Raw genomic sequence first — 221,562 nt, forward strand, 5'->3', positions numbered from 1 at the left:
GAATACAACTTACTTGTGACTGAAGAAATAATTATTTTGTTTGTAAGCAATTTGGCTAGGAAACAAACAAGGGGCAGGAACCATATATAATTCCAATTTGATTTAATTCATACAAGTGAAATGAAATAATTTTACTAATATACTCAAACTTTAATTATCTTTACTCCCAAGATTTGTAAAAATTCAGTTATTTAAATAATTTGACTTAAATTTATGTAAGGGTAAGGAATCTCTGATGTTACAATAAGACAGGAAAAAAACAAAAGCATCTCATGAAAGAGATATAGCCAAATACAAAAACAAGAAATGTAGTCTCTTGATACAGCCAAATTATTGTATTAAAACCATTCAAACTACAGTTCTAGGGGTAGAAATAGGGAAGGCATTTAAAAGCTTCCTTTAAATTCACCATGAGGATCAATTTTGAAAGAACAAAAGTGTTTTATGAATCTATGGACATATCACTAGGGAATAAAAACTAGCAATTAGTTCTAAAAGTTAAATCTAACTAGAAAAAAATCAAACTTGGAAAAAAAATTCTGGTTTCAACTGAGTTATTTTTTTGGTTCATTTTATATGTTATTTATTCTTTCTCCAAATGGGTATTTATTATTTGTACAGATACACAAAAGTAATTCCCATTTTTCTTAAAACATACTAAAAATATATATTAACCACAAAAAGTACTCACTTTGACTGGAAAGATGATTAGCATGGTTATTTTCAAAATAGCAGTAAATCCAAGAACCGAACATATATAAATCATGAAAAATGTACATCTCATTTTTGACAAAAATAAGTTCTATTTATACATTAATGCTTTATTATCAGCTTCTATATGATATCCTCCGACCTTATTTACATTTACTATGAGATTTCTAATATTATGTGTAACTCAAAGGCACTCAATTCGGAGATTATAAAGTCCTGAGCTTAAGTAGGAAATAGGATTCCCAACTGAAATTTGAAAATAAATAATTCAGATCACAGAATATGAAAATGTTTAAAGTATAATATTTGGTACATAAATAATCTGTGACCTAATGATAAAGTTGTACAGAAATCAAAGAAAAGACCATTAAAGGCAAAGGAATATCCTCAGAATCAAACTAATTTTCTTCCCCTATTCAAGATCATTTGAAAGTCTGAAGCTGATTTTTTTCTTGTTAAAATTCTAGGAAAGCAAAATAAAAAAGCATGAAAATGCTTAAGTTAAATAAAAATTCCTCAGCTTAGTCTTCAAAACCATGAAAAAAAATTTAATGATTAATAACATATAAAGATTGGAAGAATATCTGACTAGTAGGAGGAATCATAAAGAGCAGTTGAAAAAAAATTAAGGACAGCTTTAAATACACCAATTGAAAGAGCATTTATAATTGGCCAGGTTATTCCTTCAGCATTCTTTTAGTCAAATAAAAATGAAACTAACAGACGGATTATTGAGGTTCACTAACATTAAGTAGGATCAAAGTTCAAGCTGAAAACTGACTCTATGTATGGTTGCAGAGAAATGTGAAATTTACCTATAGCAATTTTCTACTGATGCTAAATTAAAAAGCATGAGTTGATATCTTTATTAGCAAATGGTTTGACAGATATTCTCTTGGCTTTAAAATGCTTTTCCATATATGCATAGAAATGTAATGAGGATAAGAGTAGTCTTCTGTATTATCTGTACAGTTCGTAAGGCCTTTGTCATTGTTAGTCACCTTAGATGTGAATATCTGCAGGGCCATTAAATTAAAGCTGGCCAAAAAGTTTTCAAAGTGCTACTGTTTCCAACTGGTGAGATCTTCAGTTTTCTGGATTTTCTGGATGATGACTATTTTCAGTTCTTTTTTCTGGCGATATATACAGGAAGTTACAGCAGATATATAAAGGGAAGATCAGAAGCCTGCTGTCCAAGTTCATCACTACTTGTTCCTATAAAACAAATTTGTTACTTTAATGATAATAATAGTATTATAAAAATAAAACAGAGAACCAAACTGTTGAATCGAGTGAACTAAAGGTTAGTATGGTGGTTAAAAGTTTGCATCTGGAATCTGACAGTCACTGTTCAAATCTCAAGACTTCCACCCACTAGCTTTGTGACCTCGGCCAAGTCACTGACTTTATCAACTGCAGCTTCCTCACTGTAAAGGGGGAGAATAACCACTCCATAGGATTATACTAGGATTAAATGAGACAGTGCACATAGAGGGCTCAGCAAAGCCAGCTATATATTAAGTAACCAGTAACGGTAGTTATTTTCATTACTGGAAAATTTCTATCAAGTACCTACATATTTTATGAACAGATACGGCCCAGAAATAGAGACTTCTCATTTGGCTTCTATGTCTGATGGTCTTTATGTACAGCAAATACTTGATATGAGTCATTAATAATGACTTGGGGAGTCATTATTGTCACCAATAAGCATGGCTCCTTCCCACTCTTGTCTGAGATATCCCACCATCTCTAATGCAAACAAGTTATTTGTCTCTTGGAACCTAAAATACATTACCATGTAAAATCAATTCCAAGTTCAGTTACATCAATACACATGAGAGCAACTTGAGATTCCAGAGCCAGGAGTTGATACTACACCTGAGAGCTACAAACGGAACCCTCACTCACTCATGCTACAGATCTCTGGAACCGTTCGTTTACCAGCAGGTTTTCGTGAAAAGAATAAATCCTTAGAGTATAAGCAGTGGCCCTGAAATGGGAACTCCTCTATTTTTTCAATAGTTGGATATATTCTCTGAACTAATATGCATTTGTTTCATCTTTATACATTCTGAAGAATATACTTTTTAAAGAAAGAATTAAAAAAATATTTGACTGTTCTGGGTCTTTGTTTCTGTGTGTGGACTTTCTCTAGTTGTGGTGAGTGGGGGCTACTCCTCATTGTAGTACACAGGCTCTAGGAGAGTGGTCTTTAGTACTTGCAGCGCACGGGCTCAGCAGTTGTGGCTCACACGCTCCAGAGTATGGGCTCAGTAGGTGTGGTGCACGGGCTTAATTATCTGTGGCACGTGGAAGCTTCCCGGACCAGGGATCAAACCCATGTCCCCTGCACTGGCCGGCAGATTCTTATCCACTGTACCACCAGGGAAGTCCCTGAAGAATATACTTTTAAAATACTGTTTAAAAATAAAATAAAATACTGTTTAAATCTAGAATTTTATATTATTTACTGAAGCATGTGTTCCTACAATGAAGAGGGACTAAAACTGGAACATTTGAGTGACAGACAAAGGCTCAACTAGATACAGCTTCTGTGTTGGAGCAGCAAGATAAATTTGGATAAAGAAGGTAGGGAACAGAAATGTTACACACACACACACACACTATAGTCTCCAAAATGGGCAAAATGATATTTTGTTGTTTAAGTGAACAAAATGGATATGACAAGTCAGATGAGGATTCACCTGGGCTGGCGGTGCAAACACAGTTGGCAGAGAGCAAGCATGTCAAAGCACAGTTGACCTTCAGATGCTTAAGTCACCCTGGACTAGTCAACATCTGTAGCAATAACCTGAGTCAAGGCAGATTTACCAAGTCTATTGAGGACAAAGGCTTTGATGATGTGTGTATCTGATGATAAAAGCCAAGATTCTCTACCCACAACTCTTAAGAAAATTAGCATTCTGGTATCTAAATATAGTTAAGGTTGGTGGGGGAAAGTAGGTCAAAGACCCAATTCTGGGGAAAGAGAGCCATGCAGTTACCACTTGGGAGCTGAATGGACATACCAACTTCTGACTATTACACTGTACTAATCCCCATTTCCCATCCATTAGACACCTAACTCTTGCTTTGTTAAAACCTTTAACGCTGCCCAATGGCTCAGTTTATACCCATATGTGCACCTTTATCTTTAGAAAAGCTCCATTTTCCTTCTTCCACTGTGGCATGGAAGCAGTGAAGTCCACACATCACAGCATCAGACATAGTGGTGGTATCTTCCTAGTTTTCATCTGTTTCCAGACTCTTTTTTTCTATCTTTTCTGCTTCTCTGAGGCTCATGTTACTTATTTCTACTATAGCTCTATTATTTCTAAGTTCCAGAATCCTTCAGTCCAACTCCTTACTAGAAATCTTCACTTAGACATAAAGCAACTCAAGTTTAAACCATCAGCTACTGAATACTACCTACTGTTTCCATTCTTTTTGGGCCATCAGTACTGTCATGCTTGCAACTGGTTTTGATTCCCGATCCTAGTTCTTAAATACCTCACACCAGGTTACTTTTTTTGCCCACACCTTAAATACCAATGTTCCTTAGGTTTCTATCCTGTCATATTGTCAACATAATTTCCTGTAGGTTGTCTGATCTAATCATTATTCCTAGCCCAGGCACTGCTGATAAACTCTAGACCCACTTATCCACCAGTGTACCAATTTTTACCTCAGTGCCCTCAAATCAAATATGCTTTAAATGGAATTCATCATCTCTTTACCCCCAAGTCATGTTCATTTTCCTTCCTATAATTCAAATATAAGGGAAAAAACTTGCCCAGGTCAGAAAGCCAGGTACTGACTGCTGTCTTCCTCACCCTCACACACACTTAAGCATCAAATTCTACCAAGTGCATGCCTTAATTTTAAGAACCCATCAACATCTCCTCACCCCATTACTATCCTCCTTAAGTTTAGGTTCTCGTTTCTGATCTGGGTTACAGCAAGAGCATCTTTTTTTTTTTTTTTTCGAAATTGGATATTGGTTTCTTTATTTTTTAAAAGGGTCTTTACTGAGGTATAAACATACAAGTTACATAAAATATACAGTAAGTTCTACTATATGTATATACACTTGAGAAACCAGCATACTCAAGATAATAGACATATCCATCACCCTCAAAGTGTCCTTAGGTTCCTGATGCTTCCTCCCCCCTCTGGAAACCAACTGCCTGCTTCTGTTCCATAGTCTGCCTTTTCTAGAGTTTTAAATAAAAAGAATCATATGGAATGTGCTCTTTTTTGTCTCACTTCTTGCATTTAGCCTATTATTTCATCCATGTTATTGTGTGTACCAATAATTCATGCCTTTTTTACTGCTGATAATTTGCATTATAGCAATAGTTTGTAACCTGTCTTCCTGCCATTATCATGCCTCTAAGCTCAAAATGGATTATAAAGACATAATATAAGATCAGAAACCATAAAACTTAGAGGAAAACACTGGCAGAACATTGTATAAAACATAAAATCACAGCAAAGTCCTCTATGACCCACTTCCCAGAGTAATGGAAATAAAAACAAGTGAGACCTAATTAAACTTAAAAGTTTTTGCATGGCAAAGGAAACTACATAAACAAACCGGGAAGACAATCTTCAGAATGGAAGAAAATAATAGCAAATGAAACAACTGACAAAGGATTAATTTCCAAAATATACAAGGAGCTCATAAAACTGAACACCAGAAAAACAACCCAATCAAAAAGTGGGCAAAAGACCTACTAAACAGACATTTCTCCAGAGAAGACATACAGATGGCTAATAAACACATGAAAAGATGCTCAACATCACTCATTGCTGCTGCTGCTGCTAAGTCACTTCAGTCATGTCCGACTCTGTGTGATCCCATAGATGGCAGCCCACCAGGCTGCCCCGTCCCTGGGATTCTCCAGGCAAAAACACTGGAGTTGGTTGCCATTTCCTTCTCCAATGTGCGAAAGTGAAAAGTGAAAGTGAAGTCGCTCAGTCATGTCCGACTCTTAGCGACCCCATGGACCGCAGCCTACCAGGCTTCTCCATCCATGGGATTTTCCAGGCAAGAGTACTGGAGTGGGGTGCCACTGCCTTCTCCGACATCACTCATTAGAGAAATGCAAATCAAAACTACAATTAGTTATCACCTCACACTGGTTAGAATGGCCAACATCAAACAATAAATACTACAGAGGGTGTGGAGAAAAGGGAACCCTTTCGCACTGTTGGTGGGAATGTAAACTGATACAGCCACAGTGGAAGACGGTATGGAGATTCCTCAAAAAACTAGGAGTAGAACTATCATATGAACCAGCAATCCCAGTACTTGGCATATATCCTGAGGAAATGAAAACTGAAAAACGCACATATACCTCAATGTTACTGAAGCACTATATATGATAGCTAGGACATGAAAGCAACCTAGATGTCCATCATCAGATGAATGGATAAAGAAACCGTGGTACATACATACAATGGAATATTACTCAGTCATAAAAGGAATGCATTTGAGTCAGTTCTAAAATGAGGTGGATGAACCTTGAGCCTATTATACAGAGTGGAGGAAGTCAGAAAGAGAAATATTATGTATTACCCCATATATATGGAGAAAGATGGTACTGAGGAACCTATTTACAGGGCAACAGTGGAGATGCAGACTTACGGACACGGGTAGCAGGGAGGGAAGGAGAGGGTGGGACAGATGGAGAGACTAACATGGAAGCATATCCACTACCATGTGTAAAACAGCCAGCCAATGGAAATTAGCTGTGTGACTCAGGGAACTCCAAGCAGGACTCTGTAAGAACCTAGAGGGATGGGAGGCGGGGGGAGGTCAGAGAGGGAGGAGACACACGCATACCTATGGCTGACTCATCCTGATGTATGGCAGAGGCCAACACAGTATTGTGAAGCAATTTTCCTTCAATTAAAAATAAGTTAAAAAAAAAAAACTATAGGACAAAAAAAAATGATGTTGCACATATACATTTATTGACAAGAAAAGCTACCTACAATAAAGTGGAAAAAAAGCAGGTTACAAAGTAGTTTAACTGTAAGATAAAATTCTGGAAAAAGAAAAAAAAATTCTGGAAAAAGAATATAGGAGATGAAAAAAGTGTCCTCTCTCAGCGAATCATGTATGATTTTTTTCCTGTTTATTTTTATTTTCTATAACAAACCTCCATAAGCTACATAAAATACATATATGCAACTCCCATAGCTCTCTACAGATCTCAGGAAAAAGTCCAAACTCAATCCATAGCCCATATGCCCTGCTCTACTCCTGATCTCATCCTCTTTCAAACCTCTCAGTGCCTTGAAGGACCCATATGCTCCCTGGGCTCCATCTGAGGACTGGTTCAGGTATCCATCCACTTTTCAACTTGCCCAGAAGAGGCTTTCCTGAGCTGTCCCTCACCACTCCCCAACACCAGAGTAAAGGTTAGAGATATCTCCCTCAATGTCACACTCTTTGAGCCCACCTCTCTTGTGCTACTCAGCTTTATAACACAAGCTTCTCTTAATTTCCTTCACTCCTAGCATAAAACCTAGCATGTAACAGGGACACAAATGTTTGTTGAATGAACAAATCAAGGAACACTAGGAATACAACTATCTTGGCCTAGTGATTTTTAATTAAGTCTCTGGCTGCTTTGGGCCATGACAGTGTTTTTTTACGGAAGTTCTAAGTTGAAGGTAAAGACAGACAATGTTCATGCAGCTCCAGAGGGTGAGAGAGAGACCAGTAGAGAAATTCAGTGGAGGCAGATTTGAACTTATTATGTATCTACCTTGTGATTTACTACCTCACATGACAGAATCAGTTTTTCATCCTTAAGAGTTCCAAAAGTGGTTGAAGACCCTCCATAAGAATGCTGTTAAAGAAGTTCTCATACAAGGCAGGGAGGTCAGAACTATCACTTCCAAGGCTGCTCCATGCAGTGCTAAATTCTGATATTCTATGATAGGCTCTTCAGTCTGATGAAAACTGCTAACTTCTTTGTATGTGTGTTTTGCTTTTTATTTTCTATTTTTTTCTTTCAAAACTGCTAACTTCTAGTAATTTATGTAAACTATAGGCTCCAAACCCTTTATAAACACAGTATATCCTTTGAAATGATGGTTAGCTTTACTAGAAACAAACTTCCTTGATTTTTAACAGCACTCATTTTATTTTTTGAAACTGGTTTACTTTTGCATCATGACGTTTTGAAACTTATACATGGATGTGATTGATGAAGAAACAAATGGTCTTAGAGATAATTTTAGGAACACTGTAAATGTCTGTCATTTTAGAAACCCACTGTGCTAGCAGATTAGGTTCTCTTACTATCCAGGATCTATGGAAACTTAGCAGATTGTTTTTAAGGTATCTGTTATTAATGTATAAATAAATGCAATAATGAACACAATGGAGGAAACAATTAAGAGTCATAACTTTTTGAAGATCATGTTCAAGATGAATAATTATTTCCGTACTGTCAACTTTTCCCTGCTCCTCAAATCAAATTGTTTCCTTTTTTGTCTTAGTTACACTTCTGCTAGAATGGAGTAAATCTGAATGAGTGAACATGGCACTTCCATCTTTACTTTCAAAAAACTCTCAAACCAATCTTTAAATCAAATATTAAAATCTTCTTAAGAATTTTCAAAAAGGAGTCAAAAGACAAATATTACAATAAAAAATTAACAGAAAAATAATCAGACATACCTGGTCCTTTTCAAGTGTAAGTATCTGATAGCCAGTTGTTCTACTGCATATTAGTTTTCCACTGCTATCAAAAGAGGCCAAACGTAATCTAGAATAAAAACACACGAACAAAAAAAAAAAAATGATTTTTTAAAGTGCAGATTAAATAAGCCCTACTTTACTTTAATTTCTACTTTTTTCTTCCATATTCTTTTACTTTATTTTTAAATTTTTATTTACTTACTCTCTAGAAGTCTTTTATTTGGTAATACTTTGCAAAGTCTTTTCAAACTATAAACTGATTCCGTTTATATTTTTAAGCTTGTGCTATTATATATATCTGGGATATAAATATAAATTTATGTTATGCCTTTTTGTGATAAAATATACATAAAACTTACCATTTTAACCAAGTTTAAGTGTATAGTTCTTAACACCGAACACATTTCACACTGTTCCGTTGTAGTCAATACCACCATCCATCCAGAACCTTTACTTCTTCCCCAAATGAAACTCTGTACACAGTTACATGAATTCCCCATTTCTACCTCAGCCCCTGACAATCACCATCCTATTTTCTGTCTCTATAAACTCGTCTACTCTATGTACCTCATGTAAGTGGAATCATACAGTGTATGAACTTTTGTAACTGGCTTATATCACTTAGCATAGTGTCTTCAAGGTTCATGTTACAGCACATGTCAAAATCTCCCTCCACTGTAAGGCTGAATAATATTCTGTTTTAGGTATATACTATGTTTTTATCTGTCCATCTGTTGACACTTGGGTTGCATCCACCTTTTGACTATCGTGAATAATGTTGCTATGTATACAAGTATGTTTGAGTCCTTGGTTTCAATTCTCTAGGGGTAAATAACCAGAAGAGAAATCGCTGGGTGATATGGTAATTCTATGTTTAATTTTTTGAGGAAATGCCGTACCATTTTCCACAGAGTTTGCACCATTTTAACATTCCTAAATTTCTCCACATCTTCACCAACACTTTTGTTTTTGATATTAGCCATCCTAACGGGTGTGAGGTGATGTCTCACTATGGTTTTGATCTGCATTTTCCTAATGATTAGTGATGCTGAGCATCTTTTCATGTGCTTATTGGTCATTTGTACATTTTCTTTGGAGAAGCATTTATTTAAGTTCTTTGCCCATTTTTGAATCAGTTTTTGTTGTTGTTGTGGAATTTAGATGTTCTCTATGTATTCTGGATATTAACTCATCAGATATATGGTTAGCAAATATTTTTTTCCTATTCCACGGGTTACCTTTTCACTTTGTTAAGTGTCCTTTGGCACATGATTTAATTTTGATAAGTTCAACATTTTTTTTTGGTTATTGTTGCCTGTGTTTTGGTATCATATTGAAGAAATCACTGTCAAATTTAGTATCAAAAAGCTTCCTTCCTGTTTTCTTCCAAGAGTTATTTTATTGTTTTGGCTTGTATGTTTAGGTCTTTGATTCATTTTGAGTTAATTTTTGTGTATGGTGTAACATAAATATGACTTCCCAGGTGGCACAGTGGTAAAGACTCTGCCTGCCAATGCAGGAGATAAGAGTTTGATCCTTGATACGGGAAGATCGCCTAGAGAAGAAAATGGCAACCCACTCCAGTATTCTTGCCTGGAAAATTCCACAGACAGAGGAGACTTGCCAGCTACAATCTGTGGGGCCACAAAGAGTCGGACATGTCTGAGCATACACACACACAAGGTAAATATGAATCCAGGACTTTTAAATAATCTATTCAATAAGCTATTTTCCAATTTGTCAGCATCCTCTCCAGAAAAATATTGCCAGCTCAACTATTAGGCAAAGTTGGACATCTGAAATCCTATAGAAAGTTAAGGATAATATGAGACATGTTTTCCTATAAAAGTACCTTGTTGTATTTCCAGTTTGGATCTTTTAGGATTAGCAGCAAGGAAATAACTTTAAGCCCAGTATCAAGCCTATACTATTTATATTTTAGCACATTCTTTCTTCCTGATATATTAGATCTAGGTTTTATACTTTAGATTATTAATATACTTTATAGGAATGGAGCTTTATCATTTCCTTCCCGTTTCATTGTATATTGTATCTTACCAAAGTTCTACCACTGTTGGTATAAATTATGGTTTTATTTCATTTTTATAGTTCTTCTGGAGTGAGGAAGAGTGGGGTGGGAAAACTTCATCCTACCTAAATGCTATGCTCCTTCGAGGCTGTAAACTGACAGATCCACTACATGGCTGATTCAGTGTATTGCGTTTGAAAATGATGTATCGATTGGTGTAAGTTACAAGCAGGTCAAAGCCGAAGTTAAAACCTGTCCACCGCCAGCAGTACTGAAATACAAGGAGAAAGATTAACTTCAGTTTATCATACTAGCAAGTCAGAAACTAAAAGATCAAAACGTCTTTTCTAAATTCATTTCAAATATTCCTCTATCATGGTTTCCTAATTTTGTCAGTGCTTAAGACTTACCACACAGAATATATCTGTGAGACATATGAAAGGTTTACTACACAGACATGGTATATATCAAAGCCAGCAAAAGCAGCCTTTATAATCATTATTCCTTAAGGTACTTTCTTACTATTGTCTCTTTATGATTTATTTCATCAATCCACACTGTAATTTTATCATAACTAATATGGCTTTTTACTACAATTCAAAGGAGGTATATAGTTTAGGAAACTAGGAGTCTAGATAAAGGTAGTAAGAATCCATTAAAATTTCTCCTGCTTTAAAAATACTCTGAAATACCTTAAGTGATACCTTGTGTGATCTCTCTTACATGTAAAATCTAAAAAAAAAAAAGTATTAAAAAACTCCTAAGCTCACAATTACAGAGAACAGCTTGGTAGTTGCCAGAGTTTAAGGGGTAGGGAGTAGGAGAAATGAATGAATACTGCTTTTTAAAAAAAAAAAAAAAAAGGTTTAAATTAAATTATAAAAATACTCTAAACTAACCAACAGAATCACCAACTGAGATATTTTAAATACCATCAGGAGGGACTTCCCTAGTGGCTCAGTGGTAAAGAATCTGCCTGCCAATGCAGGAGGCACAGGTTTAGATCCCTGACCCAGGAAGATCCCACGTGCTGTGGAGCAACTAAGCTAGTGCGCCACAACTATTAAGCCTGTGCTCTAGAACCCGGGAACTGTAACCACCCTGTCCACACGCCCTTAGAGCCTGTGCTCCGCAACAAGACAAGCCACCGCAATGAGAAGCCCATGCACCACAACTAGAGAAAAAGCCCACAGAGCAACCAAGATCCCAGTGTAGCCAAAAAATAAATAACTAAAACCATCATGAGGCTCACAAGTGTGTTTATTCTATTAACTAATAGTCAACAGACACTATTAAGTAAAGTGGCATGCTACAATGAAGCTGAAGTTAGGGCTTTGAGTGCTTGGTTGACACTATGAATTACAACATTAAATCAACAGTTCATTGATTATTTATTGAGCACATATTTTGTGCCAGGTACTGCTCTAGTCATTGAAGAAATGGCAGTAAATAAGTTTCAGCCCTAGTAAATGTATATTTTAATACATGTATGTTTCTGTGGAGGAGGACAGAATGTAATTCCAGGAGAGCGAGACAGGGCAGAGGATGGGGGCTGGCAGCTGGGGAGCCTACTGGTTCAGGCTGGTCAGGGGACGTCTAAGGAGAGCTACATGACCAGTGCCCTGAGTCAACTAACGAGCGGACCAGGTAGCTATCTGGGAAAAAGTGACTTAGACAAAGGGAACAATGAGTCCAAAGCTCTGGAGGTAAAAACAGCTTGGCATATCTGAAGAACAGCAAAAAGGGCCATGTGGCTAGGGTAATAACTGAGGGGGATAGAAGCTGGAGATGAGTTCAGAGAGCCAGTCAGGGGCCAGAGAATATAAGGCCTAGTGTCCACAGTAGAGAAGAGTTTGGATTTCTTCTAAATGTGATAAAAGTCTAATGGAAAATTTTAGAGAAGGAGGTAACATGGTCTAACTTGCATTTTAAAAAGATGATTTTGGCTGTTGTGTGGAAAACAGAATGTACCACAAGAGTAAAGAGAGGGAGAGCAGTTATGAAGCTACAATATAGTCCAGGCAAGGGGTACTGAAGACTTGGATTTGGGTCACAGTAGAAGAGAGGGCAAGTATATTTTGAAGCTATATATTTAAAGGAACTTCTTACAGACAACAGGTGTGGAATAAAAGAAAGAAGAACCCAAAATTTGGAGCTTATACAATGAATGAACAAAGGAGCTATTTATGGGTTGAAGAATACTTGGGAAGGAGGAGTCTGGCAATGAAAATCAGAGTTTAGCTGGGCCTATTCTATTTGAGATGCTATTAGGATTCTAAGAAAGATGTCACATGAGAAATTGGATACAGGGGTTAGAAACTGGTGTTAAGTCATAGAACTAGGGGAGATCACTTAGGAGCCAGCCAAAGAGCAAAGACAAGGAAGAAGTCCAAGTACTGATCCTCCAGTCATATCAACATTTGTTGAGAAAGAGAAGGATCTAGCAAAGACTTAGAGGAAGCATCCAATTAGGTAGAAAAAAAACCAGCACAGTGTGCTCTCCTGGAAGTCACAGAGAAAATCTCCAAGGAGTGAGTGAGCAGATGGGTCACGCTGCCAAAAACTTTCAGAAGACTAAAAACTACTTGATTTGGTAATGCAGGAATCAGTGGTGATAGTGGCATGGTAGTTTCACTTGAGTTTATTGGAGTAAATGAATTGGAATGAAGACAGGCAACTTTTTTCAATGAGTTTTGCTTAAAAATGGTGCAGGGAAATGGAGTGGGAGCTAGAGTGGAATGTGGGGCAGGGAATGGTTTAAGATGGGTGATGCTATAGCATGTTATATGCTAAATCAGAATGATGCAGAAGAGAAAAACTGACAACGCAGGAGAGGGAGGTGATGACTATATGAACAAACCTTCTGAATATGTGAGAAGGGATGGGGTCGTTACAGAAGGAGGGGATGGATTAGGACAGACACATACAGTTCATCCATTCTGATAAAAGTGCAACACATGGCTACAGATGCAGGTAGACTGGTAGTATTGTTGGTAGAAGATGCACAGATTCTCTTCCTATTGCCTTTATTTTCTGAGTAAAGAAGCAACGCCAATGGATAAGAATAAGGGTGGCAGCACTGCCCTTGAGAAGGTATGAGAGTTACTCCAAGTGTGGGAGGATAAGTTCACTAGGGAGATGCAAGGATCACACAGCATTAAAGACCTGCTTGAAGTTTACAGTTACAAACAAAACCTGCTGGGGTATATTTGGTGTTTTTCCTTAGTTGAATTCATTTGTATGGAAGCAGGCATGGAAAGCAGGGGTTTCCCTGGCAGCTCAGTGGGAAAGAATCCACCACTCCAATATTCTTGCCTGGGAAGTCCCATGGATAAAAGAACTTAGCAGGCTATAGTCCATGGGGTCTCAAATGACTCAGACATGACTTAGCGACCAAACAACAATAATTGGCATGAAGAGCATGGAAAGGGGGGATTTAACAAGAACTGAGGACTAGCCAGGTGAATTTGACAGAGTGAAAAAGGGAAAAGAGAAATTAAGAGTATAAGCCAGGGACCAATTTCAAGACGTAACATAAAATTTAAGTCAAGTAAAGAAAGAAGTAGGGATGTGGTGAGAAGGTAACGGGAAAAAGACAATAAGGACAATGTAATGTACATTCCAGTGGGGTCAGAAAGATGTTGGGAGGTCAAATACTAGAGGGAGAGCACTACAAAGATACACTCTGCAAACGGTGTGCTTAAAATGGAGATTTTGAAGGGGGTGTATGAACCAGGCATACAAAAACGGAGGATATGCTTACAGGAAATGGGTACCTGAGGTAGAGTGGAACACAAGATCATGGAGGGAAGGAAGGTTCAGGAAAAGATACTAAAACCACTGAGACTGCTAAGAAAAGTGGGGAGAAAGCAAGCCAGCGAGCCCAGGGAGTGATGGCCATAGTCAGAGTACTGAGTGGTGAAGAAGTATGCTTGTCAAAGGAGATATCATTCAAGTATGATGAGGGTGGAACAAGGTCTGGGAGCGGCAACTAGGATGACTAAGGAAGATGCTATTTCTCATTCATATTCTCATCATTTATCACAACTGTTAACACAAACATAAAATAATAAATCTTTCAAAACTTAAAAGTTAAAATGAGGAAAAATCTGGGAGACAAATAACCAAATGGTGATCTAAATTAGGCTGGCTATCTGTTTCACATATGATAATATAGATCGCCAGTCCAGGTTTGATGCATGAGACAGGGTACTCAGGGCTGGTGCACTGGGATGACCCTGAGGGATGGGATGGGGAGGGAGGTGGGAGGGGGGTTCAGGATGGGGAACACATAGAAATAAAAAGTTTTAAAAAAAAAATTAGGCTGATTTTTTTTTTAAAGATAAAAATTACAATTAGGGTAGAGTTTAAAAAAAAAATGTAGTTCATGTCTCCTTAATGGCTGTAAAATCAATTTAATGAGTCACACTCAGTTTTTAAAAATAAATTAAGTCGAAACAAAGCTTGGGACACAGAAGCTGTAAGCACTGTTTTGTAACACTTTTGTTTCCCTTATAAGCATTTGTACTGGGTGGTAATGAAAAACAATTCTTAATGTGGATGGCAATCAAATCAAAAAGGTTTGAATGTCTTTGATCTAGGGTTGTAACTGTAAAATAGAATCACTCTTAAGACTATGTAATGGCTCTCATTAAAGATATTAAGATATTAATAGGATAAACTTATTTATCTTAATTTCTGGATTACTGAGGGATCTTCTCATATCTCTTATCCAGTCTTATCTTATCATATCTTATCTCCAGAAGTTCAACAGTCTCATGAAAGGCTGACAAATCAGTCACCACTAAGCATGTAACTCCTTGTCCAGGAGATCATGCTACAGAAACTAAAACACACAAAAATGCTCTTCTGAGTTGTAACATATATCATGACTGTTACTGATTGCATACTTTGCACTAACAGTATAACAATTTGTATAAGACTATACAACTGAGTTACAACCCATACTTACTTCACCATCTTTGGCAAGCTTTCTACCACACCTCATGCTGTTTCCCTCTAGTTCTTCTTTATTAATTTCTTGAGGCCTAGAAATATACATAAAATATGAAATCTCATAGAAAATAAGCAACTATTAATTGAAAAATAATTGTGAGTTCAAATCAATAGGAATAAATTGCTACTACATTCAAAATTTTGTGGTGTAGATAAGATCAAAATGCAGGGATTAAACCTAGCCCATTACCTTTGCTAAATAAAAAAATTTTAAATCTTTAGTGTTTCACTTATTGCCTTGACTTCTAGAACACTTTTACAAGAGCACAGTAAAACCAGAGAAGAGGTGGGGGAAATCTACAAGAAATTCTGCTTACTAAGAAAGAAAAATACTTAAAGTCTAACTATTAAGTAAAATTTATTAAAATCTATTATATAAGATGTGACTTGGTATCATCTATTATTACTGTTTCACACACAACCCATTTTTTAAGAGTAGAAAAACCAAGTTCAGCATTTAACAGAAAACTGCTGTAGAACTGTATCAATTAATCTTTACTTGGCCCTTTAAAAACCATAATCAACTAAGAGAGACAGTGTTATTTCAGTATGAAATAATAAAATGACATTATTACTAGCTTAGAATACCAAATGATAAAAGTAATGTAATATATTCATTCATATATAGCATTTATTAAGTACCAAGATACTGGGGCTATCATCATCTCATAAATATACTGAAACAAATACAACAGATAAAAATTAATTAAATGTAGATAAAATAAAACATGCCCTTGACACCCAAGACCCCAGGGAGATAGACTCAAGTAATAATATAATAATGTGGAGAGAACTAATGTTAAGAGCATGAAGAAGGCACAGGTTTATTGCCTGGGGTTAGAGTGGGATCACCATTGAGGAAGTATTATTTGTGCATGAGAAGGAGTTTCTTGAGGTAGAGGTCAGGGATGACCTCTGCAGAAGGCCATTCCATGCAGAAGCTCAGTAGGTAGAAAAGGACCAGAGCATGAAAGGATACCAAATGTGTGAAGAATGCAGTGCAGGCAGAACCTAAAACGAGCACGAGAGACAAAGCAAAAGGCATTTGGGACAGACTGCTGAAGAGCTGCCCCTGCTACACTAGTATAAGCTTTAAGATGAGAGAGTTCCCACGTATTTTTTGTTACTTTAAAATTTTTTCTTATGAAAAATTTAAAACATGTAAAAGTAAACAGCATAATGAGTCAAGTTTTTTCTTACCATCTAGGTTCAGTAATTTTTAGTTTTACTCTCAACCCACTTCTCCCCACACTCCTCCCAACTATTTCTGAGGCTGATCCTCCAGACACCATATCCTTTAATCTGTAAATAGATTCTTATTCTTAAGAATAAGAACTTTCAAAAAATATTGACACAGATTTATCACACATGAAGCAATAATCCCTAACTAACCTCAAGTGTCCCTGGTCCTATTTAAGCAGGGAAGTGAAATTATATTTATACGTAGGAAGATAATCCTGTTGGCAATGTGGAAAAGAGTTTGGAAGCGGAGAACCCTGGAGGGAGACTTTACTTGATGATAACTCCCTAGAGTCCAGGGAGTACACTGTCTTTCTCATTTTACTGGCCGTGCAGTAGCCAGAAGATGCTCAGCATGTGTGGAATAGAGTGCTTCACTAGGGGCAATACAGTCATATACTTCTGAGGGCAAGAAAACCACTTATTCTAGCTCAGACTCTTTGGTAAGACTCTATATTATAAACTCAAAAAGGGTATACATGAGAAAAATCTTGGGAAAAAAAAAAAGACCATCCATCGTATAAAAACTGAATATACAAAAGAAGTAGGTAGGATGGTTTATAAAATATTTCATACATTACAAAATTCTTCACATCCGAATTCCAATAAATAATTTACTTTCATTGTTTGGAGGGATTTTTCTTATTCCTATTCCAACTATCTTACTATATTTCTGCAAAGTAAGTATGCTGTGAATATATCTGGGAGAAGATGAGATATAAATTATAAGTAAATAGAAACTAAGAACCCTGGACAACAATCTTGTAATCATTATCATGAGTTTACAGAACCCTTTCACATACTCACTGTTTAGATATAAACACACTAGACTATTATTTTAGTAAGTTTTCTGGTATATAAAAATAAAAGAGACTGGGGCAGGAAAAAAATTAAATGTAAAGCCCTTCTATAAACTTATAGGTGGACTGTCTCTTCATACTGCCTATACCAAGGAGCTAGTATAAAGATCAAACAATAAATGTGGAAGTACTTCTGTGAACTGCAGAGCACTACACACTGAAAAAACAGATAATATGTTTCCTCTTAAAATGAAGACAGTACAGAAATATTTTGTAGAGGCGTCATGTGCTTTTGACAAAGACACCTATATCTAAATGAGTTAATTCATCTTAAAGTCTTCAAAAAACCGATCACATTAGTGAAAATTTGACAATATCACCACAAATAAGACAATCAGCTTTACCTATACATATATATGAAGATCATGCTTTATGAAAGCATTATTCCAAGTAACATTTCAATTAAGTTAAAAGAAAACTGTAACACTGAGACAAAGCACATAAATTATTCAATTTTACTAATAAATGACAATGCAAATACCCCATTATACTAATTGACCAGAAAGATAAATATTTATAATATTGACAGTTAAAGAAATATAAGAATAAAAGTTGACTACATGATCTTTTCTCTAACAGCTCTTGATTTTAATACTGTTTTTTTCAACATAATGAGTCCATTTAAAAATTCATAGCAAAATCCATACACCTATCATCAATTAATCTACAATAATGGAGGCAATAATATACGAAGGGGAAAAGATAGTCTCTTCAACAAGTGGTGTTGGGAAAGCTGGACAGTTACATGTAAATCAATGAAATATGAACACTTCCTCACACTATATACCAAAAAGAAAAAACAGTTTATATACCTAAGTATAAAGACATGACAGCATAAAACTCCTAGAAAAGAATAGGGAAAACATTCTCAGATATAACCCAAGCAATATTTTTTTAGATCAGTCTTGCATGGCCAAAGAAATGAAAGCAAAAATGAACAAATGGGACCTAATCAAAGTTAAAAGCTTTTGCACAACAAAGGAAACCATAAACAAAATGAAAAGACAACCGACTGAATAGGAAAAAATACTTTCAAATGATTTGACTTTCAAGGAATGTTAATATCCAATACATACAAACAGCTCATACAACTCAAAAAGAGAATGAACAACCCAATCAAAAGTGGCCAGAAGACCTAAATAGACAATTCTCTAAGGAAGAAATACAGACAGCCAATGGGCACGTGAAAAGATGCTCAATATCACTAATTATTAGAGAAATACAAATCAAAACTACAATAAGGTATACTCTCATACCAGTCAGAATGGCCATCATTAAAAAGTCTATAAATAATAAATCTGGAGAGGGTATGAAGAAAAGGGAATTTTCCTACACTGTTAATTGGAATGCAAATTGGTGCAACTGCCATGAAAAACTGGTGCAGAGGTTCCTTAAAAAACTAGATTAGAGCCACCATATGATCAAGCAATGCCATTCCCAGGCATATTTCCCAAAATGATGAAAACTCTAATTCAAAAGGATACATGCACCCTAGCACTATTTACAGTAGCCAAGACATCTAAGTAACCCAAGGGCCCATCAACAGATGATTGTCTTAGAAAGATATGGTGTACACACACATAAATATATAAAGTTGAATATTACTTAGCCATAAAAAAGAATGAAATAATGCCATCTGCAGCAACATGGATGGATCTAGAGAATATTGTACTATGTGAAGTAAGTCAGACAAATTATCATATGATATCACTTATACATGGAATCTAAAAAACAATAAAAATGAATCTATACAAAAATACCCAACAAACTTGCTTATAAAACAGAATCAGATTCACAGGCATAGAAAACAAACTTATGGTTACTAAAGGGGAAAGGCTTGGGGTGTAGGGATAAATTACGAGTATGAGGTTAACAGATACAAACAACTATACATAAAACAGATAAGCAACAAGGATTTACTGTAGAGCCCAGGGAACTATATTCAACATCTTGTAATAGATTATGATGGAAAATAATCTGAATATAAATATATATATATAACTGGATCTTTTTGATGTACATCTAAAACACAATATTGTAAAATCAACTAAATTCAGTATTAAAAAAAATTTTTTTTTTAAAAAAATAATCCTATGATGTACCATGGGGGCTTCCCTGGTGGCTCAGACAGTAAAGAATCTGCCTGCAATGTGAGTTCCATCTCTGGGTCAGGAAGATCCCCTGGAGAAGGGAATGGCCACCCCACTCCAGTATTCTTGCCTGGAGAATTCCATGGACAGAGGAGCCTGGCAGGCTACAGTTCATAGTGTCACAAGGAGTCAGATATGAGTGTGCATCACACACACACACACACACACACACACACACACACACCTGGCAGGCTACAGTTCATAGTGTCACAAGGAGTCAGATATGAGTGTGCGTCACACACACACACACACACACACACACACACACACACACACACACACACACACACACACACACACACACACACACACACACACACACACGATATACTATACTTACCCCACCTCACTGTCTTGTTCTGCTCGGAGCATAGCCAGCCACTGCTGTTTATACACAGAAGATAGCCATTCTAAAGTGTAAAAACAAATATAATATAATAAGAAATATGGAAAAACAAAGGATTTAAAATTTTAAGATGTTGATAAAATTTTTACCATCTTAAAATTCAAATTTAAAATGGCAATAAGTAAAGCTGGTCATTTGTATTTTACAAATATGCTACAACATATGGCCTTTAAAGTGGTAAACGTTATCTTCCTTTGCCTTAGGACAGACTCTACTTTAAACACATATATTTAAATTTTTAGTTAAAAGTGTATTCTTACATTTAATGGTTTTCTCTTCATAGCTCATACTGATTTTCATGTGAGAAACATACCAAAAGTATTATTTTCAGTGTTTACAAAAGCTTTAATAGAAAATTGAATAATGGAATGTTCCTGTACTGAATTATCTAAAAGCAACTAAATAATGAGAAGTAAACCATTTCTAAATTATTAGATGAATCAAGCACACTCAATAAATAATTCTGACACATTAGGTTTAGATAACTATTATAATTAAAATTACTGTAAATGCAACATAATAGATGTTTTCCTTCAGTAGTAAGCATATTAATTTTTCTATAAAATGAGACTTTGGAAACTGAAATTTTAATTATTTTACATAAAAACATGGACTTACTAAAAACCTAAGTAGAACTGGCTTAGCACCTTATTTATTTTTTTGTTCTTATTTATTCCCAACTAAAAGGACAGTTTTTCTAATTTTTAAGTTAAGTGATTTGTCTATCTCTACCAAAAGGCAGGGGGAAAACCCTAGCGCAATTAAAATCTGGATGTTCATGTCATAATTCTCTACCGAATAAAGGTACCCAGATGATTTGCACTGATTTATTAGTGTCCTTCCTCAATATCCTCCATAAATATACTTTTGAGTGTTTCTTTCCTCAAAATAATATTGTTGCCATTATAAAGAATAACTGCTAAATATCTAGGTGACAAACAATTCATCTTTAGTAGGTAAAGATTAACAGCAAAGTTTATGTGACTCAGTATATCTACAAACATATTCAATCTCACTTGCAATGTATTTGGATTTTTAAGTTTTGTTTTACTGTATTTTATTTTTTTAAAAAACAGCTGACCCTTCCCGTTAAAATGATTTCTCAACTCACTACAGGTTATGCCTATAGTTTGAAATTCACTGATTTAGAGATAGAATATGGCTTTTCATTATTTACTTATAAAAATGTAATGAAAAGGTTATACATTCACATTCACAAATATCATATAAGCTATATTCCATGAAAATGATTTAAAACTTAGTTTCAACAACTTTGAATAATCTCCTTTAAAACTAAAAAACTTTTTTTTTTTTTTGGTTGTGCCATGGAGTTTCCTAAAAACATTTTTAACAAGTTAAAAATGTGTGTAGGTATTTTTGTCCCTCCTTTCTTGCCTTTATCTAAAGGTAAAAAGTCAAATTAGAAATCTTTTCAATCACTGGTAGTTCATCCAATAGCATCAGCCTCAAATAAGTCAACAGAACCACTGGTTCGAAAGCAGTGCTGACAGATGATACATAAGGAGAAATCCCTGAAAAAAACAAGACTGAAAAACATGGGATGAAAAGTGAAACAACTGCCTTTATGTAGAGCTTTTAATATGATTATATGCAGACATATCTCCAAAAGGTAGAGTTTGCCAGAATCCTTTTCGGCAGTTAGTGTTGTAGAAAGATTCTGAAAAAGTGCCTTCAAGAAACTTCCACTTAGTGAAAACAAGTTCAACCACTTATTTTAAACTTTATCGGACCAAAATCCGAAACAAACTCCAAATTGGCACATCAAGGAGGCACTGGATAGCACTATAAATCAGCAGTTGCAGATGTAATGATAATAGTCTTAAATGTAAACACAGTACTTTTCTAATAGAAAAAGGTGAGAATGAATTTATTTAGATAATTTCTCTTGTCTTATACAAAGGATGTGGGGAAGGGGGTCTCCAAGAGCAAACTGTTTGAAAATCTAAATGTCTTAGATTTACAAAACTTTAAAAAACAGAAAGATAAGATACACCCCTAGCTTGCTTAAATGAAAAAGTGTATATTCAGGTATTTCCTGAAAAATCTGTATGCAGGTCAAGAAGCAACAGTTAGCACTGAACATGGAACAATAGACTGGTTCCAAATAGGAAAAGGAGTACATCAAGGCTGTATATTGTCCCCTCTAATTTAACTTATATGCAGAATACATCATGTGAAATGCCAGGCTGGATGAAGCACAAGCTGGAATCAAGATTGCCAGGAATAATATCAATAACCTCAGATATGCAGATGACACCACACTTATGGCAGAAAGCAAAGAAGAACTAAAGAGCCTCTTGATGAAAGTGAAGAAGGAGAGTAAAAAAGATGGCTTAAAGCTCAACATTCAGAAAACTAAGATCATGGCATCCGGTCCCATCACTTCATGGCAAATAGATGGGCTATTTTTGGGCTCCAAAATCACTGTAGATGGTGACTGCAGCCATGAAATTAAAAGACACTTGGTCCTTGGAAGAAAAGCTATGACCAACTTAGACAGCATATTAAAAAGCAGAGACATTACTTTGCCAACAAAGGTCCATCTAGTCAAAGCTATGGTTTTTCCAGTAGTCATGTATGGATGTGAGAGTTGGACTGTAAAGAAAGCTGAGCGCAACCTAGATGCCCATCAGCAGATGAATGGATAAGGAAGCTGTGGTACATATACACCATGGAATATTACTCAGCCGTTAAAAAGAATTCATTTGAACCAGTCCTAATGAGATGGATGAAACTGGAGCCCCTTATACAGAGTGAAGTAAGCCAGAAAGATAAAGAACATTACAGCATACTAACACATATATATGGAATTTAGAAAGATGGTAACGATAACCCTATATGCAAAACAGAAAAAGAGACACAGAAATACAGAACAGACTTTTGAACTCTGTGGGAGAATGTGAGGGTGGGATATTTCAAAAGAACAGCATGTATACTATCTATGGTGAAACAGATCACCAGCCCAGGTGGGATGCATGAGACAAGTGCTCGGGCCTGGTGCACTGGGAAGACCCAGAGGAATCGGGTGGAGAGGGAGGTGGGAGAGGGGATCGGGATGGGGAATACGTGTAAATCTATGGCTGATTCATATCAATGTATGACAAAACCCACTGAAATGTTGTGATGTAATTAGCCTCCAACTAATAAAAAAAAAAAAAAAGCTGAGCGCAGAAGAATTGATGCTTTTGAACTGTGGTGTTGGAGAAGAGAGTTTTGAGACTCTTCAGAGTCCTGTGGACAGCAAGGAGATCCAACCAGTCCATCCTAAAGGAAATCAGTCCTGAATGAATATGGAAGGACTGATGCTGAAGCTGAAATTCTAATACTTGGCCCACCTGAAGCTAAGAATCGACTCATTTGAAAAGACCCTGATGCTGGAAAAGATTGAAGGTGGGAGGAGAAGTGGACGACAGAGGATGAGATAGTTGCATGGCATCACCGACACAATGGACATGAGTTTGAGTAGGCTCTGGGAGTTGGTGATGGACAAGGAAGCCTGGCGTGCTGCAGTCCACGGGGTTACAAAGAGTCAAACACAACTGAGCGATTGAACTGAACTGATATTCAAGTATACACAACATACAAAAATCTATTCACAACCAGTAAAGCTTTATAGCAAAAAACAGCCTATAGGTTGAACTATTATATGAAGCACATTGTCAGAATTAGATCATGAAGGTGTAGGAAAAAGCCTACATAATAAAAATTCCTATCTGGATAAGTAAGAATATCTTGTACAGAGCATCTAGGTATATTAGTATAAAAATGGAGTAGTTCAGCCCAAAGGTCTTCATGTATAATAATCTAAAAATCTAGTTCCAAAAGATGACAATTTAACTTACTGAGTACAGTATTTTTCAATAAAACTACTTATATGAATTTCTATATTGTATCTTTCCATTTTAAGCAACTTATTTTCATAAAATTCATACTTTAACGATTATTATCTCTACCTAACTTACAAAAATATTAAAAGTTCCCCCATTATACCCACAACAGTAATTCCTGACATTAAAAAGTTACAAGGATACCCGTTAAGGGAATAAATCTATTTCACTACTTTGTTATCAAGAGCCAAATCAAACATACTTGAAAGAATGGTGACTCAAAATTACTGCTTAAATTTACACAATTGGATATGCAATTTTAAAGAGATTAAACCTACTGGAATTCTTTTAAGTAACCAGTAAGTTGCAGTTGGGGACTTCCCTATAGCTCAGATGGTAAAGAATCTGCCTGCAACGCAGGAGACCTGGGTTCAATCCCTGGGTCAGGAAGATCTCCTGCAGAAGGAAAGGCAACCCACTCCAGTATTCTTGCCTGCAGAATTCCATGGACAGAAGAGCCTGACAGGTCACAGAGTCCAACACACGCTTACTTAGGCTAAGCGACTAACACACACACAAGATGCAGTTAAAAAAAAAGGGGGGGGGGGTGCTTTAGAACAGGAAAGACTTGGGCTGGCATTTGAGCTCTGCTTCTAACTAGCTGTGTGACAGGATAGTAATACTTCATGTATAATACGGAACAATTACCTTGATAATTTTACAGATTATGTTACTTAATAGACATTAAATGCATAATCTGGCATGTTACTGGGACACTAAAGAATTTACACATTTACTTTTTCTTCTCCCCTTTATAATTCTTAGATTAGGAATTAGAATCTGAACTTATTTGATAGAGTAAATGCAGTGTTGGGCCATATGTAAGTTAGTATGTTTTAGGACACAATTTTAGTTCACACAGAGTGCCTACTACCTACCAAGTACCTAAGAGAAAAAGATGAAAAACATATGGCCCAAGAGAGCCACAGATATATTCTGTACTAGAGTAACCTAGCAAGAGATAATGATGCCTTAACAAGGAAGTGGTAGCAGGTACAAAAAAAAAAAAAAAGGTTTGAGAATTATCTAAGAAAAAAATATACAGGACATGGTGAATGGATGTGGAAGAAAAAAGTCTGAGGAGGAACAGGATGACTTCCAGGATTCTGCCATTTTTGAGAGGCTGGGCAAGTTATTAATGTTGATGATTGATAAGCAAATACAGGAAAAAGAATGCAGGGATTAGGACCGGAGGGGAAAGATTAAGTATTCTTTTGAATAGATGAACTGAAGCAATTTATAGATGGCAAGCTATCAGTTGGATATCTAAGTATGAAACTCAGGGAAGAGGTCAGAACTGTATTCTTTCAATAAATCATAGGAATGAAGGAAATCATTTGGGGACACTATGTAGAATGAAAAGATCAATGGGCCAAGGGCACACTTAGGAGGTTAAGAGGTGGGCAGAGTAAGAGAAGCTTACAAAAGAAAATGAATGGTCAGAGAGACAGGGAAAGAATCAGAAGAGTATAGTATTTCTAAACTAAGTCCTGTACAGAATTGAAAGAAAAAATAATAAACCATGATATAAAATGCTAGGGAAGTTAAAACAGGACTAACATAAAATCACTAGATTTTAAAAACAGGACAGTCCTAACTTTTGCTAGAAAGTTTCAGTAAAATAGTGGGGGCAAAAGACAGATTGTAGTGGGTTGAGAAAAGTCTGAAAGGTAAGAAGATGGAGACAGCAACTATAGACTACTTTGAAGAAGGTGATTCTAAGGCAGAGGAATAGTTACCATGAAGGGGACTCAGGGTCCAGACGGGAGTGGGGGGATTTGGTTCGTTTTTTTAATAAGAGTTTGACCATATTTATAAGCTGAGGGAGAACAGGAGGGGCTGAAGATACAGATTATTAAATGATAGCATAAAATTATAGGATTATGAACACAGTAGGAAGTTGGCCTGAATAGGAAGGAAGCACTTCAACCTCTGGGACAGGACAGGAAGGAGAGGTGAGTAAGACCAGAAATCTGAATAAATCTTTGCCTGATTACCTTGAATTTATATAAAAAACAACAGAGTTCCCATGGGCTTCCCCTTGTAACTCAGTTGGTAAAGAATCTGCCTGCAATGCAGGAGACTCAGGTTCGATTCCTAGTTGGGCAAGATCCCCTGGGGAAGGAAATGGCAACCCCTTCCAGTATTCTTGCCTGGAGAATCCCATGGACAGAGGAGTCTGGCAGGTTATAGCCTACAGGATCGCAAGAGTCGGACATGACTTAGCAACTAAACCACCACCACCCACTGATAGTGAGGTGACTGGAGAGGAAACTTGAACAGAGGGGCAGAGGTTTGATAAACAACTGCTGAAGCAAATTTTAAAAAGTCACCAAGTAAAAGTGATATAAGGAGTCACAAGGTCCAAGCTTAGCAATGAAATATGAGTTTGCAGTGGCACCAATATAAAGTTATAGAATGTTCTGGAGCAGTACTCAGCACAAAGTAGAGGGTATTAAGAACAAAGAAGGTTTAATTTAGTTTTAGAATTTTGTAAAGTAGGACAAAAAGTTGAAGGCAACTGTGAGAGAGAGCAGTTCAGATGATCTAACATGAAATCCAGGTCTGAAAGGAAGAAAAAAGTAGGAGGCTTGAAAGACTGGCAGAAAATGGAGTTCAGAATGGACTGGAAATCAAATAACAGTGTAAGAGGGATGAGACTACGAACCATCTAGAAGGTTATTTATAGCCTGCAAACTACTGGATTTCTGATGCTGAGAAATTCTGGGTTACAGGAAGATTCAAATGTAGCAAGTGCTTAATGATCAGCAGATAAATGTTACAGGAGTTAAGGTCAAATTACTAGGAGGCTAGTAAATCTAATGATAATATGGACACATTACATTACTGAAGAAGGGTGGAGAAGCAGCAAGAAATCAAGTGTCCAGGTCTTAAATGAATGTGAAAGAAAGACTGGGGATCAGAAGAGAAAGAAGAGAGTATGAGCTTGATCACATGCAACAGGGATTTAGAAAGGGCACTCAGGTGGCTGGACCGATGACTATGTGGCCTCTTAACCCTTTATTAGCAGGATGTGTTGAGAGAGAGTCCTCCACAGAGGGAAAATACTCTCTTCTGAGAGAGCTAAATAAAATGGAGGGAATATAGGAGAGGATGTAAAGAGAAAGGTCTGGGAGAGATGGTAACAAGATAGGTCAGAGGTATCAACCGGGAGGGAAGCATGACAATGAGAGTATAGAACAAAACAGACTTAATGACCTCACCTAAGGTAAATCTAATTCGTGAGAGCTGGACCACAAAAAAGGCTGAGCACGAAAGAACTGATATTTTCGAATTGTGGTACTGGAAAAAGACTACTGAGAATCCCTTGGACTGCAAGGAGATCAAACCAGTCAGTCCTAAAGGAAATCAACTCTGAATACTCATTAGAAGGACTGATGCTGAAGCTGAAGCTGCAATACCTTGGCCACCTGATGCAAGGAGTCTACTCACTGGGAGATCCTTATGCTGGGAAAGATTGAAGGCAAAAGAAGGGGGTGGCAGAGGATGAGATGGTTAGATAGCATCACCAACTCAATGGACATGTATTTGAATAAACTCCAGGAGATGGTGAAGGACAGGGAATTCTGGTGTGGGGCAGTCCATGTTGTCACAAAGAGTCAGATACAACTGAACGACTGAACACAACAAATCTAATTCTATGAAATAATGGAGTTCAACTGTGCTTAACACAGTTAAATCCTAAAATACTACAATGTTTCTACACAAAGTCTGGATTTAATTTGGAATTAACATATCTCTATTAAAAGTTTAATTTTTTTCTCTTTTAATTTCCATTTGAATTTAATTCTGACCTAAAGATGATAAAAGATGTATATATTAAAATTCCCCAGATTACTGAATTGTGAATAACATTAACACATTTGGCACTATTTCTGAAAAATGATCAGCGAATTTCAGCTACATAATTGAAACTGTTTTCACTTATTTCAAATCTAGGATACATTCCTATTGAGAGAATATACCAATGTATCTTGAAGGTGTGAGCTACGTGGTCACTTTTTGCCCTCTCACAAACAGCATGGGATTTAATTTCATTTATACCCTGCTTTTGAAATGATAATTTATTCAGATATACAGCAAAAACTATTTGTCCATTTATATTTTAAAATGAAAAAATTTGCCCTCTATTGTAATTTTAAGTCAGAAAAAATCATGGATGAAATCTGGTCAGAAGTTTGGGATCTAAATTCTTGTCAATTTTATATTAAAGCAAAGTCAGACTAGAAATATTTATGCCCATCTTACATTCCAAAAATATAAAGCTTATCCCCTTGCATCATAGACACACCTAAACTACTTTAGAACAGACTTTATTTTTTAAACTCTTTAAAAATTTATTAGAGAGAGCCTTCAAAGAAGTAGGATTAGAGTGGGAGCATGTAACAAGCCCTGGCACCAAACACGGCTAGTGTTTGATGTATAATATATACTAAAGCTATTATAAAGCTGCTATACTAAAGGGGAACATGATCTTCAAATGAAATGGAGACTGAGCAAACAAACAAATCTCAGACTCACAACCCACATAAATATAATACAAATGAATAATACAAAATTAACACAAAAGCACTCTGTCTGTAAACCTGCCTGAGTGATTTTATTACAAAACACATTACTCTAACTACCAGAAATGTTAACTCTCAGTCTGGTTTCCACTGAATACCTTTATAAATAAATGTACAGATTTCAACAACAATTTAAATCTATAAACACAATTATGTTAAAAACTAAGGTGTCAAAAAATTATAATTCTCAGACAAATCTATACAAATTTACAAGTAAATCTTCAAATGCTACTTTCTATTTCTTAAATGTGAATATAGTACTAAACTTAATCCTACACAAGCACTAGACACTTAACTTAGAAAATTAAAACAGTAATTGTTTCACAAGTTTTAAATCATAACTAGTAAAGATATTATATTTGCTTTGACATAAAGTTTAAGACTAGGATACGAAACAGAAAACAGCAAATTTAAGCAGTATTAATAGAAAAAGAAATTGACCTCTAAATAACACTTCGAAAGTCAAAGTCTAGTCCAAAATAGTGTACTGGTTAAGCAAATTAAAGAACACCCACATTATAGAATACTATACAGCCACTTAAATGTTCTGAAGAGTATTTAAAGATACGGGAAGATACTCACAATATATAATGTGAACACAGAAAATTATCTACATGGTAAGATTCTGCGTGGTATAAAAGTCCTTACTGGAATTAAGGATAACGTCTATTTTCTTCATTATTATTTTTCTATGATATATATTACTATTATAATCAGAAAGATTTTACTTACAATCACAAATTTATCATGTTCTTACCTGAAGGTACTAGAGAATCTTGTTCAATAATTCTTGCGGAGGCCAAATCACTGATAATATACTGTAACCTTAAATGTCTGAATACTGACACAAATGGTTTTCCTTGCTCAGTTTCAAGGAAGGTCATACCTTCAAAATCTACAGAACAAATAAAACCAAACAAAAAAGCTTAAACTAAATAGCCATTCTTTTCAAAATCTATTAATTTATCTATTTGAACTTGGGGAGATTTAGAAAAAAGCCCCAGGAAATTAACTTTGGTCCTAATTAGACCCTTGGGCTGGGAATTCAATTGATGCCTTTCTGGGGATTGGAGCTTACAGAACATAGCCCAGCAAGGTGGGAAAGGAAGGCTTAAGAATGGTGGTTGAGGGTAGGATATCTTTCTAGAATCCCTTTTCCCAGGGACTGAACACTTCAGTGGAACTCGAGCCCAAATGCCTCACTCAAGGGTCTTCACAAGACACAAAGGACCTGGAACATTTCTTGGCATCTTTCTAATTTATACTTTAGTTACAAGTGATGAACATTACTTAAAACCTTAATTCTGTACTACAATACAAAATAAGATACAAAGACACTGTAGCTGTGAATCTGCAACACAAGGGTAGTATTTATTGTTAAAATAATTCAAAGTTATGAATTTCTTCTTCAGGGAGAATTTAAGCTTATTTCCAAAAATACTCTCAGCTGCATTCCAATATGCTCTCATGAGTGGGAAGGAAAGGTCTGCTGCTATCAAGCGTGGAGTTGCACATAATCCTTAGCCTGTTTTCTGTTACAAGGTATACCCACAGCAGTGGACTCAGCCTTGTTGCTATTAAGGATAGGAAATAAAAGAAGCAATCCTTAAGTATAACTATGCAGAAAATTTTCTAAATTTCTATTGTTCTCTTGGTCCTGATGCATATATATCTGAAAAGACAAATAATTAAGATAACCTAAGAGAAATATTGGGCTTCCCCTGGGCTTTCCTGCTGGCTCAGACGATAAAGAATTTGCCTGCAATGAGGACCCAGGCTCAATCCCTGGGTCAAGAAGATCCCCTGGAGAAGCAAATGGCAACACACTACAGTCTTCTTGCCTGGAGAATCCCATGGACAGAAGAGCTGGGTGGGCTACAGTACATGGGGTCGCAAAAGAGTCGGACACGACTGAGCGACTAAACAACAACAAAGAGGAATACAGTAAAATGTAGTGGATAAGGGGACTGCAAGTGATCTTTTTGGGCTTATTTTCTGGGTATTTGTCACTTTTATAATTTAAAGACTGTTTGAAATAAACTTTGAAAAACAAGGGCATCAGGCCTTATGCAGTAAATGTTTCCCTGAAAAGTTATCTTAAACTGTATACTTTTATACTATTGAGGCTGAGACAGAGGGCCTAGAGTGGGAAAACCAGAAGGCAGAGGGGACCACAGCTTCCTATTCTAGTTTCTGCCACTCAGGCTACAGAGTAATTCCTCTCTTGATGGACTGTTGCAGTTAATCCAACTGGAGCTCAAATGAGCATAAATTTATGTCAAAATGTACCTAACATCTACTGTTCTATTGAGCCTCTTTGTCTTTTTAGCTTTTCTACCTTATCTTTTCCAGCTTTAACTTCTATTTTTTAACTTAAATTTTCTCCTCTACTTTTTTCCTTTACAATTTCTTAAATCCCTCTTTAACTTCCATAAAGTATAACTTAGGACAGAAATTTAGTGTTTTATTCTTAAAGCAAATCAAGTTAGATTTTATTGCTATGGTCATTTACACATTTTTGGTCATTAGCTTCAAGGAAAAATAATTACCTAGTAAATCTCACTACATAATTCTAGAAAATTTATTTAAATAAGACTAAAAGAGCACACTGAATTTTAATATAAGAGTCTCTATTCACCAATACACCTTTAAAAAAGTTAAAAAACAATCTAAACTGAAAGATAAATGCAACACATATTTGTGACAAAGAATTGGTTATTAAGAATATATAAAGAATGCCCATAAATCAGTAAGAAAAGACAATTACAATATTAAAATAGGAAAAAGACCTGAACAGATGTTTCACAGAAGAAACATATGCTGATAAACACACAAAGAGCTGTTCAATCTCTTTAGTTTTCAAGGAAGTGAAAAGCAATACCACAGTATGAAATAGTTCAATAACAACAAAAACAGGATGATATGTTGTCCAGGAGTAAGTTGAATCTGGCTTGTACTGGCTCACAGGAGCTGATGGCATGCATTTCTTTCCAACTCCACATTCAGTAGTATCATGTTAGCCTGAAATTAGTCATGCTAAGAAAATTTGTTATCATTAAAATTAAAAAAAAAAATGCTATAAATAAGTGATTATTTTTTCAGAAAGCCAGCTTACCAGCACATCACTATGTTATGCATTCATGTTAAGACATGTGTAGAATGCCATAACATTATTTTTTAAAAGCAAGGGAAAAATAAACACAAAATTAAAGACAGTGGTTGGGGAAAGCTGAAGTGACACAACAGGAAAGAAGCCCATGAATAGACTGAATTATTAATGTTCTAGTACTTGATTAGTTCATTGAGGTTCAATACTTTTTTTTTTAAAGAAAAAGGTAGCTATGCATAGGTAAACAATGATAGTGAATTAAGAAAATCATGAACTAAGGACTGTCATTTTTATCCACTTTTTTGCTCCTGATGGCCATTAAATTTTTTTTTTCTGTAATCTCTTTTATCCAACCTAAATTTTTTCAGTATAAATAAGGGACTGAGTTAGATCATTGCCAAGGTCCTCTCCAGCGCTAAAATTCTCTATCAATAAATCAGGGTTCAATTTTAATTAAATTTCAATTTAAAAAAAAAGTTTGAATAACAATTTTAGTCACACCTTTTCTCCTCTTAGAAAACCAGACATCTGTTTCAGTCAAAAGCTGTTTTAAAGATCCATTCCAAGAAGGCACAAGTTGAAGGAACATCCACTAGATTAAAAAAAATAAGAAAAAAAAAAAACCCGTAAAACTTCATCATTTTGAGTTCACATTTTCAAACTGCTCTCTTAAAATATACTATCTAAAACATGTAATTTCCATTTTATAAGCAACTGAAAGAAGTACAACTATTACATGATATGCTCTTGATAAGCCTTAAATTCATCATGGCATTAATTGTGGTCCAAAGATAAAAACTAGATGAGCATATATGGAATAAGCTAATACCTGAAAAATATTTATGGCTTCAAATGCACTATAGTTTTAGCATTGAAAAGGTAAATGTTCTACATGTGTGTGTGTACACACATACATATAAAATATACTATATTATAGAGTGTAGACACAATACACATATATATATACAGTATATAAAATTTACTAATTTATTTTACTCAATTAACAAATTTCACTACATACTATGTGACATTAAAAAAGAAATTAAATATGGGAAAAAGGAGTTTCTCATTGTCTAACTGCTGTTGAGACAGTATGCACAGTAATGAAGAAGATGAATTTTTAAATCCTGGCCCTGTCAATTAATAGAGAGGGAAATTACCTAATTTCTCTGGGCTTTAATTTCTTCATTTGCAAGATGAGCATGATAATATGTCAACCTCACAGGACATTAGAATTAATACGGGTAACATACTTAGAGCAGTGCCTAGCACATAGTAAGCATTCATCAATACTTATGAGAAAGAAAGAGTGCTACCAGTGGCTCAGAGATAGAAATGGGCTGTCTACCGTCCTTTAATGATAGGTGACCACATTACTAAACTTCTTTGAGGAAAAATAGTAATAGACTCTCACCCAGAAGGTGACTCATTCCCAGGTTTCATGACCATATTAATGTAAACTTGGTGCTAAGGACAAAAGGCTAACAGCAAAATCACGCAGTGGGGAAAGCAACAGACTAGAACTCACAGACCTGGGTTCTGTCTAAGTGTTACCATCTATAGAACAAAAGTAATAGCCCATTTGTCTCTTCAGAGTTGTGAAAACAAAATTACACTAAAAATGTTGAAACCTTACAAAAGGATGAAGTGAGACATATGCCTTAAGTACAAAAGACCTTTAAAAGAATCTCAACGTTCTCTAGAAAAATGTGTGAAAAATTCATCATAAAGTTATTAATTCAACTAAAGCTCAATTCTGAAAACATTTCTGAAAACCATATAAAATATTTAACATTTCTGATCATGTAAATAACATGTTAATTATTGAAAAAAAAAAAAAAAACCTTGGAAAAAACAGAAATGTATTCCTAGAAGAGAAAAGTATAAAGAATACAATTAAAATTACTCATGATACCAATTCCCTAAAGCCTAAAGACTTAGCATTCTGGCATATTTCCTTTTCCTTTTCTTGCATGTATAATCACTCTCTTACCACTGGACACTAGCTGTTTTTAGTTTTTCACTATTATAAGCAATGCTGAGTGGCTATCTTTACACACATCACATTATGGAAATACCTTTTTAAGGGCTGTGTATACATCCATCTCCACTTGCATCACAAACAAGTTAGATGAACCAATGAGTTGTTTCATGACATTTATACTAGAAAAGATAAAACAGAAGTAGTGAGCCTCGCTTTATACCAAAGTTAAAGACCCTGGTGGAACTGAAAACTTTTTAAAGTCCTTTTTATCAAAAGAAAACACGGAATTAAAAAACTACATCAGTCTTTTTGCCCAAGACAAAGAATCTTAGACAAAAACAATCTATTTGAATGTAAGGATACTTATAATTCAGACTGTATGCTGCAAAAGGTTTTTTCTTGCACTGCTGAGGAAACAAAGAGCTTGCTCCGCTGATTAATAAAGGTAAAGCAAAGTCCTAATAAGATAAGTTTTAGCATACTCTGATAAAGTGGCAGCCCTCCCTTTCTTTTGCCTTTCCCTTTTATTCAATTAACAAAAATTCTGTCAAAATTCACTGAAGGAGATTTATCTTCAAAGTAACCTTTTACCTCTAGGCTTAAGAGAATTGTTTAGTCATAAAACAAATTTTTATTTTATTAAGGAAGTAATATCAAGAAATAAGTGTTAGTGTAAATTTAGAATGGAAATGATATTACTAGCTCTTTCCTTTTTTCCCTTTCCCCCCACTACCCTAAAAACAAGCCAGAAGAGCATCTGTATTTTTAAGGTGACCACTATGATTTATCTTCCTTTTGAAAAAAGCTCAGTGAGAATTATAGAAGAGAAAAAATGTTTCTAATGACTTTGTTTATGTCTTGACATCATTTAGGTGATGATTTTCTGGTTGAATACAATACTTCTCAAATCTTTCTATCAAAGTACCTCTTAAGGGCAGATGAAAGGAAAGGACCCAGGAATCTAGGAGAAGGCTAGTCATAAAAATAACATTTCTATTAATTTTTGTACTTATAAGCCCAAAGAAACTTGAATTCTCTCTATTCCACGATGTATTTAAACATAAAAATGTTTACTTCTCTCCTACTCCTCCCTACTCTTCTCCCCCCAAAAGTCAGCAAAACTGACAAACCAGTAAGCCACTCAATGTTAAGCCTTTGGTTTTGTACATTTCCATCAGAATGCTATATACTCCCAGGGACATTTGTACCCCTGTTTCAGAAAAGGGTACTGAACCCTGTTCTGCAAGCCTGAAACCCTGAAAGTGTTTATAGAGTCTCTGGTCTTTAAAAGTTCATTCCAACTCTGAATTTCTCAGACCCATAGCAGATATGTTAGCTCCATTATTACAAATAAGTTCAGAGAGAGCAGAGACCATGACATAATTATCTCTGCCTCCAAAGCCCTTAACAGAGCACCTTTACATATAGCAGCCATTCAGAAGCTACTTGAAGGGAGGAAGGAAGAACAAGCAAACCAGATCAGAAGCCCACCTTAATTGTGAATTTAGTTTCATCAGTCTTAGTAACATGTTTAAGACAACTTTCTCAAATGTAATTTCTGGATAATAAGAGATGGTGATTTTTAAAATAAATGTTTAGATTCTCTAAGAGTCCAGCAAAAGTGAGATAACCCTAGAGACTTTCTATAGTTTTACAGCAGCAATGAATTTTTCCATTAAAATTGATCAAAACAGTAGACATAATATGCACTGTATCCAAAAAATGCATTGTATCATTTACAACAAAGGAAAGAAACTTAGATACATTTCATTAAGTTCACTTTTTCATAATATATTTTTGTTTTATACAAAAATGTCTTGCATATTTTAACAAATGAAGAACCGTATTTTGGATAATTATGAAGCTCTTTAAAATTCAAATACCTGAGTTCTTTAAAAAGTTCAACATTCTGGTGAGTCATCAAATTGTTCAGAAGCCATTCAAGGCACCTGAAATTAAAACATGGAATTATTTCATTATACATTATATATTTATGGTTTATTAAGTAGGACATACAGTTAAAGTAAAAACAGAATATTAATCTTGCTAGGACATGCTCAAATATTTTAATTTAACAACTGGAAATTTAGTACTGTTTTTGTCAGCAGTTAGTAAGGGAATATTCCCTTAATATTAATAAGAGTCTTTCTAATTGAGAAAACTTCAAGTTTGTGTTAAATGGTTTATGAAGGGCCTTACATACTTCTGTTACCTTCTTTATAATTTGAAAATGGGTACTGCAATTCTCAAGAGTTAAAAACACTGCCAGTAGTTGCACTGATATACAGTCAGCCCTCGGTATCCGCGGGTTCTCTATCCGTGGATTCAACCAACCGAGAATTGAAAATATTGGAGAAAAAATAATAACTTCAGAATGTTCCAGAAAGCAAAACTTAAATTTGTCGCAAGACAGCAACTATTTACATAGCATTTACACTGGATTTATAACTATTTACATAGCCTTTATACTCGTATTATAAATAATCCAGAGATGATTCACTGTATACAGAAGGATGGTTATTTGAAAATACTACACCATTAAATAAGGGAGGTGAGCAGACGCATATTCTGGTATCCACCCAGGTCCTGGAACTAATCCCCTACGGATAGTGAGGGACGACTGTAATAGCTATTATGCCTACTGCTTTAAAATATTTAATAGAAATGTACTGTAAAGAGGGATCATAGTTTTTATAAGCATGTATAACCCACCCACAGTCACAGAGACCACACTTGAGGAGTTTACTAATTAGTCCAAATATAAAAAGGAACCTTTTATAGCAAATTCTATTCTTTTTCTTTCTTTCTTTTTTTAATAGCTATACATTCTCGTAAGAAACCAAAGCAGTCAAATTCCCAAAAGTGGAATCAGAGGAAAAACAAGTAAGGTAACTCACTTTTTCTTTACAGAGTCTAATCCATAGGTCCCTGCTGATGTGTAATAGCCACACACAGTTTTCACATTAATTGTCTCCTTCATTGTCTCACCACACTGCTGTATTAAACCATCCTGTAAATATAAATAAGCACTGGAAAGGCCCATTTCATGCGGGAAAAATTAGCTCTGAATATGTGCTTTCACATATTAAAAAGAAAAAAAAAAAGGAAGAAAGAAAGAAAAGAAAGAAAACCATTAAGTGCAGCAAGCCTAAGTCTTTTTTGAAAGTCCAGTAAAACTTCCTAAAAAAAAAAAATTCAGCAAGTATTCAACAAAATACTTGAACTGAAAAATGGAAGGGAGAAGGTAAAAGCAGTAAAACAGAGATAAAAATTCCTACTCTCTTTTCTGTTCTCCTCCTCTCTGGACCTTTGCAAACTTAAGCAGCATTCTGTTTTGCCTGTTCTTTTAAAACTAAGACCTTTTTACATAGTCAGATGACTATGTAATGGGCTAGGCAAGTACACAGTATGAGTCAATTTAAACTTACATTGAAATTTTAATCTAAAATGTTTATATAGAAGATTTCATATAGCTAATTTTATTTAATATAGGGAAAGAATTCTGTCATTTTTTACTCAAATTTCTGAGCTATATTCACCATGCAAGAGTATTACTGTTAAATAGCTAAGTCACAAAGATAATGCAGAAAGTGAATTTACTCAAATTTTTGAACTACATCCACCATGCAAGAGTATTATTGTTAAATAGCCAAGTCACACAGATAATGCAGAAAGTGAATTTAGAATAAAATTGAAACAGGATTAAAAGTTTAAAAAGTATAATTACTGAAAATAAGTATTGAAAGGATCAAAACATTAAAAAAGTCAAATTACCTCAGCCAAGGATATTTAACAAGCTATTAACTATTATTTCAAATAAATCAGTATAAAAATGCCACATAAAAAGAAACTTAACTTTTTAAAATGATCGAATAAAATGTTGACTCAAATTGGGATTTTAAACTTTCCGGCAAGCTATTCTAGACTCCGCCCCTTTCCTTTTAACATCCATCTGTGTCATCAGGTCTAGAGCATAATCCCTGCTTAACCTTGCAAGTATCCAGTTTTCCTCTTCATGCTTTTACCCTCAACTAGACCCTCCCGTGGATTACTGCAATAGGATTTATACTCAACTTTCCTTTCAGCTCATCCTTCACATTGATAAAGCATTCTTTCTAAAATACAACTCTGTCTTTCCTCTGAGTAGAACTTTTCAAAAGCACTTATAATATGCAAAGTGTTAACTTTTTAAAAGGTACTGAGGGACTTTCGTGATCTGGCCTCTGCCTCCTTTTCTCCAACCCTTCTTCTGTTCTATGCTAGATCTGTGTTCCTCTCAGATTCTCTAATGCTCCATTATTTTCTCATTTCTATATCTTAGTTTTCTGCATGAAATGCTCTTTCTTTCCCCTCTATTCTTACTTTACAAGATAAACACATATCTAGTTTTTAAGACTCAACCTCAAACACAACTTCCTTCTTTAACACTACCAGGTTTAAGTGACCACTTTGCACATCCACTAAATGCTACAGGAAGTTTATCATCATATCTATAATATTGGGCAGCTCTTACTTTACTCTTTGGGCCTATATATCAACCCTTCCTCCTTGACTCTATACACATTACATTGTGAGCTTCTTGAAGACATAGATATCTTTATTTACCTCAGGATCTCTATGCCTAGCTTGGCACACTGCTCAATATACGTCTGTTGAATGAACAAATCTGTCATTCTACCAATAGATTATATACATTTAGGTGGTTTACACACAATTATTTCCTAAGAAAACATTTACATAGAAAGCACTCAATGTTTTCCAAATCCATGAACTATATGAATTAATAATCAAATCATAAGCCACTTGCTTCATAATAGTCAAGGAAGTCATTAATGAACAGAAGGAAGTGAAAGTCGCTCAGTCATGTCTGACTCTTTGCGGACCCCATGGGCTATATAACCCATGGAATTCTCCAGGCCAGAATACTGGAGTTGGTAGCCGTTCCCTTCACCAGGGGATCTTCCCAACCCAGGGACTGAACAGGTCTCCTGCACTGCAGGTGGATTCTTTACCCGCAGAGCCACAAGGGAAGCCCCATTAATGCATAGAAATCTATAAATGGATTTAGACAAGTATATTTGTTCCACATTATAGTCATTCTAAGATCTCTACATAGAAACAGCCTGCATTCATTTTACACAAGTATCAAGACCCTGCTCATTTGTAGTAAAGTTTTTGGTTAAACATTTTAAATGACTTATCACAAAAGAAGTATTTATATATTTATTTTAAAAATTATAAAAAGCTAGGTTTTATTATTGTTTTTGGAAGGGATACCTTGAAACAAAGACACAAGTGTTACTCTTTTTTGAGTAATACACATACTTACCAATTGCAGCATACAAGCTGCTGCCAAAATGGCAATGACTCGACTTGGCTTTATTAAGACATCATCTCGATACAATGACCCAAATGCCACCTGAAGTGCTGAAATCAAAATACACAGATAGAATGAAATAACAATTTTAGCTGTAAGAATATTACAAGAATAAGGACAGTCTTTATACACTAAGACATATGTCTAAATCTAGTATAAAAGGATAAGATGATTATCACTAATAAAACTACTAGTAATGGTTATGGACTGATGATGCTTTAATAACAATGTTATACATTTCCATCAATTCTATCAAATCATGCTGGATTCTCCTACATCTAACCTTGTTATCAGTTAGTGGTCAGAATTAAGACACCCTTGGAAAGAGTTTTATGACGATATCCCCGAGTAGATCAATCATTAAGTACAACTACACAGACCAAATGACAATCTTAACCCTGGTGTTTCAGTACTTCACTGCGGAGCATGGGATCCTGGTCCTGTGAGTGAGTGCTCAGTTGTGTCCAACTCCTTGTGACACCATGGACTATAACCAGTCAGGTGGTCGTCTGTCCATGGGATTTTCCTGGCAAGAATACTGGAGAGTGTTGCCATTTCCTCCTCCAGGGGATCTTCCTGACCCAGGAACTGAACCTGCATCTCCTGCGTATCCTGCCACCACAGTTGTTTGAACCTGTCCATCCTTCTCTCTACTGCCATTCTCATGTGTGTCCTGCAGGGTTTGCTTTATAAATATTCTTTGCCTATGAGGTCAGTACTGGGTACTTCCACTTCAGTTATCAAAGAGAGAAGCGGGAGCACCAGGATAGGAGTTAGAACTATAGTCTGATCCTACCTCACTAAGCTGCTCTGAGACCTAAAATAAGTCTCTTAAATCCTCCTGGCCTCAGCTTCCTCATCTAAAGGCCATTATAACTCTAAAACAATACTGACTACCTGATACATCTACTTGTTCCCAGAAAAGATCTTTATGTATAGGGAATAATCAACGAATACTGTTTACTGGCTTACTGTTTATTGGTCATACTTCTCCTTTCTTCACTCTGCATCCTCTATATCCCAGGCAGATATATTTTTAAACATGAAGGAAACAGATTGATAAAGCTGACATGACAAAGTAAGATTAGGGATACACAGAACAGAATTGATAAAGTATAGAGTAAATCAATAAAAAATTGTCACTGTGGAGTGTTAAAAGGAGCTTTTTTCCTGGTTAACAAGGTTAGAAGAAAATATTTTCTGCCAAAAGGATAAAAAGGTTATTTTTTTTAATCATTTTTACATAATAGTAATTATGGTGGCAGTTACCTTCTATATCAATATTCTGGTCAGGAATCTCCAGTTCAATGGTATTCATGCTGGATTCTTTCCAAGAACCACTGAACATACTAGAAAAGTAGCCAGACTTAACAAAATGAAAAAGAAATTATGATAAAGACACTATTAGGTTTATCAAAATACTATGTTTTTAATTAAAGAAAACTAAATTCTCATATTACTATCTGAACTGAATTCTTATGTTACTACTTGAACCAACTAAACTTTTCACTAAGTGGAACAATTTCTGAGTATATTACATATATATGTTTTCCTTTCAATAGTACTCTAAATTCAGGCATAGAAATTATATATTTAAGTATCTCATAAACATATGACTGCACACAAGATGGACATAAAATAATACACTAAGGAAGAGAGAAAAGAAACTAAACACTGTTGAGTCCTTATTCTATCCTCTTCCCCTAACTTTTTCCACTTTTGTCAACAGAAGGCACTAAATTAAGTACCTCAGTGGAATGACAAAAACACACTCCTAGGCTGCTCTGACAATGAAAACTCAAAATCCGTTTCCTAGACCAAACTAAGTTTTCACTAACAATATTCACAGTGTATCTCTTACAGAATGAGACTTTCCATCAGACAGGACAAATATTCATGCAAAAGACTACTGTGAAATACAATGAGAAAGAATAAGACTTAAAAGAATTTGAGTTGTTTTAAGCAACTACCTTGGCTACTCAAAGAGAAAAATAAAATACTTACTTGACATAAATATATTTTGTGTAAGCTCCACTCTTCTCCTAGAGCACAAATCTTAATGTCACTGTTTTCACCATTTAAAAATAATGTTTGATAAATATATTTGGATGTACTCTTCAGTTTTTTCCTGTTAAAAGAAATGCAAACATTATATATGTGTAATACTGAGTATTTTACTTATTTTGCATGTAACTCTAAATACTCCTTTTGCTCAATTTCTATTAAATAGAACCAATCTGCCCACGGTGTAAAGATAGAGATATTATACATTCAAATATGCTTATGAATGGAAGGGCACATAAAAAACTAATAATAGTGGTGATCTCTGGAGTACTCTTCCCAAGAGGAGCAACAGTGGATACAGGGGGGTGGAGTGGGAGGGAAACCTTTCACTATACACCTTTTTGCAATTTTTGAATTAAGTCAATTACCTATTCAATAAAGATAAATCAGCATGATGATTTTGCTTATTTCCCTGTCTAGAAATCAGCACTAGGGACAATGTCAATATAGTTGCAATAATACTGCAACTACAAAATGAAGAATAAGACCTACCCAAGTATTTTAAAAGTAAGTTACATTTGCTGTTACTTTAGTACCAAACGACTTTTTTTTAAATGTAATTTACTTTTATTTTTGGTGTGCTTGGTCTTCATTGCTGTGCGGGCTTTTCTTTAGTTGCGGCAAGCAGGGGCTACTTTCCAGTTATGGTGTGCAAGTTTCTTATTGTGGTGTCTTCTCTCATTGTGGTGTCTTCTCTCATTGTGGATAATGGACTCTAGGACATGCAGGCTTCAGTAGATGCAGCTCTGGGGCTCTAGAGCAAAGACTCAGTTGCGGAGGCACATGGGCTTAGCTACTCTGTGGCATGTGGAATCTTTCCAGACCAGGGACCGAACCCATGTCTCCTGCATTGGCAGGCGGATTCTTTATCATTTAGCCACCAGGGAAGCCCCCAAACTATTCTTAAACTCCTAAAAATGTGTTTTTCCCTAAATTAGACAAATGGTTCACAGCCTCAGACCAAAGGTTTTCAAAACTATGCTCAATGGAGCAGTGTCTTCGGCTTTACAAAGGACAGTGAGGAGTGAACTCTGGGTATCCCATCTAACCTCAACCAGAACAGCATCACATATTATTATGCATCTGTAAATATCCTGGATTTGTGCATAAGATTTAATTTAAAGGAAGAATTGTGTAATTTTTGTTTTGACAATCTGTGATCAAGACGGTCCATCCAGTAGGTGAGGAAACCCCTAGGCAGAGGTTGCTCAATATTTTTTATACTCCTGACCAATTCTGACAGCTTTCCTAGTAAAACTTTTAAATGTTAAAAGAAAAAAAAATCATTAATCATTGATTATTAATGAAAATGTAAAATTAATAATTGATTACATTTTTTATTACATGTTAAAAAAAATCAGTAATCATTCTGACGGCATCTTAAATCTGTGTATTGAATACCTCTTCCCAACAGACAATAAAAATTGCACATGCTTTGGTGGTAGACAGACTTGGCTTTGAGTCCCAGCTCTATGACAGCTCAGTTACCTTACATGTGAGAAAAGGGTATAAATATTCACTTCATTGGGTTACTGTAAGAGATAAATGAGACAAGTAGTCTCCAGTTCCTAAAAGCACTCTCTCTAGATTATATGAAGGTTAAAAGTGCAGAAAGGAATAAACCCACAACAGGAATAAGGTGAGGTTGGGCTTATCACGTGATGAGAAAATTCCATGGATCTGGAAGTTAGAAAACAAACTGGAATGGAAAAGAGCAGTGAAAGCCACAGCCCAAAATGTATCAGGATCTAGAATGGAGGGTGAAGCCCTTCAGAACTGTGGGGTGGGGATGGGGCTGGGAGGACGAGATGTCAAGAGAAAAAGAAGGCAGAAGTGAGGAAGAAAATGGGGAAACTTGTTCCCCTAATGACCTCCACCACTATGAACACAGAGCATAGGTAACTCCTGCAAACAGAATCCAAGGTTTTTCTAGAAAGAAACAGAATATATTTATCAGGAAGAATTAAGACTCTGGTGTAGGTGTTGGAGCCTCATCCTGGCATTTGAGCAATCTGTAACGTGTTACTTGCCAACCTATTCACCAGGATTTAATCCTGGTTCCCAAACAGTGTACCAAAGCACCTGGAGCACCACAGCAAACTCAGGGAGGCATGTGAAATATTCCAAACTTAAAGGAAATCACAGCAACATCACTCAGATACTATGTGATCTACACTATTAACTTGTTTGGACCTGACTATTAAATATTTCTTTAGGGCCAGAGGTGCCAAGAAAAATATTACTGAGACACCAAGGGTACTGTGAACCAATAACATTTAGGAATCTCTGTTCTAAAACAGAGCATGCTGCACCCGTATACAACCATATACAACTTAGTAGACAGTCTTCCTACTCAAAGGGGAGGCTCAGTAGTAATAAATCTATTTACTCAACACACACACACACAAGCTACCCATTTTGAGGCAGACAACCAAGGATCTCCCAACATGAGGAAAATTAGGAATATTAAAGACTATTTTTAAAAAGAGAGAATTTGGCATCAGAGGAAATGTATAATTCAGGGGAAAGAGAACTTAAAAAAAAAAATCCCAACACTTTAATTATAACTAGCACACCTACAGAGTTGAGATTTTTTGTTGTTCAGCCGCTCAGTCAAGTCCAACTCTTTGAAACCCAAGGACTGTAGCACGCCAGGCTTCCTTGTCCTTCATCATCTTCCGGAGCTTGCTCAAACTCATGTCCATCACAGTGGTGATGGCATCCAACCATCTCGTCCTCTGTCAACCCCTTCTCCTCCTGCTTTCAATCTTTCCCAGCAACAAGGTCTTTTTCTAATGAGTTGGCTCTTTGCATCAGGTGGCCAAAGTACTGGAGCTTCAGTTTCAGCACCACCAATCGAAAGCATCAATTTCTTTGGTGCTCAGTCTTCTTTATAGCCCAACTCTCACATCCATACATGACTACTGTAAAAACCATGGCTTTGACTAGATGGACCTTTGTCAGCAAGTAATGTCTCTACTTTTTAATACACTGTCTAGGTTTGTCATAGCTTTTCTTCCAAGGAGCAAGTGTCTTTTAATTTCATGGCTGCAGTCATCATCTGCAGTGATTTTGGAGCCCAAGAAAATAAAGTCTGTCACTGTGTCTATTGTTTCCCCATCTGTTTGCTATGAGAGTTGAGATTATTACATTTATAAAATAGGATGCTATGATAAAGGATGACTCAGAAGAAGAGGGAGAAAAGAGCTTTCAGGACCAAAAACATGGTTGCTGAAATTTTAAAAAAAAAGGAAAGACAAAGAAAATTTCCTAGAACATAAAGCAAAAAGGACCTAGAAAGAAAAAAAGAGAAAGAGGTGCAGTCCAAGAGATCCAAAATTCAGTTAAGAGGGGTCCAAGAAAGAAAAAACAAAGATAATAGAAGAAAGGGAATTACAGAAGAAACTTTCCCCAAAGCAGTCTTTAGACTGTAAGGATCCACAAAGCACCAAGGCCATTAAAAGACCTATACTTAAGCACCTTCTAAATTCCAAAATACCAAAGGAAAAATTCCAAAAGCTTCAGAGAGAAAAAAAAAGTCACCTAAAAAGAAAAGAGAATTAGACCAGTATCATATGAATTAATACCATCAAAGATATAAAAAGTTATTTCAGATTAGACTTCTATACCGAGTCAAAAGATGACTAAAGTGAGAGACTAAATTTACAACTAGGTAAGCACAAATTACCTTCTTTAGCAATTTTCTTAGGAAAATATAGGATGTAGTTCCCTCAGAAGAGTTCAGAAAAGACACAGGCTATAGAAAACAGGATCTAATCCTACAGACAGGGTCAATGTCTGTTCCAAGATAAGTGTTGACATAGCAGGCAATGAATCCAGATTGGAACAGGAGGATGCAGGGACCTGGGAGGGAGGTTTGGGTTTAAATAAGACAGACTCCATGCAAGTGTGTTTGGAAAGAGAAAAATCTGAAGACAGGATGAAGGAATATTATTTTTTTGTCAATGGTAGGGGTGGAAGCCAGTCAGAGAAGTCTAGGAAAATAAAAAAGCAACACACAAAAAAAGAGTACTGTTCTAATAAGCTACAAATGAAAACAGGGTCCGAATTTAAACGCTTAATGGAATGTAAAAAAAAGAAAAAAAGAAAAAAGATTCAATTTAATTATGAGGTTAGAAGATTTCTCCCAAGAGAAAAACAAGTGGTTGTGACTTTGGACCCAGGAAGTACGATTTATAATCCTAGCACACTACGTGACTCTGCGGTGAACAACATTTACATAGCTCTAACAACAAATAACTGTTCACTAGATTTTCATTTTGAGACACTCTGTAGATAAGAAACTAAAGATCTGGTTGCAGAACAGCTGAATTTTAAGTCTTGTTAATGTAAAAGTAAAACATGAACTTGACAAAAGGTATTAGGTAGAAAGTGGGCCTGGAGACCAAAGCTTTTCATGGAGTGGTGGCTGAGGTAGAAGTGCACACGAGACAACCTCAGGAAGTGTATCAGCGATAACTCACAAAATTCCTCATCTTAAAATTTTCTTACACCCTTTGTCCATGCTGAGCTGAATAAACTAGGCATCTTATGCTGGGATACTAGTATAACACACTAGATTCTGATATACACTTCCTAATAAAGATTTGCTTTATTAGATTTTCCATTCCACTCTACTCATGTAATCTGGGGGTCGGCAAACTTTTTCTATAAGGGTCTATATGGTAAATATTTTCAGTTTTGTGAGCCAGACAGCCTTCAAGCTAGTTTTGATGGCATGCCAGTGGGTGGTTTCTTGCTAGCCAGTCTCAGCCTTCCACATCTTAGCAAACTTTTCTACCATCTAGAGGGCCACAACTCCTTTAACATTTGAATCTCAGCTTGGAAAAAGTGTCCCTATTCCAAATTTGTTTCTTCCTTGGATAGTCTGTCTCAGCCCTAGAAGTAGTGACTGCTCCCTATGTCCTCTATTCTTGTATTTTTCAGAGATCTCTTTACTTCAATAATGGTTATATTAAATTTTCTCTACTCAAATTACTATGTAATTTCTTTCAAACGGACCCGGACACATATATTTCTATGTGTGTGTGTTAGACGCTTAGTTGTGTCCAGTTCTTTGCAACTCTGTGGACTGTAGCCTGCCAGGCTTCTCTGTCCATGGAATTCTCAGGCAAGAATACTGGAGTGGGTAGCCATTCCCTTCTCCAGGGGATCTTCCTGACCCTGGGATAGAACCCACGTCTCCTGCATCGCAGGCAGATTCTTTACATCTGAGCCATCAGGGAAGTCCCATATATTTTTATAGTGACATTAAATACAGAGGTCTAAATACTAATTGAAAGGCAGAGATTATCGTATTGGATTTTTTCAAAAACAAGACTCAACTAAATGCTGTCTACAAAATACTACTTTAAGACACAGGTTAAAAGGGAATCAAAACAATGTTGTGAAGTAATTAGCCTCCAACTAATAAAAAAATTAAAAAAAAAAAAAAAAGGGAATCAAAACAAAGTGGTACTAGCTATAGTAATACAGATGTAAATATCTTTATATTTTGTAAAGATAAGGGGAGCCGATTCATCAAGGAGACATAATATTTACTGACTGCTTTCATACCAGGCACTGTGCATTGTATTAGCATCTCCATTTTAGTCATGAGGAAATAAGGCTATTAAGTGCAAAATATAGACTAGAACTCAGAACTTGAGCTCCTAAAACTATACTGCACTAATTCTCCAAAAAGGGAACTGAACAGTTTGACAGTCGGGTCCATTTTTGTAAATATAAACATAAAACTGTATGAAAGGATTTAAAAATCAAATTACTTAGAGGTTATTATGATACTCTTATTTTACAATAAACATGTACGTGTAGCATAAAATTTTACACTCTTTTAAAGTTTCCTTTAAAAAATTACATCTATGTGACCCACTGATAGCCTCAAAAAAAGGTAGCAACGAGACTGTTTATGTGAAAATATATTCAACTTAAAAGGACATTTTAGTTCCCAAGTAAACACTCCGTTTTTCAACTCTTCTAAAAAAAAGGTTAAGCAAGCTGCCTTACACTTGCTCAAGGAATCTGAGTGCTAGAGACGCTGAAAAGACTCTGTTGCTATTGAGGAACAAATGTACACACTACTGATAAATTTCACCTTTACAGTTAAAAAGAGCTTCTGTATGTAATCATTTCAATTCCGCTGTGGGACAACAGGGGTGCCCATTTCAGGGCCTGAATGTACGTGTCTCGTACTATTCAAGGCAGCCGGATGCAAAACAACTTAATTCTACTGCCACCCACTCAAGAGAGGACCAAGGTGTATTACGGAAGGCCGGCCGGCTGGCCCTGTCTAAGGTTTAACGAGGCGCAAGCCTTGGCTTGGCGTTTCTCAGTCTCATCTTGGGGCGGTAGCACCACCCTGGCGGCGTCTGCGGTTTACAAGCCAGACCACGGGGCGTCTCCCCAGGTGCACCCCATCCGGCCCGCCTCGGACCGACTCTTAGGTCTACCCAGTCAAGGGCAAGTCCGGCTCTTCACAGGCTGGGGAGCGCCGCAGCCCCCGAAGCCCCCAGGGCTCATCCCCAGGCCGGGCCTCGGAAGCCGCCCAACAGGTGCGAGCGCGGACAGTGCGGGCGTGTTCCCCTCCTCGCCCCGTACCTTCGAGGGGTGTTGAGGAGCCGCTGCTGCTCGTCCCCTTCCTCCTCATCCTCGTCGGTCTCGGAATCGGGGTTACAGTAGCAGAAGGCCCCGCTGTTCCGCTTGCGCTTGTGACTGCCCGGACAGTAACAGAAGCCATGGCCGGGCGCGTCGCCACCAGTCTCCGGCCTCCGGCCGGAGCCCCCAGCCCCAGAAGCCGGCTCCTGCTGGGCTCGGGCTCGCCCTGGGTGGCGCAGCACCCGGCTGCTCAGCGAGCCCATGGGTCACGGCTCCCCGAGACGGCAGGGAGCGCACCTCAGGGAGCCCAACACAGACGGTCTCCCGCCATGGCCCGGCCACCACCGCCAGCCTCCACAGAGCCCGAGTTGCCTACACAGCCACCTTCTCACGCGCGGCCACGACCGTTGCAGTGGACACCACAGCCTCCATCCTCCGCCCCGCCCGCTGCGTCTGGCCGCCACTCGCGCGAACCGCAGGACCTCACCCCCTAGCTTTTGCAACAAAGCGCGGAACGTAGGGCGCATGCGCACGGCGAGCCTCCGGAAGGGGCGGGGGAAAGCGCGCGTACGTCACAGGTGGAGCCTGCGCAGAATGGGTTGAGGGCGGGAACCGGGCAGCGCGTGTACTGTCCCCGGGGTATTTACGCTGAGCTTGGCTGCTCTCTACAACAATCCTGAGTTGGAGGCAGAACTGCCGTTTAGCTTTAGTTTGGACATCACTTTGTGTTAGCAAGACTGACAATTCTAGCTTATTCGTTCTTTCTGCAAAGATTCCCTAAACTCCAGATGTCTTCTAGGCCCTGTGACCGGCACGGGGCAAAAAAGACATTGCTGTTTGGGGGTCTTTTTTGGAGGAGCTCACCATGTGTGAGCTTGGCGTTGCAGAGTCCGACACGACTGAGCGACTGAACACCAACCTTATGCGAGGGTCACGCCCTGCTCAGGCTTTCCAAGAGAGGAGGACCTCGAATGTGGAGCTTTGCTAAGCCCTTGGATTTTTGTGTATGTGTGTTTTATTTTTTAATGTTTTTTTTAATCGAAGGATAATTGGTTTACAGAATTTTGTTGTTTTCTGCCAAATATCAACATGAATCAACTATCGGTATGCATATGTCCCTTTCCAGCCCTTGGATTTGTTAAGGGGCCCCTCTTGCCTGCTCTTAACTGATTACGGCGAGTCATTCCCAGGACTCTTTTCCTTCCCTCCCAGCGGCAGTGGGATGTCTGAATAGGCTTCATACCGGGCCTGTCAAGGTTTAAAGTGCCTTCTGGAGGTTCAAGCAAAACTTACAGGTGCTGAGCAAAAATTAAAGTTGTACACATGGAGTATGCAGCCATTGCTATCAGCTAAAGCTGACTGGGCAGTCAGCTTTCATTCTCTGATTACCTTCTGCTAGTTTTTAAATGAAATATTTATAATGACAGTGAAAGTGAAAGTCGCTCCGTTGTGATTCTTTGAGACCCCCTTGGAATTTTCCAGGCCAGAATACTGGAACGGGTATCCTTTCCCTTCTCCAGTGGATCTTCTCAACCCAGGGATCAAACCCAGGTCTCTAGCATTGCAGGCAAATTCTTTACCGGCTGAGCCACAAGGGAAGCCCTTATAATGACAGTATTTATAATGAAATATAAATGGAATACTTAAAATGAATTACTCTAATATGATAAATACCTACGAACTCACCACAAATATAACTTAAATTTTAGTAAAAACTTCAGTATATTACGCTAGCTTTGATTCATTCAAGTAGAGCAATACAGATAGGCAGAAACTCCCCTCTACACTATCCTCAGAATGGTTAGATCATTATTCCCATGCATGTTTTTATATGTGTACCCATAGCAATATATTTTCTTTTGCGTGTTTAGACATGTAATTAAATGGAATCATTCATACCTATCATTCTGCACCTTTCTTCTCTCAAAATTATACTTTTGAGACTTAATCAGTTGACAAATCTCTAGTTAATTTTCACTACTCATTTTGTGACTAATCCAAAATTTCTTTATCTTTTCCTTCACTGAGGGAGTTAGGTTGTTTCTACTTTAATGTACATAAGAGCAGCAGTGAATACCATATGCAGAGATTCACTAAATAGATCCCCAGAAGTGTTTGCTGGGAACTTTATATAACTTTATTATCTATTGCCAAATTACTCTCTGAAATGATTGCACTAGTTTATACTCCCATCAGTGGTATATGTAACTTAGGGTCCCAGTTACTCACTCAGAAATATGAACTGAGAGAGGCTGGCTGAGGTAGCTTGGAAGGGAAATGGGGAGGGGAGGAGCGGATCCCCTGCTGCACCGCCAGAATACCTTTTGTCAGCACAAAAGGATACACATGGAACAGTTGTGGGTCACTATAAGACAGCAAACATGGGATCATCTTAGATCCTGTCTGAAAGGACTGGGTGGCATGACAGACTTTAGCAAATTCTAGGGGCTGAAAAAGGAGAACTGCATTTGCTTGTGAAAGGAACCAAAGATGAGTAGTTCATTGACGATGGAGTTGTAAAGGAAAGCAGGATTGTCTTTAAGAATTAGCCTTTAAACATCTGATAGCATCACACAACATTGATCATCTACCATCGCAGCACTAGTAGGTAAAAAGTTTCCTGTTCCCCTTTACTCTTCTCCTTCCTGCTAGGTTGGGGAGGGGAGGTTTAGAAGGAAGCCAAGGTGAAAAAAGAAGCCCACTGTCTCCAAATGCCAGCTTCTTGCTGGCAATAAACCAGAGCTGAACAAGGGGAGAAGCCTCAGCTGTAAATGATGTTTGGAATTTTAACTGAAAACATTCATTACTGAAATGACATTTTATGACCTGCACAGTAGGACTTTTTAAAACCTAAGAATGATCAGAAAAGTCACAACCCTATCCTCTATCTAGAATTTTCATCTAAAGACAGGAGAAGAGCTAGACCCAATGAATAAATCCAAATGGATAGTGGGAGAAAAAAACTAAGTTGCTTTCTAAGTATATTACAAAGTTGTGCTTATTCAACTTAACAATCATTCCCTCCAGGGTGGCTTTACCGCCTCTCTAGAAAGCTTCTCATCAACATATACAATTTGTTTTAAAATTCTGGCTAAGTCATATATTGGGTTGGCCAAAAGTCCATTCAGGTATTTCTGTAACATCTTATGGAAATACCTGAATGGACTCTTTTGGTCAACCAATGTAATTTAAACATAAAATCACCAAAAATTTGGAGTGCTTCCAAAGCTAAATAAAGTTGACCTGGAGATTGCATGCTTTTCTAGGTAGGTATTGAAGCAGCAGTACTATTTCCTACAATTAACTGCAATGACTAAATATTCATGTAAATAGCTTTCACCAATAGTCAAGCACTTGCAGTAGGCAAGAAGAAACAAATCCCTATATTTCACCCATCAAAATACAACAAATATTACAGAATGAACAAAGAAGACAAATATTCTTATTTAATATGAATGTTCTACTTATTAGAACTGAGAGCATCACTCATTTCCAGAGATAAATTAAATATACTATTTTCTATCATTAAGTAGAGTTTGGTATATGTGAACATTAATTTTACAGGGTAAATATGTTATTTTCCTTAATGCTGTACTTTCTAATAGAAATTGAATAATATAACTCCTTCAAAAAGATCTTACTTCAGAATCCAGGATGAAAAAACTCACAAGCAGAAAAGTCAGAGAAAGCATATACCTCATTTGAAAGACACCATATTTTATTGGAATTATTTTTCTGTGTTGTATGCAAACTGAACTTTTAAATTAAATCCAAGTACACCTTTACAATAATTCTAGAGTTGAAAGGCACAGTGCAAGTGTAAATCAACAAAATGCAAGTATTCAAATCAACAAAATTAAAAATTATTTTAAAAATTAATTTTAGCACAAAAATTTGTAAATTCAGAGCACTACACCATCACCAGAATATGTAGTTTGACACTTAATTTTTTCACATTCATCTTCAAGCTGGCTTTAAGACCATTATTATTATTATTATATTATTATTATTATTAACCCTAATATTGTGGAATGTTCAGCATTTATGTTTGGTAGTCAGACATATATGATCTGTATAACCACACAGAGTTGAATTTATTCAGACAAGTCAGTGAGTTTGTTATACTTCAACCTGGAGAGTCTAACTGACCTTAATGTAAGATGTGATGGAGGGAGTCTCCAATGCTGAACTGAGTACTAAGATCAACTAGCACTTTAGATGAAAACCTAAACAAAGCAGATGTGTAGATGCTTTCAAACAATGACTGTAAAATAGCAAACTGGATAGATACTCTTACTAACTAGACGCTGACAATTTCAAATCAAGAAATTACTAGCCACTCTAACAATAGAATGAGGGAATAAAAGAGGTTTTAGAACAGTCTTCCGGTCTTCCACTTCAATAGTTTTCACCAAAAAGAAAATATGAAATAACATAATATATCCCAATTTCTGTGAAACAAAAACAGGAAGAGATCTGTTGAAAACATGGAGCACATTCTTATTTCTAATTTGAAATCTCCTTTTAGGTTTTATGAGCTTTGAAATGCAAGTACAGCTTTAAAGCATCATAGTGGGTAATTATAGATGAATAATAATACAGGCTATATCCTAGGAGGCATCTGTAGGCGTTTTAATTGGAAATAAGCATTCTGAGATAATGCTAATAGCAGTGTAGAAAAATTAAGTTAAAAAGAATTCAAAGTGTAGGGAATCTTCCTGTGCTTTCTGGATTTTATTTTAATCATCTCCTCCACAGAGAATGAGCAGCACCTTCCTGTAGTCTCCGGATGTGTCACCCTGGTGGTGGGCGGGGGCAAGAAAAGCAGAGTTCAGTCAGAGAAACGGGCTTCAAAATAGAATATACAGCTCAAAGTCACCTAGGTTAACTTTTCCAATCTTGCCTGGATTTTTCTAGGAGAAGTGTTTTTTGTTTTTTTTTATTTTTAAATGACATTTGTTATTTTTATTACAAAAAGAACACTTGTTCAATGTAGAAAATAAAGACATAAAAGAATATAAAGATCATCCCTAATTCCAACATCTAGAGATTACTATGCCTAACATTTTGGTTTTTGTATATCCTTCCTGACTTTTTTCTATGCATATAGATTCCTACATGATGAGATTGTAGTATTCATCTGTATTCTGCTTTTTTACTTAATATTGCTGATCTCCTATTATTAAATATTCCTCCACAACATCATTCCTTAATGGTTACAGAGTATTCCATTTTACATAGGTAAAATAATTTATTTGATCTCCCCCCATTGGATATTTATGTTGTTTCCAATTTTTCACTATTAAAAACACTGCTGTAATAAACATACATTTTTGTGCATTTTCTTAATGATTTATTCAGAATAAATTTTCATAAAATGGGAATGGCCAGATTAATGATCATGCATTTTCCTTTAATATGGTTTGCAAAATAGCCTTCTAGAAAGAAGAAATAATTTTTCTGTAGAATTTTTCATGGTCTAAATAATAGATCAGTTTTTGTTAGTGCTTCATGGGTGACTAGAAAAGATGGGATTGGATTCAAAGTTTACTGTATATTATTCAAATCAACCTTAATACACCCTTGTTAATACTTTGCCTCATTGATCTGTCAAAAGATAAGGATGTGTTAAACATATCCAGCAAAGTATCCCCATCAACATCTTCTTCTGAAGTCTCAAGTTTCTTATTTGTATATTTGAATGCAATACTGTTTGGCACCTAAAGTTTCATGGTAATTTAATCTTGGTTGTAATGTGTAGCTTTTATCAAAATATAGTGATCCACTTTTTCTCTGTTTAATGCTTTTCCCCCATAAATTCTTTTTTTTTTTTTCTTTCTGGCCATGCTGCACAACACGTGGGATCCCAACTAGGGACTGAACTCATGCCCCTTGCATCGGGAGCCGAGAGTCTTAACCACTGGGCTGCCAGGGAAGTCCTGAATTCTTCTTTTTACTTTTAGTATAACCCCTGCTTTCCTTTTATTTGTCTAATGTTCTTTTCCCTGGCTTTTTCTTTTAAAGCTTCTTACATATCACTGTATTTCAGTTGTTCTTTATAAACAGTATGCAGTAGGATTTTGTATTTTTACCTAAACTGGGAGTTTATATATTATCATAACTTATGTTTTTAACCTCACTTCTATCTTTTTTCTATTATTTACATATTTTCTATTTCTATCCTGCTCCTTTTGGCAATTGTTATTGAATGGGCCATGGAGTCTTTATTTTTAGACTTTCCAGTGTTGTATGATATGAGTGTGTGTAAACACATATATTTGCATATTTATACATATACAAACACATAATGTAAATATATTTGTTGAGCTGTTTCCCCAAGTCAGTATTTTTTACCCCATCATTTTAGGGTCTGTGTAGTATTCCAATGTATAGATTTTCCATAATTTGAGTCATCCCCTATTGGTTAATAAAAATGAAAATAATATGTAATGAACTCTGTAACCACTAAGTAAGAATTTCCTGTTCCCCTCTTTCTCTAGCCCCTTATAACCTCTAGTGTACTTTTGGTCTCTATGAATTTACCTAGTCTAAATATTTCATGTAAGTAGAATCATATACAGTATTTGTCCTTTTGTGTCTGGTTTATTTCACTTAGCGTATTTCCAGAGTTCATCCATGTATCAGAAACTTCATTCATTTTATGTATGTATCTACCACACTGTAAACATTCATCTGTTAATGGACCCTTAGGTTGTTTTCACTTTTTGGTTATTATGAATAATGTTTACATTGGTGTACAACCTCGTTTTCATTTCTTTTGAGTATATACTTGGGAGTGGAATTGCTGGGTCATGTGGTAATTCTATGTTTAATTACTTGAGGAAGTACCAAACTGTTTTCCACAGTGGCTGCACCATTTTACATTCACACCAGCAATACACAAGGTTCCAATTTGTCCACGTTGTCACCAACATTTGTTATTTTCCATTTTTGTTTTAATTTTAGCCATCTTAGTAGGTATGAAGATAGTCAAACCCTCTGTGATTTTTTAATTGGATTGTTTGTCTCTTTGCCACTGAGCTGTAGGAGTTCTTTATACATTCTGGATAGTAAACTCTTACTAGATATGATTTGTAAATATTTTCTCCCACTCTGTGCATTAGTGCACCTTTACCTTATTATTTCCCCTAAAGAAATTCCTAAACACTAACAATAGCTACATAAGAGGTATAGTTTATTTTTTAAACATTTATTGCCAAATCGCCTCCTAGGAAAGTTAGGCTAGTTTACAGTGCTTCTGTAATAGCTGGTGAGTTTTCCCCAAGCCTTTCTCAATGCTGGTTATGAGCTCTTTAAACTTTGTTATGGTATGTAGTGAAAAATGATGATCCATTCTTATTTGTAATCTATTATGTATTAGTGAAATTAAACATTGTCCATATTTAATGTCCATTTTGTGTTTCATCTTTCATTGAGTTCATGTTTTCTTTTTGTTCAGGTTTTTCCTTTTGGATTTTTCCCCCCTTTTTCTTAGTAATTTGTACAAGCTCTTCAGATAGGGATATTAACCCTATATTATATGTTACAAATATTTTCCCATAGCTTCATTTACAGTCATCCTTGAATCTTAAAATTGTTTTACTTACAGCTAGCTATATTTCAGCACTGCAAAATAAAATGACCTCACAGATTGTACAGAAATAGAAACAACTTTCTGAATGCCTTGTAGACATAGTTACAAACTCTGCAGTTCAAATCACCCCGTAGCTACACCTCTCCAAGCTATGAGTAGGATTCAGAATATTTAATTCACAGATCAAATCCTGACTTGACATTTACTGTGCTGGCAACACCAGCTTCTAGGGACATGAGTCTTGGTTTCATATTCCTTGGCTTCATATTTCATGTTCCTTCTGGTTTCCTCAAAGAGCAAAACTGCAGTAATGAGGGGTTTTGAGCAATGTCAATCATTTCTCATTACTCCCCATGCCATGTTAGGACACGATGTCTGGTGCCAGGTAAAGAACAGCAATCCAGGACAACTGTCGTGTTTTCCCTTATTTTCAGCAGACCTCAGCTGGCCCAGGATGGGGTTCTGGATGACTGATTCAATAGCTTACCTTTTATTGTAAGCAGGTAGAAATGGAAATTGTGCTCTTAAAACCATTCATTAAAATATAATCTTTCTCTGTCTGGGATCCACATGAAATAATTACTATATTTAGAAGGCAAATATTTTCAGCTTCTCACCAGGCAGAGGTTTAAACATCCATGTGAAAGGAGACAGACTGGAAATATTTGAGAGTACCACTTTAAAGGGAAGGATATCTGACAAGAAGGAGATGATAGGAAGTGTCTAAATACCTAGGCCAGAACCTGCTCCTTTCATCAGGGTTTTCCCCTGGCTCCCGTGACCCACCTTGATGAAGGAGTATAGAGACTTTCCATAGAGTCTCTTGAAGTTTGCCCGGATGTCCAACATGTCAATCTCCGCTCGAGAAACCATCACTCTGATAAGGGTGTCGTCATCGGTGCCCAAGCCCTAAGGAAGAAACCAGATCCCTGCATAGAGAGCTGAGCTGGTTTTCAGACAGGGCCCTTCGTTAGGCTATCAAGGCAAGACTATGTATCAGTCTTCCATTGACACCCTTTGGACTACAACCTTAGGGGCCTGTGGAATATTGCCCCTCCTCACAGAGCTGAAGGCTTTCTCCAACTTATCTTTTCAACCCTCTGTGTGCTGACCAGAGGAGACCACCCTCTGCCCTTTTAGAGACACACCCTGTGTTCTCCAGCCTGCCTGCCTCACCTACAGTGATCCACCCACCATGTCATCCTTCCCTTCACAGCTTCACCATCCTTCCTACCATGTAAAATCCTCTGATATAAAACTTCCTTTAAGGTTCTGCTTAAATATACCACTTCCTTATAAATTCATTTTTGATCCTCACCCCCAAACAAGCATTTTTAAAAATACCCTTTCCTTTGTGTCCTTATGATATTTGGATCCTCAGTGACTGTCTTACATTTTGTTTTGTTCTTATGGTGTTTTGCACATACCTGCCTTCCTGTCTAGAACTCCTGCCTTCCTGTCAAGGCTAGAAGCTCTCTGAGAGCAAGGACAGATTTTGATCTCTCTTGCCCCTCAGCAAGAGTGCTTGCACAGAGTACCATTCATGGTTAGGAGCTGGGGCTCTGAAGCCCGTCTGCCAGTGTTGGCATTCCTGCTCCATTAGGACCCTGAGCAAACTGCTTAGCCTCTTTATGCCTCAGTTTTCTCAACTATAAAATGGAAGTTGCTAATGGTACCTGCCCCACAGAGCTGTTGTGGGGATAAAATTATACATATAAAGCATTAGGAAGAGTGATCACACATTATAGAAGTACTCAGTACATATTATCTAGCATTATTATTAGCAAGCACTCCGTGAAGTATTTGAAGAATTGAACTGAATAGCTCAAGCTGATTTTGGCTACTTTGTGTGGGGTATGTAAATAAGCATATGAAGGTGGACATATAAGACCCTCAGAGCCATTCAGACACCAACAACAAGGCCATTTACCTTCATGGATTTATAAAGCCTTTCAGCAAAATATGCAGATTTGTTCCTCATGCACTTTACTGTCAAGAGATTAAAAAAAGAAATGAAAAACTTACAGATAAAATCTACGAGAAAAAAGTGACAGTTGTTCCCATTGTTTCTACAAGGTCTGAAATAGTATCTCTTGATTGTTTTGTTGAAAAAATGTAGCCAACAATGTTTCATGAGCATAGGCTATGCTAAATGCATTTTCACAGGTGGAAAGTACCCTCAATTTATTGTCAAGTTCCTGAAGAAATACTTAATAAAGGCCATTAAAGCAAAGGCACCAAAAAATTTCAAACAGATTATTGTTATCTGTACCATATGAAATAGTTATTAGTTCTAACCATTCACAGACTTGCAAGAAGCAGCTAGTATAGGATTAACCTTTCCATGTACTGAGATATAAAGGCACAAAGGATATAAAAATATATAAAGCCACATGGTATAATAACAATGTATATAGTATTTTTCACTTAAAATTCTGGCTCGCACATCATGAGTGCTTTTAAAAAATTTTTATCCCTGAAAAAAAATTTCTACAACCCATGATGACAAATTGAGAACAAGAAGGAAAGCTTGTAAAAGTTTGTTTTTCCACTCCCCACTCCCTACCAGCTTACCTATGGCCAGCAGAGCATCTTCAAAGCTGCCAGATGTTTCAGATTTAATACTCTGTTCAATATCCTTTTGTGCTATCCTTTTGTATTCATCAAACACTACAAACAATAACAAAATGAAATTATAAAAAATAAAAAAAAGAATAGAGGAAACTAAAATGTTTAAGAGAAAGAGCATTTTTAACTAGACTATACTGATCATTCTCTAGCATTTTTCAGGAGGAAACTAGTTAGCAATGTGGGTGAGAACCAGGGTGCCTATGACAAGTGGAATGGGCCAGAGATGTGGAAGGAATGTTGCGAATCTTGGAAGACGTAAGGCAAGTCATTTTCCTTCTGTGGGACTCTGTTTTCTCCGCATAAAGTGGAGATTACCTCTGGAGAGATACACTTTCTTAGCAGAATGTGTCTCTTCTTTAATTTTTGCCTTGATAATCACCTGTATATTCATCTTCCTTTCAGCTCATCAAAACTAGAGCAATTCCTATTTACATCACAATAGTCAAGACATGGAAGCACCTAAATGTTCATCAACAAGTGAATGGATAAAGAAGATGTGATATATATAAATACACACACACAATAGAATATTTCTCAGCTATCAAAAAGAATGAAATAATGCCATTTGCAGCAACATGGATGGACATGGAGATTATCATACTAAGTGAAGTCAGAGAAAAACAAATATTATATGATATCACTTATAAGTGGAATCTAAAAAAATGATACAAATAAACTTATTTATACAACAGATGCTGATTCAAACATATAGAAAACAAACTTATGGTTACTAAAAGGGAAATGTGGGGGAGGGAAAAATTAGGAGTTTTGGATTAGCAGATAAAAACTACTATATATAAAATAGATAAACAACAATATCCTACTGTAGAGCACAGGAAACTATATTTGGTATCTTGTAATAACCTATAAAGGAAAAGAATCTGAAGAAGAATATATATACATGTACACATACACATAACTGAATCACTTCTGTATAGTGGAAAGTAACACAACATTGTCAATCAACTATATTTTTTTTAAAAATTAGAGCAATTCAACCTTTTCTAAACTTAGTCACATTTGATAATATCTGGTTGCATCTTTTAATAGACTTTAACATAACTAAAAATTCTCTCCTTTCTTAACAAATATTTTAAAATGTTAAGGATCTTCGCATGTGTCGCAGTAGTAAAGAATCCAGCTACCAATGCATGAGACATGGGTTCAATCCCTAAGTAGGGAAGATTCCCTGGAGGAGGAAATGGCAACCCACTCCAGTATTCTTGCCAGGAAAATCCCATGGGTGGAGGGGCCTGGTGGACTGCAGTCCATGGGGTTGCAAAAAGCCAGACACAACTGAGCAACGAAGCGCACACACACACTTTAAAAATGTTATGTACATATTTTCCTCTCTTGCTGCCTCCTCCGGAGCCTACTTAGTGTGTGTATCTGTTTTATCTTCTTAACACTGCTTTCTTTGGAATGCTATCCCACAACCCCATCAGTCATTCTCACAGGACTGTCAAACCAGGGACACTCCATTCACTGAACATATATCATAAGCTCTAACAACTGAGTGAGCAGTTCATTCAACTAGGACCAATCAGCCTTACTCTCCTGGATATTTTTTGACTGAGCAGACCATGAGGATGGCTAAAAGCACAGTAATTTTTAACCTCAGAGAATGTAAGCATCACCTGGGAAACCCGTTAAACTACTTGGGTGTCACTCTCAGAAATTCTAAATCAGCCTATCTGAAGTAGAGGCTCAAGAATCAGCATTTTAATTTTATTTTTACTTATTTTTGCCTGTACTGGGTTTTGGTTGCTGCACCTGGGCTTTCTCTAGTTGCAGTGAGGGGGAATTATTCTCTAGTTGCAGGGCTCGGACTTCTCACTGCGGTGGCTTTTCTCCTTGCGGGGAGCACAGGATCTAGGGAGTGCCAGCTTGGCAGTTGTGACACACGGGCTTAGCTGCTCTACGGTATGGGGAATCTTCCCAGACCAGGGATGGAACCCACGTCCCCTGCATTGGCAGGCGGATTCTTGGACCACCAGGGAAATCCAAGAATCAGCATTTTTAATGAAAACCTGATTTTTGAAAACTCTGCCTTAGAAATAAATCCATGACTCCCTTCTACTGAGATTTCCCAGAACTGCCTTGAGAGAGCTGTTCAGCTCTCTTCAGTACAATGGACTGCTAGCATTTTCCATTTCATTTTTATCCCATTCTATATTGTCTCCTCTTTTCCTATGTAATTATGTAATGTGTATCACTTGGAATTAAAAAATCCAATTGACACATTGTCTAAACCTCAGTTTTCTCTACTCTAAAATGGGGAAAAGAAGAGAAGTGAAAGGCAAAGGAGAAAAGGAAAGATATATCCACCTGAATGCAGAGTTGCAAAGAACATCAAGGAGAGATAAGAAAGCCTTCCTCAGTGATCAATGCAAAGAAATAGAGGAAAAGAATAGAATGGGAAAGACTAGAGATCTCTTCAAGAAAATTAGAGATACCAAGGGAACATTTCTTGCAAAGACAGGCGCAATAAAGAACAGAAATGGTATGGACCTAATAGAAGCAGAAGATACTAAGAAGAGGTGGCAAAGAATACACAGAACTATACAAAAAAGATCTTCATGACCCAGATAATCACGATGGTGTGATCAATCACCTAGAGCCAAACATCCTGGAAAGCGAAATCAAGTGGGCCTTAGAAAGCATCACTCTGAACAAAGCTAGTGGACATGATGGAATTCCAGTTGAGCTATTTCAAATCCTAAAAGATGATGCTGTGAAAGTGTTGCACTAAATATGCCAGCAAATTTGGAAAACTCAGCAGTGGCCACAGGACTGGAAAAGGTCAGTTTTCGTTCCAATCCCAAAGAAAGGCAATGCCAACGAATGATCAAACTACTGCACAATTGCACTCATCTCACATGCTAGCTTTCCTTGTGGCTCAGCTGGTAAAGAATCCACCTGCGATGCAGAAGACCTGGGTTCGATCATCCCTGGGTTGGGAAGATCCCCTGGAGAAGGAAAAGGCTACCCACTTCAGTATTCTGGCCTAGACAATTACATGAACTGCATAATCCATGGGGTGGCAAAGAGTCGGACATGACTGAGTGACTTTCACTTTTCTTTCTTTCACATGCTAGCAAAGTAATGCTCAAAATTCTCCAAGCCAGGCTTCAACAGTACATGAACCATGAAATTCCAGATGTTCAAGCTGGATTTAGAAAAGGCAGAGGAACCAGAGATCAAATTGCCAACATCCGTTGGATCATCAAAAAAGCAAGAGAATTCCAGGAAAACATCTATTTCTGCTTTATTGACTATCCCAAAGCCTTTGACTGTGTAGATCACAATAAACTGTGAAAAATTCTTAAAGAGATGGGTATACCAGATCACCTGACCTGCCTCTTGAGAAATCTGTATGCAGGTCAGGAAGCAACAGTTAGAACTGGACATGGAACAACAGATTGGTTCCAAATAGGGAAAGGAGTACATCAAGGCCATATATTGTCACCCTGTTTATTTAACTTATATGCATAGTACATCATGAGAAATGCTGGGGTGCATGAAGCACAAGCTGGAATCAAGATTGCCAGGAGAAATATCAAGAACATCAGATATGCAGATGACACCACCCTTATGGCAGAAAGTGAAGAAGAACTAAAGAGCCTCTTGATGAAAGTGAAAGAGGAGAGTGAAAAAGTCGGCTTAAAGCTCAACATTCAGAAAACTAAGATCATGGCAAATGGGGAAACAGTGTTAACAGTGACAGACTATTTTTTTGGGCTCCAAAATCACTGCAGATGGTGACTGCAACCACGAAATTAAAAGACACTTGCTCCTTGGAAGAAAAGTTATGACCAACCTAGACAGCATATTAAAAAGCAGAGACGTTACTTTGCCAACAAAGGTCTGTCTAGTCAAGGCTATGGTTTTTCCAGTAGTCATGTATGGATGTGAGAGTTGGACTACAAAGAAAGCTGAGCGCCGAAGAATTGATGCTTTTGAACTGTGGTGTTGGAGAATACTCTTGAGAGTCCCCTGGACTGCAAGGAGATCCAACCAGTCCATCCTAAGGGAAATCAGTCCTGAATATTCATTGAAAAAACTGATGCTGAAGCTGAAACTCCAATACTTTGGCCACCTGATGCAAAGAACTGACTCACTGAAAAAGACCCTGATGCTCCCTGAAGGCGGGAGAAGAAGGGGACGATGGATGATGGCATCACTGACTCAGTGGACATGAGTTTGAGTAAATTTCGGGAGTTGTTGATGGACAGGGAGGCCTGGCGTGCTGCAGTCCATGGGGTCGCAAAGAGTTGGAAATGACTGAGCGACTGAACTGAACTGAAAATGGGGAAAATAATGTCTGCTTTCATTGTTATGTTGCAACAAACAATACTTATAATATACTAAGCACTGCACCTGGAAGATAGATTTTAGTTATTATGAATCCTCACTATTGTTGGTTGGTAATTAAACTATGATGTTTGTTCAAATAATGCTTAAAAGATTTTCTTCCAGTGGCTTACAAGCACAAGTTACCCTACTGACTTGTGCCTAGAAGCGAAAATTGTTGAAAATATATTAATATTTCCATTAAATCCACTTCTGAGGACATGCAGTTCCTGAAAAGTATCACCAGGGGGAGATGTGCTTTATTAATAATCAGGCAAGGGAAGGCAAAAAAATAGGGAGCTGAATCAGAAGTTGGTGCATCTGATGATGCTTGCGTGCTCAGTCGTGTCTGACTCTTTGCAACCCCATGGACTGTAGGATGCCTGGCTCCTCTGTCTGTGAAGATTCACCAGGCAAGAATACTGGAGTGGGTTGTCATTCCCTTCTCCAGAGCATCTTCCTGACTCAGGAATTGAACCTGGGTCTCCTACATTGGCGGGTGGATTCTTTCTGAGCCACCTGGGAAGCCCTGGATCTGATGATAGTTCATGACATTTAATAACTGGAATAATCACTTACTGTCAGTGTGGAATACCTGAAATAATTCCAACTTTCAAATATATTGTAATTTTAAATTATTTTTTAAAGTTTTCAATTTAGCAAACTCTTTCGCCTCAAATTTCTCACCAGTTTTGTAAACTGTGAGTGATTATAAGGGCATGATGAGTTTATAAAATTAGGATATAGCATAAAGACCTAGACAGCTTATATAAAACATGAAATATCTTACTAAACCTTTATCACTGTTTACAGGAAGAAAATAAACCAGACAACAAATATTCTACAGCTGTATAGTGCCTTTTCCCCAAAGAACTCAAAAGTACATTACAAAGACTAGCATTATCAGAAGCAAAACAGAAACTTTACACATAGGAAATAAAATTTGAAGTTATCCACTCTTCATCTTATACAACAAACCCACTAAAGTAATCACTTCTATTAGCTTTTACAACTTGGAAGTTAAACAGGAATAAATGTCAACCAATATTTCTATTTTAATACTTGCTGATGTACTAAAGATTTTGTCTTATATAACTAAATTTAAATAGAGCTACTTTAGAAAAAAAGATTGACTATGAAAGTGGGTGAAAGTGAAGTTGCTCAGTCGTGTCCAACTCTCTGTGACCCTGTGGACTGCAGCCTACCAGGCTTCTTGGTCCATGGGATTTTCCAAGCAAGAGTACTGGAGTGGGTTGCCATTTCCTTCTCCAGACTATGGAAGTGAGTTTCCTACAAACAGGAACGCCAAACCTCTATGAACATATCTGCTGCTGCTGCTGCTAAGTCGCTTCAGTCGTGTCCAACTCTGTGCGACCCCAAAGACGGCAGCCCACCAGGCTCGCCCGTCCCTGGGATTCTCCAGGCAGGAATACTGGAGTGGGTTGCCATTTCCTTCTCCAGAACATATCTGCTAATTACTCATAATTAATCTTCCAGCAATTGACTCTCATGCATATCATTGCACTCAACAGTTCTCAACCTAAGACATTTAAGACAGTTCAGTACAATTAGTAAAGTACTTTACACCAAGTAAAGGAAAAAAGGTTATCAGTTATGGGTAATATCATTTTCACTATCTTTCAGATAGTTTCTTTAGAAAAAAAAGCAAGTGCCTTACCATGCAACAGATGATTTCGATTCCGAGAACAGAGAACAGTTAGAAATTTCACCTCATCTGTCCCCCATTTCTTCTCTCCAGCCTCATACAGGTCCTGAAGCCAAACAAAGCACGAGTTTAAAACACAACAGAGAAGGTGCCAGAACATCTGTAAATACTTCCAGAACTTCAAAGAGCGGGAGTTGGCTTAGTTTTATTTTCCTGGTGACGGGGGTAGAAGTGGTGTTGGCAGTGAGTGGAAATGACTCAGGATTTTTCCTTAGGTATAAGACTAATGGAACTCTATGATACCTCCCGGAGAGTCAGAGCAAACATGCAGACTTCGTGGTTTGTCTTAAGAACCAAAAGGAATGCTTGACTTGGGCTGTTCCATATGGTAGCCACTAACTACATGTGGCTATTTGAATTTTAATTAACTACAGAAAATTTAAAATTCAACCCCCCAGCCATACTAGCCACATGTCAAGTGCTCAATGGCCACATGTGGCTTAGTGGTTACCCATACTAGACTCAGAAGGTGTAGAACATTTTCAACATTAAAGAAAGTTCTATTGGACAACACCACTCTAGAATGACCTGTGATTTACTTCTCTCTAGTGGCAAGTGGCTTCTCTCCCCACTGTTCATTTATAACCAGCAGCTGGCTTGTTAAATTTCTCAAAATACCCTTCACTGATACATTTTGTCACTCCTTGGGCTTACCTCCATCTACTTAGCTGTTTGTTCACTTCCCTCTCTACTGCCACATGATTAAAGAGTCAGTTCTCAGGATCATGGAATTTTATCATTTTACAGTTGATTTACAATGTTGTGTTAATTTCAGGTGTTTAGCAAAATGAATCAGTTATACATATACACACTCTTTTCTAGATTCTTTTTCCCATACAGAGGACTGTGGAATTTTATTTTTTTTTATTTATTTATTTTGGACTGCGGAATTTTAAAGCTGGGAGGACACAAAAGGTTTATCTAGTTCAGTGTTTCTCAAATCTGATTCTCAGCAGGCTTGTGAGTGCTTCAATCAATAAAGTACAGTGGCGGCGACACTGATTTCTGAGGCTAGGTCATAAAGCTCAGGCAGCTTTGGTTCTCATGGAATGCTGGCTTTCTAGGTGGTCCCTCTTGAAAGGCAGCTGCCATGCTCTGGGAAGCCCACGCCACCTGAAGAGGCCACAGGTACGAGACCCTTTCGAAGCCTGAGGTGAGCCCCGTGTTCATAGCCCAGACACCAGACACAAGTGATGGAGACTCCTACCCCCAGCCGTTTGAGCCACCTCTAGCAGTTCAAGTTTTCCCAGCTAAGACCTCTGACATAAGCTTGAGGTAGTTCTTACACAGCAATTGTAACTAGAACATGTGGGCAAACAAGGAACTTTCCATCTCTCACAGAATGATACTTTTGTAAAATACCAGAAAAACTAACTTGAAAAGGGTAAAGTTTTAGTTATGGGTAGAAAACGGTATCTTTTTGTGTTAGTTTTTTAAATAACTAGTGAGGTTGGTCATTTTTTGGTGTATTTGCCATTTCTATTTTTCTTTTTTTTTTTTTTTGAGTTGTCTGTTAATGTCCAATGTCTTTTTTTTTTTTTTTTAAAGAAATGGGGCATTCTTATTCAGAACAAATATGAATAAGTTTCAATAACAGTATTGAAACTGTAGTTTACTTATATATTTTCATATTAAGCTTACTATACATAGGGTGAAATTTCTCCCCATTCTGTCATTTGATCTTTAATTTTGTTTGTGGTATTGTTTGGTAAAACAATTCTTTCTTTTTAAAATTTAGCCAAACTACCAATCCTTTTCCTTTATGGTTTCTATCTTAAAAGAAAATGCATACAAAATCCTTTTCTAGTTCCAGATTTAAAAAGAATATTTAACTTTTTTATACTACTTTTATGGCTTACTTTATTTATGCTAAAAATTTCAATCTATCTGGAACTTATTATGCTGTCAGGTAAAAGCTGGGATCTAACTTTATTATTGCTCAAATGGTTAGCCAATTTTTCCAACTCCACTGAGTAACCTGTGCTTTCTTCACTGACTTGAAATGCATATATTCTGTATATATTTCTGTATATTCTCACATAGGCCTTGTTCTGCTCTTAGACTTTCTAATTATTCCGTTGACTTCTCCCTATCTTATACCAGGACCACATGCTTTAATTCATTTGTACATTTATTATACATTTAACTATATATTAGGGCAAGTCTGTCCATACCCTTCTTGTTGAGATTCTAATCTCCACTGTCTTTCCTCTATAGTCCTCATCTTATGTGATTGTTTTGTCTTTTTTTTCCCCCTGAAAATTGGAGGCATTTTCAGCATTGCCTTCGACAACAATGACTGTTTTGTGCAGTGTCATTTCTGATCAGTGCTGCTTCTAATAAACGTTTATTCTGTCTTTCCTTGTTTCTTTTTAGAATATTTATTTATTTTTGGCTGCATCAGGTCTCAGTTGTGACACACGGGCTCTAGAGCACAAGGGTCAATAGTTGCGGTGCTCGGGCTTAGTTGCCCCTCGGCATGAGGGATTTTAGTTTCCCACAGGGACTGAACCCTAGTCCCCTGCATTGGAAGGCAGATTGTTAACCACTGGATCGCCAGGGAAGTCTCCTTTCCTTGTAAGAACACTTCCCCTCCGCTCATCTAGCCTTCTCTTTATCTCTGCTTGCCTTCATGCAGTTCCATTTTCAGCTCCATTATTTTCTCATTGCATCTTTTTTTTTTTAAAGCTCTTGTTTAGGTAATTAAAACCTGTCATTCTCTTGTATGTCAGGATCCAGAGCAATCTGAAATCTGTCTCTTCCTTAAAGTGAGCCCCTGTTTGCCTCCCTTTGAGCCCCAGTTTCTTCACGGGCCACATAGTATTTGAGTTGAGATTAGTGGATGTTCATGATCTTTGATCTTGAAATGATAAACAGACCTGGTTTTCTCCACACAACACGGTGCAATGGATTCTTCTTTGAGCTCCTCACTTTTCATCTGGATGAATTTCAATCAGGAGGACTTGCTGCAGGTCCAGTGGAGGCGCCTGAGACACAGCCCAAGTCTTCCCTGAGGAGTTTCTCCATTTGCAGGAAGCCACTCTATTTCCATCGGGGGCAGTGTGTGTGTGTGTGTGTGTGTGAACTTCTTTTCTGGGGCAGCAATGACTCTCCGGCATCCTTGGCCCAGCTTTGCTGCCCATCTGGCATGGTTTCCAGTTTTGATGCAGATTTTTCTCTATTTTTGTATTTCCTGGTTTGTTTTTCAAAGTGAATCAAATATATGCCAGATTCTAACAAAAGCTCTGAAGGACATTTTCAATGTGCTTTTAATACATTATAAATTTCTTTTTCAAGTAGGAATTCTGAACACTACCTGTTATTTCCTTGGGTGTGGTTTTCATCGCAAGAATAGATAAAATTGGACATTTAGCTTCTCTATATTTTAAATTTTCTACCTTTGATAATAAATTACTACCTAATTTCCCCTGTCCTGATAATTCTTTTCATCACAAACTAATTTACTTGCCTCAAAATCCAGTTCCATAATACCCAAAGTCTGCAAATGGCCCTTTGCTGATGCAGCTTAAAGAACAAAGGCTGACCAGATTTTCCTCTTGTTTTATTTTGGAAGAAGAGTGGAAACCTTGGAGAGTGGTTCTTAAATTCTTTGGTTCTTTGTAAGACTTGGAGGATACAGAAAAATGAGTTCTAGGCCTTCCAGCTTCCCCCAGCCCATATTTGTTGTTAAGCACCTTTTCACCTGGTCACTTACAAGGAGAACTATGCTCCTTGAAGGACTCCCAAATATTTGTTAAATTGCATGGTTTTGTTGTGTTTTTTAAAAATTAGGTATAATTGACATATAACATTATGTTAGTTTCAGGTGCAGAACATAATAATTTGATATTTGTGTACACTGTGAAATGACCCCTCCCACAATGAGTCTACCATTGGTAGACACAATGAGTTTTACCATCTGGCACCACATATAATTACAAAGTATTTTTTCTTATGATAAGGACTCTTAAGATCTATTCTCTTCGGAACTTTCAAGTATGCAATATAGCATTATTGTTTTTTAACACAATTTTATTTATTTACTTTTGGCAGCACTGTGCAGCATGCAGGATCTTAGCTCCCTAACCAGGGATCAAACTTGTGCCTGCTGCAGTGAAAGTAGAGTCTTAACCACTGGGCCGCCAGGGAAGTCCCCAGTATTATTAACTGTAGTTACCATGCTGTACATTACACCCTCATGACTTATTTATAACAGAGTCTGTACTTTTTGACCTCCTTCACCCGTTTTGCCCACCTCCACCCCTGCCTCTGGCAACCACCAGTCTGCTCTCTGTATCTATAAGATTGTTTTTTCCTTGGTTGTTGTTTGTTTGTTTCAATTCCACATGTAAGTGAGATCATATAGTATTTGCCTTTCTCTTTCTGGCTTATTTCAGGTAGCATAAAGCCCTCTAGATCCATCCACATTTTTGCACATTTTAAGATTTCACTGTTTTTATGGCTAGAGAGCATTTTTCTATTCATATATACGACAATTTCTTTCATTCATCTGTTGATGGGTACTTAGGTTGTTTCTATTTCTTGGCTATTGTAAATAATACTTTTGTGACTAAGGCGGTACATATGTCTTTTTGAGTTAGTGTTTTCATTTTTGAGGGGCAGATAGCAGAAGTGAAATTGCTGGATCATGAATTAGTTCTATTTTTATTTTGTTTGAGGAAACTCCATACTGTTTTCCATAGTGACTGCACCAATTTACATTCCCATCAACAGTGAATGAAGATTGCCTATTCTTCACATCCTTGCCAACACTTGCTGTTTATTGTGTTTTTGATGACAGCCATTCTGACAGGAGTGAAGTGATATCTCATTGTGGTTTTGACTTGCATTTCTCTGATTACTAATGATGTTGAGCATCATTTCATGTGTCTGTTGGACATCTGGATGTCTTTGGAAAAAATGTCTATTCAGATCTTCTGCCCATTTTAAAACTGCATTGTTTGGTTACTTCTGTTAAGTTGTACAGGTTCTTTTTATATTTTAGATATGACTTTTTATCAGATATATGATTTGAAAATATTTTCTCTCATTGAATAGGTTGCCTTTTCATTTCGTTGATGCTTGCTTTTGCTGTGCAGAAGCTTTTTAGTTTGATACAGTCCTACTTGTTTATTTTTACTTTTGTTGCTTTAGCTTTCAGTGTCAGATTAAAAAAATCATTGCTAAGACCCATGTAAGGCAGCTTATCACATATGTTTTCTTCTAGGAACTTTATGGTTTCAGGTCTTACTTTGAAGTCATTAATTCATTTTGAGTGAATTGTTATGTATACAGTAAGGTAGTCGGTTCTGGTTCATTCTTTTGCTTAGGGCTATTCAGTTTTCCCAACAAAATTTATTGAAAAGACTATCTTTTGCCCATTGTATATTCTTGGCTCCTTTTTCATAAGTTAATTGACCATATATGTGTAGGTTTATTTCTCAGATTTCTCTTCTATTCCATTGATCTGTATGTCTGTTTTAATGACAATACCAAACTCTTTTGATTACTGTAGCTTTGTAATATGAATTACATGGTTTTAAAAAATCATACAGACCTAGAGTCAAGGAGCCCAATTCCACCAGTTACGTAATCTTATACAAGTTATATAAATCTGAGAATCAGTCTCATAGTCTATAAAACAGAAGTAATATCTACTTCACAGATTTATTATAAGGAAAAAAATGTAAAGTAGTTAGCACAATGCCTAGCACCTGGCAAGCCCACAAAAAAAGTGACAGTGGATATAATGTTTCAGGAATAAATTGCTCACTAACTCTTCATTTAAATTCAGGATTCAGGATAAGAAAGTTGTGGTACATATAGACAATGGAATATTACTCAGCCATTAAAAAGAATGTATTTGAATCAGTTCTAATGAGGTGGATGATACTGGAGCCTATTATACAGAGTAAAGTAAGTCAGAAAGAAAAACACCAATACAGTATACTAACACATATATAAGGAATTCAGAAAGATGGTAATGATGACCCTATATGCGAGACAGAAAAAGAGACACAGATGTAAATAACAATCTTTTGGACTCTGTGGGAGAAGGCGAGGGTGGGATGATTTGAGAGAATAGCATTGAAACATGTATATTATCATATGTGAAACAGATCGCCAGTCCAGGTTTGATGCATGAGACAGGGTGCTCAGGGCTGGTGCACTGGGATGACCCTGAGGGATGGAATGGGGAGGGAGGTGGGAGGAGGGTTCATGATGGGGAACACATGTACACCCATGGCTGATTCCTGTCAATGTATGGCAAAAACCACTACAATATTGTAAAGTAATTAGCCTCCAATTAAATAATAAATTAATTTAAAAAACTAAATTCAGGATTCACCTGGGCTATGGAGGTTCCTTCCAGTGTGCCCCCAAATGTTCTCCTAGAGGTAGCTGAAATGCACATAAGCATCTGAGAGTTTTAATACCTTCTCCTTCCTCGAAACTTCTGGATTGAAGGCAATTTCCTGTATCTCTTTATGGGATGGGCCTCCCTGAGTCTTCAGAACTCTTAGGATTTATATACTTCTTTCACTTCTAGTGAAAGAAAAAGGTTCTTTCCTACACAATCCTGAGTGCTTCATGGTTGTTCAGTCGTTAAATTGTGTCTGACTCTTTGTGACCCCATGAAGTGTAGTATGTCAGGTTCATCTCTTCTCCACTATCTCCTGGAGTTTGCTCAAATTCAGGTCCATTGAGTCAGTGATGTGATCTAACCATCTCATCCTCTGCTCCTAGTCCTGAATGGGACAAATCTCTCTCTAAGGTCACATACTGGTTAACAAAGTCTAGATCCAAATTGCATAGGTTCAAATCCCGGTTCTGTGATTTATTATCTATGGGAACTTGAGCAAGATATTGACTTCTCTGAGCCTCAATTTCCTTGTCCATAACATGGGAATAGCAATACTTAAGTTCATAGGGTTATTATAAGGAATCAATGACATACTTCATATAAAGAGTTTAGAACAGTGTTTGGCCCCTGGTAAGGACAAAACCAGGTCCTTACTAGATTTTATTAGTTATTATTTTTAGCGTTATCTGGTCACAGTGAAAACACGATTAGTTGGTTTCAGGGCAGCCATCAGTGGGCTGGGTACCAGGGAAGCAACTGCCTCTTAGGGTTTGGTATTAGTTTTACCCATTTTACATAGGTTGTATTAAATGTTCTCTTTGGGGAAGTAAAAATGTGAGGTCAACAAAGCATAGGCAGGTCCCTTTATCACCTAGTGATTCAGAAGACACTCTGTGATTCTGTGGGGGCAGCCACACCATGGTCCCAATGTTAGAAAATCTGGAACCCAGGGATGCTTATATACTGATGCCCCAAACCAGCCCCAAGCCCCAGGTATCTCTGCAAGAAACTTCTGCTATTAAAGGCACCTATGGGGATCTTTTTTCATAACAAATCCCAGCCTGACCAATATTCACTGAAATATAAGAAGATGTCCACCAACTCGGCGTGTCTCATTGGCAAAAGAGAGGAAAGAAGCTTCAGTTCTACTCACCTGGGCATCCTGTCTCACGAGAGCATCATCCAGATAATTGCTTTCATCCCTGCCTCCCTGAGGATGAGAAAAACAAACCACAGAGACTGAGAGAGGATCCAAGAAGATCTGGGTGCCCTGATAAGACAGAATGTCTGGGAACCCAAGGACAGGGTAATTAGATGGAAGGGGCATGAGTGCAGTTTAGGGAGAAAGGACAGATGTCCTCAAATGTGTTTGCGTTACGCCCATGGCTCTGATCTGATCAAACAGAGGGCAAGCCTGGTGTGGCTCCCTGATGTTGTGTGGGTGTCTCTGACAGTTGAAGGGGCAGGAGGACAAATATGGCCTGGTGAGTGCTCTTCCCAGGACCACAACCCCCTTTTTCCTCCCCTTCCTCCACTCCCATGTTTTCTCAAGCTAGCTGACGTATGTCTCCCTAACTGGCAACTTTATGCTGATCAACACTGCCACATAGGAGCTGGGGAAAAAGGAGAATCAAGAGACTCTGGGGCCAACTGTGGGGGCCTGAGGAGCACCCCAAAGTGCCCTGTCCCTCACCAACACCAGGAGGGCAGGACTGAAAGGTAGAGGAATGGCCAAGTGTGGCAAAATGGGCTACTTTTCTCTGGTTTGTTACACTATTTTATCGCTAGGCTATTCCAATGTGCTACAATCTAGGCATGGCTCTGCAGTGGTAAATCTGGGAGGAAAAGAAAAAATGGGTAGGAAGTAAGAAATGCAGGCTGGTTGGGACTTCCCTGGTGGTCCAGTGGTTAAGAATCTGCCTTCCAAAGCAGGGGACTCAGGTTCGATCCCTGGTTGGGGAACTAAGATCCCACATGCTGCAAAGCATCTAAGCTCGAGTGCAACAACTACTGAGCCTGTGTGCTCCAGGCCCCGTGCCACACCTAGGAAAGCCCGCACACCGCAGCCAGAGAAGATGGCATGCCGCAACGAAGAGCCCCACACACAAAGAAGACCCGGCACAGCCAAAGCAAAAAAATAAAATAAAATGAAGAGAAAAGCAGGCTGGCATGATTATGTAAACATCAGCGACACAGCAAAGTGGGAGTTGGAGATGCTTTCCAGGCTTCCGCTTTGGTTGTTGGAAAAACAGAAACAATAGTAATAGAACAAGATGAGGGAGGAAAAAGAGTTGGTTTGGAGGCAAAATGAGTTCAAGTTTAGTTTAGGAGGACTGGGCGGACAGAAGGAGGTGATGGCAGAATATCCACAAGGAAACAGGGAAAAGGCAGTGAGAAAAGAGAGCCTCACACTCTGGAAGGAGGTCAGGCCTAAAGATAAAATTGTGAAGTGGTGTGAAATGCTTGTAAATCCATCTTTCTTTTCTGGCATCTCTGCCCCGACACTGGCCCAGACCTGCTTTTTTCATGATATCTGGAATACCAAGGTAACCTCCTGCCTGGGCTCCCCTCCTCCAGTTCAATTCATTGGACACACCGCTATCACATTACTCTTCTAAGACGTTCCAATCACATCACTCTACTGCTCCAAAACCTTCAGAGGCTCCCCACAGCTCTCCAAAAAGAAAAAGCACAAACTCCTCAACATGGGACCCCAGTTCATTTTCCGGCTCAGCCAACTGTTCCCTGAACCCGCTCCGTGTTTCCTGACTCCTTGTCTTGTCCTCACTGTTCTTCCTGCATGGAATGTACCCACACACACCTGTGCCTCTTGAAATTCCAGCAACCCTCCTGGTCCTCTCTCAGCCAGCACCTCTGCCATGAAGCCTTTTCTGTTTCTGCAACCAAAATCTCTCCTTGAACCTTTCTTCTACTCTGTGCCTCTTTTTTGGCACATACTTTCATGCTTTTATTAGAGCAACACATGGGCCTGCTAGATCCACTTCTGACAATATAAATTCTTAAAGCCCAGGACTGCCTTTTAACCACATTCCTAACTTTCAATGAGTAATGATTGTCTGGCATATATTAAGTACTTGTATGTATAAATGAGAAAAAAATGGAGATGCAAGATTAGCTAGAGTCTTTAAAGGAGAGAATATAAAACAACAGAGAGGCTTCAGAAAAACACAGGGAAAAATTCCCATTTGGGAGGTTGAAAGGTTGAGAAAGGCTGGAAGAGCGGGTAGAGAGTGAATGTCTCAGTAAACCACCCCCCCACCCCCATCAAAGGTGGGAGCGACTCACGGCGGACAGAGACACCAGCACGCGCTGGAACATGAATGACGTGTCAGAGCGAATATCATCTTCAAGGCTGCGCCCATATTCTAGCAAGAGAGTCAAATTAGTGACATCAGAGTAAAGATCCCTGCCCAAACCCGGGTCACATCCCAGAGTATTCCATCCTCTCCTGGACCAGCCTGATTACTGAAGCAGCTCATCATGAGGTTCTTCAGCCCATACACAGCTGATGAAAAACTAAAGTCTTGGTAAAATGGTCAAAATAAGTTGATGGTTAGAGCAGAAGATAAATGATTAGAGCAGAAACAAGATGCTCTTGTTGCTTAAATTGGGGGTTGAGAAGGCGGGGCTGTGATCCCCTCTTTTGTGGTTCCTACTGTCTAGGGACCTGTCCTGAATGTGGTTTGCAGTGACACGCAGAACAGGTTAAGCAGCACGAGGAAAGGCAAACCGCGTGGAGGCTCTGAACCTGTGTTTGGGGACAAGCAGCGGGCTGTCCGCAGGGAGAAGACCACAGGGAGTCAGCACTAGAACCAGACTCCCAGGTTTCGAATCTCCCACTCTGAACCTCTACCAAAACACTCTTACTGTTTTGTTTTCTTTCTACTGAACTGTACATTTATTACAGAAAACTTAGGAAAAACAAAATGAGTTAAATGAAGTGGTGGGGGGGGGAGGCAGGGAACAAAACCTCATCTAATCACTCAGAAATAATAATCATTGATAACATTTTGGTGAGTATCCTTCCTCATTTTCCCCACATCACATATTATTTTTGTTTCTTTAAGAAATGGGATCACAACATCTCATTTTATGATATGTCTTTTTCCCTTATCCATATAACATACCACTCATTGTAGTTTAATAATATCCTCCAATATACATTTTGATGATTATGTTGTATGGATGTGCTGTATTTTGTTTAGCCACTCTGTTGGACATTTTAAGCTAATATAGATGACACTGTGGGATCTGAACCTTTGGACATTTTTTATTATATTCTTAGGTCAAAAAGGCATGCCTCTTTTAAAGGCTCCTCATACGTACTGTCCTCTGGAGATTTTTAAGAGGGGAGTATTGCCACTGAGCGACTGAACTGAACTGAACTGACTGCCACTGAAGGTGGTTGCAGGACCTACAGCCTAGTCTGAAGGGAAGAAGTTGAGGAGACTGCTCCTCCAGGTCAGTCCCTGGAATGCTGATTCAGTGGTGCCACCACATTTGAATAAACACCTTTGATTCTCTGCTTGATACTAAAGAGCAGCTTTCCAGCTTTCAGGGTAATAAACACTTCACTGCATAGCCTAAGAAGAGTGGCAGGTACACCTGAGGAGTCTCGAAAAGCCAACAGTCATTTGGATCAACAGGGATCTGCCTGAGAGCGGAACTTGTAGCTGAGGCTCCCTCGTGGTCAGTGTCTCAGTGGGTAACCTCCCACTTCCAGTCTAGTTCTCAGAGGACAGGGCCTCCACCAAGGCCTCTGAGGATGCTACATACGCAGCTGGTAGGTCTGGTTTATGCGCCGGATCTCCTCAGGCGTCCGGGAGGCCAGGATCTCAATCAAGCAGCCCTCATCCGTGCCAGCTCCCTAAATGTAAAAGCCAGAGGAGAGGGCGTTATGAGTCAGGTTACCAAGTTGAATCCCAGACACAGGAGGAATACAACCAGAAATCTGCAGAGAATAAAGACAACTCACCTAGTTCCAGCAATAGGATTTGCTCATTTTTAACTTTCCTATCCAAATTCCAACATGTTTATAAGTCATAACAAACATTTCACGGGCTGTTTTTGGGTGTTGGTTAGGAATAGCTTCCATCCTCTGCAGGTTTTGTCTTGCCTTGGTCTCCCCTGTACTTTTCCTTTGAAGGACAGAATCTTCTTCTGGCAAAGGCTGTTATCTCTGTTTCCCAGTGACTAGCCCAGAACCTTCCATGAGCCTGAGTGTTCACTGACGTGAGGGGGGAGGGCAGTCCTAGCTGAATTTTGTACTTGGTCGCTAAAAATCGGCAGAGCCTGGCATAGGGCATAGTGGCTCCAGCATCTTGGAAGGCTGAGAACTCTTGACAGGTTCTGAGCTTACAGCAGACCAAGAGGCCCTCACAGTGTCAGTCAAAAGTTCCACTTCTCAAAAAAGGAGCTAATATGGCAATAAATTGTCTGGAGTTACACCACAAGCATGAGTATAACCACTCCCCAGTGGGCCACCGGAAAGAAAGAATTTCTTCACTTTTAGGGAAACAACTTTGAAGTTACAGTTGCTAGATTGTAATGTCCTGTTTTCAAGTTGTCTTAAATGAAGGAAAATCCTTCCCCCATGCCCTCCTCCTCCACGCTCTCAGGCCTCGGTCATGGCTTCTTGAGAAAGCGCGGCAGCGGTCCTCCTTTGCACCCCCAGCCCCAAGAGCAGGAGGAGAGGATCACAAACCTTCATCGCCTTTCGCAGCTCCTGCACATCGTACAGCACCGTGGGCGTCATCATCCCCAGGATCACCTGCTCGAAGTTGCCACTCAGCTCCGACTTCAGGTCGTCCAACAGGTCCTGGGACACAAGGAAGTGCTCCGCTTAACTGCTCCAGTAACAGAAACCAGCTGCCCTCGGTGAGGTCCAGGGATGGCTGAGGTCTCCAGGACCCTCTCAGGGGGCTCACGTCCTCGAAACCCTCTTCATAAGAACACTAAGACGTGGGGATCTGACATTACACCCTCATCCCCTCCCAGCTGTCCTGTGGAGCTTGCCAAAGGCTGCGCAGCACATCTACAGATCCACAGTTATGTGAAAAGGCTTTGAAAATACTCCTCCCCTTCCCGACTACCTATCTGTACAAGACCAAGTTTTCTTCCTACTGTAACCAACACCAGGTATCGCAACAAGGTGAATGCAGAAGCACATATGAGAATCTAGCTGTCTTGCATTCAGCAGACATTAGAGAGATTTGAAAATGTAAAACAACACCAATCTTCTCACAACTATTTTTTTGTTTTGGAATATTAAGCTATTTTTCCTGAAATTGTTATTTTTGCTAGCATGTAATGAGTTTTTATTGTTTTTAAAATAAGTTAACAAATACTTAGTTTTAAATATCCTCAGTGTTAATTTCTAATACAGTCAATATTAATAGGTGTAACCAGCAAAAACAAAAAAGTCTTCAATAATTTAAGAATGAAAGGGGCCCCAAGATCAGTGTGTTTGCTCACTTATGAACACACCCTGAATATATTTCCAAGTCAGTATCTACCTACAATATTTTTAACAGCTGCAGAAATTTCTATATGTAGATGTAATATAATTTCTTTTATCAATGCCCTGTTTCTATTTTTTTACTATTCTTCTAAATAGGCATTTAGTTGCAGTCTTGTAATCATTCATGATTAATTCTTAAGGCTCAATTGTTAAAAAGAAATGTAATAATTACTTGGACAAAGGACCAAATTCTAAAGACATTTAGTCACATTTCCTCTTACAGGTCAGAGAGTTTAAGAACCTGCTTAAGATCAACTAACTAGTAAGGAGGCAATTTGCTTTCAAGTTCAGATCGCAGATTCTCACAAACCTGAGTCCAAAACACTGTATTTTAATCTATTGTACCTATTTTTCTGTTAATCCACATATATCAAACAGATGAATGAACAAATAAATTAGCATTCAGTCAATCTGCTAAGGTTGCTCATCTTAACAAACTGCTGTCAGATCAGCTTAGTTCTGAAGCTGAATGAATCAACCCCAAATATGTAGCCACACTTTAGCTCACACACCACAGGCATGTTCATTAAACTTCTTTGGGGATTCAGGAGACTTTAAAATGCCCAGAAGATAGTCCAAGCAACCTGATGGATAGAATCTTGTTTTCTGCTGGTGCCCAGCCAAGGTTGGCATGTAGATGCTCCCTGGAAGAGCTGAGCCAGGCCCGTCCTGCCCAGCAGCTTAATGCCTGTCTTTGGGAAGCAGCCTCATCTGACTAGCTTTTATAAATTATCTAGGAACAGAAATACTTATCATGGAGTTAACAGCACCTGAGACCTGGAGGCACTCACTGATAACGTTTACTCAATAAAAAGATTGTCTAGTCACACAGATAGGCTTTCAGTGATATGAAAAGACCGGGTGAATGACTCTGGTAAGTGAGCTGTTGGAAACGAAACTGAGACAGGGTTCCTCAGGGGTGTGGGATTCAAAGCAGAAGGGGAAACATGGTGAGTGAACCACCTCTGAATGCACAAGCCAGTAAAATGCACACACATATATACTCACACACACAGAACCCCATTCTATAACTGGCAGGGATCAATTGAGGATCATTCAAAGGAATGAATATATGCCACAAATCAGTTTACGTAGAAGAGTCAGAATAGACCCTAAATCCTAGGAGAGCCTATTTAGAACAACAAACTGGATTTAATATTTTAATCGGTTTGGAGGATCTTCGTTCACAGGTGGCCAAAGGAAGCCACCAGGTTGAGGGAAGGAGCATGGGAAGCAGAGCCCTGCCTGGTGCTTCATAGCGGGGTGGGGGCAGTGAGTCCATTCCACAACTAAGTCCCTGCGAAAAATTGTGTGCGAAGAGACTAAACTTAGCCTTGAGCTTTGTGAATCAAGAGCTCCATGAAATCACTTCTGGCTATGGACAGTGGAGGAACTATAGGATGTGTTGAAGCTGTTTGTTTGTTGTCAAGAATATCTTTAAACAAGGCAAGGGATCCATGTTTTAAAAACAAATGGCTGGGCTTCCCTGGTGGCTTGGTGGTAAAGAATCTGCCTGCCAGCGCAGGAGACATGGTTTCTACCCCTGGTCCAGGAAGATCCCACACACTGAGGAGCAACTGAGCCCATGCACCACAACATTCAGCCTGTGTTCTAGAGCCCCAGAACCATAACTACTGAAGCCTGGGTGCTCTAGAGCCTGTGCTCCAAAATAGGAAAAGCCGCTGCAGTGAGAAGCACAACTAGAGAGAAGCCCTCCTTGCCGCAACTACAGAAAAGCCCACACAGCAATGATGACCCAGCACAGCCAAAAATAAAAATATAAAATTATTTTTAAAAAACCCAAAACAAAGGGCCACTACTTCAGGGATCAAGTAGGAAGGGGTCCCTGCTTCCCTGTTGCCTGACAGATCCCTTGTCAAGGCGGAGAGCACAGGCCTACCCTGCCGATGGTGGTCTTGTAGGCTGTCCGGATTTCCTGGCGCTGGGCCGTGCTGCGATAGGCCAGGACGTTGATGATGGCATCTTCATCTGTGCCTGGTGGAGAGGAGACAGGGAGGGAGTGCGATTTGAGCAAGGAATGAGAAACTGGGTTCCTCTGCGGACACTGGCATAACCCTAACACACAGAGAGAGCTTTCTAAGCAAAGAAGTTCTTATTTGGAGTGTTTGTCTATTTTGAAGGGAAACAGACACTAGATTTAGTTATATGTTGTTTTTTAGTTGCAAAGTCATGTCCAACTCTTTCACGACCTTATGGACTGTAGCCCGCCAGGCTTCTCTGTCCAAGGAATTTTCCAGGCAAGAATACTGGAGTGGGTTGCCATTTCCTCCTCCAGGGGATCTTTCTGACCCAGGGATCAATCCCTTGTCTCTTGCATCTCCTGCACTGGTAGGTGGATTCTTTACCACTGAGCCACCAGGGAAGCCCCACTAGTTATTTACCACTAGATAAAAGAGTCAAGGTCTCTGAGCAATAGTTTCCTTATCTACAAACGTGCATGATCATAGTACTTTCCTACTAGGGCTGCTGCAAGTGTTAAATAAAACAAATCAGTGCATTACTTAGCACAATGCCCAGTGCTTGCTAAATAGTCAGTACATGTTGACCAGGATGACCCATTTCCCCTTCTCTGGAAATCTTCTCAGAGTCTTTGGATCACCCATATTTATCATCCATGTTCTTACCTTTTGCGCCTCACTTTGATCTCTTTATTATCTCCTCTGAGTTTTGAAACAGTTCAAATTAATTTTCTTTTTTATTTTTATTTTTTTTAATTTTTTTTTTTTTTCAAATTAATTTTCAAAAGTCACCATTTGGCACTTCATAGGGTTTAAATTGGTGGCTGATAGTATCTACTTCTTTTTAAGATCTGTAACTGTGTTTTTCTTTTCCAAGCTCTCTTTCCTGATCTCTGATTAGAAAACTATTTAACTTTATTAAAAGTTTTCACTTGAGTGACTCTTATGGTAGACTACTTCTTATCTTTTGGAAATGTTCACAATAAATAAAAATAGAATTTTGTGTTATTTCCTAAAAAAAAAAAAAAAGCCATTTGAGCTTTTTGTTGTTGCAAATGTCACAGTGTGTGTGCGTGTGCTCAGTTGTTCAGTCATGTCCGACTCTTTGTGACCCCATGGACTGTAGCCTGTCAGGGTCCTCTGTCCATGGGATTTTCCAGGCAAGAATACTGGAGTGGGTTGCCATTTCCTCCTCCAAGAAATCTTCCCAACCCAGGGATCAAACCCTCGTCTCTTGCATCTCCTGCACTGGCAGGCAAATTCTTTACCACTGAGCCACCTGGGAAGCCCTGTGTAAGTGTTATAGAAACCAACTCATTTTCCTTTTTTTTTTTTACACATATGTACATTTCAAAAATTATTCTTTTCCATTATGGTTTATCACAGGATATTCAATATAGTTCTCTATGTTATACATTAGGGCCTTGCTGTTTATCCATTCTGAATGCAATACTTTTTTGCATCTACCAACCCCAAACTTCCAATCCATCTCTCCCTGCCTCCTCCTTGGCAACCACAAGTCTGTTCTCTATGTCTTCAAGTATGTTTTGTAGATAGGTTCATTTGTGCCTATTTTAGATTCCACATATAACTGATATGTTACTTGTCTTTCTCTTCCTGACTTATTTCACTTAGTTAATTTCCAGTTGCATCCATGTTGCTGCAAATGGCATTATTTTGTTCATTTTATGGCTGAACTGCCATAATATGTACTGCATCTTCTTTATTGATGCAAAACTTTTTACATGAATTCCCATGATGCATTATCTTACCAAACTTTTTCATTATGAATTCAAATTAAAAATATCATAAATTTTGTTTGTTTGTTTGCAGCAGCTTTTACAGAAAGACTTTATTCTGATCCTTCAAATTGGCCCCTCATCTTAGTCACACCTGGATGTTCATATATGTTGGGTGAGTGTTCAATTTTTTATTGTTTATACTATATGGGGAGTTGTGATGAGTTACAGAGGAGAGTCTATTTAAATATTTCAGGGAGAAATGAAAAATACATACATTCTTTGCAAAATTAGAGATCTACAAAAATGTGAGGTGTAGAGAGGAAGCTATAGAATTTTAAGTTTACATACCTTAGGAATCTACTCTCTGTTCTTTTTTTTTTAAACAAAGAGGATAATAGATACAACCTCATATATGCAAATAATACCACCCTTATGGCAGAAAGTGAAGAAGAACTTAAGAGCCTCTTGATGAAAGTGAAAGAGGAGAGTGAAAAAGTTGGCTTAAAACTCAACATTCAGAAAACTAAGATCATGGCATCTGGTCCCATCATTTCATGGGAATGAGGAAACAATGGAAACAATGACAGACTTTATTTTTGGGGGTTCTAAAATCATTGTAGATGGTGGCTGCAGCCATGAAATTAAAAGACGCTTGTTCCTTGGAAGAAAAGCTATGATCAACCTAGATAGCATATTAAAAAGCAAAGACATTACTTTGCCAACAAAGGTCCATCTAGTCAAAGCTCTGGTTTTTCCAGTAGTCATGTATGGATGTGAGAGTTGGACTATAAAGAAACCTGAGAGCTGAAAAATTGATGTTTTTGAATTGTGGTGTGGGGGAAGACTCTTGAGAGTCCCTTGGATTGCAAGGAGATCCAACTAGTCAATCCTCAAGGAAATCAGTCCTGAATATTCATTGGAAGGACTGATGCTGAAGCTGAAACTCCAATACTTTGGCCACCTGATGTGAAGAACTGACTCAATGTAAAAGACTCTGATGCTGGGAAAGATTGAAGGCGGGAGGAGAAGGGGATGACAGAGGATGAGATGGTTGGATGGCATCATTGACTTGATGACATGAGTTTGAGTAAGCTCCGGGAGTTGGTGATGGACAGGGAAGCCTGGTGTGCTGCAGTCCATGGGGTCACAAAGAGTCAGTCACGACTGAACTGAACTGAATAGATACAACGATCCTTTTTCCAGAACTCTCTTTCAGCTGAGGGGGGGAGAAAGTTCATCACCTTTTGCTTTTTTACCCCATTTCTGTGAAAGGCACCACCCTTCTTCTGGTCTGTTAGACTTGAACCCTCAAAATAACTTTGATTATTTAAACTGCTCTCTTCCTTCACATTCAGAGTTCTTGAATATGCAACATCTAGCTCTAAAATCCTTTTTGCATCTGTCCCTTCTTTTTAATTCCTACCATGACCACTCCAGTTTAGGATTTCTTCTTAGATAACTATAAAGTTTACCACTAGTAGTCTTACCTCCTAATTGGTCTTTCCAGAGTCCTGCCAGATTCATTTTCCTAAAAGGAGAAATTCTCACAGTGTCTTTCCTCTGCTTAGGATACATGATGGCTCCCCACCATCTGTTGGATTTAGTACCAGCACTGGAGTCTGGCCTTTGGGACCCTCAATAGCACCCCATTCACTATTGTAAATATCCACATAAAAGGATACAGGCAGCCAAATCCAGAGACTTTGCTCTTGAATTCCTGTACTTGACCCAACTATACTGTACTCTGTTCTCCTAACCTCCTTACTATACCAATCTATGGGTTATTGTCTCCCTAACCCCCTCCATCTGGCATCCTGATTCTGGCATTTGTTGTTTGCTGGACTATGCCTCTGGGTCAGCCTCCATGTCAGCAGTACCCTAGGACCCCTCTATGGCTCCTGCCTTCCCGGAAGTCTTCTAATCAGCCAACACCTATTTTGCCAGTACCTTCCTGCCGCAGACCATGTATTTATCTTGACTCCCGAAGGCCTCAGCTAAAATGCAAAACAGGGCGATGCTCACTTTCATCCCATGCTCTTTGCTCATGCTGCTCCATTCACCTGAAACACATTCTCTCTATTTATTGAATAAACTCATCTCCCAAGGCCCATCTCAATTTCTATATCCTCCAAGAAGTTTTGCCTGATGCCCTTAAATGAAATGTGATCCCTCTGACTCCTAGTGGGATCTTGTGCCGCTCCGTCCTTATCATATTACTAACTGATTGTATTTCCATGAATGCCTTTGCTGCCTAGCATCCCTGGATGACTGGACCACAGGATTAGGTTTATGGTCCTTGTCTCCTCTGACTGTCTTTCTCTCATTGGCCCACACAGCAGGCACTGAAAACGGTTGGTGGTATCGAATGCCTCCTGACTCTGAGAATTCCAAATGCCATGTGGTCTATGTTCCAAATTACAGTGCTCTTGCTATCCACCAAAGAATTAGGATACACCTGAAAAATGAGTAGGCCAAGTACTTTTTCCATTTTATTTATGAAAAAGGGAAAATGAGAAGATAGATTCAAGGCAATGTCCTATTCAGAGGTAGGCAGCAGGATAGTACAGCGGCTTACCCTCCAGTTCTAGAGTCAGAATGCCTGGACTTGCCTAGAATCCTGACTCTAACAAACACATCCTGCCCCAGAGACCTTGGGCAAGTTAGCTGATCTCAGTAAACCTCAACTTTCTCATTAATAAAACAAGCTGCTGTCAAAATTAAAACATAATCTATGCAACACATTGTGCCTGACACAGTAGAACTTAATGGTTATTGTTGCTGCTAGTTGTACTGGGGCTGAGCAAGATGAATTCTTTGTGGATAGAAAAACTGGGAAATAATGCCTCATGGTCAAATGTCTTTATCCCAATCTTAAGGAGACTTTACATAGTAGGTATGAAACAGAGAGCACTTCTCTGGCCAAATGTCCACTCAGGCAAGTCTGGAGGGAGGGTCTAGGTCAGTGGAACCCAAAGTGCCCAGGCATGGCTATGTCCAACTGGAGGGAGGTCTTGGCCCTGGGGAGCTCCCAGAGGTTGGTGCACTGGAAGACAAGCCCTTCTGGTCACATATACACAAGCTTCTCACATAAAGTCATACACACTGCCCGGGGCACTGTCCCAGCCACACCTGTCACAGGAGGAGAGAACAGGGGCCTGACTCAAGGGAAAGAATGTGTACTTCGAGTTGGCAGGCCCCAGCTTAAGAAGGGCTCTTTGAGCGTGACTCAAGGCTCAGCTCCACTTACTCTGTATCTTACTACATAACTTCTCTGAGTCTCAGTTTCCCATCTGTAAAATGGGGCAAGAATAACAACTGCACCAGCTGCTCTCATTGTATCACGGGATTATGGTATCTACCCATTCACATAATATTTGTCAAAATGCTTTGTTAACCTTCTGGCACAACATGCATGCTTGGGTTAACCAGAAGACAAATATATTTCTCAAATTTGATAGATTTATAATGCTGGAATGAAATTAATTGGGGAAGTCCAGAATGAGTTCATCACATTTAAAAGTCTATAGTAAAAAACCCTCCCTTCTAGTTTGCCTTGAAAAGTCACCTTGTCCCCACTGTGTTTTCTTAGAGTGAGACATACATTTGCTTGTGGACACAAGGCCCTCTGGGCAACTCTGGGATGCGGGACACACAGGGGATGTTCACCGCCAGTGGGACACTTACCGAGCCCTTTCATGGCCTTCCTCAGGGTCTGGGCATCTTCGGCGGCGTTGAAGCCTGAAGCGGCTTTGACAGTGCCTCCCTTGGCTGCCTGAGTGCACAAAGAAAGACAGAAAGATGTGACCAAGAGGCGCCTTCCTACCAGCACGGTGGCAACTTGCACAACAAATGTTTGTTGAGTACCCATCAGGGGCCAGACACTTGTCCAGGGGCGGGGACACAGCAGTGACTGGGAGAGATGAGGCTCTTGTTCCCTTGCGGCTGATGTTCAAGTTCAGCCAGAGGTAGACAGTAAAGAAGCCAATAAGGCAGCCGGAGGTGAAAAGGGCTACAGGGCAGAGAGAGGTCATGAGGGGATGCCCCGAGGAGTGGCATTCAGGCTGAGGTCTGATTGGCAGGAAGCAACTGACTATGCAGAGATCTGGGGGAAAGTGTTGCAGGCAGAGGTAACAGCTGAGGCAATGGCCCTGAGGCTGGAGCTGGCTTCTGAGGGACGAGCGGGAACAGAGGTCAGTGGGACTCGACTTTGAGGGCAAGCTGGGGAGGGGTAAGGTAAGTGACACCATTACCTTTGAAGTAATCTTGTCTCCCCAGAAAGTGGGAAATCAAACCTGAATCCAATCAAACCTCTTAGGTCAAACACCAATTTATGATAAAGAAGAGAAGGAGGAAAATGTTAGCCCACACCCACAGGGCTGTCATCAGCACGATCTAGACTATGAGAAACACTACTTGATGAATGCTCTTTAACAAACTGCCAGAAGAACTAGAAAAGAGAGAAATGGAGGGGAAATATAACTTGAAAGAGATTAAAAATGCACTTCAATAATCATAATGGGTAAACCTTATTGGGATCCTGAATCAAATAGTAAAAGAAAAAAAGAAATGACATTTATGAGGCAACTGGAAAGTTTTTTTTAAAGTAAGCTGGATGCTTTTATATTATTTGCCTACTTGAATTTATTCCTTTTTCATAACGGCACTTAGTGTATCAAATTTAGGCCACTTTGCTCCTTTTCCAAGAAAGGGAGGGAAATAGATACCACCTTACATAAAAGTGGGGTGATGAATGCAGAGGGGCAGTTGATTCCAGAGGCTTGCGTTCCAATGCTGCCAACCACATGTAACAGAACCTGCTGCTGCTGCCGTTCGGCTGCTCAGTTGTGACTCTTTGTGACCCCATGGATCGCAGCCCTCCAGGCTTCTCTGTCCGTGGGGTTTCCCAGGCAAGAACACTGGAGTGGGTTGCCATTCCCTTCTCAAGGGAATTTTCCTGACCCAGGGATTGAAACCATGTCTCCTGCACTGGCAGGAGGATTCTTTACCACTGAGCCACCTGGGAAGCCCTGAACATGGGCGTGATATTTGATGCCATTAAGCAACTAATGTTAACATTTTTAGGTATGATAATGTCTTTGTGCTTATATTCTATTTTTTTAGGAGTCGAATCTTATACACATTGAAAGAGTTTACAGATGAGAGGATAAGGTGATTGGAATTTGCTTCAAAATTTCAGGTTAGGGGAAGTGGAGACACAGAAGAAACAGGCTGACCATGAATGAATAGTAGTAATAATATAATATTATTAATATATATGAGTTATGATTATATAATAATTATTGACCATGAGTTAATAATAATTATAGGTACGAAGGGGTTCTTTTTACTATTTGATCTGCTTTTGTATGTGTTTACGCTTTTCCATAATAAAATAAGAGACATGACGAGGGCAGGATGAGAGCCTTCACAAGCTGGTGAGAAGTGAAAGGTGTTAGTGGCTCAGCTGTGTCTAACTCTTTGTGACTCCATGGATGGTAGCTCAGCAGGTTCCTCTGTCCATGGGATTTTCCAGACAGGAATACTAGAGTGGGTTGCCATTTCCTTCTCCAGGGGATCTTCCTGATCCAGGGATTAAACCCGGGTGTTCCGCCCTCCAGGCAGACTCTTTACCATCTGAGCTACGAAGGGAGCACACAAGTTGGTGAGGATTTTCTATTTTATTCTAAATGTGTTATGAGCCACTGGCAGGTCTGATTTACACATCTGAAAGATCACTTGGGCTACTGTATGGAGATACAGAGACCAGTTGGGAATCTGGGCCAAGATCCAGGAATATGATGGTAAACGAGGGTGAAATAGCAAAAATGGACACAGACAGACTCAGCACATGTTTTGGAGGAAAGGAGGCAGAACTTGCTGATGGACTGATGTGGGAGGTGAGGAAAGAAAAGCAGCATGTGTAACTCTAAATCATTTCCTTAAGCAGCCAAGTAGAGAGTGGTATCATTTATGTAGATGGGGAAAGCTGGAGACTACCAGATTTGAGATGGCAGTGAGGAGAGGGATTTAGAAGTTCTATTTTCAAAACGTTAAGTTTGGGATGTTCGTTAAACATCCAAGTAGAGTCTAGAAAATGGTTGGTTGTACAATGTACATCTAGACAGCAAGTGTCCAGTAATACATTTAGGACACATCAGCGTTTGGATGGTAGCGGACAAAATGACCTGGGGAGAAACTGAAGAACAGGGGTCCTAGGACAAGCCTAGACCTCTCTAGCGGCATAGGGTTAGCAGAGAAGGACCCGAATGGATGGCTAAGAAGGACTGGCCCTTGAGGGGCCAATAAAGGAAAACCAGGACTGTGTGTTGTCCAGAGGCTGAGGAAGGAGGGAGAGGTCAGTACCTGCTAAGGTAGGTATGAACAGAAGGCACAGAAAGGATGGTCAGATCTGGGAACATGGAAGGTCCTGGTGACCCTGACAAGAGCTTTAGCAGTGGAATGGAGGAGACAAAAGCCTGACAGAGTGGCAGAGGGAAGGAGGGGGCATCATGAGGAGGAGCTAGCAGCTCTAGATACCGAAGGTGAGGACTAGCATCACCAGAAACCAGCATGCCTTAAAGTGAGACATACTCTGATGTGTATGAAGGATAAAAAGTTAGTAGAGACTAGTAGATTCTGCAAATACAGACTAAAAACTAAAAACGTCAACAAGCAAAACATGGGTTAGTGACCAGTAGGAACCATTTAATTGAATTCTGACTTAAAGATGATGTACTGATTAAGATCAAGGTGCCCTGAGTACTTCTAATGTATTTACTAAATTATTAATGCTATTTTAAAATTGATGTTATTTATAAGGGCTTCCCAGATGGCACTATCGGTAAAGATCTTGCCTACCTATCAATGCAGGAGACATAAGAGATGCAGTTTCAATCCCTAGGTTGGGAAGATTCCCTGGAGGAGGAAATGGCAACCCACTCCAGTATTCTTGCCTGGGGACTCTCACAGAAAAGCCTGGTGGGCTACAGTCCATGGGGGTCGCAAAGGGTCAGATATGACTGAAGTGACTTAGCATAATGTATGTAAGGCGGTACAGAGAAATACATATGATTCAATATAAAATAGATGAAATAAAATAGAATGAAAAAAATCAGTGAACGAACAAACCATAGAAAATTACGGTAAGTTGAGTTCAATTCAGTCACTCAGTCATGTCCCACTCTTTGCGACCCCATGGACTAGAGCACGCCAGACTTCCCTGTCCAGCACCAACTCTCAGAGCTTGCTCAAACTCATGTCCATTGAGTCGGTGATGCCATCCAACTATCTCATCCTCTGTCGCCCCCTTCTCCTTCCGCTGTCAATCTTTCCCAGCATCAGAATATTTTCCAATAAGTGGCTTCTTCGCATTGGTGGCCAAGTATTGGAGTTTCAGCTTCAGCATCAGTCCTTCCAGTGAACACCCAGGACTGATCTCCTTTAGGATGGACTGGTTGGATCTCCTTGCAGTCCAAGGGACTCTCAAGAGTATTCTCCAACACCACAGTTCAAGGGCATCAATTTTTCAGTGCTCAGGTTTCGTTATAGTCCAACTCTCACATCCATACATGACTACTGGAAAAACCATAACTTTGACTAGATGGACCTTTGTTGGCAAAGTAATGTCTTTGCTTTTTAATATGCTATCTAGGTTGATCATAGCTTTTCTTCCAAGGAGTAAGCACCTTTTAATTTCATGGCTGCGGTCACCATCTGCAGTGATTTTGGAACCCCAAAAATAAAGTCTGTCACTGTTTCCATTGTTTCCCCATCCATTTCCCATGAAGTGATGGGACCAGATGCCATAATCTTAGTTTTCTGAATGTTGAGTTTTAAGCCAACTTTTTCACTCTCCTCTTTCACTTTCATCAAGAGGCTCTTAAATTCTTCTTTGCTTTCTGCCGTTAAGTGTGGTGTCATCTGCCTATCTGAGGTGATTGATATTTCTCCTGGCAATCTTGATTCCAGCTTGTGCTTCATCCAGCCCAGCGTTTCTCATGATGTGCTCTGCATAGAAGTTAAAAAGCAGGGTGACAATATACAGCCTTGACGTAGTCCTTTTCCTATTTGGAACCAGTCTGTTGTTCCATGTCCAGTTCTAACTGTTGCTTCCTGACCTGCATACAGATTTCTCAAGAGGCAGGTCAGGTGATCTGGTATTCCTATCTCTTGAAGAATTTTCCACAGTCTGTTGTGATCCACACACTCAAAGGCTTTGACATAATCAATAAAGCAGAAATAGATGTTTTTCTGGAACTCTCTTGCTTTTTCGAGGATCCAGTGGATGTTGGCAATTTGATCTGTGTTTCCTCTGCCTTTTCTAAAACCAGTTTGAACATCTGGAAGTTCACAGTTCACATATTGCTGAAGCCTGGCTTGGAGAATTTTGAGTATTACTTTACTAGCGTGTGAAATGAGTGCAATTGTGCGGTAGTTTGAGCATTCTTTGGCATTGCCTTTCTTTGGGATTGGAATGAAAACTGACCTTTTCCAGTCCTGTGGCCACTGCTGAGTTTTCCAAATTTGCTGACATATTGAATGCAACACTTTCACAGCATCATCTTTTAGGATTTGAAATAGCTCAACTGGAATTCCATCATGTCCACTAGCTTTGTTGGTAGTGATGCTTCCTAAGGCCCACTTGACTTTGCATTCCAAGATATCTGGCTCTAGGTGATTGATCACACCATCGTGATTATCTGGGTCATGAAGATTTTTTTTGTATAGTTCTTCTGTGTATTCTTGCCACCTCTTCTTAATATCTTCTGCTTCTGTTAGGTCCGTACCATTTCTGTCTGTTATTGTGCCTATCTTTGCAAGAAATGTTCCCTTGGTATCTCTAATTTTCTTGAAGAGATCTCTAGTCTTTCCCATTCTATTGTTTCCCTCTGTTTCCTTGCATTGATTACTGAGGAAGGTTTTCTTATCTCTCCTGTTCTTTGGAACTCTGCATTCAGATGGATGTATCTTTCCTTTTCTCCTTTGCCTTTCACTTCTCTTCTTTTCACAGCTATTTGTTAGGCCTCCTCAGACAACCATTTTGCCTTTTTGCATTCCTTTTTCTTGGGGATGGTCTTGATAACTGCCTCCTGTACAATGTCATAAACCTTCATCCATAGTTCTTCTGGCACTCTATCAGATTTAATCCCTTGAATCTATTTGTCACTTCCACTGTAGAATCATAAGAGATTTAGGTCATACCAAAATGGTCTAGTGGTTTTCCCTACTTTCTTTAAGTCTGAATTTGGCAATAAGGAGTTCATGATCTGAGCCACAGTCAGCTCCCAGTCTTGTTTTTGCTGATTGTATAGAGCTTCTCCATCTTTGGCTGCAAAGAATATAATCAATCTGATTTTGGCATTGACCATCTGCTGATGTTCATGTGTAGAGTCTTGTCTTTTGTTGTTGGAAAAGAGTGTTTGTTATGACCAGTTCGTTCTCTTGGCAAAACTCTTATTAGCCTTTGCCTTGCTTCATTCTGTACTCCAAGGCCAAATTTGCCTGTTACTCCACATTATCTCTTGATTTCCTACTTTTGCATCCCAGTCCCCTATAAATGAAAAGAACATCTTTTTTGGGTGTTAGCTCTAGAAGATCTTGTAGGTTGTCACAGAACCATTCAACTTCAGCTTCTTCAGCATTACTGGTTGGGGCATAGACTTGGATTACTGTGATATCAAATGGTTTGCCTTAGAAACGAACAAAGATCATTCTGTTGCTTTTGAGACTGCATCCAAGTACTGCATTTCGGACTCTTTTGTTGACTATGATGGCTACTCCATTTCTTCTAAGGGATTCCTGCCCACAGTAGTAGATGTAATGGTCGTCTGAGTTAAATTCACCCATTCCAGTCCATTTTATTTCACTGATTCCTAAAATGTTGATGTTCACTCTTGCCATCTCCTGTTTGACCACTTCCAATATGCCTTGATTCATGGACCTAACATTCCAGGTTCTTATGCAATATTGCTCTTTATAGCATCGGACTGTACCTCCATCACCAGTCACATCCACAACTGGGTTTTGTCTTTGCTTTGGCTCTGTCTCTTTATTCTTTCTGGAGTTATTTCTCCACTGATCTCCAGTAGCATATTGGGCACCTACCGACCTGGGGAGTTCATCTTTCAGTGTCCTATCTTTTTGCTTTTTCATACAGTTCATGGGGTTCTCAAGGCAAGAAAACTGAAGTGGTTTGCCATTCCCTTCTCCTGTGGACCACGTTTTGTCAGAACTCTCCAGCATGACCCATCTGTCTTGGGTGGCCCTACACAGCATGGGTCATACTTTCATTGAGTTAGACAAGACTGTGGTCCATGTGATCAGACTGGTTAGTTTTCTGTGATTATGGTTTCCATTCTGTCTGCCCTCTGATGGATAAGGATAAGAGGCTTATGGAAGCTTCCGGACAGGGAGAGACTAACTAAGGGGGAAACTGAGTCTTGCTCTGATGAGCAGGGCAATGCTCGGTAAATCTTTAATTCAATTTTCTGTTGATGGGTGGGGATGTATTCCCTCCCTGTCCTTTGACCTGAGGCCAAACTGTGGTGGAGGTAATGAAGATAACGGCGACTCCTTCAGAAGGTCCCATGCATGCACTGCTGCACTCAGTGCCCCTGACCCTGCAGCAGGCCACCGCTGACCCACGCCTCCCCCGGAAACTCCTGGACACTCACGGGCAAGTCTGGGTCAGTCTCTTGTGGGGTCACTGCTCCTTTCTCCTGGGTCCTGGTGTGCACAAGGTTTTGTGTGTGTCCTCCAAGAGTCTGTTTCCCCAGTCATCTGGCAGCTCTATGGTGGGGTTAACGGCAACCTCCTCCAAGAGGGCTATGCCATGCCCATTACGGTAAAGGAGGGGGTAGAAAGGAAATGGAAATAGAGACTTAAGGGTCAGAGTAGTTTTTTGATGTGAGACACAGATTTCTCTGCCTAGAAGCCAAAGCAAGACAGAATTGTAATCAATAAGGAGAACTGCAGTGTCCACGAGAGGAAAAGAGATCATCTGCCCAGGAAAAACTCTGCTGTTCTTTGTACTGTGTGTGAAAGTGAAAGTTGCTCAGTCATGTCTGACTCTTTGAGACCCCATGGGATAGTCCCTGGAATTCTTTAGACCAGAATACTGGAGTGGGTAGCTGTTCCCCACTCCAGGGGATCTTCTCAACCCAGGATCGAACCCAGGTCTTCTGCATTGCAGGCGGATTCTTTACCGTCTGAGCCATCAGGAAAGCCCAAGAATACTGGAGTAGGTAGCCTGGCTCTTCTTCAGGGGAATTTCCCCACCCAGGGATTGAACCCAGGTCCTCTGTATTGCAGGTGGATTCTTTACCAGCTGAGCCACCAAGGAAGCCCATGATATGCGGAGTGAGAGGCAACCTAAATTACTGGAGCTCTTCTGGGCTTCCTGATTTAGCAGCAGAAGGAAGAATCAAACTAGCTTTGGTTTTTCATTTACCTTCCCCTCTGTTCGCTGACACAAAATATGACTATAATCTGTTAACAATCTGGGCTTTGCTATTCTGAATTCTGTTTTCTTGTTATTGAAACTGGCCTAATTAGTCATGGCCAGCACTTCCAAAAATTGTTCTGTGTCATCCCCTTTCCCTTAGTTCATCTGTCAGGCGTGCGCCACTGTGATGTGCATCTGATTGGTGGAGACAGCAGATGGGGGAGGATCTGCCTGATATCCATGGTTCCCAGATGGCAGTGGAATTCAGATTCATCTGGAAACCTTGCTCTGCTCGTAATGGGTGCTCTGTGCTTTTAAGATGCTAAGAGTTCACAAGCTGAGAGTAAGAAGAGATCGCCAAGGCTAAATTTAGGGCTGAGGTCATACAGAGGTTTCTTCTCACTTTTCTGATAATGCTTCTTTTGGCAAATGGTAGAATTTACCAAATTACCAGTGGTAGGATGTTATGGTGATAGCACAGACCAGCCGAGGAAGATCACTATGAATTACTGCAAAGGGAGAGGGTTTTACATCTTATATAAGCCTTGGTTGAAAGGCACCCCCACAGCCTGGTGCCCATGACTCCAGTAAAATCTCAGATTTACGCAGACAGTCAGATCCATCTCCTCTGCATCACTTGGGGGTCATGAATTCTGTAAAGAGAATCCTAATATTGGGAGAAAGTTCACCTGTAGGTCTCTGTGAAGGAGACATGGTGGGCATATTTTGAGAGGTAGTAAGCTTAGTGGGAAGGAGCACAGGCATTGGAGTTGAACAGATCCAGGTTGGACTCGTGGCTTCAACGCGTCCTAACTCTGTAGTCTAGGAGAAGTTTCATTTTTCTCACCTGTATGTTAAGAATAATAATGATACCAATCCACAGGGCTGTTGTAATAATGAAGGAGGATAATACAGCATAACACTTAGTACAAACAGTAAATACGAAACCAAAAACTCAACTCAGTGGCCTGATTGGCTCTCATCAGTATAATTCAACATGACCTCAGTAATATTTCTATAATAAATGTAATAGTGAGATTCTTATATCTGTTTCTGATAATATCCCTAATGCAAGCCAATGGGGTAACGTCAAAGAAAAATCTAGAATAGAGCATTGTACATGGTGGCAAGAACAATGTAAAATAGATCTAAGGCTCTCTTTAATTTGATTCAAGGATGTACATGTGGCCTGTAAAGGCATGGAGGATTTTTATACCCATAGGGCAGTTCTTGAGCAAGTCAGACTTGAGCTCTATGAGCTAGTCCACCTTAAGCTGGACTTCTCATGCCCACTGTGGTCCACATCAAGCCCATCCAAAGGCTTCAGGTCCCAGAGGGTGTAGGTCTTATCTGCTGGAAGACCAGCCTTTCACCTCCTGAATATGGTCAACTTCTAACACTCATCACTTTTCTACACTTGACTGAGAAAAAGAGAAATCAATGACATTACCTTCCTTGGTTAGTGGTTAAGAATCCACCTGCCAATGCAAGGGACATGGGTTCCATCCATCCCTGGTTTTGAAAGATGCCACACGCCATGTGCCGCAACTACTGAGCCCACGTGCCAAACTACTGAAGCCCACGTACCCTGGAATCTGTGCTCCACAACAAGAGAAACTACTGCAAAGAAAAGCCTGTGCACCGCAACTAGAGAGTAGCCCCTGCTTGCCACAACTAGAGAAAGCCCGCACAGCAACAAAGAACCTGTGTACCCCAACAAAGACCCAGCATAGCCAAAAAACATATAAAATAAAATTTTAAAAAACTTCCTTGGGCACTGAATTGCTTCCCCCAAAAAAGGTATGTTCAAGTCCTAACCCCCAGTACCTCAGTCTTATTTGGAAATATTGTCATTAAATTAATTAATTAATCAATTATAATAAATTAAATCAAGACAAGGTCCTACTGGAGTACAAGGGTAAGCTGCTAATTCAACATGAATGATGTCCTTAGAAAACAGCACGTGAAGACAAAGACACTCAGGGAGAAGCCACATGGTGACATATTGTTGACTCCAGTCTCTGCTGAAGAATGCTTAAGATTGCCAGCAAACCACGAGAAGCTAGAAAGAGGCAAGGAAGAATTCCCCTCTGGATTTCAGAGGGACCTTGGCACTGCCAATACCTTGATTTTGGATTTCCACCCTCCAGAAACATAAGACAACAAATTTCTATTATTTTAAGCCACCCAGTTTGTGGCACTTTGTTATGGCAACCATATGAAATTAATGCAGGCATATTACCTGTTTTCTTCTACTATCTACCAATAGTAACAAGCAAGTTGGTGATTGGCTGTCAAAATTCTAAATGGCCTAGCTCAGCCCTTGACCCCCGCTGGAGACAGCTTTCTGAGTTGAATGTTTCACAAGGTTCTTTCGGAATTCCAATATTGAAAGAATTTTGGATGGTATTCAAACACTGCCTTTTAAAGCAAACTGCATTGCTGACGAACACTAAGGAAGTGTTAGTCACTCAGATGTGTCCAGCTCTTTGTGATCCCATGGACTATAGCCTGCCAGGCTCCTCTGGCCACGGAATTCTCCAGGCAAGTACCGGGGTGGGTACCTAGTACGGGATTAAAATTAATATTTAACAAGATGAATTGACAGAGGACCATGCAAAGATAGCTTATCTGTGAGCATTCTTAGGGACTCTTTTTTTCAGGAACAAGATAAGCTGGGGAAATTTGTTCCTGTTAGCTCTGAAGTATCCATATTGATTCAATTCCAGGGCATAATGTATCATCACCTGTTCAGGGAAGGCAGGGGATTCCCCCCAAGGAAGGCTCCTCATGGCAACAGGCAAAGGGAACAGAGGATGTAGGGAGGAATGATGAAAACAAATAGCTAGAAATTGGTATTGTATCACAATCGATGAACTGTTACTCAGTTATTAAAATAATAATGAAGATGATAAATGTCAAAAGATTGGAACATGATACAAAGAAATATGTAGCAGTAAAAAGGAACGGAGGAATAAATTGCTGATATAGCACCATGCAGTCCATGGGTGGGCTGCAAAAAATATAATGCTCATAAAAAAGGAGTAGACGCCTTGTGATTCCATTTATAGGATCTTCTAGAACAGGCAAAACTCATCTATGATAAAAACAATCAGATCAGTGATTGTATTTCTGGACTGGAGTGGAGAACAGGGAGGAGACTGATCTGGAAGGGGCATGAAGGAACTTCCTGAAGTGAGGAAATGTTCTATCTTAACAAGAGGGCAGATACATGGTACATTTGTCAAAACTCATCTACCAGTAACCATAAGAGCTGTGCATTTCACTACATGTAAATTATACCTTTGAAAATTTTTTGTAGATATATGACAACAGTGGCTTTTAAAACATGCTTTCCTTTTAGAAATGGATCATATGGTCATTGTAGAGATTTGGAAAAAAAATTTTTAAAATTAAGAAGAAAATCTGAGTGGGAAGGGGAAGGATAAATTAAGAGGTTGGATTAAACATATACACCCCACTATGTGTAAAACAGAAAACCAACAAAGACCTACTGCAAAACACAGGGAACTCTACTCAATATTATATAATAACCTATAAGGCAAAAGAATATATATATATCTGAATAGCTGTGCTGTATACCTGAAAACTACATGATATTGTAAATCAACTATGCTTCAATAAAATTTTTTAAAAGAATTAAGAAGAAAATCAAAACACCCATAAGTCCATCGAGAGTAACTAATCTTAGTATGTTATAAGATGTAATATAAACGTGTTAGCATAGCAAAGGTTAGAGTGAATACACTAACTCTTCTTTATGTTCTTACTGCTACTATTTCAAAACCACTATCGAATGAGTAGGGTCTAAAACTAAAATGATGGAAAATAATAGGGAATTATAATACTGTTATTATATCGAATGGTTTTCCTTTCCTTTAAAGACATACTTAAAAAAAAATAAAGACATACTTTAACTGTCCAATAAGTAATAGTCATAATGGGAAAACAGGATCTACTAGAGCAACTGAAGCAATTCTCCTCAGTGGAAAGCCCATGAAAGGGTCACTTGGTTATAGTCTTGACATGTAGAAAGGCTGAGAGCTTGTTCAGAACAGGAAGAGCAATCCATTAATTTTGAGTCCCCAGAGTCAAATACCATGCACAAAGTAGGGACACCATAAACATGTCTGAATAAATGTTGTACATGTCCAGGGAGAACCCATCAAGAACAAATAGATTTTACATGAAAGCATAAGAGATTTGGTGCAGACATGAGTAAGCCTTTGTCTGTCAGGGATGATGAAGAAAATTCTAAAATATCTAATGAAAAAAAAATGTTAAACGTATATTACTATTTGTTCTGTATAGTTTACACCTCCATTTTCCTAAAGGAAGGCGTTGAGAGCTGGCAGAATGTCCAGGTCCTCTCTGGGTATAAGATTCTACTTCTATTATTTCTTCCCAGAAGACCAGGGATTAAGCATCACCTGTCCATTCATTTCTCATTCTCCTCATTTGGGCAGGAGAAGGAGAGCAGGTGGCCAGCCTCAGGTAGGGACACATTTGCAGCTGAACGGCTCAGCTTCCGCATCAGTAGGGAGCTTTATGGAACCCTCCAAGGGATCCAATTCCCTGCCTGTCCCAGAGATCAGATAACGAAGCTCAGAGGAGTCCAGCCACAGCTAGCAGCAGGAGGTGGATGAGAAGCTAACACACTCTGATGAGCCTGAAATGATAAGGTAGCACCCAAAGTGGACCGCCGTCATCTCCTGCTGGGAAATGTGGTGGGATTTTGGATTTTTCCTTTTTATTTGCCTGCAGTTTCTACAACGAACACATCGTGCTTCTGCAGAGAGAAATAACTTGTTTCTGCATCTCAAGATATTAGAAGGATTCAAAGGAGTCCCTCTTTGAATTAATTTTCAGGGTCAGGTGACTCACCAGCCCTGAAAGAGTGTTTCACCAGTGTTTCAGGTGACTCACCAGCCCTGAAAAGGTGTTTTTGGGAAAAAAAAAAAAAGAAACTACCTTTCCATTTCCTCCTCCCTCCCCTCTGTTGAGCAAACAACCCTTTGTATGACAACAGGCCCTGATTACACATCCTGTACCTGTCTGGGGCTGGCACCAGGGAGGGTGAAGCCCATCCCCAACTTACCATGATTATGACTCTATGTCAGGGTCACGGTTCGGTCAGTCAAGCAGAAGTTCCTGTGTGATAAAAGCAGAGGGGATGAGAGAACTGCCATTAAAATCATTAATCAAGATAACTCACAGTTTGTACAAAGTTAAGCCACAGGGAAATAACACCCAATTTCATCAAGAGGGCAGCTATTGATTAGCCAAAGAGACAAGAGCCAAGCTAATCATTAAAGAAAAACTGTTCTAAGAGGCAAGTGAATTATGCCAGACAGTCTCCTAGCTGCTCTTCTGCTTGGAGATAACACATTACAGATATGATTCCTCTTGCTTAGTTAGGGTGAGCTACATTACTTGAACTCAAGCCAAGCCTAGATTCTAAACTGGAAGTGTTAGTGGATGAGAAGAGGAGCTTCTTGGAGACAAAAGATAATCTGACTACATCAGGGGGAAAGTGTTGCACTCCAGCCTTTACCCTGAATGAGTCGTGTGTGTGTGTGTGTGTGTGTGTGTGTGTGTGTGCACGCGTGCGCATTTGTATATGATGTCAGGCCACTGGCCCAACTCACATTAGACCTTTCTTTTTCCCAATGGCCACTGTCACTGCCATCATCTCAGGACTTAAAGGTGCTTCTTCCCTTTAAGCTACAGCCTTACTCACTCAGTTTTGCCCTCGGTTCTTCAGCACCCCCTCCATCAAGAAGCCTTGAGCCATCACACATGTATTCAGTCATTTAGAATGCAAGAAATGTCTTTACTGTAGACGAGCCTCTGTGGGGCAGACCCACTGGCTTCCTGTTTTCCCATTCAAGCGAAAAGGCTCCTTTTCTGAGCATTTGGTGAGATCCTTGAACTCAAAGAATTACTCCAGAACCAGAAGCATGGGCATCACCTATGAGCTCTTTAAAATGCTGAATCCCAGGTCCCCACTCCAGACCAACTGCCAGAATCTGCATTTTAACAAGATTCCCAGAATATCTGTCTGCACAGTGGTTTGAAAATCACTGGCCTAGACAACCCTGTCAGGTTGTTGTTATTGTTTAGTCACTGAGTTGTGCCCGACTCTTTGCAACCCCATGGACTGGAGCCCTCCAGGCTCCTCTGGCTATGGGATTTCCCAGGCAAGAATACTGGTGTGGTTTTCTCCTGCAGGGGAATTTTCCTGACCCAGGGATTGAACACACACTTCCTGCATTGGCAGGTGGATTCTTTACCGCTGAGCCACCAGGGAAGCCCAATTCTACCAGGGAGCCTTGTTCTATCATTCCCCCAGAATAACTGCATCCTTCTTGGCCAACTTTATCACCGAGTCCTGTTGGGCCACAGTCACTCTTCATCTTCTACTTTCTGAGGCTCAGCTCCCTCTTCCTCGTTTCCCATCACTCACTGCAGACTTACTGCGTTTGACCAGGGGGTCAATCCCTTCCTGTGGGGAATGTCAACTGGCTCCGAGGCACAGCTTGAGCAAAGGTGCAGAGGTGGGGATAAGCCGTGGCTTCAGGGATGGCTTCAGGGACAATGAGACGGAGAGGCTGCTGGAGCAGACGGCTCCTTCCAGGGAAGGCTCAGAGATAACGAGTGGAAAAGCAGGCGGGGAATTGATTATTAAGGGCCCTGAATGTCCACCTGAGGAGTTTGACTTATAATGTAGGCAGTGGGGAAACAGCGAAAGGATTGGGTTTTGCACAGAAATAATGTAAGACAAAACATACTTTAGCAAGTTACTATACTAAGGGGTAGACTAGAGTCAAAGCCAAGGAGTCAGGAAGGCTTGAGATACTATTAAAACACAGGAACAAAGATCTATACTAAAATAGGCAAAGATCTGGGCAGTATGTGGCCCCTGGGACAGGATTTACAAATGACATTTTTGTAAGGAAGACATTATTGGATTTAGTGGCTCCTGAATTATCTGAATTTATACACTCAATCACTAAATATTCATAACACACTTCTATATCTCAGTCATTGTTTTAACTGATAGAGATAATATGGTGAATAAGACAAGAAACCTGCCTTCAAGGAGCTTACAGTGTTTCAGGAAAGACTGACAACAAATAAAGAGATGATTACATAAGACAGTATGACAAAAACCACTACAATATTGTAAAGTGATTAGCCTCCAACTAATAAAAATAAATGAAAAAACAAAAGAAAAAAAAAAGACAATTTGATACCAGTAAGATGAAAATACAATAGGATAATGGTATAGAACAAGGATCAACAAACTTCAGCTCAGGGGCCACATTCTTATTTTAAACAGTCTATCAGCTAAGAAACATTCCGCAAAGAGTCGGACATGACTGAGCAACTAAACAGAGAGAAACAGATATCTTAGGCTCAGGACAGGGCTCTTGAAGGTTTTAGGACATAGTTTTAGAGCAACTGAAAGAAAGCTGGTAACTCAACATAAGAGACTTTCCCCAAGGGAATACATATTCCTTTGCATAAGGGAATAATAACGCTGTAAATTGTTGTTTAGTCACTAAGTCAGGTCCGACTCTGCAACCCCATGGACTGTAACCCACCAGGCTTTTCTGTCCATGGAATTTTCCAGGCAAGAATACTGGAGTGGGTTTGCCATTTCCTACTCCAGGAAATTTTCCCGACCCAGGGATTGAACCCATCCATGCCTCCTGCTCAGCAGGTGGAATCTTTACCACTGAGCCACCTGGGAAGCCTTAAGCTATAAATAAGTTCAATCTATTTCAGGTTAAGATTACATGTACTTTCAGAAATAATTTACAATGAATTCATAAAGAAAAATTAGGTATGTCAAGAACACACCCCTATTATTTTTCTATAGAATGTTTAGGACAATTATTACACTACTCCACATACTGCCCTATTATATCACTGCCAGAAATTGGCAACCCAGTGAAGACTCAACCATAAAGTTTCTTAAGTCCTTACGGCAGACTGCAGATGCATGAACAAGGCCCACTCCTGATAACATTGCAGGAGGCCATGCAGACAGCAGTGTGATACATTCCTCCCCACCCACCCAGACTTTGGACAGCAGGCAAATGAGACCGACTAGTAAAATCAGTAAATAATCATGAAAACAATGATATGCAAACTCATCAAAGGAGGAAGAATGGCTCTCAAGATGAAATCAGCTGGCCAAAAGCTGTTAGACATATTTAAAGAAATATTCTGTCCAACAGCAATGCAAGCTCAACCCAAAACCATCACTGAGGTTTACTCTAAAATGTTTCTCAAAACCCTGGCCTCAAGAAAGGCTGGCATGGCCCCAGGATCAATGTTCCAGGCGTCAGACATTCCCCCACTGTGAAGATGAATTTTATCTATCTAAAACTCTTTACTCTGATTCCTTGATTGCCAAGGAACCTCAGGACTAGAGTTTGTCTTCCCATGTGGACTTACCTATAAAGTACTGCAGTATAAGGATTTTTTTCTAAGTAATAGTTATATTTTTCAATGTAAATAAATAAATTAACCATGTGTGCAAGCATGTGAGTGCCTATGAGTGGTAAGCCTATAAATACGAATCTGTCCTTAAGAGATGAATCCCTTCTGGATGTGCTAACAAATACAATTTCTCTGCTCTTGCCAGAGGTGACATCATGATGAATTCACCCCATGACCAGATGCTTTCTTTGAGACCCCAACTTAACTTGGTAGTTGGTCTCCATTCAGATGCACAACATTGACCCAAGACCGGCACTTCTTACCCTTCACTGTGAAGGGGTCTGATGGCCTTGTGACACATTCTTACACTGAATCCTTCTCCTCCCTGGAAGATCACATGTGAGTGACTCATTCACCATTTTTCTTTGGTACATGGTTTCACTTTAAATCCCAGAGGATGACAAATTTAAACTTTTAGTCTGTGTACTTGCGGAGAGTGCAACTGGGCCCCACCCAGGCACTAAAGGCTTTTTAAAACTGTCTATGAAATAGGAACATGAAAGCAACTCTTCTTCATTGGATTTTTGATTCTTCTAAAGTTAAAGGAAATTTTTTTGCCTGGATGGGGTTTTTTATTTTAAACATTTAATCCAAGCAAAGTGTGTAGGCTAAGTGAAGGCAAAGTTGAAGACTTGCTTGCTAAGCAATTCTTAGAGAAGAATCTCTTTCAACCCACCATCTGGCAAGTAACTTATGAACAGTCTTTTGTCCAAATTTTAGCCACTTATTCACGGCACTGTTGAAACAGTAATAATAACTTCAATCCACAAATAATTAAAAAACACATTTTACATATAATTTAAAACATCCCCACTCTTTCTCTACCATTCATTCCCACATCATGCCCAAGTCTATTCAAGTTTTCTTCGCCAATGATTCCTTTGTTCAAAAGGCAGAGAGAAGGAAGGAATAACATGTATTAAACACTCCTCTACATGACCTTAATCTACCTAATAACCTTTGCAGTCCTGACATTATCTCCACTTAACAAACCAGATGGATAATACAGTAATGAACGTTGTTTATGGCAATTTCTATATTGTATTAAGAGATAAGATTAGAAAAATAAAAAGAGTAATGAGATGGCCTTAATGATTGCTGGGAGAGCAGGCTGGGTCCTGCACTCTTAGTTTACTGTCTGCCCTCCTAAACATCTTTCTGCTTCACATTAATACCTCAGTTTCCCCATGCACAAATCAATGCATATGCTAATAAGTTTTATAAATATTTCTCTGGGTACTGTTTTCAAGTCTTCATAGTATAAAGTTTCAAATTTTCCTAAGTAATTTTCTCTCCTTATCTGAGTGACTCCAAGTGCCACCTGTTGACTAGAGATCTTTGGAATTCTGGTTGGCTGGCTTTTTGATGGTGGAGGTGTTTTTAAATTATTTTGTCTTTTAATTGCAGACAAATTGTTTGGACTCCCCTCCTCCTCGCAGGCTAGTTAGCATAGAAACAAGAAGCGATGCACTGGTAACACCAAGTACTGCTCTCAATCATGGAACTAGTAGGATAGTTTCACTGATGTTTCACGCTCAGTCATTCAACAATCATGAGCTGAATGCCTGCCCCAGGCCAGGTACCATTCTAGGTGCTAAAAGGCAACCTTAATCTCTCCACTAGTTACCTTCTTATCAAAAATTACCCCCTGTGCTTTGTCTGTTCAAGAGCAGCCTAACAGAAAAAAGTTGTGGCAGTGGTTGGCGAGAACGCTGCTGAACATCCTTCCCATTGCAAGGACTTACACCCTTTCTGAATGTTCATCTCCTAGCCTTGGGTCTCCTCCTTCTGGTCACGGGGCTCACTCCTCCAAAGGGGTAGCCTCTGTCACTGCTCAGTGGTTCAGCATCAGGAAAGTTGGCCTTGTATTCCTTGTTAGGTGTGCTGGAACTAGAGGGGCTTTATTTTTAAATAAGTATTTACTGACCATCTAGTTACACTGAGTGCTTAGGTGCTTTCTCATGGGCTTCCCTGGTGGCTTAGACAGTAAAGAATCTGCCTGCAATGTGGGAGACCTGGGTTCGATCGCTGGATTGGGAAGATTCTCCTGGAGGACGGCATGGCAACCCACTCTAGTATTATTGCCTGAGACTCACCACAGACAGAGGAGCCTGGCATGCTACAGTCCATGGGGTCGCAAAGAGTTGGACATGACTGAACGACTAAGCACACAGGTGATTTATCAACACTATATTGCTTCCCCTTCTCACTGTCCAGTGAATTGGGTGAGATAACTTAAATTTGAGAAAAGTTAAGCATAATGCTGGAGAAGGCAATGGCAACCCACTCCAGTACTCTTGCCTGGAAAATCCCATGGACGGAGGAGCCTGGTAGGCTGCAGTCCATGGGGTCGCTAGGAGTCAGACACGACTGAGTGACTTCACTCTCCCTTTTCACTTTCATGCATTGGAGAAGGAAATGGCAACCCACTCCAGTGTTCTTGTCTGGAGAATCCCAGGGACAGGGGAGCCTGGTGGGCTGCCATCTAGGGGGTCGCACAGGGTCGGACACGACTGAAGCGACTTAGCAGCAGCAGCAGCAGCAGCAAGCATAATGCTCAAAGTCTCTCATGTAGTAGGTGGTAGGAGCTGTGTTTTCAGTCACAGCCATTACTCTAGAGATCTTCATGCTATACCATGCTAAATGCATGTGTCTTTACATACGTGTATAATTATACACTAAGGCCAGTGTCAGTGATAGAAGCTTTTAGGAGTAACAATGGAATCAAAACTTCAAATTGTCCCATCTTTTGCTGAGCTAAATGCTTTCTTTTTCTTTGTATCTTTAACAAGCTGGATGAAAAAAACCAAAACAACAACAAAAAAACTCCTCCCGAACCTATCTGCTGAACACCGGACTCCACTTTGACAGACAGCGCCCAATCAAGAGTGGTGGCTCTTTGAAGAGAGCATGTTTCTAACCCTACATGCCCCTGCCCTAGTTCAGCCATCCAACCTTTCCAGTGGAAGAACAAGGCAACATGGCTCTGCGACAGTGTCTCTTGGAGCCAACACACGGTCAGAGTCGTGTCATCTCCAGCTGAGCGGTACTCAGTGTTTCCATCCAAACTCCGTCCAGGCACATTCTGTGCCCCTCCCCTCCATGACAGGGCCGAGCATCCTGTACGCAGTTGGATGGGTTCCACCCACAATCGGAAAGTACCCTCGGTGCTGCCCACTTCAGAGACTGACTGAAGCACCACGCCACGGAGACGTGGCTAGAAATAATGGAACAGCTTGATTATGTTTATCCTAACATCAGCAATATTTAGACTGTCCAGGGTACACCAGTAGGGAGAGAAAGAAGGGCTGCTAGGAATAACTCTTTCAGCTTATGCTATGAACCGAAAACAGCACGGGCTTTCATTCAAAGTCTAACATGGGGTTTGGCGCAGCTCTGACATGTTTGCTCAAGCCCCAGATGGCAGTTTACTTACACGATTAGAGGCAGAGCCCCTCCAGTCCTGAAACACAGCTATTCTTTTGATCTCTGAGTTGATTTTCCCTTAATTCAGATCAAAACGTCTAGCAAACAGCTGAGAGAGCAATTCCCAGGCTGTGCTGTAACTACACAAAGAAAGCAGGAGTAGAGATGGAGTGGAAACGCCTGCCCGAGAAAGAGTTCATTGCCACCACGGGTTGTTAAGAGTAGAGAAGGCTACAGACAGCGCCCAGCCCCACCCTCCCTGGAGACGGGAAACAGCCCTGTCTACACGTTAAGTGGTAGACCTGCCTCTGGGGAACATGTGCGATAATAACGTGTGCATTCACTCTCTGACCCAAGGTCTGGCAGGTGCTAGTAGCACGGGTGGGACAGGTTCCCACTAGCGAGGGAGAATCCATGCCGCCCCTCTAATAGGAAACAGCAATGGGAAGGTCCAAACCTGAGGGTGGTGTGGCCAACGCCACAGCCTAGCCGCCCATTTCAGACAGACAGGACCTCCTCCTTCCTTGGAGCCATCCTTCCTCTGACACCATCGTTCCTCTGTAACCAAGATGCTGAAGCCCAGAGGCCAACCATTTGGGTTTATAACTCTCCCACACATACTTCCTCACTGTGTGATTTGGAGTAAATTATAATCTCTCTGTATCTCAATGAGTTTCCTCATTGATAACATGGAATTAATAATAACAGTAACTTCATAGGGAGGGTTGTGGCAAAGATGAATCAAGTTATTGCATCATATCAAGTACTTAGAATCTCACACATGTTACGTACTCAGCAAATGTTAGCTATTCTTTTTATTACTATTCTCTCCGAGTAACCTTTATCCACCACATACACATATTCCAACACACCAGTTTAACGAACTGTTTTAGGGGTGGGTTACCAACTCCACCCATATTAAAAATATCTGTGGTGTACAGAGTTCAGGCTTTTACATCTACAACTGTTCAAACCAGATTTCCCTTAGGATCCTTTTGGCCACCAAGTTGATGGGGTCCTCTGTGTGTGTCTGTCCTCCGACATCATCATTGTTCTCAGAGTTGTCTGAATTCTAAGACAGCATCTTCCCTGGAATCTGCTCACCAGACTCCCATCCTAGGCCCCTACTTTCTTGCTCTTAATTCTTAGCAGTGCCTTGCACACAGTGGAGCTGTAAGAAATGCCTGTTGACTTTAACTGAACTGGCTGCTCCTGTAGCCATAGGACTATGTTAACTGCCTTGGCTCCTCCACCTTCCAGAAGGCCTAGTCTCCAAGAAGTGCTCTCTTCCCCAGGGCGTCTCCTCCTCTTGCCTTGTTTCTGGGCCCCCTGGTACTCTCTAACGAAGCATTAGCATATATTCAATTACTCCAGTCCCACTGGGGTTTACTTTCTAACCACAGAGGAAAATATATTCTCTATCTTGAAATCTTAAGGTAGGCAGAGATTTCTTAGGACACAAAACAGCACAAGCTATAAAAGTCAATATAAGTAAGATTCAGCAAAATTAAAAAAGATTTGTTCAGTAAAAGACACTATTAGAAAAGTGTCTTTTATTCTCACTAAAAGAAAATTAACAGAAAAGCCACAGATTGGGGGAAAATATTCACAACATGTATATCGGATAAAGGAACTTGAGCTGAGAATATATAAAGAACTAAAAGTTGTAACACAAAGATGAACAAGGCAAGTTTTTAAATGGGCCAAAGGCTTAAGACACTTCACAAAAGAAAACATATGAATGATCAGTAAGTATATGAAAAGGTGCCTGTTATTGGTTATGAAGAAAACACAAATTAAAACCAAAATAAGATACCATTCACATCCCTTAAAATGGTAAAAAAAAAAAGAAAAAAGAAAAAAAAAGGGAAGAAACAAAAAGTAGACACCATTAAATGTTAGAGAGGGACTTCCCTGGTGGTCCTGTGGTTATGAATCCGCCTTCCAAAGAAGGGGACACAGGTTTGATCCCTGTGTACAACTCCACATGCTGTTGGGCAACCAAACCGGTGCAGCGCAACTACAGAAATGCCCATGCACCACAAAGACCCAGCACGGTGAAAAGTAAGTTTAAAAATAAATAAATAAATGTTAGAGAAGAGGTAGAACAACTGAAACTTTCAAACACTGTAAACCCGAGAGAACTATTTGGCAGTTTCTGTTAAGGTTAAACATGAATCTACCCTTTGACTCAGCAATTCCACTTTATTTACCTAAGATAAGTGAAAACCCATATCCACAAGAAAACGTGGGCAAGAGTGTTCACATGGGCTGTACTCACACGAACTGCTGCAACTGGAGACAACTCAAATGCCCATCAACAGATAAATGGACAAACAGATTGCAGAATAGTCATGCAATGGAGTACTTTTTGCAAACGACTGACACAGTGATAACACAAGTGAATCTCTAAAACATTATTCTGAGTGAATGAAGCAAAAAAAAAAAAACTAATGAATAATGCCAGAAAGCACAAAAGTGGTTGCCTAGAGTCAGGGATTGGAGGTAATGGTGAGGTGAAGGGGGGGGGCATACCTGCACAGGAGTGTGAGGGAAGGAACTTTAGGGTGTGACTGAAATGTTCCTCATCTTGATTGAGGCAGTGGTACCCAACTGTATACATTTTTCAAAATACATTGAACTCACTTCACACCCATTAGGATGGCTACTATTAAAACAAAACAAATCAGAAAATAACAAGTGTCAGTGAAGATATGGAGAAACTGGATCCCATGTGTACTGCTGGTAGGAGTGTAAAATAGTATAGCCACTATAGAAAACAGCATGGTACTTCCTTTAAAAGTTAAAAATATAATAATTACTATGTGATACAGCAATTCCATTTATGGGTATATATTCCAGGTATATACAATCTGGAGATACATACATACATATTAATATACATAGTCTTTCCAAAGACTCAATGGGACTCAATGAGATATTTGTACACCCACGTTCATAGCAGGATTATTCAAAATAGCCAAAAGATGGAAGCAACCTATGTGTCAACTGATAGATGAACGCATAAACAAAATGTGGTACATACAACAGAATATTATTCAGCCTTGAAAAGAAATTTGACACAGACTTGGAGGACATTATGCTAAGTGAAATAACCAGACACAAAAAGATCACTACAATATGATTCCACTTATATTGAGAACTTAGAGTAGTCAAACTCATGTAGGATGGTAGTGCCGGAGGTGGAAGAAGGGGCGAGAAGGAATTATAGTCTAGCAGGTATAGAATTTCAGTTCCACAAGAAGAAAAGCGTGGTAGTGATGGTTGCAAAACAATGTAGCTGTAATCACACCACCAAACTGAATGCTTAGAAATAGTTAAAATGGTAAGTTTTATCTTATGTGTATTTTACCACAATTTTTAAAAATAATTTTTATAGTATTCTTGCCTGGAAAATCCCATGGACAGAGGAACCTGGGAGGCTACAGTCCATGGGGTTGCAAAAGAGTCGGACACGACTTAATGACTAAATGATAACAACAAACAACAATTACGAAGAAAAATAAAATTTTAAAAATAAAATAAAAAGAAGCAATTTTTAAAAGTGAACTCCTTAAAATAAACACCACCTCACTGAACTAAGCACTTAAGATCTGTGCATTTTATCATATGTAAATAATACTTCAATACAATAATAAACATGTCTACAGCCAAAAGTATGTGATTAAAATAATACACAGGCATACAGCTTTGCAGGCTGAGGGTGGCCTCTCAGGTAAAGCCTGCCGCTCTGAGTCTTCCTTTAGCAATGTCCTCTCAAAGGTAAAATCCAACTCAGTGGAATCCAAAAATCCATACAGCTTTTGCATAGCATCATGGGTAAAGCCACATCTCCTCAGGGATAACGGCTATTCAAAGAGAAAAATCTGTCCAGCATAGTTAAGCTTTGCCACAGGTTACACTGTTTTTTCCACTCCATTTCCCAAGTTACTTTAAAATCAGAGGCCCTCAAAGAAACGTGAAAGGTCACTTAATTCCATTTTCCTCTTTCAAAAACACCGTAAGTAAACTATTCTGGGCAAGTAAGACTCTAAGACAGGAACCCCACTAACTGTTCACATAGCAACCCCAACCAGTTGATCATATGCTACTGGTGTTGGTCTCCAGTTCTTGTCTCTTTTACCACTAGAGTTTCTGTATGTCCACCTGTACCCAGGTCACCCGGATCCCTCCTTATGAATCATAAACTATAGGCGACCATATCCTGAGACCCCAGTTCCAAGGCAGACTAGTACTCTTGATTTTCTCTCTTGTCTCAGCCAGCCCAGGTCTCAGGGGTAAAGAAGAAGAGCACCTCATCAGAAAAAGGAAACCTGAATCTAACGTCTGGTCTTTTTTTATAATCTGTCCCAGAGAAACTAAAGTCCACTCCATCTTTCTTTACAGAATTCTTGTGAGGCTGGAAGGAGGAGACAGACAGGATCTGAATGAGAAACTCAAGTACCAGAGGGGAATGACTGGCAAAGAGGTGGTGAGTGGCCAGGCTTCCTATTGTCCTGTTAGGTTTTATTTGCCTACAGGTAGGAAAACAGTTATTACATAGCCCAGGCTTTTCCTCACCAACACTACCACTTCCATTTGCCACAAGGGAAGAAAACTCCCTTCCCAAATGAGCAGGAAAAGCAGCTGAGTTGTCTTCATAGATTTACACTGCTTTGACCCTGGCAATCTGGAATCAGCCGGAAAAGAAACATGGCTCTCTTAAAATGTCACGTTTTCTTCTGGCGCTGCCCATGCCCTGTAAATACTGGAGATCTAGCTCTGTGGGTGACTCTCTCTCCCCCTGGATCAGCCACTCCTTCCGTGGACCAGAGCAGGGATCTATTTTCAAATTTTTCCTGCGTTCATGCTGACTCTGGCCAAAGAATACAAAAACAGAACTGTTAGAATTCTTCCATGGTGGATGTCTGATTCACATAGGGAACTTGCTATTTCTGATGCAGCCTCTCCCCCCTTTTTTTTTTTTTCATGAAAAACCTCACGAAGGCAAAGGAGGGCCACGGAAGAAACTCGTGACAAAATCCAAAGGACTAGGACTGACATGAGACAAGATCAGAAGCTGAAAGGAACTGAAACTAACTAGAGGCAGATGGCATGAACGTGTGTGTAAGAGACACAGAGAGAGAGCCAGAAAGAGGGGGAGTGTGAGATGAGTGACATGTCTCCATCAGCTCAGTGGGGAATCCCTCCAGAAAACCCCAGCCCAGCCCACCCACTTGAGCTGAGGAGCTGTGGGGTGGACCCTTTACTGACCCTAATAATTCCCCAAGCCAGACAAGAAGCAGAGTAGATGCAGGTAAAGGTGACCAAAGAAAAGAATCCTGGTGGAAAGGCATCCCTTATGTATCAAAGAACCAGGCATTGGGGATAGGAAAAGATGCCATCTCAGAGAGGCAGAGGGAAACGGGGAAAACCAGTAAGAAACAGGAATTGGACTGAGTGCTGTGTGAACAATTTCTCTTCTGCTTAAAGCTGATGCCAACACGAAAAGGACTCCGGTGTTCTGTCCACCGTTCCTTTGACAGACACAGTCTGCACCTGTGTTGCGCAACATGGTAGCCACAAGCTGCCAAGCAGTTACTGAGTAACTGAAATGCAGCTAGTGCAACACAGAAAATAACTCAATTTGAATTTGAATTCCATTTAAAATTGAAGCAGTATAAAATATTTTTTCGTAACACAGGACAGCAGCATTTTTTGGTGGGGCCACGATTCACTGTAACCGTTACACTGTGCGGTGTGCTTGTCAGCCACATTGCATCTTTTCTAGTATTACACTGAATCACAGCACCAATCCACTTGCTGTCAACATATTGATTCACTTTGATATCATCTATGCATTAATGCAACATTTTGAATGTGTTTATTTGAATATGTTCTACAGACAGCATGAATTACAGTGATACCTATATAAATTGTAATTCATAATTATATTTAAATACTTTAATTATAACATTTTCTAGTGTGAAAAAATAACAATGAACACTTTTAAAATTTTTAAAAGAAGGTGGCTTACTGATGTGGAATTGAGTGAAGAGGCAGAAGCACTGTGACTGGTACAGTAAGGAAAAAGAGATTCAATTTGCATAAGAGTAAACTAATTGGACAGGTACAGTTTTTTAAAATATAAATTTATTTATTTTAATTGGAGGCTAATTACTTTACAATATTGTAGTGGTTTTGCCACACATTGACATGGACCTGCCACGGGTGTACATGTGTTCCCCATCCTGAATCCCCCTCCGACCTCCCTCCCCATCCCATCCCTCTGGGTCATCCCAGTGCACCAGCCCCGGGCACCCTATCTCATGCATCGAACCTGGACTGGTGATCCGGACAGGTGTAGTTTTAATCAGCACCATCTTATAGAAAAACTCGAACGGACTTTCTCTCCAACCCAGTGCTTTGGATCTATTGGGTAGGATAATCGATAATATTCATTTCACCTGTCTAGTTTTTTTTTTTAAATGTGACTATTAGATGATTCAAACTTACATTTATGGCTCATTTTATATTTCTATCACATAGCACTGATCTACACATATCTTGTGTAAAAATAATTTTAAAATTTCTTCTTTATTTTTAATTGGAGGCTAACAGCTTTACAAGGTTGTATTGGTTTCTAGGGCACAGTCGTGCAAATCAGCTCTAAGTGTGTGTGTGTGTATACATCCCCTCCCTTTTGAGCCTCCCTCCCGCCCTCCCCCCCACCATCCGGCCCCTCTAGGTTGCCAGAGAGTTCCAGGCTGGGCTCCCTGTGTTTTATAGCAACTTCCCACTAGCTCTCTAGTTTACACATGCAAGTGTATATACGCAATGCTACTCTCTCCATTCAACCAACCCTCTCCTTCCCCTGTTGCATCTACAAGTTTGTTCTCTACGTCTGTGTCTCTATTCCTGCCCTGCAAATAGGTTCATTAGTACCATTTTCCTAGATTCCATATATATGTGTTAATATAGGATACTTGTTTTACTCTTTCTTGACTTACTTGACTCTGTTTAAGAGGCTCTGGGTTCATTCACCTCAATTCAACTGACATATCTGTTCCTTTTTATGGTTAATAATAATTATTATAGCTACTGTTGAGCATATACTTTATTGTGTCAGACATTGTTCTAAACACTTTACATGAATAATTATCTCAGAAATCTCTTTTAAATCTCATCAAAATTATTTATCTTCTTGGTGACTTCATTTCCCCCATTTTTTTTTTTTTAAAGAAAGAAAAACACAGTATGGATCTATGACAAAAGAACGAAAGCCTTGGAATGTGTAAAGGCAATGCTTATCCCTGAAAATAATTCACTTAATTATTCAGAAGAAACATTCAGGGAGCCATCGGGCATCCTCAATATTTGACGGAAGAATAGCAGTCTAAATAGGAGGAGAAAAATGATTAGTATAACACCAAGAAATCCTTTGAGACTAAAGATTTTGGCTTAAGCATTCTGTATTCAGAACATTAAGGCCAAGGTTAATTTTCTACAATCACCCTTTTCCTCCTTCCCAAATAGAAAGGGACTTGATTTTTAAAACGCTTATGTGTATTTAAGAGGGCTTACCAAATCTAATATTAATATAAGAAGGTTTACCAAATATTTAAATAATATTCTTTTCACTACTGTTTGGTTTCAACTATTCCCCCTTCCCCAAAATAGAATCCTCCAGCAAGAGTCCTTCTTAAAGAAATGAAGCATCTGCGGAGATCATGAAAAATTTAATATTAACACCTCGAGAGATCATAGAAAACAGATAATACTGGTTAGCTTAAAAAAAAAACAAAACTCTTTACTTTTTTATAAAATGTATATAGCAGAAAATTTATTATTTGGTTTATTTCTGTTTTAGCAACCTCAGGATTTTGTGGTTGTAACAATGAAATATGGATTTGGGATAGTTAGCATTAATTTTATCTGTCACTATCAACCTCTTTTTCCCTCCAGTCATTATTGTTTAAGTTGCCTGCCTGATCTGATAAACTTGTTTCCTAAACCCAGCAAGCATGTGGGAACAGGCAGAATGTTCCACTGCAGTGCTGAGAATTATGGCTCTTTCCTACAAAAGAAAAAGATCGACTTTCACAGGATTTTAGAGACTATAAGGCCTTTAGCAATCACATCTATTTCCCCCGTTCATTATATTTTATAAATTATTAAATCAAATCTAAGCACTGAAAAAGCCATTTTAAAACAGTGTAAACATACCATCTACTTTCACTTTTTGTGTGTTCCAATCTTTTGGCAGTTGTAATCACAGTATGTATATCATTTTATGTTCTACTCTCTCCTCTTAATTTTCCTAATTTTACACAATCATCACATTTATTATTTTATTAAATTTATATTCTTCCATTGTATTGATACATTATAACTTATTCAATGTCCCTACTATTTGGTTATTCAGGTTTTTTTATGATATGACTACAATCTTCATAATTAGCTTTGTAGATTTTGTTCTTCTTTTGACCTATTCCTAGTGATACCAATACCTGGATAATTATGAATATTTCCTGTTGTCCTCCAAATTTACAAGGATATTCAATTCTCAGCCAGTCAAAACACGTTCATTTGCTATACTTATTTATTATTTAATGTTTAGGTGTAAGACTGAGCCTTATCATAGGTTTAACTTCTTTGAATAAACACTGAATCATCTCTCTTTCTACTTATACACTTTTTTGTGAATTATCTGCTTGCATTTTTGCCCATTTTAGGGATCCTGATGCTTTGCTAGCACATTTCTAGGAATTATGCACATATTATAGAACTTAATCTTTTATACCCAGAATTTATTATTATGCATTTTTCCAATTTCATATTTTCCTTTTAGTAGAGTCAAACTTTGGGAGAAAATTTTTAAATCATATCTATCCATCTTTTCCTTTGTATTGCTCCCTCTTCTTATTACCTCAATGGTTACAAAAGTCTCTTTTTTGATGAAATGTTGATAACCGTTGAGCTGGATGATGAATAGGTACATTAGGTCTCCTTTTACTATTCTGCCACTTTGGGTGTATGTTGGGAAAAGTTTATAATAAAAAAAGTTTGTTTTTAAGTAGCTCATTCCCACTGCTAGAATATCACTTTATTTTATTTCTGCCAGTTTTTCTCCCACGTCTTCCATATTCCAGTTGAGGAAACTCTTGCCCAGGAGGTTAAAGCAACTCTCTTACTATATGACTCATCTTGCTTCCCACCCACTAAACTTAGCCACAGCATCTTCTGTTTTGGGCCCAGGGAAAACACCCAATGACAAGGCTATTTGGAAAGAGCTAGAATTCAGTTTAAGAAAATTTGGCTGGAAGATCCTAAGTAGCTGGTGCTTTATTCCTGCAAGGTTACTCCAACCCTGCCCCACTCGTGAGCCACGATAAGACCAGGGGTGTGCTGATAAACTTAACAGCTGGCTCTCCAAGGAAAGAAAACCCTGATTTGTAGCCATTTCTTTGGTGTAAATATTTTCAACATGATCCATTTCAAGTTACTTATGTGGTGTCACTGAACTTAGAGTTGGTAATCAGTAGACAACGGTATGCCATTATACAGTATTTCCACCACACAGACGCAAGAGACGTAAAGAACTTCAAGAACATATGTAACAGTAAAAAGTGGTAAAATAATTAGAAAGTGATGGGGTGTTTTCAATATAATTTACTGATAAATATTTCTACCTTAATATAATTCATTTAATCCTAAATTCATTTAATTTTTAAAAATGGCTATATTTAACAATTAGTTTGAAAAAACCCTGAACATTTAACAGTCATTTCTGATGAATTTTCCACGTGGCTCAGTGGTAAAGAATCCATCCGCCAATGTATGACATGCAGGAGACATGAGAAGATCCCCAGGAGGAGGAAATGGCAACCCACTCTAGTATTCTTGCCTGGAAAATCCCATGGACAGAGGAGCCTGGTGGGCTACAGTCCATGGAGTTGCAGAGTTGGACATGACTGAACGACTGAGCATGCACTCTGATGGGTTGGTATGAGAATGCCCCAAGACACCACTGGAGGACAGTAACAGAAGCAGGATATTTTTTCAAAAAACTGGGTTAAAAAAAATGACAAAATTTACCATTTTAATAGTTTTTAATAGTTGAGAGTATCTCTTCCCCATTGCTAGAATATTTGCTTTATTTTATTCCTATTTTCTATGTTTTATTCTATTTATCTTATTTCATTTCAAAATTCAGTGGCATTGATTACATTCACAATGTTGTACAACTATTACCACTATCCATTCCCAGAACTTCTCCATCATCCCACAAAGAAACTTTCTACTCATTAAATAATAACTCAACATTTCTTCCTTACCCCAGACTCTGCAAACCATCATTCTGTTTTCTGTCTCTATGAATTTGAATTTTACCTTATATAGGTGGAACGATATATTTGTTCTTTTGTGTCTGGATTATTTCACTTGGCATAATGTTCTCAAAGTTCAACTATGTTTCAGTGCCTATCAGAAATTTCACTCTTTCTTAAGGTAAAAGCAGGGTTTTAAGACCAATATTTAAGGCCACCATGAATGCTCAGCATGGAGGGAGAGTGTGCGGGTGTTGCACCATCTTCTCACCTCTGAAGTATAAACCTTCCTCAGATTCACCAACATACAGAAAACCCAGGGAATCAAGTCCACCCAAAGCATGGCCCCAGTGAGGAGGTCACAGGCAGCTTTAATAGGGAGCACGAAAGAATCTGAAAAAGGTAGAAGATCCCATGTGCATGATTAAAATTCCCCTATGTTTATATTTTGACTATATCCAGACCAGTATTTCAACCTAAAAGAAGTTCATACAACTAAGTGGTTGTGAAAGCATGGTTCCATGACCAGGAACATCACCATCAACTGGGAATTTGTTACAAGTGTAAATTCATAGGCCCAGCGTCAGACATACAGAATCCAAAACTCGGGAAGTGGAGTTGAGAGGCTCCCCCACATAATTCTGATGCATTCTCAGATTTGAGAACTACTGCTCTAAAGTAATGATTCTGGATTCCAACTACAGATACCTAAAAGGTTCCCAAACCACCCCATGGGCATAAGTGTAGGTTCTTATTCATGATCCTTCACCAACAGTAAGTTAATGGGGACTCTCTGGTGGTCCAGAGGTTAAGACTTTGCCTTCCAATGCAGGGGGTATGTGTTGCATCCCTGGTGGGGAAGCTAAGAGCCCAAATGCCTCTGCGCCAAAAAACCAAGAACAAAAGTAATAACGTTAACAAAAGTCAATAAAGACTTTAAAAAATGGTCCATATTAAAAAAATCTTAAAAAGAATAAGGTAATGGGGAAAAAACAAGCAAACTTTTATTAATATAAGGGGGAGTCATAACATTAACATCTTTTAATATGTTATACACATGCATATGTATAGTTATGCATAAATATGACTCAGGATATGTGTCTGCCAAAGATTATTTGAATAGTAGAGTTCTCAATGGAGAAGGCAATGGCACCCCACTCCAGTACTCTTTTGCCTGGAAAATCCCATGGACAAAGGAGCCTGGCAGGCTTCAGTCCATGAGGTCGGTAAGAGACAGACACGACCGAGCGACTTCACTTTCACCTTTCACTTTCATGCATTGGAGAAGGAAATGGCAACCCACTCCAGTATTCTTGCCTGGAGAATCTCAGGGACGGGGGAGCCTAGTGGGCTGCCGTCTATGGGGTCGCACAGAGTCGGACATCACTAAAGCGACTTAGCAGCAGCAGCAGCAGAGTTCTCAAAACCATCTATTGCAAGCACACCTTACTCCTGGCAGGCCTGATCTGTTAATTTACAAGATCTGTGAAACCCCAGATTCCAGTCTTCTCCCACGTTTGAGTGTTGGCCTAGGCTGTAAGGCACGCATTCAGTCCAGGAGATAGCAGGCTACGAATTCACAACAAGGGCAGAGCTGCAGTCCTTGCTTCAAGAACTAACCCCACCTGTGGGAGCCAGTTTATTCTGGCATCAAGCTGAGGCAGACTATTGTGCAAGATTTCTGCCAGGATTAGCAATAGTATCAATCTCTATTACACCCTCCTTCCTCATTGAGAGAGCCTTCATGAGTTGAGGGCCTGAGTTTGGTAAACCAGGAAGGTGGGACTCTCCTAGGAAGAAAGAATGACTGGAACAAGGGAAGCCCATTCCAACTGCCACAGTGGTCTATGAGTAGCCATGTGACGCACTGTGGAGGATGAGAAGTAAAGGCAAGCCTGTCTAGAGGCTTGGAGAAAGAGTGTTCCCCATACTAAAAATGACTGAGTCAGCCTACAAACTTCCCCCTTTCTTTTGGCCTTGGATGAAGGCACGACTTGGGCTTCCCTGGTAGCTCAGCTGGTAAAGAATCCACCTTCAATGCAGGAGACCCCGGTTCACTTCCTGGCTTGGGAAGCTCCCCTGGAGAAAGGATAGGCTACCCACTCCAGAATTCTTGGGCTTCCCTGGTGGCTCAGACAGGAAAGAATCAGCCTGCAATGCGGGAGATCTGGGTTTGATCCCTGGGTTAGGAAGATTTAATGGAGGAGGGCATGGCAACCCACTCCAGTATTCTTGCCTAGAGAATCCCACGAACAGAGGAGCCTGGCGGGCTGCAGTTCATGGGGTTGCAAAGAGTTTGACATGACTGAGCAGCTAAACACAGAAGGCATGACTCAGTGTCCGGAGCTATGGCTTCAAAAGGATCCTAATTAGTACAGAGGGTAAGGCACCTGGCATGGTATCTTGGGAAAAGCTCTTAAACTTTAGTGGGCACAAAAATCTCCTGGAGAGTGTTTAGAAATACAGATCTGGGGGATGTCAGACTCCAGAGCTTGAGTCAGTAAATTTTGGGTGGGGCTCAGAGCCTTACTCAATCAAGGTTCAATATGCAGTCCTGGTTACTCTCACACCCAGCTCTGAGCCCTGACTCTCAAATAGGTGGTCTCTGCATGAGACCCCCTGTTTCAAAACTGCCACTTGCTGTGTGTGCAGGCACTCATCATCTTTACTTAAACATTCATTACAGGGCTTCCTTGATGACTCAGTGTAAAGAATCCGCCTGCCAATGCAGGAGACCTGGATTCGATCCCAGATCTGGGAAGACCCCACAAGCTGAGGGACGACGGAGCCCATGCACCACAGCTACTAAACTTGTGCTCTAGAGCCTGAGAGCCGGACTACTGAGTCCACATGCCTCAACTACTGAAGCCCGCAGGCCCTAGAGCCCATCTCCGCAACAAGAGAAGCCACCGCAATGAGACGCCCATGCTTCGCAACTAGAGAGTAGCCCCACTCTTTGCAACTAGAGAAACACCCACACAGCAACGAAGACCCAGCACAGCCAAAAATAACAAATAAATAAATGTAAAAAAATTTTATTTTGCTCCTATCAGGTACTAGGCATTGTGAAAGAAACAAAGATGAAGATGATTTTGCTCTCAAGGAGCATGTAAGCCTGTAAGAGAAACAAAACTAGTACATAGCCAACCCAATGACAAAGCAGCACTCGGCAGCTATTAATATGAGAACTTCACGGAAGGGAGAGACTACAGACTAAGGAATCCCACCTCACTCCCCCACCCAACAGAGTCAAAGAGATTTCATTTGATTAAGGCTCAGACAGGATTTTAACAGCAAAGAGTCTGTAGGCGAGGACAGTAAAAACGAGGTTTCTGCTCTGATTATGACTGATAAGACTTATTTGGAAAAGAGAATATTTGACCTTTGAGCAATACAGGTTTGAACTTCCCCAGGACAACTTATACCTGAGCTTTTTTTTCACTAAATGCCACTGCACCACTACACCATCCACAGTTGGCTGAATCTGCAAATGTAGATCCCAAGATATCCAAGAACAAAGGATAAGGCGGTGGGGAAGTGGGAAGTATAAAGTGATATGTGGATTTTTCAACTGGGCAGGAAATGCATCAAGGGTCAAATGCATTAAGTTTGGCTGGTTTAAGGATATGATGGGAGTGGAAACAAAGAATGGAACAATCATTTTTAAAAATGGGTCATTTTGGGGACCTCCCTGGCTATCCAGTGCTTAGAACTCTGTGCTTCCAGTGCAGAGGGTGCAGGTTCAATCCATGATAGGGGAACTCCAATTATAAATGCTATGCAGTATGGCAAAAAAAAAAAGCCTCTGGACTAGCCCTGCTCTGGCTGAATGGCACTCCTCCATGCCTGTGCACAAGCCCTTCTTCTCCTACTCCCACCTCCAAGATTATTCTCATTCCCCCTCCAGGAAGCCTTCTCTGATCACCCATGATGGGGTTAGGTGCACCTCCTCAGTTCTACGGCAGGCTATGCACAGGTATTGAGTCACTTCTCATGCAGTCCTATGAGTTTTTAATTGTTGATTTGCTTGTTTATCTCCCTAAGGATGGGGTCTGGGTATTTTACCCTTGAATATCTAGCATCTGTCACATTGTATAATAAATAAATGAACCTTTATCCATTTGGTGGGGGCCACTGACATTCTGCCCACCAACTGAAGGCCCTTTCACATGCATGTCCAACCATATCTTTCAGATAAATTCCTAGTATTCAAATGCATGGAACACAAGTCAATGGATTTTAAAATTTGGGGAAACACTGCCAAATTTCACGGCAATTCTTAACATAGTGTCTAGGCATTTGACTGATCTCAAGCATCTTGAACATTTAAGACAAATTCTTCAAAGGTGGTGGTTCAGGTTCCCACAGCAAAGCTCTCTGTCCAGTTCAAAAATAACTGAACAAGTTGCTCCCAATAAAATCAACACAACAGGCAGATTCCTGGGTCCCACCCTGTCATACTGCATCAGAACTCTGGGGGCAAGAATCTGTATGCTGTGCAAGCTTCGAGGGGGATGCACCCAAAGTTTGGAAACAATGGCTTTAGAAGTCATCTTAGTTTAACCTTCTCCCCTTCCCAGCTCCATCAGAAAGGGGCTGTGGAGTTTCTGCCCAGATATCTCTGGTGACAGAGCTTCTGCCAACTCCAAACCCATCCAGCCTGTGGGTTTCAAAAGTTATTTCCTTAAATTCAACCAGAACCTGCCATCCAAAACACTCCTGCCCAGCTCCTCTCAGGGCCACAAACAGTGAGCTGATTCCCTCATTCACAAGCCAAGTCCCTCCTGAATCTAGGGCCGTTAACCTGTATCCCCACACTACTGCCAGCTCCAGTTCTTCCGACCATAGTTTACATATCAGCTTGACCAGAAGAAAGATGAAAAGGAAAAGAAAAAAATTTGGTCAAGATTAGTTTATAAACCAGGAAGCTGCAAATCCAAATGCCAAATCACTCTGAACCAAGCACTGACAGAGCCACAGTAAGGCAGGGAGCCTAAGGGAACAGGCTTTAGTATCCATTGTGTGTGTGCATGTGCACACGCACACGTGCATGCTCAGTCGTGTCCAACTCTTTGCAACCGTATGGATGGTAGCCCACCAGATGCCTCTGTCCATGGGATTTTTCAGGCAAGAATACTAGAGTGGGTTGCCATTTCCTCCTCCAGGGGATCTTCCGGACCCAGGGATCGAACCCAAGTCTCCCGTGTCTCCTGTATTAGCAGGTGAATTCTTTACCACTGTGGAAGCCAGTATCCAGCAGCTGGATTTAAATCTTTTTGCAAGGAGTCCAACCCTTGTACCACCACTTGGAGCCTTGGGATCTCTTCTGTAAAACAAGTTTAATAATTCTGCCTCAGGTTGAAAAAAAAAAAAAAGGATTAAATGAGGGGACTTCCCTGATGGTCCACTGGTTAAGAATTCGTCTTCCAATGCAGGGGCACAGGTTTGATGCCTGGTCGGCGAAGTAAGATCCCACATGCTGCAGGGCAACTACTGAGCCCAAGCGCCACAACAAAAGGTCACACATGTTGTGAGGATCCCACATGCTACAACTAGCATGCTATTCAAAGTCCTTCCAGGGAAGACACTGCAGCATCTACCAAACTGCCTCCATAAGTAGCCCTCATTGCAGTGAAAGCAAACTCCCAAAGCTTACGTTTGGGCCAAATCACAGCCCTCCAAAGTCCAAACAAAAATTTTAGAAGTTTCTTCTTTTATATAAAGAAAGTATTTAAAATTTGAATCCTACTACAAAATATACCTGTAATTGTTTTAGTATAAAAAGCGTTTTTAGATGGAGAACGCATGTACACCCATGGAAGATTCAAGTCAATGTATGGCAAAACCAATACAATGTTGTAAAGTAAAATAAATAAATTAATTAATTTAAAAAAACATTTTTATCCTCAAATATCTGGATAAAATTGGACAACCAAGGAAAATTCCCTCTCTCCTTTATTCTGAATCATCAGGCACTCTTTGGCAGAAAGTCTGTTACTTGAGTGCCTGCCCTCACCTCCATCTCCCTTGGAGAAGAGCAGGCTTAGTCTACCAGCAGATGAGCAAGCACTGGGAAAACTGATGAGCGGTAGATATAAGAAGAGAAATGGGCCACCAACTACAGTTTGAAATGACCAGGTAGTCATTACCCTTTCAGCATCCCCTTTCAGACACTGAGGGCTGGCCTGCTTGGACTTGGCTACACATGTTACTCTCTAAATATCTTTCAGACAAAAAATATCCCTAACCAATGCAAGCATATCTAGGAAGGAAATTCACAGCACTTTTGACCCAGTACTTGTGTGTATGTCTGTCTGTGTTTGCACTCATGTGTGTATCCCCAAAGCAAAAGAAATCTGATCTAAGCTGAGGGAGGGGGCCTGGCCTTGAACAGAAAGGACCCTGGGAAGTCAGCCGGTCCTGGCCGTCTATGGTTACCCATTTCCTCATTCCTGCCCACTTCCTCTGTTGCTTGCTCTTCCACCTCTGTCATCTGAGAATTCCATGGCAACTAAAGAGTTAGAGCTTCCCTATCAACAGAGTTACTTGCAATATAAGGAGGAGGCGGAGAGTACTAGAATTGATGGGCAATGGGATGCATCACTTTAGACGCGAGTAGGGTGGGGGTGGGGTGGGGTGGGGGATCCTATTCATTCTTCCCACTGTCACCTGGAGAGAGGCAGATACTCACTTTTCCTGAAAGCTGTGGGTTACTCAGGTCTCACACGCTCCCAACAGCTTACAGAAGACTTTCATCAATTTGGGAAGCACTTAAAGTTGGGCAGATTGTTGAAAAGCAATAACCTCTTTGGTTCCAGAGTCTCCAGCTGGTCAAAGCCACGACCACAGAGTAAGACTGGGCCATTCGCAGGCTCAGTTCATGGATCTCACAGTAAAAACAGATTCCCATGTGCCAGGCATTGTACTGAAGGCATTAGGTCCACAGGGAGAGAAAGAGTAAGAGACCAGGAGAAAGGAGTAAGTTTCTTTAAAGGAGTAAAGAAAGAATTAAAAAAGCAAAATGTGGGTGTTAAGAGTCAGTTCCAGGGAATATTACTCAATCCTTTCTTTGTAATGCCTAAATCCAGCACAGCGCTTGGCGCATGAACTCGATAAATAACTGCAGTGACCTCTGACATTCTAGGCTCCACGCAAAGCTCTGGAGGTCCTTCTGCGAGGGGCGGGTGGATATGGGCTGTGTCTGCCTCCCGCTCGCCCACCCGGGGCGAGTCCCGGCCGGCTCCACCCTATGCCGGCGCCGGCACCTCCGCCTGGGCGCGGCGCCCGACCGGCCACCCCCGCGAGGCCCTCCCGAGCTGCCGCACCCCTTCTGGAGCCCAGGACCCCCGGCCCGGGGGCCCCCTTACCCCAGAGGCCGAGATGGGACGGCGCCCGTTCTCTGCTGCCACGGAGATCACACCCAGGCAGGGCCGGGCAGCGGGTCTTATCCCGGACGGACCCGCCCCGCTTCGGGGTGGAGACTGAGCCCAAGTTCCTGGTTGTCCCTCTGCCCACGAGACCGGAAAGTCCTCTGCGGGCGAAGCGCACCTGGAGTCCGGGGAGGAGGGGATGACGCTCCCGGCCTCGTCCCCGCCCGGGATCCCAGATCGCCGGCCCCACCCGGGTTCCCGCGAGTCGGAGCAGTGGAACTCTCGGGTCGCGGGTGCCCGGGCGCCCCTGCACTCCCGGAGGCCCGCGCGGGCCTCTCCTGCCCGCGCCCTGCGCCCACCGCGGCCGGGATTGCCGCTCAGAGTCAAAGCTTCCTCCCCGGGACACTGCACTTTCTCAGGGCGAAGTGGAAAGTGGAACGGCATATTTACATTCCCGCGAAGCTCCCAGTCGTTCCACTTTTCCTTTGAGAAAAACCGAGTTCCCTTTCTTGGGGAAACTTTTGGGAATGGGAGTTTGGAGCAGTTCCAGAGCTTTCTCTCTTTACCCACAAATTACCTGGGTTCCCTGCTGGTCCGTAGCTCCCAGGTTCGGCCTTGAAGCAGAGCTTCCTACCCCTTCTTAAACAGTCTTGTGTGTTAGTATCTGCCTCCCCTACAGGACTCGAGCCTCTTGAAGACACTGACTGGGTACGTGGTCATTGCACACACACCCAGTACCATGCTGGTTCATGGCAGGTACTCCGTGAGTGCTTGCAAAATGAACCCATTGGGTATATAAGTAAATTCGGACTTTATTTCACAGAAGGTAGGAAGTTTTGGGGAGTGTGTTTTATATCCAACAGATAAAGTGGCTGTTAGCACCCTGAGAGCTGTAGAGGTAACGATAAATTATTTCCTTAAGATGCAGCTAAAGAGGGTGACAATATGGTTAAAGGCATGGGTTTTGGAACCAGACTGATTTGGATTCTGCCCCCCTTTTCTCTGCTTGATACTCTGAAGTTTCTGAACTTCCGATTATGAACTAACATGGAAGAAACTAAGTTAACAAGACAAACAGTGGAAAAAGAATGAAAAAAGGTTAATTCATTTTCTCAGAGGGATTAGAAAGACTACTTATTCCTTAAAAAGTAAAAAATAAAAGGTTGGAAATTGAGCAGATGCACCCTGCCAAGGTCACCTTTACTAAGCAGGTGTACCCAACTCACAGCGGCCCTTTTCTCCCACATAACCACCCTCATGCTGGGTTGGGAAGCCACAGTCAGTGCTAACTTTTACAGGATACAAAAGGCCAAGAACTGATCTATGAGAGCCTTCCTATTCCAGAGCTCCCATGGGCTTAGCCTGAGGCTAAATTTCTGCAGAAACCACTCCTGTGTTGTTTCTTCCTCTGTGCAATCCTGCTTGACTCATAGGTTTTCCTGAGAATATCCCCTCACTAAAGCACTTACACAAGAATCTATATCTCAGGCTTTGCTTCTAAGCCACCTGAGCTACAAGTATTTTATTTAATTAAAAATTTTATGAGTATTTAAAAATTAGTATAATCATTGAAATTAAAGACTCAAAGAAGCCTTTAAATTAAGAATAGCAGGGGACTTCACTGGTGGTCCAGTGGCTAAGACTCCACACTCCCAATGCAGGAGCTAGATCCTCTAGATCCCACATGCCCACTCCAACCCCACTCCTCCTACCCCTTCCCACATCCCTTAACCTCCCACTGCAAGTAAAACCCACATGGCACAATGAAGATCTGGAGTGTCGCAACTAAGACCCAGCATAGTCAAATAAATTAACTAATTAATTAAAGATAGAATGAGCAAATGCATTGCTCCCTCTTGAATTCTGACACAAGCAATAGTAGATTTTTTTTTAAAGGAATGAACTAGTGCCAATTGTACCAACATGAATGGACCTAGAGATTATCATATTAAGTGAAGTCAGAAAGAGAAAGACAGATATCATATAATATCACTTATATGTGAAATCTAAAATATGACATGAATGAACATAGCTAAAAAACAGAAAACAGCCTCACAGTTAGAGAACAGACTTGTAGTTGTCAAGTGGAAATAGGGTGGGAGAGGGAAGGATTGGGAGTTTGGAATTAGGAGATGTGAACTATTACATATAAATAAGATGGATAAACAACAAGATCCTACTATATAGCACAAGGGACTGTATTCAATATCCTGTCTATAATAAGCTATAATGGAAACAATATGAAAAAGAATATGCATAAGTGAATCACTTTGCTGTTCAACAGAAATCAACACAACATTGTAAATCAGACATACTTAAATAAATTTTTTTTAAATAGTAGATTTAAGAAAACTCACAAGAACAAAAGAGGGAAAAGAATTAAATTTTGGAAACTGGAAAGCAGATACTGCAGGTAGTAATTGACTTAGCAGACCCGAGAAAACTGACTCCTAAGACACTAGTAGAGAAAGCCAAGAGGCAACATGATATTATAGATTTACCCAGGATAACCCAGGTATTGCTGCACCAGGTCCTTCTAAAAGTAGGTATGTAATTCTGACAAAAAACAGGAGGATTTTTCATTAAGTATGTACTGGAAGCAATTAATCTCCTCCGCATACTTCCCAATACTACACAGGTGTCACTGCTCTCTCCCATTTGGGTGGAAAATCGGAAACATTCTCTGGAGGGGATGAAGCAGAGGATCTCTGGAATGGGGCATACAAGGTATAGTCAAGATGTTCTGGCTATCTAAGGCTGACCAATAAACTACACAGATTTTGATAACTAAAATCAATGGCCATTTTCTTACATCTCGTGATTTTGTAGGTCTGAATTTCAACAGGCCTTGGCAGTTCCTCTGTTTTGTGTGACATCAACAAAAATCACTTGGCCTCACATGAGTCAGAATAGTTATTATCAAAAAGACAACAAGTAGCAGTGAGGATGTGAAGAAAAGGGAACTTCTGCACTGTGGGTGGGAATGTAAATTGGTGCAGCCATTATAGAAAACAGCATGGAGATTCCTCAAAAAATTAAAAATAAAACCACTGTATGATCCAGCAGTTCCACCTCTGGCTAATTATCTGAAAGAAACAAAAGCACTAATTAGAAAAGATATATTCACCTCTATGCTCCTTGCAGCACTATTTATAATAGCCAAGATATGAAAGCAACCCAAGTACCCATCAAGAGATAAATGAATAAATTATATATATATATATACACACACACATATATATACACACACACATACACACAGGCTTTCCAATTGGTGCAGTGGTAAAGAATCCACCTGCCAATGCTGGAGACACAAGAGATGCGGGTTCAATCCCTGGGTGTCAGGAAAATCCCATGGAGAAGAAAACAGCAACCCACTCCAGTATTTTTGCCTGGGAAATCCCATGGACAGAGGAGCCTGGCAGGCTATAGTCCATGGAGTCACAAAGAGTTGGACACGATGGAGTACACACACATGCATACAAGATTTAGTTCACATATGGAATCTAAAAGACAAAACAAATGAACAAAGATAACCAAACAGAAACAGAGCCATAGATACAGAGAACAAACAGCTGGTTGCAGTGGGGAAGCTGTGCGGGAAGGAGAGAAATGGATGAGGGAGGTTAAGAGGTACAAACTTTCAGTTACAAAATAAGTGAGTCACAGGTATGAAGTGAGTCACATTGTGGGGAATACAATCAATAATATGTAATATATTTTTATGGTGACAGAGGCCAGCTAGGCTTATCATGGTGATCATTTTGAAATGTACAGAAATATCAAATCATTATGTTACGTACCAAGAACTTTTATATAAATGTGTGTGTGTGCGTGTGTATATGTGTATGTGTGTATATATATATATGTATGCATGTGTGTGTTTAAAATATACACCAGATAAGACTTTTTAGCAAGTTCATTTGGTAGTATTCAGCTGGCAGTTGGGCCAGTCTGAAGGATTCACTTACATGTCTGGCACCATGGCAAGATGAACTGGAAGGCTGATAGCTGGCACTGTCCATCAGAACACATACACATGCCCTCACCACATGGCAGTATCAGGCTGGTCAGATTTCCTATGGAGGTTCAGGGCAAGGCACCCAAAAAGGATACTCCAAGAAATCCAAGCAAAACTTACTGGGCTTCTTATTACCTAGGCTGGGCAGCTCTTGAATGTTATGTCTGTTGCATTCTATAGCTCATGGAAGTCACTAAGGCCAACCCAGATTCAAAGAAGGGGAATTAGGTTTCATCCCTGAATGGGAGGACTAGCAAAAAAATTGCAGCCGCCTTTAATCTACCACACAAGCATAGGGGAATAGTACTGAAATTGAAGATCTATCAATACATGAAACCTAACATAAAGAATATTGAGCTGCTCAGTATTCTTCCTTTACTTGACTCCTACAACACCAGCAACCAAGATGAAGAGTTTGAAATACTCTTCTCTGGGGAAGAGTAAAGACCTAAGAGACTGTCATCAGTTAATTAATGAAAACTGGAGCTACCCTTTAGTAAATTCACCGTAGTCGAGCCCCACCCTTTATACAGGCATAAAGAGCTTCCAGGGAGCTTTTTATTTCAATTTAAATTTTTTGAGTTTTATTTTTCTTTTAGCTTTATTAAGGTATAATTGAAATACAACACTGTATAAGTTTAAGATGCACAGAATAATGATTTGGCTTTACATCCATCATGAAATGATTACCACAATAAGTTAGTGAGGATCCATCATCTCACACAGATACAAAATTAAAGAAATAGAAAAAAACACTTTGTGTGATGAGCATTCTTTTGAGAGGATTTACTCTCAATGACTTTCATGTGTAACACACATCAGTGTTAATTATATTTCTCTTATTGTAGATTACATCCCTAGTACTTATCTATCTTATAACCGGAAGCCTGCAGTACCTTTTGACTGCCTTCATCCAGTTATTTCTACCACCCACCCCCGACCTCTGGTACCCACAGATTTGATTGTTTTTCCTGTGAGTTTGTACATTTGTTTGTTTTTGAAATATAACTGACCTCCAACACTATATTAGTTCCTATTACACAATGCAGTGATTTTTCTGTAAACATCAAAATGATCACCATGATAAGCCTAGCTATGAAATGTTGCAATACAAAGATATTACTTAGATATTGACTATATTCCCCACACTTTCATACCCATGATTCATTTGTTTTGCAACTGGAAGTTTGTTCCTTTTAATCACCCTCATCTCTTTCTTTCCTTTCCCCAGCCCCATTCCCTCTGGTAACCACCTCTTTGTTCTCTATAATTCTGTTTCCATTTTCTGTTTGTTCATTTGTTTTACTTTTTTAGATTCCAAATATAAGTGAAATCATACCATACTTATCTTTCTCTGTCTGACTTATTTCACTTTAACACAGTACTCCCTAGGTCTATCCATGTTAAAAATGGCAAGATTTCATTCTTTTTTTTCCAGGTAGCATTTTACACCTCAGTCTTAGGGTTGCTAGATAAAATACAGGATACTTAGTCCCTTAGGATACTTGACTGCAAGGAGATCAAGCCAGTCAATCCTAAAGGAAATCAGCCCTGAATATTCATTGGAAGGACTAATGCTGAAGCTGAAGCTCCAATACTTTGGCCACCTTATGGGAAGAACTAACTCACTGGAAAAGACCCTGATGCTGAGGAAGATTGAAGACAGGAGAAGGGGATGACAGAGGATGAGATGGTTGGATGGCATCACCAACTGGATGGACATGAGTTTGAGCAAGATCCGGGAGTTGGCGATGGACAGGGAAGCCTGGGGGTGCTGCAGCCCATGGGGTCGCAAAGAGTCGGACACGACTGAATGACTGAACTGAACTGACTTAAAGTGGAATTTCAAATAAACAGCAAAGAATTTTTTATTAAATTACAAAATACTTAAATAAATATGCCCTAAATATTTCACGAGATATATTTATATTAAAAATTATTTATTATTTATCTAAAATTCAAAGTTAACTAAGTGTCCTGTTTTGTTTTGCTAAGTTTTACACTATTAAGTAAGAGCAAACAGCCAAACGGCATCAGAATTTAAGGGAAGGATCTCAGATGAAACAGAATAGGGCAAAAGAAACTTGAAAGAAACAGCTATAGGGAGAGGTGAAAATTTTGAAAAATTTTTCATTGATCTCCCTTGAGAAATAAAAATAGAATAGAAATAGAATAGATTCTCTGAAAATGAACATTCAGAGGACCAAATATAAGTCAAGTTAAAAATATAGCAAAAATTTAAAACTCGGTAAAATAGTAGAAAGATGGGGCTTTCCTGATGGCTCAGATGATAAAGAATCTGCTTGCAATACAGGAGATCCAGGTTCAATCCCTGGGGTGGGAAGGTCTCCTGGAGAAGAAAACGGCTACCCACTCCAGTATTCCTGCCTGGAGAATTCGATGGGCAGAGGAGCCTGGCAGTCTGCAACCCATGGGGCTGCAAAGAGTCAGACATGACTGAGTGACTAAACACTTTTACTTTCATAACACAAAGTTGAAGAAATGTCCTAAAATGTAAAGACAGAAGGCAAAAAGAAAAGAAGGATATAAGAAAGGATAAGAAAATTCAAAAGCCAGCCCAGGATTCCTGGGAAGCAGAAGGGAAGAAATCAATTAACTATTAATAGTTCAATCATATATATTTAGAACTAAATGGCATGATTTTCCACATTGAAAGTGCTCATTGACTCCAACAAAATGTATAAAACCACACCCACATCTAGGCACACCATGACAAAATTTCACAAGACTGGGTACTTAGAGTAGATCTTTCCAAAGAGAAAAATGAGGTTGTATACAAAGGACCAAGAACCGGAATGGCATCAGATTTCTCCCTAGCAACACATGAAAGTGGAAAACAATGGAATAATCTATTTGCAGTTCTGGGAGAAAATTTCTTCCAATATAGATTCTTTGCCCATCCAAGCTATCAGTCAAGTGTGGGGGTAAATAAAGATATTTTCAGACATGTGTGATATTTAAAAAATTTTTATTTCCCAAGAAACTTTTCTTAAAAAGCTTTCAGGTGATATGTTCCACCAAAACAAGGAGGTAAACCAAGAATTTAAATAAATAAATAAATAGCAGAATGGGCAATTGAAAGTTGAATGGCAGGAAAGGGCAGTTAGTTAACACTATAGTTTTTGAGTCTAATTTTCTTAAAATGTAGAGTATTATCTAACATTTATATAAGCACTTACCATTGCAGGCAGATTCTTTACCATCTGAGCTACCAGGGAAGCCCTTAGATATAATATTTTATCTTGCATGGAGTGTCAGTATTACAATGGATGGCATACAATCATTTACAAAATTGTATTAAACTTCCTGTGGCAGGTTGCATTTTTCAAAATCATTTGCAATAATATATTTAGTCTCTTGTGCTCTTCCAACCCCACCTTCCCTACCTAGTCAAGAGATGGCATCTTTGTTCCTGTTCTTTGGACCTGAGTAGACTTCTTGGGTGAGTTTCTGTAACTGCACAAGAAAGTAATGCTTTTGAAGCTGGCTCTTAAAAATTGATACAGCTTCCATCTAGTTCTCTTACTCAGAGCATATGCTTGTGGACCCATGAAGTGCCCTGAAGTCACCATGCTGTGGAGACCACACAGGTAGATGACATGTAGGCAGACAAAGTCGGAGGAACCCCAGCTGTTTCAGTCCCAGCAGTTTGAACATTCCCAGACTCAATGGCAAACATGCTAATGAGGAAAACAGATGACCCCTACATCATCCTTGCCTCACGGCAACCAGGTGAGAGACCCTGAGTGAGAACCACCTAGAGGAACCCAGCCCATCGCCAGAATCCTGAGAGATGACAGTAGTATATGATTATCACTGCTTCATATCATCAACGTTGGGGTGTTATTTCATGTCACAATAGATTACCAGAACACTTCTAGATAGAAGTGGGGGGGGTCCTAGCCCAGACTTCTGAATATCCCTCCCCAGTACTCACTGAAATGCCCACAGCACATAGAGGGGAAATTTTTACCCTGAGTGGCAAGCTCCTCTCTGACATCCAGTCTGGCTGCTGGCCCAGAAGGAGGTGAGGACAAAGGCAAGATAACCTTCAGCCCTCTGGGACAGTGGCTTTGCAAAACATTAAGAAGAAACCTTGCAGGAGTGACATTCCTTGCCAGATGGCTCTCTTCACAATCTTTATAAGCTGCTGGAAGGTAATCGATCCTCCAGCCTAAGATATTAGAAGATTCTAAGGGCATCCAAACAGACAGGCAGGGAGCCAAGAAGAATTAGCTCATCCTCTTTGGGAACAAATGCAAAGCGTGTATTAATCTTTTAACATTCAAGGATGAGTAAGCATAAAAAAGGATATAAAACCATGAAAAAATTCTGGAACATAGAAAAGAGCATCTAAGAGACAGAAGAAGAAACTGATTTTTCAAGTTTTATAATATGAAGCAGAAGGAAGTTTGAAACTGTTTCTTCTATAACTTTGATAGACTGAACAGAACAAAAAACATAGAAGGGATCAGAGTAACATTATTTATGAAGTAGAATAAATAGTTATGGAGTAGGTTGGATTATTCCATATTCTAGAGAGAAAAGAGTTTTTTATAATCATCTACTGAATAGTCGCAAAAACTGACAAGATATTTTTCTGCAAAGAAAACCTCATAAAATTCCAAAATGAAAATAGCATCTCTGGACTTGCCTCGTGGTTGAGTGGTTAAGAATCAGCCTACCAATGCAGGGACATAAGTTCATTTTCTGGTCCGAGAAGGTTCCACATGCTTCAGAACAGCTAAGCCCACACGTCACAATTACTCAGCTGGTGTGCCGCAACTACTGAAACCCATGGGCCCTACAGCCCGTGCTCTGCAACAAGAGAAACCACCTCAATGAGAAGTCTATGCACCGAAACTAGAGAGTAGCCCCCACTTACTCCAACTAGAGAAAGTCCACGTGCAATGAAGACCCAAAGCAGCCAAAAATAAAAATTAATTAATTAATTTAAAGAATAGCATCTCTGTCCCTACTCTTTGGACTTGAGTGGACCAGCTATACCACTTCTTAGCTGATGACCTTAAGAAAATCAATTATCTTTTCTGTGCCTTAGTTTTCTTATTCATAGAACAGGGATAATAACAGTACCTATCTTATAGGTGCTATGTTATAATAATTAAATGATATATATATGTATATACATATAGAGTTGTTGGCTCATTGTAATTCTACATTAATGTTAACTGTTTTCTGATCAGAGTTAATAAACTTTAAAATTCAATAACAAAACTTTGAACTAATTCCTTTTTTAAGCCAATAGTGTTTACTATCAACTAAATGTACAAATACCATGTTTGGGGGCTCTTAAGGAAACTAACTTTCATACCATCCTTCAGGATATTGATACCATTTGATACCATCCTCCTCCATTGTCTTCTAGAATCCACTGATATCAAAGAAAAATCTGATATCCAAATGATTCTTATTTCTTTGCAGGTAATCTGGTTTTCCTCCCTAGAAAAATTTAAGATTTTTCTTTCCCTTGAAGAGCATGTTTAGAGCAAAACTTGTTTTGCTTGTCCTGGTTGGCACTCTTAGGTCTATTCACTATGAACACTGAAATCTTTTCCAAACTCAGAAAAGTTCATCTATATTACATATCTCTTCCTTTTTCCCCTTTCTTTCATTCTGGAATTCTTATCTGATGCTGTGGGAACTTTTGACTTTGTCCTCCAGGTCACTTGACCTTTCTTTCACTGGCTGTTTTTGTTTTCATTTTGGTCCTTTAGCTCTGAGTTTGAGGAACTCTTAGGATTACTCTGAAGTCCATTGATTCCATTTTCAATTGTTTCCATTCTATTCAGCCCATCTACCAATTTTGAAAAAAATATAACTTTGATTTTTATCAAAGTTGCAAAGGCACATAGAAGAGACACAAGTAGTTCTATAAAGTTTGTTACAAAAAGAACAGCAATTTTTCATTTCCTCTCTCTTCCATATTTCTACCAGGCAACTAGTGCTTCTTTAGGCACAAGCTTATCTGGGGCCATAGAATCCACTGATTCTGAGGTTATTTAGTAGTATGTCCCAATCACAAGTCATAGCAGTGTGTAAGGTTTGCTAAAATAACATCTCTGCCAGGTTTTCAAGAGGGAGTCTCATAAAGAAAAGTAGCATTTCCCAATTTGAAAAGATACTTGCACCTCCACCTTTATTGTAGTATTATTTACAATTGCCAAGATATGCAAACAACTTAGGTATTCACTGGTGGATGAACAGAAAAGGAAAATGTATATATACACAATGGAATATTACTCAGCCATAAAAAGAATAAAATCTTGCAACAACATGGATGGGCCTTGAAGGCATTATGTGAAGTGAAATAATTCAGACAGAGAAAGATAAATACCATACAATCTCACTTATACGTATATATGGAATCTAAAAAACAAACAACAGCAGATACAGAGGACAGATTGGTGGTTGCCAGAGGAGGATGTGTAGGGAGGAGTGTGTCAAAGTGGCAACGTGTGTCAAAAGCTACAGACTTCCAGCTATAAAATAAATGAGTCATGGGAATGTAATGTACAGAATGATGATTGTAGTTAATCATATTGTAAAACATATTGGAAAGTTGCTAAAAGAATAGTTTTTAAAAGTCTTTTTTTTTTTTCACAAAAGAAAAAAGAAAAGAAAATTTCTATAACTATGTGGTGATAGACGTTAACTGGACTTATTGTGGTGAGCATGTCACAATGTATACAAATATTAAATCATTATGCTGTACACCGGAAAATAACATAATGTCATATGTCAATTGTACCTCAATCTAAAAATAAAATAAAGCTAAAAAAATAAGAAAATCTGTGTTTCCAATCTCCTAAATTGAGAATGAGGGAAAGAACGATGGTAAGGAGATAGACAGGAAGACAGGTCTGCTTGGGGACAGCCCCTGTCCAATGTCAGTGACTGTTCTACCTTCAATGCTTAACACTGGTTTTCCCCTTCCCCCCTGGTGGCTCAGATGATAAAGCGTCTGCCCACAATGCACAGACCCAGGTTTGATCCCTGGGTTGGGAAGATCCCCTGGAGAAGGAAATGGCAGCCCACTCCAGTACTCTTGCCTGGAAAATCCCATGGACAGAGGAGCCTGGTAGGCTACAGTCCATGGGATCACAAAGAGTCGGATACAACTGAGCGACCTCAATTTCCTTCCCTTTCCCTTTTCCCCCACCTCGTCAAACCTGAGCCAGCAGATCACTGCCTCCATGGAGGAGGCAGCAATACAACTACAGCTTGCTTCACTTCTGGCCTGGGTGCCTAAGAAATTTAAGGCACAACATGGCAGCAGATGAGCAACCTGCCTAGATTAGTACAATCTTTGAATTAGGGTGCTCTTTGGTACTGTAATAATCTTTACTAAGTGAATGCCTTTGGTGTTTAGAAAGAGGTATTGCCCATTTAATCTCACTTTTAGATACTAGGATCTCAGAAATTTATGTTTACAAAACAGACATCGTAAACAATTGCAATGAATCCTCTATGAACCTCACTCCCCATCAGGAGATAGTCTAATCCTACTGAAAATGTATCAAAGAAAAACCTGCAGAATTTGCCATTTTCCCTTCCCCATGCCCCAAAAGAGGAATGTCTTTTCTTCTCTAAAATCTGTTTTTGTTACCATGAGATGCTGCAGCTCAACAAAAAGAGAAAGTTGATTTGATCACAGAGAGGGTAAACATTTGCATTACATCAATATAAACTTTAGCAAAGTTTGACAATCAAATAACAATGCATTTGCCAATCTCTGGCTCCAGGGAAGTGCCCACTTCCACCTTTAACCCCACTCAAAAGCCTGGCAGCTGATGAGGAAAGTAATTTTCCTTCAAGATTGTTGATCTTTTTTTTAAACTAACAAAAAAATCTGCTCTTTTGGCTTGTATTTTTCCTGCTGCTGTCCTGCAGGTTACATATATGCCTCATAAAATCGAACCATCATTATGAAAATTAGCTCTGATCATAGGAATCAACATGGTCTCATTTGTTTTTGCAAATACCCCAGGTGAATGTGGACAGACCTGAAATGACTGCAGGTAAGTTAGCTATCACAAAAACACAGCAGTTGCAAATAATATAGGGTGAGTTACTGTGATAATCTATCTTTTCTATACAGTTGTCTCTTTGTATCATCCATGGGGAATTGGTACCAGGACCCCTACAAGATACCCAAATCCATGGATGCTGAAATTCCTTCTGTAAAATGACATAGTACAAAATACAAGACTGGGAGTGGCCAAGATGGCAGAGGAGGAAGACCCTGAGCTCACCTCCTCCCATGGACACATCAAAATTACTATTTACAGAGTACTGTTGTTGAGGAAGACTGGAATCTATCAGAAAAGATCTTCTACAACTAAAGATATAAAGAAGGAACCACAACAAGATGGCTAAGAAGGGTAGAGACATGGTACAGTCAAGCCCTGTACCCCCAGGTAATCAACTCACAAATGAAAAGATAATTACAATTGCAGAAGTTCTCCCCAAGGAGCTCATGGTCTGATCTCCACATTGGGCTCCCCAGCTCAGGGGTTCTGCACCAGGAAGATGAGTCCCCAGAGCATCTGGTTTTAAAAGCCAGTGGGACTCACTTTCAGCAGAGCCAGAGGGCTGCAGACTTAAGAGACTTAAGAGACTCCAATCTTAAAGGGTGCACACAAAACCTCACATGTTCTGGGACCCAGGGCAGGCGTAGTAATTTGAAACGAGTCTGGGTCAGACTACCTACTGATCCTGGAGAGCCTCACTGAGAGCCAGGAGGCAACTGGAACTCACTCTGGGGTCATAGACATTTTGGGAGAACTCCAATAATATGATCCTTAAGTCAGCGTGGTACTCACACAAAGACAAATAGATGGAACAGAAGAGAGAGGGCAGAAATAGATCATCACCCACACAGTCACCTGATTTATAACCAAGATAGCAGTGCAGTGAGGAAAGGACTTTTCCATAAATGGTGATGGGTCAATTTAGATCATGACAAAATAATGAATCTTGATAGTTATCTAAAACAGAATCAATTGCATGTAAATTGTAGGTCCAAACATGAAAGAAAAAAACAATCAGGAGTTCACGAATTGCAATTACTGAAAGCCATGTACCCTAGAGCCTGTGCTCCACAAGAGAAGTCACTGCAGTGAGAAGCCCCCACATGCCGCAACTGGAGAAAGACCCACAGAGCAACAAAGACCCAGCATAGCCAAAAATAAATAAGTAAATAAATAAAAATAAAATAAAATTATAAAATAAATAAAATGAAAAGACTAGTTCTATCAGATGTTGTCAAATCAGAGTCACTACTCCTTTTCTACATGGCTGATGGTAGTTAGTGCACCCACACTGGAAAACAGTTTGGCAGCATCCATTTAAGCTGAACGAATGTAGATCCCATGACCCAGCAATGTGTAGGTAATATGCATCAAGAGATATTTTCAAAAATTATATAGCAGCACGGTTTATAATAGCCAGTAACTGGGAACAGTGTATATGTCCATAAGTAGTGGAATGGATGAATAAATTGTGGTATGGTGACCCAACAGCAAGAGCAAGAACAAATTACAGCAAAACAGCATAAATGTTTTTCTCAAAGAAAACATTGAGTGATAAGAGACATAGAAGATGGACTTGTGGTTTCCAAGGGCACAGGTGGAGTGGGGGAAGGAACGGATTAGGAGTTTGGGGTTAGCAACTGCAGACTATTATGTATAGAATGGATAAACAACAAGGTCCCACTATATAGCACAGGGAACTATATTCACTATCCTGTGATAAACCATAATTGAAAAGACTATACAGGAATATGCATTAAAAAAAATTAAAGTCCTGAGTGATAAAAGCCAGGCCCATATCAGTACCTAATCTGATTTTATTTAGGTGGAAAGTCCAAAAGCAGATAAAATTAATCAATGTTCTTATAAATCAGGGTAATAAAGAGACTAGAAGGGCTTCTGGGGGTCTTGTAACTGTCACTTGATCTGAGTGTTGATTACACGGTATGCTTACAAATTCATTGAGCTCTGCACGTTCCCATATGTATGCTATGCTTCCATAAAACATTTAAAATAAAGAAATCATCTCTTAGTAGAAATCACTGCATTTCCCTAACAGACTAATATTGTCACAGCCAGGGCAGGCTGACAAACGAAATTAAACTCCTGGGCTGATGAATGTTTTGATTGGTTTTCTGGAAAAATTAATTTCAAAACCAGTCAGTGGTCTCACTGAACACTTTTGATAATTTTCTTGGCTGTAGCCCAACCAATGAATAGCAAAAGAACTTTAGGAGAAATGAATAATGAAGCAATGACTAAATACATTTTAAAGAATTTCATATTTCACATATTTACGTATCTGGAAGAAAACTATACTAAAACAGCTGGGTAAATGAAATAATTCTTAAATGCCATTTCTTTCTTAATAATAAATAGTTGATTGATTTTACAAGGAAAACACAAAAACATAAGGTTGTGAGCAATTAAGAGTTCTATTTAGCTTCTTATAATGCATGTTAACCTCCAGGCCACATATTCTCCATTCAACCCACTGTTTGCACTCCCCTAGGCCTTGAGTCTTCTTCAGGCCTTGGGGATTGATTTTGAAGGCAGACAAGAGACATTACCACCATGATGGAAACGTTGTACGTCCCAACTGGAGTGGTGGGTCCAGTGGCATATGCATTTATTAAAACACACTGGACACTACAGTTAAAAATTGCACTTTTAAGTGGGGGGGGGGGGGAGATAAATTAGGGGTTTAGGATTAACATATACATAATACTTTATATAAAATAGGCAAACAGCGAGGACCTACGTATAACACAGGGAACTATATTTAGTATTTTATAGTAATCTATATTGGAAAAAATATGAAAAAGAATCTATCTATATATACACATATGTATGGGCTTTCCTGGTGGCTCAGATGGTAACGAATCTGCCTGCAAGGCAGGAGACCCAGGTTCGATTCCTGGGTCAGGAAGAGCCCTTGAAGGGAATGGCTACCCACTTCAGTATTCACGCCTGGAGAATGCCATGGACAGAGGAGCTTGGTGGGCTACACAGTCCATGGGGTAGCAAAGAGTCAGACAGGACTGAGTGACTAACACTTAATTTCTTTCATATGTGTATATGTATAACTGAATCATTTTGTTGCACATTTGAAACTAACACAATATTGTAAATGAACTACAATCTAATAAAAAAGCACAATCAAAATTTGAATAAAAAATTTCCCCTTAAAAAATTTTGTGCTTTTAAGTATAATGTAAATTATGTTCCAATTAAAAAAGAAGAATGCTTAAAATGAATAGCCATTGGTTGTCTGGAGTTAGAATTTACGAAATCGATGCCCAGTGGTGTTATCAATAAAGTCTCCTAGTATTTTCCAGAAACACTAGCTCTCAGGGAGTTGGGTTCCCTACGGCTTGTCTTGTGCCTCCTGGATTTGAACATTTGCAGATGGAAACAGAGTGAGGTGAACAAGAAAAAGAGAAGGGGCTCTGTATGAGCTTGGTGAGTGCTGTGAAACTGTTAATCCATTTAATAAAATTACATGGCAGGATGATAAGGCATTTCTGAAGCACAAAATAAAAAAACTGGCATCAAACTCAGGTCCTTTATACAGAAGCAGCCCCCTGCCTCCGGGCTTCCTGTTTCGTTTAGTCCTCAGTAAATTCTCTTTCTAGTACCTGGGGGAGGTTGCCATCTGGTGGCAGGAGAAGCAGCTGCAGGGCCACAAACTGCATGTGGGAAATCGAGCTTCGCTTTGTCTTTTTCCAGAACTCAGAAGGTAATAATTCTCCTTCTGTGGATTGCCAGTGATGTGTTAGTCATCCACCAAAGGGCTTGAAAAGATCCTCTGAAACGAATCTTTGAAGCTGAAGAGAATTGAGGGAGTTCTTTTAAAAGGACATTCAAGGAACCTCTCAGGCCTGACTCTTCCCCAAGCTGGAACAGCACATAGATGACAGCCAAGGACTCTGGGCTGCAATGAGCCCCTACTCACTGATGCATTTGTGCCAAATTAAAAAAAAAAGGCTTCTTTCACCTGGGTGGACAATGCCCCTGGGTGAATAGCTTGGTAAGTGGAATACCAGCTTTATTTCAGCCCTCCTCACCACCTCTGCCGGAACCTCTTGTGCAGTAGACAACCTGCAAAACCATCCCTGCAGCCTGGATGCAGCAAGAGAATCTTCTCCAGGTACCTCAGATGCCCACAGCAAACACCAGTGCTCAAAATCTGGGGCAGAAGATGGGGGCATCCCACCCTCATACGTACCCTTAAGATAGTTGGGCAACTATTGTTATGTGTGAATTTCAGTTTTCTTTCCAATAGATACTATCAATTTTAGCTTTCTATTCAGGCCTAGGTGTTTCCAGGTGAAATGGAAAAAAAAATGTTGGGAGTCTCTAGTGTCTTTAGGAAAATAGCGTCACACTGCTTTGCCATGAAAGACTGTGGCATAAAACTGAACAAATTCAAAAGTTATAGGTAAAGTGCTTAGGAAACTTTACATTTAAAAATCTCTGGACAGACAAAAGAAACACTGGGGAACAACAGTGAAGATGCTTAGTCATTTCGCAAACATTCCTTAAGTACCCTGGTTTGAGATGTTGGCCTAGGAAAGGGTTACCATGGTGTTAAAACAAGAGTCCCTCTGCCTAGTGATCACACACACACAGACACACACTCTATGCCCTAGAAAACTTCTCTCACAAGTTCACAGTTAAACTTCACAAAAAGCATATCTTTGTGAAGACCTCTAGTTCCTTCTGCATTTAGGAGTTTCTTCATAGCATTTTTCTTTAAGTGATATTTTTTCTATTTAGTTATTCATTTATTTTTAAATTTGCAGCATGTGGGATCTAGTTCCCTGACCAGGGATTGAACCCAGGCTCCCTGGATTGGGAGGGCAGAGTCTTAACCACTGGACCACCAGGGAAGTCCCCTCTTCATAACATTTTTATAACATATATTGCATGTTATTATAATGACTTCCTTTTGTTTGTTTATATTTGTTCTATTAGCTTGCCTCTTCCACTGAATCGGCTTGTAGTTTGTTGACTTTTCTATTGTTCCTTTGTTTTCTATTTTATTAATTTCTGTTTTATTCTTATTATTTTTAATATACTTTCTAGGAAAGATAAGGGGATCAGAGTCAAAATCACTTAAAATTCCTGATCTTTTGCCTCCTAATTAAATTCCATTTTCATCTTATCATTTTGCTGTTCTTAATATTTCTGAAAAATCATTGGTGAAAAGTGTCCCTTCTTACAAAAATTGATTATAAAAATGTAACTGATTATAAGAATGTAACAGAGCAGCAGGAGGCTGAGGGGTCTTGATTAGTTTTCATCATCTAGTCCAGTAGTTTCTGAGCTTGGAATATAAACAACCCAGTGCTCATGCTCCGTCACTCAGTTGTGTCTGACTCTTTTCAACCCCAAGGACCATAGGCCACCACATCCATGGGATTTCCCAGGTAACAATACTGGAACGGGTTGCCATTTCTTTCTCCAGGAAATCTTCCCGACCCAGGGATCGAACCCACAGCTCTTGCTTGGCAGGTGGAATCCTTACCACTGAGCCAAATCTGATCAAGTCACTTCCCTGTTCAAATCTGCCCTTGGCTGCTCCTTGTTGTCAGGATACATTCCTTTGCACTGTTGGAAGGTCCTTTGAGACCTGGCTCCTGCCAAGCTTTCCAGCCTCATCTCTTCCCAGCACTGTCTCTACTCCTTTCCGGCATGAATGCACTTTTTCCAGCTACCCTGCATTTCTTGATTCTGGATTTTCCATGGATTTTCATGCAGGCACGGTACTCTTTAACCCAACAGCCTTTGAACACGTACAATTGGAGGGGCTTGAATAAGAGTCGTCACAAGGGAATTGCTGGAAAGAGAGATGATGTGGTACAAGGAGGCAGCCAATGCTAGTACCATCCTTAAAAAATGGAAAACTCCTTAAAGGCAGAGATTACAATTCGTATTGCTAGTCTCCCTTTCTCTTATCCCTCAAGGGCCAAGCCTTGAGCATATGAAATAAATTCTAAATTGAATTTCTTTCTCTGGAAATATTCTCTAGTTTGCTTGGTTATTTTGGAAGGAAGCAGCAATTCAAAGGCTTCAGAATGAAAGGAAGATGTGGCAGATTCTGGAAAGTACAAGTAATTCTGCAAGTCTGAACCTGAATGATTCTGTGACCTCTTCCAGGGATCTCAAGTTCTGGCTGTACATAGCAGAAATAGCATCTAATTGAGAAAATTAAATATGATTTTGTTAAGAGACTGTAGGAAAGGGAAGAAGGAAGGGTGTAATGACAAACATCCAGAGGTGGGGGTGACATTTATATGACAATTTATAGCCTTCTGTGGAAACTCTAAGCCTCGGGGAGGCCCTTTGCCCAACAGTTCAAGCTTTTATCCAGCAAATGTGGAGTCCTTGCTTCTGTCATGTAGATGAAAAGCAGGGTTCTCCTGGGGTCACACAGCGGGAGCTTTGACATTTGGGGAATGTGATTGATGAGTTCTGTCCTCCCACAGAGGAGTTCCATGGTGAGAGAGGACTCCAGAAGCCAAATAGCCAAGGGACCTTCCAAGCCAAACATCTGGAGTGTAATTCAGAATCTGCTGAGCTGTGCCAGACCCAGCTAGACACACAGTCTTGTGTTCCCATGAGGGCAGCCCCCAGCCAGACTTTCCACCATTAAAATGGCTCTTTTTCATTCCGGCTTTCTCCGTAGAAAACCTTTTGACAACATCCTAGGGGGAAAGGATCCCATACATCGTGTAAGTTTCTCAGCTTTCCTGTCCCCTGGAAGAAGGCCAAGCCCCAAGGGCATGCACTGTAGAGGTCCAGGCAGTTCAGAGTTTAGGCATCACCAGAGATGAGTGAATCAGACGAGGTACCAGTCGAGGGCTTCATGAGGGCCCAGGCTACCCGATGTTGAGGCAGGGCTTTGGTGGAGAGGGGCCACAGTGAACAAGATATTCCAAAGGAGGGAAGCACATGAGCAGGGAGCTTCCTTAAAGGGGCCTAGCCTACTTCCCAATTTTCTCTAGGAGTGGCCAATGACTCAGTGTCATTATCAAATCCATTACCTTTGTTCCTCCTTTAACTCTTCTCTTAGGACCCTATAGAAAAAAAATTTTAATACCACAGATTAGACCCAGCAGACATCAGCAGGACATTAAATTTCACCCTGATTTTTTTCATCAATGAATTGCTTAAATTATCTAAATTGTTAAATTTTTATTTTAAACTTTTAAGAATTAAAGTATGACATGTATACAATAAACGGAATAAATCACAAGTTTGAGAAATATAAGGGCAGAAATTATTATTAAGTAGCCACCTACCTTCCAAGCCAAGAAAAAAAAAATTACCTTATCCCAAAGTTTCCTTGTGTGCAGTTCTTTGTTTTTTTTAATTTGTTTTTGTTTTTTTTGGTTAACAGTTCATTGATTTTAAGTAAATTTATGCTGTTATGCAACCATTACCACAATCCAGTTTTAGAACACCTCTGTCATGCCAAACCTCTGTCCATAGTTCCTCAGGCACTCTGTCTACCAGATCTAATCCCTTGACTCTATGCCTCACCTCCACTGTATAATCATAAGGGATTTGATTTAGGTTGTACCTGAATGGCCTAGTGGTTCTCACTACTTTTTTCAATTTGAGCCTGAATTTTGCAATAAGGAGCTCCTGATCTGAGTCACAGTCAGCTCCAGGTCTTGTTTTTGCTGACTGTATAGAGCTTCCCCATCTTTGGATGCAAAGAATATAATCAATCTGATTTGGTATTGACCATCTGGTGATGTGTAGAGTCATCTCTTGAGTTGTTGGAAAAGAGAGTTTGCTATGACTAATGTGCTGTCTTGACAAAACTCTGTTAACCTTTGCCCTGCTTCATTTTGTACTCCAAGGCCAAACTTGCCTGTTTTTCAAGGTAACTCTTGACTTCCTACTTTTGCATTCCAATCTCCTATGATGAAAAGGACATCTTTTTTTAGAGTTAGTTCTAAGTGTTGTAGGTCTTCATAGAACTGCTCAACTTCAACTTCTTCAGCATCAGTGGTTGGGGCATAGACTTGGATTAATGTGATGTTGAATGATTTGCCTTGAAACGAACCAAGATCATTTTTGTCATTATTGAGGCTGCACCCAAGTGTTGCACTTAGCACTCTTTTGTTGACTATGAGGGCTATTCCATTTCTTCTAAGGGATTCTTGCCTACAGTAGTAGATACAATGATCATCTGAATTAAATTCACCCGTTCCCATCCATTTTAGTTCACTATTTCCTAAGATGTTGATGCTTAATCTCGCCAACTCCTGCTTCATCACATCCAATTTACCTTGACTGATGAACCTAACAGTCCAAGTTCCTATGCAATATTATTCTTTATAGCATTGGACTTTAGTCTCACCACCAGACATATTCACAACTGAGCATCATTTCAGGTTTGGTCCAGCCTCTTCATTCTTTCTGGAGCTATCAGTAATTGCCTTTTGCTTCCCCAGTAGCATATTGGACACCTTCCAATCTGAGGGACTTATCTTCCAGTGTCATATCTTCTTGCCTTTTCATACTGCTCATGGGGTTCTCCTGGCAAGAATACTAGAGCAGGTTGCCTTTTCTTCATCCAGTGGACCGTGTTTTGTCAGACTCTTCACTGTGACCCATTTGTCTTGGGTGGCCCTGCATGGCGTGGCTCATAGCTTCATTAAGTTATGCAAGCTCCCTTGCCATGACAAGGCTGTGATCCATGAGGAGGATCATCTCAAAGAAAAAGAAAAACAAGAAGGCAAGTGGTTGTCTGAGGAGCCTTTACAAAGAGCTGAGGAAGGAAGAGAAGCGAAAGGCAAAGGAGAAAGGGAAAGATATACCCAACTGAATGCAGAGTTCCAGAGAGAAGCAAGGAGAGACAAGAAAGTCTTCTTAAGTGAACAATGCAAGGAAATAGAGGAAAACAATAGAATGGGGAAAACTAGAGATCTCTTCAAGAAAATTAGAGATATTACGGGAAAATTTCATGCAAAGGTAGACACAATAAAGAACAGAAATGGCAAAGACCTAACAGAAGCAGAAGTGATTAAGAAGAGGTGGCAAGTATGTGCAGAAGAACTATACAAAAAAATGTCTTAATGTCCTGGATAACCATAATGGTGTAGTCACTCACCTAGAGCCAGACATCCTGGAGCGTGAAGTTAAGTGGGCCTTAGGAAGCATAACTATGAACAAAACTAGTGGAGGTGATGGAATTCCAGCTGAGCTATTTAAAATCCTAAAAGATGATACTGTTAAAGTGCTGCTCTCAATATGCCAGCAAATTTGGAAAACTCAGTAGTCTCCACAGGCCTGGAAAAAGTCAGTTTTCATTCCAATCCCAAAGAAGGGCAATGCCAAAAATGTTCAAACGACCATACAGTTGCACTCATTTCACATTCTAGCAAGGTTATGCTGAAAATCTTTCAAACTAGGCCTTAGCAGTACATGAATCAAGAACTTCCAGATGTAAAAGCTAGGTTTCAAAGAGGCAGAGGAACTTGAGATTAAATTGCTAACAGTCGTTGGATTATGGAGAAAGCAAGGGAGTTTCAGAAAAACATCTACTTCCGTTTCATTGATTTACACTAAAGCCTTTGACTGTGTGGATCACAACAAACTTTGGAAAATTTTTAAAGAGATGGGAATACCAGACCAACAGCTTCATGAGAAATCTGTGTATTAATGTAGGCTGTATATCCATAAAACTTCCTGCTAGAAAGTGCTTTACCATAGCAGTTTACCATAGCAGAGCTCTGTTTTTGGAATAACATCTTATTGGCAACCCTTGAGATGTGACATCTGGAATGAAAAGGACTCAAGAGGTAGCCATTAGGCTAGTTGTCACTGTTCAGTTGCTGGTAAAGAAGCAACAGTTAAGACCAGATAAGAACAATGAACTGGTTCAAAATTGGGAAAGAAGTATGACAAGACTGTATATTGTCACCCCGCTTATTTAACTTATATGCAGAGTACATCATGCAAAACGCCAGGCTGAATGAATCATGAGCCAGAATGAAGTTTGCCGGGAGAAATATCCACAACCTCAGATTTGCATATGGTACCACTCTAATGGCAGAAAGGGAAGAGAAACTAAAGAGCCTGTTGATGAGGGTGAAAGAAGAAAGTGGAAAAGCTGGCTTAAAACTCAACATTCAAAAAACTAAGATCATGGCATCTGGTCCCAACACTTCATGGCAAACAGAAGGGGGAAAAGTGGAAGCAGTGGATGATTTTCTTTTCTTTGGCTCCAAAATCACTGCAGACAGTCACTGCAGCCCTGAAATGAAAAGACATTTTCTCCTCTGAAGAAAATCTATGACTAACCTGACAGTGTATTGAAAAGCAGAGACATCACCTTGCTGACAAAGGTCTGTATAGTCAAAGCTATGGTTTTTCCAGTATGTATGGATGTGAGTGTTGGACTATAAAGAAAGCTGAGCGCCGAAGAATTTATGCTTTTGAACTGTGGTGCTGGAGAAGACTCTTGAGAGTCCCCTGGACTGCAAGGAGATCACACCAATCAATTCTAAAGGAAATCAACCCTGTATATTCTTTGGAAGAACAGATGCTGAAGCTGAAGCTTCAATTCTTTGCCCACCTGATGCGAAGAGCTGGCTCATTGGAAAGGACCCTGATGCTGGGAAAGATTGAAGGCAAAAGGAGAAAGGGGCAGATGATGAGATGGTTGAACAGTATCACTGACTCAATACAGAGGAGCCTGGAGACTCAGCAACAATAACGTGCCAAACAACCCACTCGAGTGTTCTTGCCTGGGAACTCCCATGGACAGAGGAGCCTGGCGGGCTATAGTCCACGGGGTTGCAAAAGAGTAAGACACTTCTTAGAGACTAAACAGCAACAACAATCATGCCACAACTTCCCTCCTGCCCATCTGCAGTCAGTCCTACTTTGCCTTCAGCCCCAGGCAACCACTGATCTGCTTTCTCCCTCTATGGTTCTGCCATATCTAGAAATTTCACGTAAATGGAATTATATGACATTTGGGTTGGCCAAAAAGTTCATCCGGATGAACTTTTTGGCCAACCCAATACAGAGTCCTTTTCCTTAGCATAATGTTTTTGACATTCATCCTTTTTTTTTGCATCCGCCAATAACTTGTTCCTTTAATTGCTGGTAACTATTACATTGTGTAGATACAACACAACTGTTTGTCTCTTCATTAACTGGTGAGCATTTGGATCATTTCCAATCTGGGCCTCTTAAGAACAGTGCCACTTTGAATACTTGTGAGCAAGTATTTGTGTAGAAATGTATTTTCATTTCTCATAGATACATACATAGGAGTTTGAAATTGCTATGTTGTGAATATATTTAATTTAAGAAACTGCCAAGTTTTTCCAAAGTAACTCTCAGTTTACATTTTCACTAGTGATGTATGAGAGTTCCTATTTCTTCCTAATCTCAACACTTGTCATGTTCTTTTTGGCTTATAGAAACTCTAGTGAATCTGTAGTGGATTCTCTGGAGTATTAACTGGCATTTCCCTAGAGATTAATGGCAGTTAGCATCTCTGCATGGTGTTATTAGCCATTTAAATGTTTTCTTTGGTGAAATCTCTGCTCAAGTCTTTTGCCTATTTTTTTTTATTAGACTGTCTGATTAAGTTATGAGTTCTTTTTGTGCTCTGTATACAAGTCCATTATCAGGTATATGATTTGCAAATATTTTCTCCTAATCTGTATCTTAATTGTTTTATTAATGATGTCTTCTGAAGTGAAAAACTTAAACTTTAAAATTTATATATAATTCAAATACTATAAAATTTACCCTCCTAAGTTGTACAATGAAGTGGTTTTTAGTGCAGTCGAAGGTTGTGCACCCACTCCTGCTATCCAATTCCACAGCATTTCCATCATCTCCCAAAAGAAACCCTGTTCTCATTAGTAGTCAACCCCCCATTCCTACCTCTTCCCACCCCCTGAACCACTAATATCTTTGCTGTCTCCATGGATTTGCTCATTCTAGACATTTCATATAAATGCAATCATATATTATGTAGCCTTTTTTTTTTCTGGCTTCTTTCACACAGCATAGTGTTTTCAAGGTTGTAGCATGTATCATTATTTCATCTGTTTTTATGGCTGAATAATACTCCATTGTAAGGAACAGAATAAAGAGCCCAGAAATAAATCCACACAAAAATGTTCAACTAGTTTATAAGAGAGGCAGCAAAAATATACCATGGGGAATAGATAATCTCTTCAATAAGTGGTACTGGAAAAACAGGACAACTACATGTGAAAGAATAAAATTAGAACATTTTCTCACATCATAAATAAAAATAAACTCAAAATTAAAGGCCAAATGCAAGACCTGAACCCATAAAATTCATAAAAGTAAACATAGGCAGAACATTCTTTGACATCAGTATATCAATATTTTTTTTACTGGCTCTGTCTCCTAAGGTAAAGGAAACAATAGTAAAAATAAACAAATGGGACCTGATTAAACTTATTAATAAAAGCTTTTGCACAGCAAAGGAAGCCATCAACAAAATAAAAAGACAACCTATTGAATGGGAGAAACTACTTGCAAATGACATCATATATCCAAAATATATGAACAGCTCATACAACTCAATTACAAAATGGGCAGACAACCTGAATAGACATTTTTCCAAAGAGGATACAGATGGCCAACAAGCACGTGAAAAGATGCTCAACATCAGAGAAAGACCAATACTCTATGTTGTCACTTAAGTACAGAATCTAAAAAACAAACAAACAAATGAATATAATAAAACAGAAACACTGTGATGGGAGGAGGGGTACGATGGAAAGGGAAACTAAGGAGTCCATATTACTATGTATAAAATAAGACCCAGGAATATATTGTACAGCACAAAAATACAGCAAATATTTTATACTTTAAATGGGGTACAATCTATAAAAACATTGAATCACTATGTTGTACACCTGAAGCTAATATAATATTATAAATCAAGTGGACTTTGATAAAAATAAATAAATATTTCAACAACCATAAAATGGTTAATGGTTACTTTTACAGTATGTGAATCTTATTATGAAAAAAATTAGGAAGACATTTTGGAGATGTATGCAGTGGGAGACAGGATTTAAACGCTTGGGACTTTTGCCCAGCAGAAATGCCTTCTAAGCTACTCTTGATTTGAACTGGGCTGCATATGTTAGTTTACAGGTACGCTTTGGTTAAACCAGGAAGTAAATTATTAAATCCTTTGATGCTTCTAAACAAAGATGAGAATTTCACCTCTTCTCTAAAAAACTTGCATAATTAGAAAAACTTCATATGCTGAAGAAAACAGACTGCAGCTTTCATCTTGGTGCTCTCCTTCTTCCTCCCTCAGATCACTCATTCCAGGGTAAGCTAGGTGCAATGAGGTGAGGTAGCCCTATGGAGAACTTCATATGCTAAGGAAAGGCTTCCAGCCAATATCCAGCAAGGAACTGAGGCCAGCCAGCTGCCACCTGAGTCAGCATGAAAGCAGATCCTCTCCTAGTTGAGTCTTCAGATAAGACTGACGCCCTGCCAACTTGACCACAACTGCATGAGAGACCAGAGGTACCCAGGTATGCCACTTCTGCATTCCCGGTGTACGGAAACTATGAGATGATAAATGCTTGTTGTTTTAAGCCCCTACATTTTGGAGTAATTTGTTACATAGCAATAGATAAGTATTACAACTAGAGACTTACACTGTTCATATCTGTAGGTCTAGCAATTTTTCAAGGATAAGTGTTTCTCAATTTGTTTTCTGCCTGTGGTCAATTTCCAGAGCCCTAACACTTCATTTTCTAAATACTTTTATCCTGTTTTTTTTTTTTTTTTATCCTGTTTTATACCTCCCATTTTTGCCAAGAAGATTCAACAACCTCTTCACATAGACATAGCCAGAAGTCTGTAAGGTTGCCTGATTTTTATCTTTTTAAAAAAATTTTTATTTCTGAAACCACTTTTGTTGACTTAGGGAAACACAAATAATGTCAAATAATTATTGACATGCCAGAAATATGAGAACAATATTAATTAAAAAAACTATTAGTATGTAATACATAGTACTTGAACGTCCTTTAGATTTTGCACATAAAATAAAATGATAATTTGTTCTTTACACAAATGATAACTTGTGCTTATGAGGATTTTTTCCTTTTTAAAAAAATTTTAAAAATTGTATTTATTTTTAATTGGAGGATAATTGTCTTATCTTAAACGCTTAAACTCCACTCGAAATAATCTCATGCCAATCCTCATTAGTTTGCATAAACATTTTCTCAAGAAAGAGAAATTGTGTATTTTACTGACCAGGTTTCCAAGGTAATACCATCATTTCCTCACTATCCCAAACAGCCTTCCAGCTGGCAACCTGAACTACCTAACTTTGGAGGAAACCAATCCTTTTCTATAAAATTCTTGCCCAGGCAACCTAGAAACACAGGAATTTACCTTAACTACTTCCTGAATTTTGTGCCATTATACAAGGATCCCTTAAAAAGGAAACAACTTGTATTTTTAATTTTACATAGCACTTCAATTTACAGAATGTTCTCAGGAAGACTCCGGGTGGTGCAGTGGACAGGAATCTGCCTGCCATTGCAAGGGACAATGCCATTCCTGGTCCAGGAAGATCCACATACCCGCAGAGTAACTAAGCCTGAGCACCGCAACTACTGACACCCTCAGTAGAGCCAGTGCGTTGCAACCACAAATCCCATGTGCCTAGTACCTGTGCTCTGCAACGAGAGAAGCCACTGCAATGAGACGCCTGAGCACCACAACTAGAGTAGTCCCTGCTCCCCACAACTAGAGAAAGTCCACCTGTAGCACTGAAGACCCAGTCCAGCCAAAAATAAAGAAACAAAATAAATAAATAAAGTAGTGTGAACACGTCAAAAGAAAAAAAGAACTGGCTTGAGTAGAAACGCTGATTGGCTTGAGTAGTAGACCTGGAGTAGACGAGATAAAGTAACTAACTTCAAACTCCTTGAAGAGAAATCAAGTTTTTAGATGCTTGGATTCAAAGAGGAAACCATTGTAATAGATATGATGATAGACAGTTCAGAAAAAGAAAGGGCTGGACATCAGGTGGGGCTTCCCTGGTAGTTCAGCTGTATAGAATCTGCTTGCAATGCAGGAGACCCCAGTTCAATTCCTGGATCAGGAAGATCCCCTGGAGAAAGGATAGGCTACCTACTCCAGTATTCACGAGCTTCCCTAGTGGTTCAGATGGAAAAGAATCTACCTGCAATGCAGGAGACATGGGTTCAATCCCTGGATTGGGAAGATCCCCTGGAGGCGGGCATGGCAACCCACTCCAGTATTCTTTCCTGGAGAATCCCCATGGACAGAGGAGGCTGGCAGGCTACAGTCCATGGGGTTGCAGAGTCAGACATGACTGAATGACTAAGCACAGCAAAGCACAAACTTCAGGTATTTCTGGTTCAATTCAAAGTAAGACCCTTTGACTCACAAATAATTTTGGCTGATGCCCTTTATACCTTGGCTTTTGTAGACCTCATTTATGATTCAGGAATAATGATCAAATACAACCCACTTGTGCCAATGAGTCAGGCCTGCCAAATACAGAGCAGATGCCAGGATGGGCTTTAGAAATGTGGGATGAAAGGCATTGGATAAATGAAGAAACATTGATGGGAACTTCCTGGACACCAGTCTCAGTTTTCTGCCCTGAAGCCTCTTGCCACACGATGGCCAACCTTGAGGGCACAGCCAGGCAAAGAAAGCAAATCTACAAAATACGTGGATTTTTTTAAAGGGCATGTTTATATTTGCATGGATTTGAGACCATTCATCTTGTGGCTGCCTCCTCCACCCTCAGGACTCCTGTACTTCCTAGCAGCTGATCACCTAAACTAATGAAGCCCCCACTCCACATCCATCTCTATTACAGAGTGCTGTGTTGTTTACCAGGTACTTCCTTGTTTCTTTATTTGTCTACGTGTTTATTATCTGTTTTGTCTTCTCTGGAGTATAATCCTGGGGCGGCACGGATTTGACTGTATTCTTCTCAGCACAGTGCTTGCAGTAGTAGGCATGTAGTAAACAGTTGAGTCGAAGACTCAAAGAAACTTTTAAAAAGTCTCCAATTCAAGCATCTTTTTAATATACACACTGGACAATGACACATACTTCAGCCTTGTAGTGACCAAAATGCAAATTTTTTTGTCCCTGCGCTTCCCTCCAGCCCAATGGCAAACTCGAGAACTTGGGAGTCGTTTTCCACTCTGACCTCTCTCCTGGATTCTTGGCGCAGCCTCCTGTTATAACTGCCTCCTGTTGTGTTCTCTTAGATTTATTTCCTGAGTGACCTTCCAAAGCTTAAACCTGATCACATCATACCACTGCTTAAAACTCCTAGGTGGCTTCACATTGACCTCATACAAGGCCAAAATATTGGGACTTCTCTCATGGTCCAGTGGCTAAGACTACACCCTTTCAATGCAGAGGGCCAGGGTTCAATCCCTAGTCAGGGAACTAGGTCCCACATGACATAACCAAGCGTTCACATGCCACAACTAAAAAGATTCCACATGCAGCCACAAAGATTGAAGACCCAGTGTGCTGCATTCAGACCTCATAAGAGCCAAATAAATAAACGTTAAGCAGGGCACTAAGGCCTTCACTGGTGTGACTCTTGTCCATCTGTCTAGACTCCACGTATCTCAGCCCCAGCCACACTGAGCTGCCTGCAGTTCCCCCCATGTAACTGCCCCGTAGCCTCTATTTCTCTTGCCTTCTTGTCTTCTGGTGAGTCCCTTCTTTCCTGAGTTACCTCATCTATAAAGGTTTTTGTTTTGTTTTTACCAATATTGTATTTCTCAAGACTCAATTTTAAGAGACAGAAACCCATCACAAACCAGCTTTAGTAATAAAGAGGGATGTCATAACTCATATAAATGATGACTGGTTGTAGTCGGCTTCAGGAATGGCTGGATCCAGACACTTGAATGATGCTGTTAACTGTCTGTCTCTGTGTACACACACACATACACACTCCACACACATTTTGGCTTCTTGTTATAAGTTGGTCTCATTTTCTGTTGCTTGGGGAAAAATGTCACAGGATGCTCCAGACTTAAACACATCCCAAGGGAGAGCAAAAATTTCTTTCTCCTGGTCTCAGCTTATAAAAATTATGGGAAGGCTTCTCTGGTGGCTCAGTGGTAAAGAATCCACCTGTCAAAGGCAGGAGATATGGTTTCTATCCCTGGGTTGGGAAGATTCCTCATGCCTCAGAGCAACTAAGCCCATGCACCACAATTATTGAGCCTGTGCTCTAGAGCCTGTGAGCCACAACTACTGAAGACCCTACAGCCCATGCTCAAGAAAATCCACCACAAGGAGAAGCCTGTGCACCACAACTAGAGAATAGACCCTGCTCGCAACAACTAGAGAAAAGCCTGTTCAGCAACAAAGAACTAGCACAGCCAAAAATAATATAAATAAATATATATTTTTTAATTATGGGAAAGACTAAGATTAGCTTGGCTGAAGACACATGACTGGTCATTGACCTGTGGATGGAGGGATAAGTTATAATTGCTCAGGCCTTGGACCATCCCTCTGTATCTGGGGAAGAAGGATGAGTACTCCCTTTGATGGAGAGCAGTTCTCCAATAAAAGAGAAGGTGCTGTTATTAGGAAAATAGACTAGACCACTAGTGTCTCTTATGATCATCTTTTCACCTTCCCTCCTGCTCTGTTCATGTTCCACTGTCTGCTGTGCACAAACAGTGGGCTTAGTGGGGGACAAAACAGAATTTTGAGTCAGATGAACATAGATTCAACTATTGGCTTGATAATAACTCTATGACCTTGAGAAAATTTTAAAACTTTCTGTGCCTTTACTTTCTCATCTGTGTAACATTTTAGTCTTTTTGTGAGGATTAAAGACAACATAAACAAAGTATCCTACATACAGGTGGTAGCATTGTTAATAACACTTATTATAATTGATTATATTTGCTTCTTTTCCTTCTAGATCATGAGTTCCTGAGGCAGGGATTTTAGGTACAGTAAAACTTAGCTATACTAGCAAGACTCAAGTGAATCATAGACTGATGGATCAGTTTGCTAGCGCTGTCTTAACAAGTACCACTGCATGGCTGGGCCACCCAGGATGGCTGTTCTATTGCTCTCTGTACATCCCCTGCTCCACCAGCGTCGGCTTTACCCACTACACCCTTCTCACCTCCCTCTTAATCATAGAGCCTAATCAGTAGGTGTGCTGGAGAAGACTCTTGAGAGTCCCTTGGACTGCAAGGGGATCAAACCAGTTAATCCTAAAGGAAATCAACCCTGACTAATCATTGGAAGGTCTGATGCTGAAGCTGAAATTCTAGTACTTTGGCCACCTGATGCGAAGAACCGACTCACTGGAAAAGACCCTGAAGCTGGGAAATATTGACGGCAAAAGGAGAAAGGAGCAGCAGAGGATGAGATGGTTAGATAGCATGACCGACTCAATGGACATGAATTTGAGCAACTCTGAGAGATGGTGGAGGACAGAGGAACCTAGCAGGCTGCAGTCATGGGGTCACAGAGAGTCGGACATCACTTAGTGACTGCTGAGCTGAACTGAATTAGTAGGTACGTACGTACTTGTTCTTGCCTCTGGCGCCAGCTAGTGATTATTCTAATTTTCAGCTCAGAGCTATCTCCACTAGGATAGTTCATAAAAGCGGTGGTGAGAGGTACACCCCTCTGCTGGTTTCCCTGGCAACCAATGAGCCAACCTGATGTCAGTTCCCCCTAATCTCCCTCTTCCCCTGGGAGCAAAGACTGCTGCCATGTCCTGTCCACCATCTGCCACACACCATGGGGTTTCCCTCCAGGACCTTGCTTCAGACGGGTAAGATCTCCCTATCCATTAACCATTGTTGTCTTTGTTGCTGACTCCAGGCTCTTGCTTTGGTCTCGAGGCTGGGTAAATACAGGGCTTACAAGCCTGTGGGATGCAGCCCAACAACCACAGACTAGGCAACTAGAACAACAGAGATTTTTCTTACAGTTCTGGAGGTTAGAAGTCTGAGATCAAGACATTAGCAAGATTGATTTAATCTTAAGCATTTCTCTGGCTTGTAGATGACTGTCTTCCCTCTGTGTCTATTCAGTTCAGTTCAGTCACTCATTCCTGTCTGACTCTTTGCGACCCCATGGACTGCAGCACGCCAGGCCTCCCTGTCCATCACCAGCTACCAGAGTTCACTCAAACTCATGTCCATTGAGTCGGTAATGCCATCCAACTATCTCATCCTCTGTCGTCCCCTTCTCCTCCTGCCTTCAATCTTTCCCAACACCAGAGTCTTTTCAAATGAGTCAGTTCTTCGCATCAGGTGGCCAAAGTATTGGAGTTTCAGTTTCAACATCAGTCCTTTCAATGAATATTTAAGACTGATCTCCTTTAGGATGAACTGGTTGGATCTCCTTGCAGTCTAAGATAATTTCAAGAGTCTTCTCCAACATCACAGTTCAAAAGCATCAATTCTTTGGTGCTCAGCTTTCTTTACAGTGCAATTCTCACATCCATACATGACTACTGGAAAAACCATAGCCTAGACTAGGTGGACCTTTGTTGGCAAAGTAACATCTCTGCTTTTTAACATGCTGTCTAAGTTGGTCATAACTTTCCTTCCGAGGAGTAAGCATCTTTTAATTTCATGGCTGCAGTCACCATCTGCAGTGATTTTGGAGCCCCAGAAAATAGTTTATCACTGTTTCCACTGTTTCCGAATGTTCGTGTCTGTTAATACATCCTAATTTCTCCTTCTTGTTAGGATACCAGCCCTACTGAACTAGAGCCCACCCTAATGATGCCATCTAAACCTCACTCCCACTTTGAAGGTTCTGTCTCTCCATAGAGTCACATTCTGAAGTAATGGAGGTTGGGACTTCATATACAATTGGGGGGAAACAATTCAGTCCATTACAATTAATCTCTGTTCACTGAAATAATTTACTACTGAAAAGGTGTGCATGATAAGGCAAGTTTTGAAGACAAGGGAAGAATTTAGTTCTGTCTGCCCCAGTCTTGGCTTTACAATTACAATCCATTGCATTTATGTAGTCTTACTTTTTTGGTTCTCCAGGGTCTCTTGACATCTATTATTTGACTTCATTGTATCATCCTAGGGGCCTGGATGAGGTTTCATGAACAGAACTGACCAGGGATCCAGAAGGAAATGGCAGCCCACTCCAGGATTCTTCCCTGGGAAATTCCATGGACAGAGAAGCCTGGTAGGCTACAGTCCACGGGATCGCACAGAGTCGAACACGACTGAAGCGGCTTAGCACGCACACACGCCAGAAAACGAAAGGTTAACGAGAAATGGTCAGCAGGGGGCGCTGTGACAAGCCTCGAGAAACCTAAGGAGAAACCCGTTGTGGTTTTGCACTCAGACCTGGAGCTGGCCTAGCGTCCTACAAACTGACTCAATTACCTCTGGACGTCGGTGCCTGGCTATTATTTGGGCTCAGGCCATAGTTTCATTCTAGGGCATCTCACCACAAATTAGGTCCCAGCCCAGGGATCTGGTCCACCGTAAGCACACTTCCATGCTTGGGAATCGAGGGGACAACACAGGTTCATTGGGACCCCAGCCAGTCTTTCAGCCCTGCTTGGGTCCCGGGAAACAGTGCTGTTGTTTGGAAAAGACTGTATCTCCAGGGGTAGCTGTGGGCCCAGCGGTGGTCACACTGTGAACAGCAGGCTGGGTGAACTGGATTTGTACCTGGATGCCCGCCCTAAAGAAAGCTTTACAGTGCTTTGAGAGGTCTCATTCACATTCCCTCACTGAAGGCCACTGTCTGATCTTGGGCATCCCTTCTCAGGCTTTGAGTATTGGAAGTAGATGCTTGTATTCTATCAACTCGTTTATATCTGAAGTCCTGTGGTAGATGCCTTTGGTCTGCACATCATCCTTCCTTTCAGAAACAGTATACTGCCCTCCTTCAGAGGAATTCAACTCCCATTCCATGGGCTCTGGATAGGGCTGCCATTCATGATGCCCTCACGTATCTGCCCTGACCCCTAGCCCAGAGCCCAGCCTCAACAGATGGGAAAGATCCAGGGCTCGTGGGATGACAGAGCTGGCAGGAGGAGAGCTTCCAAAAGAGGGAGGTCAGAAATGTGCTCAGAGACCAGGCTGGAGTCCCACAAAGCTTGGTGAGAGGTCATCCATCACTGAGAACTCACTTAGGACAGAGGCGCAGACTGAAGACTGTCCTTGTCCTTTCTCCTGTGGAGGACAGGGAAGCAGAGAGTGAAGTTTCTATGACTTGGGCTTTGTACATGCTATCTACTGTATTAGAATTTTCCTTCTGTTCAAGGCAAGTAGCCTGGCCTTTGTGTTCCTCCATCAGATGAAGTCTGTGCTATGTGGTAGAGAGCAGAAGATGCTGAGACACATTTCTTTCTTTTCTTTAATTGTGCATGTAGTGTGTAGGGGATGGGGGCGGGGGGAGATGCCGAACTTCTCCAAGTCCTGAACTCCTTAAAGAGTTAGGTGCCCCAAGGAAACAGGAAAGGCCTTTCAGAAAGAAGTCAAAGCAGTGGAAGGACAGAGGAATTCTGGGGTCTGTTAACAGCAGGGGACTGAGGCCGCCACAACCATTTTATGTGGGTGTTGATGTGCTGGAGTCACATAACAGCTCATGGGAGGTGAATGTTCAGTTTTCAGGAATTTTGCCAATGGGTTGGTCTTATTTCAGTAGCTTGAAATCAGCCAGGCTGGAGGTGTTTACACCATGGAAACTGGCCCAAGCTGAAGGTCAGGGTTCTTCCCCTGCCCCCAAAATCAATTACTAAACACTTATTGCTGTGTGTTAGCGTGACCTTTCTCCCAATATCATCATTCCAGCATATGGCTTCTTCCTTGGGGAGAATGAGTGACAGGTTAGAGATAGTGTTCTCCTCCGAAAAGCAGACTGAAGTTTCTTTATGAAACTCACGGAAAATGGAAATAGAAGACACCCCCCTTCCACTCTTCCTTCCTCCTTTTTTTCTTTTCTTTCTTTTTCTTTTTTATCTCATAATAATACCTATACTGGAAGTTTTAGAGACGAACAGGAAGCAGCAGGGTATGATGGTTGAGAGCGGATCTCTGCAGTTAGACAGAAGTTGGGTTCACACCCCAGCTCACACACTCTCTAGCTGTGTGATGTTGTATAAAATAAAGTTGGAGTGAGAAGCATCTTGTTACATACTTGGGGCAGAAGTCAGGCTACTCTGCTCATGGGCTCTTTCAGAAAATCTCAGAGATTCCTACCCTCTCCTGGTGTCGAGCCTCTGCTACCATGGCTGATAGCAGTCACAAGTCTGGTCCACAGAAGGTGGGTAGGGTCTCGGCGCTATCCTGACGACTCATGCAGAACCCACGCCGCAACACCCCAAGAAGCTCGTCTGCCTCTTCTAAGAACAAAATGCCAACTGCTCTGAACATCTGTCCTTCAGTCTTTTTAATGAGGGAGTAAGTAAATTCCATGGCTTTTCTGAATTTTGATTTCTTCATCCATAAAATGGATAAAATGCAGCCTCATTGCTTTTTGTGGATACAGATTAACAGGCCCAGAACCATTGCAAATTTGTGACTAGAAGTTTCTGGAGTTTCCCACTTGGATTCAATTAGGATCATGACTGGCATGGTTGCCTCCCCCAGGCTGAAAGAAAAATACCATCATTAACCTTTAATTATTCACAACAAACCCAAAGGAAAAGTCCTTGGCCCAGGTCCTAATGGAGTTATTAAAGCTCTGTTTCTATTCAGCTGTTTAAACTCAAGGCAAATAACCTGGCACTTTTCTGCGGCTTCTTTCCATAGAATGTGAAGGACCAAGAATAAACCCTCCCTACCAGTGCATGTTAGTGCCGGGACCAAACATCTTTGCCTTCTTGTTTTTTCTTGCTTTACTTTTCCCACCTATTGTTCTCATTTAGTTGTGTTATTGGAGTGTGTGTGTGTGTGCGTGCGTGTGTGTAGGAGTACATGTGTGTGGTCTGTGTAGAGGGAGACTTCGGAATGGTCACACATGGTATGTAAGGCTCTCCACTCTGCCCAACCCCTGAAAAAGGAAAGACAAAAGGGAAAAAAGAAACTAAGATGAGACAAAAACAGGCAATATAATTTAAAAAAAGAAGCCTATGTACAAAAGCCAAGTCTTTCCTTTCCTCAATTTTATGCTCTTTCTTCTTTTTACTGCATATTAATTTATTTCTCCCCCTTCTCTTTTTGATGTTTCTTTGCTCTCTCTGTGCCCTCATTAACTCAACCTCATTAACACGTCCAAATCCAGAAGTCATTATCCTGACACCATCCTCTGCATCCCTCAAGTCCTACTTCTCTGTCTAAATTTCCCTGTCTGTTCTCAGGTTCTACTTCATGTCAGCTGCCCAAGTTTAAAACAAACAAACAAACAAACAAACAAAAAACAAAAAACCCCCTCAGAATCCTTCCTTATTTAAAAATACACTTATTGAGATATAATTTACATACAATGAAAATTCACCTATTTTGAGTATAAAATCTAATGCGTTTGAACAAATGTACATAGTCACGTAACCATCACTACAATCAAGACTTTTCCACTGGCTCAAAAAGTTTGCTTCCTATCACTGTAGTTTTGCCTTTTCTAGAATGTTATATGAATAAAATCACATAGTAGTCTTTTGTGTCTGTCTTCTTGTCTTAGCATATTGCATTTGAGATTTATCTATATTGTTGCTTGTATCAATAAATCACTCATTTTTATTGCTGAGAAATACTGTATTGTATAAATGTATCACAACTGTCAGTTTACCAGTCGATAAACATTGGCATTGTTTTGTTTTGGGTTATTATGAATTAAGGGCTATGAATACTCACATACAGGCCTCTATGTGGGCATATATTTTCCCTTCTCGTGGGTGTAGAATTTTATTTCATTTCTAGAAAGCAAATTGCTGAGTTGAATGGTAAGCGTAATTTAAGTTTTTAAAACACTGATAAACTATTTTACAAAGGGGTTGCATCATTTTTATTCCCACCAGCAAAATATAAGGATTCCAGTTGCTGCTTATCATTGCCAACACTTTGCACTGTCAATTAAAAAAATATTAGCCTTTCAAGTAGATGTGTAGTATTACCTTATTGTCCTTTTAATTTTTGTTTCCCAGATAAATCATGTTGTTAAGTATATTTTCATGTGCTTATTTGTCTTGAGGATACCTTCTTTGGTAAATTGTCCACATTCTTTTCTCATTTAAAAATTAGGCTATTTGCCCGTCAGAATGGCTATCATCAAAAAGAATATAAATAAACACAGGAAAGGAAGCCATACACAAAATGAAATAAAACCCACCAAATGGGAGAAAATATTTGCAAATGATGTGACTGACAGGGGGGTGAAATTTCCAAAGTATAGAAACAGCTCATACAACTCAATATCAAAAAACAAACGACCTAATCAAAAACAGGGGACAATATCTAAAAATACATTTTTCCAAAGAAGACATATAGATGGCAAACAAGCACATGAATAAATGCTCAACATCGCTAATTATTAGAGAAATGCAAAGCGAAACAACAATGAGGTATCACCTCCCTCTGGTCAAAATGTGTATGTGTGCGCGTGTGTTTAGGTGCACACTCAGTCGTGTCTGACTCTGTGGCCCCGTAGACCATAGCCCACCACGCTCCTCTGTCCCATGGAATTTTCCAGGCAAGAATACTGGAGTGGGTTGCTATTTCCTACTCCAGGGGATTTTACCGACCCAGGAATTGAACCTGCATCTCTCACGTCTCCTGCACTGGCAGGCAGGTTCTTTACCACTAGCACCACCTGGGAAATCCCCCTGGTCAGAAGAGCCATCATCAAAAAGTCTGCAAACAATAAATGCTGGATAGGGTGTGGAGAAAAAGGAGCCCTCCTAATTTGTTGATTGGAATGTAAATTGGTACAGCCACTATGGAGAACAGCATGGCAATCCTAAAAAACTAGAAATAGAGTTACTGTGTGATCCTGCAATCCACTCCTGGACATATATCCAGAGAAAACCATAATCCAAAAAAGATACATACAGAAAAAAGATACAGTGTTTACTGCAGCACTATTTATAATAGCCAATGCTTGGAAGCTACCTAAATGTCCATCGACAGATGAATGGATAAAGAAGATGTGGTATATACATCCAAAGGAATACTACTCAGCCAAAAAAAAAAAAAAAGAATGAGATAATGCCATTTGTAGCAACATGGATAGACTTAGAGATTAACATACTAAGTGAAGTAAGCCAACAGAGGAAGACAAATAAATATCATATGATATCAATATTATATGTCGAATCTAAAATATGACACAAATGAACTTATTTACAAAACAGAAAGAGACTCACAGACACAGAAAACAAACTTATGATCACCAAAGGGTAGGGAAGGGATAAATTAGTAATTTAGGATTAACATATACATACTACTATATATAAAATTGATAGCCAACAAGGAACTACTATGTAACACAGAGAACTCTACTCAATATTTTATAATGACCTATAAGGAAAAAGAATCTGAAAAAATATATTTGTGTGTATATACATATATGTATATCTGAATAACTGTGTGGTAAACCTGAAATTAACATGACATTGTAAATCAACTATATTTCAATTAAAAATAAAGAAGGCAAATAACAAACGTTGACAAGGATGTGGAGAAAAGGGAGCCCTTGTACACGGCTGGTAAGAATGGAAATTGTTGTAGCCACTGTGGAAAACAGTATGAAGTTTTTTCAAAAAAATTAAAAATAGAAATAGAATTACTATATGACCCAGCAATTCCATTCCTGGGTATATATCTGAAAAAAACAAAAACACTAACTCAAAAAGATACACGCATCCCAATGTTCATAGCAGCATTATCTACAACTGCCAAGATATGGAAGGAATCTAAATGTTCGTTGACAATTAAATGAATAAAACTATGTGGTACCACATCGTTTTAATTGTATACGCACACACATACACACAATGGAATACTACTCAGTCATAAAAAAGAATGAAATTTTGCCATTTATAGCAACACGGATGGATGTGGAGGGTTTTGTACTAAGTGAAATAAGTCAGACAGAAAATGACAAATCTGTACGATGTCATGTATGTGCAGAATCTAAAAAATACAACAAACTAGTGAATATAACAAAAGAGGAGCAGACTCAGAAACATAGGGAATAAATTAGTGGTTACAGTAGGCAGAGGGAAAGAGGGAGGGGCAATGTCAAGGCAGGGGATGAGGTACAAAATACTAGGTATAAAATAAGCTATGAGCATATATTGTACAACTTGGAATATAGCCCATGTTTTTTAATACTACAAATGGAATGTAACCTTTAAAAAGTATGAATATTGTAGACCTGCAACATATAATATTGTATATCAACCACTCTTCAATTTTTTAAAAATGGGTTTTTTTTTTTTAATTGATTTGTAAGAGTTCTTTAAATATTCTGGATAGGAAATTCCCTGGCAGTCCAGTGGTTAGGATTTGGTGATTTCAGTATCATTGTCTGGGTTCAATCCCTGGTCAGGGAACTAAGGTGCTGCAAGTTGTGTGGCAAACCCCACAAAATTCTGGATTATAAGTTCTTTATCAGATACATGTTTTGCCTATGGAAATAAATCAAAATTCAAAAGTCTTTCATGAGGTTTTTCACATCAATGTTAGTTACAATTGTGATGAAATTAGAAAGAAGTTACAATCTAATAAAAGGGAAACTTCACTTCCTTGAAATTCAAAGTAATATTTGTCATTTATTAACACTAAAAATATAAAGACATGGAAACCTGCTTTTTATGTAATTTTAGGCAGAAAATAAAATTAGGTGTCATATCAGCTATGCATTAAGAAAGCTTGGAAGTATATGTCAAAATAACAAGGGTGCTACTCTGAGTGGTAAGATTATGGCTGGTGTTTAAATTCTCTACAGTTTTCTACTCTTTTCAAGACTGATGCAGAAAGAAGCCTTAGTTTAAAAAAAAGAAAAAATCTCATAAAGAAGTAAATGGTTAACACTGTGGTTGGTGCTTCCTTTACATGCTCACCTAGACTGCAGCATGATTTGTGATACCATTAAAAACCAAGTGAGGGCTTCCCCAGTGGCTCAGCAGTAAAGAATCTGCCTGCAATGCAGAAACCACAGGAGATGGGGGGTTTGATCCCTGGGTTGGGAAGATACCCTGGAGGAGGGCATGGCAACGCACTCCAGTATTCTTGCCTAAGAAATCCCATGGACAGAGCAGCCTGGCGGGCTATGGTCCATACGGTCGCAAAGAGTTGGACACGACTGAAGTGACTTAGTACACATGCAAAAACCAAGTGAATTAGTTAATAGCATAACAGACCCCCCCAAAATCTTTGAACTGTAATTCCAGCTTTGCCCTTGAACTTCAGACTGTTTTTTACTCCTGTTTAAAATGGGACTCAGAACTGTGAAGTTAGCAAAGCTGTCATTTAGATTTCTGGGGAACTGCTTCCCAGGTATGTACTCTCAAATACACAACAGCCCTTATACTGTTGTTCACTGATTTGGGGAGATAGTCTTGAGAAATCAGGCATGCCTTTAATATTTAGAAGACAGAGCCTTTGTGCTTCTGGTAATACACAGATATAGAGAGCTAGAGGGCAAGCAATGAAGGCTGTTAAAGAGAAAAGTCTTGACTTGAAGAAAATACTGGATGCAAGAATAGAATAGGGTGAAATGAGGAAATGGAGGAAAGAATGGAGAACCTAAGTAAATCAGTTTCGGGACTGAGAACTGTCAGGCTTTGAATAAGAACTTTGTAGCTATGGCTTGTGCCTGTAAAGTCTCATCCTGAAAATAATTTGTGTCCTTTTATTCATGAGAGCTTTCCTGGTGGCTCAGAGGGTAAGGCATCTGCCTGCAAGGCGGGAGACCTGGGTTCGATCCCTGGGTGCGGAAGATCCCGTGGAGAAGGCAATGGCAACCCATGCCAGTATTCTTGCCTGGAAAACCCCATGGACAGAGAAGCCTGGTGGGCTACAGTTCATGGAGTCACAAAGAGTCGGACACAACTGAGCGACTTCACTTTCTTTTATTCATTTTCAATATTTCTAATTCTGCAGCTATTTATGTTATCCTCTGAAGACTGGAAGGAGAGGACAATTACTCCTGGGTTTATTGAGAGGAAGGGATTTAAGCTGCTTCTGCAGGGATGGGCCCTCATAAGAAGGCAGTTCCTAAGGAAACATATTTTGAGATTAGTGATTCAGCTCATATCAGAAATATTTTTGAGCCCAGTCACTTTACCAAAGACAGGCACATGATATATGTTTTCTGATGAGTAATCCATGAACCCAAGAAATGGTATTTAAATGATTATTCAGAAGATCAAATAGAGGGTTTAAAAAAATTTGGTAGCCAAAAAATTCTAACCAATTTTTTTTCTGAAACTTGATAATATGGAAATAAAAAGGGCCTAGAATAACTCACAAAATCTTGAAGAAAAGCAAAGTGGGAGAACTTCCTCTGTTATATATTTACATCTATTAGAAATTATTTTGGCACAAAGATAGGCATACTGATCAATGAAATAAAGTATGAATCAATAAGGAGATCAATGAATATGTAGATATTTTATTTATGACAAAAGAGACACTGCAAAACTTTAAAGAAAAGATAATCTTTTCAATAAACAGCCCTAGGAGAATTGAATAAATTATGGGGAGAAACTTGACCCTTACCTCACATTATATATAAAAATTCATTTCAGATGTATCATAGACTAAAATGTAAAAGGCTAAATAAAGCTTCTAGAGGAAGAAGAACTTCATGACTGCAAGACAAGGAAAGATTATTTAAGCACTAATCATAAAAAAAATGATCATTTGAGTATTAAATACATTACAATTTAAAGCCTCATTAAAGGTAAGGAAAGGCTTTAAAAATTTTTTTGTTTATTTATTTTTGGCTGTCCTGCGTCTCTGTTGCTTTGAATGGGCTTCCTCTGGTTGCAGCGAGCAGTGGGCACTCTTCACTGCAGTGCGCAGGCTTCTCCTTGAAGAGCCTTCTCTTGTTGCAGAGCACAGGCTCCAGGTGCGTGGGCTTCAGTAGTTGCAGCATGTGGGCTCAGTAATCGTGGCTCCTGGGATCTAGCGCACAGGTTCACTGGTTGTGGCACTTGAGCTTAGTTGCTCCACAGCATGTGGAATCTTCCTGGACCGGGGATTGAACCCATGTCCCGGGCATTGGCAGGCAGATTCTTATCCACTGGGCCACCAGGGAAGTCCCTGGCAAGACTTTTAAGACAGGAGACAAAAAGAACTGATTGTAAAGAAACAGATTGATAAATTTGAGATTAATTTAACATTAGTATGAAGAACTTCTCTTTACTAAAAGATACAGAAAATGCAGAAAATATTTGTAACACCTATAACCTACAAAGAGCTCATGTATGAAATACATGAAGAAAGCCTGCAAACCAGTAAGAAAATGACAGTCAACACAAAGGAAAAATGGGAACACTTGAACAGATGCTTCTGGGGGGAAAAAAGAAAAAAAAGATATCCAATGGACAAAGACATATGAAAAGATACTTAAAATCACGAATAATCAGGGAAATGCAAATAAAAACTATAACCAGACATCATTTTATATCCACTAGAATGGCTAAAATTAGAAGACCAACACTACCAAGTGTTGATAAGGATGTGGATAACAGATACATTTATATGGTTCTGAAGGAGTGCAGATTACTACAATGTTTTGGAAAATTTTATAGTATTTAATAAAGTTAAGGGTACATATAACTTTTTACCCAGCAGTGCCATATATAAGAATATACCCAACAAAAATTTGTGCACACATTTTAAAAAAGACATATCCAATAGCATATCTTTTTAAGTTCATAGCAGCTCTGTTTGTAATCATCTCCAACTGTAAGCTCCCTCAAAGTCCATCAATAGAAGAATAATTAAACAAATTCATACAACAAAACACTATGGTTTTATTGGTACACTTAGTGGTTTTAGTTTAGTTCAGTCGTTCAGTTGTGTCCGACTCTTTGCGACCCCATGAACCGCAGCATGCCAGGCCTCCCTGTCCATCACCAACTCCCGGAGTCTATCCAAACCCATGTCCATTGAGTTGGTGATGCCATCCAACCATCTCATCCTCTGTCGTCCCCTTCTCCTCCTGCCCTCAATCTTTCCCAGCATCAAGGTCTTTTCAAATGAGTCAGCTCTTGGCATCAGGTGGCCAAAGTATTGGAGTTTCAGCTTTCACATCAGTCCTTCCAATGAACACCCAGGACTGATCTCCTTTAGGATGGACTGGTTGGATCTCCTTGCATTCCAAGGGACTCTCAAGAGTCTTCTCCAACACCACTGTTCAAAAGCATCAATTCTTCGGCACTCAGCTTTCTTTATAGCCCAACTCTCACATCCATACATGACTACTTAGTGGTATGGTCATATAAGAAATACCATTAAATTGAATAAACCAATACCCATAGAAGAAACTGAAATGGTAGCCAAACATTGACTTCTTAAAAGAAACCAGATCCTGTGACTCTATGACTAGATTCTATTAAACTTTTAAGGAACAAGTATTTCCCATCTTATCCAATTCTTCCTGTGCTAGAGCAACTCTTTTAACAGAACTAAATTAAAAAGCATAAGAAATTTAAAATATAAACTCATTTATAAAAGATACCAAGATTCTAAACAAAATACTGGCAAATTGAATCTTGCAATTCATTAAAACAATAATTACTATGACCCAGAATTGAAAGGATATTTCAACACTGCAAAGAATGTAATTCACTAGAAAAGCAAAATAAAGAAGAATGATTTGAGCATGAACTTGGTAGATGCTACAAAACATTTATGTGTGGTATAGCCATATAGTGGGCTATTACTCAGCCATAAAAAAGGAATGATGTACTGACACATGATACAACATGGAGAAATCTTGAAAACGTGCTTAGTGAAAGAAGCCATACACAAAAGACCACACACAGGCATACCTGGAGATACCACAGGTTTGGTTGCAGACCACCACAATGAAGCAAGTCACAGAAATTTTTTTATTTCCCAGTGCATATAAAAATTATGTTTACTGCACTGTAGTCTAATTAGTGTGAAATTGCATTATGTCTAAAAAAACAATTAAACATTTAAAAAACATTAATTAGGAAATACTGCTGTTGGAAAGGTGACATCAATAGATTTGCTCAATGCAGCGCTGGCAGAGACCTTCAATTCGTTCAGATTAAAAAAAGCACACACGCAATATTGGTGAAGCACAGTAAAATGAGATGTGACTGTACGGTGCAATTCCATTTATATGAAATGTCCAGTTTAGGCAGATCCATGCTCGTGCTCCTGCTCAGTCGTGTCTAAATTTTGCAGCCCTGTGGACTATAGCCCGTCAGGCTCCTCTGTCCATGAGATTATCCCAGCAAGAATATTGGAGTCAGCCACCATTTCCTCCTCTGGGGGATCTTCTCAACCCATCTCCTGCGGCTCCTGCGGCTCCTGCATTGACAGGCATATACTTTACCCCTGAGCCACCTGGGAAGCCCTAGGCAGATTCATAGACACACAATTTTTCTACCAGCTGTAACAAAAAGCACACCGGTCAAATGAGGCTCATGCCAGAAATGGAAATATGATTCATTATTAGGATTTTTATCAATATGCTACTATATTAAGTCAAAGGAGAAAGGCAATATAATCATCTCAATAGATACTGAAATACCATTTAGCAAAACTGATCCTTTATTAAACTAACAAAACAAATCAAAACAAAAACCACAAAGTCTTACTGTCTTATGAATAGCTAGATTAAAAAAAAATTATTTATTTAATTTTGGCTATGCTGGATCTTGGTTGCTGCTCGAGCTTTTCTCTAGCTGCAGTACACAGGCTTCTCATTGCAACGGCTTCTCCTGTTGCAGAGCATGGGCTCTAGAACACAGCCTCAATAGTTGTACATGGGCTTAGCTGCCCTGTGGCATGTGGGATCTTCCCAGACTAGGGATCAAACTCGTGTCTCCTGCATTGGCAGGCAGATTCTTTAAGTAACTATGTTTTGGAATGGTTTGTCATGCAGCAAAAGTTGACTGATAGAGAAATTACAAGTAAATTTATTAAAGTGGTCAGATACTTTTTTTTTTTACAATTACTGTACAAAGTTGGCAAATGGTAAGAAAATAAAATGTTAGAAAAGATCCCATTTACAATAGCAACACTACTAACAACATAACTGAAAATAAATGTAACCAGAAATAGACAGGACCTGTATAAAAAAAATACAAAATCTCTATTAAAGGATATTAATTCTTGCTAAGTTAATCTACAAACTAAATGTGATCTCAATCAAAATGTAAAAAAATTAAACATTAAAAAATGTTACTGGGTTCATTTGTAAGAATAAACAGGAAAATATCTGAACAGAAAGGTATAGCAGGGGGAAGTCAGATTAGATATTCTAATGCATTTTGAAGTCACAAGAATTAAAAATAGTTTGGTTCCAGAAAAAAATGTAGAGAGACCAATGGAATAAAATAGAGAATTCAGAACAGACTAAAATACACTTGGTTTTAGTAAATGGTAATGGTGACATTTCCAATTCACGAGAGGAAAGATACATTATTTTTAAAAGTGTTGGGGCTAGTTTGAGGAGGGGGGAAATTCAAGCTGTATAACTCCACTTCTTTCATCAAAGTAAATTCCAGAAGGGATGTAAGGTAAAATGTTAAAATGAAACTCTAAAGGCACTAGTAGTAAAGAAGCCAGATACAAAAGGTCACCTTTTGTATGATTACATTTATGTGAAACGTACTGGGAATCCATAGAGAAAGAAAGTAGTTGTTGCCTGAGGCTAGAGGATGGGGTAATGGGGACTGACTGATAACTAGATGTGAGGTTTCTTTCAAGATGATGAAACATTTGTAAAATTAGATAGAGAAGGCAATGGCACCCCACTCCAGTACTCTTGCCTGGAAAATCCCATGGATGGAGGAGCCTGGTGGGCTGCAGTCCATGGGGTCGCTAAGAGTCGGACACGACTGAGCGACTTCGCTTTCACTTTTCACTTTTATGCATTGGAGAAGGAAATGGCAACCCACTCCAGTGTTCTTGCCTGGAGAATCCCATGGATGGAGGAGCCTGGTGGGCTGCCGTCTATGGGGTCGCACAGAGTCAGACACGACTGAAGCGACTTAGCAGCAGCAGTAGCACCAGTGATTGTACAACTGTGAAAATATTAAAAACCACTTGCACACTTTAAAAGGGTCAATTTTATGGTATGTGAATTATATTTCAATAACACTCTTCCTTAAGAACAAAAGAAAACGAAAAAAACCAGAGACCGGAGAGTCCAGAGAAGCCTCTGACCCAAGTAGAGAGATCGATACAGTTGACCTGGGTCTGGAAGGGTGTTTTTCAGAAGTAGATGTTTTATACCAAGAAAGGGAGCAAAAGAAACTATCTCTCTTGGCTCTGATTACTCTGTCACTCTGCTTCCTCCCAGGACTTATGGACTCTGCATGCCCGACAATTATTTTAATCTTAATAAATGGTTTTTATTCACTAAAAAATTACTAAAGGAAAACATGAGTGAATTCATTTGTAATCTTGAAATCAGTACATTTCTAAACATGGCAGGAAGCCCAGAAGTCAAATGGGAAATGACTGATCCATTTGTATAGAAATTAGACTTTTTTATATTTTAAATACCACATACAGGTGATAATAGTATTATAGTTATGTTTTTAAAAGACTTTGAGGGGGCTTCCCATGTGGTCCAGTGGTTAAGAATCTGCCTTGTAATGCAGGGGACACAGTTCAATCCCTGATCTGGAAGACTCCTTATGCCTCGGGGCAACTAAGCCCATGTACCACAACTACTGAGCTTGCGCTCTGTAGCCCAAGAGCTGCACCCACTGCGCCCATGTGCAGCAGCTACCGAAGCCTGCTCACCCTAAAGCCCAGGCTCCACAGCAAGAGAAGTCACCACATTGAGAAGCCTGCCCACTGCAACTGGAGAGTAGCCCCGGCTGGCCGCAACTAGAGAAAATCCCGGAGCAGCAACGAAGAGTCTGTGGGCCACAACAAAGACCTAGTACAACCAAAAGTAAATAAAACATAGGTAAATAAAATTTAAAAGAAAGCTTTTTCTTGTGCTTACAGACACATATTGAAACACATGTGGATGAAATGATGCGATGTCTGGGATTTGCTCCAAAATAACCTGGGGTAGAGGTGCAGCTTGGTAATGAGTCCATGGGAGACTCTTCTCTCTACTCTTTTATATGTTTGATTTTTCTGTAATAAAAATTAAACAATAAATTGCAAGAAAATGTATGATGTACAAAGCAAAAAGATAAACTGGGTATAGATATTTAATAAAATATTAAAAGGGCTAATTCCTTAATTTATAAAGAGTTCATACAAATCCCTAAGAAAATGATAACCTAAAAGAAAAAAGTGGGTGAAGATATCAACAGGCAGAACAATGAAAAGGAAACAAAGCAGTCAATAAACGAGTGAAAAAAAAAAGGGTGAAAAAATCATCAGCCTTACTCATACAAGCAAAGGGAAGCCATAATAGGATGCCATTTCCCACCGAGCAAAAAAAAATGGGAAGAGGTGTGACAGTTTCAGAGTATCTGTCAACATGTTAAAAACACACACAATAATCACAGCAATATCGTTTTTGATCCACCTCCTAGAGTAGTGAAAATAAAAACGAAAACAAACAAATGCTGCCTAATTAAACTTGAAATCGTCTGCCCAGCAAAGAAACCATAAACAAAACAAAAAGACAACCCACAGAATGGTATGAGATATTTGCAAGTGAAGTGACCAACAAGGGATAAATTTCCAAAAGGTATAAACAGCTCATGCATCTCCATGTCAAAAAAATAAACAACTCAATCAAAAAATGGGCAATCTAAATAAACATTTCTTCAGTGAAGACATAGAAATGGCCAAAAAGCATAGGAAAAGATGATCAACATCATTAATTACCAGAGAAATGCAAGTCAAAACCACAATGAGGTATCACCTCACACAGTCAGAATGTCCATCATCAAAAAAATCCACAATCAATAAATGAAGGAGAGAATGTGAAGAAAAGGGAATCTGCTTACATTGTGTGTGAGAGTGTAAATTGGTACAACCACTATGGAGAACAGTATGGAGGTTCTTAAAAAAAAAAACTAAACAAAAAATAGAGCTACCATATAATCCTGCAATCCCACACCTGGGCATATATTCAGAGAAAACCACAATCCAAAAAGACGCATGTAGACGGTAAAGCGTCTGCCTATAATGCGGGAGACTCGGGTTCAATCCCCGGGCTGGGAAGATCTCCTGGAGAAGGAAATGGCAACCCACTCCAATATTCCTGCCTGGAAAATCCCATGGACTGAGGATCCTGGTAGGCTACAGTCCATGAGGTCACAAGGAGTTGGACACGACAGAGCGACTTCACTGACTGACTGACCAAATGTTCACTGCAGCACTATGTACAATAACCAAGACATGGAAGCACCCTGGAGGAATGGATAAAGAAGATGTGGTACATATGCACAGCGCAATTACTCAGCTAGCAAGAAGAAGGAAATAATGCCATTTGCATGAATGGACCTGGAGATTATTATTCTAAAGTGAAGTTAAGTCAGAGAAAGACAAATATCACATAATATCATTCGTATGTGGAATCTAATTTCTAAAAGAAGATATAAGTGAAGTTATTTACAATACAGAAACAGACTTACAGACATCAAAAACAAACTTATCATTACCAAAAAAGAAATGTGAAGGGAGAGGGATAAATCAGGAACTTGGGATGAACAAACATGCACTACTATATATATGATAGATAACCAACAAGGACCTACTGTGTAGTAGAGGGGACTCTACTCAACATTCTGTGATAACTTATGTAAGAAAAGAATCTGAAAAAGAATGAATATATGTATATGTGTAAGTGAATCACTTTGCTGTATGCCTGAAACTCACACAACTACAAAACAACTATATGTCAATAAATTTTTAAAGAAATAAGGCTTTTACTTTTATGCTTGTCAACAACTGAGACATTAGATAGATATTGTTTCCATATGTTCCATAAAACAAACACACACAACACACACACAACATACAATGGAAAATTATTCATTCTAAAAAAAGGAAGAAAATTCTGATGTATGCTACAACATGGATAAACCTTGAGGACATGCTAAGTGAAAGAAATACTGTATCATTCCATTTATTGGAGGTACCTGTGTTGTCTATTGCAAGTCTGTGTGCTCAATGCACAGTGAGGCCAAACAATACCAAAAAACCAGTTTGGAGCAGAGAAAGGTCTACTGCAGGGCCATGCAAGGAGACAAGTGGCTCATGCCTCAAAAACCCCAAACTCCCCAAAAGCCTTCAGCAGAGCACTTTTATAGGAAAGGTGAAGGAGAGGCGTGGTTTAGTTGTTGCTAAAGCTGAAGCTCCAATACTTTGGCCACCTGAATGCGAAGAGCTGACTCATTAGAAAAGACCATGATGAAGGGAAAGATTGAAGGCAGGAGGAGAAGGGGACGACAGAGGACAAGATGGTTGGCTGGCATCACCGACTCAATGGACATGAGTTTGAGGAAACTCCAGGAGATGGTGAAGGACAGAGAAGCCTGGTGTGCGGCAGTCCAAGGGGTCACAAAGAGTCAGACATGACGGAGCAACTGAACAATAACAACTTGGTGTCAGATCCTTTGTTCTTGAGGTAGGTCATGGTAAGATTACCAAGTTCCTGTAAACCTCACCAAAACAAATATTATTCTCTATTCTGACAAAAAAGAGCAAGGTCCCAAGGCTCAACTTTCACCTTCTGAGAGCCAGGTCCTGGCTAAGAGGAGGGGCCCCTGCCCAGGTGTATTCATCCAGGACCCAGTCTGGGTCCCCCTGCCAGTGCCCAGGTCCAGCCGAAGAGACAGACCTCAACTGGTGGCAGCCTCAGGGCCAGGTCCCCAGACCCTGCCCAGCCATCGTCAGTGAGGGAGTCTGGTGCCCAGGACCCAGCTGGCCCTCAGGCTTTTCAATTAAACTGGGGAGAATCATTTACATAGGAGCAACGGGAATATATGTTGTAGTAAATACCAGTCAGGTTCATTCCCAGCTCACAATTGCCCCTCTTTGAGAGTAGCCCCAACCACAGATGTGAACCTGAAGTCACAATGTCCAGTGCCCTTACAACTTCACCCTGACCTCTGGCCACCTCCTAGAAGTAGACAGCCCATCTCAACTGTACCAATTTTTGAAACTTGAATGGGGAGACTGAGGCTGGTTGAAGCTGTTATCTTAATGGCAGTGTCCATACACTCCAGTTGCTGAGGATTCCACCACCCACGATCCATGGAAAATGCTTCTGCCATTAGGTGGCAGAGGTGGGGATAGGAGAGAGGTTCTGTTGCTTCAAGGCCTGGACCCAGCCAGTGGGCAGCCGTGGCAAAGGCTCTAGAGTTCTGCAGGACACAGCCCTCAGCCTGTCCCCGGGCCCCCAGCTCACCCGCCAGCCCTGCCCCTCACTCCACTTTCTGCTGCAATGGCCACTATGAGGCTGACTGTTGGCGGAGCAGGACCCCTAATACTGGTGCTAATAGGCACCCACCCATTCCACCCCTATTACATCTAGAGTAGTCAAAATCATAGAGACAGAAAGTAGAATGGTGGTTGCCAAGAGCTATGGGGAGGGAGCAACGAGAAGGTACTGTTTATCGGGTATAGTCTCAGTTTTGCAAGATGAAAAGAGCTCTGAAAATAGATGATGGTGATGGTTGCACAACAATAAGAGTGTACTTAATACTATTGAACTGTACACTTAAAAATGGTTAAGATGGGGGACTTCCCTGGTGGTCCAGTCGCTAAGACTGCACGCTTCTAATGCAGGGGGCCCCAGGTTCCATCCCTGGTCAGGGAGCTACATACTACATGCCACAACTAAGAGACTGCCAGCGACTACTAGAAAATCCCTCATGCCACAACTAAGACTCGGCACAGCCAAATAAATAATAAAAATAAATATTTTTTAAAATGGTTAAGATGAAATATTCCATGTTGTGGGTACTTTATCATGATAAAAAATAGGGAAAAAATACATACCCCTTGATCCAGAAATTCCACTTCCAAATATTTACCCTAGGTTAGATGAGCAAAAACATGCCAAGTGCATTCATTTCTATTGTAAAGGCAAACATTTCAAACAACTTAAATGCCCAACAATAGTAAATTGGTTAAATAAATTGTGGCATAACCGTACAGCATTCAATCCTGCCAGAATTTTGAAAAGATGGGTTTGTCATCAAATCGAACTTGAACCCTTACACGCTATGCACAGCTTAGCCAATCCACTGACACAAGTTGTGGTGAAGAAAAGTACAACATTTACTGCAGGCACCAAGCAAGAACAGGCACGTTGTGCTCAAAAGACCAGAACTCCTACATGGCTTTCAAGGAAGGATTTTTAAAGACAGTGCAAGAGAGGGGTTCAGAGGGTTGCATGATCAGTTTGTGTCCATTTCTCTTACTGGTTGATCGTGCGATAACATGGAATCTCAAGCATCAACCCTCTGTTTCTAACTGGTCTGGGACCTACATGCTGATGGTCAGCAGGCAGTTAACTTCTTCCACGTGGTGGGGACTTTAGGATCTTCAAAGCAAGTCAGGGATATAGCTCAGGATATTATCTATAGTTTTTGAGGGGGAACTAAAGTTCTTTGATTTTGTTTTATGGCTAACCTATTATATTTTGTTTTGTTCAACTACTCACCCTTGTTTTTGCATTTTCTCACTTCTCTGGTTAAATTTGTCTTTGGAACAAGAGGAAGGCCAAAGAGGTTAAAACTTTTCTACAAATAAGAAGCAGGGGACACAGGGGGTCTGTCCCTGGGAAGACACTGCAGGATCCTGCTGTGTTTCAGGTTGATCTCTAAGATTATATTATTATATAATCAAGGTAGTAGAGTTTCACAGAGTGTGTATGATTTGGCCCGTGTGTATAAATTTTAATAAATGTGTGTGTTACATGTGTATGTGATATGTTTACCCTAACTTCTATATAACCATAACATATTTTTCTGAAATTCTAAATGAATTGCTAATAGTGGGGAAAGGAGTAGTCTTGAAGGTGGTGAGAATAAGATTTAATTTTAAATCTTTTTGTAGTGCTTGGATTTTTTTCCTCCAATTTGCATGAATTCATTTTTATTTTTTCTAAGTTTAAAGGAAATGGAATCTTTTGTGCTCAAAGGCTGTGAACCTTGGAGTATGGTTTACAAATATAGTTCCATTTGGACATAGCAGCTAACCATCTTTTTTAATAGACAAAGTTTAAAAATCATAACATTAAACATTATTTTTGCCTTTTTTCCATTCTTCTCTCCTTCCATTCCCCTTAGGTGTTCCCTTCCCTGTCTAAACACAAAACCACTGAGTCTGTGGCTGTTACACACAGTATCGAGGCATCTTTGGAAGTGCTGCCTCACACTTTCCACAACTTTCCTTTCACTTGGTACACACAGAGCACGAACTGAAAGTTCAGTACCTATTTGAAAAATAAAATTTTCTTGGTTGCAATTGATGCTTTTGTTTTGAAAGTCTCAAAACTGTAGTCCTGAATGTTTCATTTGCAGCACCTCTTTCATTAATTTCTTTTCACACAGGAGCCCTCAGTGTTTAGGGTATCATGTCCATTGCAAGTGCCAAGCCCCAGCTTCTCACTATGTGAGCATCCTCTAGCTTTTCAGATGGTTTTCCATGTTTTCGTGAAGGGTCCTTTCACTTCCTTCTCAGAGTGGGATCAAGTAGAGAGAAGAGCCCTGGACACTTGAGCCAGGGAGAGAGCGAGCAAAGTTCAGCCCCAACTTCCAGCTTGGCCACTAACTTAAATCCAGTGTTCTCATCCATGAAATGCAAATGAACTCTAGACCCCTGCCCCCTATCCGCTATCCCTGAGTTCTCACCACTGATGCTGGTACTTGGCAAAGAGCATCAAGCCCTCTTCTGCCCTCACCATGTGTATCTCAGTTATCCCCCCTCCCCTGAATCTTTCCTTTGATTTACTAACTCTTTAAGATATTAGCATAGTATATTTCCCAAGCTTTGCTGTTTAGCTTTTTCCCGGTTTCTCTCCTTATCCTCTTATTTTGTGCTGAAGGATGTTGCCTCTTTTACTCAATGTTTCAAATTATAAATATCAATCTATTTTTATTGTGTTTAGGTAGACACCTCTTCTTTTCCCTCTTAAGTGAAATCACAACTCAAAGACACCCCCTCGGAGAGCATTTGTGATTTATATCATAGTCCTGAGAAGCAGGGATAAAGCTTGATGGGGCAGAAAAAATGTGAGTCTTAGAGGAATAAGGACAATTCCTAGCATAATTACTTCTTCTCTTAACCTGCCTGAGCCTCAGTTTTTTCATCTGTATTATGGAGGCAATAATAGTTCACTCTTGCTCACCTCCCAGGCCTCCCTTGCTCCACCTGGTCAAAGCTCACAACTCAGTCTGTCCCGAGGAGCCATCATCTCTATAGGTGACACCCCCGGGGCCCAGAGGGCTTCCTTGGTGGCTAAGTGGAAAAGAATTCGCCGGCAATGCAGAAGACGCAGGTTTGATCCCTGGGTTGGGAAGATTCCCTGGAGGAGGAAACGGCAACCACTCCAGTATTCTTGCCTGGAAAAGCCCATGGACAGAGAAGCCTGGCGGGCTACAGTCCGTGGAGTAGCAAAGAGTCAGACACGACTGAGCGACTCAGCCCAGCACTCGGGGGCCCAGGCCATCCAGAAGTCCTTCTCTGCTGCTGTAGTTCCCTGCTCGCTGCCCTACATGACTTGACCCACTCAGCCCGTCTTCCTCGAGGAATCAAAACTCCCTGTGGACAAATATGGGGGAGTGGCGAGTGGAAGGAGGCCACAGAGGAGAAAGATTGTGGAGAGGCTTCAAGGGAAGTTTTTTCAGCTTTAAAAACCTTCCGTGTGAAGAGAATCCTCATGTGGTCACTGTTCCCCCAAATGGACATTTAGAATTATCTCAGGGGCAGGACTGCTGTGGGGCTGGAGATGAATCTTACAGCATGAGGTGACTCATGCTTTCCTTCTGATGTTTGGGAGGCCAGTGGCTCCCCCGTGAGCAGATACTAACTCTGCCCGGGTGGTTTCTCCTTCACTAGGGTGCTTACCATCTAGTCACCGAGAAGAGCTGGCAGGTGTTGTTTTATTTCACACTCATGGTGTGCTTCTGTGTTGTTTGCGCCAACGCTTCCCACAACTTTCTTTTTCTCCCCCGGTTCCAAAAATAGCAAAAGACATTGCTGACCTGGATTTTCCACCTAAGTTTGTTTTTCACTTTGAGAGAACTCAGCACGGGTGCTGAATGCTGCCTCAGCACCAACCAAACACTGGTGTTTAACTCCAGGACAAAGTCAGAGTTTATCCGTTTCTGCTGTGTGGCTGCTTCTCTCTTTCTTCTTGGCATGAGAAGAAGGAAGGTTGTTTGTGGTGTAAGAACTACATATGGTAATAGCTCGGATGCGCCTGGATTTTGGCACTAAATATGTTCCTGAAACTTATGTGTACATAGATTTATCTTAGAGCAAAGTCAAGCTTAGCCAGAATGACTAGTAATCAGGGTTTCCATGATAACAGGTATATTGAGAGAGGGGGATCTGCCCTTTATATGACACATGTGTAACCTGGTTTCCATAGCTCACACCAGCCAGGGCATTCAAATGGGGCCACAGGACTAGTGAGACCTCAACAATACCGGCTTCCCGGACGGGCAACCTATGTAGTTGCCAGGGCTCCACACTCCAGGGAGTCCTTGTAAGGTGTTGCTGTCACCATCATGAAATCTGTAATTTTAAAACAAAGGATCTACATTTTAATTTTGCCCTGGGCCTTGCAAATTCTGTAGCAGGTCCTGTTCCCTGGCTCTTGGTCCATCTACTTTTGTTCCCCGTTGCTACACCCCTTGTTAAATTCAGCGCTCCTGATGCCCACGAGTCCTCTGGGGATGAGTTTCACAGAAGTGGATGAAGCCATCCAGTCACCTATTTCGTGCCCACTCCATTTCCTTCCTCCCCAGCGCCTACAGGCACTGTGGCCAGGATGTGCGGCAGGCCTTGGGGAACTGCAGGCGGGGTGCCATGTCCTCTGGAGTCCCCAGACAGCGGATGTTCCCACAGCAGTGCTCTTCACTCCCTCGGTAAATACATTTTACCTCTTGCTCCAAGGCTGGTTTGCTTGTGTCCCAAGTGCCTCACACAGCTTAGTGAAAAAATCTCTCAAATATCTGTTTGTGGTACCTCTCCCCTTTCTCTCTTGGGGCTTCCCAGGTAGCTAAGTGGTTAAGAATCCACCTGACACCGGAGGCCTGTGTTCAATCCCTGGGTCTGGAAGAACCCCTGGCAGAGAAATAGCAACCCGCTTCAGTATTCTTGCCTGGAAAATTCCATGGACAGAGGTGCTTGGTAAGCTGGCAATACAGTCCACAGGTTGCAAAGAGTCGGACACAACTGAGCGACTGAGCTTACAAGCTTGCTCCCCACTCTCAGTTCCTGGATAGCAACCTGCTACCTTCCCAGTCTCCTGGCCACTGCCTTTCCTCCAAACCTCCCCTTTTCCCCTTCCAGGTACTTCCCACCACTAGAAATTCACCAGCCACCCTTTGACTCCTGTTTTTCTCGAACGTCCTCACTAAACATGGATGAGCCCTTTTCAAACAACCACTTCATTTCCCAACTCTCTATGTGTTTTTCAGAACACCATTTCTGGTGTATGTTAATAAATGCAACAAAAGAGAGGGAGTTTCACTTATCATATGAATCTGGGAAACACCTTATATTAGATGCTTTTCTCAGAGATTTAACTAATCACTGTTAACTGTATTGAAATTTCAGGGAAGTAACTATTTAACTTAATGTTTACCAGATTGAACTGGGCATTCAACACTTACTGCAAATGCACACAGAGACAATTAAGTCAACATTCTGTAGGTAGTATATTTGGGGGATGCTCATTGAGAATATAATAAAATTAATTTATGTAAGTTCATTCTGAGCATAATTTAATCTTTCTTTGAGGACACATCAGGTACCAGTATTTATCTTTTGATCTCTGGATAAGTGGAAATTGCACTCTGAGTCACACATAAAATACACTAAAGACATTCAGACTTACACAGAGCTAGGCACATAGTAAATACTCAGCACAGGCTTGCTGTTTTACTGAATTTAAAGAAAGACTTTGGGCCTCAGTTTCTCATACTTAGAGGGGTTGGGTGGTGGTAGTGGTGGTTTAGCTGCTAAGTCGTGTCCGACTCTGCGACCCTATGGACTGTCGCCTGCCAGATTCCTCTGACCGTGGGACTCTCCAGGCAAGAATGCTGGAGTGAGTTGCCATTTCCTTCTCCAGGGAGAGGGTTTGGGTTGTTGGTCTCTAAGATCACTTAATAAACATTGAGTCTTTTATGCCAGGCACTGAAGTATGCAGAATAGGCTCCTCTTTCAAAAGAATTCACAGTTCAGTAGAAAACAAGCAAGAAACAAATAACGATAATACAAGATATTGTTACAAGAGATATATACTTAGTACTATAGGACGTGGAGTTGGGTCTTAAACAGTGAGCAGGGATTTGTTAGGATGTGAAAATTCAGGGAACGGGAATTCCATGCCAAGTGCCCAGCACTTATAAATACATAGAGGTCTAAGGCACTAAAATTTTTAGAGACAGTGGAAACAGTGTCAGACTTTCTTTTTTTGGGCTCCAAAATCACTGCAGATGGTGATTGCAGCCATGAAATTAAAAGACACTTACTCCCTGGAAGGAAAGTTATGACCAACATAGATAGCATATTAAAAAGCAAAGACATTACTTTGCCAACAAAGGTCCGTCTAGTTAAGGCTATGGTTTTTCCAGTGGTCATGTGTGGATGTGAGAGTTGCACCATAAGGAAAGCTGAGCACCTAAGCATTGATGCTTTTGAACTGTGGTGTTGGAGAAGACTCTTGAGAGTCCTTTGGACTACAAGGAGATCCAACCAGTCCATCCTTAAGGAGATCGGTCCTGGGTGTTCACTGGAAGGACTGATGCTGAAGCTGAAACTCCAATACTTTGGCCACCTCATGCGAAGAGTTGACTCATTGGAAAAGACCCTGATGCTGGGAGGGATTGGGGGCAGGAGGAGAAGGTGACGACAGAGGATGAGATGGTTGGATGGCATCACCGACTCGATGGACATGAGTTCGGGTAAACTCCGGGAGTTGGTGATGGAGAGGGAGGCCTGGTGTGCTGCGATTCATGGGGTCACAAAGGGTCAGACATGACTGAGCAACTGAACTGAACGAGGTGTAAATTCCTTGACTTTATAAAGTTTCAATAAAGTTTAATAAATTGCATAATGCAAATCATCATGCCCCAAATCAGAGTTTGATATGTTAAGTCTCCTTACAGCAGAATATTTCGAGCTTTCTAGAATTTAGGTATAATCCTGAGGTTTCCTCAAGAAAGATAAATTACTGAATACTAAATAATCCCTCCGGGCTTCTCAGGTGGCTCAATGGTAAAGAATTCGCCTGCCAATACAGGAGACATGGGTTTGATCCCTGGGTCCGGAAGATCCCCTGGAGAAGGAAATGGCAACCTACTCCAGTATTCTTGCCTGAGAAATCCCATGGACAGAGGAGCCTGGAGGGCCACAGGCCAAGGTCGCAAAGAATCAGACACGACTTAGTTTCTAAACAACAACAACTAACCCACACCCCTTCAAAGTCTACATATGCTAGGAAGCCCAACAACAGTGGCCAAACAGCTCTGATTCTGCAAGCGGTTCTCATTCTGCAGACATTTGTTCTCACGTGACATCTGGACGGCTCAGCAGGATCGCTCTAGAGCCTCACGTCCCAGGCTTTTTCCAACTGTGCTCCACTGTTGCCTGGGCTTCTGTGGCAGTTTCTGGGCTTTAGTGGCTCATTGCAACAAATAGCTTGTGTTCCTGTGTGTGTGTTTACAATTACTGCAACTTCTCAATATTCAACCTTCGAGCCTACAATTTTGTTTTGATGGATTTTTTTAAAAGATTTTTTGATATGGACCATTTTTAAAGTCTTTATTGAATTTGTTACAATATTGTTTCTGTTTTATGTTTTGGTTTTTGGGCTGAGAAGCCTGTGGGATCTTAGCTCCCTGATCAGGGACCAAACCTGCACCCTCTGCACAGAAAGGTGAAGTCTTAACCACTGCACCACCAGGGAAGTCCTGAGCCTATCATTTTGAATCTGCTCCCTTTTTCTCTTCTATCTATAAACTCCTACCTTCACTCCATCTTAAGTGGGGCATCTGTTCTTGTTTTTTTTTTAAGTGGGGCATCTGCTTTTCAGTGCAAAGACTGTACCAGAAAGATTATGGTGAAAGTGATGGTTCTCCTGGGTAGAGTATTTGTAAAATTTGTATTTCTGGTAACCACATAAGAAATATTAAAGGGAGTGTTAAAATATAAAACACATCATGATAATGCAGTCATAAAAATCTATAAGGAAAACTGCTGCCGCAGTCTCCATCCCCAGCATTCATATGTACCAATGACTTATCATTATTCTTATTTATCAATTATTTCAGCGTGTTTCTTCCCAATGAGGTCCCAAGATACATTCTGATTATGAATTGCTTTGTTTGTTTTATAGACAGTCCTAAACTGCTATCAACCGAAACATGGTGCTTAATAAAGCAACCGGCAATGCCTTGATATATGTGCATTTGAAGTCAGGGCCTCAAGTTACTTCAGAGAGGTGACTCATTAGGAGGTAAAGCTTTTGCAGGAGTTATTTTTAAATGAACTCTTTGGCATGCATTGTCACCTAAAAAAAAAAAAAAGAAGAAGAAGCAGGTTTTAAGAGGATGGACAAAAAAGAGCTAATTTAGAAACCTGAGAAAATTGAGAAATACAGGCCATTTGCTAAGGCTAGAGAGGGTGCCCCAGGGGTAAGGGTCTAGGAACTAGACAGACAGAGCAAGGTCCTAAATAAAGAGGAGAGAGGAACTGAGGGAAAAATTTGAGAGGTGCCTAAATTTTTTCTCCGTTGACCATGATCAATGCTATAATGCTTTAAATTTTTATTTTCATGATGTAACATCCAAGTCACATTATGTTCAATCCACACAACAAAGTACAACATAGCTGTAAAAATCGATGAGGACTACATGAAACAATTCTGCAAGTAGAGGGCTAGAGAAAAGAAGGCAAGGTAGGAACAGAGTCTATGTGATACCATTGTTTTATCTAAAAAGGGAGACTTCAGTACACAAAAATGTTTGATTTTCCTTTTCAAATAAAAGAATAAACCATAAAACTTTTTGTTTCTGTGTTTGTTTTTAAATTATCTCTTTTGGGGAAAAGGATCAGGTGGAGGGGACTGGAGAAGACAACACTGTCATCTGAATATGCCTGGTTTGAGGATTTAACTTCAGAAGCTGGTAAACATTTCAAACAATTTCATTAAAATTTTTTTCATCATTTTTAAAAAAATACTAAAACCAAAATGAAACAAATAAACTAAAATGTAGTTGGAGAAGTAGCAACACAGAAAGAAATTATTTCAAGTGACTTTAATTTGATTTTCTTTGTTATGACATACTTTAAAAACAAAAATAACTACATAATGGATTCCAATAATCCAAAAAAATGGATTCCAGTAATTATATTATGGGTGGAAGTGTTAGAACAGTTCTTCTAAGACAGTTGCATGTCTATTGTAAAATAAAGCAATTTGTGTTGATGTCTTTGAAGACTGGGATTTTTGATAAGAGAGAAAGAAAATACAAATGTAGCACTGGTGAAATTAGGAAACACCCTGGGAATTCCCAGAAGGTTCAGTGGTTAAGACTCTGCTTCCGCTGCAAGAGGCAGAGGTTCGATCCCTGGTCGGACAACTGAGATCCCATATGCAGTGAGGTGCAGTCAAAAAAAGAAAGAAAGAAAGAAAGAAAGAAATATCCTGTAGTCTTGTTTGAAAATGTCATTTGAACTCATGACATAGCTACTTTTAAAAAGTAAGCGTATTTCCTGACTCTTCCTACTGAGATGGCCTAGAAACTGTGATCAGCCCAGTAGCCTAATGAACCCTGAGGCCAAACTATTGTCTCTAAATTTCACTGCCCATTAAAAGGAATCAGGGCCCTTGAGGTAATGACTGATTCCATATCTGAGGCTGAAAATTCATGAGCTGAGACTAGGATATAAGGAATCTTATACTAGAAAACAAGAAAATTACCAGGATCATGTGAAAAAGACTCAGAAGCCAACCCACTGGCCAAATGTGGCACAAATGAATATTAACAGTAATAGTAATGGTAATGGATTGAAATACATAAAAAAACCGTGAGTTCATAATGATACTCAAAACAAAATCAAGCATCTCACCAGTCAAATTCAGCAGATACTAGGTAACCAATTCATTATTTTGAAAATTAATGAATAATCAGTCATTCACCTTTTATTTCTTGTATAATCTGTACTTCAGAGTACAAATAATTGATGAAGGATATTTCTCTTTAGAGAAGTATTCCAGCTAATAAATGAGGAAAAAATGATAGAACATCACCATTTGAAACTCCTAATAAATTAATGGACTTATTAGTGGCTGCTAACACAGCAAAAAGAGAGCCAGACATTCTTTTCTTCCTAATGAGAAATACACAATACCAAACAATACACAAAATCAAACATCGATTTGATCACAGGAAATGTAGAGGACAGGGGAACATGTTGAACACATCATAATAAAGCAGTCAGAAAAATCAAAAAAAAAAAAAAAAGAAAGAAAAATCCAGACTGGGAAATTCTACAAGACAAGTGACTCAGCATTTTCAGCAAATAAATTGCCAGTGAGAAAAAATAACACAAAAGTAAAACCTACAAATTAAAAGAAACTTGAGAAACACATCAACCAATTGCAATGTGTGAACCTTAGACAGATCCTGATTTGAGCAAATTCAGATTTTAAAATGTATGAGACAGTTGGGAAAATTTAAATGCTGATTGGATATTAGATGATTTTAGGGAATCAGTTAATTTCTTAAGTGTGACGGAAGTACTGTGGGTATATTTTCAAAGAGTCCTTATATCTTAGAGAAAAATATTGAAGTCATTATAGATGCAGTGAGATGAAGTCATGAATGTGTTTCACAGTGATCCAGGGTAGGTATATAGATGACACAAGATTAGACACAATTGATAATTATAGAAACTTGGTGAGGTGATGTATTCATTGCATTATTCTTTTTACTTAAATTTTTTTTTCCTTAACAAAAAAACTTTTTCAACTAAAAAAAGAGATACCATATGACCTTGCAGTCCTACTCCTGGGCATATATCCAGAGGAAAACATATCTGAAATGATACATACATCCCAATGTTTATTGCAGCACTATTTACAATAGTCAAGACATGGCAGCAGCCTAAATGTCCATCGACAGAGGAATGGATAAAGAAGATGTGGCACATATATACAATGGAATATTACTAAGCCATTAAAAAGAATAAAATAATGAAGCAACATGGAAGGACCTAGAAATTGTCATACTAAGTGAAGTAAGTCAGACAGAGAGGGAGAAATACTGTATGACAGCCCTTATATGTGGAATCTAAAAAATCAATGATACAAATGACTTACTTACAAAGCAGAAAGAGACTCACAGACTTAGAGAATAAATTTGGGGTTGCCAGGGAGGAGGATGGGAAGAAGGGACAGTTAGGGAGTTTGGGATCAACATGTACACACTGCCATATTTAAAATGGATAACCAAAAAGGACCTACTATCTAGCACAGGGAACTCTGCTCAATTTTATGTGGCAGCCTAGATGGGAGGCAAGTTTGGGGGAGAATGGATACATGTATATGTATGGCTGAATCCCTTTGCTATTCACCTGAAACTATCATAGCATTGTTAATCCTCTATATCTCAATACAAAACAAAAAGATTAAAGAAAACACAAAACTTTTTCAAGTGCTCCGTGTGTGCACTCATGCTCAGCCGATTCAGTCGTGTCCGACTCTTTGTGACCCCATGGACTGTAGCCCACCAGGCTCCTCTGTCCATGGAATTCTCCAGGCCAGAAGTGGGTTGCCTTTTCCTCCTCCAGGGGATCTTCCCAAGCCAGGGATCAAACTCACGCCTCTTGCGTCTCCTGCATTGGCAGACCGGATTCTTTACCACTAGCGCTACCTGGGAAGAGTGGTGCATCAAAATTTAGGAACTCGTCGTAGACTTGGAGGGGAACTTACTCCCTCCTCTGAGGCTTGAACCACCTCTCCATTGTTCCTAAATATTGTTGCCCACATTCTGCAGGATTACCCTAAGCCCATTCCACTTGTGACAGCTTTGAAAATTCTTTCTTATCCTGAGCAGAAATCCATCTCCCGGTATCTCTGCCACCCGTAGATTATAGGACCAGCCCTTCCTCACACAATAGTCTCTCAAATGTTTGAAAACCAGCATCCACCTGGCCCTTTTGTCCTAATCCCTCATGCAGACATTTTGAGCTCCAGCTCTAATTCTGTCCACTGTTCTGCACACCCAGGACTTTGGTTTCCTGCCATCCTGGCTTCTCTGCTTTCCTCTCAGAACAGTTTGACTTGTAAATTTGTGCTGCTCTGGAATGAAGTGATCTGGGTGTGGTCTGACAACTGCAGAGATCAGGGCTATCACCTCCCTTATTCCAGTTCCCTCATTTTTTTTTACCCTGGGCTGGAGCCTGGATACACAAAGTCTCAAGAGCTGAGTGCTCAATTTTTAAGAATTCTGTGGGCCAGTTGTTATAAGCATCCATACTTACAAGTTAAATTACATAAACTTACAATTACATATGTTATAATAAACAAAAGTGAAAATACTTAAAACTTATCACTTCCTAATAATTTTGCTCCATATTACTATTACCTCTTCTCTGGAGGTTATTTACATTGATCTCATTTGTGTGGTGGAAATACTGGCATGTACTGGTGTGCTCTGGGCTTCCCAGGTGGCGCTAGTGGTAAAGAACCCACCTACCAATGCATGAGACACAAGAGACATGGGTTCAATCCTTGGGTCAGGAAGATCCCCTGGAGAAGGGCGTGGCAACCCACTTCAGTATTCTTGCCTGGAGAATCCCATGAATAGAGGAGCCTGGTGGGCTACAGTCCATGGGGTCTCAAAAAGTTGGACACAACTGAAGCAATTGAGCAGAGGCACACACACTGGCATGCTGCTGCAAATGTCTTCCAAACTGGAAGTGAGATCATGCTGGTAGTTTGAAACTGGCCATGGTGGGAGTACTTACACTACAGAAATTGGCAGGTGCTATAAATCAAGGTGTTTTTTTTCCTCCAGAGTGCTAGTTGTCACATTTTACCACCGCACTCCTAAGTGAAAGGGATGTCGCTCGGTCGTGTCTGACTCTTTGCAACACCATGGACTGTAGCTTACCAGGCTCCTCTGTCCATGGGATTTTCCAGGCAAGAATACTGGAGTGTGTTGCCATCCTAGATGCAATCTAAAATCTTTGTTATTTTTGACAACCACTTTATACTTCTGACTCAAATTGGGCTAAGGCTCTTAGCTTCTGCTAAAGAAGTATAACCCATTCTTATTGATACAAGTTAGTTCATCAGATCTTCGATTAATAGCTTTCAAATTGCATCCTTTTAGATTTGGCTCACTGATTCTATCATCCAAATATTCATTATACCTCCAACTTCAGGTCACATATAAATTTAATGAGCATACTTTTTGTGTATTTATTCTGGAAGCATTTGTGAGGGGAAGAGGGACACAACCCTAGGACTCATCATTATATGCTTCCTTACAGTTTGATATCAATTTGTTAGTCAGCACCTTCTGCATATAATCTACTGGTTTACTAATTATCATCAAGAATGCCATGAGACGTCCCTGGTGGTCCAGTAGTTAAGACTCCATGCTGCCAATGCCGGGGGCTCAGATTTGATCCCTGGTAGGGGAACTAAGATCCCACAAGCCATGTGGTACAGACAAAAGATAAAAAGAAAAAGAAAAAAAAAAAAAAAGAACACAAGAGTCCAGTTCATGTTTCCCCATCTTGTCTTGTCTGGAAGAATATCATGAAAATCCTCATTAGATGTCTAACCAATGTTGAAATACTCTCTCTACAAGGAGTTTCCCAAACTACTGGGTGGGTAACTCTGTCAAAGAGGGAAGGAGGTTGTCAGCCTTGGCTGATTCTGAGTGAATTCATTCTGATTCCATTACTTCTTCACCTCGTATTTAAAACTGTTACTCTAGTATGGGTTCTAGAATTTTGCCTGAGATTGAAGTTACAGACAATGGTCTATAATTTTTCTGGTGCTGCCTTCTTTTTAAAAATTAAGACATCCCACTGCTATATCTCTCTTGATGATGTCCCGCAAGTCACTGACAATTGTTTGGTGATCCCATATAAAGTTTTTCTCAAGGCTCTGAGGTATTATTTCTCTGAACTGGGAATTTGAAGTCACTTGGAGCAGCTCTGGACTTTTTCACATTCCATCACTCTATCTGGGGCTTCCATCTTCCCTTGCCAAGATTCATTCTCTTCATCTCACACCTTCTATGTGGAGAAGAAATGGTCTCTGCCATGAAAATCAGAAACAAAGAAAATGGAAAAGCTCTTTCCTTCATGTCCCCCATTGGCAGTAGTCCCAAGATGAACATTCTGTCCTTTACTTGATGTTAGCCATCAAACTTTCTAAAATGACAGCCATAACAGAGCATTTAAGAATAACTTGAGCATATTGGGAGCTTTAGCTTTTCTGATACTAATAAATGTGTCCCACAAATATTCTAGCACACGTAATGACAATTTGATGGTATGATGGGTAAATGATGAGATTCCTGACCTTTCATAAGCTGTGATATCGTATCATTATCTGAATTCACAACAGTCTCCCTACCTCCTCAAGTATAGCATGTTGTATATTAATCTTTAAATTTTTGATTAATTTGGTCTTGAGAATTTTTCATGTTAAAGTATTTTAGTAAAACACTGTAGATAGTTCCGATGTTACAAAATTACAATCAAGGGGAACTGCAAATATGGAAGAACTCAGTACATTTGGGAGCTTTTTTTCTTTAATTTTATTTAGTTGATTTTTATTATTAAAAAAAAAACCCTATTAATATAACCAAGTCCTGTTATTCAGCAAGAACAATCTGGAACTTTTACCTGGAACTCTTTAAGTTACCCTTATACACAGTTCCAAAAAATGTAAACAGTGTTTATGAGTTTTAACTCAGGGGCCCTAAACTAAGAGACACGAAGCCTAGGTTTTCTGTTTTGTTCTACTACCAATCAGCTGTACAATCTTGAAAAATCCCTTGCCTTTTTTATTCACATCTTAATATTGTTGTAAGTCCCTTCCAGATCTAAGAGCAGAGAGCAGTAAAATGTTGGCTGTCTCCTCCCACTCTCTGCAGTTGAAGTCAGTGTGTGGGTATGTAGTGGGGGAAATGGAAGAAAACTTTTAAGTTGGGAGTTTTGGTAGGAGTGGAGAAGGAGGAAGATAACCCATATCATTCCTCTAGGTTTTTCACAAGAGGTAATTTCAAAACAAAATCAAGTCAACCTATCAAAACAAGATAATGACAAGGGAGAAAGTAAAAGTTTTTGGCCAAAGCCATCTCTTGATCACTTTTTCCTGTCCCCACAAAGCTATCTGAACTGAGATCTTGTTAGTGAACCTCCATTTCCAGTAAATATCACTCACTTAGAACAAAAACGGGAAGCTCCCACATGTAGCCACTGGAAACAGTCCCAGATGCAGGAAGAGGTTTGTATGACATCATCTAGAAAGTTATGTATTGGGAAGGTCTGCAGATTAGAAGAATAGTTCACTTAAGAGTTCTTTTCACTAGGAATTATCCAGTATTTAGAAGTCCCAAGGTTCTTGGAAAATATATTCACTGATAAGCGTGTATATTTAGCCCATATGTTGAAATATATATACTTATATGTATACTTTTCTGGAAATTGTGCAAATGTTAAATGCTGTTCATGTGTGTAAACATTTGATTAAAGAGTAGGAAAAAATAGACAAATATTATTGTTCTTTTATATGTAAAAAAGTTTTGCTCATGCTTTTAAAAATGTCAGTTGTTTTAGTAAAAATGATATGTGCTCATTGCAAAATATTGAAACTGGTCAGAAAAACACAAAGAAAATGATAAAAATCCACTGAAGTTTCATGAGCGAGAAATAAACATTGACACAATTTTGGCGGTCACTTCAGACATTTTTCTGTGCATATATATGTTTAATTTTACAGGAGTGGCGCGTTTTGTGCTTGCTGCATTGTGTTCTTCCTTCCTGCTCAATAATGTCGCTAACATCCTCATATGTCACCAAATATAGGTATATGGTGTGACTTTTAAGGACTCCATAGTTCTTCATTTCATTTTGTTTGTTACATATAGTTAGTCGATTCCATATGGATGAAAATATAGGTTGTTAAGAAAGAGCTTTTTTAAGCTTCAAAAGAACAGTTATGTAAAGAATGTAAAGTTATGTTAAGTAACATATTTGCACAAGAATCTGGTTTGGTTGTTCCTCCAGCAAAAGCCTGAAATATAAATGCAGTGAGTGTTATAGACTTATAAAATGTATCTTATTTATTACTGAGCTGTTAATACAATTAAGTGTTTTAAAGCAAAAAGGAATCACCAAGTACAACTCCAGTAGATTTAACAACGTAGAAATGTAAAATCTCATGAAGAAAATTAAAAAATAAAATATAGCTCAATATCCCTAATTATTAAATATATGAAATTAAAATAATAGGCCACTTGTTTTCACCAAAATATAAAAGATTTTAACGTTGAGTTAATACATACTAAGTAATGAGTTTGTCTGTTTAGTCACTAAGTCATGTCTAACTCTTTTGCAACGCCATGGACTGTCACCTACAAGGCTTATTTGTCCATGGGATTTCCCAGGAGTGGGTTACCATTTCCTTCTCCAGGGGATCTGTGGTGCAGTTGGTAAAGAATCTGCCTGTCAATGCAGAGACACAAGAGACCTGGGTTCGATCCCTGGATTGGGAAGATCCCTTGGAGGAGGAAATGGTAACCCACTCCAGTATTCTTGCTTGGAAAATTTCATGGACCGAGGAGCCTGGGGAGGCTACGGCCCATGGGGTCACAAAGAGTCAGACACCACTGAACATACACAGGGATCGAACTCACATACCTGCATTGGCAGGTGGATTCTTTATCACTGAGCCACCAGGGAGACCTTCAGTTCAGTTCAGTCGCTCAGCCGTAACCGACTCTTTGCGACCCCACGGACTGCAGCACGCCAGGCCTCCCTGTCCATCACCAGCTCCTGGAGTTTACTCAAACTTGTGTCCACTGAGTCAGTGATGCCATCCAACCATCTCATCCTCTGTTGTCACCTTCTCCTCCCGCCTTCAATCTTTCCTAGCACAGGGTCTTTTCAAATGAGTCAGCTCTTCGCATGAGGTGGCTAAAGTATTGGAGTTTCAGCTTCAGCATCAGTCCTTCCAATGAATATTCAGGACTGATTTCCTTTAGGATGGACTTGTTGAATCTCTTTGCTGTCCAAGTGACTCTCAAGCATCTTCTCCAACACCACAGTTCAAAAGCATCAATTCTTCGGCACTCAACTTTCTTTATAGTCCAGCTCTCACGTTCATACATGACTACTGGAAAAACCACAACTTTGACTAGATAGACCTTTGTTGGCAAAGTAATGTCTCTGCTTTTTAATATGCTATCTATGTTGGTCATAACTTTTCTTCCAAGGAGCAAGCATCTTTAAATTTCTTGACTGCAGTCACCATCTGCAGTGATTTTGGAGCCCAAAAAAATAAAATCTGTCACTGTTTCCACCATTTCCCTGTCTACTTGCATGAAGTGATGGGACCAGATGCCATGATCTTAGTTTTCTGAATGTTGGGTTTTAAGCCAACCTTTTCACTCTCCTCTTTCACTTTCATCAAGAGTCTCTTTAGTTCTTCACTTTCTGCCATAAGGGTGGTGTCATCTGCATATTTGAGGTTATTGATATTTCTCCCGGCAATCTTGATTCCAACTTGTGGTTCACCCAGCTCACCATTTCTCATGATGTACTCTGCATATAAGTTAAATAAGCAGGGTGACAATATACAGCCTTAACATACTCCTTTCCCTATTTGGAACCAGTGTGTTGTTCCACGTCCAGTTCTAACTGTTGCTTCTTGACCTGCATACAGATTTCTCAAGAGGCAGGTCAAGTGGTCTGGTATTCCTATCTCTTTCAGAATTTTCCACAGTTTGTTGTGATCCACGCAGTCAAAGGGTTTGGCACAGTCAAAGCAGAAGTAGATGTTTTTCTGGAACGCTCTTCCTTTTTCGATGGTCCAGTGGATGTTGGCAATTCTATTTCTGGTTTCTCTGCCTTTTCTAAATCCAGCTTGAACATCTGGAATTTCATGGTTCATGTACTGTTGAAGTCTGGCTTGGAGAATTTTGAGCATTGTTTTGCTAGCTTGTGAGATAAGTGCAATTGTGTGGTAGTTTGAGCATTCTTTGGCATTGCCTTTCTTTGGGATTGGAATGATAACTGACCTTTTCCAGTCCTGTGGCTACTACTGAGTTTTCCAAATTTGCTGGCATATTGAGTGCAATCTTTTAGGATTTGAAATAGCTCAACTGGAATTCCATCACCTCCACTAGCTTTGTTCAGAGTGATGCTTCCTAAGGCCCACTTAATTTGCATTCCAGGATGTCTGGCTCTAGGTGAGTGATCACACCACCGTGATTATCTGGGTCGTGAAGTTCTTTTTTGTATAGTTCTTCTGTGTATTCTTGCCACCTCTTCTTAATATCTTATGCTTCTGTTAGGTCCGTACCATTTCTGTTCTTTATTGTGCCCATTTTTACATGAAAAGTTCCATTGGTATCTCTAATTTTCTTCAAGAGATCTCTAGTCTTTCCCATTCTCTTGTTTTCCTCTATTTTTTTGCACTGATCACTGAGGAAGGCGTTCTTATATTTTCTTGCTATTCTTTGGAACTTTGCATTCAAATGGGTATATCTTCCTTTTTCTCCTTTGCCTTTCTTACAAACTTACACAGGACTTACCCAGGACTGGGGAAACAGACTCTTGGAGGGCACCAACAAACCTTGAGCCCACCAGGACCCAGGAGAAAGGAGCAGTGACCCCACAAGAGACTAACACAGACCTGTCCGTGAGTGTCCAGGGAGACCTTAGTATCCAGTAAAAAATAGAGGTTAATGAATATTAGGCCTTATTTGTACTTCAGTGGTGAAAAAATATTTCTTTTGAAAGCATAAATTCATAATAACTTTTCAAAAAGCAATGCAGTAACAAAAACCAAGAATCTTAAAATTATTTATAATCTTTACCTAGTAAATCTACTTATGGAACTTTCTCTTAAATAATAACTTAAAGGCAGATGAAACCTTTATATGTGAGGAAGGTTACTACATTACTGATAACAAAAATGGAAATGGCTTAAATGTCCAACAGTAAAAGAATATTTAAGCAAATTATGATGCAACCATAAGTCAGAATATCCTAAAGACATGTAAAATTATATTTATAAAGAATCTTTAATAACTAAGGACATATATTGTAATATTAAATGAAAAAAGATTGAAGGATTTTATGTATAGCAATTTCAACTATGTGTTTAAGAAATAGCCTAGAAAAAAGTCACCAAAATATTAACAAGTGTTTATTAGGGGTGCGGATATAGATGATTTTTAATCTTTATATACTTTATTTTCCAAATTTTCTACAAAGACCATATATACTTTTATAACCAGAGAAACAATTTTCTTTAAAAAATTGAAGCTAATTGATGCTTTCTAACTGTGGTACTGGGACTCTTGAGAGTCCCTTGGACAGCAAGGAGATCAAACCAATCTTAAAGAAAATCAACCCTGAATATTCATTGGAAGGACTGATTCTGAAGCTGAAACTCCAGTACTTTGGCCATCTAATGTGAAGAGCTGACTCACTGGAAAAGACCTGATGCTGGGAAAAATTGAGGGCAGGAGAAGAAGGGGGTGACAGAGGATGAGATGGTTGGATGGCATCACTGACTCAATCAACATGAGTTTGAGCAAACTCCAGAAGATAGTGAAGGACAGGGAAGCCTGGTGTGCTGTGATCCCTGGGGTCACAAAGAATATGATAGGACTGAGCAACTGAACAATGATACATATTTAATAAATTTTAAAACAACTTAAAATCCTATGTGACACTTAAAACATAACATTTAAAAATCCAAGTCCATAGGAGAATTGAAAACCTTAATCCTTTTTTCCTGTTTAGTAAAAGTTACCTGGGTTTTACATGTCTCTGTCATTTCTAAGTTTGACACTTTGCTACAGACTGGATGTTTGTGTCCTTCCTAAATTCATATGTTGAAATCCTAACATCCAATGTGCTGGTATCTGGAAGTGAGGGCTTTATGAGGTCATGATAGTGGAGCCCTGATGAATGGGATTAGCGCCCTTATAAAAGAGAATGCACAGAGCTCCCTACTCACTTGTGCCATTTGACGATACAAGAAAACTGACCAAAAACAGGGTCCTCACCCCACCACTCTGGTACCCTGATCTCTGACTTCCAGCCTCCAGGACTGTGAGAAATCAGTATCTGCTGTTTGTAAGTCACCCAGTCTCTGGTATTTTGTTATAACAGCTTGAATGGTCTAAGACAGACTTTAGATGAGTTAACTAATCACCAATTCTGGGTGTCCCACAGCTTAAAAGTCTTCTTCATTTCCCATGAATCTACAAATCACACCTGTTAAGTTTCATTTTAATTTCCTTTTAAGGAAAACTTTCTTTATTCATTTGTTTCAGTTCAGTTCAGTTCAGTCGCTCAGGTGTGTCCAACTCTTTGTGACCCCACGAACTGCAGCACGCCAGGCCTACCTGTCCAACTCCCAGAGTCCACCCAAACCCATGTCCATTGTGTCGGTGATGCCATCCAACCATCTCATCCTCTGTCGTCCCCTTCTTCTCCTGCCCTCAATCTTTCCCAGCATCAGAGTCTTTCCAAAGGAGTCAGCTCTCTGCATCAGATGGCCAAAGTATTGGAGTTTCAGCTTCAACATCAGTCCTTCTAATGAACACCCAGGACTGATCTCCTTTAGGATAGACTGGTTGGATCTCCTTGCTGTCCAAGGGACTCTCAAGAGTCTTCTCCAACACCACTGTTCAAAAGCATCAGTTCTTCTGCACTCAGCTTTCTTTATAGTCCAACTCTCACATCCATACATGACTAGTGGAAAAACCATAGCCTTGACTAGACAGACCTTTGTTGGCAAAGTAATGTCTCTGCTTTTCAATATGCTGTCTAGGTTGGTCATAACTTTCCTTCCAAGGAGCAAGCGTCTTTTAATTTCATGTCTGCAATCACCATCCGCGGTGATTTTGGAGCCCAGAAAAATAAAGTCAGCCACTGTTTTCACTGTTTCCCCATCTATTTGCCATGAAGTGATGGGACCAGATGCCATGATCTTAGTTTTCTGAATGTTGAGCTTTAAGCCAACTTTTTCACTCTCCTCTTTCACTTTCATCAAGAGGCTCTTTAGTTCTTCACTTTCTGCCATAAGGGTGGTGTCATCTGCATATCTGATGTTATTGATATTTCTCCCGGCAATCTTGATTCCAGCTAGTGCTTCCTCCAGCCCAGTGTTTCTCGTTTAGTTTATTTAACATTTAGTTTACTAATTAACTGTTTCATCTTTTAATGCATTTTTCATGGCAAAAATACACAAACAAAAGTTACCATTTTAGTAATTTTTAAGTTCAGTGGCTGTAAGTACATTCACATTTTTATACAACCATCACCACCATCCATCTCCAGACCTTTGTCTCTCCCCCAAGAGGAACTGCTGTTAAATAGTAACTCCCCAATCCCCCCTACTCCCAGCTCCTGGTAACCACCATTCTACTTTTTAACTTTGTGATTTGACTCAAATAGGTAACTTAACTTCATTTGGTTTTAAGCCCTAAGTAAATTTCTTCTCTATTTGGGTTGAGAGCTCTGCTGGTTTGAAAGAGCCAACTTTAGAAAATCCAAATGGGACTTCCTGCTGGTCCATTGTCTAAGAATCAAGCTGCCAGACTTCCCCACTGGTTCAGTGGTTAAGAACCCTCCTGCCAGTGCGGGGGACATGGATTCCATTCCTGGTTGGGGAAGATTCCACACACTTGGGGGCAACTGAGCTTGAGAACCACAACTACTGAACTCTGCTCAAGGGCCTGTGCTCTGCAACCGGAGAAGCCGCCACTATGAGAAGCCCGAGAACTGCAACTAGAGAGTAGCCCCCACTCACCACAACTAGAGAAAGCCCACTTGCAGCAATGAAGACCCAGCACAGTCAAAACTAAATAGATTAAACAAAGAAGAAAAAAAAAATCCACCTGCCAATGCAGGGGACACGGGTTTGGTCTGGGAAGATCCCATATGACCCCAATCTCTAGAGCCCACATGTCTCAACTGCTGAAGCCCCATGCCAACATCTAAGAGTAGCACCTGCTCCCTGCAACTAGAGAAAGCCCATGCACAGCAATGAAGACCCAGTGCAGTCAAAAATAAAGAAGGAAAGAAAGAAAGTTTTTTAAAAGTTCAAATGTTTCTTACATGGAGGTGACATTTATTTACACCCCCTAGAAGAGGAAATGGCAACCCACTCTAATATTCTTGCTTGGACAATTCAATGAACAGAGGATCCTGGTGGGCTACAGTCCATGGGGTTGCAAAGAGTAGGACAAAACTGAGAGTGTACACACAACATTCACATACAATAAAATGCATAGAGATACTTTAAAATATACAAAACTTTACCTGTCTATTTTATGTGAATGTGTATATGTGATAATATATTATCAGCATGATTATAAAGTCATGAGACTCATGTGCCATTTTATTTTGAAGTCATGTTATACCCTAAATGAAATAGCAGAATACAAATCTATATGCTGTGATTCACTATGTAAAAAGAATGCTTTTGTATAGAATAAGACTGGAAAGTAAGAATGTAGGAAAAGAAAAATGGCTTACTTTTAGAGTGGTGTAATTTTTGCAATGTGGTCTTTTGAAAAAAATTATCAATAATGTTATCAAGTTGGAGAACACATAGTTTTTGTTTGTAAGAGGATAGCAGAAAATAGATATTAAATTCACAGATTAATAAAATAGAGGAAAAAGGGCTAATATTATTTTATATCTCAATGTTTCTAGAAAATCATTCCCATAAAAATTTTTCCCAAGTCCAACCAATTTAAATGTAGAAAGCATATTTTTTCCTCTCTGAAAAAACTCACAGAAATAATTGAGTACACCCAACAAAAAAGGCTGACCCACAAAATGTACATTATACTTCTACGCATCAGGTACATTTTCCTTCATTATTTTGCCCAGGAACAAAAACAAATGGAAATAGATTGCTCTTATCAATTCATAATCCTCCATTTCTATCACAGTTGGTTCCCATTGATTTCACATCAGAATAAAAATAGAAAAGACTGAGATGGTGCTTTTTGCCAGTTTCTCAGATGACTTTCTAAAGAAAAGTTGTATATGGGTGGATGGTATAAGAACTTGAGATGTTGAAAAGGCAGGAAAAGACTGCAGAATCTGTTTCTCATTGGCACAGAGCCCAGATTATCCTGCTTATCTGAAATTAAGCCCAAATCCTAAAATTTTTGAATACCTGCTGTCAGCTTCCTGCAAATGGGCCAGACTTCCCAGAGAATGTTAGCTAGAGTGCTGACCAAACTAGGGAACACAACAGATGCTGGCACATACCACATCACCATGTAACTGTTTTCATGTCCTACCAGCAGCTCATTGATGTGCTGACAATTTCTCAGGTTGATTCAACAAACACATCTTGGATGCCTTCTTTGTGCCAGGCTCAGTATGAGAATCATAGTAGAAAGTTGGCTAGGGGAGTGTGTGAAGGGATGGATCCAGGGTCCCCTCCTCTGGTCCCAAAGCCCTACCAGCTAACCTTAGGGATGACACAGAGCAAGGAACATCGGCGTGGGCCAGGTTCAGTGCAGTCTCCTGTTTCCATGAGTGCTTTAGTCTTCAGGGAGGAAGAACCACAGCAGAAGCCTTGCCGCCCACAGTCATGATTGAGGCTAGGCCAGCTGAGCAAAGAAGGAAAATGTAGAGAAGTCAGCTCCCATCAGGAAGGCAGGGATCAGGGCGTTTCTCCTATGCACATTTTTTTTTGTCTCTGAAAAGATTTATTATGTATGCCAACTGATCGTATAGAAAAAAGAAAATAATATACTGAGTACCATATATTTACCACCAGCTTCATCTCACGTTCCCACCAGCAGCTTCATCCCACATTCCCATAATGTTTCAGTCTTTTTTTTAATGTTTCAGATTTTTTTAAAAATAAATAAAGTAATAACATGGTTGGAACATGAATTTCTTCCCCAATCCATTTCCTTCCCTCAAAGTGAAAGTGTAAGTGTTAGTTGCTCAGTTGTGTCCGATTCATTGTGCCGACTCTCTGCGACTCCATGGACTGAAACCTGCCAGGCTCCTCTGTCCAAGGGATTTTCCAGGCAAGAATCCTGGAGAGGGTATCCATTTCCTTTGCCAGGGGATCTTCCCAACCTAAGGATCGAATGTGGGTCTCGTGCATTGCAGGCAGATTCTTTACTGTCTGACCCACCAGAGAAGCTCTCTGTCCTTTAGGGTAACTATTATTTTGAAAGTGGTGTTGTCATTCACTGGCATGCTTTTATACTATTTCTATACATGTAGATTATCACAAAAACATTGTTTGATTTTGCAGTTTTTGAAATGTGTATATTTATATAAATGAAATTAAACTGTTCTTTATTTCTTAGAGAATTTTTTTCACTCAGTAATATGTTTTACAGTCAACTATTTTGATCCATGTAACTGCAGTTCATGAATATTCCACAATTTATCTCCAATCTGTAAGTTTCCAATTACTTTGTTCATAATGTGATTTTTAAAATCTATTTATTTTTAATTGAAGGATAATTGTTTTATAGTATTGTGTTGGTTTCTGCAAAACATTTTATTTGCTATTAAAAACAATGCTTTAAGATCATGTTCCACTTGTTTCTGGTCACAAGTGCAAAATTTTCTCTAGGATGTATACCCATAAGAATGAATCACTGAGTGGTTATTTTTGTGCATCTTTAACAGAAAATACCAAACTGTTCTCCAAACTTGCACAATGTACAGTCTCAAAAACAGTGAATGAAAGTTCTAACTGCTCCACATTTTCATCAACACTTGACAGTTTCTGACATTTTAACTTTGTACCAATCTGACGGCTGTGATAAAAATATCTTACTATGGTTTCATACTGCATGTCCCTGATTATAAATGAGATCAATCGCCTTTTTGTGGACTGATTGAAATTCATATTTTTTGTCCTGTTAAATGTCATGTCATGTCTTTTTCTGCATTTTTCTATTGTGTTGTATTTCTCTAGTTGATTCATAGGAGTTCTTTACATGTTCTGGATCCTAAACTTGTGTTACTTGAGTTGCAGATATTTTAATTGAGTTTATTGCTTCTCTTTTTACTCTCTTTTTGGTATTTTTTTATAAACAAAAGTCATCGATATTAATGTCATCAAGCTTATCAATCTTGTTTCCTAAAGGTTTATTTTTTGTGTGTTTCATTTAAAGAATCTTTCCCACCTCAAAGTCATAAAGCTCTTCTACTCATTTTTTCCTAAATATTTTATACATTTGCCCTTCACACTTAATTCTGAATTGAATTTTTATGATTGGTGTAAGGTAAAGGTCCACTCCACTTTTATTTTTTTCCGCAAAAATAACCAGATTTCCCAAGATGAAATACTCTTTCCTCACAGGTCAGTAATGTATCAAGTTTCCTTTTATCCTTTGGTCAGTTGGACTATTCTTCCAATGGTCTATTTGTCTATTATTGCCCACAATACTTTGTCTTAATTATCACAGCTTTATAATTAGGGCAGCAGATCTTCAGGTTTATTGTGGTCCAACTGCAATCCATTTTGGCATTTGTCTCAAATTTGTCACTTTTTAAAACCACATGCTATTATTAATAATTACATTACAATATGCTAGAATGAGTTCAGTAAACTCATGAGTTTGTACTTTGGGGCTTCCCTGGTAGTTCAGTGGTAAAGAATCCTACTGCCAATGCAGGAGACATGGGTTCAATCCCTGGGTTGGGAAGATCCCTGGAGAAAGAAATGGCAACCCACTCCAGTATTCTTGCCTGGGAAATCCCGTGGACAGAGGAGCCTGTGGGCTTCAGTCAATGGGGCTGCAAAAGAGTCAGACACGACTTAGCGATTAAACCACCACCACCAAACTTTGCACTTTAGTTTCTGCCATCTCTAGTGTGTGTGATGCATCAGCAGCAAAAAGAATTCTCACTGCAACTCATGGTTAAAATTGAAATACAACCAGCAATAATTTGGTTAGCTCTTTTCCCAATCCTTTCCGGAGGCAAGGTAGCTGTGAATTTTCTTTCAAGAACAACATGCTGGGTACTTGCTGATAAAATCAGGCCAGGACAGTGAACTCTGTGTGACCTTGTGGGGCGGTGGGGGAAGTGTTAGATGTGCCAGTCCCTGAGGACTATTTGGCATACCACACAACAGTGCCAGGCCTGCTAGGCCACCAGTCAGTAGGAAACCTGGGAAATTCCAGGTTAGATTATGTGAATTATGTGCAGGAAATAGAGACTGAACAGTACTGCAATAGAGTGTATTGAAAGTAGATTGGACACGCTTGTCACAGAGGTTTTGCCATTCATTGCACGGTGATAATATACCGTTGTTTATTTATGCTATTGTTTGGTAACACTTTTAACACTGCACAATAAGATCTTTAACAAAAATAAGCTCAAAGGAAAAAAAAAGTGCGTGTTTAATAAAAATTCAATACTTTTAATTTCTCAAGAAAATGTAGGATAAACATATAACTTCATAAAATGTAAAGCATAAAATTTAGCATCCCACAAGGCATGTAGTAATATCAGTGACCACATGAAAACCAGCAGATTCAATTGCTAAAGAGGCATCTCATTCAAAAGATAAAAGTTGCATATAGTATAAAAGTCTGTGCCTGAAGACAATGATTTTCCATGAGCAGATGAATTTTACATATCATTCTGTGAAACATGACTTTTCATTGAGACCTAATAGCCGTTCTAAATTAATTTTTATATTACAGAATTTAAAAATAATTCCATAACCAATCTAGACATGAGCATACATACATATACCCAGGTAGAGAGAGGCAAAAATTGTGAAGACTATTCATTGAGTGATTGTCTCTGTGAGGGTCATTATCATATTTCTTTACATTCATTTTGCTTGTCTATTCTGATTTGTTTCTTATATGTTTCTTAAATAACAATAGAAGAAATTTTACTTTAAGAGAGGGAATGACAATTGAAGATGAAATGAACTATACGGAGTTTATTAAACAGATAAACATCCCTGGGTTGGCAAGATACCCTGGAGAAGGAAATGGCTACCCACTCCAATATTCTTGCCTGGAGAATCCCATGGACTGATGAGCCTGGTGGGCTACAGTCCATGGGGTTGCGGAGTGAGACACGACTTGTGGTTCTGTCGCTCAGTCATGTCTGACTCTCTGCAACTCCAAGGGTTGCAGAATGCCAGGCCTCCCTGTCCTTCATCATCTCCTGGAGCTTGCTCAAACTCATGTCCATTGAGTCGGTGATGCCATCCAACCATCTCATCCTCTGGGGTCCCCTTCTCCTCCTGCCTTCTGTCCTTCCCGGCATCGGGGTCTTTTCCGGTGAGTCGGCTCTTCGCATCAGGTGGCCAAAGGCATGACTAAACAACAACAAAACAATAATAAACACAGTTGTGTGTTCTGTTAATGCCCTCCAGTAAGAACTGTCTTCACAGCCTTTGCCATGTAACTCTGTATTCCCCTCCTCCTCTGACTATGGGTTTGGCCACATAGCTTACCTATGCCAGTGCAATGTTAACAGATGCCAACAAGCAGGGGTTTAAAAACATTTCTTTCATATCTAATTATTTTAGGCATACTCATTTTATATTCTTTTCTAGATTATCAGTCTAATATTTCACAAATTTAGGGCTCTAATTCTGCTTTATGTCTCCTGAGTGAACTCCTGTTTGATTTCTTTTTTGTGTGTTTTATCCTCTTATATTATAAAAACTCTATTTTGCCTGGATTGGCTTTATTCCATGAGAACCTCATGTGCCCTTAGGTGAAGTATCATCCCTTCAGGATGTTACATTTGCTCCTGTAAGTGCCTTGGGGTTTTCCATTGGCCCAGGGTCAAATTTTATGTTAATTTCTTAACTTAGGGATTGCTGGACTTCCAAGGTAGTGTTAAGTCAAAGTCAAAACTGCAGTGAGAAGCAGGCCTGAGTTTTCAGAGTTTCAGTTAAAACATTTTTCCTTAACCAGTGTATGGGCAAAGGAATATGGACTTCCTTGTTACCTCTCTGTGCTGGTGAGCAGATTTCCCTCTACTATCCTTTCGTTGAGGGTGCTACCCTTTGGTAGTTTCAGCCTCTCAGAGAGATTTCTGTTCTGGTTTCCTTTCCTGGTCCAGGACATGTCCTCTATTCTGGTCCTGAACCCTGTCCTCTATTTTTGCATATGCCTTAAAATCCAAGTCCCTTAACTTAGGTAGTTCCCTCTAACTCGCCCACTACTCATTTGCAATAGTCGCTGGAATCTTTTTCCTCAAATTTCAACACCTGCTTCCTTTCTTATTATCTGCACACTTCTTTCTTTCAAGCTCACCTATATTTTTAAAGACTTTTTCCTATATTTTATCCAGCATTTCTAAGTATTTGTAATGGGAATTGTTCCACTATAAATACTATTGCTTTTTAACCTAGTACTTTTTTAACTTTTGAAAAATGTCTTAGTAGCATAAGTAACTGCAGGAAAGTTAGGGACCAGAGGGATAGGGGAAAATGTGTGATGTTCACTATGCAGAGACTTCCTCAGTGATTCAGTAGTCAAGAATTTGCCTGCAAGGTGTGGAGAAAAGGGAACCCTCTTGCACTGCTGGTGGGAATGGAAGTTGATACAGACACTATGGAGAACAGTAGGGACATTTCTTTAAAAAACAAGGAATAAAACTACCATATGACCCAGAAACCTCACTACTGGGCATATACCCTGAGAAAACCATAATTCAAAAAGACACATGTACCCCAATGTTCACTGCAGCACTCTTTGCAATAGCCAGGACATGGAAGCAACTTAAATGTACTCTGACAGATGAATGGATAAAGAAGTTGTGGTACATATATACAATGGAATATAACTCAGGAACAAGCTTGAGTCAGTTGAACTGAAGTGGATGAACCTAGAGCCTGTATACTGAGTGAAGTAAGTCAGAAAGAGAAAAACAAATATCATATGTTAATGCATATATATGGAAATTAGCTGGTGGAGGAAAATGGCAATCCACTCCAGTATTCTTGCCTGGAAAATTCCATGGACAAAGGAGCCTAGAGGGCTACAGTTCATGGGGTTGCAAAGAGTTGGACTACTGAGCAACTGAGCACACATGCATGCGTGGAATATAGAAAAATGGTACTGAGGAACCTATTTGCAGGGCAGGAATAGAGGCGTAGATGTACAGAACAGTCCTGTGGACACAGCAGGGGAAGGAGAGGGTGGGACAAATTGAGAGAGTAGCACTGAAACATATACATTACCATATGTAAAACAGATAGCTAGTGGGAAGTTGCTATACAACATAGGGAGCTCAACCTGGTGCTCTGTGATAACCTAGAGGGGTAGGATGGGGGGGGATGGGAGGTAGGTTCAAGAGGGAGGGGATACATGTATTCTAATGGCTGATTCACACTGGTGTATGGCAGAAACCAACACAACATTGTAAAGCAATTAACATCCAACTAAAAATAAATTTAAAAAAAGAAAAAGAAGTGAACTGATAATTGCTCAGTTATGTCCAATTCTTTGTGATCCCATGGACTGTAGACTGTCAGACTCCTCTGTCCATGGGATTGGGGTGTGGGATTGATCCCTGGCCAGGAAATTAAGATCCCACATGCCCCGGAGCAACTGAGCCTGCACTCCACAATTTCTGGAGCCCATGTGCCACAGCTAGAGTCCATGTGCCACAACAAAAAATCCTGCATGATGCAGCAAAGATCCTGTGTGCTGCAATTAGGACTGCATGCAGCCAAATAAATAAATGTTAGCAACAACAACAACAAAAGAATCTTCAGTGTAGTAATCTTCACTGTAGTAATTCAACAGGAGAAGACATAAATTGTAAGCCAAAGGGAATGTGGACATACAATTTTAGGAAAATTAATTCAAGACTTTTTCCTCCTTCATACGAGTTGTGTCCTAAAATTGACCTGCCTATGGTAAAGGTATGTGCTGACTCTCTACCTGCCCTTTCACAATAGACTTTCTCCCACTTTACAAATGGAAGGCATAGGTGTCATCATTTACCTCACTGTGTGAAATCCTCCAGAGAGCCAAACAAAAGGACTATGGGAAACAACTGATTTGGGAAACATCTTATTAGTTTTTTTAATTTATCTATTTTTTTAATTGAAGAATAACTGCTTTACAGACTTTTGTTGGTAGTCACCAAATGCATGCTCTAAGGCTTTGTATGTTATAGTTATTTCTGTTGAAGGTAAAGCTCAGGGTTAGAAATGGAATATTTTGTTCCCATTGGGATATATCTAACGCAGTGTGAATGTAGAGGAGGAATGACAATTTTCATTTAATGACTTTGCCTCTTCTATTCCTCAACTATTGTCAAAGGATGCATCATTTTAAAAATATTTTTTAATTGGAGGGTAATTGCTTTACAATATTGAGTTGGTTCCTGCCATGCATCAACACGAATCAGCCACGGGTATACATATGTCCCCTTCCTCCTGAAGGCCCCTCCTATCCCCCTCTCCATCCCATCTCTCTAGGTTGTCACAGAGCACCAGGTTGAGCTCCCTGTGTCACACAGCAAATTCCCACTTGCTATCTATTTTACATATGTAATATATATGTTTCCATGCTATTCTCTCAATTCATCCCACCCTCTCCTTCCTCCACTGTGTCCTCAAGTCTGTTCTCTATGTCTGTGTGTCCATTGCTGCCCCGCAAATAAGATCATCAGTACCACCTTTCTAGATTCCATATGCATGCATTAATATACAATATTTGTCTTTCTGTTTCTGACTTACTTCACTCTGTATAATAGGCTCTAGGTTCATCCACCTTATTAGGACTGACCCAAATGCATTCTTTTTTATAATTGAGTAACACAGTATCAGCAAGGAGATCCAACCAGTCCATCCTAAAGGAGATCAGTCCTGGGTGTTCATTAGATGGACTGATGCTGAAGCTGAAACTCCAATACTTTGGCCACCTGATGAGAAGAGCTGACTCATTGGAAAAGACCCTGATGCTGGGAGGGATTGGGGGCAGGAGGAGAAGGGGACGACAGAGGATGAGATGGCTGGATGGCATCACCGGCTCGATGGGCATGGGTTTGGGTAAACTCCAGCAGTTGGTGATGGACAGGGAGGCCTGGCATGCTGAGGTTCATGGGGTCGCAAAGAGTCGGACAGGACTGAGCTACTGAACTGAACTGAACTGAACATAGGTTACATCATTTTTTAAGAGGAATCCCATGAGGGGAAAGCAAAGAAAGCATTGGTGAAAAATATTGAAGTCTATAAGCAGCTTTTTAAAATACAAGCACTTCCTTTAGGAAACTCTTAATAGTCATCCTTAGAATATCTTAGCTGGAAAGGAAAGTATGTTCAAACTGAATAAGCAGTACAACTCCAACAGAATTTGTCTGTTTTCTGGGACTACGACATATGATTTTAGATGAAGATTTTAATTTGTTTAAAATTCAGTGTGAATCAATATGTTAAAATCTATCTTATAAAGCAGCTATAGTCAATCTTTCTCTTATTTCATCTAATTATTTAATATTTTCTAAAACTGAATAAAAGCAAAAACTAAGAGTAGATGTCAGCTGCCAGGCCAATTAGTTTTAGCAGTACCTTTCTTTTTTATTAGATACACAAGGAAAGTTTGACCATAATAACTAAAGCATTATCAGGGCTATTTCTGATTTATATACATGATTCTTAACATGAGAAGCCAAGCATTGATATCTGCCACACATATTTAGCAAAAAGCATGCAATGCTTTTTTTCATGCTCCTTGTTTAATAAATAATTTTCTTGTAACTTCAGCTACACATGCTAGCTCATTATTCCAAAATAAATAATAAAGAAATAGTATATTCTTTTCATCTTGTTTTATAAAATAAAAAGGGAAAAGGCCAACTATATTAGATCTATAGTATTTTAATCTCAATTGTTTTCAGTAATGTTGCCAGATACTATCTATAATTTACCTCCAAATGCTTTGTAATCTTTCTTGAAACATATAAACACACACTGTATATGTATTGTAAATAAAGTTAAGGGGGAGAAAAGAAGTCAGACTTTTCTCACAAAGTAAGTGTGATTTACGTGGTTGCTTTGACCAAGAGGAGTGAGTTTACTATTTAGTTTACAAGAAGTACTCAAGTTAAATGAATTTACAAATTAAACAAGTAAAATCTATCTCCATAGTTTTTGCAAAAGTATATTTTAAAAAAAAATTTAAAAAAAGTATATTTAAATCAGATTATGAAAATAGAATTTTATTAAGAAATATTGGAAAGAGTGCTTTGAAATTAACATTATTTCTATTTTTTCAACCTGTCTTGAAAATATTGGGTTAAACTAGGTGGCTGTAAGGGAAAGAATAGCAGTCGTGTGTTAAATATTTGTGTGTGTGTGTGTGTGCTCAGTCACTCAGTCTGTCGGACTCTTTGTGGCCCTGTGGACTGTAGCCCACCAGCCTCTTCTGCCCTTAAAAATTTCCAGGGAAAAATACCGAAGTGAGGTGTCATTTCCTGTGCTAGGGGATCCTTCCAACCCAGGATCAAACCTGTGACTCCTGCATCTTCAGGATCAGCAGGCATATTCTTTACGGCTAGCGCCACCTGGGAAGCCCCACTAAACCTTGCTAGAACCTTTTTTATGTATTTCCCAGTAACCAAGGATGTGAATGGCTCCAATGACTGCATAAAAATTTCTGCGAGCAGTAGTTTTCTTTTTTTTTTTGCTTTTGATAGATTTTTAAAAGATGAATCAAGTTAAAGTTGATATATCATTCAAAGTAATTTTTGAAACTAGATCCCATACCATTTTTGAAGGGGCTTATATTTCAGGCATCCACTCCAGTGTTCTTGCCTGGAGAATCCCAGGGACGGGGGAGCCTGGTGGGCTGCCGTCTATGGGGTCGCACAGAGTCGGACACGACTGAAGCAACTTAGCAGCAGGAGCAGCAGCATATTTCAGGCATGCAAGGAAATAAGTGGTCCTGCTGAAGGAAACTTCAAGTCCCATCTGGGTATGTACTGAACAAGTTTTCCCAGTGTTTACATCTATAAAAATAAAAACTAGACATAGAATTGATGGGATTAATGAACTAAAAATTTAAAAGCCCTATTCATCTTGTAAAGAAATGCATTTCCTGTAAATTGGTGCAACCACTAATTGGAACAGTATGGCGGTTCTTTAAAACACTAAAAATAGAGTTCCCATATGATCCAGCAATCACACTCCTGGGCATATACTCAGAAAAGATTAAACACTATAATTCAAAAAGATACATGTACCCTGATATTCATAGCAACACTATTTATAATAGCCAAGACTTGGAAGCAACCTAAGTGTCCATCTGTGGATGAATGGATAAAGAAGATGTGATACATATGTACATACACACACAAACAATGGAATATTGTTGTTGTTTAGTCGCTAAGTCATGTCTGACTCTTTGCGACCTGAGGGACTGTAGCCCACCAAGCTCCTCTGTCCATGGGGTTTCCTAGGCAGGAATACTAGAGGTGATTGCCACATCCTTCTCCAGGGGATCTTCCTGACCCAGTGACGGAACCCATGTCTCCTGCTTGGCAGGAGGATTATTTATCACTGATCCACCTGGGAAGCCCCAGTGGAATATTACTCAGCCATAAAAAAGAATGAAATCATGCCATTTACAGAAACATGGTTGTACCTAGAGATTATCATACCAAGTGAAGAAAGTCAGAGAAAGACAAGTATCATACAATATCACTTATATGTGGAATCTTAAAAAAAAAGTATACAAATGAACTTAATTACAAACTAGAAACATATTCAGACCTAGAAAACAATCTTAGGTTACTAAAGGAGAAAGGTGGGGGGAAAGGATAAATCAGAAGTTTGGGGTTAATAGATATAAACTGCTATATGTAAAATAAATAATAAAGAACAACTGTATAACACACACATGTATTATATATATATAAAATATATGGTGAATCACTTTGCTATTTACCTGAAACTAACACAACATTGTAAATCAATTATACATCAATTAAAAATGCATTCCCTGCCTTAAAGATCAATAAATTTAAAAAAAAGCATTCCCAATATATTTTTACTTTTTGTCAATTTATCCAATTTTGTGTTACATTTATATTGTTTTAATTAGTTGTATAAAGCTAATAATTGTCAACCAGAAGAAATTTTTTAAACACTTAGAAATTTATACTTATAAGACATTAAAAACTAAAAATTAATTAGCTTTTAGTGTGAAGAAATAAAATGATTCAATCGATGAAAAAAAAAAACAAGTATTTATTACTATAGGATAAACTTCTGTGGGGGAATTAGAAATAAGCATTCTAGAAGAAAAAAGAATAGTTGTGAAATTCTTAGTTGTTGGAGAAGAAGTTAGAGTATTTTTAAATGGATGATGGCGAGTATTTATATTCTATTAAATATATAGTAGTTTGTCTCCATTCTATACATTAAAAGGAGTGATGGAATAGTTTCACTTTTAAATGACAGTATTTATGAGATGGCATAAATTATATCTTTTGTAATTATTTGGACTTGTGATGAAAACTCTTATATGTCAGCTTTAAAATGTATGAAGGAATATAGGGTTTTTAAAAATGAACTTAGTGATTATGTTAGTGAAAACATTTGAAGACTACTATACTAATTCCCAAGAAATGCATGATATTTCACAGATGCTCCTAGCAGAGGGTTGGCTGAAAAACTGTTGATTTTTCCCATTGTCTAATCTCTGACTTCTTGTTAAATCTACCAGGACTATTTAGGAAATATTTGCCAAGAAGCACTTAAACTCTGAAGTTTCTAATGAATTGAAGCTATGGCTGCACTCAGTAGTTTATTTAATAATCATGACCATGAATCATATTTTATGACTCCTCATTGCAGTACAGCTGAAGACTGAAGCCTGCTCTCAGAAATACCCTCTTGGGGGAAGACAGTCACTGGAAGGAAGTCTGAGAATGGGGCAAGTAGACAAGACAGCATGTCCAATTATAAGCCAGTTTCCAAGAATGGTTTAGGAAGTGGTGGGAAAAACTGTAATTGCTGGGCTATCTTATCAGGGGCATGAGGCCTGGAATTTGAAAATTAAGGTATATTACACTCAGGAAGAGAGACGTTCAGGAGGTCATTTGAAAGGCGTACCACAGGGCTCTATCACAAGTGAAATCTATGGAGAAGGTGACCATATGTTTCTGTTTGCTTGACAGTCCAGGTAATATCTGTTGTCCTGGCATAATTATTAGTAGTCCCTTATGATGCTGTGATTTATAATAAGAAATATATACTTGGTCTGCATCCCTGCTTCTGGCATACAACTCCTAAAACCATTGGAATTTCCTAAAAGATAAGAGCAATAGAAGTGTCTTGATAATCACAATAAATCCCTTTCAACCATATCTGAGTTTATATTAATGAAGTGACTTTTGGAAAATTCCTAAGGATGAAGGCTGGTTGTCAGAGGAAACAATTGTGTGATTGGAGGATTGGAAATTTCAGTCACCCTGTCCCCTTCCCCACCCACTTCTTGGGAGGAGATCAGGGATGGAGGTTGCGAGTTGAATGATTGCCAATGGCCAATGATTCGATCAATCATGCCTATGTAATGAAGCCTCAATAAAAACTCAAAACTTGGGGTTCTAAATTAGTGAACACCCAGCTGTAAGACAATGATGTGAGAGTAGATGCTCTAAGAGAGGGCAAGGATGCTCTGAGCCCCTTCCCACATATTTTGCCCTATGTGTCTCTTTCATCTGACTGTTTCTGAGTTATATTCTTTTATAATAAACTTATAAGCTAATAAGCAAAATGTTTCTCTGAGTTCTATGATCTGCTCTAGCAAATTAATGGAACCCAAGGAGTGGGTCACTTAAACCTTTGATTCACAGTCAGTCAGTCAGAAGCACATGTGACAACCTGAACTTGTGATTGGCATCTGAAACAGGGGTTTCAGTCTTGTAGGACTGAGTCCTTAACCTGTGGGATCTGATGCTATCTCCAAGGAGACAGTGTCAGAGTAAAATTGAGTAAAATTGTAGGACACCTAACTAGTGTCAGTGAATAGATGGTGAGTGGAAAAACCCCACACACTAGAACTGGAGGTGCAGAATCATATCCCCCTTTTCATTTCCAAAGTGTTTCAAATATTCTGTAAATTATATGTAATTTATATAGTATAAATTTTTATTCTTAATATCTGTACTTATCTCACCATGGGCCAGTCAATGGACTGGTATTCATCTACAGAACACACACTCTAAGCATCATAATTCTAAAGATTCAGAATAAGACTTCTAGGAGGGCATCCTAACTGTGAGTGTTTGAGTGTTTGCTCAGGCAATCAGAGCTGAAGTTCTGAGACCAGAGTCCTAGAGTTAATGCCTGTGTGAATGAGATATAGCTTCCTGTTGTTCCCTAGACACAGATCACATACCTAAAGTAAACATCCAACTAAGAGGTTATGGACTGATGGCAAAAAGATCTCAAGGATACATCTCAACAACTGAGCCTGAATGCTGCAACTACTGAAGCCCACGTGCTTAGAGCCTAGAGCCTGTGCTTTGCAACAAGAGAAGTCACAGAAGCCTGTGCACCGAAACAAATAGTAGCTTCCACTATCTACAACTAGAGAAAAGCCCAAGCAGCAATGAAGACCCAGCAAAACCAAAACAAATAAACAAAACAAACCATGCCATGCTCTTTTCAGGCCAGGTGTTGGCCAGGCAAATGAGTGTTGGCCTCCTTAGAAAGGATTAGGCTATGTTCAGTTCTGAGCTTCCCTGGTGACTCAGAGGGTAAAGCGTATGCCTGCAATGTGGGAGACCTGGGTTCGATCCCTGGTTGGGGAAGATCCCCTGGAGAAGGAAATGGCAACACACTCTTGCCTGGAAAACCCCATGGACGGAGAAACCTGGTGGGCTACCATCCAAGGAGTCACAGAGTCAGACACAACTGAACGACTTCACTTTCACTTTCTTTCAGTTCTGAGCACTAAGACTGTGACGCCTGATGGCAAGAAGCAGGAGCTGGAATCTGGCACCTCCCAGGCTCTCCAGGAGTTTGAGATCAACTTGGAACTCAGAGCTCCACTAAGGAAGCTGAATACAACAGGAGCCAAGAAGATGAAGTTGGTGGTGGTCAGAAAGCTATTGCAATCTTTGTTCCCATTCCTCAACTGAAATCTTTTCAGAAAACCCAAGTCCAGTTAGTATGTGAACTGGAGAAAAAGTTCAGGGGGAAGCATGTTGTCTTTAGTATCCAGAGGAGAATTCTACCTAAGCCAACTCAAAAAAGCTGTACAAAAAAATAAACAAAAATATCTCAGGGGCTTCGCTTTGACAGCTGGGCACAATGGGATCCTGGATGACTTGGTTTTTCCCAAGTGAGATTGTGGGCAAGATAATCCAAGTCAAACTGGACAGCAGCCAGCTTCTAAAGGCTCATTTGGATGAAGCACAGCAGACAATGTGAAACACAAAGTTGAAACATTTTCTGGTGTCTATAAGAAGCTCATGGGCAAGGATGTTAATTTTGAATGCCCAGACTTTCAGTTGTAAACAAAAATGACTAAATAAAATATTCACAATTTAAAAAAAAGAGTAAGTGACTCAATAAGGATGGGACAGGGACTCTCATACTGCTCCCCTTAACTACTTCAGGAACCTCAGTCAATTATGTACTTGTCAATTATAACAAGTACATCTTAGTTCAATTCTTTAATGTGTCCATTTCAGTGAATACAACAGGTTTTCAAAATGAAAACACCGAGTCCCAGTTTAAGAAGGCATCTGGCTAGGTGTCCATTAGCTTCTCCCAACAACCCATAAAATACCCTAAAGAAGTAATTTGATTCTCTCCCCCACACTGAGTGACCAGGTGACTGTCCCCTCCAGCTCTGGAAAAAGACTGGAGGTTTATGTCTGAAAAGGGTAAAACAGAGGGTATCTTCTCTGGAAAATACACAGCAAAGTGGAAACCCAAAGTACAGCCCTGAAGCTGAGAAGATTAGGGGACGGTTATTTGGTGCACACTGGCTCCTTTAGGTCTCTTCCCCAACTGGATCCTCCAACACAGGTGACCAGGTCTTCACCCACCAGGCAGGATATTAGAAGTGTCTTCTCTGAGAAAATCTGATCAGCCTAGTTTTAAAGAAATGGACTCTAGATATTTAATATTAGATAAAGAGATCAAGTCAATCAAATAAATAGTAAAAGACAACTTGAGGAAGCAGAATATATACGGAAAAGAAAACTTTTAAAAAATCATTACTATTTGAGGAGATATTATGTCTATGAAATAAGAACAGGATTATACTAAAATGTGTAAAGAACAAAAAAAGAGCTCTTAAAATTTAAAATATGATAAACAAATATTTAGTGAAATAATTGAAAGCAAGTGATGAGAAAATACTCCAGAAAGTAAACTCAACCCAAAAAGAGAAAGAGAGAAAAGAAAAAAAAAAAAAAAATTAACATAGAGAGATGGAAAATAGAAGAGCAAATTTAGGAGGAGAAAACAGAGTGATAAAATCACCAATGAAATAATTTAAGAAAAATTTCCAGAACTGAATGATGTATATTTTCAGAATATTACTAAGGTCAAATAGAATATCCTGTAAGGAAAGAGAGAGAGGCTGATTCACTTACAAAGAATCAGAAAGGTTTTATACTGCCCAAGTACAAACCTGGAAGCTAGAGGATAACAGAGCAATATCTTAAAATTTCTAGGAAAAAAAATGTCTATCTTAGAATTTCATAGTAGTCAAATAATCAGTCAAGTGTCAGAGTAGAATAAAAACAAGTCAGGCATAGTAATTTTCCAAAAATTTACCTGTGTGCATTGTTCTGGAGAAGGTACTGGAGGTACACTCCATCAAAATGAGAGGATAAACCAGGAAGAGGACATGGGATAGAGAAAAGAAAGGCTCAAATATAGGAGAAAGGCAGAGGGAATTCCTAAGATGATGGTGAAAGGAGATCATAGGATGGCACCTAAGCCAAATTGAAGTAAATCAGAAGGTTCCTAGAAAGAAGACAAAATTGATAGAAAACCTAATGTGAATAAACATCTTGACAGTTGGTTAAGAATTTGAATTAGTAAGAAGGAAAAGCTAAGGAAATGAAAAAAAGAATACAATTATTAATGCTAGGAAAACCAAAAGGTTATGTGAGAAAAGAAATAATCATATCATATAGCTCATCTGTGAATAGTGTTTGAAAGTGTTAGTTACTCTGTCCTGTCCAACTCTTCGCAACCCCATGGATTGTGGCCTGCCAGGCTCCTCTGTTCATGGGATTACCCAGGCAAGAATACTGGAGTGGGTTGCCATTTCCTTCTGCAGGGGACCTTCCTGACCCCAGGAACGAACCTGAGTCTCCTGCATTGTGGGCAGACTTTTCACCGTCTGAGCCACCAGGGAAGCACCCTGTGAATGGTGTTTACTTATTAATAATAACGTAAACACTATTAATCTAATCAAAATTATGATATAGTTATACTGGAAGATGGACGTGGGAAGGGTAATTAAACTTGGAGGATGCTGGAGGAAAAAAGAAAGCAAAGTTCTTTCTGTACCACAGTGGGAAATCAATAGATTAGGACAAAGAGTAAAAAGTCTAGAAGTAGCAATAAAGACATATTGTTTAAACACATGGAGCTAACAATCAAAATAATCAGCTAAGAGAAGTGAAAATAATTAATTCCTGGAAGGGAGAAATAGAGTAAGGTGGAGGAGACTGCTGTTTTTCACAACAAACTAGAGAGAACTTGATGACTCTTTAAATTATGCCAAATATAACTTTGACATAAATGAAACCTTAAAAAGAAAATTCAAACAAATAATAAAAAATTATAATTTAACACATAATAGAAGCAAACTTCCATGAGGTAAAGAAATACCTGAATCTGCAAGCATATTTAAAATAAATTATTACGTAGATAAGGTTTCCCCAGTGGCTCAGCAGTAAAGAATCTGCCTGCAATGCAGGAGACACTGGTTTGACCCCTGGGTCAGGAAGAACCCCTGAAGAAGGGAATGGTTACCCACTCCAGTATTCTTGCCGGGAGAATACCATGGACAGAAAAGCCTGGCGGGCTACAGTCCATAGGGTCTCAAAGAGTTGGACACAACTGAGCGACTTAACATGAATGCATGTATTACATAGACCTATCCTTGTGAATTTAAAATTTTAAGGATAAAGATTCCTACACTAAAACTTATTGCAAAGAGACAAAAGTGGGGACGGTTTTAGACTCTTCCTCAACAAAGAAATTAGAGGACAATGGAGAAATTTCTAAAGATTTGAGGAAAAAAATTGTATCCAGGAATTCCATGGCAAACCGGTGCATCTTCTCTTTCATTTTTTTTTCTCTTTCATTTTTAAAAGAAACAAAAAGACATTCACAGATAACTTTTAAAAGCATATCATTTAAAGATAACCTTTAAAAGCATATCATTCTTATATTTCCAGCTGAGACATGACTCAAAAAAACCCTCAAAGATTATGTTATAAAAGAATACTTTGGTGGTATTTAAATAAAGTGAAAAATTTTATCAATATATTTTAAAATTGTGGTTTCAAAATAATTCAAATGGGGAAATCTATTACTGAAAGACAATAATTTCATAATAGTAACAACTAACATAAGGTGAAAGCTTTTTCCTGGAATTAGGAATCTCTGGTTACCTTAGCCTCTTTTTTGTTTTTTTTCCCTTTTAGTAGTCCAACACCTGTGTAAGCAATTGCCTATATTTAATATCTCCTTTTTGAAATACTTAGCGTGGTTTCTGCTTTTCTAATTGAACCTTGACTTATACAGTTAGTAAATGACAGGGCTGAGATTCAAATCCAGAAGTTTGACTCCAGAGCTTATACTCTTATTGTTATTTATATTATTCTAAGCTCTTAAACACAAAATAAGAGAAAAACTGAACATGACTTTAAATAACCCTTGGGATAAAGAGGGACCAAAAATTGTAAAATGTAATTAGAGTATTTAGATCTTAAATAAAGATTAGAGAAAAATTAAAACTTCTGTGACACATGAAAGCTCTATTTATTGAAATCAAAGCTTTTAGCTTTAAATAGTTGTATTTTGAAACAAGAAAGAAAAAGCAAATATACCAACTATTTGTCTAAATAATTAGAAACATCAAAATTAAGTAAATAAATAAATATAACATAAAATAAACCAAGGAGTAGCCAAAAGAAAAATGGAATATAAATACAAGTAGAAAATATGCAGGTCTCATGCCTGTTTTTGCTTATCATTTTATAGAATCCTCAATGCCTGGCAGACCTCAGAGGTCTTTCTATATAGTGGAAAAAGTTGATTTTAATGAAGTATTTTCTCTATCAACTAAAACTAGTCACACACATATCCATAGGTTATATACATGCGTACTGAAAATGACAGGGAGAATATCCATCTAACTGCTGTAGAGTTGACTTATGAGTGGAGTTAAGAGGTGGAGAGCGTGGGATCAGACCAAGAAGGATAGAAGGCAAAATATACAGGCAGGGTGAAATCACAGACTGTAGCCCGCCGGGCTCCTCTGTCCATGGAATTCTCTAAGCAAGAATACTGGAGTGGATGGCCATTCCCTTCTTCAGGGGATCTTCCTGACCCAGGGGTCAAACCCGTGTCTTCTCATTACAGACAGATTCCTTACCATGTGAGCCACTCAGAGGGAAGCCCTCTGAATAATGAGATTAATTATTTTTATTCTTCTTCTTCCTTCTGCTTTTCTTTTTCTAGATTTTACAAAATGATCATGTATTATTTTACCTAGAAAAAAAAATTTAAAATAACCCTTCATCAAAAATTCTAAAAGCCTAAGATCAAAGTGGGGGAAAGTGTTTTCTATGTACGTGACAACAGGTTTAATGAACATAATATATAAACAGCTGCACATCTAATCTAGTCACTCAGACAATTTCTATCACACATCTCTCTAATCATTTTATGGTATTTATCATTATCCAACATTTTTCTTGACTTTGCTTACTTACTGTGTTTTCCTTACCCTGATCCTAAGGTAGGCTCTTTTACAAGCAGAAAATTTGTTTATCTTGTTCCACATCATATTGCCTATGCCTAGAACAGTGCCTAGTATATGAGAGGAGTTCAGTACATACCAAATGAATAAATAAAAGAGCGTTTTCAACCAGTTCTTAAAAATGAATGCCCCAACAGAAAAATTAACAACATATTTTTAAAATGAAATATACATAACCAATAAGTTTTAGGCTATAAATTCTGTAAGGAACAGAATATGTCAACCTATTTGTCATTATATTTCCAGTTCCTAGCATAGTTTTGGCAAGAAATAGGTGCTTAATAAAACAACAAATGAATAAATGAGTGAATGTAACATTAAAGAAAAAATTTTCATGACACTTGTCAAAGACAGTAAGGAAGACTTATTCAAGAGGAACTACTGCAATTAAGATTTGGTGGTAGGGGAGAGAGACTAAGCTCAAATCCAAACCAACCAGGATAAGTGTAGGTTTATAGTCAAGGAGCAGGTGGGGATCAGTGGATGGAAAATTACTAAGAGGAAACATCAAGGCTAGGGGGATTCTTGCTGATCAGACTCAATAGGATTCTTGCCCTAAGGCAGCTTAAGGTGATAAGATGTTAAGAGTGAAGGATAAGGAATTTGACCAGATATCCAGAGTAAATATCAAGGCTGAGGGATTTTCACTAAACTGACTCAGCAGAATTTTTGCTAAACCTGGACTAGTTGGGTCAAAGACAGAGCCCAAGATCAAAGTCTAGTTAAAAAAAAGGACTCCAAGGCACTGACTCAAGTCTGGTCAAGGAGAGTTTTTATCAAAGAACGTCTTTGAAAAAGTCTTCACTGACTTTGGAGAAGACTCTTGAGAGTCCCTTGGACTACAAGGAGATCAAATCAGTCAATCCTAAAGGAAATCAACCCTGAATATACTTTGGAAGGACTGATGCTGAAGCTGAAGCTCAAATACTTCGGCAACCTGATGCAAGGAGCCGACTCATTAGAAAAGACCCTGATGTTGGGAAAGATTGAAGGCAGGAGGAGAAGGGGACAACAGAGGATGGGATGGTTGAGGGCATCACCAGCTCGTTGGACATGAGTTTGAGCAAGCTCTGAGAGGTGGTGAAAGACAGGGAAACCTGGCGTGCTGCAATCCATGAGATCATAAAGAGTCGGACACGACCAAGTGACTAAACAACAACAACAGTGACTTAAATAATCCCATGGACAGAGGAGCCTGGTGGGCTACACAGTCCATGGGGTTACAAAACCGTTGAACACAATTTAGGGACTAAACAGCAACTACTTAAACGATGACAATGAAAACAATGATTACCATCCCAACCTATCAAAATGTAATAGATAGCCACTATGGAAAGCAATATGACGTTTCCTCAAAAAAATTAAAATTAGAACTACCATATGATCCAGCAATTCCACTTTCTGGTATTTAATCTGTAGAAAATAATAGAAACACTAATTCAAAAATACATATGCACCTCCTTGTTCATTGCAGCATTATTTATAATAGCCAAGCTATGTAGACAACCTGTGTTCACTGATGGATGAACTGAAAATTATGGTATATATACACAATGGAATATTAATCAACCATAAAAAGAAGGATATCTTGCCACATGTCACAATGTGAATGGACCTCAAGGGCGTTATGCTAAGTGAAGTAAGTCAGACAGAGAAAGACAAATACTGTGTGATCTTTGCTACACATATATGTATATATCTCTTAGATGCACAGGACGGATTGATGATTTCCAAAGATGGGAGGGGTAGGTGAGAGAAAGAGTGAACTATTTTCTCCTTGTTTAAATAAATTGAGTTTTAACAGAAGATGAGGACTGAGAGCTATCTATTGGACATAGTAATGTGGAGAATTGGTAGAGACAGCAAGAATAGACAATTGCATTGAAGTATTTTGCTGAAAAGAGGTACAGAAAAATGGTAGTTGCTGGAGAAGGATGAGAATTTCAAGATAAACTGATGTTTAATTAATGACATGAAAATGAACTGCAGGAGAAGGGGAAATATAAGAGACCTAGAACATTGTTTCAGCTGCTTTTCATGCTATCCAAGAGGACTCTTATATTTTATTAATATATTATATATTAATATATACTTATAATCCCTTGAGATTCACTGGTATCAAACTTGGACTTTCAGACTAACAACATCTATGATGAAGGAATTCTGCTAAGAGAACATTTCTATGGTTAATCAGACTATTAGAGTTCAATCTAGTTAGGAATCATCAATCTAATAACAAGGATTGAATATGTTTCAGCTAATTTATTTTATTTTTCACTAAATTATGAATCATTTGTTCAAAGTATTTACTGAGCACTCGCTATGTATCACCAGGGCTTCCCTAGTGGCTCAGACAGTAAATAATCTGCCTGCAATGTGGGAGACCTGGGTTCAATCCCTGGGTTGGGAAGATCCCCTGGAGAAGAGAAAGGCTACCCACTCCAGTATTCTGGCCTGGAGGATTCCATGGACTGTACAGTTCATTGGGTCGCAAAGAGTTGGGCATGACTGAACAACTTTCAATTCACTTCACTTCACTATATATGTGTGGGAGTCAGTTGCTAAGGAAAGAAAGATGAATGTAAACCAATAATGACAGTACAAATTGATATGGGCTATAAATGGAGGTATAGTCATCCCTCAGAATCCGAGGTGGGTGGGTTCCAGGAACCCTCTCAGATACCAAAAATCTGCCAATGTTCAAGTGCCTTATATGAAATGTCACAGTATTTGCACATAACCTATGTATATCCTTCCAAATACTTCAGTTTAGTTCAGTCGCTCAGTTGTGTCAGACTCTTTGCGACCCCATGAACTGCAGCACGCCGAGCCTCCATGTCCATCACCAACTCCCGGAGTCTATCCAAACCCATGTCCATAGAGTCGGTGATGCCATCCAACCATCTCATCCTCTGTCATCCCCTTCTCCTCCTGCCCTCAATCTTTCCCAGCATCAGGGTCTTTTCAAATGAGTCAGTTCTTCACATCAGGTAGCCAAAGTATTGGAGTTTCAGCTTCCACATCAGTCCTTCCAATGAACACCCAGGACTGATCTCCTTTAGGATAGACTGGTTGGATCTCCTTGCAGTCCAAGGGACTCTCAAGAGTCTTCTCCAACACCACTGTTCAAAAGCATCAGTTCTTCTGCACTCAGCTTTCTCCACAGTCCAACTCTCACATCCATACATGACCACTGGAAAAACCATAGCCTTGACTAGACAGACCTTTGTTGACAAAGCAATGTCTCTGCTTTTTAATATGCTATCTAGGTTGGTCATAACTTTCCTTCCAAAGAGCAAGCGTCTTTTAATTTCATGGCTGCAATCACTACCCGCAGTGATTTTGGAGCCCAGAAAAATAAAGTCAGCCACTGTTTCCACTGTTTCCCCATCTATTTGCCATGAAGTGATGGGACTGGACGCCATGATCTTAGTTTTCTGAATGTTGAGCTTTAAGCCGACTTTTTCACTCTCCTCTTTCACTTTCATCAAGAGGCTCTTTAGTTCTTCTTCACTTTCTGCCATAAGGGTGGTGTCATCTGCATATCTGATGTTATTGATATTTCTCCAGGCAATCTTGATTCCAGCTTGTGCTTCTTCCAGCCCAGCATTTCTCATGATGTACTCTGCATATAAGTTAAATAAGCAGGGTGACAATATACAGCCTTGACCTACTCCTTTTCCTATTTGGAACCAGTCTGTTGTTCCATGTCCAGTTCTAACTGTTGCTTCCTGACCTGCATACAGGTTTCTCAAGAGGCAGGTCAGGTGGTGTGGTATTCCTATCTCTTTCAGAATTTTCCACAGTCTGTTGTGATCCACACACTCAAAGGCTTTGACATAATCAGTAAAGCAGAAATAGATGTTTTTCTGGAACTCTCTTGCTTTTTCGATAATCCAACAGATGTTGGCAATTTGATCTCTGGTTCCTCTGCGTTTTCTAAAACCAGCTTGAACATCTGGAAGTTCATGGTTCACGTATTGCTGAAGCCTGGTTTGGAGAATTTTGAGCATTACTTTACCAGCGTGTGAGATGAGTGCAATTGTGCAGTAGCTTGAGCATTCTTTGGCATTGCCTGTCTTTGGGACTGGAATGGAAACTGACCTTTTCCAGTCCTGTGGCCACTGCTGAATTTTCCAAATTTGTTGACATATTGAGTGCAGCACTTTCACAGCATCATCTTTTAGGATTTGAAATAGCTCAACTGGAATTCCATCACCTCCACTAGCTTTGTTCAGAGTGATGCTTCCTAAGGCCCACTCGACTTTACATTCCAGGATGTCTGGCTCTAGCTGAGTGTGAGTGATCACACCATCGTGATTATCTGTCATGAAGACCTTTTTTGTACAGTTCTTCTCTGTATTCTTACCACCTCTTCTTAATATCTTATGCTTCTGTTAGGTCCATACCATTTCTGTCCTTTATTGAGCCCATCTTTGCATGAAATGTTCCCTTGGTATATCTAGTTTTCTTGAAGAGATCTCTAGTCTTTCCCATATACTTTAGATCATCTCTAAATTACTTAAAATACCTAATACCATGTGAATACTATGTAAATAGCTGCTGGCCAAGGTACATTCAAGTTTTGCTTTCTGGAACTTTCTATAATTTTCTTTTCTGAATATTTTCCATCTGTGCTTGGTTTAATCCTCCAGTGTGCAAGCCTCAGATATAGGGGGCCAAACGTACATCTAAAGTGCTGTAGTAACAGTAAGTAGCAGGACAGCAGAAGGCATAGTTGAAAGATTTACAGGGCAACTGAAGGGAGAAAATGGTCTTAGATCTACAGTAGAGCATTGGACTGGAAAATATTGAGAGATTCTTGAAAATTTGAGCTTTATAAAAACAGCGAATGCAAAAAAAAAAAGTCAGTGGTAAATATCTGATTTTAAAGTTGTTGACTTTAAATAGAGTGAGTTGACTTCTATTCTTCATACTGTCTTTGATGATTATATAATTACTTTTCTACTCAGAAAACAAAACCAAAAACCAAGAAGTCTTTTTAAAGAAAATAAGTGGTTGTTACTCTGTCCCTTCTGCTAAACAAGGGTTCTCAAACTTGAAAATGTATCAGAAATCACCAGGATGGTTGGTGAAAAGAGATTGTCACCTCTGCCCCTCCCTCCTATTCAAAAGATCTGGGTGGGGCCTGATAATTTGCATTTCTAATACGTTCCATTGGACTAAAAGATGGCAACATAGAACAGCTATGTGGTGTCCAGAAAATGACTGGGTTTTGAGGTCAGTCAGATTGTAATTCTGGTTCTGCCCTTACCAGGCTGTGTGTAGCAACAGTTGACATACTTTAACCCCAGTCAGCCTGTTTCCACACTGATAAGTGTCTTGTGAAGCCTGCATGATATGATTAAATATCCACTGCAGTGCAGGCCTTAGTTAATGTCCTTAAATAATGTTGGTCCCCTTCTCTTTGACTTCCTGTAAGGAATTAACCACACATTGGCCATAACTGGGTTTTACTGTGACATGGTTTAGCCATATCACAGGCCAAATTATTTCCTCCAAACCCGACAAACCATGTGCATTCCTCTGCTACTAACAAAATTTTCATTGTTCATTTACAAAATTGGGGAAAATAGTATTGATAGAATAGTATCTACTTTGATATAATAGATCATAGTATCTACTTTGCAGAGGTGCAGATCAGCATCCATAAGGATTAAACAAGGTAATACGCGTTAAGTCATAATTCAGCAATTAGCATGTGGAAGATACATAGTAAATATTAGTTTCTTTTCCCTTTTTTAAAAACAATTCACTTATTTATTGGGCTGCATTGGGTCTTTAGTTGTAGCATGTGGGATCTTCATTGCATCACGTGAGATCTTTCTTTGTGACCCAGGGACTCATGGGCTCAGTAGTTGCCCGGAGGCATCTGGGATCCTTAATTCTCCCAAGTGGAATCAAACTTGTGTCCCCTGCTTTGCAAAGCTGATTCTTAACTACTGGACCAGCAGGGTAGTCCCTCCTTTTCCTTTCCTTTTAATTGGCTGTTTCTCATTAGTATCTCTTAGAGCAAGTTCAAAATGGTCTATAATACCTCAAAACAATCTTTCCACCCTAATCAGAATGTTTCTGTGTCACATTTAATTTGAACTTGATTATTTGGTTTATTTAAATACTGGTAAGGACACACTCTATATAAACTATCATATTGGATGTTCAAGGAGATAAGTAGACGACTGTTACCTGATTCTGAGTAGAGGTGACAATATACTTGAAAAGTTGAATTAGAAATGCAAGGCCAGGTAGGACAAATCATACTTCTCTAAGTGTGCTAGGAATTTTGAGATTACAGTGGTTGATCTGATTATCTTGCACTAAGAACTAGAGAATTACTAAAAGTTGTAAGAGAGCTATCGATTTTTGGCTGAGAAAATAGGTCCAGAGTTCTAAGTGGTCTAGGGGCACAGCTATGGAGTGGTAGAGGTTTCCTGTCTCCTGGTCCATGCTGTTTATAGATTTGCTTCTTACTTTAAGTAGGCAGTATGATGTTGCTAGTTAAGCACTGCGTTCTACAGCTAAAATGTTTGGATTTGAGTCCTGGTTTTGCCAGTTATTATTTGTGTGACTTTGGGCAAGTCACTTATCTCTATGTTTCAGTGCTCCATCTATAAAGTGAAAATAACTACAGTACCTTATTTCATATTGTTGTTATGAGAATTCACTAACAATACATGTAAAGCATTAAAAATTGTGGTTTTGTCAGTATAACTGCCATTAGTCTCCAAGAGAATGGAAGACAAAAAATCCAGTCTTCTGTTTTTTCTTTCTTTTTCTTCTTTGTGAAACTTCTTCCCTCAGATTCTGATCAAAGCATCCAGATGAGCGCTCAATGAATACACGTTAGCTACCTTAATTCTACAAGATAAAAACACATTTTTGTATCTTACAAGTAAGACTTGGGATCTGCAGAATTCTGGCCTAGTCAGGTTAACAGGAAAGTCTAGAAAAGTAAAAACTGAGATAGCAACAGATTCTAGGACCCAACAGGTCTTCTTTAAAAAAGCCAAGATCAATAGGTGCAGAGAAAGATGGAGGTCAATGAATCTAATTTCAAATTAGCTCTCCCATCTATTTCAAGACCCATTCCAAACTTTCTTGGAAAAAATTTAGCCTTTTAAGGAAAGTGCAGAGAACATGCCTCCCGTGGGTTTGTTTCGAGGGAATGTCTTACTTAGCAGGTGCTGCGTTCTGCCCTGGAGGTGGCTGTGAGGATTTGTGAACTGAGGTGACAACATCGACTCCCTCCGGAAGAAAAGATGCTGTCTCTACACAGAAGTTTAACTACGATACTACTTGAACCACGATGAACAAAAAAGAGGAGGAGGACAACGGGGAGAAAGAAAAGAGGCAGGAAAAAAAAGAGGAGGAGAAGGAAGAGGAAGCAGCAGAAACCTCTGTCAATTCAGTCACAGTTGAGTTTAAAATTTAAATTTCACTTAAGAGAAACCAAGAACACCATCCCCCTAACCTTGTCTCCCCCCCCCCCCCCCCCCCCCCCCGCCGCCCCGCCCTGGAGCACCTTTCTCTACCTCCCTCAAATGCCTGCAGAAAAAATTCTAGGACTAATTTACAAGCCAAAAGGGCTGTCTCAGAAATAGGGAGCAGGTGGAGGTGAGAAATAACTTACATTCAGGGATTTGAAAAATCATGAATCTGGGGAGGATGGGAAAGGATTCGGCACTACTGTCATCATCATCTATCAGGAAATCTAGTGATGGAGAAGGGTACCAAGAGGGGTCCAAATCTTCTGCCTTTGACAGATGCAAACCACACTGTCCACCTCCATTCTGCGCACTCGGGCGATAACTGGGTAAAATAAGCATCAAAACGGGAATATTGAAGAGGAAAGACATAACAGTCAGTTTAGAGTTCTCGTGTGGGCGGGGGTTAAATGAAGGTCAGGCAAAACCACGGCATCAGAAAAGGTGGAAGAATTAAGGGTCACCGTCAGACAAGCCCTGAAGTTTGGGGTCGAGCCAAGGGTTTGGGTCGCCTGGTAGCCTACG

General features: G+C 39.4%; 2 protein-coding genes and 1 pseudogene across 4 annotated transcripts; 1 reads left to right on the forward strand and 2 right to left on the reverse strand.

The window, feature by feature from the left end:
* Positions 1-593: 593 nt before the first annotated feature.
* Positions 594-48,299, reverse strand: GMCL1 (germ cell-less 1, spermatogenesis associated). The gene is made up of 14 exons (XM_043917547.1): positions 47,784-48,299; positions 41,106-41,229; positions 40,371-40,467; positions 39,054-39,151; positions 36,622-36,734; positions 35,608-35,673; positions 33,819-33,903; positions 32,242-32,332; positions 29,389-29,526; positions 20,069-20,138; positions 15,436-15,511; positions 10,589-10,734; positions 8,414-8,501; positions 594-1,926 (listed from the first exon to the last, which is right to left on the reverse strand). The coding sequence occupies exons 1-14, from the start codon at positions 48,041-48,043 to the stop codon at positions 1,798-1,800; spliced, it is 1,581 nt and encodes a 526-aa protein (XP_043773482.1). The 5' UTR covers positions 48,044-48,299; the 3' UTR covers positions 594-1,797.
* Positions 48,300-51,477: 3,178 nt separating this feature from the next.
* ANXA4 (annexin A4) lies at positions 51,478-122,407 on the reverse strand. 3 transcript variants are annotated; one of them, XM_043917550.1, is made up of 13 exons: positions 122,387-122,407; positions 97,273-97,325; positions 84,395-84,482; positions 78,890-78,984; positions 76,174-76,287; positions 75,246-75,336; positions 73,755-73,834; positions 71,602-71,658; positions 64,037-64,130; positions 57,949-58,044; positions 57,305-57,363; positions 56,161-56,283; positions 51,478-52,579 (listed from the first exon to the last, which is right to left on the reverse strand). In XM_043917550.1, exons 2-13 carry the CDS (start codon positions 97,273-97,275, stop codon positions 52,520-52,522), a joined length of 960 nt encoding a protein of 319 aa, XP_043773485.1. In that variant the 5' UTR covers positions 97,276-97,325; positions 122,387-122,407; the 3' UTR covers positions 51,478-52,519. The 3 variants fall into 3 exon arrangements, with proteins under 3 accessions (XP_043773485.1, XP_043773483.1, XP_043773484.1); XM_043917548.1 differs by lacking the exon at positions 122,387-122,407 and adding an exon at positions 121,807-121,946; XM_043917549.1 differs by lacking the exon at positions 122,387-122,407 and adding an exon at positions 121,131-121,155.
* Positions 122,408-129,528: 7,121 nt separating this feature from the next.
* LOC122703107 lies at positions 129,529-209,030 on the forward strand (annotated as a pseudogene).
* Positions 209,031-221,562: the final 12,532 nt, after the last annotated feature.

Source organism: Cervus elaphus, chromosome 11 (assembly GCF_910594005.1).
Source record: "Cervus elaphus chromosome 11, mCerEla1.1, whole genome shotgun sequence".
NCBI classification, from domain to species: domain Eukaryota; kingdom Metazoa; phylum Chordata; class Mammalia; order Artiodactyla; family Cervidae; genus Cervus; species Cervus elaphus.

What these genes read in the sequence shown, in the direction of transcription:
- GMCL1 (XM_043917547.1), bottom strand. Translation starts at nt 48,043, where the DNA reads ATGGGCTCGCTGAGCAGCCGGGTGCTGCGCCACCCAGGGCGAGCCCGA. An exon ending in GAACTTTTTAAAGAACTCAG is followed by an intron (nt 33,904 to 35,607) that starts GTATTTGAATTT and finishes TATCTTTTCTAG; the next exon opens with TATAAATGTCATGAAACAAC. An exon ending in CGAAGGAGCATAGCATTTAG is followed by an intron (nt 8,502 to 10,588) that starts GTAGGATGAAGT and finishes TTTTTATTCTAG; the next exon opens with ATTACGTTTGGCCTCTTTTG.
- ANXA4 (XM_043917550.1), bottom strand. An exon ending in AGATGCTCTGCTGGCCATAG is followed by an intron (nt 57,364 to 57,948) that starts GTAAGCTGGTAG and finishes ATCTCTTGACAG; the next exon opens with TAAAGTGCATGAGGAACAAA. An exon ending in GGCTTTATAAATCCATGAAG is followed by an intron (nt 56,284 to 57,304) that starts GTAAATGGCCTT and finishes TTTCTTCCTTAG; the next exon opens with GGCTTGGGCACCGATGACGA.